Source organism: Athalia rosae, chromosome 6 (genome assembly GCF_917208135.1).
Source record: "Athalia rosae chromosome 6, iyAthRosa1.1, whole genome shotgun sequence".
In the NCBI taxonomy this organism is placed as follows: Eukaryota; Metazoa; Arthropoda; class Insecta; order Hymenoptera; family Athaliidae; genus Athalia; species Athalia rosae.
The window spans coordinates 14,906,268-15,194,625 of record NC_064031.1 but is presented as its reverse complement, the minus strand read 5'-3'; the positions used below and the strand labels follow the sequence as shown (position 1 = coordinate 15,194,625).

Genomic DNA, 288,358 nt, shown 5'->3' with positions numbered 1-288,358 from the left:
GGGGTGCACCGCGAGGTATCGCACGTATACGTACCACGTATTATACATCGCGTAAAAAGTATAGGGGGAATTTTTTTTGCGGAGCTTGCGAAAAATTGGTACAATCTCAATAATCGCTTTTACGCTGATGGGGGACAATTTAATCGACGTGCGCGCACCGGAGGGCTGAAAAATTTTCAAACAGCATTCCTGCAGCTCCCGCACGTTTCATACATGTCCTATGTACGTGTACCTTTACATATATATATATAGATAATATTACACGGTCATCGCGGTACCTGATGTACGTTCGCGATTTTTATTCGGGGGGAAAAAATAAAAAGAATCCTTTTTTTTTCCCGTATATTTTTCGGATGAGCTTTTTGAGCTTAAATTTAAATCACGCGGACGATACGCCGGCAGGAAAAAAAAACCCTTGTTATCATAGGAAAACGTATCGATTCGCGTTGTGTATCACGTTTCAAGGCGTTTATATTCAAGCGGAATTGCTCCGACGTTTGGAATTTATCCTATAACGGTGGAACAAAGGTAATAACATACAATTTCGTACGGATCGATACGTCGGCTAGATTTTACCTGTATGAAATATTTATTTCCAACGGTTATTAATCCTGAGTTATTTGTGATCCTCCATTTTTCCTCGTTTCCACCCACCCTCTCTCTCTCTCTCTATTTTTCTCCCTTTCCGTTCTCTCGTTCTTCATACTTCGGATTACCATATTATCGCGTTAAATGATTCGAACGTGCTTCGTATCGCGACGCACAGCTGACGTTGTTCCCGATTTTCTCTTCGCTCCGAAAAATTCAACCGGACGACGCGACGACCGGGTGAAAAAAACAATCCAGGTTCGGGATGCGATGAAAAAAAACAACAATATCCCACGCTTCTTTTCAATTTCACATTTTTTTTCACGTTTGAAAAATTTTCCTATTTCAGACCAGCATCGTGATATATAATATCGGTCGGTATTTCTACGTAGTTTTGGACATTGTTTGTTGTACCGCGGGTCGAGTTTACTTCGGTTTTACCGTTCTCCCTTTGTCGGTAGCATTTCAGTTTTCTCGTCATGATCGCGCGGGGAATATCTCGGGGAAGTTTTCGCCAACTCGGGCGCAACGTTCCCCTCCCCCCGGTGGAGTAAAGTAGGCCAGTGTGTATATAAAACGAGCTGAATCTATAAAAGTCCGCGGTGCTATAGGGTTGGTGTATGTACAGTTGAAAAAATTGGCATCGACGTGCTTTAAATAAAGAGAGACGAAAAAAAGAAACCCTCCCCGTTCCCTCGTTGCGCGGTAAGAGGAAAAAAGTGGTGGAAGAAAAAAAAGAAAAAAAAACAAAAAAAAAATCAAGTTAGGAAAAAATAAAAGTCAGGGAGAAATGAGTGAATATGTTGCGCGAGCGACCTGTTTCCACAGTGGGCTGACGTTGTTATTTTGCCGTTTGTCACGTGAAGAGGGAACCGGCGGAAGAGAGGTCGCGGGTACGAGAGTCGAGTGGAGTGTAACGTAGTCGGATCCGGTCTCGACGTTGACGTCCTCCTCCTCCTCCTCGTCGTCGTCCCCGTTCCCTCGTCTTTTCATTTCCTCGGTCTTCGTTTATTTGGTACTTCGCAGGTATATGTAAAGTAATACACTCGAGCCTGAGGTATCATCGCTATTATTCCTGCGAATTGAATCGACTCACCGAGTGTGTTATACCTACCTGCGCTTTCTCTCGCTCCTAAACATCTCCTAGAAAAGTACACACAATTTGCATTACTTTTGAAAATACCCACCCCGTGCACACAACTCAACGTCGGCACAGCGACCGCAACAACTGCTGCGAATAACTTCACGGCCGTTGCATAAGAATCGCCGAATTATATTATACGCTTCAATTTACCGGACTCCAAAAAACCTCGACTCAATTTTGGCAGTGGTCCTCCTCCCAAAGTTAACCATAATTGTCATTCCCCTCCGCGTTCCCCCCGCAGCAAAAAAATATCAAGAATAAGCCCGATTCCCGGATGGGAATTGAAGCTGAGAAAACACACATCCGACGAACGAATCCTGGAGGACCTCTCCTCTCCGTTCGCGAAAAGTAGAATAAAATTTTCATTCCGCTTTTGGGACGACTCGTGTATAGGGTGAAAAAGTAGCTTCGCAATGAAGCTTCGTGTTATTCTTTATTTTTTTCATAGCGTGATACCTTCTCGTCGAGGAGATACCTTGGGTGGGTTATCGTGGCCGTCGTGCGTGAACGCAGGTACCAAAAAAAAGGGTGATTACGAATCCCTTGGTATAAAAAAAAAAAAAAAAGAAAGATCCTAGGGAGGATCACGCGACCTAGTTCACGTCCGAGGGCCACCCTCCCCCCGCCCCTCCCCCCTCTTATACCCGTCGAAATCTTTTTTACCAACAAACTTCGGTGCTTCTAAGCTGTGGACTGTGGGCACACACGATGCAGCTAGAATATGTACATACATACACGTTACGTGTAACATACCTAAATCCTCGTTCTCTCGTAGCTAAGTTCCATCCTAAATATGTCTTGACCCGGTAACGTCCGCGTCTGCTTTAATACCACTTAGGCGTATACATTACCTTTACGATCTCTGTATGGCTGCACGAAGCAATAGAAACTTCAGGAACGACGACTACTAGCGACGAACGTCATCGACGGCAAGACGACGACAAAACACGAAGGAGATAAAAAAACCCTCCGTTGCAACTTTTCGACGATCCTTCTCCCTTACCTGCTACGTACAGTTGTCAGTGGAAGGAATCAGAGGTCCGTCAGTTTGGGACTTTGAATTTTGACGTAAGCGTGATAAAATCAAAATTACTCGAATGAAAATTCTCAAACGAACGAACGGAAGATACCTGTCGGATAAGGAATGACTACTTCCGTCTAATTAGGCGGATCGAAGCACAGCGTTTCAGCTGGGTTTCCGTTCCGTTTTCACAAAATCCCCGAGTTTCTTACGGGGATCGTCTTGTTTAGAATCTCCCTCGGAATTCATCGAAGGTGAAACTCGGAGGCAACTCGCGGAGGATCATCTCTTCGCCCGCGCCACACCTCCACCTCTGTATAAGATTTCCGAATCGAGGGTCAAATAAGAATCCTCTGAGGAGATCCGGCCAGGATCCGTGGGATTCGGTGAAAGCGGTTAAGGGGTGCGATGGAGATCGCTAGATTTTACGGAGAAACACCAAAACCGGGTTTTTGGAAATAGGAAATACACCCATGCACGTATCACTATACACCTACGCTGCGGGATGGGGTGGGTACGATTTACTCCTATGGGTGTACAGGGTCTTCCCAGCAGTTACCGGAATCGTTAGTAGACAATTTCTTCGCGAATATATCGCGGGTATTCGAGAACCCTCCTCTTTCTACCGACTCAGCTTGTGGTCTCGGCCACTCGCGTTCGCTCGTATTAGTCGTTACTTTTGCTCTAAAATTGATTAAATTGATCGCGCTCCTCTATATCTCCGAATCAAAAAACAACCGCGCGAATTTCGTCGTTCGGCAAACTCTCCAGAGAAATCCCGCGGGCGACCGCCTCCCCCCCTCCCCCCGCCCCCAGGGTTCTCTGCAAAAGTCACGATACCCCGAAGAAGAGGGCAACATCTGCGTGACTCGGCGACATTTTTTTTTACCCCTCCGTATCCACCGTTAGCGAATTGAATTGAAAGATTTATCACCGGAGCGTATATAGGTACGAGTGTATCGGCGTCCTCATATTTATGAATATAGAATACTTCTGATTCGGATAAATGTGGGATGTCCCTGGGCTGACGATGAGTCTGAGGTACGGGCGGATACGTTTCTACATCCCGTGAAATATCAGAGGCGGGGTATTTTCTAATAAAATTCTGCGAGCTTTTCGCTTCCACCGAAATTGACCCGACTCTTCGCTTTTCGGATATCTCGCGAATCGGGGTCGTCGTTTTCGAATCTCGACGGACGGGAAAATTTTCTCCTTCGCATTCAACCGACCCGGTTTTCGATCGCACGGACGAACCGTTACACGTAGGGATTGATGATCCGCAATAATTAGCAATTGGTAGCGGGGGAATTCGCGCGCACCAATCGACGTGCCCATTAGCTTCGTGTACCGAGCGCGTAAATATGAGGTTTGACATTATCAACGACAAATTCTCATGTCCGTTGTCACGAATAGACGCGTCCCACCGTCGAAACTCTCACACCTCCCCGTCCGCAATGGCGATAGCACGTGTCGTCCGTCTACCTACCCCCTGCACGCGAACCACGCTGATCGCCGCTCGTTACCGTGTATTCCAAATTAATACGTTTAATGTGACACCTCGTCGCGTATGGGTGATAAGATCGCGGCTGAATCTGCAGTTCTGAAATTAGGTGTACAATTTGAGTTATAGACCGCGTCGTGAGCACGTTGAAACCGATAATTGGCGACTCAACATCTCTGGCTAACTTGTATCTGTTAATTTTCAGCTCTCGCGAGCTTTTTTTGGGGGCACTTTGGGATCGCGTTATATCGCCTAAGTTCCGAAGAAATTCTGAGCTCACAATCAGCCCCGGATATACGTATATAAGAAGGAGGGAAAAAACTTATTATATAGAAATGGGAGGAAACGGAGCGAACCCTCGGGATAAAATAAACTGCAATGAGTTTTTGATCAGGTGGAGCTAATTTATTCTCTATCCGCCTAGCTATTATAGACGCAAAACTTTTTCAACGTGTTTTATGTATAAGCGAGTCGGTATCGCTCTTGTTTCTCATTACGAATCAAAACCCTGAAAGCGAGAAGAAAGGCGCTCGTATTATAAAAATGCGTTCGTCTTAAAAGATGGCGATATAAAAGGGGTGTTTGAGCTTTGAAAGCATAACTTCGTTAATTTTTTTTCTCTCTTTAGGTTGTGCACATTTTGAAACAACGATAAAAAGACAGGTATAATTTTTTTCGAGTCAGACCGGTACTCCAAGGGGTAGTAGCCCTTTTAAATTTTTTCGATTTTTGCCTAAAAATGAAGTATTTTTAAAATCGATCGTAGGGCAGTTTTCATACGTATTTTGACCCCAGGAACACGAATCCGTTGGTCAAATTGAGCTACGAATTTTTCTCATCGAGATATCCTTGATTTTTCACTTTTTTGATCGACAAATCAGCGATAACTTTTAAAATTTTATAGATAGGGCATTTTGGCTTCCAGATTCGGTTTCCTGGGATCAAAATACGTAAGAATAGCATATAAAATGGAATATTTTTTTTTGGCCCAAAATCGACGAAATTCCAAGGGGTACCCCTTTGGATTTTTTCGATTTTTGGGCCAAAAATGAAGTATTTTTAAAATCAATCGTGGGGCACTTTTCTTACGTATTTTGACCCCAGCAACACGAATCCGTTGGTCAAATTGGGCTACGAATTTTTCCCTTCGAGATATCTCAATTTTTCTACACCAAAAAACGAAAAATTGGCGATAACTTCATCAATTTTATAAATAGATCAATTTAACTTTCAGATTCGGATTTCTGAGATCAAAATCCATGAGAATAGCATGGAAATTCCAATAAAAAAAAATATCGATTTTTCACCCCAAAATCGCCAAGAAATCCAAGAGGTACCTTTTTAGATTTTCTCGATTTTTGGACCGGAAAAGAAATATTTAAAAAATGGATCGTGTGACGCTTTTCCAACGTATTCGAGACACCTATACTGTATGTAATTTTGACGAGATTTTCGCGAAAATAACGACTAACGAATTTGGAAAAGCGTGGACTTGTAACGAAGATGTAAGATTTCCACCCAGTGACACGAAACAAGCTACCGCGAAGATAGCGGATGAATAAAAGAACGAAATGAAAGTAATAAAGAAAGAAAGGAAGAAAGAATGGGGCAACAAAGGAGGTAGGCGGACGAAGAAGAGCAAAAGAACACGAACACGGAAAGGAAAAAAAGTGAACAGCAAAAAAGCGAAGGTGGTAAAAGTGAGAAAAGTAAGGCGGCAGGCGTAGCCGGTGCAACCGAAGAGAAAGAAGCTTAACTTTTTTTCTTGCGGAGCGTAGCGCGACGTCCTCGAAGTCGTCTGGTGCGATGAAAAGCTGTGCGGGTTGTGCTGGTCGGGCGTTGGGGAGGCAGGAAGCACACGATCCCAGTGCTCCGCTTTCCCGAAGGTATACCGTGTACGAGGAGGGCGTAGAGACGAGGCGAGGCGAAGCGAAGCGGCGACACGGGCGACGCTGGAAACCCCGCTGATCTCCACGTCGCTCACAATCAGTTGTTCTCAAAGTGGGTAAAACAATGCTCCTGCATCCTTTGCTTTTCCACGAGCCGTCAGCCGACCATAGTTTTCAGACGGTAACACAGCTCGGTTCAAATAGATCCCAACTCTGACTATCTGGGAAAAACCACCTCCGACTTAAGACGTACCGAGTAATTGAAAATTACCTCACGCTCGATTCCAGTCGATGGATCAACTTATCATTCTCTTTTTCTCTCCGGTCGTACAGCAGAATGTATTTCCTCACGTCACAATCTGACGACTCGAAAAATCCTCGATTAAGTCCTAGTCAAGGATCGGAGAAATGTTGCAGTTGATTACGTCGTATTCGACGTCTTGTTCGCGTCGATTTCGGAATGTATCTCGCGGCCTTACATCCTGTTTAGGCTTCGACCGGGCTCTTATGAATAATCCGGCGTTATCCGAAGCCGGTGCAACGGCATCCATCACGAGTTGTCGGTCGGTCGGTCGGTTCGTGCAAGTCGGTTATAGGATGCAGTAATGCACGTGTGTATGTTATAGCGGGTTCGAGACCTTGGGCTGTATTTCAAGTGGCTGGCAAGCATGACGTGAGCTTACCGATTAACCCAGATCTAAGAATTAGTTTCACGCAGTTTGCACGAAATGAAATGGAACTGGAAATTACGATGTTGTACAAGAGCCCCCCCCCCCCCCCCCCACGTAGCCGACGATAAGTAAAGATCAACTTTAGCATACCTACGATAAAACGATTACATCGCTGATCAAACGTATGGAAATTTTCGTCCCACTGTTCTCTTCAGTTTTCCGAATTCCACATCGTCTGCGATACCGGAATTAATTTGCACCTTGTTATACAAATTCTTCCCTTTCCTTCCTCCTATTTTTTTTCTCCTCCGAACCGTCGAGCGATCGGTTTGTTAAAATGGTGAAATTTTTTTCGAAATTGAAAAACTTTTCCACTTTCCGTCACTGCGGTCGTTCCTCTGTATTCTACACGTGGCAAACGTAGCTGGGGAAGGACTGACTTACTCGGGGTGCCAATCCGGAACGATGTCATCGACCTATATAACGGGATTTGCCGATATTAGAAAAAGGAATAATTTATTCAGCCAATTAGCAATTAGCACGAGGTGACGACGAGTGTACGAGAAATCGTACAAACATTCTACGGCGAAACAGCCGCCCCTGTAGCGTGAAAAAAAAAAAATTGTCACTCACCAATCACAGATCGAATAAGTAACTCGGACGATATTTGGAAAATTCACGACACGTGAAAAGTTGTAGTTGTAATAAATATATGGAACGCGGTAATTGCGGCTAGCTGAAATTTTTGCCTCGAGGATAAAATAGCCGCGGCGTTTACGACGTCCGTTGAAAAAATCCGATAGAAATAATAAAAGGATCAACCGTCCGAGCGTACCGAAGCAAAAACTGGCTCAATGTCCACGAGCACGTGTGCTCTAGATACCGACACTGGACTTGAATTACTTACGGTCAATCGCGAGGTGTGCGTCGTTGCACTTCGCCTAATCGTTCTCGTTTCACCCTGTATTCCCATACTCGTTTCGCTACTCGAGAAATGAATTTATCTTCGAAACAGTTCTTCGTTCTCTCGAATCGTCGGTATTAAATTTTTTGCCCCGCGCAAAATAGGTACGATGTACACGAGATACGACCGCGACCTCCCGTTTCCGCTGGAGGTTTTACAACCGTTGGAATCTTCAAATTCGAAGAGAATATACGCGATAACATCACCGCGATATTTTCACTCGCAAGGGTTTGTTGATAGCGGAGATTTCATTCCCCCGGAAAAACTTTGGAAAAGTATCGCGGTACGGCATGACCTGTTTCTCGCGGATTTTTACCGCTTTTCTTAGCGTAGAAACGGCGCAAAAGCTGCGGGTGCGCGATTAATATCCACTTGGTTTTTAATTTTTTCGGTAGCTCGAATCCCCGGAGGGAATTTTTTTCCTCCTCAGCTCGGAAGGGAATCAAGGGAGGCCTAGAATGCGACCTCCCAGCAATTAGTTGTAACTGATTTTACGGGTCGAAGGCCTGATTAGCCCGAACCGAAGAATTCCGCGTTCCAAATGAATCCGCAACTGTTTCCCGGAGGGGGTACGTATCTTCTACTCCCGCATAGTGTTCGCGAATTTTTCCTCCCGCGGGAATTTTTCACCTCGCACATAATAATCGAAAAAAGAGCCCAGCGCTTCTTCTTTTCTTCGTCGAAGCCTCTGCCGGGGAATCGATGATTCCGATGGAGATCTATGAGCTTTATAACCATGCCTTTATTCACCCGTATGTGAAAAAGCGCGTCGAGAAGCTGAGTGGCCCCATAGTTCAGAGTTTTTTTTTTTTTTTTGCCATCTCCTTTATCCGCTGTTTTTTTTCTTCCTCATTTTCATTCTCTCTTCGTTCAATGCCACTGTACCTATGAGGCGGGGTATATAACCTGCAAGCTTCGCAGCGTTATCCCTGAGAAACGATAACGTCAGTTTATTAGAAAGTTGATCTTCTGATTTCACGTTATTCCTCGAGAATTAAATATCCCGAATACCCGAGGACCTGCAGCAGCTGTACGTCGCGAAGCCATTACGTAGTAAACATGTTCCGTTTCCATATAGTGGGAGAAAACTGTTTTTCACCCCACCGGACTGGAAAATCGATAATCCATATATTTCCATATTAATACACTTAAGGGAGGGGGGAGGGAGGGTTCTTAACGGTACCAAAAAACGATATCGCTTCCCATAGATAAATATCTGCTATGACGCGAGCTACTCGCCTACACATGGCTGGCTCACGGCCTCGTCGAGTTCGGAGTAAAGTAGCTCCGTGCGGCTCTCTTCTTACTTCCAGCATCTTGATATTCAAGTGTTATTATACTTGCAGTATTCTTCTTACAGCGAGAAAGAAAATTGCCCCGTCAGGTGAAATCTTTTATGGTCTTCCGAACCGAGAACAGTTTTGTACCTCGATGTACTGTCCGCAAGCTCGTGTCTTACAACCGACAGAGTTTTTAAAAGGATTTCTCTTACCCGACGTGAAGCAGATTTGTCAGTCGTCTTCGAAATGACGTCCGAAAGTTTTTTTTTTTTTTTTGCAAGAGCCCGACCGATCGGCGAGAGCAAAGCTGACCGTAACCATCGCGTTTCGCGTCCGATCGTCCCGACCTAATTGGACGATGAAAATTTGAAATGGTTTAACTGGAATTGACGTGAAATTTGTACCGGAATTGACAGACGATCCGGAGAAATCCGAGCTGGTGTTATACGTACATCAAATTGTTCTAGAAAGCGCGCTCTATGACGAACGTAGATCACAGTTACTCGATATCTGCGGGAGACCTTCGAGACGTGGACGCGGATGAGAAACTGCGAAAAATTGGCAGGCGATGTATGATTTGAATGACTTTTTTTTCTTTTTCTGCGCATCTACGTGTACACCGATCGGCTTCGTGTAATTCGGTGGCAGTTCCCTTTATCACTTTATTCAGCGAGCGGAACATTAGAAAGATATCGGCGAGGCTCACGATCGAGGGTTCGATGGTTCAAGTTCGGAATAAGTACTATTGGAAAAGTCGGAGCTCAAAGTTTGCAAATAATTGAAAGGCTCTCGTTCACCGGGCTCGCTCGAGGCTTGGAAATGTCCCGTGTCGGGTACTCCTCGGAGTTCGTAAAAAGTAAATTGGAAAAAAAGAGGCGCGGGACATGATCCGTGGGTATTGATTTATTTTGTCGTTGTACGTTACGTATTTCTTCTTCTTCCCTTTCTCCTATCTGGGGGATCTGCCCGAACTGAAGTTTTTTTTTTTCGGCCGATTGCGTTCGAACCGTGGAAACGTAACGGAAAAGAAAGAAGACGCGGAGGTGCAATTTCCGTTCACGGAGTTGCATTTGAATGCAACTTTTAGACGAATTTATAACCCCCAGATGTGATAATCTCCATTCGCCCTATTTCGCGAAAATTCTCATTTCTTCGAAGCTGAGAACGCCCCACTTGACGACGAGATGAGGTGAGAATGTTGGAAATTAGCCGGGGGAAATCGGAAATCGAGAATCACCGCCGTTTGTTTCGTCCAAGAAAAGCGAAAAACGGAGCGGAAAATTTTACACCGTCCGAACCCGACGTTCGACCGGCGTCGATCGAACGACTCCGTGAGGTCCGTCTCGGCATAAAAACCCCGAATTCAAAACGCGTTTCACTATCCATCCGACTTTTCAATATCCACCGACTCGCTCCGGGAATGCCGACGGAGTAGTAGGTACACCGGTGTCGCAGTTCGCTTAGGCTTGTTGCAATAAAATAAAGGGTAGCGGGACCCTGCGATACCGAAAGCTTATATTGCGCCTTCGAAACGTCGAATGGGGGCGTGGGCACATAGATTTATTTACAAGGACTCCGTCCCGTGGTTCCCACGGAGGCTGGACCGATTTGTCATTTCACTCTCGCAGGACAACGACCGCGGATATTTCTCAAAACGCTAGCGATCGAAAAATAATCTGCCGCCTTTTTCGCGAACGACGGAAAAAAGGAACCGCCGTAGCTCCGATAGCGCGCGTTCATTGCCGGTGAATTGCGCGCGGTATTCCGCACAACCTACGCGTCCGTGGTGGCACGGGTTACGTCAGAAGATATTTTACGAGCTCGTTGGCGGTGCGAGCGTTCCAGAAGCAAATGTACGATCTACGTACGTACGCCGCACAACCGCGGCTGTACGTTATACAACATTTTCAGTTGCTCCACCTTCCATTTTACTTCAGTCCTTGGGATCATATCTTCGCTAGGCGGTGCGGTGTCTCTCTACTTCATGTTACACACGTTTCAAAACTTAAGCAGCCCGTTGCAGTACGCTAGATGTGCGCTCACTGCTGGGTCCCGGACATTCGAAGTAGACTGTGAAATATCACCGTGATACAGCAAATGCGGTACGTCGCGAGGAGAGTTGTAATAACGTTGTCAGCCGGGATGCGTTTGCATATTATATCGCGGTGCGAGTGGACCGTTTCAACCGGAATACCTTCCACCTCTGTTGTCGCGCCTACGCGCCGTTTCATCATCCGCATGACCCGCTTGCGGTCTATGCATTTCTCTACTCTACTCTTCCACTTTGCTATTCCGAAGCCCCCTCCTCCCGCATGTATGCGGATAATGAAAATATATTATACGTCCTACGGAATTCGTGCAGGTTAGAAGCTCGTCGATGCCGGGTACCGCAGAGCGAACATTCTTCGACGCGATTTTATGAAAAACTTCTATGAAATTTGCTTTACGTCGTTGCGGCGCAATAACGGGCGAAACTGTGGTAGAATTTCACTCGTCCGGCATCACCGTCGCGGTCGAAGCTCGCCAATAAAGGGACTGCATCTTTCCCCCGGACGGGGAAGACGATAACCAAATTTACCGACTAGTTTGCGATCCGGCTGTCTCTATGTTTGTCTTCCATTTGCTTCGATAACATCGCGTCTTGGACCAACAAGCGAGCAACAAAGCGTCCGACCGTGCAGCCACCGAGAATCAAACGTCGTAGCGAGCGCAATTCCAATTTGATTATGAGTCACGGGGACTGACTCTACGCCGTCGAGTTACGACTATTCGGCAAATTCCGGTGACACGGTGAGAATAGAATCGACGAATTGACCGAATCGCGTCCCGGGAAGACATCAATTATTTCTGTGGCTTTCGATAGCCCCTCTCCCTCCCGAGACCAATCTGTACCCCGTAGCCGGTCGATTTGCGCCCCCCCTCTCCCCCCTTTCTCCACAAAAGCAAACTCCCGTGGTCACCGGAAGTGCCAAAGATATCCGAACTAACGTAGGAGGGAGAGAAGCAGAAGTAATTTAGCCCGGACTCGGCCTCACGGTAGACTTACGGGAGTGCCTACGGCGGCGATCGATGCTCCGGCCGCGACGTCCTTATTCCGAAATGATTGCGCTTCGTGCGCTTGGAGTTTGGGACCGTTTTACCAAGGCTGCAGCATTTATCAATTTTCTATCACACGCGGATAGAAAAATTTTTCCCTTCAATCTCGCGTTGACGGGTTGTGCAACCAACACGACCAACGCGAGGCTTTCGAGGATCTCACAAAAGACTTCGCTACGCTCGTCACCCTGCAGTACTCTCTCTCTTTGGCGAACGCACTTTGTCTACACGTTGCTGGATTGGATATCGATCGCTTCCACCGAGGGAGAAACGGCGTCCGAATTATTTGGAAAAGCAGATAAAAAGAAAAGAAAATTTTACGTTGTCTCCGTCGTTTGCACTTTTCCATCTCGTCGCGAGACGCGGTTTCATTCGTAACGTAAAAATGTCTCGTTGAATTCCCCCGTTCTCTTCGGTTGCCGGATATACCGAGACGCGGTTACGGACGCGAAGCCGTTGGAACCGCGCGAAGGAACCGTGAAACGGTCAGAGTTTTGAAATACGATTGAAAGTTTGAAAATTCCGAGGTAAACTGTGTCCCGGAACACGGGGTAAACGGCGAAAAGACACAAGAGATCGGTCGACGGCCCCAGGGGCGCGCCGCGCTCCGTTCGTTACGTTCGCAATGGTCTCGGATCGCGGGACACCATAACCATTTTCCGCAATTGGAAGGTCTGCTCGTAAAAAAAAAAAACAACAACAACAAAAAAAAAGGCCAACGGAAAAAAGAAAGAAATACAAGCGGAAAGAACCGCGCGCGAACCGAGTGCGTGTTGGATTTTTCAACGTTTGGTTTTTCAAGCCGTTCAATATTTGCCGAGCAAAGGGCAACCTTCCATCTCCGTGCGGTATCCGTATGGTCCGCTGGCACATCGGGCAAACAAATATCGCAACGAGTTACGGAGTCATTCGAAATTACCGCGCGATCCCTTTGACCCTCGATTTCCCTCCGGTTTTTTTCCCGAGTTCTCCGAGGGTGCGAGCGTGTGTGTATAAACCGTAACGACTTTTGCACCGTACACTCTTCTCCGGAGTGCGACGTGTCGCTTCTTCCATCAACGGCGATGGGTAGCGAAGGGTTCTTTTCATCGGTCGAGGTCGTCGTTCACCTCGCGAAAATGAGGTGGGTAAAATTGTGTATTCGATATAACATTTCCATCGGTAGGATCAACCCGATGCGAAAATCAACAACATCCGTTTACGTGCACCCTTCGATGCCGCCGCTATCGGGGTAATCGATAATAGTTGTTGATACTTCAAGGGAAACCCCGACCTTTTTTTCCGATCTACCGCCGATCCGACGCGGTCCTCCCGTACATATACTACAGCTACGTCTCGACGTTCGCTGTGCACCCTTCGCTCTCGACCGATTGATTCTACAACGAGTAACGAATTCCACCACCGTCCGAATAATTCCATTTACACTTGGGATGTATACACACACGTTCTGCGTTCTATGAGGTCTGTATCGTCGAATTAACCGGCGCGGCGGAAAACGCACCCTGAACTTTAGTGTAACGCCTCGTATCGGATATTCGACGTTGGTTCCCAACGTAATAGAAAAAAACCACCGTGAAACTTGAACGTCGAACGATTCCGCGTTTCTGATATTTATACAGTTGCACGTGTTCCGCTCGATCATAGAATGTTTCCGTCCTCTCCTTTGCTTTTCTTTCTAATCGGAAAGCTTTGTTTACCTTTCAATCTGCGGTAATACCTTTCGATCCCACGGCGTGCGGAAAACCGGCGAGCGATTTGAACGGTGTAAAAATAAAATTGTCGCCGCGCTGGTTTTTACCGCAACTAATTCTCTGTATTCGAAGCACGTAGAAACGGCAAATACTCGCCGCGGTAACTTAAACCGAATGGAAAACAACGGCTTGGCGAAATATTTCGCTACCGATTAAATATTTTCAACTGGAAAACAGACGTTCAAATTTCGCGGACCGTTCGACGTAAGAATGGTATTAACGGAAAATCGTTTGCCACCGTTGCAAAGGAGCGAATCGAACGGGCGCGAGTGACTTTGGAAGGCAAAACTACGAGGCAAAAGCAGCTTTATCGGGATATTGGAAAATACGACACGTACTGGGAACTCCGCCCTCCTGAATATGTTTCGCAAAAATTGGAGATATACCTCCGTACACGGGTACGTAGGTACGTGTACGTGTACATACCTGTCTGCGCTCTTATAAACTCTTACTTTGACACGGAGCGGTCGCCTTCCTTCTCGAAAGAGGTGCTCGAAATCTCACGTACGTTCGAAAACCGTGAAAATATCGCATATGTGCGCACCCTTTTCTCTTTTTTCTTTTTATTTTTCTTTTTTTTTGTGTCCAAGTCAATTTTATTCTCGCTTACGAACAGAATCGAAACTGTTTCGTCTCCCTCTCTCTGTGTGCGCGTCGTTGTGCATTTTCCAATTTTGCGGCTTGTTTCTCGGTAACGTTTGAACTCGATCGGTGTACGGGCGGTGACTATTAAAAGCATAAAACGGTTTTTACGACGAGGTAATTTGCCAACGGTACGAAAACCAGTAGTTACGCAGGCGTTGCGAGGCCAGCGAGAGGATGATTTTATGGATACAAAGTTTTACTCCGCGCGTATATGTATATACCGCGATCGAAAAGTATACGGCAACAAAAATCTTTATCGGTCGTTGCGGAGGGCCGGCTAGTTCGCCGCTACTTCGCGAAAAGGAAGAGAAAAATCAAAAAAAGAAAAAAGATTCACCCGGGGCTGACATCGCGGAGCCGATAATGGAAAGAATTAGAAAAATTTCACCGTTCTATTCACCTCGTTTGACGTTCGCAGAGCAAAGTTATTCTCTCGGTACTCTATTCTCTCTGTCTCTCTTCGACCGAGCACTTCGAAAACCATTCGAATCGTTTCGTACATTAATTAAGAGATCCACGAATCGAAAGACTCTCGACAATGTCACGCTCGATCGATTTCCAGCGTCCATAATTGGATAACAACATTACATATATTTCGTTCTTCGATCGCGTACCGCTATGCGCTGTCATATTGTACGGGTAAGTAGAAATTCAACCGCCTGAGGGAATTATAATGTGGAGGAAAAAAAAAAAAGAAAGAAAAAAGTTTTTTCTTAATTAGGCAAAATCGATGAACCGTTTTCTATGGAGTCCTGTACCTAAAAACTTGACCCTTCGATTATGTGATATCATCTCATTCGAACCCCCGATCGAAGACGAACGGTCTTCACCGCCGAGGGCGTTCGGACCTCCTTCCGAATGCAGCTGAAGAAACTGAAAATTTCGTTACATCCATTCCGTTGGAACGCGAGTTATTCTCGTGGAATGAAATAGCGACGAGAGAACGTTCGTTGATTCCCGATACTATCCAAAGCCGTAGAAGTTAACCAGCCGTACCGCTTCCAATACGTATTACGCTCGTCCTGTACGTTTCCCCTGATAAAACCAAAAAGGGATTGTTTTCTCGTTCGGAGGATTGGTGAATCCGGTGAAAAAAGTCGGTGCACTTGTATCGCTCACGAGCGACGTACCTCGCGCTATTTTAAGGCCGAAACACACCGCGTTACTTGTTAGTTACGAAATATATCCACTCGGAACGTCGTCTCGGAGAAGCTGGATACGAGACGCTAATGACATACAAAACTGAGAATTTTATTCACTCGGTCGGAAGTAACGACGGAAACCCTCCGGAACATTTATCGCAGCTCTTACGTTTGTTTCGCGTGTTGTACTGCAACCTATAAATTTAACACTCGCTGAGATTGGATGCAATGGAAAAAAAAATTTGAGAAAACCTGAGGAAACGACGTGCGGGATTTTCATCCAGGGGCAATTTTTCTCAAATCTACCCCTTCCGAGAGAAAAAAAAAAAAAATTGAGGCAAACTTGGAAGATATAATTAAAAGAGCGTGAACGAAGAAAAGGTTTTTCCGAGTCAGTGGGTTATCCAGGAGTGAGGAAAAGGAGTATTACGTATTACAATGGGGAGGCAAAAGTGGTGCATTACAGGTAGAGAGAGAGAGAGAGAGAGAGAGAGAGAGAGAGAGAGAGAGAGAGAGAGAGAGAGAGAGAGAGAGAGAGAGAGAGAGAGAGAGAGAGAGAGAGAGAGAGAGAGAGAGAGAGAGAGAGAGAGAGAGAGAGAGAGAAGATATGTGTACGTCTCGTGTTCTCGGAACATGAGTTGCGGACTGCACGCTGCTGCCCAGGTGAACGTAGAAGGAGCATGACGCATTGTGCGCGCATCGAGGTCGACCCGGCCATTAGTTGAACAAACGAGGGTTAAGTTGAACGAGATGGATGACGGCGACGCTATCGCCACTCACCCCGTCAAGGTGGTGGTGGTGGCGGCGGCGCGTTTCTATCGCCCAGCGTTGCTCGACTTGCTTTCCATTCGTTCGTCTCCGCAAAACTTAATTGCGAGACTGAAAATCCCTCCGCCTGCGCGACCGCGACTCGACGAAATTAGACCGCTTTTCATCGCCGGTGAAATAAATGGAAGAAAAAATAAATAACAAATAAAAAAAAAAAAAAAACAACCCAGTCGCCGAGCGGTGTTTTCAACGTCTGGCGAATCAATTTAATTAGATCAGAGGTTACGGCCATTCGTAATTCGTTGTTTCAAATTCCGCTGAATTTCATAACTTTGGCTCGTATGCTCGCGATCCCTGCGATTCCGTTACCGATAAAATTAATCACGATTCTCCCTTCTCGCCCCCTCCGCGAATATCCCGATCGAAAAGTAACTTCGAGCGATAAATCGAGCGGAAGTCGCCTTCATCCGCGAGCGAACGACGCGCTTATTCGCGACCGCCGTCATTTAACCGCCGTCGGTCCGACCTGCTGGAAAATCATACAAAGCACCGCCTTGTGCTTTCTTCCGTGGGCCATTTAGATTCATCCGACTTTTTGCCCCTGCGGTTACCGAAAAGTATCGACTAACATGTTTATAATCTTCGGGGTCCATTCTTCACGGGCCGTACGTCGATGACACCGAGCGGTTCCACCTCGCCCCCTAACGCGGGATCCAAAAATTCTATCCATCATCGGAGCGGAATTTTTTTTTTTTCTCGTAGACCCGAACGCGAAGGCTGAGGATCGAAGAGCCATTATCTCGGGCTGTTTATCAAGGCCCCGTCCATCACCCATCGTCAATCATGGCCCGGACCCGGTTCTCGTATTAATTGGGGCTGGGCGTCCCTGCGCGGCGTGAAATCTTTGGAATTTCCGAAATTCGACCGCCCCGCTCCAATTTTTGCCCCACTGGATCCCGTGGCGCTGCCGCGAGAATTCCACGATACGAACACATCGTCGTCGTCGTCGTCTGCAGAAATCCGGAATCCGGGATTCGGGGATCGACTCGAATCCCGTCGTCCTCCGCGATCCCCCCTCCGCTGCGTCGATGCCAATGGTTTTTCGATGCGATTATACCTACTCTTCCGGGGGTGACTTTATCGCGAAACTTTACGCACCCTTGTTATCTCTTTATTCTACGGGTTCCTCGAACAATCGACGGTATCGCGGAACTCGCGAAACCTGCCGAAAAGTAGCGGTGGCAATCGGTTGCGACTGCGACGATACCGTCGAAAAATCGTACGAAATTTTTCTCGAGAGAGAGAGAGTGATTAAAAAGTTTCCCCCCACCGCCACTCTCTGTGTGTACGCGGTACAACGTTATTATCTTTTTCTTGATTCCGGAGAGCGCGGCCAATTACATTTCATTGTAAAAAGTAAGCGAGGCCGTTCGAGGCGAATCGAGTATTCGGAAGTTTACCAAATTCATTTATTTATCCATCGGAGCGAGATTGGGGGCCGTAGGTATAGAGGGGCGGGGGAGAGGGGAGGGGGGGAAAAAATGATGGGAAGAAAAAAAATTTCCAACTTACTTATTCGGAAAGTTTCCGAAGCATTACTTACGGCTTAGCCCGAACTCCGGGGGGGGGGGGGGTTGCTTTCTTGTCTCTATCGCTTCCTTTTCTCCGATATACGTATGTATAGAGTCGCTCAACGAGCTCAAAATGCTCACCTCCGAGCTGCGAATAGGCCTCACCCAACATAACCGGATAAAATAGTAGCGAAACTCTACGACGAAGATGATTGGATCCCCCTCCGAGAAAAAAAAAAAAAAAAACGGGGAAAAAGAAACAACCGGAGAAAAAAAAGTGGAGAACGGATCCCACGGATCCCGTCGTCTAGCCCGGCCCCGAGGACCACCACCGAATATCCTCCACCCGGCGATACACGTCCTGTAATAAAACATAAGAGATCAAGAGATGCTGGCGGAGGCGAAAGGCGGGAAAGTCCGGTTCTTATCGCTGGGCGAAATGACGGGACCCCGAGGGCCCCCGGGCTGCGGGTCGCTATCTCTGGAATCAGGAATCGTGATGGATTGACGCTTTCAACTATTCGCGCGAACCCCGTTAGCCCAGTATCCGAAGCCTTGGCCCCCGATTTATTTTTTTCCATTGAGTTTTATCGCGCCCACAGCCCCCGTTGCATTCACATGCGATTATTGAAATAATTCCAAAGAATATGCGTCCATTCGTGAGCCTCTGTAACCGAATGATCCGAGTCGGCGATCGCCTCGAATCGGAGATGAAAGTTTCTTCGGGTTTCAGTTCGCTCTTTGCTTGATTAAAACCGGGGCGAAAACATATGTACATCTCATCTGGGCTTGATGCTTACATTGTTCCAAATTTTCTAGAGGCTAATTCTACGTCGAGTAGGATATTCGAGGCTCGAAAGACGCGCTTGTATTGTCTGAACCGCAGACGCCCGTGCCCGTAAAGATACAGGCGCGTCTTTTATTTTCTTAACTTTTCACCCGCGGGCCTAAGAATCCCTTCAATATTTTTTTTTATTCCATTCCATTTCTCCTCGACTTTTTTCTCCGTCTTTTCTCAAACATACATGCCTCCTTCTTTTTCCTACCTTTCATTCCCGTCCCCTCAACGTTTTGTTATCGTACACACGTGTATCCGCTGTATGTGCGTATATAATGTAGATATTCTTCTTCCACCCTTTATTTTTATATTATTTCTCTCCTCTAGTTTCTTTCTTCACTTCGCACGACTCCTCGAGGCGTTATTTTATGCAATACATGAGAAAGTTACGTCTCATTTTTTGATTTCATTTTTTTTGTTTTCTCGACCGAGTCAAAAATACGCGCAATAAAAAGTGCGATTTTTTCGGGGTCCAGGGATCTCCATATTCCGTAATCTTAGCCGTCTCGTTGCCGTAAAGAAGAAGATGTTAAATTAAAGAACCGAGAAAATGCCTCGCAAAATTACGCACGCTTTTTAAATAATTGCGTATTCCTTTAAGAACCATTTTCTTCGCCACTTTGATACCCGCGCAAGCGAGGAATAATGAGGAGAGCAAGAAAAAAAAAAAGAAAAGAAAAGTAACCGAGTAATTCGGAATAGGGGCACCAGCTCGATCTCGGTGTATAAAATATTCTTCTACATTGTGTAAGCAGATTTGAATCTTCCTCGCCCTTAATCCAGAGGCAAAAGAAACTGATGCGGAATTGGCAAGTTAATAATTCAAAGGAGATTCCACCCCGTGAACATGTAATATATAATATATGCTATATAGAAATATCCCTCATAATCCCTACCGCCGACTCTGTGTAAGGCTTCCAATTGTTTTCACAAAGGTAAATTATGTGCTTTAATTATCGAACCATAAGTTGGAAAACAACGTTCGTTACATTACATTAATACACCACGCAGTATCTGCCGTCATATTTTCATTCTTCTTTGCATTCGTTCTTTTCTTCGGTTCGAATCGAAACCGATACACCCTGCATTCTTGACGGGTATGGATTGTTCTTTGATTTTTTTTCTTTTTCATCATGTCTTAAAAAATTTCTTTGATCCTATTCCTCTTTTACCCTCTCTTTTCTTGACACACAACAGCTTTATATGCCACATTTAGCCACCTGGTAGCTTTTGAAGGCCTCACCCGCGACGACGAAGAGGTTGGCAATCAATCACCAGCTTCGTAAACGCCCTCCGCGTGTCAGCCTCCTTTTTTTTTTTTTACCTTTAACGTAAGATCTCGTGGCTTCTGGTTTTGAAACTAAAGTTTGACGTTATATTTCCCTTAATTTTATCCCCCTCTCTCTCTCTCTCTCTCTCCCCAATTTGCCCTTTTCGTTTCACTAGCACCGTATTGTTTTCTCGTGGCGTGCTCGTGCCTTAAAAAAAATCATTTCAACGCCGAGTACTTTTATTTATTTTTTGTTTTAATAAATTTTGTTCCTCCACCTCGGACGAAAAAACGCTGGTCGCACGCAGGGCGTATCGGTAGGTGTACGACTAACTTCAGACAGAGACCACAGAATTTCCCAGTAAATTATCGATGCAGATTGGAACTATCCATAAAACAAAACGTGGAGAGCAGCAACTAGCTCGTATACGTACAGGTATACCGTGAACTCGGGTGGGATAATTAAACTTTCATTAACGACACACCCTTGAATCCCAAGGGTACTTAATAATGCACATCTACGTATACCTTATTCTCTTCACATTGATATACGCGCGCCCTGTCTCTTTGTAGGAATATAAGACCACGCGTAGCCAGCTATAGGCGATTCTATTTACGTGGCTCGTGTTTTATTCGCTAATGAATAATGCAAAAATTGAGAATATAATTTTGGCCCGATTTTCCCGATACCGGATATCGCGAGGCGCTTCAAACACGATGTAATTATAAAATTATTTTCTCCAACTTGGAAATATCTGATTCGGGGTAATTTTACTCCGGCAGCAGAGCAGCTCGAATAACAAGCTTCGTCGACGGTATCAACAACAACACGATGTTTCAACGTCGAACGTTTGCGGTAATTGAAGAACTCTCGATCGATCGCTTTCGTCCAAATTATGCCGATCCGAATTTACGGCGTTGAGTTCGTGAACCGTTTTTGGTAAAAACTGGAGAAGCGTCAAATCCGACCCGGGACGGATCGATGGAAAAAGTTTCATCACTCCGAAGTAACGAATGTTTGCGCAGCGTGACCGAAACTTTTTTCGATTCGTCGAGCAGCTTTTGGTGCATTTATTTTCGAACAATCTGTACAGTAAATAAAATATCAACTCCTCCGATTTCCGCAAGAACCCCCCCTCATGTTCGCGTGTTTCCAACGTAGAGTTGTATACTCGCGCGGATAGTTTGCAAAAAAGGGATGTGGCGCGGCGAGGATTTGCTTTCCAGTTTTGCGGCTAGTTTGATTTTTCTCGACTGACTCGAACTAGCGTCGTCGTCATTGAGATGTGTTTGACTTGCGGTAAGGTAAATAATTGTCTTTGGCCGAGGTGATTTCCTACTTGGCTGTATTTCAAATCTCGTTCGCCTCGCGGTTAGTAATATTCCTGTACCGCGGGACGGAATATGCAGCGCGGTGAATTAATGGGGAGCGTAAGAACCTTCAGCGATCTGTCGAAGGTGTTGAAATTCTGGGAAATACGTTTCCAGAGGTAACTCTCGAAGATCGATCCGGAACCTCTTTATAGACTTTCGTTTAAAACGTCGTACACTTTGACCCGCGCTTTCGCAACGGAAAACGCTGCCTCTCCGATCTCGGATTCTTTGATTCCGCAAAGTACCCCATATTTTCTGCGAAATACCAGCGAAAAATATTCCGGATCGGCTGGATATCATCCCGCGAAAAAATCCCGCGACTCCTTTCCAACGTAGCAATCTTTCCCCGGTCGGAGAAACGTTGAAAAAAATTTTCAAAGTTCGCGATTTCGTTTAATGTCGCTTGAAAAATTTTCGCCTCATCAACAGCTGAATCTAACAGAATCCACCTTTAATTCCTTGCACCGCCAATTAGTGGCCAGCGGCGAGTGGCGACTGACGTTTTCTTTCCGCGGTGATCAATCAGTGTCATCGACACGACGCGGTAGAGACTGGAACAAACTATGTTACGTGGAGAATCTTCCGACAGCTAACACAACCAGCTGGGGAATTAAAAGTGTGTATCAAACCGGTTTTCGTCTTTCTTTTCAAGGGGGTGCTCAAAGGTCAGCTGTTTCGGGGGTCCGGATCTGGAATAAAAACAAAAAAAAATACGGAAAAATGTCGAAAAAAAATAAATAGCATGCGAGAAGAAAAGCTGCTCCAAAGTCGCGATAAAATAAAAACGAGAATAAACGTCGCCGACGTAGTTGGCACCCCGGGAAGAGAATCTAGAAAAAATAATCAACCCTTCGGTAGCAGAATCGATGGGGAATGGCGTAAAATGCGGCCCCCGCCCCCACCCCCCCTTCCCCAATAATCGATCGATCGTTGTTTCTCTTTCAGGAATCGGTGCAGAAGAACCCCCCGGAGACCCGGCCAGCGATATATCTCTTTCCTTAAAATTTATGACCGAACTGCTCTTGTGCCCCGCAAATCCTAAACGTCATTAGCTCTAATGACACTTCAATTTCATCTTGTTGTACAAACTAGTTAATTACTACCGCAATTACCCTCCTCGACGGTACCGTTCAAAGATTTCTTGCGGCACACGCGGGAGGGTCGAAATCGCAGGAGCTTGCGTCGGTGAAATTTTGACTCGAGGCAGACGATATTTCACGCGTTCAAATCGTAGGAAATATAAAGCCTCGTCCAATCGATATTGTGTACGATGAGGTAATAATAACATCTGTATTGTTTTTTTTTTTTACGTTTCAGGAGGACACGCGCAGCATTAAAGTTGGCGACAAGAAGCGCTGGATACACGACCCTAACAGTGAGTAGAAAAAAAGCTTTCGAAATAAGTAGAAAAAAAAAAAAAAAAGAGTAATTTCGGATTCAGCGACGGGCTGTTTGGGGATTTTGTTTTTCGCCCGATGCGTACGTTTCCAATTTTAGACCCGTGAAAATTTTATTGACGGAAGTATATATAAAGAAGAAATCACTTTTCTGACGCAGCTGCGAGAAAAAAATCGGCTCGGGGAATGTCCCACGCGGTGACACCCGGGCTTTATGTCCCCCGAAAGATGATTAAAGTATAAAAATAGAAGAGAGGGTAGTATAAAAGCACAATGTTTATAGGCGTTTGGCAACAGTTTTCACGATATTAAAAAAGTATCCTCGCTCTTTGCGGACGTATAATAATATCCGTGAATCGATGCATTCCGAGGATATGTTTTTTTTTTATATCGCCGTATTCTCGCGGTAGTTCGACGAGCGAAATTAGAGGGGACGTAACGAGAGTGCGGAGATCGTCCGAGAACGAGGCTTGAAACTCGACAAAATGTCTCCATTTTGTGAGATAAGTCCGAGCTCGCAATTCGTTGTAACGCGGTAGAGCACTCGACACGTAAAAAGTACGGTACATCAGAACTTTTAATTGCCCCTCGAAGTTCTTCCGGCTGACCAACTTTCTTCTTGAAACTTGTTGTCGGTATTTCTTACCTATTGTTTACGCGATACTCCAACTTATGCTGTGCGAAGTTACTGCAGCCACCTTTTTACCCCTCCCCCCCATCTCGACCGTTGGGAGCGGTCCGCATCTGGCTTCCGTAGCCGCACGGGCAGAAAAGACCGTTGGAGATTCACCTGCGGGCCTTTGGCGATTCCTCGGAACGAGATCGGTAATATTTGCTTATCTTTTGACTCTGGGTACGTCGCCGTTGCGCGGCCGTTTCTTCGAATCGCTTTTTTTCTCCCTCTCCGTTTGTCCGTTACCCCGAGTTATAATTTTACCCACGTAATCTTCATAACGGTGGCGGTTCGTCCCCTCAATTTTTTTTTCTTTTTTTTCTTCACCCACTCTCCAGACCTCTGGGCGAGTTCGAAGAAACGACGAAGTTTTTATTGCGTTGATCGTGAGTCATGAGAAAAAATTGAAACGTTTTCTATTTCGCGAGATCGCGGTATAAAAAGGATCACGACGAACGTTACGTGTTTTCGCAATCTTTGGAACGTCGCACGTCGCTTAGACATTTACGTCGCCGTTACGCGGTGCAAATTATTGCATCGAAAGCTCTCGGAAGGACGCGCTACGACGCCCTCGATATCCAAAGCGACCGAAAGCACTCGCGAATGTCAGGGAAATGGGGGTGCGGGTGGCCAAAAAGGGGTTACGGATAGAATCCCCAATCAGCTATTCCGCTCCAATTTACACACGTATAGGTACGTTCGCGTGTGCGCCCGCCTTCGTTGTGTACACCGAAATTCGCGTAATCCCGAAAGGCGCGGTACACGCCGCAGGAAACCGGTGTGCACGGGGGACGCCGTCGCCCGCAGAATTCTCTCTCCTTTTGTTCATCCGGGCAGCCGTGTGGAATTATGTTCCGATCCCGCCTTTTATTTTATTTTATTTTTTATTTTACTCGACTCTTTTTCCCGCGTAGATATATCCGTAAAATAGAGCGTGTGGGTTAAAATTTTCTGTAATTACATGTAAGTTGGCGTTCTGTAACAGACGTCCTTTCGCCCCCCGAGTTGCACACCCGGAGTAATAATTCATCCGACGTTGTCCCCGCGTAACTTGAATGCGCCGCGTATTTTCTCATAATTTGCTACCTAGCCGGGAACCGGATACATTTAACTGCGTCTCATACATAATTTCCGGTCCACGAAAGAGTACCTGTGTAAGTACATACACCCTGGGATATTCGGTGATTCTGAAGTTTAACAAGCCCATTTTTATCCGAAGGTATTTTTTTTGCTTTCTCCACGGTATCCGAAATATCAGCCAAGGGAGACTTTCGGTTTCGTCGGATATTCGCGTAGAAAGCGAACGTGACTTTTTCAGTTCGCAGAGTTACTCGTCGTCGTCGTCGTAACGTTTCGAGTCGTACAGTGATAGACGACGACGACGACGCGCGTTTGTCGGTGGCCGGTAGCGGGCCTCAGCTCGGCTGACTAAGCGATGCCGCTACCACTGGTCGTGTCTGATCAATACCCGAGACTCGCTACTGTTCCGCGGAAGCGATTCACTCCGCGAATGCCTGTGCTTTTATTACGTAAGTAGATAGAATTAAGCGCCGATATGATGGAACGGGGCAGCGGGAACGGAAGACCCTTTACCCGTGGAGACTGCTGCGTATAATTTTACGTAAAATTTACGGTGAATTTTTCCTCGGAACGACGCTATACGTGCGGTTAGGATCCGCGCTGTCTATTTTCCGGGGGGTAAAACCGCGGGTCGTTTCGGGCGCAGGGTTATCGCGTGTACGTACCGGGGACTCCGAGGTATGCGAGTGTAATTCGTACGTAAGAGTTTTCGATCTCGGGGTGTAAAGTTGTACGAGGGGTAAAATTATGTGATCTGCGTTGATCGCGGGTAGACGCGCGGTATAGACAAACCGTAAACTTTTCTAAACTGTAAACCGTGAGCAGCAAACTGTATCCAACTTTTGGCGTGGTGGAAAAATAAATAATTTAGAGTGAATTTTACACGCCTAGACGCCGCGGAGTCACTGTAATTTATTCGTTTATTTTCTATATTCGTTCGCTTCATCTCGTCGTTTGTTCGCTCCAGCCTCGCTCTTTTCCTCCGTTGTATAGGTATACGTTATCGGATGAAAACCACGCTTTGATGTTATTCGGCGCGTTCCACGTCGCACACGTAGGGTTGTATATAACGTATGTACCTACCACGGTGGTACGTTCGTCGTTGCAAATATAATTGTATTTTAAGGGAAAACTTCGGCTACGAGGTAACAAAATATTTACACGTCAAACAAACGTAACGGTTAGGGTTCGAGTCGGTCGGAACTAAAATTTACGAGTATATTTGCTCGCGAGCTGAGCGGCTAATCGATTGATCGCCTTTCAGTCGAGAGGCGAAAATTCAAATTGTATAATTGCATTGTTTCGACTCGGAGGGGCTCTACGAATTATTCACAGGTACATGGTACTGAAAATTTACAACGTTCTTGGCAATTTCGGAAAACCCAGCGGGGGGCTAAATTATCGAATAAATTAGTCGGCGCCCAATTATTCCCGAATATAAGGCATGTGTTTGACGTTACAAGCTCCCCTACCTCCTCCTCCTCCACCACCTGGAGTATTCCAGAATCCGTGGGTATCCAGGTCGTGTAATGTAGAATACAAAAAACGCATGTAATAACGCACACGCGATCCGGTACACTTCTACGTTCATCCATCCATCGAACCGTCCATTCATCTTACATTTACGTAAATGTGAGCACGATCCTCTTTTCAAAGAGGTTCCATTTAGATATTGCCTTTTGAGTAGAAATTTAGGTCACCTACGTACATACCGGAATGCGACTGGGTGCAACGTCGCTGCCCTTACCTCGCTCTCGCTAACCCCTCGCTATGTTTTTATCTCAGTCAGAACAAAGCGACCGAATATTAATCGCGAAGAGATTTGTTCAAATTTCGCGTCGTCGGGTCGGGCGAAGCGAGTTTTCGGATAAAGCTAAAATACTCGGAAGGTCTTCGGTCTCAGGTGCGAATATAACGAACCGTATCCCGAAGTGTACAGACGATATCCATCGAGTGATTCGGGGAAGCAATTAGGAATCCAACTTGAATTAGGAAACTAACGGGGGGGGTGGGGCGGAGGGGACGGCGAAGCTTTCATCTCAAAACAAGCGCAGTTGTTCAAGTCCTACTTAGGGCCGAAACGAGACATACCGCCGGCTTCATTTGTCCGATTCTATTTACACACTTGATGGACTTGAGCCGGGTTCCTCGACGACGGCTGACCTCAGAAGTTGAAACCGAAGCTCCGGCGGTTCTCGTCCAGCCGCAGAAACCCCGCCCGAAAACACCTAAGTAAGCTTTGGCCTCGACGTGTGTTGCCAGGGCGACGTTGTTAACGCGCGGTGTTCACTTTAGGGCTTAGTGTCCCCGAATTCTGGATCTTCGGGAGGAGAGCGCGGCAGATGCGAGATTCCCGCCGTCGAATCCCTTCTGCGGGGACCGCTGCCGATTCTCCACCGCATACGTACACGGTTTACCCGAGCGTCCTTCGGGACCGCGGACGCTGATCGCGGAGAATTTCCGACGACGCGGTTTTCTCGCCATCGCCGATAGCGGAATTCGCGTCTCCGCGATTCGCTGAGAACGCTTCGGCGGTCTGCTTTGATTTACGATTGGTTATTGTTCCCTTTCGCGATGAGGTATTCGAGCAAACCCGCCGAAACGTCGTGCCGTCCGCCGGTTACACCGGGAAATAGTTTCGGTAGAAGAGGCCGTTTTACGCGCTCCGTGTGCCCGAAACTTTGGCAATTTACGGGCGAACGTTACGCGGCCTAATTTTTTTTTTGTAGCGTCTAGCAATAATAGTTACATCCATCGACATTCTTAGCTGATATATATTTCGCGACGAAGTTGAGGAATTTCCACCAGCCCGCTTCTATTGTTTGTCCTTGTCCCTCGGTAAATACAGGTATCCCCGAACGGAAGGTATACTTATTACGTAATAAGGTATAATCGAACGACCGCCGTACGTACCTACGTCCCCGTTGAAGATTACAACCTAATGGGAAAGCAAATGCTGTACACGCCACGTATTACCAAAAATTACCAGTTTTGGGTAACCGTAATGGAGATTAAATTACCTAATGCTCTGAAATGATTTTTTTTTATTTCTCGCATCACCGTCTCCATCGGCGACGAAATCAATGTTCATCGTGTGATTTATTTTCACCCTTTGGTGAAGCGATATCCGAGTAGTTTGAAAATTTTCAACTTTAAAAATCACTTGAAAAATCGATCGGTAGATTTTTTCGTTCGTTGTCTGGACGGTTATACGGTGCAACGTTTTTTCGTTTGCGGAAGAAAGATGAAGAGAAAAAGAAAAAAAAAAAAAAGGTAGCTAAAACTGTGCCGCGAGTTGCAGGAGTCGACACGAGTTTTCACTCAGCCGAGAGTATATTGCAGAGTCATTGAAATCCTAGCCCACTCCGATTTTCGTCGCTTTGTTTTATTATCAGAGAGTCGAAGCTCGTGAATTTTGGATAATTTCATTTTTTCGCTATTTCGAGACGCGCGAAGTTTTATTTCGTCGTACCCCGGTGAAAATATATATGATTAAATGTAAATTCGGGGACGTGATAAGCACGTCTACTCGTCGACGTTGTTCATATTCGGGTATACGAAGTGATTCCGGTTGCCATGGGAATTAAACTGTGCCATCGAAACCCTTTCGGTATTCGTTACGCGGACGGAACTAGGATTTTCGAAATAATTTACCGACCGACCGTCAAAAAATCAAAAGTGTCCGGACGAATTTTACGCCCGACATTGTGAAGCGCGAACCGGCAGCGTCGAAAATCTAACGAACCAAATCCGGCGTCGATTGCAATTAAAAACATTTTCACCGAAAATTGAAACAGCGGCGCGGGGTACAGAGCCGTTTCGAAACCGCGTTTCAAACATTACGATATATTCCGAACAGACGCGAGAGTCAACTGCTCCGATATTATCGTCATCGCGGTGATTACGAGCGTCGTTATTGTACCGTATTAACAAGACGTATCCGCGGAAGGACGATTACATTAGCTAGCTGCGAATCTTCGCCGAGCTAAGCGGCGGCCCCGGGGCTCCTCGTTTACTCGTTTGTTCCGCCTTAGCGCTCAGTGTTTGCCTATCATCCGTAAATCACCTAGACCTCATTTGCGGTTCCCATTTACGAACAGAAGTTAAACCAGGCCGCGCCTTCGACCACCCGACGCGGACGTCGCGACGACAACCAGATGCATTAGTCGCGCTCTCGCGCGTCGATTTTCTCGCCTTTTATACCTACGCGTATGTACATCCGACACCTTTTATTTTTCCAAACACCTCCGGGCGCCCTCGACTCCCCCGGATGACGAATGACCCGCATACCTCCACGGTTACGAAACTTATGCACTTCGCATCCGCCTCGCCCGGCCTGACCATCTCGCGATTCGATCTACCGATTATTCCCAAATTGTTGGAATTCCGAATGCTCCGATTTTCAGGTAGAAACGAACCGGATCGGAATCTCTTTTTAAAATCCCGAGGCAATTGTTCGCGCGATTGAAGTGGCAATTGTACGGCGGTGCTTTTCGCGAATGTCGGATACAACGTAACGACGTGACCCTTAAATTTGATAAGCCCTAACGGGGAATAAGGTAATCGGCGGTACATCGATTAGGACGCTGTTATAATTCATAATAAGGCCATTTGCCCGCGCGCCGAGCCGCCTGTATGTGCAGAGGACCCGATAAACATCGCGTACGAACGGACCCGCCGCTCATTCTCCTCGTGTCTCACCACTTTCGCAATCGGTTTCATCGCGGATACGGACACGCGCACACCTGGGCGAGGATACGCTATTGAACGATCGCCGCGGATTCCGCGATCGTTGTGCGGCGCAATACTAAAATTACGTCCAAAGTTTTGCCCGGTGCAACGGAACGAGATAATCGTAACTCCCCTCCTCGAACATCTTGCGGTTAAGAGCGCATTCGTTATTCCTTTTTTTGTCATTTTTTTTTTTTTTTTTTGTTCCAGGCGATCTTTGTCGTCCGTTAAATTGCAAGAAGAAGGAACTATGTCTCCTCGAGGACACCTTCACCGCAGTTTGCGTCTCCAAGAAGGAATTGCAAAAGTCTGGGTAAGTGGAGCACGACTATTTTTCCTTGTTTTTTTTTCTTTTTTTCCCTCCCCCGAAAAATTCCGCTTCGGAACGAATCGAAGAGAATATTTTCGCATCGGTAATTGACACGATTCAGGCATCCACGTCGCAGCTATTATATCGAACCTTGAAGACCGTAATAATAAACGCATTAAATCGGTTTACTGTGTACGAAACTTCGCTCGTGTTGCGGAATTTCACCTCTCTCTCCGTGCAACTCGCAGCATGCTTTGTTATTCGCAAAGTGCAGCCGCTGGAATAATACATTTAACAATTTATTCGTCGTTATATTTCTCACATATGCATACCGCGAACGCGGCAGTTTATAGACGTTCGCATTACCACGATATAAATCTGTACCGACGTCGTTGGGCGGACTAGAAAGTATAATAAAATTTCATGCTCTTCACCGAGGCGAGACGCGGCCAACTATATTTACCCCGTCGATGGGATATTATCGAACGTGAGCATTTTACCAAGTTTTCAACAAATTCGATAATCACTCAATTACGCATCGGATATTCTTTCTCCAGAATTCGTCGACTCGTGTCTGACGGGTACTCACTTTTAGAATTAGTTCGGACGACGACGAGGTCGTTCCAATAGTTGAAATCTCGACGCGAGGTCACGTTAACGTACATCACGATTGATTCATCGAAAATACTCGCTCTGCTCTCGAGGAATGAAAATTTTTTTCAAAGTCAGGCCGCGCGAACAACGTTGCAAAGCGACGCGACGAACTAAGTCTTGGCAAATCAAAGCACGAGCCCCGTGCCTTGATTATCTCGTTTTTTTTTTTTTTTTCCAAGTGGGGAGGCCGATGCACGAGCCCAAGAATTCACCTTACTCGTGTTGCATCCGGAGGGCAACAGCCTTTTATCGATGGCGGTGATATTGTATCACGCGGAACGTTATCGATGCTCGACTTTCGCTCGATTCAGATACAACATTAGCGAAAAATAAAATAAAAAAAAAAAAAACAGAGTACATATTTCACGAGCTTTCGAGCGAGCTTTGGCCGCAATTTTTCCTTCGGAAATATTACCAACTCCCAACGCAGAAGTTCCAACATAACCAGAAACCATCGTCGATAAGTCTTCCTTGACAATTTTTAGGTATTCCCAGCAGTATAAATACTGGATGTAGTCGGATATGGAGCATAGGAGGAGCCTTGCCCCAGGAGCACGAATGCTAGATCGCGTGCCGGCGGTAGAATAGAATGAATTTTAATAATTTATAATCTGAAATTTATCGGAGAAACACGTACAACGGGGAAACACACGTGTACCGATCTGCTTCGGTGCGCAATTTTTGACGGAATTTTTACAGTTTCGCCAAAGTTATCGAAAGCGTCCTCCGAGCTCGAGTTCGGCGTAACCCTCCACCTCGACTGATGGATGCGATTAAATAAATTCCGTCCCGTGACCGAGTAATCCAACAACTCGGTTCGCAGACGTCATCGAACGCTGCGACGGTTTTAAGTCGGTTGCGTCGTAGCGCAGCTAGAATATAATCGCATTATAAAAGCATCCGGGGGTTTCTCGCGAAACCCGGCTTTGTGTCTCCAGCGATTACATGATCAAGGACTCCGAGAAGAGGTGCGAAAAATGAACGAAGAGGATCCTTGACGAGTCAATTATTTCGCGGTGTTCGTTGAAATTGATCGCTAGTTCGACGTGTAACGGAGGGAAAAAAAATTCATCCTTTCGATCGTTTGACGGACGTTTCCGTAGACGGGGTTAGGGTCATAGATTTTCCGGATCCCTCCTCGCCACGAAAACGTGCCTCTGGCCCATTTAGGCTTTCCGGTAATTAGGAATTTACGACGGGAGGGTCTGAGAGTGAAGGCGGGAGTTTATAAATTCTAATCCTTAATTGGTGAGCTTAATCCTTCCAGATGTGCCTCCATCCGAGGTCAACCCCCAAATACATCGACTCCGCTGATTCGCTTCCGCGCAATTGCGATCAACCTCTACGTTATACTACCTCGACGATAAACAGGTGAAACACCGGCGATCGGAACGAAACGCTTCGTACTAATGAACGTTACATTAGGCGATAAAAAAATAAAAGAGCCGACGCAGCGAGATCATCCCTTCGATTGATCCGCCTCGATGTTTCTCGCGACTCTCTACGCGTTTCTACTTATACGGTGATGGAGAAATCTCCGCGTATTCCGCAAATAGAAATACGTGAAATAATTTGCGATAAGATCGTGTTTTAAAATTAGGTGGCGAAGAGGGCGGAAAGGTGTCGCGGAGGAGATGCGAGATTCGATAAGGATTACCCAATTTTCAAAGGGCGTGGAAAAAAAATAAACCTCTCAAAGTATATAATATAGCGAGCGGATAAAATGAGCGGCGGGATCCTGCCGATGGAATGGCCCGCCGCGATCTCGGTAAATATTTCAGGAGGTAAATGAAATTTTGAGATGAGGATCTCGCTTCTGTGCCCACGTTTTCGAGGACAAGTAAAACAGGCCACTCGGTTACTCCGAGCGACTGCGAAGTGCGAAAGTAAGATGTATAGGGGGGATTTAGAAAAAACAAATTTCGAGAAACCTGTACCATTGAGAAATTTGACATTTTCACGACCCAGAGAAGATAGTTCGAGTTTTTATTCCTTGTTCCATGATCGATAGAATTATCGGAGCCGAACATCGTTTTTCAGACAGAGAGTTTAAATTTTTCGTTCTTACGTAAAACGTCTCATTCGGTCGAGGCCAATCTTCCCCCGCTACCTCGGGCATCTTTGAAGCATTGTGTGACGATTTTGCAAAGTAGACTTTGAACTTCTCTAGTGACGCGAAGAAAGGCAAAGTTTTCATTTTTCATTTGAAGTGCCACGATAAGTATATATACATATAACTGTGTATTCTGGAGCTGGGAAACTCCTCTTCTCCGACCTAGTTGCATGCATTTTTCTCTCTTCTTTTTTTCTGGGAAATATTTAGCGAAGAACAAGCTCTTACAAAAGCGTGTTCTGCCAAAGATTCGCGTAACGTTTTGAGAAAGGGAATTAAAAATTTGACGATTAAAATCATTTCATCCTCATATCTAATCGATAATTCGTTCATCGCGTTTGTTTGGAGTTTCGGAAGACCTTACGGTGTCTCGTTGAGAAACTCATTGAAAAAGAAAAAAAAAAAAGAAAAAAAATCACTACAAATTCGCAAGAAGCCTTTCGAAGCGAAGATTTAAGGCTTCGAAGTACTCGAACGTTCAAAAGTCGAGGCTTCGCTTTGCGCTAAAATGAAATACTTTGAAGGAGGATGGAGAAAATTTCGCGGACCCGAATCGAGACAAAGAAAGTTCCTAAGATTCGGCAATCCGAACGAACTGCCTTTAATCGTTCAATTTTTCAAGTGCACTTTCCGCCGAGACGCGAAAGTTTGGAAATCGAAAATTTCCTCTCTCAGCTCGGAGCGGAACGACTCGTTAATAATTCTTACGCGCGGGTAGTACTCCGACGAACGTAATCCAACATACGTAAAGATCGAGGTCAAACTATCGAGCGAACCATCCGATAACCAAACTCTGTGTGATCTTAATATTTTACGATACGAGCACGAAACTCTAACTTTGCGAAGCGGCTCGAGAGACGCCACTTTTGTTCACCACTCGTTGAATCCGTCGATCGTTACTTCCTAGGCGATGGTAGCTGCCACGTATTACCCGATCGATATCTCTATTCAGGGTGACCTCGTGTGCCAATATTTTCCGCGAGGCCATCGATATACTTCGGAAAATCGATTTCCTTCCTCGTCTTGTTTCCCAGATACCGAGTAATCATCGAACCGATAATTCACGCGGAATATCGCGCGATTCGCGAGTCAGAAAATCGGGGCGAATACAGTTTCGGGTAAATTGATCGGTCGAGGGTAAAATTTTTCAGAGAGAAAACTATTAATCGTACTATTCCGTAATCTTTGGAAAAAACTTCTTCCTTTCCACGTCACGGCGAAAGATGAGCCATTTCCGTGTCGGTAATATGAGGGTAGAAACGATTCCGTGAATATTTAATAGTCCCGTACCTCCTGAGATCCACGGGCGCCTAGATGATGATTTATAGATCCCGAAGCTACGTACGTATATACGAATCCGCTGTGCAATTATCGATGTTCCCTTTCATATTGCAGAGATATCGTGATACCCAAGTCACGTGCCGTTCAGGAGCAACGCGACCGAGCTGAGGCTGTCGAAGACTTTGAAAAGGACGACGTGTTTTACGACGCGGAGGACGACGCCGACGACGAGGATCAGGACGAGTCCAAGTGAGTATTCGTCCCCGTAGCGGCGTCGCTGGTTAATCCCGTTATTTCGGAATTGTTATTCGATTAATTTGGTTATTCAGGTGAAAAATTCGTTGATCAAGTTAGTTTTACGCTCCAATCACGCAATTCTTTCGCTCGAACGGTACGATGCACTTGGAAAAATTGGAGAATTTCAAGACCAACGTCCGCGGACACGGCGCTCTTTCATCTTTGGAAAATGAAATTTTAATTAGCGAACGAATGGAACGGGGTCCGCAGAGACGGCCGAGAGAGACGCGCACGAATCAGGAAGCGGCAAGTAAACGGGAATAATTCGTGTCCCAGACACTCCCAACCCGCCACCCTCTTCGTTCGCCCTTAAACTCGCGATGCTATCGGTCGCCGAAAAATCCAATTTTTCTCAGTCTTCGATTTCGTATGGATCGAACTATTTTGATCGGACGCGAAACGAGCGCGTACGATGAGCATCATCAAGCGCAAGCAAATAAAATTAACGGTGGAAAAACATTCGGATTCCACGAAGTAACGCATCCATACACCTCACCTTATCGATCGAACCTACCTATTTCTTATTATCATCATCAGACCTTGAATGACGTAGGTAATCCCCCGCGTATCGATTGCGATGGTCAAAGGTCGCTTCGAAAACTCCGTCCGCTGCGGGCAGGTATATACCTTTAATCATTTCGTACTACTATAGGAGGGTGGCACGCGATGAGAACGCCATTCAACTCGCTCTACCTCAATCATCACCGATCGACAAATCGCACTCGGAAATTATTCCGGATCGATACGCGGTAGCAGGGGTTACTCTGCGGGGGGTCGTTGCGGAACCGCGTCGGTTCGTTCCTTTACCGGAATGACGGTAAATTGGGCATTGTTACGTGCATAACACCGGGGGCTGAAATAATTATCTAGGAATTAAAAAGTGGGCCGCACCCACCTGAATTTCGTCGTCCCGTTACATCGGCGAACGAGTTTTATGCGACTGACTATTTTCGCACGAAAGCAGCGGGGAAATCATTCCGAGTTTCCTATTCCTTTGAGAGTATTCTGTAATGTGAATTATAGCCGGCTTTTTCATTTCATAGGTATGTACGTACGTACCTATCTATCGATGGGAAATATTTTCAAACGACGAGCACACTAAGACCGTTACTGCAGGTACGCTCATTTGAATAAACATCCAGCTGCGAGCATCCCACTCAAAGAGAAGTCGAGCCTTCGTTCGATTCGAAAAACTTTCGTTCCTCGTTGTGTATTCCAGGGAAAAGCGCATAAATAGATTGCTTCTTTTCCAAGCTTTTGGTAAAATTCATTTCAAGAGATTTGTATTTTGTATTTGTATGTTTTTTTTTGTTTTTTTTTCATATCATGATTCTCCGAACAATTCAAAGCTTCATTTCTTTTTTTTTCTTCTCCAAGGTCCGCTTTTGGGAGGAGTCCTTAGCGGAGGCTTTCGTCCAGACGCCAATTCGAACGCCACGTGAAACGCCACTTGTTGGATATTTTCTACGTTTACAAATGAAACTTGTTAAATACCCATCCTTTGATTTATTCCTTTGATGTATATTGTAAACGTTTAAGTGAAATTGTCAAGATATGAGTTGAAATTGAATCCGAAATACAATTAAAAACGTTAACTGCAAACTGACAACGTAGAAAGTTTCTTTCTATAAACGAGAACTGGACGTAACATTTATCACGACGCTTTGTTCTCTTTCCGCCTCGCTCCAACCTGTCGTGACCCACTTACGGTTACAACTTATGTTCGACATCGGACGTAGTCGCTTGTAATTTTTCCAGGAGAAAAATGAACGATCTATCTGCAGATGTATCCGGCCAAAGTAGCTGAAATATCCGCAGAGGGCTCGAGGTCCGAGCGGACTTGGAGGAGAGAGAGAGTCCTTTCGGACGGTGGAAAACGTCACCGAGCGCACTGTGCTTCTCGTTCAACTCCGTACCCGGGCGAATGAATGGCAGCGGGATTGAACGATGCGTTAATTACGAAGCTTAAGTATTTCTTGTTCGCGTATAATTAACGCTACGCATCTCTGTAGGGTGTGCGCGTGCGGCAATAGGGTGCGTAACTCTCACAATCGGACGGAGTCGAGGCATAGAAATCCGAGAGACCGAAATTACCGCGTGGTGGTTTATTGGCTTTTCAGGTACACATCGAACAACCCTGCAATCATTCGGCTTCTGCAGACGCGCCTTATTGTTCAATTTTACACGGTTACAAGGGCTAACTGCCTCCTCCCGAATTCGGCGAACTTCGTACCTCGTAATTAGACGTTAATCGATGGCGGGGAATTTCCACGGATCCCTTGGCAATATTCACTCGACGTCGTCGACTAATTCTTGGGCTTGATCTCGAGTAAAAATTTTTGCCGACGGACGACCGGGACGATTTTCGATCTCTGCGCTGCCCGAAATTCTCGCCCCCTCCCCCCCCGCTTCTTTTCGTACAGTTTCTCGTGGCTCTCAACGGCTCTCCGCGATCGACGACGTCTTTCACATGGAAAATGAACTTTCGAATGGACTTATTTTGTCGAACGATAGTCCCGTAGCTCGTGCCCGGAGCACGTGCTCGATTCCCGGACAAAGTATAACCGATAAAGTTTCCGTATTGAACTTTAATCACGCGATATCAATTTCCTGCAGCTTTATTCGCTGTATCGCGAAACGAGAGCAAGTTTTTATCCCACAAATCCTCGGCTCATGCAGGCAGTTTAAATACCGTCGTTATCGTCTTTGGAAGTGGAGCAACTATATCGTCCCCGTCACACTTTCTTGCATGAAATAAAATACAAAGCCATTATAGCTCCACGTCGGAGTAAAGCCTTTTTAATCGTGTTCGTAAGCTATATTATTTTATACTTCTATATACGAGCGAAGTTGCGTCACTGCAATTTTTTTCTTCCGAATTCTTCGACATTTTCAAACTTCATACACGGGTAGCCCGAAATAAGTTGCCGAAAAACGCTTATCTCAAGGATTTTCCGTTATCTGAAGATTTCTATCACCTCTCGCAATAAGAACGACGGATCAATTACCTCTTCTTATCATTCGTCGGCGGATGAATTTCTCTCTCGGTGTACAATTGCAGTTTTCGAGTATGTTTTTAGCTGGATTACTTTTATTTCGCGAAAAATTTACGTTACCAATTCACGCTCACCTTTCGCTCCTCATGACGGAGGGCTGAGTTCATTCATATACCTTTGCCGGTGAATATGGTATAGAAGCAGTCGCTGGATGCCGGCCAATGGGGGAATAAAAGATGTCTGATGAATCGAAATCGTACCGTGGAGTAGTTTTATTTCAATTTTTGTTCCGCTCTTTATTTTATTGGTAGTTTTTATTTTTTCGTTGGTACGTGATCTTCATTGACGGCTGCCAGACGCTGCACTTTTCAGCTAACGACAATCGTACAGCAATACTTTGATGTTGCGATCAGAGTGAATTGCGCTCAAAGGGAAAAGGAATTCAGCAAATGTATTATAGGGATCGTAGATTGGCTTCAAATGATGAAACGGGGATGCACGGAAGCTTTGAAGGGAAACTGATATGACTAAGAGATTATCACATTATCGTAGCAACTGCTACACCCGATGTACATGTATCCTTAGCGGATATTTATCTGGCTGTAAAAATTTTTGGTATAAAATGAACTTTACAGCAGGATCATTGCCAGAACTATAATGCTCATATTTTTATAGATCTTGGTCTCGTGAAATGAAAAATGAAACGTGAAATATGGTCGCAATATACCATTTATTCGTTACGATCCAAGTGCATTACTTATTCGTACACTTTACCTAGATTATTGCATGATGTTTCATATTGCATTTTTCAGAGACACAATGAACTTGCAAATGGAAATATATGTGACTTAATATAAAAGCGGCATCACGTAGTATATTAAATGCAAACGACCTTAGAAAGGACCGAAAATTTTAACCCCCGCCCCCCCGTGTGGTCTACCAGCGAGTGTAAAATTTTTAAATATGACGAATATAATATTGTATAAAAATTTCGTGCTCGATTCGTCAGTTTCTTTCGCGTCTTCCCCGTACCTCTAATTGTTCCACTCGTGCGATGTTATAAAAAAATTTTAGCGCACCAACCCGCGAGTTATAGCTGCAGGACACGGTCGCGGTTTCCTGGCTTGACTCATATCGCGTTTAACTTTCTAGTTTAATATAAGGAAATGCGAAAACTTTGACCAAGAACTTTGCCCTATGCTAAATACCTAGACGCTGCAAGTTAACTACTTGAATATTTTCTGGAAAAACATGTAAGCGATTATTTCGCGCCATTTAATCGTTTGCTCAACGAATTCAAACCGTATCACGTTCGGTTTATCCGGATCACGTGGGCGTTACAAAAGCTCGTGGCAAAATATATATCAATTTGCAAACGAACATTCGATTGATTTCAGGTGTCGAGAATGTCCCGTGATGAAACCAACTTTCCTTTGCGGATCGGATAACAGAACGTACAGTTCACCCTGTCGACTGGAGTACCATAATTGCATTCATCACACATCCGTTCACATCAGCTGCAAAGGATTTTGCCCTTGCAAAGGTGAGAGTCGACGGAATTATTTCCGAATAAAAAACTAGCGTTTCTATAACGAGGTAAAATTCAGGAATATTGACCACATATCGTATGTTTTAATAATTAATTGACTGGCTACTTTAATATTTTCTTATTTACCAAACATATTCAGTTACGTGGGGCGAGAGATCCTAGACACGGAGGAGAGTTGGGGTTCAATATTTCATCCCTGTATTTCAGACGGCGTTATCGGTTAAAAACTTGATAAAGTAAATACAGAATCTGGTATTTTTATACAATGGCCGAAGTTATAGCTATATCGGAGTTACAAAAGCTTCCGGAGAGAAAAAGGGAGAGAGAGTAGCTTTTATGAAAGACTAGCTTACATAATGGCGAAGTTGGGGGAAGATTTGGGTAAACAACAAAATTCTACCTATGTACCTTCCTGCATGCTGCATGAGAGTGGAACGGTAACTAATGTAAACGGATGGAAGATAATGGTTCTTGCAGTACCTACTTGGAAAGTTTAACCTATTTTGATGTGTGTGGTATATGAGGAGATGTAACCAGGTGAAAGATTACGTCATCGGTACCGAAATTTATCACGTCTATTTCGAGATCCTTGGTTATCCGCATATAAGTTGTTTCAATTTATGCAACGACAATTTGTAAGACTCGCGCATTATGTATTTCGCATTATTTTATATATTTTCCAACCACGAACTTTGAGGGTTGAGAAAAAAACACCGTGAAATCCAATCCAAAGTTTGGAAGTATACTTATATCTATTATACAACGTTCAGAGCATCACGCGATAAGATAAAAACTCAATTTAAAGTTTTCCTCCAACTTATTTTTGGCCAAAATCGTCAAATCTTGCGGTATCTCACAATGCCTGAATCTTGGTGGAATCGCAACGTGCTATTTTCTTTCGGTGTATATCATTTATCATTCGAAAAGTTCCGTCTCTTTCCACGATTTCAATGTCGATCGATGAAATCTCACGAACGTTGAAAAATCGGTGAATTATTTTGAACGTTAAAAAATAAAAGCGAAAATTGAAAATTTCAACAAGGTCGGTTTCATTACGCGCGATTCTTTCACGTCGTATTATCGTCTTTGCAGAATCGGAGCTACGGATGCACAAGAAAAAAATGCAGATGCAGAGGCAGAACTCCTTTCTTGGAAAGCTCAACCGTAATCGGGACATCACTCTCACCCCGAGAGACTTCAACTACGACAATCATCACTATCAGTATCTCAAGTATACTAAGCATGCCAAGGTCAGTTGCTCATTTTCGTCACAATACACAAATAACGGATCGACGCCGAGTCAAGATCCGAGATCGATCGATCCCTGTCGACGACTGCATTTGCATGAACTTTAAAAATCCATGAAATTTCATTTTTTTCTCACTTTTCTATATCCTATCACGCGTCTCCATCTTGATTCAAACGTGCATATGAGTAACGAATTATTTTACTAGTTATAATTAAATAAAATCACCATTTCAACGTTTAATTATTCTAATCAGTATGCGACGATCTCGCTCTTGACTACTGCTACTCAACCGACACACATATGTGGGTGAATTTTCTACCAGGAAAATTAAAAGGAGTGCCTTTGGCTATAACGGCGATTTCAAGGCGCACCCTCATCATTTCGTGACAGCTTAAATTCACTCCTTCTAGTATCCTGTAAAGGAGACCCGGTATTATCAATGATTAAGTACTGGATCCAAAATATACGCATATCGCAGCTGAAACGACTTGAATTCTGTTTGGAAAATATTATATCGACTCACGAGGTGTCATTCTTATTTAGGGTCTGCCTAGGGGTCAGCTGAAATTTTTGGGCGATACAATACGTTGATTGATTCTGAATACAGTCGGGAAAAGCCACGAAGAACTTTGTCAATTTTTTCGACAACTCGGTGGGGGAGTAGGTGCCCGAAAGAAGCAGGAAATTTTGAACCCCCGAGACTTGTCAGCAGACATGTAATAACACACGAGTCATCGCGTTATTAGACCGTATACGCATGAAAATTGGAAACGATGATGGGACGTGTACATATATTCTTTATTCCTTCGCTATATTCGACCTCACGTTTGGGGAGAGCTAATCGATACGTGAACAAAATTTAATCCGAAATATACCGGCGCAGAACTGTTTGTCTAAGGGATATTATGAACAAGAAGGAAGAAGCTACCGACATGACAGGTCACAACTCTTTACATTCGACCCCAACGAATTAGTCACGAACGAAGTCGCTGACCCTCATTAAATTTGATGGATACGTGCATCTATAGTCAAACGAGTAATTGATGAATCGCCCCATATGCGATAATGTTCTACTACACATCTAAACTGGATAATATAATTAATTATGATAGTTTCATAATATGTAACTGGGACCACCTCAGAGCTCAGAGGTTCGATACTCGCAACAATTTGATTATACATCAATAAAAGTGATGTACAGATATCAAACGACCAACCCTATTTAATCACTTGACCGGCACTGTCATTAGTCGCGTTCTCCCACCATTCTGGAAAGTTGGTATATTCCTCAGAAGCATTGAGTATGCAGATGAATCTACGTCAAGGTTGTCCACTCCAGATTTTTGAACACGAGAATAGTCCGCATAAGTCTTCGCATGGGTCCTTTTTTGCAGGCCATCTTGAGAAGATTCTGCATCAGAACACACCAAAGCCTATAGTCTTTGCACATTTTTCAGGGCGAAAAACACCAAAGACTATAGTCTTTGCACATTTTTCGGGGCGAAAAACACCAAAGACTATAGTCTTTGCACATTTTTCGAGGTGAAAAAAACCAAAGACCTGCAAGCGACTATCAAGCTAGTGTCTCGACCTCATAGAGAGAGAGTAGAATTAATATACATAGTATTGAAGGCATGCACATGATGAGGCACATGGGATCTCGGAATATCTCCTCGGTTTTCCTGTTCTCCTGATACCTAGAGAATTTTTTAGCCTAAATTCTATACTTGGGAAACGCTGTTCTGGAGCTAGAAATTATTCTTTTTCTTTTTTATGTACGATTTATTGAATAAATAAATACATAGGCAGGCATATAGTTGGTTCTATAAAGGATAAGTCGCTCTCTCTATCAGACTAGAGATAATCATAAAGGATTGAATGCATGCACATGATGAGGCACCAAGTTTCGGACCACCTCCTCGGGTTTCCTGTTCTCCTGATACAAATCTCCACTTTTCGGCAAACTTTCAATTTCCAGGGCCGGCATTCTAGAGCTCTGCATTATCGGTCCCGGTTTGAAGCATGATTGAACGATCAAAGACACAGGCATGCATGCAGTCAGTCCTGCAATGCATCAGTTGCTCTCTCTTTCATAATAGGAATAAATAAACAGGGTGGAACGCATGCACATGATGAGGCACCAGGTCTCGGAATACCTCCTCGGTTTTCCTGTTCTCCTGATACCTAGGAAATTTTTTGACCAAATTCTAAATTCCGAAATACCTCCTCGGTTTTTCTGTTCTCCTGATACCCAGAAAATTTTTTAGCCTAATTTCTTTACTTGGGAAACGCTGTTCTGGAGCTAGAAATTATTCTTTTTCTTTTTTATGTACGATTTATTGAATAAATAAATACATAGGCAGGCACATAGTTAGTTCTGCAAAGAATAAGTCGCTCTCTCTATCAGACTAGAAATAATCATGAAGGATTGAATGCATGCACATGATGAGGCACCAAGTTTCGGACCACCTCCTCGGGTTTCCTGTTCTCCTGATACAAATCTCCACTTTTCGGCAAACTTTCAATTTCCAGGGCCGGCATTCTAGAGCTCTGCATTATCGGTCCCGGTTTGAAGCATGATTGAACGATCAAAGACACAGGCATGCATGCAGTCAGTCCTGCAATGCATCAGTTGCTCTCTCTTTCATAATAGGAATAAATAAACAGGGTGGAACGCATGCACATGATGAGGCCCCAAGTCTCGGAATACCTCCTCGGTTTTCCTGTTCTCCTGATACCTAGGAAATTTTTTGACCAAATTCTAAATTCCGAAATACCTCCTCGGTTTTTCTGTTCTCCTGATACCCAGAAAATTTTTTAGCCTAATTTCTTTACTTGGGAAACGCTGTTCTGGAGCTAGAAATTATTCTTTTTCTTTTTTATGTACGATTTATTGAATAAATAAATACATAGGCAGGCACATAGTTAGTTCTGCAAAGAATAAGTCGCTCTCTCTATCAGACTAGAAATAATCATGAAGGATTGAATGCATGCACATGATGAGGCACCAAGTTTCGGACCACCTCCTCGGGTTTCCTGTTCTCCTGATACAAATCTCCACTTTTCGGCAAACTTTCAATTTTCAGGGCCGGCATTCTAGAGCTCTGCATTATCGGTCCCGGTTTGAAGCATGATTGAACGATCAAAGACACAGGCATGCATGCAGTCAGTCCTGCAATGCATCAGTTGCTCTCTCTTTCATAATAGGAATAAATAAACAGGGTGGAACGCATGCACATGATGAGGCCCCAAGTCTCGGAATACCTCCTCGGTTTTCCTGTTCTCCTGATACCTAGGAAATTTTTTGACCAAATTCTAAATTCCGAAATACCTCCTCGGTTTTTCTGTTCTCCTGATACCCAGAAAATTTTTTAGCCTAAATTCTTTACTTGGGAAACAATGTTCTGGAGCTAGAAATTATTCTTTTTCTTTTTTATGTACGATTTATTGAATAAATAAATACATAGGCAGGCACATAGTTAGTTCTGCAAAGAATAAGTCGCTCTCTCTATCAGACTAGAAATAATCATGAAGGATTGAATGCATGCACATGATGAGGCACCAAGTTTCGGACCACCTCCTCGGGTTTCCTGTTCTCCTGATACAAATCTCCACTTTTCGGCAAACTTTCAATTTTCAGGGCCGGCATTCTAGAGCTCTGCATTATCGGTCCCGGTTTGAAGCATGATTGAACGATCAAAGACACAGGCATGCATGCAGTCAGTCCTGCAATGCATCAGTTGCTCTCTCTTTCATAATAGGAATAAATAAACAGGGTGGAACGCATGCACATGATGAGGCACCAGGTCTCGGAATACCTCCTCGATTTTCCTGTTCTCCTGATACCTAGGAAATTTTTTTGACCAAATTCTAAATTCCGAAATACCTCCTCGTTTTTTCTGTTCTCCTGATACCCAGAAAATTCTTTAGCCTAAATTCTAAACTTGGGAAACGCTGTTCTGGAGCTAGAAATTATTCTTTTTCTTTTCTATGTACGATTTATTGAATAAATAAATACATAGGCAGGCATATTGTTAGTTCTGCAAAGAATAAGTCGCTCTCTCTATCAGACATAATCATGAAGGATTGAATGCATGCACATGATGAGGCACCAAGTTTCGGACCAGCTCCTCGGGTTTCCTGTTCTCCTGATACAAATCTCCACTTTTCGGCAAACTTTCAATTTCTAGGGCCGACATTACTTCATCGCGTCCTGTTTCTATACAAGCATGATTGAGTGATTGAATAGTCAGGCAGAAATATGAATCGACCTGCATTTACCTACACGATGTTCTGATGATTTAGCTAATGAGGTTTGGAGGTTGGTTGGAGAATAGTAAATCAACAATTGCTTATTGGTAGTCATTGAGATTTATTGATGAATCAATGTTGAAAAATACTTGTTGACATATTGTGATCCCTCTATTGACAATTTTCTAGGATACATTTCATTCTTCATAATCATGATGATTTACAATTGTACGGACAGCATTTGATATTTGATTATAGTAAGATCATTCACTGTATAGTTATTAACAAAATATGGACATGATCACAGCATATACGTATGTATCAATCATTACTAATGAATAGTTGGGATGAGTTCGAGAAGAAAGCTCAACTCATTTGTGCTAATCATCTTCACCAAACATACGATGGAAGGCCTTGTAGACGCCGCGAGAATAGCTCTGTAGTTTTGATGAGCGGCCAAACTTCTCAGTAGGATGCATGTCTGTCACCTAAACAAAAAAATTGAATGTAGGTGAATATACGTAATAAACGTGAAATGGAGCTGCGGAAAAATAGTGTTGACTCAGAAAATATCACGCCTAGCTCAATTCACTCAGCATATCCGCTCTTTCCAGGTCAAAATACGCTGGAAAAGCATCCTACGATCAATGTTCCAGATACTTCAACCCTTACCCCGGAGTAAAAAACACCAAAGACTATAGTCTTTGCACATTTTTCGGGACGAAAAACACCAAAGGCTATAGTCTTTGCACATTTTTCGGGGTGAAAAACACCTGAGGCTATAGTCTTTTCACATTTTTCGGGGCGAAAAACACCAAAGACTATAGTCTTTGCACATTTTTCGGGGCGAAAAACACCAAAGACTATAGTCTTTGCACATTTTCCGGGGCGAAAAACACCTAAGGCTATAGTCTTCTCACATTTTTTGGGGCGAAAAACACCAAAGACTATAGTCTTTGCACATTTTTCGGGGCGAAAAACACCTAAGGCTATAGTCTTCTCACATTTTTTGGGGCGAAAAACACCAAAGACTATAGTCTTTGCACAATTTTCGGGGCGAAAAACACCAAAGACTATAGTCTTTGCACATTTTTCGGGGCAAAAAACACCTAAGGCTATAGTCTTCTCAAATTTTTTGGGGCGAAAAACACCAAAGACTATAGTCTTTGCACATTTTTGGCGGTGAAAAACACCAAAGACTATAGTCTTTGCACATTTTTCGGGGTGAAAAACACCTGAGGCTATAGTCTTTTCACATTTTTCGGGGCGAAAAACACCAAAGACTATAGTCTTTGCACATTTTTCGGGGCGAAAAACACCAAAGACTATAGTCTTTGCATATTTTTCGAAGTCGAAGCATCAGATTTATTCCTGATTCCTCACAAATTTTTTGTAATTTTTTCCGATTTTTTTTCGTATTTTTCCGAAATTTCAAATTATTTCTCACTTGAGCCGCCCCTGGAAGGGTGCGGGCCCAGAAAATTAATAGTCCGGCACTATTTTTAGGCCCCGCCCTTTAAGGGCCACGTGACTAGTCTAAGGAATACAGGTAGCGCCATGTGGCGGAATTTTCGTGAACTAAAATTCCAAGTTTCTTGCCCCTTGACGTCAGGCAATGTGATGCGTGCACGAGATGTATTTGGTGTCAATACTTTTCCGGTTTCGCTCAGAGAAACGACAAAACTTTTGCTTTCTCGTCGATTTGGCTAAGCGGTAAAAGATTTGTCATTACTCCAAGAGATACCGGAAAAGTATTGACACGAAATACATCTCGTTCACGCATCACATGGCCTGACGTCAAGGGGCAAGAAACCTGGGATTTTAGTTCACGAAAATTCCGCCACATAGCGCTAGCTGTATTTTCTGGACTGGTCACGTGACCCTCTAGGGGTGGAGCCTAAAAATAGTGCCGGACAATTAACTTTCAGGGCCCGCACCCATCCAGGGGCGGCTCAAGTGAAGAATAATTTCAAAAATCCAGAAAAAATTGAAAATACTAGAAAATTTTTTTAAAAAACCTGGGAAAAATCGAAAATAAATCGTGTTCTTTCTATTTTAAATAATGTTCAAAGACCATAGTCTTTGCACATTTTTCGGGGCGAAAAACACCAAAGGCTATAGTCTTTGCACATTTTTCGGGGTGAAAAACACCAAAGACAGTCTTTGCACATTTTTCGGGGCGAAAAACACCTAAGGCTATAGTCTTCTCACATTTTTCGGGGCGAAAAACACCAAAGACTATAGTCTTTGCACATTTTTCGGGGCGAAAAACACCAAAGACTATAGTCTTTGCACATTTTTCGGGGCGAAAAACACCAAAGACTATAGTCTTTGCACATTTTTCGGGGCGAAAAACACCAAAGACTATAGTCTTTGCACATTTTTTGGGGCGAAAAACACCAAAGGCTATAGTCTTTGCACATTTTTCGGGGCGAAAAACACCAAAGGCTATAGTCTTTGCACATTTTTCGGGGCGAAAAACACCAAAGGCTATAGTCTTTGCACATTTTTCGGGGCGAAAAACACCAAAGACTATAGTCTTTGCACATTTTTCGGGGCGAAAAACACCAAAGACTATAGTCTTTGCACATTTTTCGGGGCGAAAAACACCAAAGACTATAGTCTTTGCACATTTTTCGGGGCGAAAAACACCAAAGACTATAGTCTTTGCACATTTTTCGGGGCGAAAAACACCAAAGACTATAGTCTTTGCACATTTTCTGGGCACTTTGAGGGACTTCCGGGTTCAAAAACATTGAAGACTATCGTGATAAAAAAATCGTGAATCATTATGATATTTCTTCCGGATAGGTATTTCAATCCATGGAGCCACCAATTTTGTGCAGCTTACAAATGTTCGGATATACATCACGCCCAAATTCGCTAGAATTACCTCCCGCAAAACCACAACTCCGAATCATTATCAAATGGACACAGCAGTTCTGAATCCGTATTCCATACAGTTGCTACAAACTATGTCGTATTCGGACGAGCCACGTCTCACCACCCCACGAGGGGAAAACGCGGCTCTGATTAATGCAGGAGTTTATATACTAACGCGGGTACCTCATAGCGTAGATTGCCCAGTAGTCACTAAACCTGGTATTCGATGTTAAATTAATTTTCAGGCACATCCCAGGGGGACATAGGTACTTGCTCGAGCGGTGTGAAAACGCTCAAATTACGTGGTTTGCTTATGAGATTTGGACGCCTGCGAAGGTTGCGTTCCAGCATCACTAAAAGTGATTCTGGAGTAGATTGCACTCGATGTCTTTTACCCTGTAGCAAACTTCTAAATTAAATTCAAATTTTATAATCATTGATGTGATTGTTGAATGCGAGTTCCAATGTTTCATTCAGCAGATACCCGCGCCAGCGAGTAATACCTACGAAGACAAACACCTTATGTATAACGAGGTGATGGAGAAGACGCCATCCTCTACTAATCTGGTCCACAGTCCTCAGCCTCAAAATCGCGAACCTGACTGTCCATCGAAACCCGCAATGGCCAACAGGCTTCTCGATTGGTTTTCCGTCGTTATGGCTGATGTCAAACATCGTCGTCAGCATACCAAACCAAAAGGTGAAGAAAAAAAAAGACCTCTTATAATAATTAGTTGAATACATACGCCCAGTTAATTATCTACATTAAACCAAACACCTACGCTTCACTCGGAATTGAAGTCATTACAGTAAATAAAATGAAATGGATATGGCATACATGCATACATCGATCGGTCTACTTGATTGCATAGGTCATTTCCCTGCTGGATGTCAGAGCGAAGTCAGATGGATGTTTGGTCACCTGGACATTGATTCGGACAGCCGAATCTCTCTCACGGAACTTTATGGACTAGAACATGACCAAAACGAACCCTGCCTAAAACCATTCCTCGACGCCTGTGATACCGACAGGTCAGTAAATTCAGGATTGATAGATCAGGAGGTCCTGTAGGTCGCATGTCTGTTTCAAATATTCTTCAGATTAGTTGAATTTCGGGTATAATATATCCTTCATCTGCCGTTTCAGAGATGCCTACGTGAGCGGGCCAGAATGGTGCGGGTGTTACTCGAAGGCTGAACGCCCCTGTGCCGCCGTTCGTAGACGATCATCTCCAGAAGTTGCACCAGCTTGTGATTCCAGAGGCTATTATCGAAGCACCCAATGCCACCGGGGGCTCGGTCTTTGCTGGTGCGTTGATCCCCATGGAGTAGAATTCGCAGGGACTCGAACCCGCGGCACCAAGCCTGATTGCGGTGAGTTCGAAATATCGGTTTTTCGCGGGTCTCGTCTATTTTTATTTTAATTAGGTGACTCCGCTTCTTTCGTCAAGCAACGCAATGCATGCAAAAATGTACCTGGGATCTAGACGAAAGTCTAGACTTTCCCCGAAACCCCTTGAGTTGAGGACATTTACTAATGACAAAAAAATGAACCCTCGCTCGGGGTCAAAATTTCGTGGTTGACGGTTCATTTGTATCACTCTGTACATGTATGTGGTACGGAGATGGCTTATGAGTACGTGACCAAGATAATCGGAATAGTAATCACCTCTCTTCCCCATGGTGAGCCTGAAATGGTTCATCAACCATTCATATCATGCTCATTCCCGAGAGACTGCAATTAATCAGTGAAATTTTTCGGAGGATGCATTGCGTTCTGCATTATGCATCTATTTTTCGCCAATTCGTCATCGTCACAATTACTAAATTTAGACGTTTCTTTTTTTCTTCAGATTCAATCGTGAACAAAATGAGCAACGGAGGCATCAAAACAAATAGCGTGGATCTCGAAGACGATGAGGACGGGGGTGCTGATCCCGCGCAAGATCTCGAGGGCTCTGCTGACCAGCCGTTAGATTTCTAAATTTTTCTGCGATATCAGCACTAGGTACAGTTCGACAACCCTACTTTGAAAACGAGGGTTTCCCCCACCTGTCAGCCTAAAATACCTCTGTTGCGGTTGCAGGTCTCTCATGTACGTTAAGAGCAATCAAAGTGTGGTCAAATTTGACTAAGCAAAGCTACGCAAAATCTTATGATTAAGTTTTATAGATATTCCCCTTGCGCGATTCAGATATGGTTACTTGATAGGGATGCGTACAATTAAACTGATACTTATTATTGCTATCCTATTCTAATAGAACAGAATGGAAGTGTGCAATGGAAGAACAATCAAAGTTGTTATTCAGCCACTCTGTCTACGCATTGTGAGCGAGTGGCTTTCGCCTGTTGGCTGGATTGTCATTATGAATGTTGAAAATGTATCATTCGTCTGATTTGAGCATACTTTGTAATACTACAATAAAAAGAACTCTCATAGAACACAAAAAAAAAACCATTGGAAACAAATTTTTTAAAAATACAAAGAAAACGAAATGAATAAAGAAAAGAAATAAACAAGAGAAATTCAATATCAGGGCAAAAACTTTGATATGTCCTTTATACAAAGGGTATTAGATGAGTCTGTACCTACCAGGATACCTCCAGGCACAACTGTATTATATATTATAATTAAATAATATAATTATCAAGTAATTATGCTAATAGAATATAGATAACATAGCAATTGTCACTGCATCAATAACACAACATACACTTCACACTAACACTAAATTAACGGATAATACATAATACATTCTTTCTAAGTTTTAACTATTAGCTCTACCATTATACCTACCTAATAAGCATATTACTGTCTATGAATTACGATTAACGGGATCACACGTAGCTGCACAGATTTTAATCGAACGATTGAACAAATATGCATTTATCATTCCGGAATGAATGTTACGTGTGTTCACGCACACGATGCTGTGAGCCACAATTTTAATCCACAAGTACAAAGTCATACTTTTTGATCGATTGCCATTGTGGTTGTGTTTTTTGAGTTTTAGATTTCTTTGAGACTGATCCCCTTCCTTCGGAATCAGACGTCTGTGCAGCTCCGCGAATTAATGTTTGTGTACTTCGTGATACACCAAAAAAATGCCCTACTTCACACCAACAACTGCTACTACTTATTGTAACGATAAGCGTTTTTACTTATTATTAGACCCTTACATAACGAGTACGAGGTACACTGTAGAGATTTATGATAATAATTATTATGTAATCGGTAGAAATGATTTGTGTGACTATGTAAGTAAGCAGTCTTGTAGTGCGAGACCACTAGAGCAAATATGCATAGATATTATTATGACATAATAATAAAAATAATGATGAATACCTATCGCGCATCGATCAAGACGTGCTAAGCTGGTCAAATTCCTGCTTAAGATACGACACCTTTATACTTGAAGTAAAAAAAAAAACTTGGAAAACCACGGAATTTAGTATTTCAACGCTCCATCCCAAAACCCAGGGAAATTAAAATTATTTTTTATTGATAGTGGCACTCTCAATCTTGGACCGCTTTGACTGTTACTGACGAATCAATATTTTCCGGAATGAAGAATTTTTGCAGCTAATATTGAATTTCAACGCAATTGAGTCCAAGGGAAAAGTTTACGATAAAATAACTAATCAGACGTCTGCCGAATTTCATATATCAGTACTTACAAATTTGATTGAAAATACATAACTGCAGTTATTTTGAAGCGAACTATAGGCTTATGAACTATAAGCAAATAAATGTAATAATATATTTACCTATTAATAAACATGACACGTCCCTTTTAGGCATTCAATTACCTAGGTATACATACATTATATATGTAGGAAATATATCCATATGCCATTTAGACTTGGAACATCATGCGTTAGGTAGTCTTATACATTCCCTTTATTTCCGCATCTGAAGTGCTCGACAGAATTATCACCTAAACAGTAGTCGACTTTAAGTAAGGAGCTCCAAATAAAAGTTGTGAAAATTTATTTGAAATTTTCTGTATTGTATATAATTATATACAATGAGGATCATCGCTTGTGTGGCAGAACGGTCACGATGATTTTTGTAATGTGTATAACTCCTGATCGAGACATAAAGAATTTTTACTATTACCGGTAGCCACCACAGCACTCATCTTCGCGGCATCATATAACTATATATATGGATGTAAGGATTCTTTATGAATAAAGATTGTTGTAGAAATCTCTTTTTTTACCTGACTTTCTGAAGCACCTAATTCCCTCATCACTTCAGTCAGTGGCAAATATTCAGGGTGGCAAACAGATGATGAATAATGAATACTCTTCGACTCCATTATTATTGTATCATCAAAATGAAATATTTATTTTGCAAATAGTATTTTGTTCCACTTTTTTTATGAATGCACAATGGTACGTTGATCCTTGGCGTCGGAAAGTAAATGCATCTTACAGGTGCAAGACAGCTCTCAAGCTAGACATTCAAAGTACTAAATTAGCAAAAAATAATGGTAAGAATTCAAAGTCACATACCACCAGACAAGTGACTTTCTTTGAGATGCAAGGCAAAATCTGAGATATGTACCACTTTCCAGCATGAAGCAGATCGAAACCTTCGTTGATTTTATCAAAAGGAAGATTGTGCGTCACAAACTCATCCAGGAGTAGTTTTTTTGATTTATAATCGCTGATGAGCTTAGGCATACTCTCTCGCGACTTCCACCCGCCGAACGCAGTTCCTTTCCAAACTCGTCCTGTTACTAACTGGAATGGACGAGTACTAATCTCTTGTCCAGCCCCAGCTACTCCAACAATTACCGATGTACCCCACCCTTTGTGGCAAGCTTCCAGAGCCGCCCTCTATAATTTGTCAGTAATTATTTCGGCGCTGAGCAAATGTATTAGTTGACAGCAACTGTCAGTACACATGGTTACAGTAATTCAAAAAATATATTGCAAATCTTCTTACCATTGTATTCACATTGCCAACACATTCAAAAGTATAATCGAGACCACCGTCGGTGAGCTCTACAAGCACTTCCTGGATTGGTTTGTCATAATCTTTGGGGTTTACAAATTCAGTACAACCGAAGATTTTAGCTGCAATTTAAAACGTGTTTTTCAATATCCGTAAGTCTGTCATTCGCAAGGTGAGTGACGAGTTTAATGGAGTGTTAAACAACCTTTTTCAAATTTCTCAATATTGACATCGATTCCAATGATACGTGAAGCTCCGGCTGCCTTGCAGCCAAGAGCAACTGCTAAGCCAACAGCACCTAATCCCCAAATAGCGCATGTACTGCCTGGCTCCACCTTTGCAGTATTTAGTGCAGCTCCATAGCCAGTAGGCACACCACATCCCAGCAAGCAAACTTTATCCAATGGTATCTCGTGATCAATCTGACAAACACAGAATATGAGAAATTCATTATATTCTGAATGATTATGTGTACCCACTCGCCGATATTGGTGTACAGGCTCTAGCTGCACCGATCCAAATAAATAGTTGGAGTTTAGAATTTTAAAAATTAAATTTTTGATAACAACCTTGGCAATTGAAATATCTGCAACAACCGTGTATTCACTGAATGTGGAGCAGCCCATGAAATGAGCAAGAGTCTTGCCCTTGCAAGTGAAACGAGATGTACCATCGGGCATAACGCCTTTGCCTTGAGTAAGGCGTATTTTGCCACATAAATTGGTCTTGGGTGACTTGCAGAATTTGCATTCGCCGCACTGTGGGATATATAGTGGGACTACATGATCACCTGCAGATTCATGATCGAAAATAATTTCCAGGTTTTAGTGCCAATTGTTAGTCAAAATGAAGAAATTCAATCATATCTTATAATCTAATCAGTGATAAGTTATGGATAAATAGAAGTTTTTACAAATTATGAACATATACCTGGCTGGAATTCTGTGACTCCTTCGCCAACACTTTCTACAATTCCAGCTCCCTCATGACCAAGTACACATGGAAATAAACCTTCCGGATCCAAACCTCCTAAAGTATAGGCATCGGTGTGACACAATGCAGTGGCCACGATCTTCAGACGCACTTCATGTGCTTTGGGTGGAGCAACTTCAATTTCTTCAAATGTAAGTGGCTGCTTCTCTGCCCATGCTACTGCAGCTTTACATTTGATTACCTGCATATATTCATTATGGTCATACGATGTAAAAAACTGTTGAAAAAAATCGGTGCCAGCTATACTTTCATATTCATTAATGACAATCCTTTACACACGATTTTATCAAGTTAGGGAGACAAAGATTCGTCGGATATTCCGTACGTGAACTTTGAATGGTAAATCGGAAATATTCCACGAAGTTTGTCTGAAGTTTAAGTTTTATTTCATGTGACACGTGCAAGTTTAAGTCACAGGTGTTGAAAAATTTAAAGTCATATTGATTGTTTTTACATTATATTCGATACCGTCTTTAAAGTATAATATGAAAAAAGAATAAATGTTCTCACTTTTCCAGCGGTATCTGCCATGGCGAAGTCGGATGATAAAGATCAACTGAACGACAGGTTGTCGGTTGTGCTTGACCTTATCTGGTTGTGTAATATAGGCCGTTGACTGAAGAATGGGTATACGCTAATGTCACGCGTAGAATCAAGTCGATAAGTACGAAAATTTGAAGCTCTAATTTGTTATTAGCGATCAAATTCGCGCGCGTTATTTGAAACGATGGGTCGAACATACTGCGATGGTTTTGCCGTTAAACTGTTGATCAATCTTCACCCAATGGTTGAACTTTCAGTTACATTCGTGCATTTTATTGAATAAACTTGTTGGGATGATGGGAAGACTTGTGATTCAAAGAATTTTTACTGTAAAATCAGTATATCGTTAGATGCAATGTATTATGAGTTGCGTTTTGTATGTAATCATGCAAGGCGGCTGATTGATGAAAAATATGTTTATTATTATATAATTATTCAACATATATAAGAAGTATATAAACAAAAACTCTGCATCACCTTCAGTCTTATAGCCACGGTTCCCAACCATGCCACGTACGGGCCAAAATGTTGGGATCTGTGGCTTGGTCAGTCAAGCATTCCACCTAAAATAGTAACCAGAAAATGTACCTTTCTTTCACCACAATTGAGTCAAGAATAATATTGAGTTATAAATTACCTGTTCTTCAACACTCAAATCTTCATCTTTATGTGCTGAACGTGCCCTAGATTGGAGCCCACCATTAGAACCATTTATGATATCAAAGTATTTACTGAAATATTCTGTATTGCTATAGCGGTCCTTCAGTTGTTCAAAAGTGAGCTTAGATGGCTTTGATCCATTCATTTTTTTAATAACCATGTTTATCTTTTTCTTTGCATACCACGTTACATCTGCAAGAATTTTAATTTGGTGCATCATCCGTTTTTTCAAGTTGTTCATATTATAATCGATTCGGCTTGGAACATTGATAATGCATAAATGAAATAGACATACCTATATTTTCTTGTCGATCATCTGGTATTTTTTTTCTTGCTAGCCAATCTAAGGTAGGCTCTTTGATGAAGATATCCATGCAAGCAATGAGTGGTTCTTTTTTACTTCTCAGGGCTCGTAGGACATTTATCATTATTATCTTCAGCAAGCCGTTCTCATCAAAAGGTTGTAAAAGACCGAGAATTTGCGGAGTCAGTCTAAATGGCATTAGTTCCGGTATGGATGAATCTATAGCAGCATCAAAACTACATCCGAAATCAATGCCCAAAGCTTTACCCGATGTATGAGAAATCAATGTATTAGATAAATTTCTATCTCCAATCCCTAGTATCCACTGAGCAATGCATATTGTTGCAAAAGAGGTAACAAAATTGTGGCGAAATGCGAAGAAGCACTCTGGTGATGAACTTAATTTTTTAAAACCATTTCTTAACATATCCCAGTTGATCTTGCTTTTTAACAGAGTGAATATATTTGTCACATCTTCTCTGCTACACTTTAATACAGCTTTTTTGTACCTGGTCTCTAAGCTTCCTTCGCCAGCAACAGTACCGATCCAATTTAAATAGAGTCCCATAATATATTTGCGATCAGCTTTCTCGCGATCTGAGGATACTAAATCAATTAAATCGCTCAATGATCCTGTGTTTTCAACCCACTGGATCAATCCAAGTGAGTTGGTTAATGGAATTACTAGATAAGAGTCTATGGATAACCGGCGTTGCCTACAGGCTGCATCTCCTTGCAAAATTCTATTCATTAGCATGAATAGCTGTTCTATTCGTTCATCTACTCTTAGATCCTCTCCGTACTTCACAAGAAAATTGTAATGCTTTCCATCAGTACCCAGAAAAGCTATCCTGACAGGTTTACGTAATGATGGCAAGACCGTGACGCTGGAATTCAGTTTAAAAATTTTTGTATGATGCTGTGGGAGAGGCTCCCGATCGCCCGAATACTGGCCTGGCACCTCAATGTCACCTCCTCTGAATTGGTAAAGCCATGGACTATAATCTTTGAGCGGTGAGGTACAAGTCCCTCTAATGCGGTTTTCCAGGGATGCATTCAAGGTACTGAATATCTCTGTTTTCTGAGAGAAGAATTTATTGTCTTTTAACTGCGTCAATTCTTTGATTTTTGTCTGCCATTTTGTGATAATCTCCCATATTTTTCCTTTCTTGACATCCGTCGTGATTGGGTATACAGTATCGAGTAAAGTTTTCACTGCTGCATCTACATCCTTCTTCATGTTTGCTTCTAGTTTTTCCACATGGTATTTCAAGTATAGCTCTGGCTGCACAAGGTACCTCATAGCTTCGAGAAATAATTCCAAATCTTTGTTCTCAGAGAGAACTTCTGTTAACTTATTGATGATTGGTTGGTTCAGTAGACATTTATTCATTTCCTTATTCATACGGAATGCGTAAACGAAGGCATTAGGATATTTCTCGGCAAGTGACAACAGTATAGGGGCAATAATTGAACAAATAGAGGATCCAATGTGTGACAGTAATTGAGCCTGCCATTTGAGGAACATCCATGTCTCAACATTTTCACTTGCACTTTCGAATATTTTTCCTAGTTCAGGATCACTGGAGTATTTCAAGTGCAATAGACATGGAAAATATTGACTTGCTTCAAGGGATCCATAACTCATTGCACTGAGAGTAGAATGGATGAATTCCTTGGACAGGTCAAAGCCTACTTCAGGTCTACTAATCATGGAATGACAATATGTAGAAACTTTCAAGTAACAATTTGATTTACTCTTGGTGTCAGCTGATTCGTAACACTCTTTCATTGTAGTCAAACAGTAGTCGCTTAAGTGCTTGAGAATAGCTTCTGGATCACGTATGGGAGGTAAGCATGCTGAAACTGAACTATTTTTTAATAATACCTCGCCAATCGGTTCTTGATTGATCACTAACATTTGTAGTTCAATAATTAGAGTGCTGATGTGTTGCCTGATATCCAATTCCAGTTTGGTATTATAAGGCCCTTTCTCAATGAGTTCGTGTGATATCTCCCACGACATAATGTAAGATTTCTGTTTTTTCTCGATACACTGACTATCTGCATAGTAGAGGTATTTATGTTTGGCAACTGCCAAATGCCACTCTCTGTCGAAGTTGTCATCAATGTCAGCCAAATATGGTTCAGCATATCGCAAGTATTTCTTCATAAATTGTGCATTGGACTGACAATATGCTATATTCGATATATTGAGGCATTGCCTAACAACTGCCACATTCAAAGTGCCCAATATTTCGTTTGCCTGGCTTGACTCTACATCATTGATCCGCTGTGCCAATAACCCAAGGAAGTATAATCTTTTAATAATTTGCTTATCCCACAGCAGCAAATTGTCCTGATTCGCGGGTACGCTGTTACTCCAAAAACTAATAATGGATTCTGCATTTGGAATTAGTTGATTTTTGTCTTTGATTCCGTTTAAATATGTTTTGATGTCACTCAATCCACGTAACTTTAAGTATTTATCAATTTTCTGCTCAAAGTATAGGAGATTTAAATGTTTCCATTCTGTTATCACTTTATCTAATGCATTAGTGAGGCAGTTTTGAGAAAATTCTGGATTTTGTTGAATATAAAATACTGCCATCTCCTCTCCGTAAAGCTCTTTGAGCTTGATCGACTTATCTTTTATATTCATCCAGTTATTCAACGCTTGAACGAAAGTTCCATCAGGATGGTCATTTGCTATTTTCTGAATGTGTAATTGTAATACCCATGGGGCCATCCAATTATCGCTAATTGGCATGTCCCAAAGTGCATCGTAATTCTCATCCAATTTTTTTTTTACGTGTTGATCGATCTGTTTCCAATCACAAAGGTAGGCTAAACATATAAATAACGATTCCTGACAGTATTCTTTAGCCAGCCCGTTATTAATTTCATCAGACTTCTCATATGCACTTTTTGCCACCCTCCATTTACCAGCAGCTTGTGCAAAGGATGCTTCCTGAAACGATTAAGAATAAATATTGGAATAAGACTGCTGTATTTTGCTGTATCCTAGTTGAGAAGGAATGGAGAATTTTGTTACCTGCAACTCTTTTCCGAATTTGGCACTCCCAAAAATGCTCTGTATAATATCAAAATCGTTCAATAATTTATAAATATTTGCTAATTGCATCCAGTTATTGTCGTCTTCTGCTGGGTGATTAGCCAATTTAGATTTTTTGCGTGCAGGCTCTAAATTCGTCTTACTTGCGCACCCAGAAATCATTTTTTCTTCTAGCAAAAGTGCACCCAAGGATAACAGTCCACAGGACTTGGAAACCTTTGCAACTGTATTAGAGCAAATATAAATTTCTTTAAAGCTTAGGATGAGCTCTAATACAGTTGCAATAAGAGGTTTAGATCCCTGACTATTTTCAACAATGCCATTGAGACTGACCGACAGCCTTTCAAGGAAGTCCGTTCTTTGATCGGGTAACATTTCTTTCACCATTGAAATAAGCATTGTTACTGTCAGATTTTTGGCGACAACCTGATCAATTCTGACCAGTTCTTCCAATGGAAGAATTAGACCAGCATGAGTAAGCCCCGTATCCGGAAAATCTCCGATTCTATACTTTCTGTTAAAAGTGTAACGTAAGAATAAATAATTCAATATCAAACTATTAGAATTGTCAATTACAAACTGTCCAACTCACCTATACATCTTGACACTGATTCTTTGGCGGTCAATTTCATTCCTTGATATTTCGTCTCTGTGCATATTTTTGGAAATTCGATTATGACGTATGTTCTTGCTTATATCTGCAGAATATTGCAAAAGCCTTTTCGATTTTTGGTTTTTTGAAGGTTCAAGAATTCTTTTAGTTCCTGCTGCTGAGCCCTCATGTTCATCCATGAGCGTCCAAGCTGATTGAAAGTATGACTGATCATTAGACAGCGTTTGCTTAAACTGCAAAGACTGTGAGGCCCTTAAAAACAGGCCATGGTTCAGAGATTGATTGAAACGAGCAAATGTGCGATTAGATTGCGAATAATATTGGCTCATTCGATTAACAAGAGACGACGTGAATAGTGGGGCAAGTATCCCATCATGCTTGGAACGACCCTGTACCACTACTTGATAATCTTCAAACTTGCAGTTACTGAGAGGTTCAAACATTTTTTTTTCAAATTGTGGGTCTTTGCTCACTAGATGTAACATCAACAATGGCAGAAATGACAAATAACTTGTTTCTAAATCAGGATCATACATATCAAAAATCTCCAATAATCTTGCAATGGATTGGTCAGACAAGTGACCATGTTCGATCCAAAATTGTAATAACTCTTTCTGTACAGATTCATTTGTATCCAGTAGCCCCAGCAATAAAATATTTTTGCTCACGTGCCTCAGCTTACCGACCGCAAGGTTGTCGTCAATGTTGTCATTATACTTTTCCCAAATAGCCTTGGAAATGTTGATAACAATTTCTCTTTGTGTTGCAGAGGCAGTTTTTGCATATGGAAGTATCAGTTGGGCAAATGGTAGATAGTCGGACGGACTTAGAATATATAGCAGCTTTTCAATTATTCTCAGAGCTATACTTTGGCACGAAAACATCTTATTTTTTAGAATATCTTGAAATTTTATGAATCTTAATTCCATGATGATTTCATTTTCAACAAAATTTGGTAAAGCCGATAAAAACAGCTCCAAACATTTTTCCTTGTGCACATCATCAACTTTGAAAAAGCTAGTTGTCAATAGCTTGAAACAATATCGTATTATGTTTGGATAGGAAATGTGTATTTCGTATATACACTTGATGAATATGTTATGATTTCTGTGTTTTTTTTTTATGACTGAAAACTGCAGTTTGGTAGTTAACCATTGTTTTGTGTCCTCATGTTCGTTACTAGATTCTAAATACTTCATTATCAGTCCTAGCGTGTTGCAAACATACAAAATCGTTTCTTCATCTGGGTCATCAACTGAATTCACCATGTGCGTCAAAACCTCACGTTTTGATATAATCCATTCTTCTTTGTTGTTAGAGACAAAAATGTGAATTATACGGATTGTGAATCTTTCAGATGCATTTGGAATTCCAAGAATACTTTCAGGTACCTCCAAAATGGATTGCCATGCTTGAACAAGCTGATTTATAATTTCAACATTGTATTTGTATAGATGTCTTTGCTGGCTATCCCCATTTTTCAACAACTTCATCAATAAATTTTGGGCCATTTTTTTCTCGTTTGTTGTACTTGGAATCGCCACACTGTGCCAATCTATCAACATAACTAGGATATCTTTAATCACGTAGTTCATATGATAATAAGTATTGAAATGAGAGATGAGAAAGCTTAACAATGAAGCGATGAAAAATCGTGCGTATGGTTTGAAAGCCTCTTGCACGTTCAGAATAAGTTTGACCATGAAAAATTTCACGTTGTAAGCCGTTGCAATCCTCAAAGAAATTTGAAAAAACTCCATCCATTCAGGCATCTTTACTTCTTCTTCATCATTTGGTAATTTAAATATATTCGATGATACCATATGTGTAATAATCCCACATATTGGGGCCATACATTCATGGTTATTAAGATCATCTACTTCAAAGCTAAGGGATATCATTTCTTCGCTTTTATCGTAATCTTCAATTGAATTGGATCTCAGATTAGATTCATACAAATCAAAACAAGCTAAATCTTCATTTAACGTTGATGCAGCGAGATTGTAGCTCTTTATCTCTGAATGCAATTGATCTGTTTTCGGACTAGCTCGTTTCCGTATGTTGATTAGCTTCCTATACTCTTTGGGTATTTCTTTAAAATCCTGTTTGAATTCATACTTCCGCTCCGTATCAATAATGTTTTCCCATATAAGTCGACCTTCAGAGATCTTCTCAGCAAATGGCATAACATAGAAGCGCTCTTCCGATTTCAAACTAACAATTGCAATGCAACAATTGTATGCTGCGCAGTGCAGGAGCCGCATCAGTTCTTTGACCTCGGAATTTGGAGATTTCAATTTCCGAACACCTAGGCAATTTCTGGTCAACCCTTGAAATAATTCTCTTCCAGTTTCGATTTTGTGAACAGCATTTTTCACGATATTACTGTCTGCACTGATTAACTTTGCCAATGGTACTTTAGCGAGCATAATCTCAAGCAAGTTATAACAACCAATCTTTGAGACGATCAAATTCTTCAGATCAACGCGTCCTACAGGAAGATCCTGTCTCGCAATATCATAAAGTTCTTCTATGTGCTGTTCATAAAATTGTTCAATTACATTCGCATTACAAAAATGGATGCATTTGAGAAAAACCTTTTTCAATAACTCTAATCTGGCCTCGTAGTCTTGTATAGCCATAAAACACTTGTACAAAACCACTAGAGACTCTAATGCATCTTCGGTAGAGATTTCATTAAAGTAAGCAGTCAGATGTTGGATTGCATTGGAATCCCATAAATATTCGATATTACCAATAGTAATGTCTATCACGCATTCGAAAAAGCCTACAGACTTCAGCATGGGTAGATGACGTGACAATGTTTGAAAAGATGCTATAATGTTTGAATGGTCGAGACTGCCCTTCAAAAGATTATTCATGTTCGCGGTATAGTATTGAGTCTTCAATTTATGTAAGCAATGCACCAACTGTGCATTTTTATCAAAAGTTCCGTCGACAATACAAGGCAATAAGCCATTCAGAATTCTCGTTTTATATTCCAGTTGTGAAAAGTCCTGGAGTTCAAGTATTATCCAAGCATAAAAGTCATTTCGTTCCTTACAAATTTCAGATGGATTTGGAGAGACTTGTACCACCAAGGAATATAGATTGACCAACTTTTCTTTCCTCTCAGGCATGTACTTCACTTGGTTACGAAATTTATCAAATCTGTCCACGAATTCCAGCTGGATATTTGGAATCTGCTTTTCGAAGCGACTTTTGTTTTGTTTGACATACATCATCATTTCTTCCAATATCACTAGAATACTGTCAAACTTATTTTTCAATGAATGTCTCAGCAATACATCCAAGCTTTTGCCTATGTCTATCAGGAGATTTTGAAAAATAGGAATCCCGAAAAGATTCATAAAGTACTCTCCATGACATATTGTTGATGAATTTTGATAAGACAATTTAGTTTTCGAATCGACAATTTCCAGTAAAGTTGTTGCCATTTGCTCCTGAAAAATAACATTCATTTTTGTAGATTATCAAGAAAGGTACATTAGTTTTATTAATTACATTAGACTGTGCATCAGCCAATTATATTCTTGTGTTACGTACTTTAAAGTTGAAGGTCAAGAATTTCACCAGAGTTGTTAAGTATTCTTGAGTGCTTGATTCCAGAGTAAGAGCCACCGCTCTATCATATTGTTGCACGTTCAATAGGTTGAAGATATCTACTACCCCGTTGGCCGCGTCATCATCACTAAGAGATCTCTAAAAAACGAAGGATGGGATTATGTGTTGACCGTTTGGCGATTGGAAATTAGTGCCAAAAATCAATTAACATACGTTATATAATCGATCATGTTGATCTAATGTTTCCAACATAATTAAACCCTTCACATAGTTATTCAATGAAATGGTCATAGCCTCAATGAATATTACATCAAAATTCATGTACTGATGACGTTTGCTTTCAATGTGCTTTACGATCGATTTCTTCACCAGTAAAAAAAACTTTTGGGTATCGAATTTCTGTATCAAAATAGTCAGTAATTGCTGTATGGTTGATTCAAGAATTTCCATCATGTCCAAGTTTTGTAAATCAAAACCAACGGCTTCAGGTACAAAAATACAAGAGGATATCAGCGAACACAGTTCATCGTTCCAAAAAAATTCGGGTACATAGGAGGACGATTCAGCACTACCTTGAAACTCCTGGAAATGTTAATAATGCATAAAATATTGATGTTACTCAACGGTCAAACTAGACATAGCATAATTTAAATTATCAAATGGCGTAATGTAGGACTTACTATTTTGCTGAGTAGAGTTATTATGAAGTTAAAGATTTTCAAAATAATTTGGTGTTTCAGTAGACAATGCTCTTGATACTGGTTGAAAGATTCTATAGTTTCCTGATTTTTTTCTCTTTTAACATTGACCAAATAAACAAAATTAATGGTACAATTGAAAATCATATCCTTATTCGCGTTTTTGTCAGTAAATAATGAGTCCAAGCTCACTATACTTTTATTAAGAATCCAAATATAGCAATCTAAAGTCCGTATTAGTGGTTTCATAGTTTTTATGGATAGGTATTCCATTTTTGGATGCAGATCTTTGAGTATTATTTGGTTCAGACTTCGCATGCCATTGCAATTCACATAATTTGTGAAAAACCCTTGGATGGAATTAAATTCAGGAATGTATTTGGTCATCAGTTCAAGTTCCTCCATGCTCTTTGTCCTACAATTCTGATCAACAGATGCACACTGTATTAGGAGCCAATTTGCGGCATCTCTGAGTGAAGTTCCTTCAAACTCGGCCGGCTTTCTACGGTGAAGAGACTGGCTGTTAAGAAGGTCGTATTTGATACCAATAACCCTTTCGATATGTTTAAGGGACTGCATGATGTGCGTGCTGGAACATCCGTCCAAGCTTTTGATGAAACAGGCGAGTAACTCCAACCAAAAAATATCTATTATTATGTCACTCTCTCTTAATATTGTATAAAGGTAGTTGAACGCAATGGCAGCTCCAATTCGTTTGCATGTAGTTGGATGGAGTGCAAAATTTGTTATCTTGCTTACAATGGCTTGAATATTTGTTGACGAAGTTTGTATTTCAGAATCTGTTGACTGCTTAATTGACCATTTCACAAATTCAGCTAAACAGACGCCACAGAAATCGCTGAGTGCCATGTTTGATTCATAAGTCAATGAATCAAAGAGTGTTTCAATAAGACATATGGTTTCTGACGACCGTAGCATCAGCTTAGAGCTGTACCAATGGGTAAGCTGTATCATTAAAGGGTAGAACAATTGTTGTATTACTTGGTCAGAGTCTGATCCAAGCCTCAATATAGCTGGGCATATTTTTTCAAAGAGAGGCAACAGACCATCTGGATTTGATGACAAAAGTTGCATTGATCTTCCGAGCATCACAGTCACAATGGAATGTAATACTTCACATGCTATCACGCGAGTGCGTCTATCTGTGGAATTTAGAGCTAATTCAATAGTCCTTGGAAAAATTGTATCCAAATAAATGTCGGGTTGGATATCACTGTATAGCAATGTGTACTTCAATAACTTCTTTTCACTTGAAGCTCTGTTATCGGTAAATCGATCAGCTGCCAAATTCAGTGTCACTTCTGAATTTAGTGAGCCAAAAAATAGTAAAATTTTTCTCTGGAATTCTTGCAGTGTACTTTCGTCATCTGTGAGTACTATGTGTTTAACTTTTTTTCCATCAGGTACATTCTGTACAAGCTCACTACTGCTTTCGTCGCTTTGCAAAAAAACCTCCAGGCTGGGAATGACTTTGATCAGAAAGTTCCTCAATCGTTCTTCTGCTTTTATTGTTGTGGACCATTTTTCCAGAGTTCCTAGCGCAGATTGTGCAAGACTGAAGTTATCTTGCCGAAGAGCGAATGCTGCCTTGAAGGTAGGTGATAACCGATCCAACATATTTTCAGCAATAGAAACGGGTATCACAAATATCAGGTTGAAACAAGAAATTTGTAATTCTCCAGAGAAGCTTGGTAGTTTCTCAATGGTATCACACAAATATTGAGATACGAGTTGGAATGTCTTGCCGAGCAATTCTTGTTCACCCAAATCAGATGAGCTGTACATTTTCAGAACTATTTGAACTAGTCTATAAAATCCTGATATCAGAGGATTATTGTTGGACTTTCTGATAACCTCACAGAGAAACCAATGTAGTTTAGAATTCATTAAAGTTGGATCCAGCTTCTCGAAAATAGCATTGAGGAGATCCACTAAATTCACAAATATTCTGAAATCCGTATCGTTTACAGCCACAGGTATAGTAAACTCTTCAGTTCCACCTGACACATCGACAGTTGTCACATCCAAATTCAATTTCTTAATGATCTTGATAGAAGTTTCGATAATAGCATCAAAGATTTGTACGGATGTTGTTGAGCTGTTCACTGTAGGTATCGGATTATTTTGAGAAAGGAGTAACTGCCACAGCGGTGAATAGTTCTTGTAACATGTTGGACGTTCGTTTAAATTTTTCATTTCACGTTCCGCCTCTGCATCGATGTATAGTGAATGCGAGCAACTCCATACAATGCCTTCGTATACTTCGAGTAGAAAAAAAAGATAGAATCAATAACCGTTCGGGTACAATGAAATATTAATGACTGAATGAATGGGATCGTTAGTACTTTCAAATCCAAGTGCAGTTCATTTGATAAAAGCTAAAAATAACCCACCTATTTTAGTGATGAATTCTTGATAGGAACATCTACAAATGCACCTGATACTGTGGGATGTTTTCAGTAATGACCAGACGGCCGATGAATGGCTGGTAAAGGGCAAGTCGGGAAAGTGTTTGATCAAGATCAAAGATAGTGTTGAAAGTGCATTCAGTTGATCTGGCGCGATGTTGGACATCTGTAGCAATATTTCCGCTAGCGCATTGAGATAGTATACCACATTTTCTATAGACTCTTTCATTTCGTTGTTACTAAAAGCCCAGCGAAATTATTTGTTTATTAAGCATTGATGAATCCAACTATCCGATAGTAATAAAAATCAAACTTACTGAGTATACATGACAGTCACTCTGCGTGCCAAGAGTGAAAACATACGTGACACGTCCGTTTCGGTCGAATAGTTCTTACAAGGTCCTGCCATGTGTCCGAAACCGCGAATACTCGGTTGCAGCATGGTTGAATCAACCACACTTATAACATTGTCTTCCAAATACTTCTTCAAATACTGCAACAGACAAATCATGTTAAAGACTAGGATAACATTTTTTGGGAGACGTTATCTATTTGTATTAAGGAAAAATAGTTACCTCAAATACACGACGTCCACCCGGGGTTTTGTCATTGCTTAATATTATTCCCATTGTTTTATAATAAGCCAATAAAGTGTGGAGTGCAACTTCCTGATTTTCACCGGATAATTTCGACCATTTCAACAGAATTCCATGCCAGAACAGTGCATCTTTGTAGATGTAATCATTGAATAAAGACATGTGTCTGCCGAGCAGAGAAATGGCGGCTAAAATTATGAATAACAATTTTTGTAACACTGCTCTACTTGGAAGTAAATAAAAATGGTTCATAATTGAAGAAGAAAACAACTGGCACTATTAGTAGCTTGGTTTCATATTTCTAGACGTACTGGATTTATCACAAATGTACCAACCTCGACTGACAAATTTTTGTCGTTGATTAATATCAATGGTACTCAGTTCTTTGATACGTTGATATAAAGTCTTCCAATAATTTACTGGCCCCTGGGGTTCCGGAGGACGAAAGTTTGTGCACAGATCATTGAGAACATTGAGGTATATTCCAATGTCACTTGATTGTGAACCACGTTTAAGTAGAGAATGCTGAAATTTTTTAAGTTATCACAGGACAAAGTATAATCAAAATGCAGTTGTATCTAATAACTACTTATTGACTAAGAGTGCTTGCCCGATGGTCATAATCGTCCATTATTCTGCTAAAAATTACGTCACCTTGCCAAGACAATATAGCTTCAGGCTGATACTTTGCAATGACTCCTAAAGCCTTGAAGAATTTAGTTCTCTCTGCAGAAAAATATTTTTTTGTTCATCGCATGACCAACTTAAGTTTAAAAGAGCTAATTCAGTTCAGGACTTGTTGAAAAATAGAACTTATTTTCAGTATTTTTTTCCTGGCCTATAGTTGAACAAGGACTCACAAAATTACCAAAATACTGAATAGGCTTACCTGCATGTGTGCACAAGTGAAACTTCTTGACCAAATGCTGGACTGTTTCGTTCAACTTCAACTCATAATTCTGGCACCTCATAACAAGATTTTCAAAACAATCTACCGCTGCTCCTTTGATGTGTTGAGAACATGTACTTGTAATTGCAATTTCACATACTTTCTATAATAGTAAATAGCAATTAATTAGTTTCAATAAATATCGGTTTGTGGAAGAAGGAAAAAACAAGAGCTCTGAGAGAGGTGTGATCTTGTCCATGTAAACTACGTACCTTTATTTGATTTGTGTATTGATTGAGCAACCAGTAGAATTGTGTTATAATAAAACTCAATAATTTGAACCCTTCTGTCACAGAGCTCTCCATATTTTTATCAAAATGAGCATAATTCAGGAAATGTAACAAGCCAGTTTTCTCACTGAGAAATACGGAGAGCACGAACCCTGGAAATTTTGAAGAAAAGATAAATAAAAGTAAGAGGTGGCAATTGAGCAAAATGCGTTCAGTAAAATGGTCAGTTCAGACTTTCATAAATGTCAATGTATCTGCAATCTAAACTTTGCCTTGTACATACATACATACTAACAGATTTCAAATTCATTTGGAATTTGAATATTCGACAACGACTCGTTTTGGACATGCTCGATGCTTGGTTCTTACCGATCTCACTGGTAGATAAATTCGTGAAATATGCCGGTCCATTTTTAAAAATAGTCGACAGATCGTCATTATTTTTTTCTCGTCTCCATTTACCGAACAATTCCATAAATTCTTCGAAAGATTCCATGACAAGTGCGTTATCGTTATCATCACACAGTAGTCGCCAAACGTGTTCGCAAATTTTCGAACAACAATGAAATTTGTTTTTCCTATAATTGTGAGAACGATGTAGTAATAAAGCCAGAGACACTGATTCTACATTAAGGTTATCTACGTATCACGTAAATTCATTTGCGAATTTTTTAGCCAAAACTGTGACAACCTAGCGTTGCCGCTAAAACTAGTAACGAAATGTGAAATCCGGAAATCGCGGAGATAATTGCAGTGCGGTTAACCGTGGAAGAAAATATCCCCAGGTAAAAGTTCAACTTTATAGTCGAATAAAAATCGATTGATTTGTTTCACGTACGTACATAATTGGCAATTAGGACTGAAGATTTGTACTTTGGCGTCGATAAGTCAGGTAAATGACAAGATTTATTGGTTCATATTGGTTGTTATTATGCATTCGAGTCATTGTTCTACAAAAAATATGGAATAACACACAATACTATGTGGCTTTGTTGTAAGATTAAAGTTATCCTAAATGTAAGTGTACGGTTTAATAATAATAAGCGTATATGAAGGGAATTCGGTTCCCCATGATGTGTACTCTAAATACAAAATAGGTATCTTAAAGTTATAATATAGAAGATTTTCAAATGGAGAACAATCTTGCAACGTTACGTAAAGCAGACTCCCATCATGTTAAGATTGGAAAAGGTATTAACGCGAAATGCAATGTCGGATTTCCATTTCTCTGAGTTTGTTTCACTCGAATATCTGCAGGTCTCAATATCTCGTCAATCAAACTCTACGTCTCATCACAGACTGCCTTTTTCATGTAATCAGGTAATACTACTCAAGTCAGCAAATTAAACTTTTCAGCCGATTTCCATAATCTAGCTGTAGTTATCTTGATGATTCAGGTTCAATCCATACTTCATTTCTTTCCTGGCTTAATATTTTTTCGTGGCGGAGCGCCCCATCTCAGAGAGCTTGAGTCAACTGTTAGACGAGGTCGCTTAAACTGACTGCTTTTAATATGTTCCTCAACCAATTTTGGTGTTACACAAATAACGTGTTGCCCTTTCCAGTATTTCACCATATTCATACTTTGAAGCGTGGAGATTATGTCAGTTTGCGATATACTTGTCATTTGACTGTAAAAACGTTCATCTTTAGTATTGTTCACATGGAATTTTTAATCATAAAAAAAACCCGTCTACATACCTCAGATCTTTTATGCTCAGCGTTCCTCTGAAACCCCTGAGAATCTCGAGAAGAATCCAGCTCCAGTAGCTTCTGTACGACAATTTTCCTAAGTCGCTGAGAGGTTTTTCCGGGCTTCCGACTGTTTGTTCAATCCTGCTTAATTCATAACTGAATGCGATAAGCAGCTTGCCGTAACCTTGTCTTTGAAACGGTGGTAACGTTAGAATGCATGCAACGTTATTCCCATCCGGCGACTCTTTTTCCTATAAAAAAGTAAGACAGAGAATCGTGAACTTTAAATTTGAAATCAGTTTATAAAACGTTTACGTAAACGGCATCACATGTATGTGGCAATACCTTTGAAAAATATCCAACTAAATGCGCTCCATGTTTATCTACTTCGCAGAGAATATAGAATAAAAATGGTTCAACATCAAAATACAGCGTCTTGTGATCCAAGAATAATTTAGCTAACAAACAAAGATTTTGACAATATATCTTATGTTCTCTGCCATCAACTTCCCAAATGCTGAGCGTTCCTTTGCGATATATCTCTTTTCCAACCGGTTGTCTGTGAGTGCATTCGCTCTAAAAAATCGCAAGTGCAGATCATAGTATGTATCTCAAACTAGTCAATTGCTCCAGAGAAAATCAATTACCATGTGATATCTGTAGGTTTTTTCCAACCGCATGTATTTTAAACAATATTCACAGATCCACAACTTTGGCTGTTTACCATATTCTTCAGGATAAGGACTAAAATACCACGTATCAATTTCATACCGCCCTGAAATCACAAAAAATCTGATAAGTGATAAAGAAAACAAATTGAGCAAGATTTGTAAATATGAGATCTACCTATCTGTATCCTGTCAATATACTTCACTTTGGTGATAGCTTCGTGTTCCTTCTCTAATGCTGCAGTGGTTGGATCCATTTCTGCATAGGTCTATTCAATTGAAATATTTATCATCGTCATAAGCGATATTTTTTTAATTACACTTTCATAATCATTTGAACCACAAATTACCAACTTTTTGAATGTGATTGATTTCGTCATGCCTTCTTTTCTGATTACGCGTAATTTTTCTGTCAGAGGAATCAGCCAGCAAATCACTGGCTGGATTTCTTTCACTGTTTTTCCAACTCTGGTCACTCATATCAAATCTGCTGGACATTATCCTGTCTCTAGGTACCCACTCATCCAACCTTCGATTATAGCCCTCGTAATGGACGTAGTACTCATAGTGGCTCTCTCCTTCGTTGTATCGAGTCTGAATAATTTCTGCCGGATCTGGGTGTACAGAAATAAAAAAACTCACATGACCATTACTGGAGAGCTCTTACATTACCTAGGTGACTCTAGTGGGTCTACTTTTAACACAGAATATGGATTGCTTCATGTTCTGAGATCGGTTCTGCCTCGACAATTTTAGACCTCAAAAACGTAAAGTAATGAGGCATTTGTGAAGCAATAAGAGAAGCGCGTAAATTGGACTCAACATAACCTGCTTTTGTACCGAGAGTACTTACGCCAGGAATCGTCAGACCTTCGGACTAAGTAATGTTCTCCAATATCGAGAGGCTGTTCTTCAAGACTGTCAGCATCATCGCCAGATCCTTTCCCACCGTTTGTTAAATTATTATCACGACTTTCTGGTTTTAATCCCGATTCTTTTTCTCCCGTCGTATCTTTAACCTTTTGATCGACGTCCGCCATTTTAACAACAACGAACAGTCAACGGGTTTTGCATCCACTGCTTGCATCACATTCCGAAAAAACCACTGGTAGACCCATATTATTCTTTAGATGGCACCACCCTTCTTATTCTTCTTGTACGAGCTCCACTAGTGCGCAGCTATTACCGTCAATTTCGTCTGCCGTATTTGCTGTACCCGTTGACTTGTAACTATTTGTAACGAATACGCGTAGCTGTGGACTGTGGGGTGGGTGAATATTTATAATATATTCGTACTAATAAGATGGCCGGACCAGGTAATTCGAATGGTTCTCTGCTTGCTAAGCTGGGTTTGCAGCCAGTAACTAAATGCAGCCTTGTCAAATTTTACGTTCCGGCTTTCGGAGTCGCTTCGTACACTGCTCTGTCCGTCAACGTGATGAACCCAAGTCTGATTATGAGGTAATATCTCCTGTCTGAAATCTTCATACGCTCGGTGTCCCCGCCTGATTTCTGCTCTTACCATTTCGACCCGGCGTCCCATAAATTATGTAATAGTATGTTTCGAATCCTAAGACTACCATGACTCAAAATTTTCATCTATCATGCCTTTGCCCTATTCTTCACTGTGAATCTTTACTTTCCAAGAAATTGCATCATTCCTTTATTTAGACTTCTAATACATAGACCATCTATGAAAAGCTCTCTGGTAGTCATTCCAACATGAATCAATTTTTCAATTGAATATTGAGCAGCAATATTCATAATACAATTGTTACCTTCCAGGATATTTCCTAAAAAAGACATAACAAACGTGTTGCTTGGCTCTGCGCTGGTAGGTACTGGAACCTACATATACACCAGAGAACATCTTAAGAAAGCTCCAACGGCAACAAGAGTTGTATACAGGTAACATTAACGTTATCTTTAGCTGTGACGTAATGAAAAACTATTCATTATTGTCTAGCGCTGCTGGAGCTGTCTTGTTGAGTTTTGGTTCAGTTCTGGTATGGGCTGTACTGCGTTCGATAGTGCCACCAAATTCCACACTGTGTACTATTGCTGGAATTGGCTCTGGGATTGCGTTTATCAACGTCGGAATGAACTACTTGGACTTTGTCGACTCCCAGATCGCAAAGAAGTAGACCAAATTAATAAAAGTATTCGGGTAATTGTCTGAATAATCATATAAAAACATAAACATTGAAGAAGAAAAAAAAAAAAACGTAAAAAGCAACAAAAAAGCTGTGAAATTTATTTAAAATAAAAACCTATAAAATATCACATTAGATATTGGTAGATTAGAAAAATAATCTTTGTACAGCAATTATCCATACCCATTAAACATAAGATGAAAGTTGACCCTGGATTGACGTTTAAAACTAATTACTCCTCTGCTTCGTCCTAATAGGATAGGTAATTTTACTGATTGATGAAAGGTTTCAGAGACACAGTTGAAATGTTTCTTATTCAACGAACATATTTTTACAATATAAAATAGACTAACGATTAAATAAAAATAGAGTCAATTAAAATATATTTGTATAATATACGTATACATACAGTTACTTATTCAATAATAACTCGGCAAACGGCTAATTGATACATGTAACTGTATTTTGAATACAGTAATTTGAGTTTCGTATAGTTATTCATTACATAATGATTAACATCTTAATTATTTCCTTTTGTCTAATATGTCGTTCAGTCATAACAGATTGTAGAATATTATTTCATTCAGGAGTACTATTAAAACGTCTTATCATATAAATTGTCATATATCATTCTAAATCTTTGAACAAACGTTTTACATTTTTTTATTACGATATGCGACAGTCTAGTTCTTATTTCATAACTTAATTGGAAAGACACATCTTGATTAATTACCGGACTTCGATGGCGCATTTTAAAAAAAAATAAAAAACTATCATTCTTAAGTGAATTATAAAGTAATCAATCGTGATCGTAATATAAAGTCTTTTAATTTGTAATTACCATGTGTGAAAGACGTGAGTGTTTTAATATCAGAATATTTATTTCCGTTTCATCGTTAGTGTCGTAACGAAGATTACGAGCTCACTTTTTATACACGGATTACAAAAGTAGCATGAAAATCTGCAATTGAGTTAATCATACCTGTAGTCATTCAGTTTAAACCAATATGATTGAATCGCCAATAATTTTCGACAGTTCTTTCGAAAGTTGATGAACAACAAAAAATTAGATACTTGTGACTTGGCAAGAAGGCAGACTAAAAGGCTGCAAGCAAATTGCATTTTACGATGTACATTTCACGGAAAAATTATTTCTATTTGATTCTCGTGGAGCAAAGTATTTCAAATTTGCTCCTCCGATCAAGATCAGTCGATGTACGAAACTTGGCGCGACCTCAAAGTCACGGATTAAAAGGCGGCAGGTGGACGTGAATTAATCTCTATTCAAATAATATTTCCCTCATTGAAAATCATATTAAAATACAAAGGGTTTATACTTTCCTCAAAGTTTCGCCGTCTTCGTCTTCAATCAATCACCATGAGATACGACAGCTACATCAAGCTCTTCCTAGTTCGAGTTGCTTGTTTTTTATTTGTTCTATAGATCTTCTTCAGGGCGTCAAATTTAAGAGGAAAATAGGTAATTAATGAAGCCCCGGAGATTCGATGTATTGGATAGAAACTGCCGATCATTGTTCCCTTTCGTTCCGCATGAACGAAGTCACCTCGTAACGGTACTCTCCTCAGTTTTTTCTCTTCTCGAAGCGAAAACTACCGATCGTTGAGGCTGCGATTATGCAATCATCGCTGGCAATTTTCGAAAAACGTACAGTAGAGTTGGGATTTCCAGCTTCGGATAGCTGCAAGTGTTCATTAAGCGTCTTCTTCTCCGTCCGAAGATGAAAAATTATCGAGTACAACTTCATTTTTCCAGGCCATTAAACTCGCTGCGTTAATGAAGCCCACAAGGCATTATTTACCAGCAAAATTTTTCTATCATATTTGATAAATATATAAATGATTAAATATCCACGTAACGTTAAGTACGTCTATCCGTTACAGACGTAGCTGAGGCCAAGGTGGTGGATATTACGTCGATTACTTTTTCCGTTACTCCTGCTATTGTAGTTGTTATAACATCTTGATGACGATGGTGATGATGATGTTCATCATGATCCTTGTGATCCTCCTGATCGTGATCGTGATCGTGATCGTGGACGTGATCGCTGTGCTCGTGCTGATGCCCGTGGGAATTGCCATGACCGTGACCGTGGTCGTGAGAGTGCGAAGCTGGAATATTTATAACAAAACAACATGATTTTATTCCTTCGAACATTTTCATAACTCTACTTCGCCATTGAATTTAATTTTTCGTTCGTATCACTTTCATATGCATATAATTATTTTCTCATTTCTATAGCTGATATACATGATATCGTTGGAATTTAAAGGCCGGTTCGAAGACCACGTACGTGGTGTACAGGCATAATTTTATATTCAAAAGCCCACAGCTGCTGCTTCTCGAGAGTCTGGCGCAGCGTTTCCTTCGGGAAATCGTGACCTTCTCTCGATTCGTAAAATGAGTTTCGAAATTTCCCATCGCATTTTTTTAAGTGCCTTTACAAATTATCATCGGTCTGAGGATCGTTTACGTGTTAGTTTTGTCGAAACTATCACCACATGCGATGGGTAACTTGTTTCCGAGGCTCTGGAACGGCCAGATGACCTTGAGAATGTGACTCCGCATCTGACAAACATTTCGTTCCGCTTGTTTCCAGATTTAAACGACTGACCTTAAGTTTCGTCGCTGAATCGTTATCATTCCCCATTTTCTCTCTGCAGAGGGAAAAATCAGCCCGATCGATCAATTGATTGCATTTAAGATCTAATTTCGGTGGCGTATATGATGGACCCATAGCCAGACCACGATGACAACGATGATCAACTTTCACCGTGTATGCCGTTAACCCGGATTCTGCGTTAGAGTTTGAGACTCACCTGGCTATAGGTATAAGATTGTACAAGTCGTTCAATGAACTCTCTCTCTACTCTATTTAATCTTACACCTGAGTACGTGTATGGTCATACAGGTATACCGACGGCGTCGAGTGTTTCGTATGCTCATGGGAAGAGTAAATGACAAATAATTACAGAGGGATGTAACAATACCTATGAAAACATACGTTTGTCAGGAAACCGTATTCATAATAATCCCATGTCTCGGGCGAGGGTTTCTCCGATGACGACATTATTCCGTACCTATAAAATACCCGGCTCTTTACAGCGGATGTAAAGCTTTCGCAGTTGATGTTGTCGAGTTGTTTGATTATAATTGTTTCTCGTATTACGTTACACCGTTGATCAAGACAGCCACGATATTCTGCATTTGATATTATACGATTGAAAGTCGACACCTTGCATAGGAATCGATCGTGTCGAATCACATAAAAAAGAACCATTACGCGAACCTGATATAATAGGGATACGAAGCGCAGGTGTAAGTTGTAAATAAATCCCATTTCCGACTTTCGGGAAACATTCAGTTTCAGTTTTCGGCGATAAGAAAGTTTAGCCCGGTAGAGATTTAGTATGGAGCAGAGCTTTGCTTCATCTTTTTATGGGTGCGGGTGTATGAGAGAGGGATGTATGCAACCTCGAAGTTTTGCGCTTCAATGTTATATTCGCAAAGTTTGAAAACAAACCCAACACGTAGAAATGAGAATATCGAAATAACGATAACTTTGTGCTACGAAAAAATAGTTTCTCGGCGCACTCGAGAAATTGGAAAAGAAAAGAACATTCTCTTGGAGTTATTCAGCGGAATCTTATGAGTGATGGTTTCTGATTTTATTTGTTGCGTGAAAACATGAAGAGCTATGGTATTCGAATTTGGTAATGCCTGACACGAAGCCGTTCGAATGCGTCAGTGTTCGATAAAATTAATCCAACATTACTATGCAGGAAATTTTCGCGCTACACGTATAGTAGATTTTACCATATGCATTATAACGCCAATGCCGACTTTACTGTGTCCACATTAGGCCCGGTGTTTTCGTAGAGATATTATGACGATAATACGTAACATACATAAGATATTGTACACCCGGTGAAGCAACTGCAACGCAAACTAGACAAGGAATCTGTACCAGTGGTATAAGCTGGTACGAAGCGTTCTCTCGACCTTCACCCGAAATACCTACTGACCCACCTGAAACTTATAACGACCCTTTGAAGAGATTGATTTTAGAACTGAGCTATGGGAGCTGCAAGACTCGCCTGTCGTACACACCTGAACAGAATAGAATCTAAAAACGGCTGGAAGCCGCGTGATCAATTCTCATAAACGCTCGATAACCGCATTCGGTATATACATACGTATGTACCTCCTTTCTCAGATTCCAAATTCATTTTTATCGTCGACGTTACTATTATAATTATCATATATTTCGTTGACTCACTGGCAAGTTGCAATCCGAGCATGAGCATAAATCCGAGGACGATTGCGGTGAGCTGTAAAAGTCCACTTTTCTCGTTGGCCCTTTCCCGCGCAAGGACCTCGAAGAAAACAACGTAGAGAAGAGTTCCGGCTGCAGTTCCCTGAAGAAGTGCGGGTACCGGGCCCAAGCCGTCGCCGCCGTCTTCGAAACGTTCTAAGGCCAATCCAACGCCGATTCCGATCGGGGTAACGATCGAAAAAACGGCGAGGTATCCCATAACGATTCTAGTGTTTGCTCCCGCAGCTACCATCTCCATACCGACGCAAAATGCTATCACTAATTTATGCGTTGCTATAGCCGCCGCGAGGTATATAACCGAGGCGACCGAAGGTTCAAGGCCGACGGCAAGCCCTTCGAAAATAGCGTGAAACGATAGCGCTATCACCGTTAAAAGACCGCGAACCGAAGCGTTCGGGGGAGTCGCGACAGCCGTCGACGAAGACGTACTCGAAGAACTCAAACCTCCAGCTGACGCGGACGAGCGTAAGTTGGAATGTCCGAGAGGCAGATTACAAAGCCGATTCGATTTTACGTCGATTATACCCTCGAGTCCTCGGGACATCTGTGGATTCTGGGGCAAATAATTATCGTTTTGCGTCAACGGTGTCGTATTTCCGAAGCTGTTTCTCTGGATTCGTTCAGTTTGAAGGGCTTGCGTATTCGCATTCGTTTCTTGAACAATCGTCTGATCGTAATTACCGGACACCGCTGTACAAGGGCAGTTTGAATTTCTCAGCTGCACTTTACCGGAGTCAAATCTGCCCCCCAGATGTCCGTTTTTATCGAATCCGGAATTTTCCTGTATCCTGGAATTCCTTGTGGCGAATAAACCAGAGTTGTCAAACTCAGCGTCGATGTGGTGATCGTTATTGATCGGTGATATCTTCGCGTCGTTCGGTGACAACTTTTCACTCCTTGCGGTCTCCTTTCTCCTACTACCGCTTCGTGTTCCGCTTCTACTTCCGCTTCTTTCACCTCTGTTGCAACGTCTGAGCGAAACGCTTCTGTGAAGGGCGGCTTCTGTAGCCTCTGGTTTTCGGTCTAGCAACGCGTGTACAGCCTCTTCGACTAAATAAACGAAGAAAAAACCAGCGCAAAGCAATAACTCGGCGAGTCCCAAATTACCACCGAGGTTTACCAGTTGACCGTTCTCCTGAAGTTTCTGTACACTCTGACGCACTTCCGGTGCGAGGTGAAGAAAAGTTGTAAAGAGGAGCACTCCACCGCCGAAACAGAGGAGAAGAGATGTCAAGAGACCCTGTTTCCGGACACAAATCCTCGGTTTTACATCAAATATAAACCAATGACTTGTCGTTTGATTCATTTTTAATTTTCTTGAATTTAAGATTGGTTCAGTTGTGGTTGTATGCTACCTCTGAGAGCGGATAAGAGCGAGTTTTCAAGACCTTGTGAATTTGTGATCAATTTCAACGCGGAGTCTGAAGTCTGATAACTCGCTGACAATGAATAATTTAGTCACTAAACCGTCGAAGGGTTTCATTTATCGTCCCCGTGAGCTAAGGAGAAAGGAAACTGATGTATAGAAAGAAGACCGTGAAATTTGTTGGTCCGAAATTTGCGTTAGCTGAAAAAGCTGTTATAATTTTACGTTCAAGAATCATGAATACGTAATAGCCTCCGCGGTATATTCTGCTGTGCCATCCGAAACTCCTTCTCAGAGGCAGCAAAGAAACCAATGAACAAATTTTAAAGAAATACAAATATATCGGTTGAAATTTATTTTGCCATATTTACTTCGGCGGTACTCGAATTCCTCCTTTTCAGTCTGCATCGGCTTACGCAAAGGGGTAAGGCGCCCACGCAGAGAGACCCTATTCCAAGGCCCAACATTGCTCCAATTTTTGCCAAGAGGAGGGTGTAACTGTTAGTTGCAGCCGAATTCTCCTGGATCGGTTCCACAAACTCCGTCTGATCGATGGACTCCATCGTTCTTTTCACTTTTTCAGTTTAACACCGTCTATGATGTTCGTTGCAGATTTCCCTTTATCGCCGAGTTTGATTTAATTTCAACCGCGAAGCCCACTTCCTCTAACAATATATTATCACCTGTCGACCGCGTCGTTCCCACCCGTAATTTGAGTCGCGTGACATTAAATCGGTTTAAACGACGTTTCAGCATCTCTTCGTAAATTATTCGTGCAGATAATAGCGATTCTCGGTACACACAGTCCATGTGGTAATCGGTGTATTCATTGAATCATCCGTTTACGTACGATAAAATTAGATATATCAACCCTTGCACACCACATAATTACCGTAACGATCTTTGCCCATATGATACCAAACACGTAACACCGCGATTCAAATGAACGCGTCAACTAAAAATTTCATTTTTTCATATTTCATTTCTCAATTCTTCAACAACCCTTTGTTTTTGCTCTGCCTTCTTCCTCTCTTCTTTTCCTTTATTTCTCTTCTATTCGCGATAGGCCAACTTGCCTCGAAGGCTCGTGAATGTGACCCACATTTGAACAGAACGATATTGCACCGTGACGTAGCTTTTCAGTTTTTATAGTTTTATTTTAGTTTTTTTTTTTTTTTCCCTTGGTTTTTTCTTCTCTCAAATTAACCTCCCGTCATTCTATACCGTATATATGCTTACACAATTTTATATCATACACCGTTCCACGTTCACCGGTTTCCAGCTGCTCGTCGAAAAGCTTCAATCATAAATTCCGATGCTTGGCACATTATTATGTATACCTATATGCATAATACACGTATGGTCATACGCGTGTGTACACGAATTATTTAACGGTAAACAATTTCGCGTCACCGTCACCATCGCCTGTGCAGAGATTCGCGATGGTTACAAGTGTCTGAATAATAATTTATCCTCCTTCCTTTTGCTTGATTCTTTTTTTTTTCCAATCATAAAGAAATCATCTTCGCTCGCGTCTTATTTTTTTGATGAAATATTTTTTCAGAGTGAATGAGACGAGCTCTTTCAGGTGGTATACGTTTTAACGGTAATCCTAACGTTTTCCATCTATGAACATATGGGCACATGCAATCGCATAAAGAAGAAGAATTGTAGGCGATGATTTCGATTACGTAATAGATTTTCAACGACGTTAATAATTTCAGTTCATAGTGTTTTTATTCATCGAAAATGAGACACGTTAATGGCTGTAACTATGTATGTACGGTGCACATGCAGAAATTACTTCCTACAGCTATGTGGGGTAATTTATTTCTTGAAAACCGGAAATGATACGGTTGTAATATCCTTCGTATTGGTATAAAATTTCTGCATACACGCTGCACCTCGCGATCCCACGTAAAATTTTCTATTAGATTACGATGGGTGTAGGAAAAATTGTCGATTATTAGATCGATAAATAACGTCTATAAAACAATCATTGGGAGTGACAAATTTTCATCGCGTTATAAAATATCTTAAGCACGGCAGGGTTTCAGCTATTGGTACCTATAGTTTTGGTGGTGAAAAGTTTGAAGAGAAAGTGAAAAAAAAGACCTACAACCGTTGTAACTTCGGTAGGTTTTTCATTGCGGGGCACAAAAAGGGTTTATTCGTCAGCCGTGACGTGAAACTAAAAAATTAAAAAAGGGAGCAAAAAATAAATCTTTACTCTTTGGAAGAAAAAAAAAGGGGTGAATAATGAAGAGAAATAGACGAGAAGAGATTCGAGTTGAGAAGATAAAATGAATAACGAATATCGATAACTTGCGTAAATTTATTTTCTACGTCTGCAATGCTTTTAAAATAGTCCTTCGAAATACGCACGTCACAGCAGAGATTCTGCACTCACTGAGTAACCGATCGTCGAAAAAAGCGCGAAGGAAAAAGTGGCGTTTACAGGTGCGATAAAACGTTGTCGTAAAATTTTTTGGCGCAAATTATTCGCGAAACGCGCGTCGCAGCGTTACCGTCGAAATCAAGCGAATTATTTTTCGATATCCAAATTCCGTTGTCACAGTTCGGTGAAACGGAACAACGTTGCTTCGCACCACCTGCTCCGCAGGTAGATTGATGTGTGAAAATGCTCTTCGCTGGCCGAGGTGCCACTGAGCTTTCTAAGCATAGTTTGCCTTCGCTGGCTCTATTCCTACTACCTTCTCCCCCACCGTTTTCGTCGGCTCATAACGCGGTACTCGTTACTCTCCGATTTTCACCCTATCATCCTATCCTTCTTATCGCGTCCCTATGGCGCATGATCCTGAATTTTCAGGGTCTCCCTTTGTGCTTTTTTCAATCTTGTTCTCCCCTTTGTAAACTTCTATCTCTTTCATCTCACCGTCTCTTTCTCTCCTTATCTCGCGTTGTACTCGTGTAACAAAACCGCAAACCTTGAAATAAAAAAAAAAATTGCGACGACGAGCGCAAGGAAATCAAGGGTGGTTTTCTCAGAATTTCATCCTCGAGGATTCAGGATATCCTGCGGTATATCCTGCATCCTCGAGGATGAAAACGGAAGTACAAAGGCGAGGACGCGGTTTTCAACTGGGTTTATCATATTATTTGAGAAAATTTAAAAAAGGACTCGATTTTCCGACAGCACGGACGCCGCCACGTTATTCTTTCGTCTATATTACCGTTGAAAGTGAAAGAATTTCATCCCTTTGCTGACGCGCTATGATATTGTTCTTTCATTTGTAAATTTCAACTCGCTCGTCTCTCTCTCTCTCTCTCTCTCTCTTTTCAATTATGTTTTTTGAATATCATAATTGTATTAGTCTCAGCGTTCAGGTATGCATAAAGCTGTAAGCCAAAGTGGATTATCGACGGTATTACGCCGGATATGTACGTACAACACGCTTGCGCAGAAATTTTCGAAGTACTCCGTACTTCACCTGAATTATTCTCAAACTGCCACCGCAATTACTCTGCGATTTCGAACACTTCGAACTACGCCATCGCTCTTATGATAAAATATTTTAATAATTAATTATATCTTTTTTTCGAAATAAAAAAAACCTTTCCACCGGCCTAGATGGAGAGAGCAGTATCTAATAATTTCAGAGAACGATATTAATAGGTAAGTGCCGGCGGCTTTTTTTATCGTAAATTTTGAATTGATTATAAATTCCTCATGAGTTTGGAGTTGAGATCAAACGACGGTTTATGCTTTCAAGGAAACTAGAAGTTTTTCTATTCACGGTATAAAATATAAAACACTCGATTGAATTTGGTCAACTGATAAATTTATAATTCCTTTAGTAACTTGGACAGATACACCTGTGGCGCGAATTTAATTCACGATTCAAGAAACCGGATTTCCTACAGCATTTCGAAACCATACAAAAAACTGACATTAATTTGTTCCGGATTTTTTTTTTTTTTTCAAATACAACGCATTGTGCATCACTAGTCATCATAACGAGTTTACGTCGTTATATTTGCAGTGGGAATTTGTACTCGAGGGACAATTGCAACGAGCGTATCGCTTACACCAACATGTACACGCGTTTACCGTTTAACAATTGATATCTAGGCCAACAGTGATTATGCGAAATGAAAGTAGTTTGCCTATATTGTACGCATGTAGTAGGGTGGGGTGAAAATTTTTTTTTTTTCATTTATTTTCTTAGCATGGGGGCAGAAATTGTAGCTTATGAAAAACGAACAATTTTCAAATGTGGAAAGAATTTTGTACTTGATATTTTGAGGTAGCCCACTCGTTTTTCGAATGAATAATTAATCAAGTGGGGTACTTGCATGAGTAGATGATTTTGGCTTTCAGATTTGGATTCCTGAGCTGATTATATGTGAAATTACTCTTGAAGACCAGAAAAAAGATTCGATTTTCAAGCAAAAATGAAATCATTTTTTTAATTGGGTTTTATATGCTTTTCTAAAGTATTTTGACCTCAGGAATCCGAATCTGGAAGAAAAATTGATCTATCTCAAAAATTGACCGAGTTATCGCCAATTTTCAGCTTTTTGGGGTCAAAAATAAAAAATTGATTTTATAGTCTTTATTATTGTAATTTGAGCTCAGGAATACGAATCTGGAGGAAAAATTGGTCTATCTTCAAAAATCACCGAGTTATCCTCATTTTTTCGCATTTTTTGGCATAAAATCGAGGATATCTCGAAGGGAAAAAATCGTAGCTCAATTTAGACAACGGATTCGTGTTCCTGAGGTCAAAATACATAAGAAAAATGCTATACGATCAATTTTAAAAAATAAAAATTTTTGGCCAAAATTTGAAAAAATCGTAAGGGGTACCCCTTGGAAAAATCTCAAATTTTGGCCAAAAATTTTTATTTTTTTAAATTGATCGTATGGCACTTTTCTTATGTATTTTGACCTCAGGAACACGAATTCGTTGTCCAAATTGAGCTACGATTTTTTCCCTTCGAGATATCCTTAAATTTATGCCGAAAAATGCGAAAAAATGGGGATAATTCGGTCATTTTTGCAGATAGATCAATTTTTCTTCCGGATTCAGATTCCTGAGCTCCAATTACATTAATATAGACTAAAAAATGAATTTTTTATTTTTGACCCCAAAAAGCTAAAAATTGGCGATAACTCGATCAATTTTAGAGATGGATCAATTTTTCTTTCAGATTCGGATTCCTGAGGTCAAAATACGTAAGAAAAGCATATTAAACCTAATTAAAAAAATGATTTCATTTTTGCCTAAAAATCGAATCTTTTTTCTGGTCTTCAAGAGTAATTTCACATATAATTAGCTCAGAAATCCAAATCTGAAAGCCAAAATCATCTACTCATGCAATCGATCGAGTAACCATCACTTATTCGCTGTTGGGAGCAGAAAAATTATAAGACATATCGATTGGTTTTAGTCGTAGAACCACTTTGATTCGTCGCAATCCATGCATGGGTCGAAATATTCGAATTTCTCGGTCTACGAGAACGGGGTATCCAGCCCGAGCTTATCTGGAGTCAGGTAGCCACGGCGAGAGGGTTTGTTGTCGGGCGTCACCTCTACTCAGCCCCCAAGGTGACGTCTCACAACAAAGTGCTGCGCTGCTGGCTACCTGACTCCAGCAAAGCTCGGGCTCCCTTGTAGACCGAGAAATTCAAATAGTACCCCACTTGATTAATTATTCATTCAAAAAACGAGTGGGCTACCTCAAAATATCAAGTAAAAAATTTTTTCTACATTTGAAAAATTCTCTTTTTTTATAAGGTACAAATTCTGTCCCCATGCTAAGAAATAAAAAAAAAAAACTTTTTCACAATATGCTCAAGTTTTTAAGGTTTTTTTTCTCTTTTTTAATTTTTTTTTGTACTTTTGAACGTCTTGCAAAAAACGCATAGTAAGACAAAGTCAAAATCGAAACATCCGAAGAAGTATTTGCCTCTACCACCACTTTACCTACTGTAATCTTGATTTTTTTTTAATACATTTTTCTTCACTTTTGTGCACGTAGAGATGCGCTCTTACGGCGCAACATCCGCAGTTTTTTGTGGGTTACGCCCTTTTGATTCCCATGTAACGAATTGTATACGTTTCCTGCACCCACAGATTACCGTAGAAAAATAACAGTGATGACAATCCGGTCGAGTGATTTCGTTATTCGTGTAACACGTTTCAACACTTTTCATCTACATTCCTGTAATTCAGTGTGCATCGTTTGTGCATTGCATATATACGAATAAATCAATATTGTATTTTGCAACGAAAAAAGTAATAATAAAAAAAAATCCAACATGCGGACACGAGTGACAGGATCACATTTAGCAAATAACGGGAGTTAATTAACCGGATTAAATTATGAGTGGTATATAAATTTATTAATTAATTATATTTGCGTATATGTGTATTATGGATGTGATGTGAATATGTAATTTCAATCATGCTACGGGAGCGTTAATATTTGAGGTTTAAGACAGGTGGATGTATACGTATGACGTGGATTAAATGTCGCTTTTGTTCTGGAGCAACAGGAGCGGGACGTGAACTGAAGTGTAGTTATTATTGTGATTATTATTGATTCATGCTCTGCTGTCTATAATTTACGTAATTGATAATCCAAAGTACTTATTTCTAACGGCGCGTTAGCTTATTACGATAGTAAACATCGTAATATACATACATGCTATAATATATTATAATCAGATTTCTTTTGTATGTACCTGCACACGAATTATACTTTCATTTCTTCTTTTCCTTTACCTGACTGAACATCAATGTTATTTATCCGAAATTTATAATGATGGGATGATACACCATACGAAAGTATGGATATTAAAAAAAGAAGGAATTCATATGTAATATTCAACCGTAAAAAAAAAAAGTTATTATCGCTATAAAACTATCAATAATATATGTAGCCTTATAATATCCTATTCAATCATTCGTTAATTACCTACCTATTATACAAAAGTCATAATGTCATTATGTAATTACTAAATATTTAACCTAATTTTGTATTTTTTACACATCTGCGTTCATGTTCTTTTTTAATACTGTTGGCGATTTTAATTGAGGTGTTTTTTTTTTTTTTTTTCTTTGGTAATTAATGAATGAATTAATTACCTAGGTTCGATCGATTTTCTAATACCTGATCATCCTGATATCTGTTCTGGTTTCATGCAGAACTGAGAACTGATTTTTTATTTACAATGAATTGAGGAATTAATTACGCACCTTTGAATAAGAATATTCCGCTCGGGAAGATAAAAAAAATGTTAGCCGCCGTCCGAAGACATATGTGTTCATACATACGTGATGCGAAGAGCTTTTTCGGAGGTATTTTCTGTATTTTTACGTCTTGCGTAACGGTCATCCATTTCGTGTTTCAGTTTTCGTAGACCGAAGTTCGTTAGGTCGTATGGAATAAACGTTCACAGAATTCTTTCGCATTAGATTAACGACGAGCATGCGAATGTCCGGGCTCACCAGATTCATCATGCGAATGCCCATGATCACCCGAATGGGAATGCGAATGTTTGTGTCCAACTGAGAAGATAGAATGAAAAAAAGAAATAATACAGAAGAGAGTATTAGTAAGTTACATAGGAAACATGCAGATAGATTGAAAGACGTGTAACGATGGACAATTAATTTTTATTTCGTTGTTAACACGTAAGCGTGCGAATTTGATGAATAATATAGATCCGTACGATAATGAATGGTCGTATCGTGCAGTTGTGATCAGAAGATGGAACAACGATTTTGCTTATTTTATATAATTTTTGCATATCGCTAACGTCAACCGCCGCGACATTACGCGAATATGTGTAAACTTTCGGTGGTATCGAAATATTGAAATGGCAACGACAGAGTAGTCCTCCTTTAATTCTAACCCAGATATCTCGCACTCAACGGCCGTGCCAAATCGACGGGGGAGGGACTGGCTCGAGCTAGCAGAATTTTAATTTCTGCAAATATTCACCTCGACAAATTTATTCCCCGTACTTGAGCAACTACGTCACACTTCACACGTTTATACGAGTAATATATTTTTAATTTTTTTTCAATTTTTGTTAATCCTTTTTTCGACCTTTCCTTAATTCTCTGAAGTGAAATGAATTCTTGAGAAAAATTTCACGCCCTGAATACACAGGTGTACGTACGGAAATCTGTTCGAATACGGAATAACCGTGCGCTCTAATTAATAATAATTTTCAAAAAGCGCCGTGTTCATATTATTAACGTTTCTGTTATCCAATGTTATCATACTATCGAATTCCGTATCCTCCTGAGGCTGTAGGTTGCTTCGTTCAACTGAAATACGCAGAACTCTGTTTGTCTAAAGTACGGCGAGAGTAATGTATATCGCGCCAAACTGATCTGGTAAAACGATACTAGTTTCAAGGTACACGTAGACAAACGTCGGCGATGCAATGATGCCGAGGTATGCAAGTATGCAAAAACAGAATAACATATCTGGTGTACACCTAAATATCGTACGGACGGTGATAATTTGTCGCGCGAATCCACGCGTGCTCGCGAATCTTTCGGTATAAATACATATATGTAAATATGAGATATTCAAGTGAGAGAAATAAACGAAGAATACTCACTGCTCAACTCGAGAGTCAGCATCAGCAGGAAGCCTATGAGTACCGAAAAATATTGGCCCAATCCGTGACGCTGTTTTCTGAGGATTTCGAAGAACACGACGTACAGAAGTGTCCCCGTCGCGAGTCCCTGTGATTCGCGCAAACCAAAAACAAACCAATCAAAATCCAATTAAACTTGCGATAACAATCGGGGAGAATGAAAACTTCCCTTCATCGTTGGTATATCGTAATTGAAACAAACGCAAAATTTACCTGCAAAATTACGGCGGCGGGACCGCTCGCTACGGCGGATTCGCCCCCGGTTAAAATCATACCGATTCCCACACCGATCGGCGAAACAACCGCGTACGTACAGATGTATATAACGATCAAAAAGAATCGAGTCCTCGACGTTATGAGTTCGATGCCTATGCAGAACGCGATCACGAATTTGTGGGCGGCTACGGCGCCGAAGAGGTACCTGAAAAGAAGACAACGGAAATTTGTACAATTTCTCGACGATTATTTTATGCTCGACGAAAAGCGATAATACAACTCACCAGACATCGCTGGCTGTACTCGACAATCCGATCGCCAATCCTTCGAACAATTCGTGAACCGACAGTCCTAGGACGACGAGTAATCCTCGCAGAGAACTGACGACGAAGTCGTCGTCGTCCACCGGAATCGGAAGATGGCTGTGCCCGTGGCCGTATCTGAGGGAAACGAAGGAGTTCACGCAAATAGAAAAAGAAATCGAACATCAACGCGTTACCGGTTCGAATAACCGACCACGAGCTTGATTAAAAAAAAATCAATCAAAAAACGAGCGCAACGATCCGCAGGGCGTCTTACCCAACGTGAGGTTCCGTCTTTGGCGAAAGAGATTGTCCGTTTTCCACCAGATCGTTTGTACTTTTGGTGATCTGTCTTCCATTGTGAAAAGCTTCTTGGGATTCTTTGCGCCTTCTATCGTCTCTCCTGAGATAGACGTGGACTATTTCTTCTATGAGGTACATGAGAAAGAACCTGAAAGTGTACGAAGTAAACAGATTTAAAGAGTTTTCTTCGTTCGATTTTCTTCTGATTATGTTTTGAATTTTTTATAATTCACTTATGTACCCACCCCGCGCACATGAAAAGTTCAGCCAGTGAGTGACTGAAGTTCGGAAGACTCCCAGATTCCATCAGTTCTTCCACCCCTTCTCTGACCTCTGGTAAAATATGGAGGAAAGTTGTGCTCAGCAAAACGCCACCCCCGAATCCCAAGAGAAGTGAAATAATTGTCGCTGATCTGTGTAAAGTGAGAACAATCAATGGGAGCACTCATAGTTATTCGAAGAACTTAATCAAAAATTGAACATCACTCGACGATAATCTCGCACACAGAAATATCCATCACAATTTACCTGGGACTTATCTCGTTGCCGGTCCACTTGAACCATTTTGCAAGTTGCATCGGTATAAGACCCATGCAGATACTGACGCCGCATAGGACGCACATCGTGACTCCTTTCGCGATAAGAATCGCCGAGCCATCTTTAACTTCCTCCGCAATTTCAGCGGCACGTGCCAGCGCATCAACGGGAAGATGATGATCGTTGAGATCCATGATCGGATATCTTTTTAAAAGGATCTCTCGAGCTGAAATTGTATCGAAAATAATAAGTTCGCATGTTAGATTATGTACGGCATGAGTATAGATCGGCTATCGGCGTTGGATAACGCCAACGATGACGATGGAATAAAAAAAAGAAACAATTAAGGAAAGAGATATACGATTCTGACCTTTTCGCTATAATTGAATGAAGTCGAATTAATCGAGATCGAACGATAAATTTACTCGTCGATTGCGGGTAGGTGCATGTGGATCGTACGTATTATACGCATATAATTATAAGATTTTTCGATACGCGGGTCTTTGATTTCTTACCCGTCGTTAAGATATATATGCCTGCAGAGGTGTTGTTAAAAACGACTAAAGCGATGGCCCTTTTGACCGGTATATATACCCCGATTTCGTATCTCGCTAATCACCTTACCGAATGATAACGCGCCGTTAACGCTCAACGTTCAGCGAAGTGAGATTTCTTTACGTCGCCCCACCAGATCTTGCTGACTGATTTCGCCTCCGTTGTCGAGAACGCCGTTTCGCGATATTATAAATTACACGCGGTACATACCCATACACGCGCTAACGTTTAATTTTCAAGGAGCACGTGCTCCGGCTAAGACTCTATGTACACCTTCGGATACATGTGAAAACGAATCTATGTACACCTTATGTACGTCCATCCACATGTACCGGGGATCTCGTCGCCGGGTATATTTAATTGATAACGACGACGCCGCTAAAGCTTTATCATTTCGTTACCCCAACGGAAAAAAAAAAAAAATTCTTCGTCTCGTAGCCGTCCCGTTCGAAATTAAGCGCCGAAAATTATCTACTTCAAAACGCGGGTAGATCGATTTTGACATAGATAACGATACCTACATCGAACCGAAGCGAAGATTTAAATAATTTGAATATAGTACGATGCAAATGAACCTGCGTTGGATAAACTGTTGTTGAAACGCGATTAGTTGAATTTGTTGCTTACGTTGTGACGACGATAAGAAAATCCTGCGGTTTCTTTTGTAATCCACTTCCCATTATAATTGTACACGTATAGGTGTACCACTGCATAATCTGCACAATTCAATCGAATGGGTTATTTGAAAATTTTGCAATAAACTCGATTCACGTACGTAACATCGTACAGGGTACATATTTACCGTGGAGGTTCGTTAAACTGATAATGAATACGAGACGCGTCGTCTCACCTTCTCAGGTCGTGATCGGAGATGAACGAAAAAACAAGAAGAATAATGAAGAGAGGAAAAATAAACGTTGAGAATAAAAATTCAAGTTTTCTCTACGGTATTTCACCATTGTCTGCGGTAAAAATTAGCACAACAATCCTTTCGCTTAAAATTAGTTAGTTAAATTCTGACGTTATACGGCTCATGCGTCTGGGGCATTAACTATTGCTGTATCGCTGTGAATCTTCGCCGCGGTATCGAAACAAAGGAAAATAACAAGAGATAAAAATTCTTTCCTATTATTCATGCGTAGATATTCATCGCACTATAACGTATATTACGTACATATCGCTAGTGAAACCTAGACGGATGTCTCATCGCGAACAGGAATACTGTAGAGCACATCCTATATTGCGTTGAACGAATCGAATGACGATGGGCAAATAAATTAAAACCGAACATTGGTCAATCCTCGTTAATCCGACGCACTCTCGTTCAGATATTGTACATAATCCATCGGAGTTAATGAGACGCGTCTGCCTAACGTGACATACTTTTTTTTGTTTTTTTTTATTTTCTTTTATTTTCTTCTCTCTCAAATATAAGTTCACTGTCAACCGCACCGCGATCTCGATAAGAAGTGCACAATAAACTCGAACCGAGTCGGTGTCGGAGTTAAACCGGATTGATCCGTTGTCCGGTAGAAAATTTCTTTGACTTACATATTTGCCGGTGAAAACGATCATCAGTTTTGTCGTATCTATACGTACAATACACCTGTGGTATATATATATATATATATACGCGAGAGAAAGAGGATCGAGAGCACCACGTGTGCGACGATCGATCGTGAGTTTAAAAACTTGCAAGATCCAAGCGAACCGGATAAACGCGGTTTACTGCCAAGGGATTCCGATCCGCACTTGATCCGATCCGGATAATGAGACCGCACGGGGAACCGCTGCGACCGACTCGGCGTACAAAACGCGAATATTGTAATTTGTCGTTAGCGTGTGTACGGCGAACGGGAAGAATTTTGTCGAAGTTCTCCTTGGTTTAGCACCAGAGGCTGGCAAGCGCGCGGGTTCCTACGTCCTCGAAGTTATAAGGTGGACAGACCTCTCGGGTTGTAATACCTTCCCACATATTGTGAGAGAGCGAGAGAGAGACAGAGAGTAGGAGGAAAAGCAGCAATAGCAGCAGGAGGAGGGGATATATATTGATGATTAAGAGATAGAGAGAGAAAGAAGGAGGAAAAATGTGGAAGGATATGAAAAAAAAAAATAAATTGATAGACCAGTAAAATAGAATGCGAGTTGTGATTTCGCGAAGAAATTATACACTTACGCTACTTCTGGTCACGCTGCACCGTCGTCCGGTCATCCGCGGGTTTTCCCTGCTCGAAAGAAATAACAATTTTTCATCATTTTTCTTTCTGTTACATCTCGTTATACACATGCGTACAGCACCACTGCAAGTGTTACATTCGTAGGCATAAGTTATTTCATTTATTTCACATCGATAACGCAATTTCAGGGACTGTTTTCTTCCCAGTTTCATAAACTGTAAAACGTCATAGAGAAATACCTTTCGAATTGCTAATACGATATGGTGTATAATATTATAGCATCCAAGAATCGCGTACGTTGAACACCTCGTCATTCATGCGGTAGGTATATCCTGTTTCTGCGATTGTGGCGTTTTGTCCTTTTTTTTTTCTTTTCTTCACTTAGCTTTGAAAAAAAGAAGGTATTCTTTACGGTAATTATACACACTTGTACGTATGAAAATCGCCGACGTTAACTACGCGTGTAATTTCCCTCCCCTCGTCTCCGACCGTACGTTATTTAAAGTACGATGATTTACCTGCTACGCAATGAAATGTTGAATTACACGTGACGCGTTGCACATGCAATTGATGCAGCAACACAATAAATAGCAAATTTATACTTGTTGTATCGTATTTCCTTTTACTGCTGCAATTACGACACTCGCGTATACAGTATTCCTGCGGTGCAAGTTGCAACTGTTTAAAAGTTAAACTTCCATATATACGATACGTACGTACACCGCACACGTCGATGCACCCAGTCATTCGTTATTTTGGTTGGAAACTGAGGAGTCGCACGAAACGTGCTCGGCTGTTGCATATTTATGACGACCTACCTACCTCTGCAACGTACGAAGGAGGGAAAATCCCGGCGCCTTATATACCGCACGTAGGGTGTCCGTACAGATGCAATCGAACTCAAAACCGGACTCGTACGTTCCGCAATTTCTCGTTCGTCAGACGATTGTACTTCCAATTTTATTTCAGGGATTTACATTATTTTATAGAATACGGAATCGACGAAGGGGACCTCGGTGAATGGGGTGTCCTTGAAACTTGAGATAAATTCTCGCTTTTTGCCGCATTACAGCTGTTCTAAGCCGATGCGAAATTAGTCATAAATATTTCTGCGCTCTCGCACTCCTCGGAACCTTCGGATATCGGCCGTTATTATTTTTATTTTTTTATTTTTTCCGCCGTCCGTGCCCAAATCTTTCGTATTTTTAATCTGCATTTCAAAAAGTGCATCGCTGCGAGATCGAATCTGTAGACGTATTATACGATAGCCCTGGGCGTCGCACGTTCTTGACTGAACGACCGAGCGTGTTAGATCGTCTTTTCGACACCGATTGCGTTCTTTCCAAATATTTTTTTCTCTCTTCTTTTCAAAGATGACGCGATCCATTGTCGTGATATAATACAAACTGCAGCTCACTCGATTCGAGCTAAAACAAAAAAAGAAACAGATAAGAAAAAAAAATAGGAGGTGAAAAAATGCGCGGGAGGAACCGGCTGGGATTTACCGTGGGTTTCTTGTACCTATAGGCGCGATCCGTGACTTAATATCGTACGCTGGTCACGGTCATACGAGAGATATAAATACGGCGGCGCAACGTGCTTACGGAGCTTATTACCTGTACGCGATGGTAAAATTTGTGCATTTTCAACTCTATACACGACCGGTTCGCGCGATTCCCTAGTAAATTACTAAATGAGCCAAATGTGGCAAGGAAAGAGCAAAGACCTTTTGCCGACACGGACTGGCGATCCTTCCGCAGCTTCTATACAGATCTCGTATACGTAACTCAGTTAATACCTATGTACGATATCGTTCGTAATATCAAGGGCCTCGGTTCCAACACTGACGTAACGGCTTGAAAATCCCGTTTAGACTTTCAGATTACACGGCTCCTTTTATACAGGTACGATAGGTATACTCTATACGTTACACATACACCGCGTGTGACTTTCAAAAGCCAGTCGGAGAATGTAACGTTCGCTTGGATTGTATTACCGCCGATCGACGCGTATACTCACGTACGTCGGATATTTTAATTGTCAGTTCTCTACGCTGATGCGACAGTTTGATTTGATTTTTTTTTTTTTTTTTTCATCTTTATTTTTTCAATTATGCGCAGACGGATGGAGTGTGTACGATTCAGGGGTTCGCATGGGCACAGCAGCACGGGTGCAGGACAGTCATAGCGTTCGGTTTGATCAGCAGTTAATGATCAATATTCCGAGAATTCGACCTTTAACGAACGGATCGATCGCACGCACGATTTATAGCAAAGGCGGGTGATCGAAACGCAGTTCCACGATCGGTGTAACAGTGTAACGGTGTTACATACTTACATATAGATACGTACGATTGCGCGGAGATCAAGGCTAATCGCGTTATCTGAAAGAGATGTCGATTTTCTAATCTAGGCGTATTATGCTTCGTCTATAGTAGGCCATCGAGATTTGATCGAAAACTAGACGTACTTACGTATATATATATATGCGTTCGCGGGGTATAGGTTTCGGTCATTGAATTTTGCAGCAGTATAGGATTATTCGTGCGCGATACGAATACCGTATGTATGACACCACTTTCCGATTCGGATTCATTTATAACTGTGGACAACGGGTAGAAGTAACTGCAACCCAGATATAATGGTCGAATTCTGCAGCGCGCGTACACCTCTGTATATATATATATTTTGTGAGGATGTTTCTGCAGAGACGAAAGCTCGCCCGTTGCTGCAGCGGATGGCCGCTATATAGGTCCGCAACCGGTCTGCCCAAAGGTTATTTTTACGGGATCCTGTTTCTCAACGTTGCACGGGAAAAAGGGTCGAGTTTTAACCGAGGAGAAGAGAATTCGCCGGTTTCAAAGGATACGCCGAATGCCAAAAGAATTCCAAGTATCCGCGCTATGACCTGTGCGTGTACAGTTACCCTGTAAAAAGTTTCGAACATTAATCAATTCGTCGGTACGATGAATCTACACCACGCACAAAAATTAGCTGACCACCCTGGTTTCGCTCCGAAAAACGTCCGATTTCGATGCCTCGTCACTGCTCGAGAAATTGAGGTAGGAAGTTGCAAAAATTAGCTTTTTGAAGCTTGAAGCTTCACCTTTCAGATGCTTTTTGTCGATTTAGATTACCTCTCTTTGTTCAGTAGTTACACCCTCCTGATTCGAGTCACGTCGAAAACGTGAAATAAACTTTTGACTTTGAGAAGGTGCACCGGGTGCCTCAGTCGTTGGATTCAAATTTTTCTGATGCCATTTTAAAGGTTGAAGTGTCCTCTTCAAAACGTGTTTTTTAAATTTTTCGTACGATTTTTTTTGCACGAGTTATGCGTCCCTAAAGCGATTATTGTCCATAAATCTTTGATCGAATACCCTGACCGACCCGGTTGTCGTATCGAGATATTTCAAAAACGATTTTGAGTCGCATAACTCGTGCAAAAAAAATCGTACGAAAAATTTAAAAAACACGTTTTGAAGGGGACACTTCAGGCTCCAAAATGCTTTTTTTACAACTTCCTACCTCAATTTCTCGAGTAGTTACGAGTCTTCGAAATCTGACGTTCTTCGGAGCGAAAACAGGGTGGCCAGCTAATTTTTGTGCGTGGTGTATAACGCGGATTATACCGAGAATGTGAAACGAGATTATCGAAACCGTCAGAGGTTTGTAAGGAAATTAGTTCCGAGATCAGAAAGCGTTTGAGCTGATGATTTCTACAGCTCAAATTTCCAATAAGTGATCGTTCGCCTCGCGCCGTTAATACCGCAAAACTTCGCGATGAATGCTCCGAGCCGGAGATTCTGTGAAAACTTATCGTTCCAGGTACCGGAGCCATTCGGTTTCGCACGGGCGTAAAAAAGATTGAAGACATTGAAGAAAAAAAAAAAGGAAAAGGAATCGCGGATTCCAGTTTCCGGAACCTGTTGTCTATAGCCACTTGTTGCTGGCCGAACTGTCTTCATTTTTCAGAACTCACAATCAAATGGGTAAGGGGAACTGTTCTCTCTTCGTTGCAGCGGGACTGAAAGCGCCTTAATTAGATACAAAATTTGTTTAGACGCAATTCAGAGAACGAGTCATACCTGTTAACTACACGTACGTGTAATGTGCATTTTTGAATCGCGCATAAAAAACACCGTCTACCGTAATAACAGGTGCTGATAAAAGGCGTTTGTGAATGAGGAGTCATATAAAAGGGGGTTCGTGAAAAGAGTTCAATTGAAAAACGAGCGTCTGTGAATCCCCTGAAACTTCTGTCACTTTATCTATAACGGTGACGTTTTATCGCGGCACGTGTGTAAGGAACATCACATAGCCCCGGCTGTTGGCAAACGTTACTCTTTCATTTGAAATGACTTTTGCAAGTTCCTACAGAAATAAGCTTCTACACATTTTTAATGATGTAAAAGAAAAGAAAATGAACGATGCAATGTTCTTCAACGACCCTGTATCAGGTCTTTTAATTACAGATCCATGTACGTGCATCACGCTGTACAAAGTTCATATGTGTAATGAACGCGGGATTTTTTTTTTTTTTTTTTTTTATCAAAATATTCGACGTTAATGAGAATTGCAATTTTATCGGAGTTGAATTTTTAATTTCTCAGCGATCTTCGATCCTAATTTAATCTTGAAACGTCGACCGATGGCGCGATATAGATACATTCGTGGGAGAATGTACGTACGTTGCATGCAATGACCGCAAACATTGTATGTAGGTGAATTGCATGTACTCATCGCGTACTTGCATATTGCTGATAAATTTTTGCAACACCTATCAACGAGATTGCTACATATGCGTTTGTTTATCTTATTTTCTTCTTGTTTTTTTTTTTTTTGCTTTTTATCAACAGGTAGATCAACGAAGGTGTGACCAAATTAGTTTATACGCGCGTATTCGCTGCTTTTGTACGATGCAACTCAAGTTACCGCGACGTTCGTCAGGTGCTCGGGTGTTTATGCGTTTCAAATAAATAGAAAACATTCAAATTATTTCAAAGATTCCGAAGGGAAGAAATAAAATAATTATTTAACAAACTTACGATTAACAACGGTACTTTGATGATGCGGAATGGAATAATATTATTCTTTCAAATATTTATTATTGCAGTTAATTTTTTTCATTAACTTCTCATCCCGGATGTTTTGGATGATGATATTTTTTATTTTTCTTTTTCTCATCTACGTCATAAAATATTACAAGGAAGCTACACGGATGAAATACGGTAATTTGTCACGTACAGATTTGATCGACACGAGGCGTGTGTTTTGAGGAAAAAAATTAAAAATTATTAGTCACTCGTTTCCTAGTATAAAAATTTTTTATTTACCTGATTGGTAAAAGCGTATAATACGATAAGCGTGTTTTTCGTTAGAACGTCACTTTTGCGTGTTCGATATTTGAAACGGGGGGAAAAAGTGAGCTCGTGTAACGCATGAAAGTCCAATTCAGGATTTTAGATTCTAATAACGTGAGTTTATCTGAATGATCGAACAAACGATATACTTCGTTTATAATCTAGAATCTGCAGTCGTATAGCGGATAGTATATCTTGATGCCTATGACGGAGGACATGAAATACGACCGTGTACAAAGTATCGATAACGGCGTTGTATAATAATTATATTTTCGTAAGTATATAAAGAATCTTTCATATGTATGAAAGAAACTAAACCCCTCAAATGACGAAGCGATAAGCTCGTCGCTAAAACAACATCCGCGCGTTTGGCAGAAGCATTAGGAATAGATAGAAGTAGTTCTGCTAACACTTGTAGAGATGAGAAAAGAATTCGGGACGATTTGTTAAAAATGTGAACATCATACTCAAGTATATGGGTTTTCTGAAGTTCGTATCTCTCATTTTCTGGCTCATTCCACGATTTCCACAGCACAACTGCAAGATTTTCGATATTCCTTCTTACCGCAAGAAACTGTAAATAGATACCAAGCTGGCTGTATGAAAGTTGCAAATTATTACCGACTATTCATGATATATGCTTTTGTTATCGATACGACAACGCAGTTGCAATTATGAAAAATTATGCCTACTAATATCATTCGAGTGAAGACAAAATGTATGTACGTGATAAAAAAAAAAGCAATATTCAAGTTATTATCCGAAAGTTGGTGGAATACTATATATTATTTGGAATTTTACATAGGTACATTGACAGATAGAACACACCTGCAGCAGTACCGAGTTTTTTAGTCGACATCCATTTCTGTTTTTTTCGTTTTTTGTCTTGTAGTTTTTTTCTTAGTTTTTCGTCAGATTTTCTTTACCCTCGGCTGCTGCACGGAGTAACATATCGCTATACATGCTATAAATCTATAGATATATCATCATTTCTTACGACCCCGCAGGCTATTCAATTTTATAGATATTTATATATATATTTTATGAGTACATAAATATAGAAAACAATGTGGTATTATACAAAATAGTAAAAATACATATAGAGACGTATGCATTTCTTCAGTATATAGGTATATGGGTTAGATATATAGGTATAGAATTGGTACAGCATATGGATAGGTATATATAATATCATGAGTTCATATGATAGGTATTTGATTAATGTATACTCGTATAATATTCGTAAAGTTTGTCGGAAATATAATTAGGTATATTTGTTGGAATTGTTTTACGTTCGGTGTATTTATTGGCTTCGAGTTCTTCTAATTTTTACGATTAAATCAAGACGCGACAGTGCCAATATCACCCACGTTTTCTTATAGGATACTAAATTCCGCGTATACATTCGATGGACCGAACATCGTTATTAGGCTGATTATTGTTCGCCCTATAATTATACAATACACTAATCGAGCTTATTCTCATATGTGTAATATACATATACAGATATATAAATATGTATATATATCTTTTTTTTTTGTTTTCTATAAGTGTAATAATTTGCTGTTGCATAACAGGAACAAAAAGAGAAAAATCACTATTACAAATCAATGCTTGTCATGAATTCAAAAATACAGTTGACGAGTATCAATCATTCTCCATGATTAAAAAAAAATATTTATCGACCAAAAATTATGAAATAAAATGAAAAATAGAACGACATGTTTCATACAGGCAATGTGCGGATTCCAGCTTTTAATTGAATTGAAAAAAAAACAAATGTAATTTCGATTATAGAACGTAAAAATAGTTTACACGAGTGCTGAAATGTTTGCCCTTTCAGGTAGGTATTCCAGTTTTCAATAACTACCCTGATGCTAATTGTAAGTCTCGCGAACTAAAGCACAGAGTACACACAACTGTTACAAATAAATAAATATATCGACCGATAATTGCGTTTTTTCCTTTCGTACGTTAAGTAAAAAATTATTAAATAAATGAAAACTAAAATAAAAAAACAGCACTCGCATCATTGTACTATGACTTTGAAGTTTTATTAAACAAATTAAATACAAAAGGTTTTTTTTTCGTGTCGCATGCTTATATGTTATAAATAATTAAAATAACAGAGACAAAGTATATTATATATATATAATTTAAAAAAAAGAACGAAGAAAAAATTATAATAGAAACAGATTATCATTTCGCTTTTCATTTACTGCATACACTAGATTAGGTGTTTTGCGAATATTATGGAGTTCTTTAGTCGAAATAAATAATCTTTCTCTAAAAAGCGTTTAAGTGTGTGTGAATGTAGTCGTGTGTATGTATTTGTGAACTTCTGTACATAGGGGTAATACGCAATTTTATTTACCTATACATAATTACGAACTTTGACATTGAGAAATACTTCACCTATCAACGTCTCTTGGTGCAGTATACGATGAGTACTTCTAACTCAATGAATTAACAATCACACCACCATAGCACATTATTTTCCATACAAACCCTGTCATTATTATTATTTAATATTATTATTTTATATGAGATTTCTCGTTTTTTAGTTTATCTAAAACATTTTTTCACTTCAATTTTTATCAGCTTCGGAATTCTTTGATATGAATACGTAATTTTTTTATAAAAAAAATGTTGACCACAAGTTTTCTGTTTTTTTTTCAATCATCATAAGGTGCGACAAGTGTTATAATAATGATAAATAGATCGTAAGAACTGCGGTGATTAGAGAAACAATGAATTGATTCGATCTAGTGGTAGATAAAACTGGTGACTAATAAAATGTAAATGCATGGGGAATGTGAATGCGTGGGAAAAATTTTGTGTCAACTAAAGTTCGATTTCAAAGTTGTTGTGTTAATATTCTAAGATAATTTTTTTATTTTTTTTCCTTTTTCTTTTAATATTAAGTTTTCGTCATGTAGGCGCATGTGATTTTTTAGTTATTGGTGGGCACGTTCGTTAAGAAATATAATATAATGTCAAGAAAAGTTTTTAGATACTTCTATTTGTTTTTTCCTTTGTTTTTTTTTCTTCTTGTTTTCAAGATATGTAAAAGATAGGATACGTACAAGAGTTAGTTGATAGGCAACCAAGAAGTCAAAAATTTACGGTTAAAAAATTATTTGAGAAAGTTGCGAAGAAATATAATATTACACGATTTAAAAAATAGAAATTCTTCGACAATTCTACGTCACTCAGTCATCAGGGGTTTATCTTAACATTTAAAATTCTATTATCAATATTTGTTCACCTTATGCGGCTCGGTTTTCTTTCTCTTTTCTTTCATTCTTGCTATGATCTGGCCTCGAATAACTAACAAATAAATACAAATAAACCGATAAAACAACATTGCGAGTAGAAATGATAACTTTGGATGCGGATTGTCGTTTTGAGTTTCATATTATCGTTTATAGTATTTCAATAATATCTGAATTATAATTTTTCTTTTCTTTTTTGACTTCATGGACACTCGATTTTTGTAATACACTATACTTGGCAGACATTGGGGGAAAAAATAAAAATAAAAATAAAAATAAAAATGAAATTAAAAAGTTTTCACCTCGGGGTTTAGGCCCTTCAGTTTTCTGTTTTTAAGAATTCAATCAACCAACCATCCAATACATATACATACAGGTATCATTGTTATTATAACTATCATTATCGTTCTAATAAAATATATTAGTTTAGCAAATTCCAGTTTTATTTAACACAATCCACTTTCGATCCGTGCAGACGGAGTTTTGACAGGTATCTAATGCATGACAAAACATATCACGACCACCTCTTCATATCATGGATAAAACGGAGAAAAAGAAGAAAAGAAAAAAAAAAAACAGAAAAATAATACTACGCACAGAATTTTTCTTCTTTTTTTCTCCCATTACTATCGAGTAATAATGATTTCAGATTTATTCTTCATTTTATTGTATGTTTTTATCCGTAGATTTATTATGCCTAAAATATCATGAGTAAATTTACCGTTAATAAAAATTTGTGGAATATATTTTTTAATTTTGTCACGTATCAACCTGTGCTTTGTCTTAGAATATCATACGCACCCGAAGAGATTTGTTCAGTTAATATTTAACAGTTTAGATGCGAATTTGAACTAACGATAAGGTCTGATTCATATTATCCTCTGGGAATTAAACGCTAGACTATTTACATCAACTCGACTTACAAAATTTAAAAGCTAACTTAAAAGTATATAATACAGAAGCCGTTCCGCGCTCAGCATAAACGATATTTAACATCTTTGGGCTCAACTTATTACACATGTATATAGAATATTACTTAAATACAAATCAAATCCGGTTCAAATTATTTTATCTTGAACACTGATTTGATGGAAAAGAAAGTCTCCTTTTGTTGCCTCATAGGTTTTGTAGTTTTATCTATACCTATGACGTATATTAGACGGTTTTTGTAATTATTTTTTTGTCTTAAATAGTTTATGATTAGTCTTACCATGTCATCACGTACTTGGAAGGTATTTTGCAGGTTTTATGAGGAAAGAAATAATTTTTCAACGTCGTTGCACACATCGCTCGGATATTCCGCGTTATGTAGATTTAAAATGAGCAGATATCTATATTTTAGTCTCTATTTTCCGTTTCGAAAAACACAATCTGACTCTTCTATAGATTTTTCGTAAGTATAAATACTACTAGCTTGTCATCCCGCAAACTGAACATGGTATAGTTTAAAAAAAAAAATTCTTCGAAATAAAAATGAAAATTAAATAAAATAAAAACATGTGGTCCGCTAGCCTGATACGTACTTATCAAACAATCAAGTTTTCAGATTATATCGTTGAAAGTGAATGTTGTTGGAGGAATTTTGTTTCGTTTCACTGTTATTAAAAGATGGATTTCAGACCAGCCTGATGTAAAATTCAATATTTCACGAAAATTGAAGTTCTTGGTGTTTTTTTTTTTAGTTAATTCACTTGATAATCGAATCATCAAATTGCCGATGTCGTCGGTGTGGACCAACGAACTAGTTCCTCGAACTGGCGAAGAAAGTAAAATAAAGCCAAAAAATTGACAATAATGTAGGCTGGATAGAACGTACCCATCTCTAACATCATTCTCTTTCTCGAGTGAACGACACAACCGAAGATTTCTACTCAGTACTCTCACAGTCTTGAAGCCAAAACCTTTGCTAAAAATCTCAGATAACTGATCTGTGTCATCGTGAGATCAGTCAATTATATTATCATCATCTACTTAAATATTATCAGTTTCGGTAATCCTTTCGCTTTTTACACCGCCGAAGAAGTATGTCCACTATTTTAAAAGGAAGATTCTGTTACCTGCTATTGGCATTCGTATACCGTAAAAAAAATGTCCCAGCACTTTCATTCAGAAAATCTATATATCAACGGCGAGTTTTGTGATTTGTTTCATAAGAAATTAACTAACATAATATAATATCGGCCTGTTTAATCTTAGCGCAGATTATTACACCGCCGAGACTTGAGCATCCTCGTCATCTGTAACAAAATATACACGATTTAAACTCTGAAAATAATTTGCAAAATTAGTAACTACTCTTAATTGAAGTAAACAATTCTCAGATTGATTGATTAGATTTGGACGTTTTTTTACCAGAGTAGAAACTGCTCACAATTCACAGCTTTTATTTATATTTTGTTATTGCACAGACTGATGGAACATTATAGTTCCCTACCCCACCTAACAATTTGACGAAAATTTTGGTTGAGCAGTCAGCATGGATTTTGGAATTTGAAAAAAAAAGCTTGTAGGTAAAAAGTGCGATGTGGCAATTCGTTTTGCGAAATATGAAAAAAGTGCCCTAGAGCTTTGTAAATTACAAGTATACAATCAATTATACATAAGTATGAAAATAATAAAAATATTTGAAGAGCTGCGTGATTAGGAAAACAATCAAAATAAATGATATGAAAAAAATAAATATTTCAAGTAATAAATAAATGTATATAAAGACGAAATTATCATACAACAAAATGCAAGCAAGTGCTAGTAGGCTAAAACAAACAGGCACGGTGCTCAGATCAATGTGTGCACAACATAACACATAATTACGCATCACATTAAGTAGTGAAACACTCATTTTACATGTTATTTACATCTATAACGATGTGTATAAACATTTTATTAACGTTGCTTATTCAGATTGTGAAACTATTAAATAAGTATTTTGCATGTACCAGTGTATGGGGAAAAATTTGCTCGACGTAAGAAATCACAGACAATCTCATCACAGAGCAATAATATTTTTCAACTCAGGAGTTGTTATAAAAAATAAATTAACGCTGTTGCTCTAAATATTTAAATAACACCAGAGTGGACTTGACTGATTGTGACTACACAACAATACTAATACAGAATAGTCTTCCCCAATTTCCAATACTTGGCATTGCCAATTAGGAAAACGGAATAAAAACCTGTAGTAGATGAATCATTCATAGCATTTTTTTTCAGATATTCTTGCTCTGGCTGATGACTGCAATGATTTAAGGCACAGTGAAAAAACGATATATAAATAATCAAAAACACATATCAGCTGTACCTAGGAGCCATAAAATAGCAACTCTATTACCTGTTGGATATTAATTCTTTTTGATACGTTGTGATCTATGGGAACTGTTGTAATTCAAATTTCAAGAGGTACAATTCTATGACTCTTATTTACAAATGCGTTTGTGTTGTGGTAGTACCATCGTCGTGGTCGGTGTGATACGTGACCCCCTCGTGGCTATGGGCTCTGCCCAATCTGTGGAGCCTAGCCATCTGCGCAGCTACTTTATAGGCAGGTGGTTGGCGAGTTGGACCACCTCGCATCATCATTCCTCCAGGAGGCAAGCCAATACCAACTCCCATACCTGTAATCCCTATTATCTAGTATACCAGAAATCGCGATGATAAACTGCTTAATTAAATAACAAAATTCGGAAGAATATTTTTAAACACAATTTATCAGTTATTGCTCAAATGATGGAATTTCAATAGGTATATCTGACTGTGAAAAGAGAGGAATATTATACGTATAATCACGCCAAGTTCGTAGATTTTTAGAGCCAACTTTCAACATGCTTGCATTAATTGATAATGCATACGAAAACAAATTTATGCTCTTTGAGACATAAATTATAGCTAAGATTACATCGAGTTGCTAAGAATTATATGAAGTCCAATGTGTGATGAGAAAGGTTCGATCGATGGTATAATTAAAGTGTGTAGATGACTAAATGACATGTATAATATGAGACTAAGGAATGAATAAACTAAATCATGTCGCATAGGTGATTAAACATTGCAACACAAATATTAACATAATAGTTATACGATGAAACACCCAACACCACAATATTACTTCCACTCTCGCTTAGCCAATAACAAACATTAGTACAACATATGCTAACTTAACACAAATACACACAACAATGATTAATTTCACACACAAAATTTCAGTCATCAAGATCTACTTCGTCACATATAGTATATAGAATTATGGGTCATTTGGGTCAATATGAGTCAGAATGACCACACAAATGATAGTTATTGCCTTATTTTCTTTTAATGTTACAAGTGAAAATGTCTAGCTTTGCAGGACATTGGAAAAGCATTGGTAACGGGCAAAGCCATAGCGATAATGATTTAAAGCATAGACTGCAAATCAACACTCACCTTGAGGAGGTTGGGGGTGGTGATAGTAGTGGTTGTAGGTGGCAGGAAGTGGAGGCAGCACAGCGACTGCATGTGGGAACGGAGGTAGTCCCCCCCTCATAACAGACCCTGCACCATACACCACATACACGTTACAGAAGGAACCCCACCCACTAAACTCCAATAATTTTTCTACCAGCTCATCCTAAACTACGCACCCAGGCATTGTGATTATGTAGATAAGGAAATTGATTCAACTTTTCCAATTAATAATACCAAAACAATTATTACATTAAGTTAAGATACGAACATTTGTGTATGTCAGGTACAAAACACAAGGTATACGAACCCCCAAAAACATTGAAGTATATTTTCAAGTGAATATACAGGAAAAACGTAGCAAGACTGTCAATCATGCTATCGTGATTTTCCTTTTCATATTCAATGATTTATTTGTTTTGCAATGATAGAGCAGTTGTATGCATAAGGTATATATGAAATGGAAATATGTTCTAAAATTCTAAAGCTCCCAAGCAACGTTAAGCATGAAAGAAAGCGATGGCTGAAAGTTCTAGCTATTTTGCCACATAGCTCACAATCAGTGACAAAATGAATTTATCCTGAAATTTGTATGAACGCCAATTATTTTTGTGTTCCCACTTCTGTATTTGATTCAAATTTTCAGCCAAGTAGGAAGATTTTGAGAACATGCAGTAATTATAACAATCCTGAAACTACAGCCATCCGGGAAAAGCATAATTTACCAATTTCGTAATCACCTGTGATTCCCAATTACTAAATTATCGCACGCCGTGGTCTACTAATAATTCTCAAATTACGTGAATTTTGACTACCTTAAACCAAAATCAAGTCAGGCAGTTCTTGTTGAATCTGCCGTGTATGTACAACAAAACCATGATCAAAAGGTGAGAACATGAACATATAATAAAAATACTTGACAGATGATTTCAACTCTCCCTTCTAATACAAGTGACAATTATGTGATTATTTCTTTTGGCGAACAGTTAAATTCGTGTGATGAATTCTGTATGAAGTCACGAACACATGAGACACATGGTACATGTATTTTGAGAATGAGACAAAGTGACATTAAAAAACTTCACACAGACATATCAGGAGAGACTATCACAAAAATGATGATAATAGAACATAAACTGAAGCAAATTTCGACCAATTTACAAAAAGCTTAGCTTTCCAATATCATGTGAAATCACTTGGCATTAACAAAAAATTCAAGAACTGCCTACCAGTTCAATTATTTTTAAAGTAACTATCACAATTTTGGAATAGAATTTTCAGTACTACTATGGCTAAGACGTCGATCTACTGTAATATATTCTAGATTGTATGAGATGATATATCATGAGACACCTATGTCACATACCTTGCATGGCGGAGTGTCGTCTCTGCGGAGGAGGTGGGCTGCCACCAGCTTCAACACTGCTGCCACTATGACTGTCCAATTGGGTACTGTGACCACTGTCACTGCTTGTCACGGAACCTGTCGAGTTCCCAACACATGTCTATCACTACCGATTCTAGCTGAATCTAAAGTCTCTAGCTACTACTCAGCGGGTATCAATTACATTTTAAGTTGACAATGAGACGAGGTTGAATTTGAGGTATGGCTGGAGAGATTATAGGACCAGACTGATAATTGACATTGCTTTGGAGGCTCACAGAGTTTGAACCGATGTTACCTGAGAGATATTTCACCTGATACAAACAACAAAAGATTTTAATGGGCAAGCTTCATTGCATTGCGAACATTGTGGTGCAATTGATGCAGGCGAGCTTGTCGTTTTCAATCCATTTCTCAACTGATGCTAATGCCCCGGTCGCTGCCAGTATGAAAACGTTCGAAATCCATAGTTCATCCATTTCTATAATATGTTTCTAAGGCCGTTTGCATGCTTCTAGTTACTAATGCTGTATATATTATTCATCTATACGGCATACAGCGTCACAAAACTGTCTAATAGAGCCACCTACTCGCTGATGAACAGTTTTAACTAGCTGTCATAAAAAAGCATGAACATACATACACATTAGTAATTAAGCACCAGTTATAAGTAATTAGAAACCATGATTGAAGATGATTTTTGATTTCTTTTCAATGAAGTTGAATTCTCTTAACTTTGCGGTAGTTTATCGAGGATTTGCTTCAGTTTATTAGCCTTTTCGCACATGCCTTATGGTGTTACGATACTTTGACATTATTAATTCTCCATAAGGAGAAACTGACGTGCTGGTTTCCAACATGACTTTTTTTTATGATTGGCATCGATATTTTGTATATGATATCCATCAGATTAAATGTATGACATAACAACCAAGAATAATATATGACATGCCGAACCTAAGATGTAAAGACATGAATACTAGGGTGGGTTGAAAAAGAATTTTTTTTTATTTTCTTAGCATGGGGGCAGAATTTGTACCTTATAAAAAACGAAAATTTTTCAAATGTGGAAAGAATTTTTCACTTGATATTTTGAGGTAGCCCACTCGTTTCTTGAATAAATAATTAATCAAGTGGGGTACTTGCATGAGTAGATGATTTTGACTTTCAGATTTGGATTCCTGAGCTGATTATATGTGAAATTACTCTTGAAAACCAGAAAACAGATTCGATTTTTAAGCAAAAATGAAATCATTTTTTTAATTGAGTTTTGTATGCTTTTCTGACGTATTTTGACCTCAGGAATCCGAATCTGGAAGAAAAATTGATCTATCTCTAAAATTGACCGAGTTATCGCCAGTTTTCACCTTTTTGGGGTCAAAAATAAAAAATTGATTTTTTAGTCTATATTAATGTAATTTGAGCTCAGGAATACGAATCTGGAAGAAAAATTGGTCTATCTTCAAAAATCACCGAGTTATCCTCATTTTTTCGCATTTTTTGGTACAAATTTGAGGATATCTCGAAGGGAAAAAATCGTAGCTCAATTTAGACAACGGATTCGTGTTCCTGAGGTCAAAATACGTAAGAAAAGTGCCATACGATCAATTTAAAAAAATAAAAATTTTTGGCCAAAATTTGAGATTTTTCCAAGGGGTACCCCTTACGATTTTTTCAAATTTTGGCCAAAAATTTTTATTTTTTAAAATTGATCGTATGGCACTTTTCTTATGTATTTTGACCTCAGGAACACGAATCCGTTGTCCAAATTGAGCTACGATTTTTTCCCTTCGAGATATCCTCGATTTTATGCCAAAAAATGCGAAAAAATGAGGATAACTCGGTGATTTTTGAAGATAGATCATTTTTTCTTCCGGATTCAGATTCCTGAGCTGAAATTACAATAATATAGACTAAAAAATCAATTTTTTATTTTTGACCCCAACAAGCTGAAGATTGGCGATAACTCGGTCAATTGTAGAGATAGATCAATTTTTCTTTCAGATTCGGATTCCTGAGGTCAAAATACGTCAGAAAAGCATATAAAACTCAATTAAAGAAATGATTTCATTTTTGCTTGAAAATCAAATCTTTTTTCTGGAGTTCAAGAGTAATTTCACATATAATCAGCTCAGGAATCCAAATCTGAAAGCCAAAATCATCTAGTCATGCAAGTACCCCACTTGATTAATTATTTATTCAAGAAACGAGTGGGCTACCTCAAAATATCAAGTAAAAAATTCTTTCCACATTTGAAAAATGTTCGTTTTTTATAAGGTACAAATTCTGCCCCCATGCTAAGAAAATAAAATAAAAATTTCAACCTGCCCTAATGAATACAGGATAATCATTCGAGTACTTAGTACCAGTTGAGTATGTTATGAAGATTCAAACAGAGACAAACACGTAGATCTAGGATGTTACAAATAAACGATCCAATGATTGTATCTAGTAAAGAAGCTCTGAATCGAGCTTGGTCGAGTTTTATGGGTTTAATGTACCAACTTACAATTGATGAAAATTTGTTCCTAATCGTCAATCCTCAATGCCCAATGAATATCTAATCTTATTCGTAGTTATGATTTTTTCTGCAGTTGAATCAAATTATGACTAATTACCTCCTCCTAATGAGCCCTACTGTCCATTGCGTCGTAAATGTAAGATATACTAGTTCTCGACCAACTGCAGATATGGTTTAAACACAATAAATAAAAATGAAAAACTCACCGCTTGTTAACGTCTTCCTGAGAGGCTGCAAATTACTCAGACTGGTAACGCTGCTGCTTTCGGCACTCAAGTCAACAGGGGGTGGGAGACCAGACGGTGTGTCGCTGTGCGATCTCTCGTGCATTGGCACCCTAGTTCCAGAACCAACTCTTCTTGGAGCACCAGGACTTTGTTCTAAACCACTCGAGTGTAGGGCCAAGCCTGGGACTGGTAGCGGAGGTGGGCAATGCTTGGATTGGTGGGGTCGGGTCTTGTGAGGGTCCGACAGGGCGAGCATTTTTCTCACTGCCTGCGGTGATGCGGCGCCAAATTTGGTGCCTGAAATTTATATCGGAATGTCAGACTCCCAAAGTCACAGAATCTTATGCGAAAAAAGTACAACATACGCAATTCAATTCAATTCAACCAAACTAATGAATTTTATTACCTTGTATGCTCTTGCGGCCTTCGCTTGTGCTACTTGCACTACTAGTCGTAGACAAGGTGGGTGACGGATGTCTTCTGCCGCGCGTACCGAGTGGAACAGCTGCAGCTACTGCAATAGCACCCGCGTGGGGTTCACACTCAGCCGACAAAGCATGCAGACGCTCTTCATCGGTAATTACTTTCATGTTTGCTAGGTAAGCTTTGACTCTGCGAACCATCTGGGCTTCTTCGAACATTTTTTTATGATTTGGAGCAGCAGTCGACTTTTTACGTCTTTTCACAGTTGCCGTTTGTCCACCTTTAAGATAATAGTGAATTTTTTTATGGTCGATAAAGAACCGGAAAAAGTGAGAAGTCACTATTTAATTCCGTCAATGGCGTACCTTGATTGGCGGTGTTCATTTGATTCATTGCAACCATAGCAGAACTTAGTGCCTGTCCGCCGATATCAGTCATTGTCATCAGGTCGTATGGCGAAGAGCACATTTTAGTCAGCGTTCGGACTTCTTTAGCAATCATTCTGAGTTTTTCAAAATTGACAAGCCCCTCAACCCTCGAGTCATTGCCCAAGTGGATGAAAGTCAAGTCTTTTCTAACGACTGGGTAGAAGGGTATCTGCAAGACAAACGGAGATGGAAATGAATTCGATGGAATGAAGGAATCATCGAGAGTCAGAGCTAACGAGCGGTAGTTGCTTACAACAGGTGGCTGCGTTTGTTCCGAGGCTACTAGCTGTCTGTACTGGCACATGTTTCTGCTCGGGTCCATGAGCTTTTCCAAATCAGTGAATAGTCTTTGATATTTGCTGGGGAGCTTTTCCCAAGACCCTCTCAGTCTACATACAGCTCCGTGACCCAGACCGGAGACAATAGCAAACATGGAGTTGAAGTTTTTGCATTCTTTACACTGCCCTGTGAAGTGTGAATAAAATTCATGAATATAGGGATGCGATTAAATCAATGGTTTATCATAATATATTTTTTTAGAACTAGTCAAACTTACTGGCTATTTTGAGGAACTGTTTGATGATCTTGCTCCGCCTCACCAGATTGTGTTCTGAACAAACTTCCGTAACAACCCAAAACATTTCTCGGTTAACGAGCTCAGCAAAGTGACTAAGCATTGGGACTCCATACCTACTCTTTAACTTGAATAAGTCATCGACGTATTCTGTGGACTCAATTTGCCTGTCGAAATGGAAATTTTTCTTATTGTTAAAGCGTCTAAAATGCTTTTAGATTCACGCTTACTCAATCAATTCTATTTACCTGAATATGCTGAAATCTTGTAGTGTTAATTGAATTGCTACTTCAACAGCATTCAGTTGAAGGAAATGAACTTGAGATTCACGAATGAGTTCCGGCGCTTGTTCATCTGCAACTAGAGTCTCAGAAACGCCATTCGTTTTTAGGTAGTAGCGAGAACTTAGCCCGATTCTTTCGGCAAGATTTTGTAGCTGGTCTGGCAACCTTCTTTGCTTGATCATGCCGCCTTCGCCAACACTAACTTCTGCCAGTGAAAACTTCGAACTGCTGTCCGTCATTCCAAACTCTTGCAGAGCCAGCATTACCACCTTTTCAAAAAATGAGAATGCGTTTCAGATCGTAAAGTTAATTGTTTCGATGCAATCAAATGTCAATTCAAAAGTACCTCATGCGCTGTCGTTTCCTTGTGTATGAGTAAATATTTACAAGTCTGATCTGCTTTGTAAACTTTAAGAACGTGCTCCGGGTAGTCAGGTGCACGGAGATCGTCGTAACAGTATATCGATGTAATATCCGGATTGCTTCTCGAATGAAACAGGTTCATAGTTTGCGCCAGACCTGTTCCGGGAGGTGTGTGAGGTGGTGCGAGAGGATCGTCATTGTGTATTCCGTCACTGTTACAAAGAAACGTATACAATTAATCATTTAACTGCTTTAAACTGGCCCAGGATTCGGCCAAAATAAAGCTGAAATCTGAACAAAACGAATTGCAGTAGGACCGTACTTGATAGTGTTCTTTGGCAATATGTTCATTTTCATCAGTGCCTTTTGTAGCCTCCTTTTCGGCCCAAGCGTCATAAACCCTTTATGTTCCTTCTTTGCATCTTTACATGGCGAGACATTGATATCTGTGGTTAACAGCGGCACACCACCGACCAAAGGATTCACAGGATTAACTGGTGTCAGAGGATCCACGTGTGTAGACAGTCTCACGCGAGGATCAGTTTGTAATCTTATTATTTCTGGCTTACTCGCCCTCCCTCTTGGTCTTGGCGAATTGTCGGGCGTTTGGAGCATCTCCTTGAATGCTGTTGCATGTATTTCAAGTATTGATTACTGATAAGGTAAGTTATCTCTGACATGATAAATCGGAAAAATGGAATCGACACGGAGAGTAAAATTTATCCGTTTCTTATTTCACGATTCAGACTGAAGTATGTATAAAAAAAATGTAGTAAAACTTTATGCTCACTCACCAAGGAGATTGGATTTTACAGTAATACTGAGGTGCGTGGAACCTTTCAGGATTTCGAGGGCCCTGGTATGAGTCACATGGTCAAAACTTTGCCCATTCACCTCAAGAATCTGATCACCCCGTTTTAATCCGACATCTTCAGCCTTTGATTTTTTGTCAACCTTAGAGATGAAGATGCCGAAACCCCTGTCATACCCCCCTAAGATAGTGAAGTGCAGCATTTCGTCCCGACTCGGCCTTGCTAATGTGACATTTCGTGTTCTAGCTTTTGCTGCACATGCGATATTCAGCAGCCTGGGAAAATGATCGAATTGCTGGTGTCAATAAAAACATACGACCATCACCGACAGTATTAATTTCTTTTTTCTTTTTACTCACCTCAACTGTCCTTGCATCTTTTCACGTTCCAGTCCGATTTCGAAAGCCTCTAGGAACTCCATCATACACGGGTCAGTTTCAAAATCAGTAAAATGATTATTGACCCACAGCAGGACTACACGAGTAACACGGTCTCTGACCTGTGCTTGATTGAACCATTCTAAAAGCTGGTTAGCAACGAACATGGGATTGTCAATGAAAGTTCTATGCGTTAACAGGAAATCGTCAACATAGGTGGGATCTGTGATGGTATCTTCTAGCAACTGTAACATTAGCCTTTCAGGCGTTCCACGAATCACCACGTGACCTCTTCGCGCAACACCATCAGGAGCACCCCGTAATTCGGTGACTAAGATTACTCGACCATTCTCTTCATGCCGCCTTGTATTTTCTTCACCCTGACTTTGAATCTGGAAGTAATCTGCCTGTGTTACACAGACAAACTGACAGTCATCGCACCTGTAACATAAAAAAAAGTATCATACATTGGTCCCATTGTATGAGGCTAGGCCTCACTTGCGTTTGTACTCATTATCTTTTCTTTTTTTCGATCAAATACAATTTGAGTGAACTAACTTTGTTCTCATGACCCCTTGGTGCAGGAGTCTCTCCATAGTGGGTAGGATGCCAAAACTGTCTCCCATGGTAAGTTGTTCCACCTCTCCATTACTGTGTTCAACTTCAACTTCTCCATTAATTAGCACGCTCCAACTATCTAGTTCTTCACCATCATTTAGAACCACCATTCCTGCACGTTCAACCACTGCAAATACCATGACAGCGCACAAAGCCCTGCGCACTGCCAAAGTCATGTTGGTAAAAGCTTTCAAGTGCTGCGTAAATTCTAAGAGTATTTCTATGTCATCAGCTGTGCGTTCGGCAGGATCTTTTTCCAGACAGTCTCTCATTGTGTCGCGCACGGTCAAGCTCTGGAATTATCATTTGAGATTAGAACATGTCTTTCAACTATTGACATTAAATACTGTAAAGTCATGTCAGAGTAGATGGACTCAGTACAAGATAGACATCATGCTCTGCGAATAGATGATAGGTAGTTAATAATGGTTGTCCGAAGAAATACTTACGTCCATACTTTCTGCAAGATCTTCTTCTTCATCGCTGTCAACTATTGACTCTACTAGCCCTGATAGGTCGAGCTCGTCGGTATCAGCGTCCAGAGAACCTGGCACAGACGTCATGGTGTCAGAACCGCTGTAAGCGGAGCTTGTGTCACTAGAATGACTGCTTCTATTTGACTTCTGAAAGAGTTCTGGCCTTCCCGTTAGGCCCTGTGAAAACTGTAACACATCGAGAATTTTCTTAAAACCAATAACAAATTTCCATATATTCAGAAATTTCTGAATACATTCATTATTTAAAGGGAGATTATATTTAATGATGGCTCTGTTGAACATACATTGGAAGGAAGTTTCCCCTCAAAAGCAAATCGCTTTTCGCATATCAAATAGAACAAGCGTAGCGATAGAACATAGCAGGTATAGAGAAGTAGGAAATTCCCATAATGGGCGTGATAAAACAGACATGTAGGTTAGGTAGGCCGATGACATCACGTCGAAACCAAACATTATCGTAGCTTGCTTAAAATACGTTCTCCATCCATACTGTCAAAACATGTTTGATTTTCTATCGCAGATTTTTGGCATAACTCGTGAATCAAATTCTTCGTATTATAATTTTTATAATTCAAACCCCCCTCCACAAGCCAAACATACTTGTTACTAAACCCTACATAAATAATATTCAATGCGGAATTGAACATCGTTGACAAAAAATATAACTCAACAACATCACTTCTGTCGAAATAACATGAACAATTAACCAATAAATTGTAATGAGTAAGGAATAAAGCAAGGACTGGGGCCGTCATAGCAAACAGCAACAGCAGCAACAGCTACAGCAGCAGCAGCAGCACGCAGCCCAAGGCCATGTTGGTGGAATAATTTTGTTAAACGACGGTCACAACATTGTTTATAACAAAACCGACTCACATGATACATCCCGAAGGTGTCCATGTTTAGTATTTCGTTAAACTAACCACTTCACGAATCAGCATAAACTCGATACTTTGTTAGTAAATAAACACATCATAGCGTACGCTGTCGCAGGAGACATTTCCTGATTGTTACGTTGCTTGGACGGTGGGTCGGTGTGTCGGTTTGTTCGTACGTACTTCGTTCGGTTGGTCGGGTTGAGCAACTGTAGTCGCTAGTTGTTCGAGAGCGAGTGAGAAGTAAGCCCGCGAGGAGGGGCTAGGAGACAGCAAGGGACAGAAGGAGAGAGGGAGAGAATGAACTTCTACCGTCACGTGACCGAGGCAGGGACGTCACGAGAAAATGAGGCAAAGGGGGCAAAGAGGGTCTCACCTGTAGCATTTGCGCCTACTCCTACTTCTCATTTCCCTCTATGCACTCGTATTCCAATTTCCCTTCCTCTGTATAAATACTCGTATATCCCTATCTCCGTCTTTTTTTCTCATCAGCTTCATATCCGTACCGCCTATATCTAGCTGTGCATTTCATAACTGCATACCTGCTCTACACAACGAGTTCTCGAGTTTCCATTAAATTATACACACGTATACTATTGAAAAAGTAACACAACAAGAATATCGTAATAACACCCTCAATGAATTCACAGCATGCGACACGGAGGGTCCTCTTCATTTCTTTTCTTCGTATGCATTGATATAAGAAGGAAGAAAAAAAGGCATAATCCAATTACCAATTAGATCGAGACGAGTAACAAACCAAACCAAAAAAAAAAAAAAAGGAAAAAGACCCTAATGGGAACTCCTTGCATACCATATAGGCGGCCCATGTTGACATTATAGATATGAGGGGTTTTCTGAATTCTTTTCTTCAATGAACACATTTTTATAATGAATGGTGATAATAATTATCTCCTGGCTTTCCTGCCATTTCTACACTCGTTACTGTCCATAAATGCACTCTAATATGAATGGTATACATAATATAATATATTATACAAGACATTTTATCGTATCTCAATAGTAAAATTAAAGTCGAATAGGTCCGTTAAAAAATACCATAGCCGATTGAAAGAGTGGAATAAAAGTGAACGAAAAAATAAAAAAAAGGTTTATAATTACCGTCTCATCGAAGACCAAATTGACTTGGCGATGGTCGGTAATGGGATGAGGCGGTCTGTGCATTCTGCCGCCCCCACCGTGTACTTCCGGATAGTCGATCTGAAACAAAATTGAAAATAAATCAAGAAAAATTAATTAAACGAAGTGATAATCTTTCTCCTTCAACGTCCGAACAGAATATCGATACAATAAAACTCTTGTCACGGCTAAAAATTGACCGTCTTACAAAAGGGTGGCATAATTGTCTGTTCAGATCTTATACATATAGCTGACGCAGAGCGCATGTTGCCGCTGCTGCTGTTGCAGTCTCACGATCTGTTACGTAGCAATAAAAATAAGATTGAATAAAATATACATGTATGTGGGATGAGTGGACCGCGCAGGGGTGAAACATCGGTGTAATATGCAATAGGCTGTATTTAATTGGTACAATCGGTATGCTACATATATGGCTAGGTGCCGTCTCAGGTGATACTGAAATCATTGCCGAAAATTACCCCCCTTATCCCCGCGTCGTCACACGAAATCGCCCGAGACTGACTCGTCAGCCTCGTGGTTCCTCGGTCCCACAGCTCGGCCATCCTGGACTGCGTCGTCTGCCTCAGACGACGCTGCTGTGCTAGTATGCGGTCTCTCCACGAAACCTCTCCAAGGCTTCATATGGTCAGCTGAACAGGTGGTGTTAATTGGGCCTTCCCCTTCAATTTTGGTGACTTCGTAACGGTCCTTGGGATTTACTTTGAGAATTCGGTACGGACCTAGGAATTTAATCCGCAACTTCAGGCCAGCACCGAACTGCGTGCGCTTTATTGCTACCAAGTCTCCGACCTGGTAAGGGGTGGCTCTTCTCCTCCTTCTGTTGTATGTCCTGGTATTTTCCTCCTGGATTGCCATTATTCCTTCCTTGGCCTGGCGGCGTGTCTCGTCACGAGATTCTCGGAAGTTATTCCTCCCTTCCTCATCAATTAGTTCTTGAAGATTGGGATCTTCCGGCTGTCTCATCCTCACGCCATAAAGCAATTCGAATGGCGTACAAAGGATGGATCTCTGATAGGTGCCATTGATGGCTCTTTGGACGCGGCTCACGTGTTTAAACCACGCCATAGGCTCGTCGACAGATAATTTCGTAAAGACTCCAATCAGGATGCTGTTGATCCTCTCAACTTGCCCATTCCCGCGAGGCACGCCCGTCGTAATTGTCAGGTGTTCTATTCTCTGGTTTTGACAATACTCCTCGAATTCCCCTGCTGTGAAGGCTGTTCCCCTATCGGTGATGATTCTCTTGGGGTTTCCAAAGGTCTGCTGATGGACCAACATCTTGGTCACCACTTCGTTGGACCCGGTTGCTTTGGTCGGGAAGAGCCATACGAATTTTGTGAATCCATCTACTATTACCAGCAAGTAACTGTAACTCTTCCTAGTCGAGGGTAGGGGTCCGATGTGGTCAATGTGCAACGTCTGCAAAGGTAGCTCCTCTTTCGGGATTGGATGCAGGAATCCTTCTCCTTTACCTCGTTTCTGATTCCCTAAAATACACGGAATGCAGTTTTGTATGTACTTTTCAACTTTTACCTGCATGCCGTCGATTCGGTATTCTCGGGCAATCAGCTCCATCGTCTTTCTGGCCCCAAAATGTCCGATGTCATGGGCCCTCTGGATAATCTCCTGTTCCATGCCCTCAGGGATGACCAGTTGGTCACCCTTGTACAGTAGGTTGTTGTGTATAGAATAATCTTTGTATTCTCCATACTCAAGCAATCGTCCGATCGTCCTAATGTGTTCGTCCGAGTGTTGTGCCCTCTCCAATCGCTCCAGAAATGCGTCTCGTATCAGCAGGCATGTCGGGGCCCTGCTTAGTGCGTCTGCATGACGCATCCTGGTGCCAGCTCGGTGTTCTATTTCGTAGTCGAACTCTTCCATCAACATGCCCCATCGTGCTACTCTTGGTGCAAGTTCCTTCTTCCGCATAGTGAGCTGGAGAGCAGAGCAGTCTGTAACAATCTTAAAGTGTATGCCTAGTAAATAAATTCTGAACTTTTTTAGCGCCTCCACGACGGCTAGGACCTCCAGTTCGTAGCTGCTGTACTTCCTTTCCGCCTCCGTCGTCTTCCTACTCATGTAATGCACAGGGTGTAGTTCCTGGTCTCCCTGTGACCTCTGTAGGAGTACTGCTCCATAACCTTCTTGTGATGCGTCGGTGTGGATCTCTGTCTGTAATTTTGGATTGAAAATTTGCAATACTGGCGCTGATGTTAAAGCTTTCTTTAGTTCCGTGAACGCTTGATGCTCCCTCTCTCCGAAAACATAGCTTCGATCCTTTTTCAGCATATCGCTCAAGGGTTTGGCGATCTTGGCATAGTCCCTTATAAATTTCCGGAAATATCCTGCCAATCCCAGAAAGCTCTGTATTTGCTTCAGCGTGGACGGTCGTGGGAAGTCAGTTAAGGCGGCAACCTTCCTCGTCGAGGGCTTAATGGTCCCGTCCTGCACCACGTATCCCAGAAATTCTATGCGGCGGTTCAGCAGTTGACATTTTTTCCAGTTGATATCCAGGCCGTGCTTGCCTGCCGTTTCTAGCGTCTGTTTCAGTCTTAGGATCGCCTCGTTCTCATCTTTTGCCAAGATAATCACGTCATCCAGATATACCAGCAAAATACCAGTTCGAATTAGCCCCCTAAATACGTACATGATGTACCGCTGGAACACGGCGGGGGAGTTACAGAATCCGAACGGCATTCTTCGGAACTCATATTGTCCGGTTGGCGTCACGAAAGCAGTATACTTCTGGCTTTCTTCCGCGACCTTGACATGGAAGAAGCCATTTCTCAAGTCTAGGGTAGTGAAGACTGCAGCCCCTGCCAATCTGTCCAACATATCTTCGATTAATGGTAATGGAAAATGTTCTCTCACCACTACTTTGTTCAATGGACGGTAATCGATACAAATCCGTGGCGTCCCATCCTTCTTGCGGACCACAACCACAGCGCTAGCGAATTCGGAGATGCTGTGGCGTATGATTCCTCCTCTCAACCACTCATCTATTTGGGCGTCGACTTCTCTCTTCTCCCTCGGTGCCAGGCGTCTTGGTCGGCATGCTATTGGCGTCTCGTCCTTCAGTACAATTGATACCTGTACCGGTACCTCTTCTTCTCCCGTCGGTTGGTATTCGTCGACGAGTTTTTTGACCTTATCCCGCCAATCAGCGCTGATATGTGAAAACATTTCATCAGTGAGTGATATTAATAACAAGTAATCCTCACCTGGCCAGACTTTCGCGTCGTGCTTGCTCAGCTGGACCACGGCGTGGTTCAACAAGTCTGCGCCTAGTAGCGCTTTTGTGGGAATAGTGTCTCCTGACACTACCCTGTAAGTCAACGGGTAGCATACCCCGTCAATTACCGTCATCACTTTCAATCGTCCTTTCGTGCGGATTTTCCCTCCGCTTGCGGCAGTCAGTTCCTCTTCTACGCTGTCCAACCCATGGAGGCCAAGCTCGTCGCGGAGATCTTCCCTCAGTATGTTGTAGGTGCTTCCACTATCCAACAGGCATTCTACGCCGACTCCGTTGATCTCGACCTTCTTGATGCAGGCGTCAAGGCCGGCTGCCCCTATGTGAAGCGTTGCTGGTGGGTTTCTTTCCTGAGTGTCCGTTGGACTGGCTACAATCTGAGGGCAAGCTGGTGCAATATGCCCGAACTTACGGCATCTGAAGCATTTTGGGCCCTTCTCTTGGTGTCTGCAGTCCTTACTCAGGTGGCCTCTCATGCCGCAGTTATAACATAGCGTCGATTGCGCTGGCGTACTCTTGACGCTGCAGCTGGTCTCGCTTCCACCTGGGGATTTACCAAAAGCTTTCTTAGTTGATTGCTTATTGACCGAAAGCTTACCCCTTATTGCTTCGTAATGCCGCATCCTCTCTCTCAGCTCCGTAAAGTTGGTCGCCCCGTACAGGATCACTTTGTTCGACTCGTAGTCGCGTATGCCATCGACTATGTATTGTATCACTACAGCTTGGTCTAGTTCCACCCGGTTGGCTAGCCTTCTCATTTGCAAGATATACTCCTGGTAGGTTTCGTCGTCTTTCTTCTTGCGGTTCGCTAGCATCTCGTGGATCTCCTTACTGTCCGTTTTCGTTTTAAATTCGTCCATCAGCTCTCTCTTCATCTCATGCCACGCTGCAAATGTGGTCTGCCCGTCAAGCCACAATCTTGCTGTGCCCTCCAAAGCTTTTTTGGCAAAAACCAAGGTTTGCAGTGGCGTCCAATTAAATAAACGACTGTTCTCTTCCAGCAGCCCTATCCACTTCTCCACTGGAAACGCTCTGTCATCCCCAGAGAACTTAGGAATCGTTCCCTCCACGTCTCTAAATTGTATCGCTCCCGGTTCTCGTCGTCCCGTTCCGCGGCCTCCTGGCCCCTCGCTGGCCATGTCGTTCGCGGCGGTAGCTCGCCCGACTCCAAATGTTGCCAATTGTCTTCGGACCTCCTCAACCTCACGTCTCAGCTGTTCATCTGGTGCGGGCTCGCTGGTAATGTCTCGCTGACGTTTCAGCTCGGCAATTTCCGCGCGTGCTTCCTCCAGCTCTGCCCTCAGAGTCTCGGTTAGCCTGTTTGGGGAAGAACGCTGCTGCAGCTGTCGTAAGGTCTCAATTTCTACATGTGCAGCTTCCAGGTCACGGCTGAGCTGTTCCACCGCCCTTTGATTCGCGCGCCTATCCCGCTCTGACTCCTCATCCGATCGCGGCAGCGGCATTTCTTGACAGGTAGATACACTTCGGTTCGCCTTGTTTGTATACCAACTGTCCTCGTTGTTTTGGATACTGCCTCACTCACTGTATTGTTCCCGTTCTCTATCAACACCGCGGGTTATGATGGCCGCTTGCCCGTAGGTTCACCGTAACACACACACAGACCGAATCGTCTTAACGTCTAATATTTCAAATTTTATCGTCTCACTCACTCCGTTTTTCGTCCATAGATTTCCGGCGTTTTTCATTCACCTTCAATCACTTATTCGTCTCATCGTCTAAATGCACATCTCATTGCCTAACTGCACATCTCATCGTCTAACATATGAATAGTCTAACCGTCCAACTGTCTTCTCAAAGCAATCTTTTCACCCAATTCACGTCTCGATCGCACCCACCGCTTCACCTCACGTCTTATTCCGATTTCACCAACCCAGCTTTTCACCTCGCGAGTCACTGCAGATCCCGGTTGAGCCCCCAAATTTGTGGGATGAGTGGACCGCGCAGGGGTGAAACATCGGTGTAATATGCAATAGGCTGTATTTAATTGGTACAATCGGTATGCTACATATATGGCTAGGTGCCGTCTCAGGTGATACTGAAATCATTGCCGAAAATTACCCCCCTTATCCCCGCGTCGTCACACGAAATCGCCCGAGACTGACTCGTCAGCCTCGTGGTTCCTCGGTCCCACATGTATATTATCAAAGTACGAACTTAGCTAGAGAAAGAGCGAGAGAGAGAGAGAGAGAGAACGATTGTGTCGGATACATAGGTATACGTCGGAAACAGAATGAGCTTATAAAGTTTCATAGATACTTTCGCTCTCTAAACGAGTGTGAGTTATGTAGTTTCTATAGGTATAGATAACCGAAGGATTAGATCTGTAGAATACAACAGTTACTTTGGCCGCAAAGGATATAAACGTAATGATTATAGGTATACACATTTATATGTACTGCGGTTAAGCATGACAATATTTTGCAATAATTTCACTCGATTGATAGATCAATCAAATAACGATTAATATAATTATCGTGGGAACCGGAGAGTATTTTCAATAATATTACTCATTTCTTAACTTTAGCGTATACGATACGTTATAACACTGGCGCGTGCAGGGTTTTTTCAAAAATTGAAAAAAATCTTCAGCGTTTCCCGATTTTTTCATCCCCATAGGTATCTACGCACACAATGTAATCGCGGTGCGGCATATGCGGGGATGAAACAGAGACACTCGTTGTTATACATTGTGATACGTTCATATGCATAAAAGTATGAGGAAAAATAAGAAGAGAAAAAAAAAAATACAACGAGAGCAGCTAGCATGTGCAGCAGCACCAACATTGCGTAGTGATGTTGAACCGGAACCGGAACTCGTGGGCCGGACTTCCGGTAGATACATTTGCTAACTATACAACGAATCTGTGCATTCGAATCTCCCGACTGTTAGTTGGGTTTGAAATTGTCATGTGTAAATAATACGAAATTAAATGTCATCGCGGTACATCCATTCCGTCAATCATTCGTTCGTTCATTCGGCGTGAAAATTTAGCTTCACTCGCCTACGATTATTCGTGAATGAACGAACACGCGCAGAGATAGAGAATATCCCCCGGTGCAGAGATCATAATATCAATTTTCAAATGAAATGAAAAACTCCGTCTGCAATTACATATTGTTTGTTTAATTTTATCAATTGAAATTGAGACACGATCGGGGTTTATCTCCTATTTGCGATAAAAGCGACCAGCTCATGCTGGCAGACTCATCGTATCGTATTCGTTGTCGGAGTCAAACCGTACGCGTTGTGCGGAGGCCAACGCGCGTATACGTAGAAATTTTATTTACTAATAAATGAACAAATAATTTCATAAAGGGAATCGGAGCGGGTCGCATTCGCATACCGCGGTGGGCGTAATATAATGAAATCTCCACACCTCGACTCTCTGCCTACCACGAACATACTTCTGTACGAGTATATACATGTATATGTATCCCCGTACGTCGGAGAATTTTTATATACTCCTATACAATAATATAATTGCGAGATGCTTTGTCACTCGAAACTGCAAAGCATGCGACTGCAAAACAAGGTGAAAATTTATTACACCTCCGACCCCCGCAATCGCATACATTCGCAATATCATTTTGCTTATAGTACAAATACATACACGCGTGTGTATTCACCTGTGTAATATTCGACTGACTCCAGGTAGAATATAAATAGATGAATTTACTTCCGGAATAATTGGGAAAAACCAGATTCGCGTCAAAAATTCACGCGTATTCGAATTGAAGAGGAACTTTCGCGAGCTGCTGGAGCTCTTTTTTTCAAAGAAAAAAATTTGTTTCGCTGCAGAAAAATCGGAGCGAATTCGCCAATTACATTCGAGTGGAAAACGCGGTTCCACATACCCACGCGCAATACAGAAGTTCGTGATTTTTTTTTGGGCTGAAAATTTTACCTCAGAATCGACGGAGATTACCGAAAGGACGCCCGGCGTCCCAGGCCAGCTTCTTGAAAGAGAATGACGTCCCTTTTTCGCCCTCATAATGACCGCGGCTCGAGGCCGAGGTTTTCTGAAAGCGTGCTTCAGCATATTTTCGCTTGTAGATCAGGAAGATATGTGTGGTCTCGCTGTATAATACGAAAAAGAATAAACAGGTCTCCCTCCTGTTTCTTTTATACACAAACTCGATTATGCAAATTCACAGACACGCACGTATAAAAAATTCAGGAACGCGAAGATATCCCCGTAGTATTTTCAGCGCTGCGTTACGCATGATAACTTTTTTTTTTTTCTTCCTGTTCCCTTTATCGTCCCTCTCCGAATTTTCCGAGCTTTTCAAATCCTCGTATTTATTGCACTACGGAGGTATACATTTTACGCTCTCGTACAAGGAGGAAAAAAAAAAAAGAAAAAAAGGAACGGTATTTTCAGAACTGTTTCAAGATCGAAAGATGAATAATCCGACCACAGGGCGCCTAAGTTCCGCCGGTTTCAATCTCAACACTTTTATAGTCACCGATTTTATCAAACCACCGACGTTATTAATCATTTTCCGTAGTCGTCGCGGTCGTCATCGTCTACTTATGATTTACACAGTAATTCACGTACCACAATAACAGATTAATTGTTCTATTGAACTTCCACTCTACGACGATATCGCTACGATGACGATGAAAATGCACCACAAAACTTAACGGACTACGTTCGTTCCAGCACTTCAACAAATTATATAATACGAACGAATAGGATATCGCGGGATCCGTTAAAGCACGCGACCGCGAATCGCGTTCGTATCAACCTCCGTTAAATCGAATCGAATGAATATCAATGAATTCAAATACGAACTCCGAACTGTTTAACGGATCGTCGGATACTACCGCTTTGCGGAGTTCTCGATGTCGCTGCTGCCGGCCGCTCGTTGATATCACACTACAGCAGGAAGAAACCGAGTTGGGAAAAAAAAAAAACAAAAAAAAAAAACAAGAATTTAAAAGAGAACTAAATACAAATAAAAACCGATAAGATAAGGTTAGAGTTGCTGGAATTCGTGTAGGTACTGATATTAGTCCATACGTATACGTAGAAATATGTGTTATTAATATTAACTTGCGGTATTTCGTATAGTCGATATGGTAACACCGATTACGCGTTATTACTACACTCGACATACACACACGTACGAATCCATAAGCGTTCATCAATGAATCGCGTGTACTTCGTTCGATTCATAAAATAATATGGAGAAGTACAGCGTAATTAAATCAATTTTATCGATACAATGCTATCGGCTCAACGTAATTGAGTGAAAAAAACAAAACTAAATAAATAAATAAAACAACCTTTGCACGTGGTGAATAAATTTCACACGTCGAATTTACAGTGGAATCGATATTAATTAGTTTCATCTTATTATCCTCCGATTATTCTCTTTTCCATACTGATATCTGTAGATATATACGTATGTATTACGTGTAACCGTGAACGTCGCGTCGATTATATTACAATTATGAATGTATTACAAATCTTTGCGTCCGGCTTTCACCCGATTAGAGGGACGTTGTGTCGGTGGCGTATACACCGTGTGGTTATAGATAGGGAATTATTAAACGTCGTGTATCGCGTTTCGGTACGATCGTCCGGTTCGGGTTCTTCGCGCGTCCGGACCGCCGACGCATTCTACGGATACTGCAGCACAAGGCACTGTACTCGCTCCAGCAACCGGGACACGAGAGGAGACAGAATTCGGAAGAGGGAAAGAGAAGGAGAGAACGAAAAAGAGGCAAAGAGAGAAAGAGGCTGTGCGAGGGATCGAGACGAAAAGAGACGGAGGGGCACGTGACGTATTATGTGCCCTCTTCTTTTTACACGTACATATTAAACACGTCCTGCTTTCTTCCTTATCTTCTTCTTGTTCTCCTTCTTTTTCTTATTCTGTACTCCTCCCGGTCTCTTCTTGCGACTCCTCACAATTCAACCGACCCGCAGCGAGACTCCGTAGGAAAACGATGCCAGCGTGTACGGTACATACAGTTGAGAAAACTTGGTACAGTCCTCCTCTTCCCTATTTGTTTTTTTTTTTTTTTCTCTCTACCTCACAAATTTCTACGTGCATCCCGCAGGTATACGGTGTACGCGCGTTCGATTCGATAGGATAAGTTGAATGAAAATCGTTTCGCATTCGAGGGATCATAATTTTCCTTTTTTCCCTCAAAAATTGTCCCAGACGTTGGAAAAATATGAATATTTTTTTGAGGAACAAAGCAATTCGGAGAGAAGGACAAAAGGAATTCCAACTTTCTACCCGCCTACGTAATATCCGCTCCATTGATATGTACAACTATTCGAGGTCCATCTCCATCCGTCGGTAGATAAAATTGTACGTTATAGTTGTATGCGTTGCACCGTGACGAGTCGAATAACGAATAGGTACGAAATACGTGGCGGGCGACGTCCTGCGAGAGAACGTGGTTTAACGTGCGTGCGATTTTAGTTCGCCTCGCACGGTCTACGGTGAGAGGCCAAAGGGATGAGAGACGTAGGCGAGGATAAAACTTCGAGTTGATCCCTCTCGCCCATCGTTAAGGGAACGGTGGAACATCCAGGAAGGGAGAGGGGGGGGGGGGGGGGTTGTAGGGGGGAAAAAGACTCACGCGGACACGTCTCAATTTTATTTTTGGATCATCCCGCGGCTCCAGCCTCGCGGTTCTGGATCCGCCGCGAGACGTCAACGACATTTGGCCTCATGCACCGCATGCACCGCACGAACACGAAAAAACGTATACGCACATATATGGTTAGTATAATTAAACGACCGTCCGACGACGCGTAAAAAAGAAACAAAGGGGGCAGAAGGGAAATTAAAAGAAAATTAAAGAAAGAACCGAAGAATATCCACGCAACAACGTGCGTCACTGTATCAACCCGTCATTGTCACGGATACCGTTCAAGGATCTCATCGCGCAATCGTCGCGTGTAACTCGAAAAAATTATGTTTGTTCCCAAAAAAAAAAAATTCAGCAGTTTGATGAAGATATTTTACGAAGTGTGAAGGAAAAATGAAAAAATTTAGATCCTCGGCCGATCCAACGGTACGCTGATAAAAACGGTCGAAATGGGTAATAAATTTATCCCAGATGCAGACGGAATCAATAATTGGAGATTAATTACTTTTTGATTGAACGATAACGTGATTGCGAGCTCGTGATTATTCTAGCCGAAGTAACGTTCGTCGGTCACCGATTAGGATCAATATAAATTGAAAAGAAGAATCTGAGAGAGAAAAAGATAAGTTCGCTTTCACGCAGCGCCGGCGTTAGAAGTAGAATTCAGTGATCTGTAGCCGTAAAAGAAGTAGAATGGTATATTTATCAAATGACCGTGTACTAATGCCGAGAAACGAAAGTTTTCTGCAAAATGCATCACATGAACACGCGTACACGTATACGTATACGTGCGTAAACTGCAGCAGGAGACAGAGATCGAGTAAGGAGATGACGCACGTTTCCGGCGTACTAAACGCTACGTCACCGGAAGTCTTCGCACGCGTCTAAATAACGGGCTGTATAATGTACAGAAATCCCCGCGTAACGATCGTTCAACGTAGCGGGGATCGGTGAATGAAAATAAGAGAAAAAAGTAACACGTTTGATCGGATGTTGTTGCTACGAGTCTTCGGCTTCGAAGAATTATATTATCTCATTGATAATGTAACGGATATCGAAGGGAGGGACACGATCGATTCGGTTATACGGTATTTTATCAAAGAGATTAGATGGGGATCGGGAGCGTGCATATTTAGCGAAGGTAAAAATCGATCGTGAGATTTCGAGCGTGGTCTGCGGTCGTAAGTGCTGCAGCAGGTTCTCGTAAAGGAAATGCGAAGTTAGACACGGTAGCCCTGCTTTATATCCTTGGTATCTATATAATAACGAGAGTGGAGTGGAAGAAACCAAAAGAGAGAAAAAAAAAAAAAAAAAAAATAAGAAGAAAAAAAGAAATACAACTTGGGAAAATCTCTAAAATCCCGAAACCCTTGGAGCGCACATGTGAGACTACGACCGACTCTGGAATGGACCCCGGCATTTCTTAAAATAAACCTGCACAGAGCGCAGACAAAAAATGTTCACCGAATATTAGGGGTGTCAAAAGTTCGGAATTTCGACTATTTCTAACCGATACACAAGTATACAAAAATATTCCAGTTTTCGTTCAACGTAAATCTTTTTATCCAATGTGCAGTTTTACTCACCGATCCGTCGATACCCTCATTTTAATCCTCACGATTGATTTGTTTCGCGTGCGTAACAGTCGCACAATAGTTCGGGTGAAAATGAAAGACAATCGAGGGAAGGGAAGAAGAACTTTTCAAGACACTTGCGATTGGACGCGTTAATTACGAGAAGCTAATTGCGACTCCCGACTGCAAATGAATGTACAATAACGCAGGGAGTAGTAATATTTCTTTAGACCGCAAGGCGCGCGTCTATCTTGTAGGGAATTTATCCCAGAGTAATGGCATGTGAAGACTAGAGCAGAGCAGGTAGCTCGGGTGAGGTAAGGTGAGCCCACCTCTGGTTTCATTCCTCTCTATTTCTTTCTCCATCTTTTCTAGCCTCTCTCTTTTTCTCTTTCTCTTTCTCGTTCATTGGAAATGTGCGGGTTTCTCCTTGCCCTCCCCCTACTTCTAGCGTTAGCTCGCAGGGACTGGTCTAACTTAGAGTCTAATGCCCAGCGGAGGAGAGTTTGTAATATTTCCGACTCGTGTCCTGCGGACACCTCAAAACGATAGGGAGACTTGTACGGAAAATTCGTTTCGATAACAAAAAAAAAAGGAAAGATTAATTGTTCCATCGATAGTAAAAATCCGCGATAGTCAGGCTTTTCGATACTTGTATTCGCGAATTAATCCAAACTACATACGTATTTGTGCGACCCTATCTCTCGGATAAAGTTGCAAAAAAGTAGGTATATAATATTACCGGTCCCTAAACAAAACGCTACACATGCACACATCTGTGCCAAGGCCAATATCGATATCTTGTAACTGCTATATCCCTGCTTACTAAAGAAGATCTCTGCATCGGAGACGTTGAAATCCGATACGCGAAGAGAAATTTGCGAAGAAAATTATTCGCAGATTTTACCGCCAAATGTCATCCGACTCGAACACGACGTTTGGAATTATTTTGTCAAACGGTCGGCGGAAAAATTCCGTCGAAAAGGGTTGCGGGATCGTTGTACACGAATATCGATACGACGAAGTGAAAGGTACGTGGATCAAGTACCGTGTTCACGGGTACGTACGTACGTACGTACACCCGTGTACATATGACACACTATAAATTTACGTGTGTGTATATCGTAACGGCGACGCGAATCAATCGCTGATATATTATAAGTGCGGCAAGCGAACCTTGAATTTCGGAAATCGATATGTACGTACTTGCAACCTACATGTACGCTTTAGGAGCTGAAAAGCGATATATATATTTTGCTCGTCATCTATCCATCGGAATTAGACGACAACTTTTTTCCGCAAATTCATTTATTTCTCATCGTCGAACGAACGTCGCGATAATTCCGAATTTTCCACACTAACGACCCCGCAAAGCTCGAATAGCATGGAATACACTACGCCTGAAGAAGTATGGATCGAGCTTACGTCGTCAAGGAGAACGACGATAATGAGATGCAACGTGCGAGGATTTCACTGAATTTCAGTTTAATCGGATCAGTATTCGGACAAAGGACGCAGAGTAGCTGGTAACGTAAGGATATTGCTGCCTCTGCGCGGAGTGGAGAGACAGCTTGGGGGTTCCATAATACGACGCCGACGTTCTCGACTACACGTTATCGTATTCCCTCGAATAGCCAGCAAGGACGCGAAATCCGAGGACGTTCGGTAGCGCCGGATTAATTCCCGTGTCTGAAGTAATATACATGCTAATGCAAACTGTTCGCGAGAAAACTTTTGTTATACCTGCAATGGTGGTTTCCGTGGCGAAATTTCGTGTACGTGTAGCGCGCCCGTACCCCTCTACCTGCAGGCGCACACGGCGGTCGAACAAAAGCTTAATTTTCATCGTCACTACCGCGGGTGTGTATACGTTCAGCGAGATAAAAAGCTCCCATTCTCTCCTCCTCCCGCTGTGCGCTTTCACGTAGAAATATAAAATAATTCGAGGTGTAATCATGAGCGAACTAACCGTAAAACGAGCGATAGAAAATCATTCTCGACGTTCTTCAACCAGGTATCCACACATACATGAGGGTGGGTTGAGAAAAAAATTTTATTGCTGGAAGTACCCCACTTGATTAATTATTTATTCAAAAAACGAGTGGGCTGCCTTAAAATATAAAGTGAAAAATTTCGTCCAACTGATGATTACTCGACCGATTGCATGAGTAGTTGATTTTGGCTTTCAGATTTGGATTCCTGAGCTGATTATATGTGAAATTACTCTTGAAGACCAGAAAAAAGATTCGATTTTTAGGCAAAAATAAAATCATTTTTTTAATTAGGTTTAATATGCTTTTCTGACGTATTTTGACCTCAGGAATCCGAATCTGGAAGAAAAATTGATCAATCTCTAAAATTTGCCGAGTTATCGCCAATTTTCAGCTTTCTGGGGTCAAAAATAAAAAATTGATTTTATAGTCTTTATTATTGTAATTTGAGCTCAGGAATACGAATCTGTAGGAAAAATTAGTCTATCTTCAAAAATCACCGAGTTATCCTCATTTTTTCGCATTTTTTTGCATAAATTTGAGGATATCTCGAAGGGAAAAAATCGTAGCTCAATTTGGACAACGGATTCGTGTTCCTGAGGTCAAAATACATAAGAAAAGTGCCATACGATCAATTTTAAAAAATAAAAATTTTTGGCCAAAATTTGAGATTTTTCCAAGGGGTACCCCTTACGATTTTTTCAAATTTTGGCCAAAAATTTTTATTTTTTAAAATTGATCGTATGGCACTTTTCTTATGTATTTTGACCTCAGGAACACGAATCCGTTGTCCAAATTGAGCTGCGATTTTTTCCCTTCGAGATATCCTCAAATATGTACCAAAAAATGCGAAAAAATGAGGATAACTCGGTAATTTTTGAAGATAGACCAATTTTTCTTTCAGATTCAGATTCCTGAGCTCAAATTACAATAATATAGACTATAAAATCAATTTTTTATTTTTGACCCCAAAAAGCTGAAAATTGGCGATAACTCGGCAAATTTTAGAGATAGATCAATTTTTCTTCCAGATTCGGATTCCTGAGGTCAAAATCTGTCAGAAAAGCATATAAACCCCAATTAAAATAATGATTTATTTTTGGCTCAAAAATCGATGGAGTGATCATCAATTATTCGCTGTTGGGAGCAGAAAAATTAAGACATATCGCTTGGTTCTAATCGTAGACCCACTTTGATTCGTCGCAATCCCTGCATGGGTCGAAATATTCGAATTTCTCAATTCACCAGCAAACCCGAGCTTATCTGGAGTTAGGGTAGCCACGGGCGCGCGGTTTGTTGTGGGGCGTCACCTCTGCTCAGCCCCCAAGGTGACTTCTCACAACAAAGCGCTATGCTGCTGGCTACCTGACTCCAGCAAAGCTCGGGCTCCCAACTGAACTTCAACTTTAAGTCAAAAGAAGAGCATGTCATTTTTTGATTTCATACTTGAATTACAAAAATAATAGGAACAAAATTTTGAACAGTGAACGAGTAAAGAACCATCACAATCGACAATTTTTAGATAATTTCTATGATTATTGATCAAAAAAAAAAAATCTCTCTGCTGGAAGTACCCCACTTGATTAATTATTTATTCAAAAAACGAGTGGGCTACCTCAAAATATCAAGTAAAAAAATTTTTCCACATTTGAAAAATTTTTTTTCAACCCACCCTAATATACATTGATGTATGAAGCTTTTGATTTACGTGAGTATAAGTTTTCATGACGTCCCATTAGCGTTGGTATACGTATACGCGGTGGCGTTCGACTAATATGATATTTGTTAGAGGTATCGATTAACTGTCGGAAAGCTGCAGGTTGGATACGACACGACGTCGCGTCGTTCGGCTCGTCTGGTTCATACGTATTGTATTTATCGTACACTTCTATATACGACATTGTATTTTGGAACCTGAGAAAAGCTGTCTAGAGGAGCTTTTACGCCCAGGCTAAACCGTGCGCGGCACCTCGTCTCAGTTTTGAATTGTTCGCCAACAAAATCTGTTGAATGTTGCGAGAGAAATTGAAATATCTACGCAATGCCGCCCGTTCCTCATCAAGCGGAATAGAAAAGAAAAAAGAAAAAATAAACGAGGTGATGAGGTTCGCGCCTTTCTCAATTCAATTACGTTAATTTCACACTTACGACTATCATCTCGGAGGGCTCCAGTACGAAGCATTCGTTCGGCCTCCTGGCACTTCCTCCCGTTCGCTTCCCAAAGCTGAAACATAAAAATAAAAAATCAACGAAAATAAATAAATGGGCTGCACAGGTTTGTTCGAATCTATATAAATTTCACGTGTCTATAGCCGGGGGTTTTGCTAGGTGCGAGAAAATTGACTTAATCGTTTATTTTATGCCCTCGGCTACGATTTGGCAGCAGCGATCGCCGTGTAAGTTCTGAAAAAAAACACGTGCAGTATATAAATTATCGAGACCGACGAGGTTCGCGGCCCTTCTCCGCACTGCGGAAAGAGGAATTCGATGCCGTTCCTCTATGATATGTCGTTGTAATAACCGGAGGTGATTTATCTCCCTAGCCTTTCCCCGCGTTCCCACATCTCTTGGCGCCTCAAGCCTCAATGCCGAGAGCGCGGGGGTGTAAAGGATGAAGAAAAAAAAAAGGAGAAAGAAAAAAAAATTCGATCTCTCCGTGTCGATGGTAAGAGCGGTCAGATGTTTCGGGGAAGATACAGCCGGGGAGCTGTAAAATCTGGTACTCATATTTCTCGTGACGCGATAATAAAAATTGTATATTATATATCGTTACGACATTTCGGGGGTGCGGATCTGCCGTAGATCATTGCGCGGTACGAGTCTGAGTGGATTGCTACGCACGAGCGGAGAGAAAGATCCGATTTTTCAAAAGATTAATTTTCCGGAAAGCTCGGGAAATCCCCTTGAGTACGTAATCCGCGCACATCGGCCCGCGAACATGTATACCGTATGGAGAAAAAACGCGTGCTTTCAAAATTGGAGGTCGTAACAATCGTACGCGGGTAAACCCCCTCCCCCCACACTCGAAAAAAGCTCAGGAGGAAAATTCGTTCGGCGTTATACCGGAAAATTTCTGAACACGGGAAGGATTTCGCGTCTGCCGAGTTATTGTCAGAGAAAAATAGATAGAGAAACGAATGGAAGGAAGAGACAATAAAAGACGAGAATCGCTTGATTTTTTACTCGCATATACAAATTACCCGTTACACGACTCCTCTGTCGTTTGATAACGCGACCGTACGCGTTACCGTTTCTTTCGTCGACCGTTATTCCGAACTTTGGAATCGATGTAGTGAATTTTGATGAATTTCTTTCTATTCGTCTCGGTGATTCTCGCTAAGCAACTGAGGAAGGTAATGAAAAATATCGGACGGAGTCGACGGCAGGTAGTTTATAACGAACGCGTATTGAACCTCGTTTCAAAGGGGGGGAAAAAAAAAAACAATGTGAAAAAGGAAACGCGCTGCAGTCGCGATAAAATGCATACATTTTGATTCGATTAGAGCAGCGCCTTGCCGGATGCAACGGAGCGTTCAGGCGCGATTGCAGGCTGCCTAGAAAGCGGCGTTTGGACGAACAACGAGGATTTTCACGTTACGTAATCTACGTATCGCGTGCTCAAAACTTCAACTGTATTTTACCACCGTTCGCGCGCCATGAAAAAAAGGACGTACAAAATATTCGAAAGAGAATCAAAAATCGAACTCGACGTCGAGCACCAAATATCCCATTCTCGGCCTCGTGTATGAATCGCGGATGTAAATCAATGTGAAAGTCACGTCTGCGGTGTATCTACCGATTTTTTTTTTTCATCAATTTCTGAAACGGAAATAAGCCCGAAACTTTTCGCCAAAAAAATTCGCTGTAATCTTGGCAAGAAGATACAGAGCCGTTGTGACCGAAAGCGAGTTGGAAGGGAACTTTAATATTTGAAGAGAATTTTTTTCTCGCCCGAAGGTCGGCGTTGGAATTAGATTATTCAGTAAGAGTTTACACATGTACCAGAAACTATTGACTTTCCACGGGAGAGAAATTGAATTTCTAAAAATGCGGAGAAATCCACCGCCGCCTCAACCGTCGACTCCGGCGCGGTGTCGTCCTTGCGCGAGTCGTTTCCGAACGGGCAACGTCATTCTCGTCGCTGTTATAACCGTTGCCTGGCAAAGCGTTTTTACTATTTATCCCGATCGACTTCCGTTTCCCACCTGCGACATCTTCGCGACGAAACCTGTGCAGGTTCGTCTCGCAATTACCTACACGTGAAATCTAGCACAGGTATCACATTAAACGTAACGTAATTAGGTATGAAAAGAAGGAGGACTTTTGTTTGGAAAAGATCATTTCTTCGCAGTAAAGTTGATGGTTGGTGAGGGAGAATTAAAAAAAAAAAAGGGGAAAAAAAAATTGCGTAAAAGCTTTAGGTAGGGAAATAAATGAGGGAGGAAAATGAAATTCAAGCGAAAGTTAGCCAGAGGAGCTGCGTATACTTGATATGAAAGGAGGGAAGGGAGAAAAAAAAAAACGTACAGATATATTCGGTAAAATCCTGCGAAGCATTATTGACGCCTTCGTTGTTCGGAAGAAATTCGACGAAGAGTCGATTGATTCAGTTGGAAGTACGAAGGGAAAATTTATATAACGTCAAAGATGTGAAAAGGAAGAAAAGTAAACGGGGTATACATAATTAATCGTTGATCTAATTATCATCTGTACGCGGGTGTATAAAACTAAAGCGCGCGGACGCAGTCAAGCTGAGATAACGTCATTATTATTAATTAATAAATTGCACGCACAGTAGCGTAATTATGAAACGCAACAGAAATTCCGTTTCTTAGGTGTAACGATCAACAATATTCCACAATGATTCGAGAAAATATAAATATATATATATATATATATATATATATATGTACGTGTAATAAATAAATAAATAAAAATAACCAAGGTACACATATACTTTTCCTGTATTGCGTCGTACACGCGAACGCGGAAGAGAATTAGCTAATAATGATAGTTTGAAAGCCACGATCCTCGTTCTACGGTTCTTAATTAATTGCATATAGATAATTGACGAGGGTTTGAAGAAAGGGTAGAAAAAAAGGCACAAGAATCAGTGCGATACTGTCGCATTATTTGAATTCAGTTTGCCGAGGGTAACGTGAAAATTCGCAACACATTTTACACGGGTATGAGAAGTGTAGGAAAATTTGTGTAAGCGCGAGAGGGGGGTGTTATTTTCCCTCGATTTACATCAGCAGGCACCCTATTATGTAAAATATTTTTTCTTCAGGTGTTACAAGCCGAAAATACGCGGATCTTATCATCGGAGGGAAATACGTTATCGTTATATTTCCATTATTATCGCATCATCTTTATAGTGGGTTTTCACCACTCGCTTTTCGCGTACACCCAATAGCGCGATATGCAAATTTATATAACCACGTATTTTTCATTATAATTTTCTACCAGCGACGTAGCGCCGCTTACTTTGTTTTTCCATTTTCCACGAGCACGTGTAGCGTGTAAACCTCTTAATAATATTCATACCTATTCTTCACTACGTGTGATTTTAAATCATCTCATCAAACTTTTGAGAATTATGATTTTTTTTATTTTTATTTTCTCCTTCCCCTTCTGACTCACCAGACGGAAAATCTTCTCCTCGGAAACGAGGGCGGAGGCGGAGGTTGCGCCCTGTACGTTCTGTCGACACTTTCGCTTCTCAGCGCTTGAATTGCTTTCGGGACTGCCCTGAAGGGTTCCGGGCCCCCGTGGGTGGCTGGTCCTCCTCCGTGAAAGCTATTCCACCTTCTCACCGGTCCTCTTCCCGATCCCGCAGGATTCGGAGCCGGTGTAGCTGGCGGCTGACAGGTGTGTTTTCGCATTTCCGCTGAGATCCGCTTAATTTCAACTCGACGTTCTCCGTTCGTTTATTTTGCCAAAGTTCCTCGCTACTTTATTCCCAAAATCTTCGTTTCCTTTACAGTTCACCTCCATCTTTAGAATATTCACTTGTACGGTTCAAAATATATGTTCAATTTTCACCCCTTCTCGATGTACTTTTTTCTGAGTATACATTCGTGCACTGGTTTGTCACAACTTTGTTATTTCTTCTTTTTTTTTTTTAATAAGAAAACCAAATAATCGGTCTCGTTACAACGTTATCGGCTGGTAAACTACGTTCTTCAATTTTTCTCTCTCATTTTTGTTTTCACAATTTTCCAACGCAGCTACAGTAATTACAGAAAAACAATTAAAACCGCAAAGAATAATAAAATTACGTGCGATAAAAAATGGCACTATTGTACGTACACAGTACGTGTGGCATTGAGTGACCGCGTTTAGATCATTAATCGTACAATAAAATCGAGGCAACGTAGCTAGTTATTTGCAGGCTGCCTATCTGACCATCCTGCACATTTATATTTATATGTATATATATATCTAGTTTAACGGAAGTTTTTATCGTTCAAGAAACCGAGTGGTGCGGATGATGGAAATAAGAGTGGAGTCGTCGACTCTCGGTCAGTCGTACTACCGTAACGTGTTCGAATCGAGCCGCGGTTAGTACGACGAAACCTGAAACCAAAAACCGTTGCAAACGCTAACACGTACCGGAGCTGGTTGTCTAGATGACTGCCGTTTCGTTGTTATCGTACCAACACCGGCTTCAGATAAATACTGGCACGCGGTATATGCCCTGGGAGATATCACACGGGGGATAGAACCCGAGTCGGCTCAGGGGAAAAATGAACGCGATAAAAGTCCAAGTCATCGTTCCAGACACCGACGACGACGTAGGTATACAGCGTCGTTTTCCCTACATTATCTATAAATAATATTTAAACGCGCATTTGATTCGACCCCGTAAATAAGAAAAAAAGGTGTAGATATAGAAAAATTTTTGTAAATCAAGTTTTCGAAATTTCAGGTTCTCCTTCAGTCATCCATAAACTCCACCTGGTCGACACTTCATACGTTCACTTTTATCATTCTCTGCGCGTCAAACCATTTTATTTCCACGATTGGAAACTATATTTAAATACATGAATATAAACGCGTTATTAAGAACTGAAAAAAACGGATGAAAAAAAAAGATAAGGCGAATCGATTCGGGCGCGCGAAAAAAATTTCCGATCGTCGTTACACTACCGTTCACCGTAGGCCGTGTCAAATAGCGATGAAAGCAAACTGACGAAAAGTTCGGTGAATCGTTTAAGTTCCGACCGGAGTTGTTGAACGTGGTGAACTGTACGCCGCGGCGCCTGTCTCGCCGCCTCTTCGGGGCGTAAAACGACGAGAGTAAGGATCGTGTGTGATCCATGATGTACGCAACGGTACCAGGAGTACCACCGTGCGATGGAAGATATACTTCGACCGTCGAAAGAAAAACAACACGCGGCTAACTAATAACTCTATCTCTAATCGCGGTATTGGTTACCATATTCGCGTTTCATAGTTCACGCGATATCACCCTACCCTGTGTAATTTACGTAACAACGACACGTGGGAAAAAATAAGATAGATATACGGAGAGAGGAAGAATTTGAGAGGCCAACAATCGAACCGTTCATGCTATCTAGGCGCCGTCGTTGAATTTTCCTCATTTTTATGTCGTCGTCTAGTTTTTCATCGCAGTTTCAGCTCTGTTCCAATGTCCTCCCCTATCGCGTGTCACGACCGTCATCGTCTGCTCTATCTACGTTTAAAATACACGACGTAGACAACGTGAAGAAAATAATCGCGTAGACATTACAAGTGTGTAAAGGAGCAGCAGCAGCAGCAGCAGCAGCCGTGTTATAAATAAGCAACACGTCTCATTTTCTAGCTTCTACTTCTATGTATTAATCCTAGAGCGCAGGTACGTTATAATAATAATAGTATAACACCTACTAGAAGTGCGCCAAGAATTCACCTGCTACAAATATTATCCCCCTGCGACGCGGCGGCAGCAGGTATGTAACACCCAGAATCTACCGGATCTTACCTGCTGCCCGCCATCTTTGACTATTCTTTTTCTCCCTTTTACATCTATATACTTTTTCTTTTACCGCACCTGCGCGTGTAAAGAAAATCGTCGTTGGAAACTCAAACTATGCTATGAAGAAGGAATCTTCAATGGTAGAAGCAGGGCCTGTAGGGGTGGAGACTATCCCACTTGATCCCTTGGTTACGGGACTGGAATGATTTTGTGACCGTCGTTCGTGAAAATTTTTCCTCTTTTTTTTTTGTTCGAGGAAGAGTTTCTTGATCGCTCTATACCGAGTCAGAGGTAGGTATCTTTAAAACAAGGTATGTACAGTTCAGGTAAAAAAATCTATTTCCCATGACGCGAGCAACTTCAGTTTTTCGGGGATAATAAAATTTTTCAACATCGTTAAAAATCAACGGCTTCGTTAGTGGAAGCAAAAAAAAAATAAAGAAAAAAAAATCAACCCGCTATCAACGCGTCTTTTTATCGCAAGATGTCGAGACCCGTAATTACCTGTAAACTTTTTCATTATATCAAACCTTCTGGTAGAGGGATATAGGTATTAAATTTTCTGCGAGGATTATTATATTCAAATTCCGTACTAATTCAGCTCAGGTGTACCATCAATTATAATGTATACGGGGAGCTGCGTTACGCTCGTCGGAGTAATTAATAACAATTTACATCCCTCTCCCCCAGAACTTCTCCGACTCCGTGAGTTTTGACCTCGACCGTTAACCTTTGAGGAGTTGGATTAGAAATTGGATCGTAAAATTTTTCTCCAACTTCAATTGGAATACACCGAAAAATAATAGATAATAAAATCGCGGATACATCTTACGTACGAAGATTTGAAATTATGTAATCTCCGTCCATGGGTCGTGTAATTTCGAAATTATTCTTTTATAGCCTCTACAGCGCGAGTACTCAAAGTTATTTAACGACTCGCTTTGCAATTTCCTGTAATAAGACACAAGTCCGCAGGAATAACGTTTGCTTCAATTTTTTTCATTCACTTTACTTTCTTTACCACAATTTTTGCGATTAATACAGACAACGCGTTACGTGCTACGTCGAGGGGGAAAAAATCACGGTAATTTTCATTTCGAATATCGGTTAAATTTACAACGAAAATGTGCGAACGATGCGGTGTAAAATTTAACGAACCGTTCCACAGGTGTGAATAAAAGTGAAACAAAGTAAAAGTCTGTTATAAATTAAATTAATACGTGTAAAATAGAAAATATATAAATTATATTTTTTTATGGCTATTGCAAAATATCGTCTCCTCAATTATATTTTTGCGCTTGGACCGACTGACGAAAAAATAACAATTAACGAATTCTAAAGAGAGAAAATAAGTAGAATAAAATCGAGAAAGAGAGAGCGAATCAAGTCTGAATGTACAGGATATTCGGGGTTGCGAATAATCGATTGATTGGCTGGGGTGTCGAAGAAATGGCTCAATTTTCCAACCACGTGCCTACGAAAAATTTCCGTATACTTCTCGTAAAAGCTCTTTTACGTGTACTGCGATGAAAATTATACTTCACGTCAATTTCTGACGCAATAAAGCCGAATCTCGCGTCGTCTCTTACGGGAGGGAATAAAGCGTCGGAAAGCAGAAGAGAGAATGAAATGAAAAAAAAAAAAAAAAAATTCACACGAACAAGTTGCCGTGAAATATATCACGAGTTCGCTAATGTATATTTCGCGAGGAGAGCTTTTAGTTTGTTCCGAGTAAAACTTCGCTCACTGTACATCCCTATTTTCATCCTATTTCCCTCCGTTTCCCATTCTTTATTATCGCCGAGATTATACTGTACGCGTACCACGTCGCGTGGATGTGTGATATACACGTACATAATTCCGCTCGACATTCTACACAACCAGCTCTCGCGCAGCTTCTGCAACAAGCTTTAGGAGTTCCAAAGCCAGCTGGGAGTTGTGCCCCCGAAATTCAAAAGACCTCGGTAGTTTATACCTAGTATACCTATGGATATTTACACCCATGTTGTACCACCGGGGAGGAGAAACAAAGACCCTTCTCAGAGAGGAAACTCCATGGCAACCTGAGATTTTAAGTATGTACACTACATAGAACGTTGGATAAGGACACCCGCACAAACCGAATAATAATAACGCTTAGTTTTTTATAGCGTAAACTTCTTTCTACACGTGTCTGTAATTGTAAGTACGTTTTATACACGGTTTTGTTCAATTATTGGCAATTTATTGATTTTTACACGAGACGAGGATCAAAGTTGCATTTTTTGTAAAAGAGAGGAGAACAAAAAAAATGGAAGTCTGGTTTGCAAAAGTTAAATCAGAATCTTTTAAAATGTTTGTTAAGTAGTTTGATAATTTTCATTGTAAATAAAATAATTGAAAGAATACTAAAAAAAAAAACAAGGTTCTTGTGACAGATGGATTTGTGGATAGAATACGTGAAATTAAATGTTAATCATACGCATGGATAGCTGAGTTCAGATCGGTCGATCATCTGTAAAATGTACCTACATTCGAACACGAGATATAAATAAAATAATCAAGCGAAAAGCGAAGGAAATAAATATCGTTTCGGCATGTATACACACCTAAGGGATATTGGTTTACTTTTCTCATCTCTTTTCTCCTCTCCTCGCCTGTACGTTATTTCCGAAACGGCGGGGGTATACGTATAAGGATATAACAAAATTCCGAACGCTCGATCTCCCCTTCGAATGGATAAAAGTGGTTGGAATTCGGATTAGCATTCATAGTAAGTTCGACGCACGCGTATCTTATGACCCACCCCTTCGGGGTCCCTCGCCCCAATTGTCGGTGCGTCGAAGCTACTGGCTTCCGCTCTCCGCATTCTGCTTTATGACTTTTGCTTCCCTATCGCCCCGCCAAAAACTTTCGACAACCCCTCCACGAGCCCGGGGGTGTCAACAAACTCACACGCGCGCATCTCACGTATAACATCGACGCTCGAGAGCGGCTCGAGTATTTTTTTTATTCGTCTTTCGCTTTTTTCGAAAATCGTTTCGATGCAACGTTCGGTGCAAAAAAAAAAACATTCATCCCGCGCGCGAGCGGAGTATAATCACAAAGTAGTAGCCACGGACGAACGTGATTTCAGGACCGCTTTACTCTGGTGAAAAAAAAAAAATAAAAAAAATGTATTTATGCGCCGAGCTCGGCGGCGTTGTACAAATCCTACTTGATCTCGCGCAAGCTCGGTGGTACATACATATAGATGTGACGCGCGTTACGTCTGTGTTGTTGCCATATAAAATGCCATCGCGCAGTACACACTTCCGCGAATTAATTATTCCCAAGTGTTATCAAAGAGGATATATTACACACACACCAGGGCACACGATCGCACACCCTATTCCCACACGCATTCATATTTCCTCATATTCAACTCGTCGTGTTACAAATTCGCGGTCCGATCCGGCAAGGGCAAAGTAATAGCAGCTCTTAAACGGGCTATAAATATTTAACACGTAACACTACGTCGCAACTATAACGGGGGTAAATTCACCTGGCGTGTTAAACTACGGAAGAAGACGGAATACGGAATAGGAGAAAAAAAAAAAATAATAATATTCAGATTGATCGGTGCGGGCAGATCCTTGTACGTATAACGCCACTCGTCACGACTCGTAGAGGAAATACATTTTCTACATTTGCTGAATCTATATACGTATATGTAATATTGTATGTAGTTCGGAGTGCCGGTCTGGAACAGCGTGTAGTTTTCTCCCGACTTTGGTATCTCCCCATATTCCTGTGGATATGGCAATATCTAAGGGCCAATATGGGGGCAAAATGGGGCAAGGCAACGTACGTGTTATCGATGGGATACAGGGGGAGGGGGGGGCCATATGCTCGCCATTAATAGAACACACCCCAGCGGTTCTCAGTTCGGCACCGAACCGGCAAACGCACCGCGTATATAATATTCTCGCTGCACAATTTCAACTACACATATTCACAACTATCTGTAAAACCAGAGAAACCGTAAAAAAAAGAAAGGAAAAACGATGAAAACGCTCCAGTTGATATAGGGTTCGGAAAGTTAGATCCCCGTAAGATGAAAAGATCCTGCATAGTATAGAAAAAAAAAGATCTTACACGAGAGACAAAAAAAAAGGAGCGAAAAAATTTCAGAGGCCGTACATAATCTCGGGGTATCCCTTGGAATTTTTCGGCTCGACTGTACTAGTTACACCGAGGTAGATCTGATCTTCTCATGTGTGCGGCAACAACTCTGGCACACTCGAGCGGTTCGTAGCCGAACGAAATATCTTCGGGCTTTCCTAACAGGGCGAGCAGTTTGGCTTTGGTTTTTTAGACGCCGAGTAGGTGGAATTCTGTGGTACGTATGTAAATGTTGTAAAGTGAAAGAAACGCACCGTGTACCTCATAGGTATCTACAAAATAAAGCAGTAGCTTTTTTATTGTAAAAAACTGCAAAATTTCCGGTCAATTATTCCCCAAAGAATTTGTACACGTCCGGCAAAAAGGGATTCTGAATTGAGTGGAGGATCGAAATCGATTTGTGAAGCGCATTCGGATTCATCTCTCGATGGATTTCCTTTCCACTTCACTGCGTTTGTTTCGGTGACTTATTGGTTTCCCTTTTTGCGGGGGCAGCGAAAGGACACGGGGTGGGTGGTGGTGGTAGTGTATCCGCGGTGTAAGCCGCCTCCATCTAGGTAATTTGCAAGACAAATATTGGCTCCCAAAGACAGCGATGGAAAAAGCTTCGGCGGATTCTGCCGCGTTACATCGAAGGGACGAAACAGCCGGCCAACCCTCCGTTTAATTTCGTTTAGTGTGCCGGATCCGACCGCCGATCACCCTTATTTTCCCCTACCCCTCCTCGTCCTATTACGCTATTACTTATACCTAGGCTGTATCTATATTTACGTAGAACGCGCGTGTACGTCGAACAGATGTACGCGAAGCATTATCTAAATTTTCATCTCGCGTCTCCGGTGACTCTTTATTTTTTTTCATTATCCTTTTTCTACATCGATAGACGAACCGACGGAAGAAGCCGAGAACAAAAGAAAAAAAAAATTATCCGTCGCCGTATTCCACTTCCCGCATACGCGAATTCGGAAAAAGGTCTCTCATCACGTTTGTCGTTCGCGACCCTGATGGCGGTATGTGCCCATCGGACACGTGATACGAATCCCCTGTACGTTCGTATAAAGCGCAAAATTGCCGATGAAATTTGAAGGATGTTTACGACATCCTTTTATCGTTCCCGTACATACGCGCAACATGTATGATACGCATACCTACAGTTCGGGCGCGCGCTCACACGGAGCTGCGATTTCTATAGAGACAGAGATGGACGAATTTCTATTTCCACCCCATTCCACGAGCCATTTTCCTTTCCTCATCGCCATTTCTCGCAGCATACTGCGGACCGTCGAGGGTACACCGGTATAGCTACGTATACGTGTGGACGGCACGTCGTGTGGCTAGGTATACATGTATACGTATACCTACAGAGTTCGCGAAGGGCTGCGCGCCACCACCCCATCTGTTACAGTACTCTCGCTAATGCGTAGTTTCCCATCGGCCATCCGCATCAATGAAACAAGTTTATGGGACTCGCGCGTGGTTTCGGAAATTAGCAGTTCGGTTGTGGGCTTTACTGCGGTCCACGTACAACTGCACCTATGTACACGCATACGATTCGCCCCGATATCGTCCGTAGGTCCGAACAACGGGGAAACTACTTTTTTACAAGCGTTGAAAATCGCCATTGATCGATCGACCGACGCCTACCCCCCGCACCTACGTTACCCAAACTTTATTCGCTACGACTCGACGACGTTCGATCAACGCGGATACTCGCGCGTTTTCGTGAAATTTATCGCGGATGTAAGTGATGTCGCGCAGAGGATTACGCAAGGGGTATCCCCTTCCATTTTATCTCATCCCTTAATTCCTTATTAATTTTTTTTTTTTTCCCCCAAGTTTTGTGGGATTTTGTCTATCGACTGAATGAAAATACGAGTAACGTTCGCGCGGTGTTACGGTATTACGTTAATTCGAGTAATGAGAAGATAAAAAGAAAATGAGAGAAAAAAAAAAAAATATCAGCCGACCCGCGGCAAGAGCTGCTCGTGACGGTTGTATTTTAAAACGAGGACAAACGGAGCGTGAATCCTAGAAGTACATAGAAGTAGTAGGCGAGTGTGTGTTCATAATATAAACGAAAAAAGAAATAAAAGAATGTAAAATCCTGGCCGGTGTCTGTATAAAGAGCTACTGTACGTACACAGGAAGTTATGTCCGTACGTACGTACGTACAACGCGTTTGTACTTTCGCCGTTTTTCACTCACCGCTCTGTACTTGGGTGTACACGACGTGCTACGTGTACATACGTGTATTCGGAACAACCGGCTAGGTACGGAGCGAAGATTTTTCTTTTAATTATGTATCATAATTTTCTATTTCCACACACGTACAGGTGGGACTATGCAGCAGAAATTTAGGAATTTCGAGGCCCTGAGGAGGGGAAATAAATTCACCGTTTGCGCTTTGGGTGGGTCAAAAAAGTGATGAAAAACGGATAAAGTTTTTCGAGAATCGACGACGAGAAGAGATAAAATTTCAAACGGAAAAAAAAGAAATATACGCGACACGCGTTTCGCACCTACCCACATATTTGCTCAATCATGTTCCATACACATTCACGTATCATCGCGCGTATTATAACGACGGAGGTAAGAGTACATGTGGGATTATTGTACGAGGAATTATATTTTCTCCTTTTTCATTATAATCATTCGTTGAATAAATTCGTGAAAACTTTTGTTCTCCGGGGTACCCCATATTATACGGCTTGTGCGGGCGATGCGGGGGCAGCAAGCAAATTCATCGATCGTCGCTGCTCCTGACGGGGGAGGGGGGGGGGGTTCCATCTAGCTATAACGCCGTTCCATATAGGTTTCAACTTTCCGCTTCCGGTTTCTCTCCTCTCGCGGAGCATACATATATATACATACACATATGTATAATAAAATTATGTACTCGCTACGCTGTACAACGCACATACGTGTACGTATATGTATACGTATATGTACCTATTTACGCAGCGCATATCGCATACGCATTAATGCGGTACATCTAGGTACGTACGCTACCTTTGACTAACTTCGTTCTACAAGTACAGCGTATTTTCTACGTACATAGATAGAGAACTCGCTGGGAAGTATGGTCGATCGATGCCGAGCAGAAGTCGAGAGGCTCGACGAGAAACGAGAAACAAATAAACATTTTCAATCCATGTCGATAGCGAAATTCTGCGGTTGTTCCATCGCTACGATGACGACGAAAAATTCCAGATTTCAAAGACAAGAAAAAATGAAAATTAAACAAATTAATGCGTCGCAAATTGAATAGAAACGCGAATAAGCACCTGGATCGAAAACTAATTATGATGATATCATTTGAACGGATGAAATTTCACTCGATTGTATCATTCATCCCCCACCCCATGCGTACGTAGCCGCAGTATGGGTATTGCGAGTGATCGCAAACCGCAATGAAGAAGAATCTCCGCGAACGTGGCACTCGACATTTGAAAAAAAAATAGCTAAAAAATTTGCAAATTGTTTGTGGTTCAGTAGTTTCAAGAAAAAAAAAAATTGGGGCGTAACTATTTCGTCTATTGGTTGTATTTGAGAAAAAAAAAAACATCGGGTGCCATAGGTCCGCAGAACCGCTTCGAGAAAGAAGTCCACACAGCATCCGACTGCCATGATATAAAAGCATAGGAATTCACCGACCAAGGAAGTTATAAAACGATTGAGTTTAGGTACTTATTTCCTCGAAAATTTATGGACAGATTTCAATTTTCCGTTAGATGTTATTAATTTTTTTCTCTTTTCTCGTCTTCTTTTCTCCTAATTTGGAAGTGTAGTCGTCGCGATACACGAACCTCAACTTATGGGCGCATATAAGTATACTTATGTATACGTTACCGATACGATGGTCGGTGGAACTGTTAAATTTTTACAGACCGCAACTCAAAACCGCACACCGTGTATCGTGTGTGTATATATATGTATATATATCACGTGTATATTACAATAATTCGCGCTGAAAACGGTATAAAACCTTTTTTTTTACCAAACCGCAAAAGTTCGTTACACGTGAAGTGTTATCATAATATTGAAAAAAAAATTTGCGCGAATACGCAAATAGATGGAAATAATTATACAACGCGGATCGCGCGAAATTTGTGCAGCTTAGATTATTTTCAAAGTCAATAAATTAAAGACCTACTCGCGATAAGTCATAGGCGTTGGTGCATCCGCACCCCGATTTAAGCCGAGGATAATCGTGAATTAAAATTGAGAATATGCGACGTTTCGAGTGATTGATCAATGAATATAGAGCAGCACAGTGTAGGCATAGAAGACACGCGATTACAGCCACACTCGTTACATCTGGTTATATTTTTTTGTCGAAAGATTTCGCGTGACATCAGTGCATCATCATTATGTAATATAGCCGTACCAAACGAAGAATTAGATAAGGAGATTCGTGACCACAAAATGATGAGGATGGTAACGAGGGTGAAAAAAAAAGAGACACAAGAGTCATAACTAAACTAAAACGTAATTTCGACTCCCGTCCCTCTTTCCTCGTTACAAATGTACGTACATACATTCGTACGAATATTCATACACATACATTTATCTCTAGTATCACTCTCTCCGTAGCTCGCATGAGAAATCTTTCGGCAGGTCTTTGTAAGATCAGGGTGAAATTCATCCAACCGATTCCAGTAGGTATATCGCTGAAGATAAGATGTATGTACTCAACTGTTCTATTTATTCCTAATTTTATTTGATTTTTTCCCCTCATATCTCGACAGTAATACCTTGTACTATACTTCTTCGTTTTCTGTTTTTTCATTGATTTTTTTTATTTTTTTTTTCTTTCAAAAGAAGTGGATGAATCTTTCCATCGTAGACCAACATGTTCCTAAATATAATAACGATCACTCAAAGCCAAGTACGTGCAAAATAAAACATCGAATAGATAAATACATATATGAAGTAATCATAGATTAATTGGAATGAGAAAAAAAGATTGCCCTGGGTCATACATATGAATCCTGTCGAAAACATCCACGAATCACTTTTTTTTAAGATTCAAATTATCATTAATAATTATAGGTATGTCAGTTGTTTTTTTTTCCCTAATGGGTCACTGCGATTAACAGCTTGCCCTCACTTTTAGAATAACATGAATACGCCGAACAAACTTTGAACAAATAAGAAGCAAAAACAACAATATTCAATTCGGTAGCACAAAAATATTTTCAGACTTGCACTCTAGTTTAATCGTTGCACTTGACTTTTTTACTATATTTTTTTATTATTTTTAAATCCCCTTATCGATGACCACAATGTTTATGTGTGAGAAGAATAATATAAAAAAAATAAAATAAAATAACTAATGCAATAAATGATCTAAAGAATATCGATGTGGAATGTTATTTTATCATTTTTTTTTTATTTTGTCGTCGTTTCTCCTTTACACAATTAACCATTTTTATCGTAAGAAATGAAAAGCGCGGCACTCTGATAACCGCACGAAATAGACGATATCCATTTCACTAGGATTAACGTGGCATTCGACCTGGCGTCGAAAGCCAGACTGAAGTGAGAACCATCCGAATAGCTAGGAGGCGGTTTATTGCCACTGGCGCTACCGCGTGAATCTTCGGTACTAAGTTGAGTCAGTGTGGGTGATAATTACGGTACATAAGAAGCTTCTGCGTTACGTAAAATCAAGCCACTTCACTACCACCACACACCCATTTGTATGATATTTTATACAATGTGTACGTAGGACGTCGTAACAGGGAGAGGAATCGCACAAGTGAATTTGTGACGGTAGTTCGTACAAGGGTGGGCGGTATAGACCACGGGGATGTTATAATAAGAGATGACTTAGAATTGATATTGGACTTTGATAACCCCCTCGCGATAACCCGTAACAATAAGAGCTATCGTTTTATGCCCGATGCTTTTCATTCCGGCCACGGAAGAGTAACTACGATATGATAACCGCGATGATACTCGCATGTAACATCGATCTTTCTGGTTTCTATTTTCTCTTTTATCTTTTTTCTAAACTTCCGCTTGATCCTGCGTTTCATTCATTTATTTGTGTATTTTTTTTAACGGAGGAAAAGATATGCAAGCGTATACAAGCGAATAGAAAAAAAAAAGAAAAACTAATCTCCGTCTGATATCGCGATTACAGCCTGCGTTACAGCTCTGTTGCATACTTCCTCTTCTAGCTCGCGGTTAATTAAACAAGATTGTCTGCAATATTTATATACATACATATATATATATATCTGCACATATCACTTGTTAACAATCACATATGAAATATTATGCAATCATAATGAAAAAATAGAAAATATAAAATGCACAGCAGAGTGCACTTTCGTACAGTATACGTTTACTGTTTCGAAATTATTTTTTGACCTGAGCGATTTCTTTTATAATCGCAGAGTTTGCGCGAAAGAATAAAAGTGCAGATCACGCGTGTGAAATTGAAAATCGATCGATTCGTCTACTTGATTCGTTTTTAATGATAATTTTTCACATACCGCATGCAGGTACCATTTCCACTTGTTCACTCTCGATTCTTGGCCTCTTGGGAAGGATAATTGTGGGGTGATTACATCGAAAGGTTGAACCGGAAGGTTGGTAATTACCGGGTGGGAGACAATCCGGTACCTTTACGAACCTACGGGGGAAAAGGGAGGCTCCCGGATTCCTGCGAATCCCTCTCCGATTTAGTCGCGGGATAAGGGGATGAAGGATCGCCGGAAGGAGCCGCTTTCGACGATAATAAATTCATGCGCTCGAATCGTCGAAATTGCGGATACATGTACGTTCAATTATTCAATTACAATTTTCAATCGAAAATTGCAGCTATTTCGCGGGCGAACGTAAAATAAAATATGAAGGAGTAAAAAGAAAAAAATTTCAAACTCCAAGGACTCGGGAGTTTTAACGATTTCAAGGATTGCACGCGCGCTAAGCACAAGCGCAACATATTGAGCTGCTGCAAACTTCCCCTCAGGTAATTGTGGCACGTTTCGAACTTTCAAACGTCACGACTCACGAGTCTGCAAACAAGCTGTACGGTAGTGAGAAAAAAGTAGAGTTCTATTTATGAAGAAAAAAAAAAAAAAAAACAAGAAATAACTCAAACGTTTTGAACAAAATCTCTGAACTGTAAAAAAATCGTTTCCGATTTGACACCTGACCCCGTCAATTGGGAACGGGACACCCTGTGCACGAGATGTACTCATTGCGTACATCGGCTAAGATTTATAATTCGCAAACTATTGGGCTACCTACCTCTGATGTTAAACGCGGTTCTCGCGTAACGGAGTTCACGTTATGCTAGTTTATACCGTTACAAAAACTCCCGTGAGTTTCGAGGCCGTTGCTGCGAGGTCATTTGTCACCCCCAATAAGATATCTCGACGCGTAGCTTCTGTATATACGCATAGAGTCAGTTGCAGCCGTCGAGGATAAATTTACAAGTTTTTAGTAAAAAAGAAAAAAAATAGAGAGAAAGATTTTTTACAGCTATCAAACGATTGTGCGGCCGTACCGTACCGTACCGAACGTATACGTATATTGCAGTGAGACGAAAAATAAGGAAGCGGATGTACACCGCGAGAGAAGTGCGGAGATTATCGTTTGTTGCACGTAATTAGTCAACGTCCTACATCTAATTAAGTAATTAGCTCTCACCGTTTTATTTTTTTTCTCTTATCCACCGAGCAGCTCTGGCTCCCGTACATCGTGGACTTGGGAAGCGATTTTATACGCGTCGCGGTGCTTTTTCCTTCATTCGAATACGAGTACATATGAGATGTAAGATCCGAACGGAATTGGATGTTTTTTTTTGTTTTTTTTTTTTCGATCGCGACGAACGCCGGGTTACAGTGGGTAGTGTTGTATTACAGCCACACAATGCGACACAATCCAATCTAGCTAATGGTTTCGGACATCCCGCTGTTTACGGCGGTACCGCGTATACCTATACGTGTATCTTGGTACGTGCGAGGCGCATGTTGCTCGTGCGGCAGCTAACCACGTCGGGAGAATTATGGGGGCTGAGAATTCGGTGTTTCCAGAATATATCCCTCGGATTCCGTGGTTATGAAGGGCGTTAGTTTGCGAATGTGAAACACGCGCCGATTTATCGCTATTGTCAACCGGCGCTAACATCGAAACTGAATCCGCACCGCGGGCCACGTTTACCCGGGTCGAAAAATTTCCCATTTCTCCCGAAATACCGTACACCCGGAACGGGGAGGAATTGGATGAAATAAAATCAAACGGAAATCAAATGCGGAGAAATCTTCTCTGTTCTAATTTCGAGGCATCAATCTCGGTGGCGAGGTTGCCTCCCACAAAACTGGCGAGGCGAAGTTAGGAGAATGGCTAGAGGGTTTTGAGCCGCTTGCTTATAATCGATTTCGAGGTCGCCCCGGGTATGACGTCAATGTCAGGGTTACGAGAACGCGGGTTGGGTACTCGCGCGATATCCCCCGTCGTGTCCCACCCTGCAGTCGTGCTTTCGTGCTTTCGCTCATTTTCCAACTCCCTCACGTATATGATTCTCTAGTAGGGTGGGTTGAAGAATTTTTTTTTATTTTATTTTCTTAGCATGGGGGCAGAATTTGTACCTTATGGAAAACGAAAATTTTTCAAATGTAGAAAACATTTTTGACTTGATATTTTGAGGTAGCCCACTCGTTTCTTGAATAAATAATTAATCAAGTGGGGTGCTTGCATGAGTAGATGATTTTGGCTTTCAGATTTGGATTTCTGAGCTGATTGAACGTGAGATTACTCTTGAAGACCAGAAAAAAGATTCGATTTTTAAGCAAAAATGAAATCATTTTTTTAATTGGGTTTAATATGCTTTTCTGACGTATTTTGACCTCAGGAATACGAATCTGGAAGGAAAATTGATCTATCTCTAAAATTGACCGAGTTATCGCCAATTTTCAGCTTTTTGGGGTCAAAAATAAAAAATTGATTTTTTAGTCTATATTAATGTAATTTGAGCTCAGGAATCCGAATCTGAAAGAAAAATTGGTCTATCTTCAAAAATGACCGAGTTATCCTCATTTTTTCGCATTTTTTGGTACAAATTTGAGGATATCTCGAAGGGAAAAAATCGTAGCTCAATTTGGACAACGGATTCGTGTTCCTGAGGTCAAAATACATAAGAAAAGTACCATACGATCAATTTTAAAAAATAAAAATTTTCGGCCAAAATTTGAGATTTTTCCAAGGGGTACCCCTTACGATTTTTTCAAATTTTGACCAAAAATTTTTATTTTTTAAAATTGATCGTATGGCACTTTTCTTATGTATTTTGACCTCAGGAACGAGAATCCGTTGTCCAAATTGAGGTACGATTTTTTCCCTTCGAGATATCCTCAAATTTATGCAAAAAAATGCCTAAAAATGAGGATAACTCGGTCATTTTTCAAAATAGACCAATTTTTCTTTCGGATTCGGATTCCTGAGCTCAAATTACATTAATATAGACTAAAAAATTAATTTTTTATTTTTGACCCCAAAAAGCTGAAATTTGGCGATAACTCGGTCACTTTTAGAGATAGATCAATTTTTCTTTCAGATTCGGGTTTCTGAGGTCAAAATACGTCAGAAAAGCATATTAAACCCTATTAAAACAATGATTCATTTTTGGCTCAAAAATCGATTGAGTGATCATCAATTATTCGCTGTTGGGAGCAGAAAAATTAAGACATATCGATTGGTTTCATTCGTAGACCCACTTTGATTTATCGCAATCCATGCATGCGTCGAAACATTCGAATTTCTTGGTCTACGAGGGGGCCTCAGCTTATCTGGAGTCGGGTAGCCACGGGCGAGGGGGTTTGTTGTGGGGTGTCACCTCTACTCAGCCCCGAAGGTGACGTCTCACAACAAAGCGCTGCGCTGCTGGCTACCTGACTCCAGCAAATCTCGGGCTCCCTTGTAGACCGAGAAATTCAAATAGTACCCCACTTGATCAATGATTCATTCAAAAAACGAGTGGGCTAGCTCAAAATATCAAGTAAAAACTTTTTCGCACATTCACAAGAAAATTTGAAATGAAATGAAAATGAATCTACCGCGGATTAACTATTTAGATTTCGAATCATAAAGTTTTAATTGTTTCACTACATGGCCCAAGGGGGTCCCCATCTTAGGCGTCATCTGTTCCTCAAAATTAAAAAAATAAGAAAACAAGGATTAAAATTCACGAGGTTTTTCCTGGTGCGTATTTGAGTTGGAGTTTACTTTTCTACCCCAGAGAACGTGACTAACAAGGTCAAGCTCAAAATCTATCGAGAGTTTGGTACGAGGACCTACGATATAATGAACTCCAGTTTTTCAGAATTCTAACTTTGGCTCAAACAACTCCTTTTTTTTCTCTCTCCATCTCAAGACCCTAATTTATTCATTTTTTGTCTCCGAAAACTTTTCCCCAGCAAAATCTGCGCACTGTCTTCGGTAATAATTGATCACGCGCGCGGTTTACGCGGACGAATAAGGTATAACTCGAGCGAATTTTGCCCGTGAATTGTCAGGGGTTAATATAATAAGTCGAGTTGCTTTGACGCCGGCATTGTGCAAGGTGCCGCGACCATTGTTTCGCGCCAAGTGCCCCCTCTCGTATACGTTCCTATGTACACCTAACGTACAATGGTTATATACATACTATACATCACAAGTGTACGCGCAAAGAACTGCTATGTGAACGCTTGCAAAATTTACCTTTGTGCGTTATTTTATCTTCGATTTTTACTTCTCCCCAACTTTTTTGATCTTCCGCTTCCTTCTAGAGTTAGCTATCGAAGGTTTCATCCATTTCACCTACCTATATTCTTCCGCAATCTTCGTAAATAAATCGGCGAATTTTCCATAATTCATTTTTCCAAGTTTGTCAGGTCTTAGCGCATCGAATATTCGCCTATACATGGATGCGGATGTACGCACTACATTGAGATACCAAAAAACGTAGACATACTACGTATACATATATGACGCAGAAACTACGAGATTTTGGCAGCAACAGAAGGGGGGCTAGAAAGAGGCTGCGAATCGATCGACGTCTACTTTTACCGAGGGCGACTTCGAACGTTCGCGCGCGATGTACGTAGCCACGTAAAATACCTTACATAGGTAGGGCACCGGTAGTACATCGATATCGACACATATTCACCACGTATGGTATGCGTCCGATAGCCGCTGTACATTGAAGAATGAAAAATCTGCTCCTCGCGGTCCGGAGCATCCAGCCCGTGCACATGTCTCACGTGTGGATCCACCCATACCTATGCGGACCCTTCGCACTAGCAGGATAAATTTTCCGCCTTATAAAAGTCCGGCTATACAAAATCGAGTATGACATGCGCGGCTTGCATATCGTATAAGGTGTATAATATACTGTGCGAGAAAAAAAGATAGCTTCTTTTGTACCATAGGTGGATATATACACACGTATATACTCTCCGATTCTCCTCGCGCTGCAGCATCTCGAGCATTCTTACGGAGTTTACTTTTTTTCTATTCGTCACTGCATCTTTGTTTTATTTTTTTTATGTTTTTTTTATTCCCTCTCCCCGTTTTTTTTTTTTTTTCGTTCGTTTTTCTTCGGTGCTTTCTTGACGCGCATCTCTTCCATTCCATATTCTTCTTTACTCTTTTCCTCTTTTTTCTCCATTTATTTATTCATGTTGTTTTTTTTTTTTTTTCTTTCATTTTTATATCATCCTCCTCTCGTTCCCTCAAACCATTTTTTTTCCATCCTCAGCTCTTTTACCTCCACGATATACACATAGGTGTATCATATACCTACGTGTATCGTGTGTGCATAGTTGGTCGAACGAAAAGTTCGCTCGTATATAGATCATATACGACGAGGTGAGAGATCCGTCGCGTTAGGAGGTGGAAAAATTTTCAACTTCTTTCCGACGTTGAGTGTGTGTGCGTGCTTCGATACGCTTTCAAACAACCCACGGATCCCCTGCGATATGCGCATATTACGTACGCTTATGTGCGGCGGGGGTGCATAGGTGTATATGGTATATATATATATTTGTACGTCGCAAGCTGCGAACACTTGGTAGAACTTTTTATTTATTTATCTTTTTCTTTTTCTCTTTTTTTTTTTTGGTTTCTTTAAAACATATATCTGACGCATACATTCGATGTAGTGTGCGGGTGTGTATGCTCGCGTGTACGTACGTATTCGACGCTGCAAGATGACGACTTTTAGAGGTACATCGTATAACTCGCGCATCGCCTTTTGTGGCTTTCTACCTCTGTCTTCTCTTCTTATATTTTCGATGCGACTTCGTCGTCGTCGTCGTCGTCGTCGTCGTCGTCGTCATATTCGTATTACTTGTCGCTCAAGTTTATTATCGACCCGCACACTTTGTCTAGACTCGAGCTGGAATATAAAACCGCATATTCTTCCGAGTGCCTGAGATATACGTACGACCTATAGCGAATGGTACTGCGGACGACAATGACGATGACGACGTTCGTATGATACACGAATTTCCAGTTCACATCGAGGCTGAGAACCAAAAAAGTGTAACCCTCGATTCCGGACGTTGAATCGATTTTTCCCCATAAGGGCGTGTGCCGCGAAAGTGGGTTGAAAAAAATATCCAATTAGGTAAGTTAATGATATTTTTCAATTCGAACGAACGAAAGCTGGTTAATAAATCGATCATTATAACTCGTCGCCCACCGGGTGTATTTACGCATCTAATTAAGTGTAGATTATAATTTTACGACGGATTTTTAATAGGTGGGACGTTTTATTAATATGGCGCGAATCTGATACTCCGTACGAATACACGAGTGTGTGTATAGGCAATAATTCCCCGACTTTCATTCGTCATAAATTAGAGGAAAATAAAACAGACGATGATCCATGATTAATATACCGTATACGATATTTTCCCTAGTTATGTGTAGATACGGTTGGCCCTGATAGATAAAATCTTTACGACTCGCATTGACTTCGCTTTTATTAAATCAAATTATCGCACACGTCTGTCGGTCGATTTCAAGAGCGTTATTATTCACTTTCTTCAGTTTAGAAATGCCAGATATCTGGCGGACCAGCGAAGGCTCATGTACCGGCATTCGTAATTATATTTCTCTGTTACCAAAGCCGGTAAAGTAGAACGAACATCGTACCGGTTATTATTTATTTATACGTACGTAGGTATACAGAAATATGTACACGCAATTACCTCATTTTTCCTAATCACTTTTCCTTTTTTTTTCCCCTTCGAGATATGGCTTCATAAATCTGCATAGAAGAATACCGCATGAATGGAAGGAATATCAGTAAATTCGTGTGATGATTTTTAAAACAGAGTCAAAAGAATCCAGACGCGTCAAGTTACAGATTTCAACCTATTATAAGATGTGAATTACGGCGAGCTGAAGTTTCATTTGCACTTAGAACGAATATAAGTATACACGGTATATACATGAGGCGTTTCACGTTAAAACGAAAAAGTTTCAACCCACTGGTCTCCGGTTGCCTTCAAAATTTTTTTAAACACAGTTTTTCCATAGCATAGAACCCACAGCCCAAAAGCATTTTTATCAAGAGCTCTCATCTTTGAATTCTGGTTGAAATTATTTGAAAGTTAATACACACAAATATCGTACGTGTGTACATAAATATACGAGTGCATGTACGGTGTATTTGCACGGTGTGAGGGGGTCGTGCGTGGGTATAATAACATTAATTTTAATTCATTAATAGAAGGTCACGCCTCGCGTGGGTTCCTCTCACGCCCCTGCGTGTCGTACGAGCGTAGGGGTGTAGAGAAGGTAAATAAAATATAGGTAGGTAGGTAGAAAGTATAACCTCACGCGGTATTACATGTATCGTCTTTCAATTAAATGTCTTATACGCGTCTCGTCGTCGCTCTCACGCGTAAAGTTTTACGGTTTTATTCGTACAGCTTCGGTAGGTAGGTAGGGGTAGGGGTAGGGGTAGGTATACACACACCGTATATTACGGCAAACTTTATACGAGGCACTTAGGACATTTTATCACCAGCGCATTGCAGTTTTACAATATGTTCTACCGCGGCTGAAACCGTGGATATATGAAAATAAAAAATAGACGCAAACAGCGTGCCCAAATTGCCCGCTAAACTATCATAATTTTCCATTTTTTTTTTTCTTCTTCTTGTTTCACGTCGCGAAAATGCTTGAATTTTCCACAAACCGTCGCAGCTGTATCCAATATCTTATCCCACAAATATATGCACATAGGTATACACGGTAGACCAATTTTCTATTCACTATCTCCATCGCGCTCTCGCGTGATTCCGGGATTCTGTTAGTCATTGAATTATTGCGAAGCGATCCCGTTTTTTCATCTCCTCGTTTTATGAAGAAAATCAACCAACCAGTCAACCTACCTACCTATACCTATACCTTTGACCATGTTACACTTTCTAGGCCGCGGGCGTAGGACGCAGCACCGCTGTCTCTGCAGCAGCAGCGTTATACCGTGGCGAGCGAGACGACGATGCGATCGAGTCACGCTAACTTTTGTCACGATCTTCTCACGATTTCAATTCAACGGTCATCGCGCGAGCCGCTCATAAGAAACTAGGCGCGGTTAAAACGCGAATTGCGGGATAACAGAGAAAATGAAAAAAAAAACGTCAGAGAGGATAAGACGAAACGATACACGACATATCTGCAAACGATTTTTGGACAATATTGTTGGAAACAGATCGATCACTGTGGTCCAAAAAAATTTCCCAATACCGTCTAGATTTGACGGGAGACCAGTTCAACCCAACTCGACCGCTCTTCCGAGGATCGCGTCGCCCGTTTTTGACGGGGGTAGAAATAATATTTTGACACGAAGAGAATCGTACTCGTAAGCACTCGCTATTAAGGATACGGCTGCGCCGAGTGCACGTGTGTCCGTATAATCGTGAAGTCGGAGGTACACGTCACTCGAGACTTCCGGTAACGGAGTAGGAGAGGAGAGTGCTTCGCCTGTTTCTCCGTACCTAGTTAGGTACATTATGCAGGTATATATACACAGAGATATAGGTAGAAGCGGGGTGTACGTACATCGGGGCACATGTGTAACCCCGGCTAGAGACCGCGGCCACCGCGAGAGCGAGGTATACTCTTATATTGTACCGGGCACAATGTACGCGAGGGTCTCGTAAAATAATAAAAGGTTCGTTGTGCGTTGAAGCATATGTGCGGCGCGCGGAGAAGAGGAGAGGAGAGGGTCCTTCTCTCTTCCCTTTATTTTTTCGACCGCAAACAGCGGCGGCCTCTTCTCGTACAATTAGCTCTTCGACCCCTTAGGTGCGGCACCGCATAGGAGGGTCGCTCACCGCTTCGGTTTCGCCAATGTATTATATTATTACAGCCTTTATCCTATTGCGTCATGCGAATACCACTCGCGTATCTCATACCAGAAGTGCACCCTCCTTCCTCTTGTGTTGTTTAAATTGTTTGTTCGGTCAATTGTTTAATTTATAATATACTATACCGCACGTACGTACGTACTGTTTGTTTTGCCTTTGAGCGAGCACCCGTTCGATCATCGTCCTGCCGTTTGTGATACATCGATGCTTTTTTTTTTTTTTTCTCTTCGCCCAGATGCTGCACCCCCCCCCCGTACGAACGGCACATGTCGAGCATCATCCCATCGCGAATAACTTTTCTCTTTACTTCCAGAGAGATGGAAATCAATGGGAATGAAATCGCGTTTCGTCGCCCGAGGAAGAGGAAGAATGAAAATCAAAATGAATAAATAAATCGAATAAACAATCGATAACCAATCAAATATCCGATCCTCGCTTTCCACTCGCAATCAGCGAGCAGGGAGCGTTTTGCAGTCTCTGCGTTACACGTGCGGCGGTGGTGGAAAAAAAAGGTGAAGTATAGAACCGCGCGAAAAAACGTAACTCGGATGGACTCAGAGGCAGACGATGTAGACGGAGAAACGAAAATCGGTAAAATTGGAGGACGTGCACCATTGACGAGGTTCGTTCTGAACTCGATAAATTTCACTGTTTTGTATCGAAAGAAACGAGTCCGAATTTATCTCGCCGGACGTTACACGACGACGAGAACTATTAAAATACGCGCAAAATCTGACGTTCGCAGAGTGAAAGTGGAAAGTCACCGCTCGAAAGGTTGCGTAAGATCGTTCGAGGATAATTCAACGATTCGAGTTTTCCGAACTTGGATTTTGGAAAAGCGCGCATTACGGAAAGCATAGCGCTGCATTTTTTTCTTTTCTTTTTTTTTTCTTCTTTTTTTCCTCCGCTTCCTCCGCGTCTCTATAGTTACTCGTTTATATTATTTTCCCGAGTTAAAAATCAGCAACCGCAGCACGCGGAAAATTGAATATACTGCAGAAGAAGGGTTATTGTTACAGCGATAGAGTTTGCAGGATAATTGAGGGTGGTTTTTTGCCCCCGCGACTCGGAGGAGGAGCTTTAATATCATCCTTGGTTGGCAGCAGCTGCTAAGCATACGAATTACGGTGCCGGGTATAGAGGTACGCCGTTGACTCCCCTCGCGGCCTTATTACCCGACCTTCCCGTTCCCATTTCCCGTTCCCGATGCCATAGGTCGTTATCTCTGCCTCGCCAAGCTCTTCTGCTGTAATACGACGGTAAAATCTTTGAGATTTTCAATTACTATCGCCTGCCGTACATCCACCCAACTGTATACCTCGTCCAACTTTTAATTTTCCGTATTCGTCACCACGTACGTAGGTAGGAAATATTCGTATAATTACACAAGAATTTTCGGTTTGAGGAAAAAATTCGATGAATTCAAAAAACGATAAAAATCACTTAACGAATTCGTGTGTACGTGCGATTGACTGCTGCATGTACATAACGTACGCGTATACGAGGGGTATGTAATATATATATATACTTGTAAAACTGCAACGTGTATAGCTACGCGTATTATAACGCGACTTCATGGCGGTCGCATGCGCCGAACGGTGGATCAATCTTGTACCTGAGAAGGCGAGCATGGTGCAGATTTCATTTGCGATGTGAGAGAAATTTGTTTTTTTTTTTTTTTTCTTTCTCTCTCCAGACAAGTAATCGCGCGGGTCATTCATTTTATCGGCGACAAAAGTTGTGCCTTTGGGATAGCTCTGGGGAGAATTTTCATATAATTTTTATGCAACGAATGCAGCTGATTGGAAAGAGAAGAACCGAGAAGGTATTACGTACGTTATACGTGTACACCTGGCGAACTGCACTCTCGTTTGCGGTGCGATGACATTTCGAGTAACCGTTCGTATCGCATAGATACGTCTATGAATATCGTATTTTTACAGTAGGTACGCCCGTAACACCCGTGCAATAAAAAGGGATTTCATTCGATTTTCGTACGTGTATCGAATATGAGGGACCCCCGCGACGCCGCGTGTAACGATTCCGTATCGTCGGCGCGTTTGTACGGGGGGCGAAGAACAATCCGGCAATTTCCCATTTCCCATTCGATATTTCCGATTTTCTCTACGATTTCCGATTTTTTCTTTTTTTGCGCTTTTGATCTCGGGAGGCGACATCACCGCAGTTTATCCCCATGGGAATTCGCGTGCCTTACGAGGCTCGGCGGCCGTACGCGCAGGTATATCATTACACAGCGTATGAGTTGCGCACTTGATCTCGAGAATTACGTGGACCGCCGTAGCGTTGGACTCGTTCGCCCTTCAGGTGCGGCAGCGGCGGCGGCGGTAGCCTCGGACTTTAATCTATACACGAGGTTATTTCGCGCCAGCACCAGCATCGGCATCGGGCTCCACACCACCGTCCGTTCACGGCGGCCAAGGTTATCGAGTGCATTCCGATGGAATAAGTAGTCCTCCTCTCCTCTCTTTCGCTCCCTTCTTGTCCCTTGTACCTCCTTTCCTCGATTCCTTCCTTCCTACCTCTCCGTTCCTTTCATCTCGTCCACTCTCCTCTCTTTACATAGCGAGATCGTTACACGGCGTTGGGTTGCTCGCATGCGACTCGCGAGTCGTCGCCCGGACTCTCCACCGGACCCGGAGAACCCTATTAGGAACGAATATGGCGTCTCGCGAGCGAGATGCGGATGCAGATGCGCGCCTGCACCGTACCACCGACCTTTATTATTCCAGAGACGCGGGCTAACCCCGCTGTCGTACAAATCCAACGGAATTCGGGAGGAAAGACAGACGAGAGAAAGAGGGATTATATATATAAAGAGAACGCACCGTGCGAAGATCAGATTTATTACGTAGAAAAAAGAAAAAAAAAAATATAGAAATAGAAGAGGCGATGATACCGATCGAATTTTCACCCCCTCGCGTTCCGCAGCTACACCTGCATGTACATACGTCGCCGAGACAGACGATGTCCAAATAGACGGAGCTGCGTGAAAAACGAGGGCATTCTTTTCTCTTGTTTCTTACAACTTTCCGAGCGAACGGACCCCGAGGGCTCCGACTATAGATTTGAGTACCTTCTCACGAGACAAATAAATAAATAAGTCTGAGCAAAAACCGATCGATAACGGAGCAAACAATAAGCGTACGAAGCGAAGTAATGAAAACGCATTGGGAAAAACGAAGCGAAAATGATTCTATGATGATAAGCGAACGGCGTTCTAAATATTTCTGATATAGTTCGAACAAAAAAAAAAAAGAAAAAAAGATTCACTCTTATTCTGAGTCGAGAGATTTTTTTCATCAACGTCTGATCATACGAGAAATCAATTGTGGATTCAGAATATATCGTACAAAGTACGATCGGTGGAATATCTTTGGAAATTTATTTTATCAACTCAGACGCAAGCTTCCGTACGCGTTTCACGCATCGTACATATTACAATTTAGATAACGAAATCGCGAGACGGGCGATGAGTTTTTCAGCATGATATGCGAGTAGATATGCATCCGGAATGAATGACGAGTGTATGGTTTGATTCTTGATACACATAAATATGAATGTCCTACATAACAGTCATTCCAAGATGACGAATTATACTTTGATCGAATTAATTATTATAATCGTTGGGAATTTTTTATAATTTCCGTCGTTACGTTGTACACATATATGGTATCTAACCAACGGGCTGCAATATCAACGTTCAGTACGCGTGTATCCCTTATAAATTAGGTAACGCTATAATATTGCGAAGCGTGATAGTGCGATACGTATAATGTCATTTAATTACAGAAAATTGCGTGGAGAAAATTTTTGCAAAAATTCTACACATATCTATACTGTACGCGTATACTTGAATAATATATATATATATGTAACCCATGAATATAAATAAATTACGATTTTCTGCGACTAGTTTTGTAATAATTACTGGTCGTTATTTCAGCTGATGATTAACCACACCTACCGTGTACGTTCTAGCTATTATGTAGCCCGTGGCGCAAAAGCGAGGCGTCGCGCTCGTGCAAATTTAATAACTCCGCTATACTCGTGTGCGTACACCTGTATAGATTATACGCGCGAGTATTATACATACCGCGAAGATTTTTTTGTATACCTTAGCCTCGACTTTCCCTCAATCATCAGAGTAGCGGCTGGGATGCAAGGGGCAAATCTCGTAACGATTATACAATATATCGCCATCAACTGCGTTGACCGCTGGATCCTAGATCCATAATTTGCCGATTCTAAAGCACATCGTACATAGTGCGATATGTGTGACGAAGAATATCGTTCTTCGCTCGTTGAAAATTGTAAAACTAAAATGAAACGATTGATAGATTAAATTTGGCGTGAATTCTCACCGTTCATCCTGGGTGATGGTGATGTCGGGTGGAGGCGGGGGTGGCGGTGCACCGTCCGTGGCATCCAGTTTGCCGGCTATTTTTTTATTTTACGCTTCTCAAAAAACTTTTGCGACGAACGGAAACTACACCACCGTACCACACTACACTGCAGAACAGCAGATATCGGTGGAAGAATCACGTCACACGAAACACCGTATATTCACGAACTAACGCCCAAGTTGCTGGTGCGATGGACCCATAATTTCGTCTTTTTTTTGCAATCAATCGCGTTCAATTACAGATGCTTCTCCGAGTTTATTTTTGAACCAGCCTCGGTGATTTTATTTCTATATTTTTATCAGTCTCCGTTCAATATCGTAAGCACTCTCACGTGAATGTACGAGGGTTATCTTATTATATTTATTTCTCGTTCAAAAGTCACACGGAGCTTCGACTAATTTGATATCTTCCAAGAAGTATACCCCTCGATTGTCTAGGACCAATTAGGATGAGATTTGTGTGTGAAATAATTTGTCGCGTGACTGTTTTTTTTTCTTCGTTTTTTTTTTTATTTCTCACCACCAGATGAATTCTACGTTATTTTGCGACGGGGGTATACAGCCACTCACCGATTCACGGTGTCTTCAATGTTTATGCTACGAAAAGTAAACTCGTGCAGTGTATACATACGTATATCATTATAGATATAATATACATATACACGGCGTAAAATAAACACCAGAAATTACGTTGTTCGTGTAAACCTCATTTGCCTCACGTTAATTAGACAACTACGATGACTAGTCCTTTCAATGAAATTTCGGGCAGGAATCAAACTACATTGAAATCACATCGAATATTAACCGTATAAGAATAATAATCGTAGTAAAAAAGAGAAACGAAGAAAAAAAGAATTACACCAGAGAATGAGAAAACTCTCACGTGATCGTACGGACATGACGTTCATGACTCACTATATAAACCGTACAATACGTACGTCGGTGCAGTTTGTCGTCAAAAAAGAGAACGGATGTGAAAACTACAGTTTATTTGCTCGTGTGTAGTCGGGACTATCATTGTCTTCGTCATCGTCGTTGATCTAATTGTAATTTAAATTGAAAAAAAAAAACAATCAGCAAATTATTTTATTTAAGTTTCTCGTGACCACCTTCGCCGCCATCTCACGATTTAATTGAAAATTTTTACGGGCTTAATGCAATCTTCGGGTTTTACTGGAGAATTGATCACACGTTACGCGGACTGGGTATGTATCCGAATGACGTTACGCTGAAGTAACGAGGGTCTGAATGCTGAAATTTTATGCCACATCAGCCGAAGAAGCGATAATCCCACAGGTCAATCGATTCGATCAAACTCATTTTAATGAAATTAATGTTACTGAAAACTGACAAATAAATCGATTCACTTTTATATGGCTGCGCGTAATTTCAACCGAATGAAAACAAAATGAAAAAAACAAAAATATATATATACACATGTACGTCAATTGGACACAAAAGAGAGCTATCTGCATCTATTTTAAGCTAATCACCGGAAAATAACGTCCAGCTGATTGAATTAGTTGCGTGTACGGGAAAATGTTCGATTGATTGGAGGATTAAGTTCGACGTTGAAAATTAAATTCTTACAAATCAGAGAAACTGAAGAACGTACGAACTCTTGGGTCATATCTGTGCAGACAGATCACGAGCTGAGGATAACGGTCTTACTGCGACTCCATATACACACACACACACATACGGTATACACGTACGTGTATAAATATTTACTCGTTGGATAAAAAATTTTTCAACGAACCGTCTGAATAACCTTAGAGATTTAATGTCGGAGGTAAAAAAAAGACTATTATAATTTTATACCGCAGGAGAATGGATGTTATTTTCCATTCGCTATTGCTTACATTTATGTACAATAAGGAGAGAAGATCATAATCTGATAGTTGTAAGATCGTTTACAGGCTCGACGATATAATCAGATTTTAAATCTCTCTGCCTCGGTGCTTTAAATTGACGATATTCGTGAAATGGAATTTCAGCGGTTTTTAAGACACTGAAATTTGTTCGTCGTACCTTGTTAAAAAAAATTGAATTTACACAGTTGACGTAATTTATCGCGTATCTCTGGTTGTGTCACGCATTAATTTTTTTTTTTCCTTTCCTTCTTCTACTTCCTTTCTTTTTTTCGGTTTTTACAAACTTATACGATCGAGCACTGATTGATTCACTTTGGCGTTACGAACGCGGTTGATAACTCGATTGAAAAATTCAATTTTCCTCGTCAAAATTGTCACCACCTTGCGTAGAATATTATTAGTTATACACCGTGTACAATGAAAGGGATTGACATTTACTGTTTTAATATCAAGCCTCGTTACAGTGAGAGAGGCGAATGAGGTGTCTGCGGACTATGACTGGCGGCCGACGAGCGGATATCGTTCGGAAATACTCGGCTGTCTTCGGGTTTATCGTAGAGAGTACGCGAGAGAGGAGAGTAAAAGAGAGACGAAAGAGACGGAGAATAGGAAAAAGAGAATATACCTATATATGAAACGGATAGCGGATAGAGAAAGGGCGAAACAGGACATTGTCAGACCTGCACCACGCCCCACGCTTCGTGACCGGTAAAAAACGTGATCTTTCTTCATCCGTCGCGAAATAGGTTTTTCAAAATTCCATCAGCAACGACCGCGAGCTCGCAATCGTTTCTCACACGCATTGGGAAAAATTTCTCCCGATTTCAAACCCGGCGTTATTACCGGAGGAAAAAGTGCGATCGATTCTTCGCTACGTGAAGAAAAACGAAGGAATAATCGTGCACGTTTTTTTCCCCATGGAAAAATTGAATCGAAAACAATGAAAAGAAAAACTCAAAGGATTGTATTAACACCGGATACCCAGCTCCGAAGGGCTGATTTTCAATTCGCATGTACGTAACGACCCCCCGTCAAAAAACCCCCGTGGAAAATGGATCGTCCGCGGCGTTCTACACGCGCCTTTATAATTCAATGGCCGACGCGATAAGAGGGAGACAGAAATAGACGGAGAGCGTCAAGCTCGCGACGGATTATCTCGTCTATCCTTTCACCCTTTACATCCCCCAAACGTCTAACCATCCGGAAATTTATTGTCCAAAAAATTGCGGCTGCAGCGTAAAATTTTCGTGCGCTAGATGGATAACCGCGAAATTCCATCGTTACGGGGGAACGCGACCCTCGTGGTTGATCATTTTCAAGGCGTAGATTTCTCCTATCCCTTTTTATAGTAGGTGAGGATAATTCGATCGAGACTTTGGCGCATCACGCTACGCGATGACGATTATATCGTAACAACAACGGTTCCCAGAGATACGGGGAATGTGGAAAAACCCTCGTTTCTGCGTTGCGATCAACGATTCCACGCATGATATTATAATCTAGACAATCGTATCGGTATCTGTAATTATAATTTCCTTTTATCGCTCACATAATACTTTAATTTCCGTTTTAATCGCCCTCGTAGAACGGCAAAGGGCACAACCGGCGGCACCGACAGCACAGCGCCAACGTTTTCAGGATGAGGTCAAAATATAATCGCTCCGTGGCAAAACGGGGTGAACGAGGGGGGGGGGGGGCGGGGAGGAGGAGGGTGGCACCAATCAGGGGTGAAACGCAGGGGATAGGAAATGTTTGTTCTCCAACAGGGCGGTGAAGCGAGTAAGCTCCTGTTTCCCCAGGTAGTACATGAACACGTGTACACGGTTGTACACCTCGTATACGTACGCGCACGTATACCCGCACGTCAAATAATTACTTATACACGAATCATCCGCATACATTCGTACGGACGCATACAACGTACTTGTGCGGAGAGACACGAGCCGGAATCCCCCAGGGGTGCGCATCCCGTTTTGCGTGTGCTTGTATCCATTTGACACGGGGTATGTGTATGCGGATGATATATGTGAACACCCGTCGGGGTACGTATAGGTATGAATAATACGTACGCAGATGCGTAGGTATGTAAAGCTGCCTTTTACGAATCATTGAAGCGTTCGTACGAGGTAAAAGCTCGCGTACGTGTTCGGATAATGCGTCGTTGTGTCGTCAGGACGATCGTCATCGACGTCTGTAGGTACATATGTATAACGTTTTGCATTTGTACCGTTAGGAACCTTAACCCTGATCAGGATGCATACGTAGGTATACCTTCGAGTACCTAATTACGAAACTACGTACATTTTAGCTTTCGAACGTATAATAACTTGCTCCACGTGTCTTCGAAATATCAATAAATCGCCTTTGGAAATAATTGTATCGATCGATCAATCAATTTGTTCGTCGATCGTTAGCTTACCTGGATCGGGGGAGGAACATCGAGCCATCGATGAAAACGGAACCGGACAGCAAGATGTACCAGCTGGTCGCGAGTTCCCCGGTGCTGGAAGGAAATTGAAAAAAAAAAACAAAGGCATTAAATAAACCAGGAATCTAATTCACAATTAATCAAACTAACAGAAAATTTAAATCGATGCGAAAAATCAGAGATTTTTATGACTGGCTGTAAAGTATTTTTAAATTGATATAAAATTTCACGTTCGCTCTGACAGCGAACTCTGAATATCCGTTAACGAAACGAGTCTTCCTTCAGGATATACCATGTGTTCCAGCGTTTAAATTACAGTATGTCTGGTTCCCTACCCTCAGGTGCTATAACGTAATCCTGGCGCCTGACGGAAGGGAACTAGACATACTGCATTGTAAACGCTGGGACACATGGTATAATGAGATTACCATGCTCCGACATGAATGCAACCGGAACTTTCTACCGTCGATAAGACAGTCTGCTTGGAAAAAGCTCGTTTTCAGGAGCTTGCAAAACAGAGCTCTACTATAACCAACGTTTTTTTTTTTTTTTTTTTTTTTATAAACATCAAGATGGCAGATGGAGGTAGTGCTCCTCCGGGAAGCTACGACGACCACGTGTTAATGTTGCTGAGGAAGAGGATACACGGTCCCAAATTTTTAACATAAAAAGTCGCGGTAGTTTTTATATTATTGTCGGTTTTTTTTTTTTCTTTTCAAACTTTTTTCTTCGCATTTTTTAATGAGGTATAAACTTACTAGTATAGAACGTGATTTGCATGATGTCTCTCGTAACGAACGATCTTGCACAATCCACGAAGAATCGAATCTCTGCAAGGACGAAGTGCCTCGAGTCCGAGCAGTCCGTAATAAATAATTTGCAGATCCTGTTGAAGAGAAATAAAACTTGTATCGTCGAAGAAATGAATTTTTCTGAACATTCAAATTCTCAAACACCGTAAAATAAATAGTAAAGGAAATGAAGGGCTAACGATCTCTCAGTCCCTTGAAACCCCAAAATTCCTTCCGCTTCTACATTAAACCGACTTTGGTATTTGCGGAGTCTATTGTATGTAACTACGTTCCACGTACACGTACGTATACTTTTTTTTTTCAGTTTCGTTATACACCGACGCCGACGAGTCTGCTCTCACAATCGCGATATCGAGGGAGTTTGGAGGGACCCGGGCGATGGGGAGGAAGTCGAGTAGATCTCGGATGGAGGAAATCATGCGGACGTCGTAAATTCGTAATCTGCAACGCCCGGAGAAAAAAAAAAAAAAAAAATAGCACAAGCTGAATGAAAGCCGTGTGGCCGGGCTGATGTGTTTTCGTTCGGAAAGTGGGACGCGCGCGTGTCTAGAAAATCCACCCGCGTTCGTACCGACGCCGCAATGACTCAAGACTGTTTTCGCCGTTTTCGTCTGCCCGTATTTCGCCCCGCCTGCCCCATCCATCCCGAGTCCGACTCCCGAAAAGCTTTCCTCTGGGAATCCGAGACCTCGAAAGCGACCGAATCGTGGATATATTTTCGCTGTCCCCAGCTCGTCTGGTTAATAAGAGAAGTGCTTATCGAATCCGACCACGTCTTTGACTGCGCCGTATCATCGCGGGGATTCGTCGCTCCGAATTCCCGCAAATCTACATACATACGTCATTTTCTTTTTTTCCTTATATTTTTTCCTTTGAAATCCCGCGGTGTAAGTAGATTAGGGAGAGGAAGAGAAAGATCGATATAAGTAAGAAACTTGTGTACGTCGTGAAAGAATCAGGGACAAGATATAGGTATATTTCGACTCGCATTCTCACACACCATTTTACGTCAACCCGACACGTGTAATAACGATAGTTTAAATTGAATGTAGGAGCCGTAGTTGGGCGTATGGAAGTTTAAGTAATTTTCTCGGTTCGTATTCTTCCGTGCTTACGTACAGCGTACATATATCATACGTTATGATCTAGATTTTGCTCGATAGCAGATATAGTGCGGGTCTAATTCCGTTACTAACTTCGTCGTGTTCGTATACTCGAAAAAAGCAGGTTGCAGGTATAAAGAAACATCGGTATACGTATATCGTCGCCTAATAAAAAACTGTAGTCAAAACGATAATATTTAAAAAACTTCAAAACTTGTTTCTTGCAGCTCGGTGTATAATATCTTGATTGCGAGGAAACTATCTGCTACAAAAAACATAAAAATAAAATAAACGATAAAACGTTGCAACTGCTGCGTTTGTCGCAGCGGGTTATCGTATCTTCCGCGGGTCACCGCAACGTGGTTTAGTTCTAGATAGATAAGAAATTTTTTCAATAAGCATGCACCGTATACGCAATAGACGCAATAGCGCGTGCCGATGAAATGAAAACGAAAAAATTTTCCGTTCACATGCAACCTTTTCATCCAACAAAATATATACATCATGGAATTTTCTACGAAGAATTATGGAAAATAATCGGTAATCTGTATCGTATCAGATTATCTCTGGATCGATGTAGTCACTAAAAATCACCAACCTGAAGAGTTCGTCTGTCTGGATCGCGGCAAAGAGCCCGAACAAAGTGGGTGTCCAGGTACTCGGTCATAATAGGCGAAACCTGCTACAACATCCTACGTCTGTACGATATTAGCATCGGCACTAGATTTCCCACTTTTTATTTCATTAATTCGATCGATTCAATCACAACGATCCGCACTTTCGAACCTTCGACCACCACTGAACTGTATATTTTATCGGACGAAGATATAATATTCGAAACGTTTCATTGAAAGCACTTCACTTTGCATTCGACACAAAATTTCGTACTTTAATTCAACTATCGCCACGCGGTTGCTTCGGTAAAACTTTAACTTGACTTTTTTCTTCTTATGCTTCTTCAATTTTTCACTCACTGTTTAAAAAATTTGTAACGAACGTTACGAGGTATGGAATCGCAGCAGCGTTACGATGAGACCGAAACTGTACCCGCCACTTCTCACCTCCGTTTACCGCCATATTCATCCCTCGTTTAATTCGGCAGAATTTAGAGGAGAAGGAAAAAAAAAAAGAATTTCTCCGAGATATAATTTTCTTCCCTCGTTCACATCCGATACGACCGACAGCTTGTAGACTTCTTTTTTATATCGACGGTGGTTGACGTGCAGCGTATGCCTCCATCTGGAACAGAAGCAGACAGAATATGAAAAAAAAAAAACGAACCTATAAAGTAGAGAGAGAATAAAGAAAAAAAAAAAGAGTAAAAAATAGTCAATGTAAATACATGGCGGGAAGAGAAAAAAAAAAAAAAAAAAAAAAAGGAAAAGCAGACTAATGCAAACTCATTATAATACCGTAGTGCCAGGGAGAAAAGGCGACAGATGTTTCAGGTTACGCGATCGGGCACGTGTCTGAAGAACTCACAATGTTATTACTCATCCCGTACACGCGATGCGTTAATAACGAGCTACATTTTTTCCATATATTTTCTACACCGAAGTTTATTAACAAAAAAAAGAAAAAAAATGAAAATGAAAATATTTTCTATGAAAAAAATAGGAGGAGATTTTTTATCCTCATTCGCCATGTACTGCGGGATACAGCGAGTAAAAACTTCGACTGTTCCGCCGATGTACCTGGCTCATGAACGACGTGTATTTCTACGGGGGTTGAATCGACGGTTGTATGTAGAGGTGAGTGGGGGGGTGGGATCGGGTCGATTCTCCGTGTATAATAATATCGATCAAACGTGGCAAAAGGTTTGAGAATGGTCGACGTACACGTAGGTGTTATACGGGGATGTTCGAATGAGTGGCGCGACCTATTCTACCTCGAAAGCTATTCGCGTATCGTCAAGCTCCGCCACTCGACGTCACTCCGCCGTGTCACCGGAATCAAGGAATAAATTCACGAACGGCCTTGAGCGGGTCAATCAATCCCTGCGTACCACCGAATTTATATATATCTGTATACGAACTGGAGAGACGGGCATTCAGTTTTTGAAAAAAAAAAAAAGAAAAAAAAAAAATTCATCGACGAGGCGAAATACATTCGGGGTGAGAATTTTGGAAGCTCGAAGAAAGCCTGAAGTCGTCCGACGAGAAGGACGCAGCAGTTCGTCAGCCGACCTTGGCTGAGTAAGTGACGTCAGTATGAATACCGTAGCCGCATACCTCCGAAGGTTTGTCGGCGTTCGGCGTCTCACTGTACACCGCCGACTCTACTCTTTCCGAGTAGCGGAAGATAATAGTGGCCTCTGGTCAGCTGCTGCTGACGGCCTCAGCATCGCATCGAGTAGGTAGGTCATCACAGTACGTAGTACAGATCTTATCCCTTCATAAAACGTTCGGCACGCCGTCCAACGAAATTTCGTAACCGTCCGATTCGAGAACACGGAGGGAAACGAGGGGATGAAAAAATGCCGAAAAAAATGATCCGCCGTAGCCTGCGAGGAGGATCACGTTACGATGTACCGAATTACGTTATCCGCGTTGGTTTTAGCCGCTCGGCAGCTGCGAACGGCGCGGGACACTCTGGGACTCTGTTTTCTTTCGAGATACATGGACGGGTAGAATAATCGGAGGTAAGAAGGCAAGCAGACGGCGGATATACACGTAGGTGCCGCTGCTTCGGTGCGGCGGCATCAACGGCAGCGCCGGGCTAAAGGTAAAGGTAGGTGGATGGGTTACTCTTGCACGTGAAACTGGTTTACAGAGTCAGTCAACGCGCCGAGTAATTCAACGTCCTCCGATGTCGACGCTGTCCTCGATTAATCGGAAAAATTTTACCAACGTACGTAGGTGAGCGTGAACGGATATACTTATGGGAATCTCGGCCGCGGATACGAGAGTTGTGGAAAATTTGAGGGACCGTCGCTCGATTTTTCCAAAATCTCTTTTATTTTTCTTTATTTAATTTCTCATCTTCGATTTATGCGAATTTCGAATCGCGTGCAATCGAAAGTCATCGCGGTATTCTATACAAAAATTCTTCCCAAAAGTGTAAAATTTTTTTACCCGACATTTTGGACAGATACCAGAATTCGAAGTATCTTGGAATTTGATCAATTTTCGGAACGAGACTCGAGATGAAAAAATGGGTCTCGTAATATTAAACGTCGTACAATACGCGCCGTAGATTCTGACGAACTACAGGGGAAGAATATTCGAAAGCGTTCCAGATATTCCCGACAATTTTTCACCCCCATTCCGTCGTTCGTTCGTTCGTTCGTTCGGATGTGATCAACCCGCTCGCACTAATTTTGCGAAACCTATACGACGAACGACGTCGCGACGACGTTGCAATTGCGAGGGTATATAGTGCAGGGCTGGCGGGCAGATTACGTACGTACGTACGTGCAGATACGGTAGGCGCAGCGAGACTCTAGGGCGAGCTAATACCGGATTACCCCTTCATCCGGGCGCTCCAGGGTGGCTCGTTACTCGACTCGCGGCTCCTGAAGTACGCGTGTAGGATCGTACGTGTGTAGGTGACAGTTTTCTTGTCAAATCTGTGTACGGATTTCTATACATCGTGTGCACATAGGCATCATAGGTACATGAAAACTCGTGCACGCACACAAAAATGCATATACGTCTGTGTTCGATTCGTGTAGCTTGGGGGGCTGCCGGATCCGCGACGCGCGGTATTTCGTTTGTTCTTCGACCATTCAAAAGTCACCGATACACGTGGACTGACAAAAAAAAAGAAGTAAAATAAAATAAGACGGGAACACTTTTGTTTTTGGTCGCAGCTTCCGTACCGTAAGAGCCCCCGCTGTACCGTTCGTTGCGAGTAACTAGAGAGGGAGAAGAAAAAAAGGGAAAAGGAGTCGCGATGCGTCGCCCGATGCTGGTGCGATGCACCGCACTAGCGGGAAGTATTCGAGAAAGTCTCTTCTCTTTCTTTTTGTCTCCTTTCCGAGAGAAGGAGCGAAGGGTGCTCGCGAGCTACTAACGACAGAAACGCGGAGGGGGAGCGAAACCCTCATCGGTTCACGGCTAACGATAAGAAATCTCACGTGCGAATTCGGTGGGGAGCTCAAAGATCTTTTGACGAAATTTTTTCATCGGACGGAAATTCTACTTTCATTTTCGGCGTTTTATTCAATAAAGAGAAAAAAAAGAAGAAACTTTTCGGCTGCAACGGACGAGCGTGTAAACGACTATAGGTGCACGACGGGATGATTCGATAATAGACGTGAGGTTTATTACATTTATATTACCGATTCGATTCGAGACGACGAGCAGGAAAATTGATGTATTTATATTATACGGTTGATGTACAGTTACGGGGAGGTTATTTAACGTGGTCGTGGGTCGTCAGAGTCGGTTTAAATAGAGAATAAATTAAGAAACTGTACGAGCATCTCGCCCAGTAGTCGGTCTGGTCTGTTGCGTAATTTTTGGTACGAGGTTTCCGGTTCGCGCGCATATAATGGTGTATAAATAATACACGCATGTAAACAGTTACGCAATGTAATTCCACTAGGAGACACATTAACAAAGTATACCACGCGTACGTGTAACACCCCGCGATACTGTAAACGCAGATCTAAACGCGTTAAAACGCAACGCGGTTCATTTCGACCACGAGGATGACGCCGATAATGATGATGAAGGCGATGATCTAATTCCAACCAAAACAAACCCGTCGATCACCCATCAACGTCATACGTAGAAACTAGATCGTGTATACACGTATACGTCGTTTGACGGAAATGCAGCGACGGCGACTGCGAGATTTTTCTCGTTTTTCTTTCAACTACGTCCGATCATCTTCTTGCAACGGAATGAGCAGATCAGACACGGAGCCAGATCTTTCTTTTTTTTCTAATCGCAAGAAAAAATGCGTGGCACGAGGATTACTCTGAGGTATCTTGGACGCGTTTTTTCAACGAAGCGGATCGGTTCGAGAGATGATTGAACAAGTGACGCTGTGTACTCTATAAATATTGGGATCGCGGAACGCGTGGCGTCTTTGCAGCAGCCATCCGAATCGCGCGCTAGTCCTCGCCGCGCATGGCTGGTTAATTGCGTCACCGTTTTCTTCTCCGCAGGGTGTTTTAGAATAGTGTGTGGTATTATACCTACACCGAAGAATTCGTCGTAGTTCTATTCGTGGCTCACCCGCTGTAAACTTTAGCAATGATCTATACCTATACGCGTTTGTGTACCTTCGCTATCCCGATTCTACGTTACACCGCGAAAAAGAAATCTTTTCCACCTAATGATTACTCGATCAATTGCATGAGTAGATGATTTTGGCTTTCAGATATGGATTCCTGAGCTGATTATACGTGAGATGACTCTTGAAGACCAGAAAAAAGATTCGATTTTTAAGCAAAAATGAAATCATTTTTTTAATTAGGTTTAATATGCTTTTCTGACGTATTTTGACCTCAGGAATCCGAATCTGGAAGAAAAATTGATCTATCTCTAAAATTGATTGAGTTATCGCCAATTTTCAGCTTTTTGGGGTCAAAAATAAAAAATTAAGTTTTTAGTCTATATAAATGTAATTTGAGCTCGGGAATCCGAATCCGAAAGAAAAATTGGTCCATTTTGAAAAATGACCGAGTTATCCTCATTTTTTCGCATTTTTTGGTACAAATTTGAGGATATCTCGAAGGGAAAAAATCGTAGCTCAATTTGGACGACGGATTCGTGTTCCTGAGGTCAAAATACATAAGAAAAGTGCCATACGATCGATTTTAAAAAATAAAAATTTTTGACCAAAATTTGAGATTTTTCCAAGGGGTACCCCTTACGATTTTTTCAAATTTTGGCCAAAAATTTTTATTTTTTAAAATTGATCGTATGGCACTTTTCTTATGTATTTTGACCTCAGGAACACGAATCCGGCGTCCAAATTGAGCTACGATTTTTTCCCTTCGAGATATCCTCAAATTTGTACCAAAAAATGCGAAAAAATGGGGATAACTCGGTAATTTTTACAGATAGATCATTTTTTCTTTCGGATTCGGATTTCTGAGCTCAAATTACATTTATATAGACTAAAAAATCAATTTTTTATTTTTGACCCCAAAAAGCTGAAAATTGGCGATAACTCGGTCAATTTTAGAGATAGATCAATTTTTCTTCCAGATTCGGATTCCTGAGGTCAAAATACGTAAGAAAAGTATAATACAATCACTTTTCAAACTACTTTACTTTTGGCCCAAAAATCGAATTTTTTTTGCTAAGAAAATGCTAGGAAAATAAAAAAAAAAAATTTTTTTTCAACCTACCCCAATAGCTATACGATATTATGAAACTATATTCATAATTTGACGTATAATATATTTTCGAGAGAGATTGGTCAAGATTTTTAGACTCGTAAAACGGTCAATGATCTCAGATGAAACAAAAAAAAGAAGGAACCACATTTACACCATTCAATCTTTCACTCGATACCGTAATCGCATAGAGACGTACCATATGCGTACATAATTGATCGATTGTCATTTAATCCTCCGGATTTTTTGGTCCGCTATTCTCTCTCTACGTTCGAACGTCGCCGGAGTATTTCTCCTTTTTCCTTCGTTCCTTTTACTTCTCTTTTTCAATCATCACATTCTCCGGACTACTCCGGATTTTCGCAGCTGGATGCCAGATCACATACGTGTACGATTTAACGATGTCTTTCATTACACAGAGATCGACGAAAATATATATATATATACCCCGGTGGCCAACGCATTGCAGCAGCAGCAGCCTACGATCTTCCCACCCCTGGGCCCGATGCATCGCGGAGCGAAGCACAGCCGACGGCACATGCGGAGCAATAAGGCTCGCCACGATCCGAATAATATTCGTCAACCGGCAGCTGGAGGTCCAGGACTGCCTCAATCGCGGATACGAAAGCGTCGAAATTCTGGTCTGCGATACACTCGGATCGTAATTATTTTTTCTTCTTTTTTTTTACTTACACGTTACACGAGTGTGTTGAGAAACTTATAATTTTTCGCGCGAATGTTTGGAGAATCGAAGGAAACGGATGCCCGTTTATTTTCGGAGGAGTCCAAAGGACGATACATAAGAAAGGAAAGAGAAGAAAATGAGAAAAAATCTTGCTCCGCACAGCTGGCCAGCTGCTGTACGGTATACCGCCGCTCCGATATCGGAGGCCGAGTATCGTTTATGTCGTGAAGCGAATTCGAAACGAACGGACGTCTTCCATATGCGTCTTAGTCGCGTGGTGAATATTTAGAGGAATTCGAGACGGGATATACAAGGGGTGAGTCGATCGAATCTGGACCTCGATTCGAACGAGGTAATCGAAGTATTAATTTTCGCGTCAACGGCCACCGTGTTAACGCGCGCGGGAGGGTCTCGCGAGATCCGGGTTCCGGATTTTCGAACCCTTACGTACGGTCTGCGGCGTGCAAAAAAGAGAAAGGCTATAAAAAGGTAAAAAAGAAGCGCGGCGCTGGCAGGTATCGAGTGAATCGGTACGAATTTTCAACGGCGTTGGCGGCGGCGGTGACGGAAGAAGAAAAGCATGAAACGTATATACAAGTGCTCGGGGGCGGGGATGGTGGTGGTGAAAAAGTCGAGGGTGAGTCGTGCGTGCCTACGACTCCGGTGATCCGTTGATAACGTGGCGGCGTGGTTCGCCGTACCCCAAAGGGCCGTAACGCCACGTGATGATGGCTGACTCCGGGCGCACCGGGTGGCGGTCGTGCTCCTGCTGCTGCTGCTGCTGCTGCTGCTGCGACGCGCGTAATATTCAAGTGCCAATCGATATATAAGAACCCGTATTCAACCCCCGTGACTCCGAGTGCATCCAGTCGACGAGTTTTTTCACAAAATTCACTTATACTCTATTTACGCGTTAAAGTTCGTCGGAGGTAAAATATATCCACATCGTTGCGATCGAGGTGAAACACACGTTGTTACGTACTAGCGATCGGATCGATCGTGTACGTTCGAGGGTCGGTGCGCAACCGAACCAAAATCGGAGACACATTTTTTTTTGTTCTCATTTGGAAAATTTCCGCCTATTCCATTCATCGGAGAACAAATGATTTTCCACACCGTGTCGAATGCAGTAGATGAGATAAAAAGAATGGGATTTCATTTCTCTTAATTAAATTTTTTTTGTGTTCTTTATTTTTTCAACCCCGGTACAGTATATTGGACGAGATGATCAGGTACTTGGATTCTCGCGAGCGAGGAGTACGGGGGGGAGAGGAGGAATGAAAAATATGAAAAGATAAAAAAAAAAAGTGCGAGGAAATAACCCGCACATAAGCGGCAGCGAGGAGGACGGTCAATAAAATATAGTAGCGCATACGTGTATTGCAGGGTATAATATACCTACGGTCGAATGGATCCAGGCACGTGTATAGATACGGTGAATAACGTAATCGTTGATCCTCGCGTAACTAGTAAACTGGTCAAACTATGTTACATCCTCATTATGTTTTACCAACGTCCCTCTCACGGCATTTAACTACTTTTTATCATGTTATTAATTTGACTTTGGAACATATTACGCGCTTGCAATATCGCATGTGACGCAGTATACACCCCGCTATTTGTGTATGTGCGCGCTGAAAACTCAGATCAATCAAAAATACAACGCACGGTAATTTGTTTCTCATTGTTAATTTACGATCGGCAATTTCGATTTTACATCTTACTCAACAGTTCTTCGTTACTCCATGTAAGCAACATGTGAAATTTTTTTCTCCATTTATCGAATAAAACTTGTATAAAAAATCTTCCACTATTTTCATGGAAATTATCTCGTGGGAAATTGAATTTTCTACAAAAAAGCTCTTATGTGATTTTTTCGTAAACCTAACGGGTAAAAAGTTATCAGACTTTATATACTCGCGATGTTATTGTCAGCAAATAGTTATTGGTATTCAAAGTCGAATAACTTTGTGCTCGTCAAGTTTACGAGAAAATCCAATCAGAGCTTTTTTGCAGAAAATTTAATTTCCTACAAGATCATGTCCATGAAAATAGTAAAAGATTTTTTCTCCAAGTTTTATTTGATCAACGAAAAAAAAAAAACATGTCTTTGCGTGTGTTCATATGGGAGAATGAAAAACTGTTGAACATTATACAAAATCGAAACATGGAGCTGGACTTGGGGGAGGATTTTTCTCATATCCGCCAGAAACATTCCGAGATGATGGGAAAAAAAATTCAATTTTTATTCCCGGAGCCCCCTAATGTATATTCGAATGTATAAATATTTCCTCCTACCTCTGCGCATTACCCAGCTCAAAGGTTCTTCGTTGTGGAATTTTGAATCTGGTTCATCCGCGTCGCCCCGCAACGTTTACTCCGCTTGGAATTCGTCGCCAACCGCAAGAGTTGCTCGACGTACCAAAAAGAGCATGGAGAGCATCGGGGGGTATGAAATACGCGCATAGGCAGGCAGGCAGTCAGGTAGGTAGGTAGGAAGGTGGGTTACCTACGTAGTACGACTTTTACACGGATACTCGCTTCTCTCACGGCCCTCGAACCCTGGAGGATACACACACGCCGCACTCGTATGCGTCTACCTTTCGGTTATTATCTTCGTTATAATATACGTTACGTACGTACGTATACCCGTGAGCGCACCGCGCACCGTCGAACCCAGGGCGCTGCCTCTTCACGCGTACGTACGGCAGAGAACTCGGACGACACGCGATCCTTGCAATTTCATATTTACGTACGTTTATACGCCGCGCAATGATCTGCATAACTTGATACCACGTGTGCACTGCGCGAATGCATTTACGAAATTACACACCGACGTGTACCGACTGCAGCCCTCGAGGTAGGTATAACCGAACACACGACCCACGACTGCGGAGGATAGAATAAGAAGAACGAGAGGCGGTTCGTTCGTCCTTCGCGTCCTTGACGACCCCGGTGGAGATTACGATACAGATGCCCCGCAGCACTTTATATGTACACCTGTACTTCGGACGTAGCGAAAACGCTAACGTCGCGAGATAAACTATTTTTCTTTTTATTTTGCTTTTCTTTTGATTTTAGATCATTTCTGACGTATCCTTTTTTTTCACACACGTGGGAATCGGAGAAAACTTTTCCTGTACCCGGGTTATACTTGTATTGTAACGTAGGTACTTACGTCTTACGATACAGATATTATATATGGGACACCTAGATTTCTTGCCGGTTATTATTTTTTCATCCATGAGAATTGGGTCGCTGGATGAATGAATTGAAAAAAAAAAAAAAAAAAAAAAACCGAATACGAAAAGAAAAAAAAGAAACATTTACGAGACATTGTTTTTTCCGATCCAACCAATTGGATAAGAAAAATGAAACTAAATAAATTATGAAAAAATTATAAAGAAAAGAAACTTACGTATATTACACGTATATGATACGTATGTGACGATATTCTTACACTCGACATTACTGGGTCGTTTATAATTACAACCGTTGTGGAAAAAAGGAAGTGCGTAGAAGGTCTTTACATGGTTGTACACCGCATAGTACGAAGTACGGTAGTAAGTATCGCCTGCTACTATTTACTACGGCGTATGAGTAAGGTTGTGCTCGAAATACTATAGAATCGAAATTACTCTGCGCGCGTGGGATAGTTCTCATAGGGTTTAAATGTGGTTGCTCATTTAATACAGATATGTGTATACCTATATGTACGACGACTTACGTGGGTATCCTGCGTACAGTACGCACGCATTACGAGATAAGAGAGGGGGAAAAAAATCGTACCGCGTAATAAGCGCGATAAATCAAATTCAAATTTTCGAATCATGAGGGTCCGAATTGTAAAAAGTACCGATTCAAAGATTGGAGAAAAAGAAAAAAAACAGAAAGAAAAAAACTTGTGACGACTAGAGGGAAAAAGTACCTCATGATGCACATAAAAATCAGACGCCTTCCCCGTTCGCTCTCATACAGATGATAATTATAAACAACGTATCGCAGGTAGATATGGCTAAATATATAATATCGTAAAAATTGTGGGAAATACCCGACGAAAGTCATCTCTCTAATTACCATTACCAGCTCCGTACTTCCGTCGTGCGGTCGCTAGGTTTTTAAAAAAAAAAGAAAAAGGAAACGAAGTCAAAGAGACTTTATTTTTTCATTCCATCTTTTTGTTTTTTATCAAAATCGTTGGTACACGGGGCTGAAACACGCGAGTACAAAGATCGATAAAAGCAACGAGTAACGCTTCCATCTGCTATATCGCGTTTCGTGAGCTCGATGTGCTCCATGTTCACCATATACGTATGAACACCGGTCTACGGCTTCCGTTCGAAATTGTGTGGCGGGGTTATTATGATCGTTAGGACACACGTAGGGATGGGGGGGGCTACGGAATACGAACGACGTAAAGGCGAAATAAAAAGTGACGCGAACGAATTAAGATCCATCGAGGTATCCACCCCTCAAATTATTTTCGCGGTGCTCAACGATACGCGTGGAATGAATTTGTTTGTCGAGATTCGCGCTCGCGGAAATCACGAAGAACGAAACGCGTTGACGTGGTGGTCACGGGGTGGGGCGATCGGTCAATCGAAATTTCGATCGTGCGGTAAATTTTAATAGCTGAGAGGCCGTTGTCGCTGTATTAAAGTCGTTGGAACGAGGAACGGGGCGATACGTGGCGGTGCATACTTATAGCGATCGCCACTTCCGGTCGCTTCTCTACTCTTCGGGGGCGCTCTCCTATACACCTGTCCGGTTTACATGCTCAGGTGTATCGCGCGCACGCGGAGAGGACTTGGACTCACCCGACCCGCGGCAGGTAGAGACACAACCGTGGTATAACTAATTGTGCAGCGGCTACGATACACCTACGGGGTGTTCGATTAATTACACGACGAAACCTCGGAAGTTTACTTCTATGCAATTAGAACTTCGCGGTCCTTGTTACACGCATACCGCGCATGAGGGAATCAAATGAAAATTCTTTCAGGTTTCACGTTGTTTTTTCATTTCTACAAAAGTCACAGGAATCCACATTTATGGATATTTTTTTCATTCAGAATTCATTCAGTTTTTTTGGGGGGAAAGGTAAGTCGTACGATAAAATCTGGACGAGCGACAGCTACTAAATAATTCTAGAGGCAGGTGTACTTTTTGTTGTTGTTGCAGAGTTCGGTGCAGAGGTAGACGCCTCGTCATTATTCGGTTATTTCTGTGGAGTTTATAGGTGTAACGCGAGGGGTCGGAAACGTGGAATCGAGAAGATTGCCAATTTTATGGAGAATTAAGTAAGAGATTATCCGTGAGCAAGTTTTCTCGAAGATCGCTAGCGATACTCGAATATGATGCTGTGTACGTTCATATCTCGCCGTTGTGTTATATTCGCAGGGGAGAACGATATATTCTCCCTGTGCCGTAACCTTGTTGCGTCGTATATATCACGTTCTCGTAATTCACGAATACACGTCACCAGTTCCATGTACGTACGTTGCGTATAATGTACCCGTAGGCATGATACATCTACAGCGTATTGGAGATCCGCGAAACCCCGCGCAGTTGCAACAGCTTGCGTATCCGCGGGGGTAACGGGAATCAGGAAATTGGTGTGAAATTGCCTTAAAATTGGGACACCCCCGCGTTAACCGGTGTTCCACCCCCAACGCTCGTTTCTCTCGCGGGAGGGAATCGCCTGTTTGTGTACAAGTATATGTATGTATTATGTGCATAGCGCGTGGATTCGAATTTTTCAACTCCTCTGGACTGGATTTTTTTTCTAATTTTTAATACGACGCGCGTTAGTTCATCGATTCGTTGCGGGACGGTGCGGCGTTTCTTCCGTTAAAAGGAGTCGTTGTGTAAAAAGTAAAAATGCGCTTATAAAATATGCCGATACACGATCATCCGCAGGGGGAGTGGCTAGAGTGTAGGATAATTATTACTAAAAGGTGGGGGTGGGGCGACGATCCCTCGGGGGAGGGGGGAAAACCGGAAAGGTGTAGATAATCGATAAAGTCCAATAACGAGTGTTAACACGGCGACTATATACACCGTGATATTTCTCGAGAATTAAATTGGAAGGGTTGTCACCGCTGCGTCAAGATTACGTTAAGAAGGATCGGATGTTTGCTCTTGGTAAGCGGGGGGCCGGGGGGGATTGCAAATATTTGAAAAATCAAAAAATCGAGACGACGATTAATAACGGAAAACTTTTTAAAAAAAATCTCAGAGGCATACTCCGCAGCGTAAATGTACCGCAGGACTGCGCTGAGATCGCTCCACGAGTTGGGCCGTGGGACCGGCGGAAGTCCGGGGGATGACCGGAAACGACGGCGTATAGGTGGCCGGACACGAAGGATAAAAAAGAAGGTAAAAAAAAACCGTACGCGTTGCGTGCGCTCAGGTATGTACGACGAGGAAAATAAAAATAATCCTTAAGTGTATCGACGCAAGGTAGATAGGTACATGTAATTTTTGCTGGAACGGAGCGCGAATAACTGATCGGTCGGTCGATTGATCGCGCTGCGACGACAGCGATGATTTCGATTTAATTGATCGTTGCCAGCGCGATTCGTCCTTGGATTTGATCAACTTTTAATCCAGCTTAATCGGACATCGCGCGCATATTTATTCGCGTACATGGAACTCGAGGTGGAATTTAGTTCGATCGTCGATCTCCGATCGTAATTTTAACCGTCAAACAATCATTGAAGAAACTTAGCGACACTTTCACTTTCTTATATACCTACCCGCACGGTAACGAAACAAGGCGCGACATATAAACTCGCTCGCTCGCCGCAAGTGTATAAAGTACGGTACAGTCCGTACGGCAGCGTAAGCCAAAGTTCCGAAGGTTTCATTGCGAAGGTGCACGGATAGAACCGATACTCCGATGTGGCTACATTTACATCTTACACCGGTACATATAAAACGCTAAAACGCGAAACTCGATCAGCGAGTCAGCCGATTGTAAAATCGCTGCTGCGTTCATTATACGCGTAATGATAAACTAAAACCTCCTCCTCTCGCGATTATGATAATTCGTCTTTGATGTGTACGGGGACGCGAACGTCATTTTTTCAAAAAGTTTCGCAGGTACTCGGTGGTTTTTTTTTATTTTTTCACTTTTTTTTTTATTTCTTCTCATTTTCGCTCGGCGGAGTAAAAAAAAAGTACGAAACGGAGACGGAGACGACGACGACGAGAGTTGGGAAGGAGAGCGAAGAAATTATATCGCAACTTCCCCGCCGTTTATTGTGTATAAGTTACTGTTATAGTCGTTGCTGCTATTTCCGCTAGGCAAATTATTTACGCCAACCGTCGCCCGTGTTCCCGAGACGCGTCCGAGTAGGTCAAAAAGCGTAACCAACGTATACACGCATACCTAATGAACATCTATTTTACTCATACGCTATTTTACATATTTATTATTAACCGCCATTATTCCCGCTTCTTTCCTACGGCTACATCTTGAACGGATTCGACGTTTTTCAAAGTTTTAAATCTCCAAAAATTCGCCGACTTACGTATAACCGGGGTAAATCTTATTTCGACGAACGATAATTAAAGGTAAATGGAATCGGGAGAGGAGAGGAGAGAGAGGAAAAAATAAGCCGGGCGATGGGATATACGGAGAATGTGTGTACGAGGACGCGTTTCACGCTTCTTGGAGCTCAAGGTGTTCGTTCGTTCGCCTCACCCTCGCCCTCGCCTTATACCCTCGGTTCATGGGTGAGCAGGAAATTACTCAAACGCGAACAAAAAATAAACCTGCTTCCGCTCATCCTTGTCGTTTTTGGTCTCTCGGTGCCCCGTTGCTGTGTACGTACGTACGTACGTACATACCACTAGCGCACTCGTAACTTTCGACATACGTTCGTCGTACAGGTGATTAGGTGGATCCGGGATAAAGTAGCGATTTTATCGGATAACAATCCCCGCGTATCGTCGACATTCATCGACGGCGTATCTCAACGCTCCGAGTGCGGTAACGTAACCGAGTTTCGCAACAGTTTCACGTTGTTCGGTGTACCGCGATTCCGAAAGGGATGAGATGAAAAATAATGGAAAAATTAGCGAGTGAATTTTTCACCGTCTTCACCCCCGTTGACAAAAATTCGTCGAAGACGTATAGGGTTCCAACGCACCCATTCATCAACCGAGTAATTATATTTCAAAGACGCGTCCTTGACGGCATAGCGGATAAGACGATGGTGCATGACGAATTTCACGTAAGTATATACACGTGCGCGTATGCGTCGTGTACAACCGAAAATAATTATTACCGCCAAGCGGCGTTGGTTAGAAGGTGTATATATAATCAGGGATATTGCGCAAGTCGAGAATGAAAATAAAATTGAAATAAAACGAAAAAAAAACCGTGAAAACTTAACAGAGAGTAGCAGTTCGTTTCTGTCTACTTCATCCATCCATACATATAAGCGAGGTAGGCGAGTAAAGAGGATATCCTAAGTACTGCCAGTAGTAGTCTGGTAGCAATACCACTGCATCGGATGCCGGTGTGTAAGAGATACGGGTACGGGGTGTATCCGTGTATAGTGCGGAACTTTGGTAGTTAGAAGAAATTGTCTATTGTTCAAGATGAAGAGTTGCGTAGGTATTGTATACACAGCCAAGATCCTCGCTTATTTTCCGTGCGTGTGCCCACGGTTCGGTTCTTTCGTTTACGCTGCGCTCGCATATTCGAGAGAGACGAACGTACGTTACACGGCCGGAGTTTCGCGATACACGCGCTCGCTGCGTAAAAATAAAAGTTCCACGTTTGCCTACCCCGCGTTATAATGTCTTTGAGTTTTTCCCGTGTATTATTGTCAAACGCGAGTCCCGCTGCGGCACGTTCGCACCCCTTCCCGAAGTTTCTCGTACCATGAAAGAAGTACCGTGAAATGCAACTTACGACGCGCACTGTACTCGCCCCCCAGCTCCTCGCTACGTGGATATTATAACGCGTGCAGCAGACGCTTTGCCTCAGGGCTTCGGAGTCATCAGACTCAAATGTACTTGGCAACTATTTGTGTAACGTGGAAAAAGAAAGTTTTTCGCAAGTCCGAAATGTGAATAATTTTTCACAATTCCTAGCGCATTTCCTTTCCCCCCGTTTCATGGAGAGACAAAACAGTATGACGGAAATTATTTTTTGTTTTTTTTCATCTTTCCTTTCCCTATTTGCAGCGGGTATAGTCGCAGTTACGATTAACCGGTTACGAATTATCGAACGGTTGCTAAATTTTAGAAAAATACCCGCTCTTTGACGTAGAAACTTTCGATCGGATCGAGAGACACCGATGAAAATATAAAGAGGGTAAGGACGGAGGTGGAGGACGGGTGTCTGGTTACTCGCGAGTCAAACTCGACGAAAAATACAACGAAGTATATACCAACGCTCGTTTTACCCACATCGCTCCAAAAGGAAGATTAAATCATAAAATAACCGTACGATATTCATCAATCATCACGCGAACGTCAGGTGCGTTGCACCGCGTCATTAATCGCATTTCTTTTACTTTTAATGGGAAAAGAAAATTGTTTCTTTACTTCATGATCTCGTACCGCACGTCGAATTCCTCAATGAATCCGGACGTCGTTTCGCTTCCGATTCATTCGCCTCAATGAACAACGACCGAGCATACGAGGAGGTATTTAACACGGATACGTATGGGCACGCCTGGTGTCTCTCCGTACGCACACCGTGTTCACACAACAGTAATAGTCACGATCACGATGACGATCGTCGTCATGTGCATCGCTCTCAGCAGCCGGAATACCATACGTGGAAGAAATACGGCACTGCACAGCGCAGCAGTATCTGAAAAAGGGTTCCCTATCATCCGTGGACCACCCTGTATACGTGTACCTACGTCTATTATATCCACATATGTATGTATGTAAGATACGTACGGTAAATTTACATAGCACGTAGCTGGATTGTACCGCGGGTAGATTGTCTTACGTCGCCCGCAGCTCCACGTGATTTCGGATGCCTCGTTTCGACCGTTTTCCCTGGCGAGGAAGGCCCCTGACTTTCGGTATATGGATTACAATGTACATATGTTATATACACGACGAGGGACAGACCGACGCCGACAGCCTCTTTTTTAACCCTCTTCCTCTTTTTCTCTCTCTCTCCTCTTCCCTCGCTTTCGAAGATCCGTGTGCAACGTACGTATGTACGTACGTACGATCGTACATATGTGCTACGCGCATGTATCCTCCATATATACATTTATATTCACGTGTGAAGGGTGCAGCGCGGAGGTACGGAGAAGGGCGGAGAACTAAAACCCTCCTCACCTGTCGCGCACCTGTGTTTTGGACGCGGCTCGGTCTCTTTTTTTTCTTTCTCTTTTTTTTTTTTTTCTTTTCTATCTGTAGAGAAAAAATTAGTACCGTCTAGATTTTATGAATAATTTTTCAATGGAATTTTTTAAATAATGGATACCCTGCATTTTTGCCAAACCTGCGGCGCGTTGTATAATTAAATGCATAGAATTTTTAAAAGTCGATTTACAGCTCTCGACTAGATTCTAACCATCGATGTATGCAATGTCCCTGCAACGGCGCCTCCCGAAAAACGAAACCGATACAAAAATTTGAAATTGTCCGGTCAGTGATTTATTCGGTCGTTGTACGTTTTTCGCAGCGACGATGTCGTAAAAAACCTTCGCAGCGTTTTTGATTCGATAATTTTCGATTTTTCAAATACTTTCTAACGTCGCGATAATTATCCAGCGGTTTTATAATTCGGATGAGTTAATTTTCTAATCGAAAAAACGTCGCGCTCATGAATAATTCGTTAACGACGCTCGTACAGTACATTCGGAATAAACAATAATGAGCCGGGTATTAAAATATCGTCGAAAGTTCACCGCTATATTTGTCTCGCGAACGTAAAATTATTCACATCTATAATGGGACCGGTCCTGTACAGGGCAGTTCAATCTAGAATGTATCATACGTACAGGTATTTTATATTTTCAACTCTGTAGCGAAAGTCTCCATGAATATCAACGTTTGAACTTGATTTCTGGCAAACTCGTCGTATCCTAATCGCAGCCGATTCCTGTAGTTTCGGAAAAAAATGAAAAAAGTAAACAGGACTCTAGAGTCCTGCCCGGTAAAATTCTTGATCGACTGCGAAGTACGGAAATTGACGATGTGTCCTTTTTTTACCAGTGGTCGAAATAACCGAATTCCAACCGTTCTAAAATTTATATCTCTTCCCGATTCTTATCGATTCAACGATGTACGCGGTAGGTGTGAAACCGACCACGTAAATACACGTGGACCAAGTAATCCGAACTATGGTATTACACATCCTGAGTGGAGGCAGTAGGTGTTGGCGAAGGTCTAACTCCTCAAGTTTAAAAAAAGACTGGAAGTATAAGCAGCATGTAACAAACGACCGAACGGGACTCCGTATCCCCCCCTTTCTCCCCCAGATGATCGAACCGGAGAACGAGGACCCGGTGTATCAAAAGTGCTGATGATGAATCAAATTTTCGAGCGGGCGACGCGATCACGATCCAACGACTCGATCGTTGTCGGTCCTCGGACTTTAGAACGAACACTCGCCATTCATCTCCCTTTACGTTCGATCGATCATGGGCACGCAGTAAAAATATTTAAAAAAAAGGTAAAAAAAGGAGCGTGAGGCGGTCAAACATTCGTGACAAGGGCAGTATATTTTCTCTCTCGATTCCGAAGCCACGAGAGAAGTCAGGTGTTGTATCGGGCATAACCGTTACCGCCGCCAGCAGCAGCAGCAGCAGCAGCAGCAACATCAGCAGCGGCAGAAATGAACCTTGCTCAGAAGTAGAGAGAGTTCATTTACATTCTAACGTATTTGGTATCTATTTCCAATTTCGAACGTTCGATTCGAACCCTCGACGCTATCTGCGCGGTATCAAAGTACGGAGGGGGACAGGATGCTCAGGGGCAAAGATCACGATAAAAGGACCGCCGTTCTAACTACGGTTTTGATTAGATGGGAAAACGAAAATCTTACCCAAATTCAAAAACCGTGAATTACGAAGGAACGATCGTCACTCACCGAGTTCTCGAATTTATTTTCCATCCAACGAATGCAGTTCGACGATGACGTGCGTTTAATTTAATCCAGGTTTCCAGGGGGTAAAACCGTTGCAGGTGCACTGCACTCGTGAAGATCGTAGTTCTTTTTCAGTTACGTTTTATTCGCAAAAATCAGTGCTGAACTTGGAATATGAGACGACTCGTTATTCGAAATACACCATTTTCAAAACTCACTCATACTCTCTGCGGACGTTGAGTTGATAACGTTGTTCTGAAATTGTTTGGGAAACGCAGGGAATAAACGGCAACCGCAAAAGTACGACGCACAAGTTAACTCGCGCACGGCCACAAGCCGACTCAAGTCGGAAATGGCTCGGCACCGTCCCGCCGGAGTAAGCGTGATATTACCGCGCATGTGCGATGTAGGGTTTTGAAATCGTGATGACCGTCGTGTGCATAACACGCGCCAATCGAGCCTTCGTACGTCGGATTCTTTCATTTTTAATATTTCAGGCTTTGCGTGGAATTTTTTTTCTTCAAATTTTTCTCATCGATAATCGTTTTTTTCTCCCTTTTTTTTTACGGTACGAATAGAGCGACTGGAATGAAAGCTTCGCACGAATAACAGAGAATCCTGATTTATTTAGCCCCTTCGGACGGCACGCGATTTTCGCGGTTAATTTTCATAAAATTATTCCATCGCGTGATCGATCTCGTGATTATTTTGTAGACAGAATGGGGCAGAAGTTATGGGAGTCGAGGAACAACCATAAGAATGAAAATGTATGAGGGAAGGATACATAATTTAACGATCTTTCTCTACTCCCTGTTTGCACCCTTGCACACGCTTATCGAACAAACAGCGCGATGAAAAGCGCCGAAACAAATTCATCCTGAATTTCCTACGAATTGCCGAATAATCTATATATATATTTTTTTTTTTATCCAGACCATGTCTAGAAGGTTGAAATCTAACGACAACCGGATTAAATGTTATTCTAAATCTTAGGGACCACAGGGAACGGGGGATTTCGATCGTAAAAATATTACATTTCTTCAAAATATCGTACTTTATTAAATACTTATTTGATAGACGTTTCCTTGATACTGTAAAACATTCGTTATGTTACGTACCGCTTTTTATTTGCGATGCGTCGATTTGCGCACGAGTTTCTTTCCGCAATTCATAAATCTGCAATTTGGTTTCATTTTTTTTTTTTATCTTTATTAGAAAACTCGCGATAAAAAGTTGACGCTGCCCGCAGAGGACAACTTTTTTTCCACAAAGAATTCATGGTACGAGATATGCGAATCGCGGGCGAACACTCACCTGGATGTAGGCCTCCGTAAGTGTGATCATCTGCGGTAAGATTTGCGTAACGTGTAAATCCTGCATCTCGTACCACTGACCGGTACCTCTGTGCAACACGTGTACTCTGTACGTTCCTTGACCCGGTTCACCGTCGTGGACTATATTCGCTACCAAGTCGTAAGTCGTGTAAGGATGCTTAGCTTTAACTTCCGGTGTTAAGATATCACCGAAATCGACGTTTCTGAAATTATTCGGTCGTACGTTTGAGAAAGAGAAAAAAATGTTTTAACCCACTCAGAAAGATGGAGTAATCGTAAAATAAAAAGGGCAAACTCACTTGACGGGGAAATTGACGATAGTCGGATTCTTTTCGACGAAAAACGTATTTTTCGTGAATCTCTGTAACGTGATTGGCAATGGTTTATAAAATTCAGAATTTTAACTTTGATTAAATTTTACCTTGATGTACAAAATCAGGTACGGTGGTAACTCGGTTATTTCGAATCTCCTCATAAAATTTTCTTTGTAAGTCTTGCATTCTTTTTCAGCGACTGCATTGAACTTGTTCAGCAGAGTGTATAAATTCACCTGGAACACGGAGCGACGTTACGGTTTTTTCGTTGAATAAAAATGATCGACAAACGCAGATTTCCTCACCTGTGGAATGATGTTTTCGGTAAACTGATCCTTGAATAGTGGGGGAGGTGGTAAATCGCAAGTCAAATAGAGAAAAGGACTTTCGGTAACGGTCTCCCCGTATTCAATGGTATTTAAAAGCTCGCTGCGTTGGCTCTCCTCGAGTTCGAGAGGCGGTATCTTTCGCGTATAAATTCGCATATGACCCAAAAATGTTTTGAAAATTATACTAGAGTCTTTTTTCTTCGTCCCATTGAGGGCGAGGTGTAAAGCATTGAGAAACCAGGATAGAAAATCAACTGGGTCACCTGTGGAAGATAAGAGAAACAGTAATCATGTAGATCGACAACAAATCTAGACACGTATAACGGCTATCGACATATGTATTTCCACAGACCTTGTTCTGTAAATTGAAACCTTTTTTTACTCCATAAAACGACAGCTTGGAGCATTTCGTGCGGACTGACGTGTGCTTTAAAATTTCTCGGATTCCAAAGCTTTCTCATCAGCTCTCCGAATCTTTGGACGAGCAAATAAGACGAATCTCCGGGAGGTCGTTTCACGTTAGAGTAGTTGGATTCTCTCAAGAAGAAATCCCGCAACGGTGTAACATGCGATAGAGCCTGAGAAAGACTCAAGTTACTGATTGTACGGCGAAATATGGGGGAAAAATCGGAACCGGAATCGGGATCGGGAAAAATCATGTAATCACCTGCAGGATAACATTGCAGTAATCATTCGCTTTGATATTATTCATTCCAACAATACCCGGCGAGTACATTGAGCCATCAATCGCTCTCGACAATTTGTCGCTTTTATCTAAATTCGCTATTTGTGATTTGTTAAAAGTCGGATTTAGCACATACTTTATGTCATCCAGTGACGAATCTGAAAGAACATTATTCGAAGGGTGAAGAAAGAAACTACAAGGATGGTATCGCATTGAAAATTGGCAAATTTCTTTGTGGCTTCTTACCAAGGATTTCATAGTTGTCCGGTAGACAGTAAAATTTCAGCGTATGGAGATTCAGAAATACATGATGTGATTCTGCGACACTATGAGTATAGGCATGAGTGTTGGTGCCTCTACCTTGAAAATATTTTCCGCAAACTAAACAAGCGTATACATTTATTCTAGATAGAGACACCGAACACAATTTTTCAAAATCGAAATCTAATAATTGACGATTGATCGTGTCCAGGTAAGGACACAATCGTGGAGCTTCTGTATTAGATCTGTGACTCTTGTGGTGGCCTACGAGAGAGTAAAACCAAAATTACTGGAAATAAGTAAACAAGTTCAACGTTTCAGAGTGTTGTAGGTGATCGGAGTATAACGCAATTTCCTTAGCTCAAGATGAGCTATAAATTCATTCGTAATGAAGAGTCATTGATGCGATAACTTTTCATTAAATATCGTGAAAAAAATATTGACAATTTCAGCTGTCTTTCGAAATCAACATAAAAATACAACATAAGCCGGGCAGATGAATCCTAAAATTACAGATGTAATCAGGTGAGAAGAGTAAACGTATAGCCGGCATGGATTTTATTTTAATGAAATATCAAACGACTCACCATCATTTTCATCGTCCGTATCACTTCCATGCTCGACCAATTTTCTTTTCAGTTTATTTACTTGCTTGGTAGACGCCATTTATAACCTAATACTTTTCACAAGGTTAGTCAGCCGGACAGCAACGAATTCAGACTCGACGATAGCGCAGCATTCGGTCGCCGATGGAAGAAAACTCGAACTGAAACTCGAACGCGATACAACCTCGACGACGTCGATGGTTGAATGACCTTCCCCTTCTCTCCGGCTTTGTTGACGTCGTAAAAATGAATGAATGCGTACGCGTGGAGTACGCTAGCGTACTACGGGTCATGTGACTTCATACATGCATCTTGATTCAGCAGTAGCTTGCAGCTTCTGCATTATGCTGCCACCTTCCGACGACCTTCGTGATTTCATGAAATCAACCCGTATTTGAAATGCAGATAACTTGCATTAAATACAATCTGTATTGATATTGGTTTTTACATGAAATTTATTATTCCTTTTAGTCGAAAACCTTTCAATGGGACAACGTATGTGGTTTTTAACGTTAATTGCTGCATTGTATATTGATAATATTGATCGTAAAACGAGATGATAAGAAAAAATGATTAAGATCTGCCGCTACTTATAACGTGGTGTGACTTTTATCGCTAATGATCGACCCAACAGATTATGCACAGTGCTGACAGACAATTATAAATGACCAAACACTTTAGTTGTATTCTGTAAATCTAACATTCATCATTTATCATTTACCTATTAATAATATTTATTATACGTCTGCGGTATAATTATCTTACATTACTACAATTATTTATATTCAAGTAGAAACTAGACACTTCGCTTATTTTATCATACACCGATAATTATATCCACGTATTTACAATAAATATAGTTGTATTTTTAATAACCGTATTCTGAATAATAATACAGGTGCTGCACATAATTTTCTCCTTTTTCTTTCTCATTACATATATAATATGTATACGTCTTGAGGATGTACGATTCGATTTTTTGAAGGGATAATAACTATACTTATAACACTTATAAATTTGATATCCAACTAGACGTTATATTGTAATAATACTAATATTAATTATACATGTTATCGTAAGATTAATTCTGTGCAGTGAGCTGAATACCAGCCGCGACGCTCTCGGCAATTACTATTTGATAAGGGTTATTAATCGGAGACAATTTTCCATCGGTAAAGGAAGGAGGAACCATTGAAAATCGTCTAAGATCGCCGTAATCAACAACAGCACTTACCGATCGCATTCGTACAACAAACAGAACTTTCGAACTATCTACCTATGTTCTCGGCAACCCGTAATCTAGTCGTCGAAATTAATGATAATTACAAATCTATCGATAATCAAATATTACCGTATATCCGACCTATGGATAAGGCTGCTTCCGATAAAGTTTCATAATTTTATCAAATATACCGATATATAATATCATAACTGTATTTCGGATGAGAATACAGACTGATTCGTTGATTGGCTCAACGATATTGAATTGATTTTATTCCAGTAAAAACTAACCGATAATTAATATAATTAATTCTTCGGATTTTTATGCTTCAATCGTAATCGACGTCGAAGTCGTGCGAAAGTCCATGATGCATGTGTATATGGGGTGGCAGATCGATGGCACCCCCCAAGCTGCTCCTCTGAATAGAGAAAAAAAAAAAACAAACAACAATTTGCATATTTTTACATGAATAATATTGCTGGAAAAAAAAAAAACGAGCGAATAGAATTATCGACACTCTCCCATTACCGAATAGCGTAACTAAACACGAGCGGTGAATTTTACGTTACATTTAATACGTATACAAATGATTGCACACCTAACGAGCTTTTGCAGCGTGACTAATAGATGAAGCGAGTACGGCGACGGGAGAAAAAAAAAAACAAACAAACTGTTCGGATAGGTCATACAGCGCAAATAAGCTACGTTTAAAAAAAGAAAATTCTCACGTCGGATGTTCGAAGGTGAATTTTTTCACCCATTACTAGATTGAAAATAACTCGTGTTAAAATTGTAAGTAATAACGAAAATGGTTGAGTGATTGTAAAATCACCTGTGACCTCATTCCGTTTATCGGGGTGGAGGTAGAATTATCGGGAGGGTAACCAGACCCCCTGTGCGATGAACATTTTTCACATCCACGCCTTCGGCGTTTTGACGAATTACATCGCAGAGCTAGGCACAGTTCACGAGCCATCTCCGAGCATAACGACTCCTGGGGATTTTGATTTTGTTGCTGCTGCTGCTGCTGTTGTTGTTGTTGTTGTTGTTGCTGCTGTTGCTGCTGTTGCTGTTGCGTAGCTTGAGGAATCCCTTGAAGAGATCCAGAGCACGTCGGGGGCGGCGGTGGGCGTTGCTGAATTGAAAAAAAATTCTGATAAATTAGTCTGTCGTCACTAATCAGTGGTTCATATTTCCAATCTCATGCACATCTTCGGGTCTTCGGTATCGAGAGAGAAGAAAAAAAAAAAAAATACACAAGCACATTCAAATCCCGCAGAAATGTTTAATATCTAATCATCAGTCATCCGTACCTTGTCGTGCTGGATAACGAATTCTCGAATGTAGCGAAGTGACGGAAGTGTAGCACATGCTTCAATCCACGAGTTCATGCTGTATTGAGATTGCGTGAATCGTCGAATCAAATAATAAACGGTCATGAAAAATGTGAAACAAAATTTCGACTGCTCTGCATTTACCTGGACGCATTCGTATGAAAAATTGAAGAACAAATAATCAATGGCGGAAAAAAAGAATATCATCTCATACGGCGAATACGATTCGTTCCTTCTACCTTGTTAGTTATATTGAACACATCTATGCTTCTACGGATAAAACACTAGATGCGATACGGCGCAGCTACAAAAGCTTCTACCATCTTCTACCTACGATACCTATAGGATACGGAGATGCCATTAATCAACGACCGCACTTACTCGCTCAGAGGGTGGTGGTGCGTTTCTTTTAGAGTTGTAGCAGAATTCAAAAATGGCAACTAGCACTGCGAAGGCGAGTCCGCAGAGGAGTACAACGAACACGCCACCTTGGAGACGAAATAAATTAACGGAATTAATTCGAACGAAGCTCATTTCATCGAATGAATATACATTATCGTATCTAACCGATGTTATCCACTCCGAGAGCGTTGGCTTTACTTTCTTTCCCTTTTTCGGTCCTCATGCACGTATCCCCTGGACTTTTCCACCACTTGTCGTAAAGCATTTGGATCTCGCCTTTCTCTTGAAGTTCGAGAATAGCCAACGAAATTTTATCCCTCCAGGGGGAACCTTGGAGAAAAATTCCTCGGTTTTTTTTTCACGATATTTTTATCACTTATTTTATTTATACGGTCGATCAGTTTCGAAGAATTTTCACTCACCCATAGGTGTCGCGATGCCGTATCCCTTGCTGTCGAGAAGTCCTCCGATTTGCGTGAGATTGCAATCCCTTTGTACGATGTAATCGAGCATCGTTGATTCCATGAGGAATGCGTAATCGCCTTGAAGAACGCGTTGAATGCCCTCTTCGTACGTGGGTACGAAAACCGATGGTTTCTTATTTTCCATGAACCTCCACATTTTTTTGTAAGTTTCGATCATAGAGTCCTGTAGATTTAGACCAATCGTTTCGTTCGTACGTGCGACAGGGAACGCATCGAAGAATTTCGCACGATCATCGTCGTTCGATAAACTCACCCTGAAAAAGGTCATCGTGCTCCCGCTCTCCAAAGTCCCATAGGTGATGTCCGTTTGGCCTTCGAGGTCCTCGGCGTTTTCGATCGGCGTTATCATCCTTTCGACGGTGAGAAACGCCGCTAAATTTGCCGTGTAAGACGATATGATGATCAAGGTAAAAAACCACCAGATTCCACCAACGATCCGCGTGCTGGTCGCCTGTCGCAATGAAAAAAAGAAAAGGACTTGTCAAAAGAAAAAGGACGGTTGATTTCGATTTTTCCAAGTTTGCAACGCACGTTATACAGTCGCATAATTATAAAAGTCATCGGTGCGTAAATATTTCCAATTATTTTCTGATTAAATTTTGCATCGGTTAATTGCGAGAGGTGTTTTCAACCAGAGATGCGTGTACGCTTTGACGAAATTTGTTGAATTGAAATTTGCTCGGTGGTTTAATTTTATGTGGGGAAAAAAAGGGGAAACGAACGGAACACGAGTAGAGACAATGAAATTAGGGTGTTTGCCGTGTTCTATACCGCGTTTGAAATTCGGGGGTTGAAAAATTCCAGGGTTTACCTTTGGGTTGAGATCGCTCCCCTGTTGCATGAGTGTGCCGATGGTAAACCAGAAGCTGTTCGCCAGAGAGAACTGGTTCTCCACGATATCTGGACCTGCGTGACATGGGTGCGGGTTGTTCCATTCGTAGGGGCTGAATCGTGCAACGACGAACATCGTAACCGAGACCAGAACGTACGCCGCGAGTACGTAAAGCCAGATCTCAATCGCCAGCGGATTCATGAAGGAAAATAGCCTCGCGGGGTGACTCGTCGGAACCTGGATAATTGCAGAAAAAAAAAAAAAACAAGATAAAGAAAGAAAAAGGAATTAGAAAAACGGAGGGAAAAAAGAATGAAGAGAATAAAAAGAAGAATCGAAATGAAACGGTATAATGGGTATGTACAAAAGCGCAGAATCCGCACGTCGGTATAAACGCCGTGCGGGAGGGACTGCAATTCTCGCTCTTTACCCCCTTGGCGTTTTGCTAATCGTAGTTGCAGTTGTAATCGTAATCGTAATTGTAATTGTGACCGTGTTTATACTGACGGGTTGCAGCAACGGCAGCTCTTTTTAATCTCGAGTTGAGGAGTGTGGGGTGCTCGGCGGACGGATACACAGGTAAGGGTAGCTAAATTAATTCCAATTAAGTCGTCGACTTCGTATAATTACGACTTACGCGTCCGACCTGACACCGATTGCTACAATTACTCGACTCCGTCTCAATATAACTTATTACATACGTATAGATAGATCATCATAGGCTGCTGAGCAACTCCACACTAATTACACGAGTCCGAAGAATGCCATTTAAAAACAATTTCTCGATTTTTCTATCTCATAAAATTGTATCAATCGATCCTCTCAATTTGTATTACTCTACCTCTTCGTTCGGTGGGTATAAAAGTTGGCATGAATAAAACGTCAAATCGTTGGACAGAATTTACCTTTCCGCACTCTCTCCGTCTGACCTTGATGAGGGGCAGAATTTTCCTCGACTTTCATTATACGCAGAATTAATTCCTTACAATATTATTCTAATTTAATATACGCGTTGGAATTGTTGCCGAACTTTGTCTCGGGGATAAGTAATTGAATAAGTAATTAAATCGATCACCATCGGAGTATCTTTATTGATTTCGAAAGCTATGGTTGTATAATATATAATAATATGCAGGGTGGGCCCCGTAATGTAAAAATATCACGAGATGATCGCCGAGGCTCGTCGAAACGATTTTTTTTTTTTTCTTTTTTTTTTATACCCGTACAACGCTGCTAACTCCGAGTTAAAAAATTTAGTCGCTTCGAATCGAGGTCAAAAAGGTTCGTTGAGAGGTCGCTCGATTAATTCTAGAGCCGACAGCAGTCGAGCCAACAATTTCAACGTCCCCTCGAGAGAAACGCGATACCGGTAGGAAGATATTTCGCCGAATGTTTCGTCAGAATTCAACACGCGGTTTACTGTATATAATATTAAAAACAATTAAAGACCGACTGCGCGATATTGCTAGAACTGAACTCTCATTCCGCCACGTTGAGAAAGATAGGAATGAAGGCCGATAGTCGAAAGAGAATAAAATAAGTTGAGGGAAAGGATTTGCAGCTACTGAATGATAGAAGCAAATGAAGAAAAGGAAAGGAAAAAGTGAACCGTAGATTAAAATAAAATGAGGAAATAGTCAAACAGAATCGAGAGCGAGTGGAATCGCGACGGGGGGGATGATCAGATATAGCGCAACAGCAGAGGTGGAATAAAGGAACAATGCACGTAATTCGTCGATTCTTTTCACCGCATCCAGACGATTCAGAGATACGTTGGGCGAGAGGAAAACCAGTATAACTGATAAGAAAATAAAAAAAAAAAAAAAAAACAAACTGGATAATAGGAATCGGAGACTATGTGCAAACGTATAGATATTGGTGTATACGTATATTACTGTAATACCAAGCGACGCCAATGGAACTTTGTCAATTAGGAAAGTTGTCGTTCGTTTGACGAATGTCGATGAATATGCGATTTCGCGTTCAGAGAGTAACTGCGGGGGGGGGGGGGAGGGATAAACCTTGGGAAGATATTAGCCCTGATCCCGGGGCTGGTTTGCCGGAGGGCAAGACGAAAGAATATTTTTGGAGTTTCGGGGTAGGAACGAACGAGGAGAAGAAGAAGAAGAAGAAGACGAAGAAGAAGAAGAAGGAGAAGAAGAAGGAATTGTCGATCGGTAGCTGGAAATTCCTGAAGGAGCGTAGGTAATTGAACGTTCGAAATTAATTTTCCCACTTTCGTGGAGGTTTCGCTGCTGCACGACCAACGATTCCTCTCGGTTAACCGCCTCCCCTTCGTTTTACGGTTCTCATAATCTACCCCTTCTAACGTCCCCACCCTCGAGACCAAAATTCCAAAGTTGGCCGACGATAATCCAAGGAATACAAACCAATCGAGGATAAATAATTGAGCGGATAAATAATTCAAAAATATCAAAGGTCGTAATATCGCGAAACGGTGAAAATCGTTAAAAGATTGGAATAAAATCGAAAAAATGAACGAACGAATCGACGAAAAAAAAAAAATGCTTTTCATCCAACTCCGAGAACGTTGACCCGTTGTAAATCGATGACCGAGAAAACCTATACGGTCAGACGGTAATTTAATAATTGGACAGGTACTATAAGGCGAGAGGGGGTCTTATAGGCGGAACGAATAAAAAAAAAAAAAAAAAAAGAAAAGAAATAGAAAAAAACCTAGAAAAATAAAAAAAAACGCTTCGTTCGCCGAATGAAAATTCTCCGTACGGCAAACGAACGATGTAGAAAATAATGAATGATTTTTATACAATATGAGAAAAGAGAGGATAAAATAGCACGAGGTGGAATGTTCTTTTCATATTTGGTTTGATGTTTGCAGAAGGCAACCGTACACACGCCTAACATACTTATGTAGGGGTTGGTATGTACGTCGCGGAGAACTGGGAGAAAAGATATGCGGAGCAATAAATTTATGGTTGAAGCGAGTATCGGAGCGAGACTCGGAAGAGCCGACGATAAAGGGAGGGACCGACGAAAGAAGAAATGAAATAAAAATATCGCTTTGGCTCTACGGCCAATTTTCAATGACAAAGTGCGCTTCAAAGGTGAAGCTTGTATTCGGAAAGCGAGGGAAAGAGAGACGGAGAGTAATTTAAACCGCGCCGGGGTTGTATATATCTATAAGGGGAAAATTCTACCGGTGCTCGTTGCGCAACGACGAATCTCGCAATGAAACGTTTCGACCGTTACGGCTGCTCGCGGAAAGTAATTGCCAAAACCGAAATACGATCGACGTACACCGTACACTGTACTACGCGAAAGTAAAAGCGAAATGAGAAATAAAAACGAGAGGACGAATCGAGCGAAAAAAATTCGATGGAAATTATCTGACCGGCGATGACCTGTGTATAATATATTTGACACATATATTTATTTTACCTTGAACAGAATTGATATTCCCAAGTTCATGAACGGCTTTGTGAAGTCGATGACGCTTTCCCTCGCGTAGTTTATCGTCATGGATCCCACGGCCAAGTCCGCTTTCTGTAGAGAAAATAATTGAGAATAAAAAAAACAAGGAAAATTATTACCTCGTTAATCGAACGTGGAAAATTTTCATGATTAATTGTCGAACAAACGGGGAACCGTGATTGATAATTTCTAATTACAGATCGAATGTTACTGCAATGATTCGACGTAAAAAATAGCTGAAATGGAATCGTGTAGGGTAATGGAGAGAATAGGGGGGAAGAACAGTCGTCGATAACGGAGATAAGGAAATCGAACGTTGCCTCGTTGTTGTCGCCGCGCAATTTCAATCTCGCGAATTTAATTCGCTCGTGGAAATCGCGCGGCCTCCCATGTAAACCGATAGAAAAAGGAAAAGAGGAGGCGGAACAAGGGGAGGAAGGAGATCGCGAAGAGCAAACAAGGCGAGTTCGTGTCCAGCGCACGGTTCCAAAGAAAACGGATGTATCGGAGTGAAGAATCAAACGACTCGGTAATGATTGAACTTGGGTACCTATATTTATATGACGCACGCCAGTCGGGGTTGTCTACTTCGCAAATGTTCGCGCGCGATGGCCGGCGAAAGAAGATCCTGTTATTTTCTCCGGGACTAGCGAAAGAACGGGAGTGCAATTTTTACAGAATACATCGACTGCCCCTACGTGCTCGGGGGATCGCGTGATTCTTCGTTGTTTTTATTCAACTGATTTCTCGGCGTGGGGATTCTTTCAGTAACGGAGGGAACGAGCTCCGAGACGAGAAAAGGCCGGGCTAATCGGAGGAAAAATGCGTCTACCTATCCCCCGATTCCCCGATACTCGGATTTCGGTTGTTCCTCTCCTCCTTATCCCGAGCGTATTAGAAATCTGCATAAAGTTTACGGGGGGGGGGGGGGGGGGGGGAAGTTTCGCTCGGTGAGATTCGATTCTCTCCATCCCCCGTGAATAATATCCCCCGAGTCTTTCCGCGTCAAGTTATATTAGAAACTCGGCTTCGTTCCTCCGCTGTCATCGCGGGGTAGGGTGTACAGCCTCCTCTCCCCTCATTTCCCCCTTTCTAAGCAGGTAAAATATGAGACCCTCTTCACCTGCGAAATCTCCGAGATTTTTCACCCCACTTCGGCAAAAGTAAGAGCTCTCCGCGAGGATAAAAAGCCTCTCGGTCATAACCGGTTACAAATGATGATCTGACAAAATTAATACAATCCTCCGCTCGTCGTTTTATATCGTTTTTATTTACAGCCGAAAGATTTATATCCGTCGATTCGTCGCGACCTTAACCCCGCCGGCGACGATTTTCAGCGATTCGTCATTCCATTTTTTTTCAAACCCTTCGCGAAATTGTTCAACGATTCGAGGCCACCGGTGAAAGAGACGGGCACCCGGCCCCACCCTAAGGGGTGAAAATTTTTTAAAACCGAGTATATATCCTCGACCCCCCTCTAGGCGGAAAATTAACGCCGCCGTAATTAGCGATTGCAATAAATTGTGCGAAAACATTATTTACCCGCTTTTATACTCGCTTTTATTTTATCGCCCTGCGAAGTGACGCCACGCCGCGCACATCAACCGTTAATATTTATGTCAACTTGTTTTAATAATCCCTCCACTAATTATATACCCTCTCTTTTATATATATGTATATTATATACACGTGGGTGTGAGACCATTTTTCTTCCCCTTTCTCGCCTCTTTTTTCTACTTTTTCTTTTTTTTTTTTATTAATTTCATTTTTATTTCAATCCCAGGTGAACGCGATTCCAATTTCTCACGCAGTTTTTGACGCGCTCTATCCGTTTTAAATGAAAATCACGTGCAAATATATTCGCACACTCGATATTTCCTCCCCCCCTCATGAATAAACAGGTTATATATATATACGTATACGTATACCCCTCAGGTTACGCGCGTCAATGTTTGAGTTCGACTATTGAAAAAGGAGAGAAAAATCGCGGAGAGGAGTACAATTCGAAAATTATACGAACGGATATCTGTGCGCGTATATTTGTTACTTTGCGGGTGGTACGTTAAAGGGGAGTAAATTTCTGTCTGAGAGAGTAGAACGAGTATAACTAGTTGTTCGGTTAACTCGCTCGTAGTACCGAAAGGGTTTAATGTACCGAAACAAGTCGTCGGATGATATCGCGATGCACCTATATACGTATAGGTATATGTACACACTTGGTCCGCTTGCAGAAACCTACGGGATATAGAAGTAACCGAGGAAAACTTATAATCCTCCCGGTGGCAGGGTCCAAAAAACAACGACCCCCCCCCCCCCCCCCCAGTCACTGCCCTGGCAATAGAATTGATTTGTTTCGATTTTCTTTTTCTTCTTCTTCTTCTTCTTCTTTTCGTTCGTTTTGTCAACGGAATACGGGGACGGTCTTCATCTCGTGTCGATAAATAACTTTACAAATGAAACGTAACGCGATTATCATCGGATACGCGGCACGTGTATCGGCGGATCCGAATTTTCACTCGACGTCGAGTTTACAAAGATTTCAGAATTATCGTAAATCGCGAGTAGATTTAGATGCAAAAATACTCCACGGTTAACTTGAATTCACCCGATGTAGAGAAGCATCGTCGTAAATAAATGCCGCGGGTGTGCACCGTGGCACGCGGTTTGGATTCCTCAGGGACTCGATGAGAGAAGTTAACTTTTTCCGACGTTGCAGTCCGCGGGGGGTTTTGAAAGTTTTGGGATTTTTTTTTTTTTTTTTTAACGTTCGTTCGTTTGTTTTCTTTCAGTTTTCGAAAAGTAACAGGGAAGAAAGATAGTCACAGAAATTTCGTTCGCGATGAAGAAATGTAGAAAAAGATCGCGAGCACATACCAGCTGAGGAATTAAAATCGAACGCCTTACACACATACCTTATTCGGATTTTACTACGAGTAGGGTCGGTCGCCTTCGCCTTATTTTGTCTAGTTCTTCACGTGCTCTCTTAATTGAGAAAATTTTGTGTACGTTTTTTTTTTGTCTTCGTTTCTTTTTCTTCTTCTACGTTCTTTCACCAGTTTCTTTATTTTTTTTGGACTGACTTTATTAGGTTTTTTTTCTTTTGATTTATTTTCTTCTTTATTCTTCATAATTATAAGACGGGATATCGCAATCAAGCGACCGGTATACGTAAGCGAATACTCCGTTATACCCGCTTTCTTTTGGCTCAATAAAATATGAGATCGTATTTTTAATTATATCCTTGCTCATATTTATGAATCTGCTGAATTTCACTCTCCTCTCTTTTTCCCCCTGTCTTTCTTCTCCTCCGATCAACGCTGCTACTTCTACACTAATTACTTACGTGGCTCATTACACGGCACCTACAACTCTCGATGAAGCTGCGACAAACTCATTGGAGTCACTGTAAGTATACTTATTACACCACGTGCCTCCTTTAACCGACTCTTAATTGGCCCTCAATTTCTTGCAAAATCTTTTCGCCTCTCACGACCGGATGTTCTCGGAGAACGTGAGTTTCGTTGTAAAAAATCATTCGTGATTTTGAGGAAAATAAATCTCACCTGTAATTAGTTTTGTTATACATTCACGGTCCCACGTTTGTGTAGAGAATAAAAGAAAAAGGTAAAAACAATTTGAAGAAAAAACGGATGGTGCGAAAATTTGGGAATTTCTACCGGATAACGTAACGAACAAAAATATCTTATCTTATTGTTGGTCTTTTTTCGGGGGGGCTGAAGGGGGGAGGGTAGGACTGGCTACGTTACTCTGGCTTCTTTTTAAGGGAACATCGATCGATCGACCGTGTAACACACCTCGCTAACATCCTACGGGTCGATTTTCGAGGCATCCTTATTACTTACCGGCAGAGAGAGAGAGAGAGGATTCCGCGAGTGGCCTGCGTGCAGGGACCACGATCACTCACCTTGTCCATCAGTTGACGAACGATCCCGTTCCATTCCCCGGTCTCATAGTCGTAAACCCCGTACTTTCCGTCGGGCACTAGTTCGATCCTGTAAGTGAAGCCGACCATCCTGGCGATCTCCTTCAATAGATCGATGCAGAATCCTTCGTATCTAGCGTTCCCTGTGAAGTTACTCTGCGTACCGAGCATCACGTATGGCTGCTCCTACGGGGATCAGAAGTAAGGACTTCCTGCATGGCTTCCAATCGCACTTTCGCGGAGTGCCAGGAATCCTCGACAACACTCGGACATATTCCATTTTTGAAAGAAGTATTCGCGCGCTCGAAACCGCGCCAACGAAAATAATCATGTGAAAAAATCAAAAAACAAACCAAACGCCGTAATCCCGTAGTTTTCTTTTCTTTTCTTTTTTCTTACCCACGGACGACGATTCCATCTACGCAGGACTAAAAATTCTAAAAAAAAAAACCGTGCGCCCATTCTTTTGACTTCTTTTTGCTTCGTTTTTTTTTTTTTTTTTTTATTATAACAACGTCGCTATCTAGTGAGTTCACGCTTTCGATACTATAAGGTATGTGCAGTTTTCATAATCTACTTTGATTCAAACACCTGTTGTGTTATTTATCTACTGATTTATTGTCGAGGCAAAGCCAGAGTATAAAAATTTTAATAATGCGGGAAATAATGTATCTGGGTAAAACTAATTTCTGCGGAACGATACCTAAATTATTATGGAGGTGATTAATTTGTGAGTGTTCGTTAGATTAATGACAAAAATTATTTGGAGTGCGAGGGTGTGTATTATTATCGTAATCGTTATACCGTTATCGTGATTGTTATCAACTTTTTGAAACATCTTCGGGATATTCGATTGGAGGGACTATTTTTTTTTCTCTGTGTACGAAATTAATTGAGAGTCAAAGAAAGAAAGAAAGGAAAAAAAAACATAAATAAAATTAAACAAACCAAATCATACATGTCGCATGAGTTCATTGACGATGCCGTTCCATTCGCCGGTTTCTGGATCCTTCGCTCCGTACTTCCGGTCCGGTACTAGCTCCAGACGATATGAAAATCCAACCTCCTTAGCCACAACCTCAAGAAGATCCACGCAAAATCCGTAAAATCTTGTATTCCCTGTATAGTTTTTCTCGTAATGCATCATCACGTACGGTGTCTCCTGCAGATTATAAGGTTAATAATAATCGTGACTGTTACATTTCTCAGATATTTTGCTTCTCCGATTTCCGTTTGATAACAATTCGCTATTCGAGGATCGTCTGGTGCGCATCTAACACGTACTCTATCGTACCTGCACGACCCTATTCACCTACGCTCAAAATCAACCCTCAGGAAAGTCCCTCTCACATGTGGACAAAACTCTCGCATTACCTGCCCTCCGGAAATACCGATCAAGTCCCTCGTTACACCGGATGAAATGTTTAGTCATTTTTAGTTGGTCAAATTCAACGTCATTTTTCCGCATTTATTTTCCACACCCCTTCCGTCTGGACTAGTGGGTGAAAAAAAGGAAATAAATAAATAAAAACATAAAAAAGTTCTTCGATTATTGGCGCAGCACGATGAGTTTGATTATTTGTTACCGATAGGTACAATCCGCGCGAATAAAACATCTCGATTTTCATCCACCCCCATTGACGACCGTCGATGCCCTTTGAAAAAGTAATCCGCTTCGATACGAAATAAACTAGCTTTTCGTTCGGCGAACGTCGCGTAATTTTACGTAACCGGTATCGTTTCGAAAGCTCAACGAATGCAGCGCCCATAATGCAATTGAAATCTATTTTGAATTAGACTAAAAAAAAACAGGGGGAATAAAATTGCCACCGTCGATTCGAGAGACTTACTTTTTACTACCCCGACGAAAAGGATGATTTTTCTTTTTCTTTTCAATCGTAATTTGAAAAATTGTCTGTTAAATCTGTACAGCTCGCGAATAAAATAATACGTAATGTAAAGCAAAATCATTTCGCAACGCGACTCCTACATAAATAACAAAATTCGTGAAGTAACAAAAAATAAAATGAAATGAAAAAACTTCCATTCAATCTTCCGACCATGCAGCTGATATCTGTGGGACGAATCTTATACGAAGAATATCGATTGTCATTGTCGGTAGTGAATACCCGTTTGAGTTCTGCTACAGCAACGTGATTTTCTATGCGGCGGCTAGGTATGCCGCATATATAGGGTACAGGTACATATGTGTATCGGTACATACGTGTACTATTCGCGAAGAAGATCGCTGCAACGGCGAGCCGCCGGTGAGCGCGAAAAAGGGTATATGTATTATCGAGTTTGTATTAAAGTGAATTGTATCTGGCTGGCAGCATTCGTAATCCGCCCACGGCGCCGAAGATAATCGGTATAGGTAGGCGGAGTACCTGTACGTTACGGTATTTCTAGTGGCTCGGGTATATCCCACAATATCCTACCGGAAACATGGAATAAAAAATATAAAAAAAAAATAAAACAAGCAACAGATTAAAGGAGAGAACTAAATGCATATTTCCGATAACCGTATCATACAGTCAGCGACGTTAAAAAAAAAAGAGACAAATAACCTGGTCCTGAAGGTTTTGCAAGATGAAAAAAAAAATAACAAAATCCATCCACATATTTCACCAATATCGGACAATTGTTAGCAATGAATTTACCGATAATGCATTCATCCCCATTTAGGGGGGGGGGGGGGGGGGGAAGAGCGGGGGGTGGAGGGGGTCGCGGAGTTTAAACGAGACAGAGGTAAGTAAGTTAGGATTCAGTCGGGTCGTTAAAGGGTTTGGTTGGATCAGATTCGGGTTTGAGTTCGAGCGGTAGTCATGCGAAGGTAGGTAGGTAGGTAGGTAGGTAGGTGGGTAGGTGGGTCTTCACAGAACGGGGGACTCCCATCATCCTGGGGGATGATTTCCCCGGGGTTGCGGTACAGCCTCTCTCTAAGTCTACCTTCACCTCAGCTTTCGCTTCAACTTTCCCCGCTCCGCGTTTATCCTTCCTTCGCGCACTCACTGCGGGCGCGCATCCTGGACCGGGGACCATAATTGGCTTTGAAATAAATTTATGTGTACCAGGATTTCACTCGTTCAAACTAATTGATCGATGGAGCCCGTGAGGGACCGGGTTAAGGAAGAAATTGTCTCCGGACCTCTTCCCGGGGAGGTATGAAGCCTGGAATTCTTTGCTTTTGAACGGGATCTTTTTTCATTCGATTCTATTTTCTTCCTGCCACCTGATGCACCCTCATCCGAATGTACGTCGATTGAATAAATATCACAGAGAGAGTGTGTTTGACCATTGCACAGCTAGAATGAGAATATTTTTTGAAAATAAAAAAAAATAAAAAAAAAAGGACAGGTCGTTCGTTTCATCCTGTAATTGGATTTTACTCTCACGTTACGTTTAAAAATTCTACTAATTAACAAGCGAGGTTTTCCCGCTGAAATTAATTTAGTTACACTCGTACAGCTCCGTTTCGTCGACGATGAATATTACATCGGTCCTTTTTTTATTTATTTATTTTTCATATTCGTGATTTTTTCGTTTTTTGTTTTTTTTTCATTTTCTACAAGTTGAAATAAAGTTTTGCAGGGCGGAATCGTCGTCCGCTTCGCTTGAACCTAGTAATTAAGTGATGGTAATTTAACGCGACGCGAATAAAAAAAGTTTTCTTTTTTCTTATTTATTTATTTATTCATTTCTTTTCATTTCACGAGTCGCGAATTCGAAATCATAAAAATAAGAATCGGATTCGTTGGCGTAGGGGACGAAACTTACCAGAATCGTGATGACGACCAGCGTCACGTTGGCGATTCCTGGCTCGAAGAAAGCTGCTTTATCCGTAACGTTAACGCCGGCACCTGGCCTCCATTCTCCTACCTGCAACAGGTTTTCTCTTTTCCTGATTCCAAAGAACGTTTTTTTTTTGTTTTTTTTTTTTTCACCGCGTTAAAACAACCACGGCGAAAAAAGAGAGATTCTCTTTTCATTTCTCCTTCCTTTTTCTCTTCTCACAGGTGCGGAGAGCGACTCGAAAATTACCTTTACAAGCGAGTGTTGTTTGAGCTTCAATAAATCAAGCTTAAACTGGATTCGGCGACCTTCCTTAAATTCTATTGGTCCAGATATCCCCTTCAGCTCGACCTGTAACACAGAAAACAAAAAAAAAAGGAAAAAACGTGAGTAGAAAAGGTATTCGTACATATTTTTTTTTTTTCATCGCAAGCTTTTAACTGTGCAACTTTTCTCCCATTTTCCTAGCGAGGGTAACATCTTTTTCCAGCTACGTTCGGTGCGCGATTACCGGATATAAAACGTTACGACGTACGCGATATCCGGTCGTTTTAATACAAACTTATCATCCTCCCAGGTGCTGTTTTTCTCGTGCGGTTTCCTCCACCCGGTAGCGTGGGATGGGTGGTACGCGCAACTTGCATGAGAATCGGTTCGCGTTTTTTTCTTTAAAAAAAAAAGAAATCCTTTATCCCTATGAAATCTTTCGAGATATTTTCTGTTTCGATTGAATTTACACGATGCACGAGGATTTCGTTTCAACAATTAATAACTTAGAATTCATTAGAGGATGATGTATAAATTGCGGAGCGAGTCGGTAGTTTGTCGCGTTGAAGAGCTTTACGTGTATAACGCCTCTACCGCGGTGGCGAGGACGTAATTTAGAGAAAAGTTTCTCGACGTGCGGCTGGGTGAGCGTAGCTGTATAGAATATCTCCGCAGTAACGTACCACCGTGTACATACGTAACGTAACAACGTAACAACGCATTATTATTACGACTTTAACGACACCTCGCTAGTCACGCGCGACAAGTTTTCGGGACGAATCTTCTCCTATTTAGCGAGTTGACTATTAACCCGACTCCCATTGTTCCGCAGGCGTCTTATTAAGGATACGTGATTATGCGCTTTCCCTTAAACTGCGTCTGCAGCGCAGCGTGGAATTATCGAGTAAGTTCTCAATCCTTTGCCTCGACTCCGGGTGATGCTCCGAAGACGCTGAGGCGTAGCTAACAGAAATGCAGTTTAACGAACCTCTCGATCTGGGATGTATCTTCGGCCGAGGAAGCATCGTTTTCACATTCATTACGATACCTGTCGACCCGGAGGCGATGTATTTAATAATTCACCGATCCCTGACGGACGGGATATTATCCTCCGTCATTAGCGCGGAGCGAGGCGACTCGCAACCCGTAAGAATCGATCGCGAGGAGGATCTAAGTTGATTTTTTTTTACCTACGGAGTTTTGTTTTAATATAATTTATTTTTTTTTTTGCATTTTTGAACGACTGCATAACTCGATAATTAATCGCGGAGGAAGAATAATTGACAGAAAAACCGATGAAATAATCTCGAATTCGTTTGTACTTCGATCGCCAAAATCATTCGCTCAAGTCAACTATAGTACGCCATTGTTTAAAAATTGGTAGTGAAAATTTAACGTCCTTTTTAATTGATCGAATTCTCCATTCGCACCGATTCGTACATTGTCATATCATTGGAATTGATCGTTTTTGGTGTTTTTTTTTTTACCGTGATCACCGTCGATTTTTCAAACGTCGCAATCGAAGGGGTGGCACTTGGCATTCTATTCGCACAATGCGTGTGTCACCGCTCGTTCGAATTAAAGTGGATAATTGCTTTTTTTTCCCCCAATTAATAAAAGTGAAAAATTAGAACGTTTTTTTGTTTTTTTTTTTGTCACCCTTTCGGAAAACACGACAGAGGCGAGATAATCGTAGCGTTTTTCAATTGACACGTAAATCAAACACACGAACAAAAAGCCGTTGAAAAGGCAGAAAAAAAAAGAAAAAAAAAAGAAACAAAAGTTATTACATTATTCGCGGACCCGTGTACAGGGGCAATTAATTTCTATTCGACAATTATAATCTCCGGCTCGTTCGCACTTCACGGTCGTTTGAACGGAAATACAGTCGCGTGGCGATTTCCCGGTGTTCGCGTACACCGAAGGAACAATGGAAAAAAAGATAACGAGGAAAATGACGCCATCGAGGGTGAAGCGAGAGTTGAAAAATATGTGGAAACTAACAGTTATTAAATTGCCTGAGTGACGAACATTGCGGCGCGCGTTTAGTGCAGTTAATAAAATAGCGGGACGCAGGTACGGTGGGGGTATGATACATATAATACGTGTACGGGATAGGGTATGTTCTACGCGAAAAATGAGTAGGCAGGGCGTGGTCATTAGTCGGCGGAGTGGCGTTAAAAGTGACGGGGGGGGGGGGGGGGGGGGGGTTCGGTCGGATAAGGGTGGGTTTCATACGTCACGAAACGATTTATACGGGGTTCCTACGTCTGCCGGCGACAGTTTCGGGGCCGTTCATCACCGTATTAAAATGAACTATTCATTCAACCGCAAATAACCCGGTGCCGCGCTTCGGGCCGCGCTTCAAGCTTTATACGGACGGAATTCCTATTTATATACGACGGCACCGTCTGCGCTCAGTCATATACTCGCATTCCGCCGCCCAGAGATATACTATCCTTGCGTTTCGTTTATTTTTATTTTTTTTCCATCGTTTTTAAAAAATTCGTCTTTCTCTTCTCCTTCTTTTTATCCTCAGCCCGCGCAAATCTCGAGCGCCGGATCATAAATCTTCGCTTTTGCCGAGGCTCGGGAGTCGCGCGTTTGATATCTTATAAGACGTTCTCAGGGAATAAAATTTTGTAATTTTTTGTCCGCGTCCGGGTACAGCATTTTGTACGCAAATTCGTGCTACTTACCGGTATCTCTCTCGTCCAGCCGATAGTCTTAATGGATTCGCAGCGGATACATTTCACGTGAAACTAAAAGTAACGCGAGAAGGGGGTAAGGAAGGGAACGGAAGGGAACGGAAAGGGATGGATTCTTCCTGCAGCGATTCCGGATGCCGTTTATCTGGCAGCGGCCCAGTCGGTACGGCACACAATAGCCCTCCGTAGTCTGCGAAGCTCGGGAGTTTCACGATTTTCTTCGAATACGGCGATAGCTTTAGTTTCCGTGTTTCTTTATCTGGATTTATGTCACAATTCGAGATGTCGGATCGCGACGCGTCGTCGTTATTCCAAGATTTTACGATTTTCAGGACCCCGCTAGCTCGTTGCCCCTCGCGGAAAAATCTCGGCAAAAACCTATTTACCGTTCCTCTAATTTATCTCCAAGCTTTTGTATATATATATATATATGTATAAACGTTACCGTTCTAACTCAACAGTTGTTGCTCCTCCGAGGAACTCGAGGATTCGCTTCGCGTCAAACCCGTATAAAAGATAAGTACGGCTTTATACTCACGGAGTTTATGTAGTTGATGAGGGAAAGTCCTCCGTCCCACGGGTGCTCAAGTTCGCAAGATAAATTTGCGGGACGAAGGGCGTGCGACTGTTCCAGCGTCCTCAGACCGACGGCGAACACCTGTACGCTATCGTACATAAGAGCCGGCTCGGCCTGAAAAATTTCACCACAACAAATTCCTTCAAGATAATTGTTCGATTCGAATGAAAAAAATTAAACAATCAAGGACAAGTTTGTGCATACGCCGTGGATGCCAAGTCGCAGGTGGTAGATGCGTCAGGTGTAACGCGCTTGTATCAAGGTTTATACGTTGCGAAGGAGATACGGAAGACGAGAAACGGGAAACGGGAAACGTGAAACCGGAAACGAGTAACGCAAGCGACTCACTCTAGTCGTCGTAAGGAACATCCTATACATGTGTACGTATAATTGAATCTAAGGGGTAGTCGAGAAGAAGGGTTTGCAAATTTTTTAAAATTAAATTTCGGAAATTGGAGGATCGAGATTAACATTTTTCATACAGTTCGCTCGACGAATGAATCGTACGAGTTTTCTAAATGCCACTGAAAAAAAGTGTCCGACGATACGGAAGAAAAAGTCCGTCCAACGAACGAGGAGAGGAGAGAAGAGTTTAAAATCGTTCAAGAGGCGTTCAATCATCCCGCGCTTTTTTTTCTTCCTCCAATTTTTGAAATAATTTCATCGTTTTCGTTCCACCCTGTAGCTAAACCAATGGTTGTATCTCCCTTCGAATCTCTTCGGAGCTGGGCTAAAGCTCAACCGCGACGTTATACAGACGCGATACCGCGTATATTTGTGTACATGGATCAGGGTCGTACGTGCCCTCCTGTCCCATCGTTGTACAACACGAGTAGGTCGCGTCTCCTTCTCGCACCACCTCCTGTACACACACGTCCGTATCTCGCGATGCACCGGCTGCAGTCGGAGGCGTCTGAAGCTCGCGAAAATGCTGGAGGGTGAGAAACTAGGGTTACAATACGCGGTGCGCGGTATCCCAAATGAATGGCGTTTGGTATACGCGACTCCGTGCCGTTGGGTAGAATTCAGCGAGTTGCGCATCTCGCGATGCCTCTTGGCTTTCAAAAGCGACGAACCTTCCCCCGCTCGATTATCCGAGGCTCCTCTGTGCACCGACGCCCAGCCTCTGTTTGTCCAGACGCCCCGTCGATACCCACGCTTTCCAAAAAGCCTCGTATAGGTATGTATATATTTAAGTATACGCGACGCCGTAACCCGAAGCGCGCGGGTGTACCTTTAATTACGTACGGCCTGGTAACCGGAGGGCGCGAGTTCGAGGAGAAAACACACGTGTGGCTTCCGGTCGAAAACACGTAAATTCTAACGGCTTAAGTAACCGGGTGTCGCGTTGTGTCGACGTCCGACTGCTGCGGTTGGTTTAAGGGCGGCTCACCGCACCCTCTTAACATCTACGCGACGCCACCCCGGCGTCGAACTCGGCTGGAAACGGCGTAAATCCGAGGACGAGGCGTCGTCCTTCGCCGATGGATCCTTCGGGGACGCCGGTAGCTGCCCCCGTGGGAGCTTTTCTTACATCACTCGGCTGCCCACACGCGCGCCCCCAGGAGAATTTTCCAGATCCGATTGAATCCGGAGACGTCTGATTGGACTCGCAGATTTTTTTTTCGCGGATGAAAATTCAAAATAATGGATTTTGAGTTTATCTCGTTCACTTGGGTACCTCGTTGGAAGTGCGCATTTCCATGGGTGGTATCGGTTGATGATTTTCGAAAATTTCGATGGTTAAATTCGGATTTCCCGCTGCAGTTGTCAGTCGCTACAGTTGCGGTTAGGACCCCCGAATTTATTGCCTTTCGGGATGCAAATTTATTCAAGAGATTTGGGAAATTCTGAAATATCTGAATTCGGGGTTCGGGGGCCACCCGGGCAGGTACGCCGTGTTTCCCGAACGCGTTGATCGCTGCTACGTCGCTTATTTATCTTTACTTTAACTTGAAAACGTCAGCAAAGATTAACCGTAGGGAAACCTGAGAGAATTTTGATCTCTGAATTATATACACGCAGGACTCGAACGCTCTTAGCTAAGGTCGGACGTCCCAAAAGAAAAAAAATAAAAAAAGAAAGGAAACTCAAATTAACTTTACACGGATGTACGTAGATTCATTTCCTTCCATGTGCAAACGTTCGCGTCGTTTCGCGATCGATTCAACGAATATTTTGGAAGCTAGTCACGCGAGACACGCTTTAGATTAGAGTGTCAAATGTGGGCAACTCACGGAACATACTCTACAAGCGAAATATCCATCTCGATCGACGATGCGTACATCAAGCACAGACGATCAACTTTCAATGAAAGAAACGTGCGAGAGAAACAAAATTTTCGATCATCCCCCCCCCCCCTCCCCCCCATCTGAAGGGATGAAATTTGCGATCACCGAAGATCGAATTCGGCGTTTCTGCAGTTCAACGGTTTACAGTTGATCTCATCGTAGCGCGGGTTTAGCTCATGTTATTCAACTTGCGTCCGTACGCAGGTTACTCTACCGAATCCACCTCTAATGGGAGAAATTTACATCGGTATGAATAATACAACTGCCTTTGAGTACCGCGTCACCTCGATCTCTCCCCTTTTGCTGCGGCACCGCACCGCACCCCAGTTTACCAGTAGTTTTATCAAGAGCTACCAGAGCCCGGAAAAATCTCAAGATAAAATAATAAAACAACGATAACCGTGTAACTAGCGTCGAGTGAAGGCACCACGTCCTTGTTTTTTTTTTTTTTTTTCCCCCTTCCTTATTTTCGCTTCCAAAAATTTGTTGGAAATTTTTCAAAAAGTTGAATTTTCCGACTAAATTTGTGGCCGTTGGCTTCCGTCGTTCGCAGATAAAACCGCGGGTTTGTTCAGTCGGTTTTTATTTTTACTTTTGTATTTCAACGTCCGCGTGTACACCGCGTGACAACTAGACAACTAGGTTGCGAAAAAATTGCGAGCTTATGCGGGGTGAGCCACACAACGGGAGGAGAGTTGGCTCGCCATTATCACGTGGGAAAATTCCATTGTCGTTAAAATCTACTTTTATTTCCATCCCCCGTTGCATATAGATAAGGATATTAGCATTTAAAACGCAATGAGAGTAAGAACGCGTATACCTGCAGGTACGAATAATACGATTCTCCCTGCGGAGTTCACTTGATTTTCCGACTCAGTATCAAAATTACCGCTAGATAACGCACCTGCCTCACCGTCATCGGCGCTGGACCACTCGCAGGGATAATTTCTTTTCCTTCGCATTTCGCCCAAAATCTGCACCGAGTAATTCGCGAGGTGAAAATGAGAAAAAAAAAAAATCGCAATCACAACGATGACGGTGATAAACGGATGAAAATCCTGAGGGAAATCAGGCGTTCATCGACGGGAAAATTTAAAGGATTTGGCGAGGTATCGGCACGCAACGTACGGGTTACGAGGCCTTTGATTTTTTCGCGCCCGGAAAATGGTGGAGAGAAAGGGAGGAATGAAAATAAAAAATGGAGTCAACGACGGGGTAGGGATGAAAGGAAAATATCCGCGGGGACGAGTCTGGGTGGCGTGAGAGTTGCCACGTGACAAATAAAATAATAAAACCCTTAAGAGTTGGCGATATCGCGTTGATTTATGTTTCAAATGGTAGAGGTTAACCTGTAGGTCGGTAATTCCGTGATTCAGTGCGACGTATTTCGGAAGGCGAAAGGCGCGTGTATCTACGGAGAACTTTTATTTTTTCTTCACTTCCTTCTTTCTTCCGCCCGGAGATTTCATCCTCGTCCCTCCTCTTTCGTTCGGCCATCTCGTCGTCGAAAATCGTTAAATACTAAGGTCCCACTTTAATTTTATTCGCTTTTCTTAACACAGTCGCCAGTTTCCTATTTAACGAGAACTTTTTCACCTCGTCGAAATCACTCGTCGTGTATATAAATACAAAATCCATCCGAATATATCGCCGTTTAAACTGAATCGGAAGAGGTAAAATTTTCATTATCACTCGGAATATCAACTCGTTGAAAATCAATCGGAAGAGCCTCGGAAGTTGGGACGTAATAACACGTATTTTAAAGTAACTGTCTCGACCAACGGATAAAATCAGAGTAGATTCCAAGCGTACGATAATTCACGACGAATTAATTCATTTCACTGGTGTATTTCGAAAACTTTCAAAAGTTAGACACCGCGGAAAAAGTTATCTCCGCGGAATCGAGTCAGTTTTTTTTTTTTTTTTTTCGTTTTTTGACGAGCGGAAAAATATATCCTCACAGCACACGGCTGAGGTGGTTCGGGGCGTCGAGATAATTGCCGCAGGAGAGGGAAGTCCGGAGCGATACTCTAGTCCTTCCTTCCATTTTTTTTCGAAACACCTTCGTCGTTTCGGGCGCGTTACGGACGCTCCGTTTTTTGAAAAACTTTTCCTTCAAGCTTTAGGACACTACGCGGGGACGAAAATGGTGAGTATAAACCGTGAGTCAGGAGTACAAGGTGCAGGGAGGAGGAGGAGGAGGAGGAGGAGGAGGAAAAATCAGTATGCGACTCAAGTTTCCACGGCTGTGTAACTTCCGTGTGTTCCTCTTATTTTCTCACGTTTTCCTCATTTTTTTGGTCCTACGGTCTCAACCCTATGCAGGCATCAAGTAGTACAACTTTTTATCTTCTATTCTCTTCCACGTTTTTTTTTTTTCTTTTATTTCTTTCTTCCTCCCCGCTTCTTCGGTACTCGTAATAACGTTTCTCCTTGCTTTGTTTCTACGTAGACTTTTTTGCAACTCGTTTAGGAACAGACGAACAGCTACGATCTACACCCCACCCCCCCGCCCCTGAGCCCCTCGCATCGCACTGTCAGAATGCTACAGAGAATTTCCCGCAATTGCTGCCGCTGCGACGCCGTCGCTATAGGCTATACCGCTGTTGCTGCCGCTGCACCCATCCAGTTTCCCGCATCTCTCGAAGTCGGCAGGAAATTATGCATTCGTCACAACGCGTCGCGACGCCCTTGCCGCGAACGTTTGCTCACTAGTCGGACACAAATCTACCTAATGGCGTAATTATCGTAACTCCGTGTAACGAGGAGGACTAGGTATATTCGCGACTCCGTTAGAAAACTTTGTGAATTTTTAATTGGAGATCAGATTTTGTTTTCTCCATTTTTTTTTTTCTTTCGTTTTTTATTCGCATTTTATTACCTCTTGTTTTCGCACATTCTCTCCTCTCATTCCCCGAACTAATTTCGAATTTCTTCCGTGAGAACGGAGAGAAAAAAATGGAGAAAATAAAGTACGAGTGCGAAAACTCTTTAAAAAAGTTGACGGGCGTCTGCAGGTTGGAGGTAGAGAAAAAATCTTGTCTCCATCAATTTCGAAAATTGGTACAAACTCAATTTGTCGGGGGAAAAAAAAAAAAAAAAAAACACCGGTGGCATGTTTTCGCGTTTTTGTCAACCGCAGGCACGAGGTTAAAATTTTATGCATGCTATTTCGTTCATTCCATTCTACCGTTAATCTTCCGTCTCTATTTATTCTCCTCTAAACTTCGTTCGGTACAGCTATTCAACGTACATGTACATAGCTGTAAAAGCGTCGAATAAATATCTATATATGCCTTGTACGTATCACCTGGTGTGTAAGCGTATGTTGAGTTATCGGATGGGACGTCGACGATACATGAAACATATATATTCATACATCAAAAAACATGAAAATCGAGTGAAATAAATTAAATTCTACAAACTGCACAGTGCCGTACCGGCGGTGGTTCGATCGTCCGGGTAACGCGCGGAGGATAAATTCCCGCGTTTTCATTCCAGCTTTTTCATTCAAATCATGAACTTTTGTTCGATTCTCGTTATTTTTATTTTCATTTTTATATTTATTCACTTTTTTTTTTCGTCAATACCTCTTTCGATTCGCAGTGTAAACGGTACCACCGCTCCGCGTGCATATGGAGATCCAGATCTGAATAAAAAAAATTTCAAACAAACAAAAAAAAAAAAAGCACACAAAAAAAAAAAAAACTACGGGACGGATCGATACTCTTGTATACAAATTGACATTTCAAACGTATCCGTAGGTTGCATACTTAATTGGAACGGACAACTATCGCTGATGCTTTTTTCCAGTTATTCGATTGGTTTTTTATATTTTCTACTTTTTGTGCTCCGAGTTTATTTCCAACTCAATTTCATCGACGTATCCGACACTCGGCGTTAACAACTGGTCTCCCTCCTCAAGACGAGTTGAAAATTTTCATCGAATTGAAAAAATATTTTGGAAAACTGTCGTGTACTTTTTTTTCTCTCTCCGTTTGCAAAATTTATTTTCCTCATATTTTGAATTCCTCGAGAATGACGAACGTCCGGATTACGTTCCGCGTCACACTGTAATCTACGTCTTGTTCGATGACTGGTGACAACGGCGAGGGGAGGAGGGAACGTTGTGCACCTGCAGGGAGGGTGTGGAGGGAGGGTAGATTCCCAGTGACGAGTTACGAAATTTTAACAAGCTCTACACGAAATGGATAAATTTACATTTCTCAAAGCGCCCCAATTGGAACAATTTTGTTCTGAAATATTTTTAATTGGGACAATTAGAAAGTATCGCTTTGTTGGAATTGTGCGAAGCTCGGACGTTGCGTGGAATATAAAAGATACGTACATTATACGCGAAAAGTTTGAGTCCACCTATCGACCGAGCATTGTTTTTAAACTTTGTCACATTATAATTGAAGTATACATATATACAATATCGCCGCAACTATGACCCAGAGAGTATCGGGGGGTGGTAGGGGAGATTTTTCCCCTTGTTTTATACGACGTAACATTCGCGGGTTTGAAAATCGCCAAAAATTGTGGGTACCGTATATAAATGCGCTTGGCGAGCGAGGAAATGTCTCGCCATCAAGTTATTTAATCCCATAAAGTCAGACCTGGAGCGAGTGGCGTTCGTGCAAGAGTCTTCTATTTTTCATATATAAGATCTCTGAACTTTTCAACGCCATTCTATAAATATAAAATACGGGGGAATAAGTTTGCTTCTTCGTCTTTTGAATAAATATGAAACGTTGGTAGTCTGGAGGTGAAAGAGAGAGAGGAGAATTCGAGAGAGAGAGGAGAATTGGAGAGCTCCCGCCGCCGTACTTGTACGTGAGTAGTAGTAGTTCACCCGAGGTCTTGGCGTGCATCCATTCGGTAATAGGTATATTCACGATATCTCGGACAGGATGAGGAGGAAAGTGAACTCCTTAAAAATGCAGATAAAGCAAGAAGTAGGGACATTTTACGAGGGAATAAAAGTGGGCGGGGGGGGGGGGGGGGGGTGGAGGTAAGCAACGATTAATCGAGAACCCTGGAATCTCGAGGGCTCGTGGCCCACAACTTTTCAACAGTCACTTACCTGTATTACTCGAGATTTGTTGAGGATCGTGTTTCCGGCGAGCTGAAATTTTTCCATATCCCTAAGGACTCCTCGTACACCGACGTCGTCAGCATCGACCAAGCGAAACGCGGTCATGTTCACAAAGTTGTACTTAAAGTCTTCGAGGTCAAACGTTTCAATGTCCTTGTGCACAAAAAGTAAAGAACGTCAAAAAAACCGCCGTTGAAATTTTTCTCTTTTTTCTCTCTTTTTTTTTTACGCTCTCCCAACAACATCAAAAATATTCTCTCCCAATACTCACAAAGGTCGCGAAGAGATAGTGATAGCTGTAGTCGTTCATTTGCAGTTGTAAAATCTGAAAGATGAAAATGCCGAAATAAATAAAATGTGGCGCGCGAGAATTTTTCAATCGTTCGAATATTCAGGTCACTACTCGACGCGGGGGAGATTACACCCCCCCAAGTCGGGAGGTTTGACTAATTCCGGGTGGTAAACTTTGCCTCGGTGTTAGTTAAGGGTTGTTGGCTAGTTTGGTTAGTCAGCTAGTCGCGAACTAGCTAGCAGAGCTAGCCACCATCTAGCTAGATCCGTAATAGATACAGATATAGTACAAGTTTACCGTGCGCAGAAAGTGATGCATGTGCTGGGGTTTGGTGTCCACGACCAAATTGCGAATCTCCTTGGTCTTGATCTCGGTGAGGACCTGCTTGTAAGACTCCGGGTCCGCCTGTCTCAGATGAATCTCCATCTCCTGAGACCTCGGGGATCGCACGAGTTCCCTCAACTTCACAAGTCCTGAAACAGAGAGCGAGCGGCGAGACTCGTCAGCCCGATTTCAAAGATCCTAATTTCCTTCTTTTCTTTTTTCGTATTACGACTGCGATACATAAAACCCCCGCACTCGTCGAATGATTCGAATTCTCTGTCGCCGCGAAATTCACAGGTGTTTCGGTCGGCGAGCTATTTTATTTTTCATCATCCCCGTCCCACGGTTCTGCGCGGAGTCGCTAGGGGTGCGAAAAATTGGCAGGTGGCGAAGTCGGTCCCTAATAACGGGGATAGATACGGGTGAGGCTTGGAAGGAATTTTTTATGGGGCCGTGTATAGAATCGACACGGCTCGCAAGGGACTCGTATATCGGCCAGGTTGAACCGAGTTCTTACCTTACAAAGGTATAAAGATATCGTTCGCGATTACGTAATACCCCCCCCCAATGGTCGAAATACCCTTACATTTTATATCGTATATTGACAATATCGCGTAATTTGTGCGTTTTTTTGTTGTTGTTGTTTTTGTTTCGTAATCAACGTTTCTATTTACCGTACGTGTATACGGGGTAGCGTGGAGGGATCGAATGAAACGGGAATCACTTTTCCGGGCGCCGCGACCGAATCGCCCTTTATTATTTATAGCCTTGGAACCGGCCGGTTAGAATCATCGCTTTGGTCCATTGATCCCTTTATCGCGACGTTGGATGATCGATTGAGCCCCGATAACGATGAACTTCAAGTCTGGCCGAACACCGATTGTTCCAATATTGCACGGAATTTCGGCGCACGGTAGCCACGCGTACGAACAACCCGGCTTCCAACGGCAAGGATGGGAAAAAGTGCGCGGAAATTCGTTCGGAACATTGAGACGAATGGAAAAAAAATGGAGAAAAATAAATCACGAGTATACTCGTTGGCAAAGTAGCGTTAAATTTTTTTCCCCAAACGCGGAACGCCTGCTCTCCTTTCCGAGCTGTGATACGACGCAGAGTAGTAGTAGCTCGGGTATTAAAATTCACCCGTTGAAACGAGATCCAGTTGCGCGAGATGCGGAGGGAGACGAAGATGAAGTCGGAGACGGAAACGTGTATAGCTGATGAAAAGGGAAACGCGGGGCGAGAACGAAGCTGGGAATGGGGACACGTGCTGCAAAATATCGTTTCAAAAGAGCCGGCGGTGGGGCGTGGGCCGGGGTGGGGCGCAGGTTGCCGAATTACGTGACGTTGCGTAACCGCAAAGGTGTGAAACTCACCGCGTTTCGGTGGGCGGGCGAACGGGGGTCGTCTGAACTTTTTCCACTGCACAACCGAATCCATTTTGAACTCGGTGAAACGAGATGTACGTGACTTTTTTCCCCGTTACTATTCGGGGCTACCTTTTACTACCCCGCCCGCACCGCCTCTCACACATCCCTTCCAATCGGACGTACTCCCAACTAGCCGAATTGATACCCCCACTATATTTATAACTACTTGGACTATCGATTCCACCCTTTTTTTTTCTCTTTTAGCTTTTTTTTTCAGACGCTACTGATTGAGATCCTTTTTCGAATTTATTAAGATCCAACTTCCGAATACCAACGTCTTTTTTTCAGAATTGAATAGTTGCGGATTTTTGCGATGGTGCAAGAATTTTTCTTAAACCATGTAGGATTTGCGAAAAAAGGAGAAGATAAAAAATTCAACGAATCGAGATGTCCGAAAAATCGTTTTCCTCGGTGACGTTTACGGCTGTATTATCGGGTAAAAATTTGCAGGTGATTCTCGAAGCTCGTGCTATCGAGCTGCGGAGGGATACTTGAAAATATTGAAGAATCGGTATTTTCGGTGCGATTCGGACGTTTGAGAGGGTGAAATTTGCGGATGTTTCTGCCGGTGCGGTTCTGCAGACGGAAGATGGAAAAGATGGGGGGGTAAGAAAGAGAGAAAAAGGTGGAAGAACGACTGGCCTAGAGTGCCGGAGATGTTTCAATGGAGGAGCCAAGCGCGCACTCGACCTCCTCCAAATAGAGCAGTCGAGCGGATTCTTTCAGTGTTCGAGCTTCGAAGCGCCGATTAAGCGCTGCGACGACCTCGGTGGTGGCGGCGGCGGCGAGCTTCCCTTTCTTCTGCCTCTCTCCACCCTCTTCTTTCCTTCTTTTTTCTCTTTTTTTCTTTTTTATTTTCCTATTTTTTTTTTTTTTTTTTAGGCATCCCTTATACTTCGGGGATGGCTCCCTTTTATCTATATCGTCTCGACGACGACAACGACGACGACTGGGATGACGTCTTGAACCGACCGAGACCGTCCGACGAGTTCATACCCTTATTCACCTGCCATTGAAATATCTGATCGCAATTAAAAACGCTCATCTACCGGAGCGAAGAGCGAGAGAAAAACGATAGAAAGAGAGACACGAGAGTACGAGAAGAGAAAAAGAAGAAAATAAAATTGGAACGGACTTTTCGCTACCGAAATGAAGTGAAAAACCAAATATCGAACTACGCCACGTGTAGTCTCGTTGTTAAATCCTATCTCAGTTTCCGTATCTCAACGCAGTCGGCATATTATACGTAAAATATACACCACCCCCCCATTCAATGATAGCAGTTCCCGAGGGAACCGGAGTCTCCACGTTTATCGCTCCCAGAAATACCCTCGCGTGTATACCGGTTTAACGCCTAATTGAATTCATCGAACGAATAATAATCACGGTAATTAACGAGGAGTTTCTCGAGCTGCGAGGGTGCTTCTAAATGTTTTCTTCCGCTGCCCTGCTCTTCATACGAATATACAGTACGCTGCTCTCGATGTTGCAGAGCGCTGCTTCAGATATACGCGTAAATTGATAATCACATCAACGTTTCATATTTATGAATAACGATATTCGTATTAATAATTAGCAGGGATTTTTTCTCCCTACGTTTCGAGTATCGACGTTTTGCGCTGAAGAAATTGAAAGAAGAAAAAAACGGTAGAATCAGGTGCGGATTGTTAATCGAGTTAGGATACTTCGGGGGTGAAATATCCGTTACATAACGCCTCCGGAGATATTGTTCGTCCGAAAACGACGAGTGTACACGGCTCCTCTCCTCTCCACGTACGTGCAACCGTGAAGTAGATTACGCTGTGGATTAAATGAAGGATTAGCGAGTTTGCGGAAGGGGCTAATTTATTATGAACGTTATCGCCGGCTAGCTGGGCCAACAAACCGGAAAAATACCAACCCGCGACCGGCAAAAAGAGAGCTTGCATATATCTAGCTTCGCTTGCTTTTTTTCCATTTTTTTTTTTTTTCGTTTCTTTTATTTTAACAAGATAATAGAAGCAAGAGCCACCGGAATTTTTACGCGTTCCCGAAGGGGCTAACAACTTTTACGACCGTTTGAAAAATGAAACGAATAAATAGATGGTAAAAAAAAAAAAACATGGCGAAACTGCGTAGAGAAATGTAAAAAAAAAAAAAAATTATGCACGTCGTGAGATGTGAGAGATGTTTTTTTTTTGGAAATCTATGATCCGATTAAACGCTGACAAGGGTATGTGCGCAGGCCGTCTAATGACGCTGGATAAAATTTTCCATTATATTCGAGTCACGCCGCTTTTCGGAACGTGTTATTAAGTTTTTCGATCCACAGTGATATCGAATACTGCTGCTAACGAAGAATGACGAATGACGTGGCGAGAGTTCTACGTGGCACAAATTCTCCATCGATCGATCATGTATATAAGTAATACGCGGCGGCGTTACGGTGGAACGGCAATTGAAAGATTACGCTTCGATTCCGTAACGCGGTAAAAAACGTCCGATGGGTATTAAAGCTTTTGACGGATACCCGACGCGTTACGCGTCTAAGTGAAAATTCGAAAAAATTATTTCCATCATTACCGAGGAGACGAAGTCTCCTATTTGGGGTTATTACAAAAAGCACTTTACGGTCGGTCTTTGTATCGATTCCCTTTGGTCGGGGTCCGTCGATTTCAGAACTTCAAAGAGCGAGAGAGAGGAAGTTTGAAAAGCGAACGCAGCTAGTGGGGAGGGAACGGATCCCGCTCTTCAAAATACCGAGTGCAAATAAAACGAGATCAAGTAAAAAGAGAAGGTCGCTAACTAGAGTTCCAATACCGCGAGTCGTATCTGGCCTCTGGACCCCCCGTCAATTACTTTCAGCCACTTCGACCTTCCATCCGGAAAATCGAGTGCTGCCGTAGAGAAGGAAACGGTCTCTGGATTAATTAAAGGCCTCGCTACCCCAAACGATTACCGCTCTACGTACCGTAATCATCCTCATATACGATGGCCACCTTGGTCCAGTTGAGGAAAGCCATGACGTCCTGATAGGCGGTGTTGAGGAGGGTCTGCGCCGGGTGAAGGTTAATGCTGAACTCCTTAGCCTCCGCGTCCAGATCGAGTCTCGCCTCCAGATGCGGTATGTCCAGGGCGTCGCAGATGCTGTGAATGTGCTGTCCGAGTATCGGGTCCGAGGGTCCGAAGACGGCCTGGACTCCGAACTTGACCTGCTGGCAGGCTGGAATGGAAAAAAAAAACACCATTTTTTCTATGCAATTTTCCTGCAACCGCTAAAAAAGAAGCCCTACACGATACGAGGGCCGGTCATTCTTTTCCACGCGCATCGCGACGACGGGAAGGACGAATTTTCTGTCGGCGAAATTTTCCGCAACGGTATGAAATTTTCCGCCGTCCTTCAACCGTTTGCAAAGGACGTTTCCGAACCCTCAAAGGAGTCTCGGTCAGTATTTGGGATGGATAAATATTCGGGAGTTCCGGGGAGGGGGAAGGGGGGGGAGCGTGGTTGAGAATTTTGAGAACTAAAATTGGATGCAATAGCCGGTGCTGCCAAAGATCACAACGCATTTTCCTCCCCTGTCAAGAAAAGCAACGCCTGAGGGGCGAGGAAGCCACGGTGCGATCGAACCGGCATTAATCCGATTCGCCTGGGAATTTAATATTCCACGTATCGGAAGGTCTTCGACCTTTTTCTGGAGTTACCTACGACAACTAGGCCGTTCGACTACCGGCGAACTTCGCCGTTTCACGTGTCGCGTGCGCCTGAATTTCCTTCCCTTGTATTCGTCATCGCGCTCCGGATTGGGTGGGATGGGGAGAATTCCTCTGGAAGACCCGCTTCCCGTGCAGGGACTCGCCGATCCACCTGCGTCGAAGAACGTCTTGGTTTTCGCGCACTTTTGTTCCCGCGAAAGAGCCTCGCGAAAACCCGTCAAGAGACGGTATGTTACAGTCAACCCTGATGTAATCCAGGGATAACTAACTACCCTCGAGGGATATAACGATGCAGATTCCCGTAATAACTTTCTTGTTAATGTAATAGGCCCAGGGTCCTCGGAGTTTTCAACCCTTGAGCGAGCACGCGAGTATGAAATTAGGTGCAGGCAAAAAAAAGGGAGGGAATAATCCGCGACGCTGAGGTCCTCGAATGAAAGGGCTTTGAACTCTGGAGTGTGTTTGAAATTTGTAGATTCGTAAAAATTTTCAGAACTCGAAATTCGCCGGGGATCGGGCGAAAGCCATTCTGCGCGATCAAAAGATCGTGAATTTCACGTTTCTTATTGTTCTATTGACGAATCGAAAAACTTGAGGTTGAAGGTTACACAATATCGCTTTTTCCTCGTTTCACTTTTTTTCCCCTTCTTTTTACATTCAACTGGCGAACACGACAATTTTTCCTCGAGAAAGACTCCGTCTTCCCGTCAGAGTGTACTACTCTAATTGGTCCGAATCTAAGTGGAGTCGACGATCGAGTTTTTTTGCATCTTTCGAATCACTTCAGGCCTCAAGAATTCCACGAAGTTTTGCGTCTCGCTATCTTTTACATTCTTCATAGGAAGGGTACGAAACGATTCGTTCGGTTCATCGGCGATACCTCGCCTCGCGTCGTTCGCCCCAAGTCGTTCGGTCAGAGGTCGTAATTAGCGGGCGAGCTAATTAGCGCGAACGGTAGCTTTGGGAAATAGTTAATCGATCGAACTCTCGCTTTACCTCTGTTTCCAGCATTCCAAATTTCCTCTCCGCGGATACCGTAGAGAGAAAAAAAAAACTGTTCGCAGCGTTTCGCAGTTCAAAAATAATCTCCAGATAGCTTCCTTTCCGGAATAAACTTCGTTAGTTTCCGCGATGTGGAATAAAAATCAAATATACTTCAGTTCGTAGTCTGCGAGGTAGAAAAAAAAAAGGGATAAAAATAAAAAAACAAAAATTCTCAACAATATAAAGTACATCTGCAAGTCTGCATCTCCATTATCATATCCGACGTTATTCAATTTCACGTCATACATATTCCAATAATATTTTACTTCTAGACCGAAGAATTCGTTATTGTATTTGATCTCGGCGTGCATAAAATCCAGCGTTTCGCCGCGTGCGCTGTTTTGTTTCAAACTATATAAGGGGATAGAGAATCGAACCTCAATTTCATTCGGAATCGTAGAGATTTCGTCCCGCCGGTATCCCTAATAAATCCGAGTTCCTTTTTTTCCTTCCGCTCCTCCGACCCGCCGCTCGTGAACGGAGCGGAAAAATTTTCCACGCGTTCCTCCGGTGGTGCGTATAGCTTGTATCGAGGTCACGCACAATCAACGCCGTCCCGGCTTTATAGGTGCAGTAAGGTTAATCCCGCGGGACACGTAGGGAACTCGGAGGTCAAAGGTTACCATCTTTCCTACGTCTTGACACTTCTCACGGATGAAAGAAGTATCCGTGAGGAATCGTCAGTTTCAGCTTCGTCGGGGCGAAAAATGAAAAACAAAAAATTCTATCGACGGATTGTAAAAAAGCGAAAGTGGTGAACGAAATGAAATGAAATATTAACGAATCTGCGAGGAGCTGTGGATTAGAAGAGGGAAAAATGCGGGAGGAGCTAGAGCGGTGGAAAAAAAATTGGACGAATAATCCCCGTATACGATGAGTATTTCGTAGCGCTCTCGATTATTTATTGCATCATTTTTTTTTTTTTTTTTTGTTTTTATTTCATTCTTTATATTGTTCGAGAAAGCTTCTCGAGAGTCGTAATTTTTTATTTTCCGTTTGTTCATCCAGCCCGATCGTTAAGTGGTAACCGTAACTAACTACTACTAGCGGTCTGCGTACTCGTGCAGAAATGTTCGGGGGAGGTTGGCGAAGGGAAAAGAAGAGACGAGAGGAGAGTAAAGCCGCCCTCGGTTGCTCGGCTCTTAAGAAATGAGAGGAAAGGACCTCGACCGTCCTGACGACGGTGTCGTAAATCATCTTGAAATTAATCGACGCTTCTTAAGACACGTCGCGGCTTTCGTAGACACCGGGACTTTACCGATGTCATTCGAGACCCCGAATTATTTCTTCCGCGAATGGGGGAGCGCATATTTTCAGATTCCTTAATTGCGGTGCCAAGTTCACACGCGTTGTATTTTGGTCGGGAAATAATTTTTAGTTTTTTTTTTTGTCGATCATTCTCTGCAAAGAGAGGTAAAAATATTTAGCACCGGAGTGACGTCGTAAGTTGCGGTCGCTGTACGTGTACGCCGATGATGATATTTCGCCTGCAGGTTCTCGCTGTTGCTGGAAGACGTCACTTACACTTTACAGGTTCACAGGAGTCGCTAACTCGGTGCCAAGAAAATAAGTCGTGAACGTCGTCGCGTAAACCGGATCCCAAAAAGTCGCAGCAAAGGTCGTGGAAAACTCACGGGACGAATATAATTGAAGCGACGAAACGTGCGCCTTCGGGATGTCGGGCGATGTGAAACGAGGAGGAATAAATTTTTACTTTTTGTTTTCAACGGGGACGAATAATCGATTGCTAGAGCAAACGATAATCGGGTACCGGGTGATTAGTCGTCCGTAAAAAGTCGTAATCTCCACAATAACTCGGAGCTCGTATAGTTTTTTTTTTCATACTCGACTCACGATATTCAATTCGTCCGATCGCGAGATAGCGAGACGAATATAAAATAGAAAAAAAGATTCATCTCATTCGTGCCCTGGTTGTAATTTCAAAATTTGACGCGATATGAGGAGGATGCGAGAATCGGTGTAACCTGAAATGCATCGTCTCAGTTGTCGTTTGGAAACAATCGTCATTTCGAGATACCGTTTGCCGGAAATTTTTCAGAGGCTTACATTTCTTCCCAGCTACCATAATTCTCCGGGTCGTTGACGAAGTCGCCGCAAGTTGCGGGTTTAGTGAGTGACTTCAGTGAAAAAGGGCGGAAGACCGTAAATTAACTGTTAACTTTCTGAAATCCCACTAATTCTGAGTTGGGAGTGTGTACGTGCACGGGTGTACAACGGTCCCGCGGAAGAAGGTGGTGCAGAGAACGACATTTTCGTTACAAAGAATCTGCAGCAACCCTGTAACTTTCCCGTTGTATCTACAGCGAGTTACGAAAGGTGGATTCCTCGACGCCTCGCTGTTAAGGGCGGGGGCAGCAATTAGGGAAACGAGTTTTCAAGTCTTCTTAACTACCCGGCGACCGTTTTACCAATTTCAACATTTCCCTCTCTTTTTTTCCTTTTTTTTACTTCACTCCTCCCGTTCCCCCGATACATCTTCTTTACGACGTGCCGCGAAAGTCGCTAGAAAAGTAAAGAATAAAAAAACGAAAAAATTCATGTCCAACTTTCGTCGATTCTCACGATTTGCGTCGCAAGCTCGTGGCAATGATTGCAACTGACGTGTCCCGATACTTTGACACCTACTTGAGGGCAACAGGCGGCGAACGCTGAGCTAATCGATCACCTCGTTAACAACGACGGTATCGGTCGGTCCACACCGAGCTTGGTCGAGGATCAGCTCCGCAATTACAGATCTTGAGATCCGGGGTACGTGTGAGCGACTATCGGACGGTATTCACGAGGGGATCGCCTGATAAATTTATATAAAGATGTGGGACGAGCGATCGCCGGCTTTCGGGGTTCGAAATCGACGTGGTGCGCTCGATTTCTTCGCCCCTTTTTGATGTCGCCGATTCCGGTCGGCCTCAAATCGCTCGCGCTCGTTTGTCGCGTTGTTTCGTTCAATCGACGTAATTGTCCGTTAAATCTTCCCGTGGTTAGAATAAACGACAATTCCGACGAAGTAGGGCGTCGTCTCGGAACCTCGCGCCCCTTTCTGGGCCGTGGAAAATTGACGAATTCTCGTGACACGATCTTTCCTTAAAACCGGAGCAAATTGAACGCGTTAGTAAAAAAAAAGGTAGAAACGGGCTCGCCACGTCTAACGATTAATTCGAAATTTCGATCGGGGTGTTCCTCGATTGTAGTTCAACTTATTGGATCCGCCGTAATTTTTGGTCGACCGTCTGCCCGACAAGCCACGAAGGTTTAAATCCGGGATTTTCCAATTTATACGTGTAATCACTCGCGTAATATCGGCCGCGTATCAGCGTCCCGCACTGTGTAGGGTGTAAATATTTGGCTCAGGGGTGATTCAGCTGCGCGGACGTGATTTCGTAACTATTCGAATAAATAGATATTGGCCAGCTCATAGGTTACGTAAATACCGTAATCTAGTGCATACGAATAATTACCGTCGATCTGACAAAATCGAGCGGTATTACGATTTAAATTGTTCCACGTTACTCGTACCGCTTTACCCCAAAGTCGAATTCGGCTGGCGAACGACGCTTCGGGTTTCGGTGAATAATTTCTGACCGCATCACGTGGTTAATTAGCGACTGCCTTCCCCGACCGCAGGATTTCAAAGTCTGAAGAACGTCTCCGCGGCTAATCTCGATCGCGAGCTTGCGAAAGGATCCACTTGCATCAAAGAAAAAAATGGCGGAAGGAGAAAAAAAGGGTGGAGGACCCTGGCGGGTCACGAGTCGTTGGTCATTTTTTCAGCTAAAATATCGACCGGAAATTCACCGATCCGTCGATCCGTGCGATTCGTCATTATGGATACAACTCATTGTCAGGCGAAAGGGGGTGCGAAACCGTCCGCTAACGACTATAGCCATTAATTCCAAGCACTGAATCAACTTCGTAGATCTCCTCCTCGATCGAAGGTCTCCGTGAGTATCGATGGTAATTTTAGACAGGGATGATTCCGATGAGGATTCGTTCACCTCGTACTCGTCGGAGAACTTTGAGCCGCGGATAACGTCAACTCGAAGGTTATCGGATTATGGATCGTACACGATTCGTTTGCAAACGTCATCCGCACGCTCTCGATCGAGCCGGTGACTCCGAGTTGCTCCGTTCGAGGATAAAGCCGCTACCCGTGCGGGTGACCGTGACAATGGAGTGTGGAAAACAAAGAACGGAATTCGGGGTTGAATAAAACAAAGCAGGTGAGAGTCCTCCGCGTAACGTGACCTTTTCGACCCGACCGAATCATCCCGCGATGAGCGAGCACTCCCCGAACTAGGGACGGATGAATAGAGACGAAAAAAAAGCCGACGGATAATCACGCCGAAGCAACGAATTCGTACAGGGTAGATTTTCTACCCCGTGATGTGTACGGGAACAAAGAGATACAATTTCGACTTTCGAAGTGGCGAACCCGATCCCGTTGCGTTGTTTCATCGGAATCGAAGAATCTCGATTCGCGAGGACACGCGGGACCCGCGGATGCTGCACGCCGAAGCACGTTCTCCTTTAAGCGGTTTTCGCGTCCACGCCCCTACGATTCTCTCCCGCGCGGTTTATCTGAAAACTGAGAATCGCCGAACCAATTGTACGTTATAACCCTCTCAAACGTACTTGTCGCAATCTAGAGCAGCCCTGGAACTGAAGATCGCCTCTTGGGCACGTCACATACTCACCCATACGTAATACGCTCGACTACTGTAATCCCCGCGCATTTCAACCCCAATAAACTTTCACCGCTAAGATAGAAGCTCGCGATAGCGTTGAACGCGTGGAAAAAATATCGTCGCCCGCGGTGTCGAGCCCCAAAATGTGACCAGAGCTAATCCGGCTTTTACAAAACCGGGGGTGCGTCGCGTTTCGAGTTTCCGGCACCCGGGGTCGGGGGTTCACGTCGTAATTCATGGACAGCAGCGGGCGGTCCAGGTGAGGGTAAGATCGGTACAGCGTCGCGTCGACCTCGGGGCATTTCGTCTCGGGGTCACGGAGCCGGGCGTCCGAGAGGGAGCGACGGCGATCGCGCGACGCCGAAGAATCCGAGGCAAGAAACGTCTCGTTTCAAGGGTCATCGGAGGCGTGGTCGATACCCGAGTCTGGACCACCGGCGCGTTACCTCCCGTCCAATTACTTTCGGTGCGTATTAAACTTTCCGCGAACGGTGGTTGTTTGACCGAAGACGACGAGCTTCGACGGTGGGAAAAACTTTTTCGGGGAAAAGTGGAAACGCGCGAGCCACATCCCTCCGAACCGCTTACCGCGTACCGGAGGGGTAACAAAGAGTTTATCGCCCTACGTGATGATGTGACCTACGTAAACTGACCGCATCTTTTGTAATACCGGAGCAATTATACCCCCCCCCCAACTATTTTCCCGAGACGTGGAAAAATACTTTGCGCGGTTTCCCTCGTATGCGCAAAAAAAAAAAGAGCGAAAAGTTTCGTCGTCGTTGGGCCGTTGTCGTTCGCCGCGGTATCTCGATCATCCCGTTATCATAGGTCGGAGAGCGGGCAAGGAGTCGGGGTGGTTTGGGTTGGCTACATAATCGTAAAATCTGAAAACCGCAGCTGCTCTTCGAATGTGTAACGCGCGTCGTTTGTACGCGAATGTACTCGATGTCTATGACGCGGATAAAAGCTATTCCACGGGTCACTCGACGGGTGCAATCACCGTCAACGATACGCCCGACCTCGACATCGGGGGCTCCATTGTGAATGCGAATTATTGTACGAACCGAAATCAGTTGGGCGTGGGTCGAATATTCCACACGTCAAAAGCTCAGAGTCGCCGTTCGCTCGCCCTTGGATTTTAACGCGCGTCGTCCTTCGCGAACCGGCTGATTCGGTGGTCCGGGGAACGCGCGTCGCACCCCTGACGAAAGGAGACGCACCGCGTATCAAAAAAAAAAAAAAGATGAGAAGAGAAGAGAGACTTTTTGCGCCGCCGAAAAGAATGGAGGCTCCGTCTCATCGTCAACCGCTTTTTTCGTCGGTCTCGAAAAATATTTCAGAGTTAAAATATTTAAGGGAATTCGGAAAACATCCAGACGCTCCGTTCGCGTCAAAAAAAAGCGAGTTGGCCGGAGTGGGCCAGACAATCCGGTTTTTATTTTAAGGTCTTCGAGGTATCCCGGAGCTTTCGTGGAGCGGAGAAACCGTCGTAGCGCCGAGAAAGCGAATGGGAAAGTGGACGAGGTAAATCAACGGAGAAAAACACAGAGCCACCGGACCCCTTCCACCGACGTACGAAAACCCTGTACGGGGTTGAGTAAATTATTCAACGGATTTTCGGGGTCTAAGAGAGCCGAGGAAACTCGGAATCTGTAAATCTGCATCACGTTTTGCTTCGCTCCACGCTGCAGCGGTCCGATGAATAAGAAAAGCGAACTTCCATGCATCTTTCAACCTCCAGTTATTGTTCGGAGGTATTGAATTTCGTCGTGGTTTCGCCGCCGATCCTGATACCGCAACAGCCGCGAAAGTCGAGAGCTTTCCGAGGTATTCCTTCTGGGCCCGTTTAACGAAACGTGTACAGCGCTGAGAAAATTCTCCCAGCGGTACAAAAGATCCCGTTAATTTTTTAACACCGAGATAAACCCGCGGCTGGCTTTCGAGCTTTCTCTCTCTCTCTCTCTCTCTCTCTCTGTCTCTCCTCATTTATTGATACATTCAATCAAGCGGCCGGTGGATCTGCGGGGCGGGGCAAATCGTTTGTTAACGTTCTACCATCGATCGTTGTCTGACCGTCGAATTGATGTCGTAGAAAACCGGGAGGATGCGAGACATCCGGAATAAGATAGAAGTGGAAAAGAAAACAAGAAAAGCACGCGAACAATTCCCAGAGAAAAACTGCAGGTATAGAAACTGCTTATCCAAACCGGACAGCGTGCGGTCGGAAATACTTTTTCTGTCTTCCGTTATCGGTGTATTTCTTTTCTTTATAAACGGGACTTGCGGTACTGTTCGCTACGTACGATCGAACGGGATGACACGCGGAAGTATTTGGGGGATGGGGGGAATAACGTTTCTCGCATCCCGACGTAACGACGCAAAGGGACGCTCCTCTCGCCCCGAAACGCTTTGTGAAATAAACTTGAGTAATAGGGGGGGTTGAAAAACATTTTTTCTTTTTTTATTTTCTCAGCATGGGGGCAGAATTTGTACCTTGTAGAAGAAGAAATGTTTTCCACCTAATGATTACTCGGTCGATTGCATGAATAGATGATTTTGGCATTCAGATTTGGATTCCTGAGCTAATTATATGTGAAATCGCACTTGAAGAAGCAAAAAAAAAGTTCAATTTTTAGGCCAAAAGTAAAGTAGTTGAAAAATTGATTGTATTACACTTTTCTGACGTATTTTGACCTCAGGAATCCGAATCTGGAAGAAAAAATGATGTATCTGTAAAATTGACCGAGTTATCGCCGATTTTCAGCTTTTTGGGGTCAAAAATAAAAAATTGATTTTTTAGTCTATTTAAATGTAATTTGAGCTCAGGAATCCGAATCCGAAAGAAAAATCGGTCTATCTCTAAAATTGATCAAGTTATCCCCATTTTTAGGCATTTTTTGGCATAAATTTGAGGATATCTCGAAGGGAAAAAATCGTAGCTCAATTTGGACAACGGATTCGTGTTCCTGAGGTCAAAATACGTAAGAAAAGTGCCATACGATCAATTTTTAAAAATAAAAATTTTTGGCCAAAATTTGAAAAAATCGTAAGGGGTACCCCTTGGAAAAATCTCAAATTTTGACCGAAAATTTTTATTTTTAAAAATTGATCGTATGGCACTTTTCTTATGTATTTTGACCTCAGGAACACGAATCCGTCGTCCAAATTGAGCTACGATTTTTTCCCTTCGAGATATCCTCAAATTTATGCAAAAAAATGCCTAAAAATGGCGATAACTCGATAAATTTCATAGATAGATCAATTTTCCTTCCAGATTCGGATTCCTGAGCTCAAATTACATTTATATAGACTAAAAAATCAATTTTTTAATTTTGACCCTAAAAAGCTGAAAATTGGCGATAACTCGGTCAATTTCAGAAATAGATGAATTTTTCTTCCAGATTCAGATTTCTGAGGTCAAAATACGTAAGAAAAATGTAATACAATCAATTAAAACAATGATTTATTTTTTTGCTCAAAAATCGATCGAGTGATCATCAATTATTCGCTGTTGAGAGCAGAAAAATTAAGACATATCGATCGGTTTTAGTCGTATACTCACTTTGATTCGTCGCAGTCCATGCATGCGTCGAAATATTCGAATTTCTCGGTCTACGAGGGAGCCCAAGCTTAGCTGGAGTCAGGTAGCCACGGGCGCGCGGTTTGTTGTGGGGCGTAACCTCTGCACAGCCTCGAAGGTGACGTCTCACAACAAAGCGCTACCCTGCTGGCTACCCGACTCCAGCAAAGCTCGGGCTCCCCGACTCAACTTCAATTTTAAGTCAAAAAAAGAACATGTAATTTTTTGATTTCATACTCGAATTACAAACATAATAAAAAAAAAATTTTGAACAGTGAACGTGTAAAAAACAATCACTATCGACAATTTGTAGATATTTTCTATGATTTTTGACAAAAAAAAAAATTTTATTGCTGGAAGTACTCCACTTGATTAATCATTTATTCAAAAAACGAGTGGGCTTTCTCAAAATATCAAGTGAAAAATTTTTTCCACTATTGAGTAATTCTTTTCTCGCGCGGTAAACTTTTTCAAAATTAAACTCGGTAAAAAACCAGTTCACCTGTAGCCGCGCCTCGGAAAGATAATGAAAAAAATTTACTACGCGTGTATAAATTTTCCAACAATGCCACGTAGTGTAATATCCTAGTGCTGGTCCGCGGCGTGGTTATAAATATAGGTATATACGTAAACGCGCTCGGCTAATACATAATATAGAGAATGGCGGGATATTCACGTAGGATATAGACGACCGCTTTAGTAACGACACCGTTACACACTTAATATAGGCAAGCGCGTATATTGCCAGGTGATAAATTTTCCGCCACGGAATAAGGCGGGTCCGCTAGGTGCGGCGCCGATATGTAGATTTCCTTACGACGTTTCAGGGGCGAGAAAAATCATCTTGAGAAGGGCGGAATCTTCGGAAGAACGCAAACGAATCGTCTTACCTTTTTTCGACGCGTGGAACGAGTCATCTTTGGGGACGTATTGGATATCGTATGCCAGGGTAGTGTGCGGTAAAATGGTCTTGTCCTCGTTGATTTTGTAGACCGCGTACTTGAACGCCAGTTCCGTACTGCTATCTTTTTGGTCATGAGTGAATATGGCACCTGAAATCACAGAGCGAAAAATAAGAAAAAAAAGAAATTTTTTTAGGTCGTCGTCTTCCTCCTCAGCGTTTTTTTCCTCTCTCACTCTCTCTCGCCTTCGCGTCTCCCTTTTGTCGCGCGTCGTAAAACGTTCCAGCTTTAATTGCCAATCGATGACGTCGATATAAAAGAGGGCCACCGTTGGGTTTTTGTTCGTGTCAAGCACCCGCGGTAATGACGTGTTCGATATTAAAGAGGCGATGACTGCAGCAGTTTTTTATTCAACAACCGCATCGACCGCGTCACCTCCTCCTCCTCCTCCTCTTCTCCCTACGACCGTTCTGCATCTTTCACCTATTTTTTAAGGTACACCTACTTCGCGCGGGGGGAAAAACGATTACGCGATCGCTCCGAGCGCAACTGCTACCCACGTTGAGACGTCCCGGGAGACACCGAAACCTACTTCTTAACCGCGTATTTTTTTTTTCTAACCACGAGATCGAGTCCTCCGACGAACGGAGCCTCCTTTTTTTATCTATACAGCGTGTACACGCGGAGTTCATCGCAGAAATAATTCGGTACAAACGCTCCGGGGGTATTCGCGTCGTCTCCAAACTCAACGAAACACCGCGCTTCAAACTACCCGGGAATAACACGACCCAAGATAACACGACCCTTGTACCGACGCGTGGCCACCGGCGATCGCCTCTGATGCTTCCGAGGGATAAAAAGGTACGTTTAAAGATGTTTAATCTCGATTACATATTCAGGGCGAAAAACGACGAGCGAAGATCTTTGAAAAATCTTAATCAGGCCACGAGGCCGGAAGGAGTTACAAATACCCCGGAGAGATTATGCTCCGGAAGGAAAACACCTTACCTCGGAACCGTGGAGATGATTTTCATTCGGATAATAGAGAGGACGATTTTGCAAGGTAAAGATGAAAGGGCTGCTCTAGATATCGTTTCTCGGTTCACGAGTCTCCAGGTGTGCGACTCTCAAAGGAGCTGGTAGTACTTTTTTTTTTTTTGGTTTTCTTTCTTGTTTCTCTCTCAGCGTCGCAGTTCCACGGCCACGTCCCCCCCGGGATCTTTAGCCCGTTGAAAAAAACCACGACTAATTAATTATACTCTAGGATAAAGGGGAGCAGACGTCATCGCGCCGGATAGCAAAAGTCTTCGTTCGTTCATCTCGAACGTTGCAGCCGCTAGCATAAGTCGCCGCTGCCTCGGTTGTACGCTATACGTCTCTGCGTCTGCAGGGTCTACTCGTCTAGCCCCTTTTACGGGGTAGTTGCTGCCTGCAGTTTCGTTCGTAAACTTGGCTAGTTATATACGACCCTGTCTGGAGCAACGCGTAACGTTACCCGTAGCAACGGAGAACCCATTTACGGAATAGCCACCGCGGGTGTATACGTACGTACGTACGTACGTACGTACCATCGGTCCTGGGGCCCCAAGTTAATCCGCGGAATGCGGCATAAACACTAACGGCAACTTCCTGCCTCCGAGTCGGAGTTCGCCGAAGCATCCGTCCGCCATGCTCTGTGACGAAGATGGACCGGAAACTCAGGAGAACCTCGCATCCCGGCTATCGGGAAGGCCGAAGGAGCGACGAACGCCGATTTTATCTCCTCCCTTTTCGAATAGAAAATAGACGGAGTTTTCGAAATTCTATTTTTTTTTTTCATTCATCCGCGGACTCCGATCGGAAAGCGATTCGCAGGGAAAATAAAAAATGCACGCGTTCGCCGGGGATGCTCGGCAACGCGTCTAATTGGAAACGGTATTACCGCGGAGGGATAAGCCGATGTTAACATTGTTCTGCGTCTCTCGTACGTCGTGTAGAACTCCGTCGCTAATAATAAGTACCGAATAGCTTGTTGACCCGGCTTATACACGTGCGGCCGGCGGACTCTAAGCCGCGCAGGAGTCCATGGGAGTGTTGAAGCGCGGTAATTTCTCCATTTGTCGAGCGGGGCTGTACAGGTGCGTAAACGGACCGGAGGTGTGGAGCGCTTCGGTAAAGAGGCTATGAATTTTACGAAGCAAATAAATGAATGACAATATAAATCGTCGTCGGGGATGAAAGCACATGCCACTGTATAAACGGGCGTATCGATAATCCATACGTACGCCCGGCGTACGTATTTCTATCTTTACGCCGATCTGTTACGTTTACCCGATGCCGGAGGCACCGGATACTCTCTACCTGCTACGTACGTTATACCCCGGAGTATAACATCGTTCAAAAGTGATTCGATATTGATAAACGAAAATTTGCATTTTCAAGAGAACTTTGGATCGCAAATGGTAATTTTATGTCGCCTGGATACCGTACTTGTGGGGGGGAGGGTTCGGTATACCACCCATATTACATCGAACGCTTCGTACGAACTTCTTTCGTTGATATTTTTACGGTAAAAGATCGAAGATTGCTCGCCGTTACAAATCGGGAACAAAAGAAGTGTAGGAAAAAAAAATAAAATACAACATGGTATACCCTATGTCGTATTTTTCCAATTTTACTTGACTTTTTTCATCTTTTCCGGTCTCGATTTATTAACGGTAGTTTTTATGCGATCTTCTTCTTACGACCCTTTAAGATGATTTTTTGTACACCGAATATGTTTTTCCCTTTTTTTTTTTTTTTTTTTGCTTACCTTCCCTTTATTTTCTTCCCAAGCATCTTCTCCCGGCTACTTTGAGTTTTCTACTTTTATAAGAATTTCTTCTTTTTTTCTTTTAAATATTATCCACGTGAGATATAAAGGCAATATGTTTCACGCATATATTTTAGCGGAGCTAGGGGTGACGGTGTAATATAATAGGCCCGTAGCCGCGTACCACGGCGTAGTAACGATAAAAGCGCGTTTAACCTTCGATATTCCATTTACATCTCATTTAGCGGTGGAAAATTTTATTATCTTTTTATTCCATTTTTTTTTCCAACCCCTCGATAACCCCGTTTGAAAATTGAGAAAAAAAGAAAAAAAAAAACGGGAGAAGATGATTCAAAATTGACGGAATTGTCGCGGTATTTCGGAGTATCGGGTCGAAAAAAATGGGGGAGAAAGAAACGGAGAACACATTTCATCATGGTCTGATTGGGAGATGGGGTTGAAACAGAATCCGGGCATTTCGTCTCCCGACTTTTGAAGCGGGTTAACGATACGATCTCGCGGAAAGTTGAGTTCGAAGGCGACCGAGTGAATCTTGATATTCAAAGTTCTCTCTCTGTGTAGGTTATTCGAGAAACAGGATATGGAATAGCTTCGTCGTACGGGAGTGGGAAATACTTACTTAGCTCGCGGAGTAAGCCGAGTGTAACGAGATTATGGGAAAGATGGAGTGGAATTCAGTGATCGCGGGCGAGTTCCTCCGATGGGAATGCATCGGAGACTTTTGTATTACGGTGTAAGGGTAGGGAATGCGATGGGGTGATAGACGGGCGACGATAACGTAGCGCTTTATTTTATCTCTGCCAAAGAACCGCGCGCCTGGAATCGAAGAGAACCAACCCCATTTTCTTATGTACGTATAAACTCGCGCAACTGGTTGCATCGATACTCCCCCGTCGCGCAACGCTGAACAGATGTAACTTCCACTTTCCACTTACACCGACGAACTTCAAAATTTCAGCACAACGCCAGATTACCTTTTCGAATCCAAATCTTGGCTTGAAAAAAAAAACAACGTTTCAAAGGTCCCTGAAATCGTTGGAGGTTGTTCGAAAATTTCCATTCTCTTTTTCGTGAAAAAAAAACTCGACGAACAGGATTCAGTTATAATTGTTTAATTACTCAGTTTATTTTTTTTCTCCACCCGGTTGTCTCGAGACTTGGAATGAAAAAGTGAAGCTCGCCTTTAGCATTCCATAATAATTAAAAGGGTTTCAGTCGGTGTTCCCTTAATTTTCGGCGGAGAATAATTTGAGCAGCAGTTAGCTGGCGGCATCGCGAGCGAGGTAATTAACATATTGTATTTGCGTTGTCGGGTTGGTGAGCATCGCGGACTGTTATACCGTCGAGATATACACACGTATACATACCCCCCCCCCCATATCCTTTTTGGCAGTCGGTACGTAACAGAGCGAAGGTAATGAGGCATTGTTATTAAAATTAATTTGCCTCGTTAGCGGTCGCGCAACCACTCCCGAAGCGGAATTATGCTACGGGAATTGTTATACATATTACAGAAGCCACAGATATGTATAGCTGAAAATTCCTGGCATCGATTACGACCTGTGCCGCGGGAGAACCCCGACAGTACGTACGTACGTACCTACGTACACAGCTGTACGTTCGAATATACAATTCATGTATTCGATAATCAGAGAACAAATTGATTTCCATGGCGCGTTTCGTTTATACCCATACCCTGCACGGATGATTTTGTTTTTTTTTCAGCGAATTATTTTATTCGTCGAGGGAATGCCCGTTTCTATCCACCGCGTATGTATTTAGCGGAGGTTCGGTTGGGTCGGGGGTGGAAGGGAGGGGGAGGGGTGAAGGGGAGGGGGATGGGGGTAGGGGTGATTCGCGTGATTCGGAGGGAAAGCTGCACCCCCCGGGTTCGGGTATCCGGCGTGAATTTATACCCTTGGGGAACAACTCGATAATATCTCAATAACCAGAGCAATATGCGTCGACTGTGGCCCTCGCGAAGCTCCCGGCATTCGGCATTCCTGAATCAACACCCTACACAAGCCACCCTTACCCCGTGGTAGTCTCGGGATGTTCCCCGAGTTTCCGAATTTTGGGTTCGTCGCGTCGACCCGAAACCAACCCGCCCCCGCGACCCCCGCACACCCACCGTGTGCGGTGTGTTCAACTCGGGCGCGTGGTTCCCATGAATACGGAATCAGGCATAAAAGTTTTTTGCTCTCTCGCGTAGCAGCGGGGTGTGTATCCTGTACAGGTATATATATCTATATATATATATGTGCACGGGGTATGTAACGGAGGCGTACATAGCCGATACATGGCGTACGGGGTACGGTATGTGCGGTAGCCGCGAAAACGCAGGGATCGACGTACGTCGGGGGGTGGTGTAGGTCTGTGATGTGATAAGCGAGGGAAGAGGATCAAGTTCGATTGCCTGATTATCGACTCAAACTTTACCCGCGTGTTTCGCGAATACAAATTCACCGCGTGACCAACTTCCACCCCCCTCCCCCCCCCATTTACTACCCCCGGCGCGCTCGAGGCGACGACGAAAAGAATGAGATGCGACGAAAGGAGAGCAAAGATGCGGAATGATCGCGACGAACGTTCTTCGCGGTCGCGGGGGGTGATGAGAAAAGAGAAAAGAAATAAAACGGAATACCGAACGGAATCGAACGAAGTGAATAAAAATTTGTAAAAAACTATTTTCACGCGAATCCGAGTGGACTGGATTTTTGTTGTTTTTTGTTTCTTTCGTTTCGGGGCCTCGTTCCGTTAATTCCATCCTGACGCCGTGCGCGAGGTTCTTGCCACAAGGCGTGACTCCGTTATTCAATTTCACGGCTAGCGCAATTCGCTGTTCCGAACTTGGTGTACCACGGCGTTCCATATATTAAATCGGATCTCCGGGGAGCGAAACAGAAGCTAATGGAAACGGAGAGACAGTCGGACGCGACAAAATGCGAAACGGAAAGAGACGGCCGACACAATAACCTGCTCGGTTGGCTGGCTACCTGCTGCAGTTTTAAAACGTAATTGCGTCCGCCGCCGCTCCTCACAATCAACGGATACATACCGAACGACGTACGTCGCGTATAAGTTTTACCAACGAAAAACGGAATTCCGCTCGCGTATCGCATGACGCGAACTCGATACGACGGGCGTATCTGTCGCCCCGCACAACTTTCAAGGGGAACGCTTTGCCCCCCCCCGGTATCTCGCCTCGCTCTCCGAATGGTTTCCTCGTGAAATCGGGACGAACGAACGAACAAACCGACATCGATAATACCCAAGGGTCGCACGCGCGTCGTGTCAAATTAAATTTCAATTACATTCCATAAATTAATACCGCGTAACCTTTCAGTAACGAACTTCATCCGTTGCAATGTCGTAGTTCGACGTTCGTCCGAGGGCTCGTTATCAAAATTCACGACCGTTCACGGTAATGTTATTCGGGAGACTGGAAGATTTTATCTCAATTTTTTTCTCCTCCCTCGTTTTTTTCTTCTTTTTTTTTTTTTTTACTGTACCACTTTTTTTTTACAACCACCGACGTGTGTAACCTTCCGACCAGGGAGACCAATTTCGAACAATTCCTCCACCCTCCGCGCACAATAAAGCGATTTTTTTATCCTCAAATTTCGTTTTTCAACGTTTTTGCTTTTCCTTTTACCTCCGTTTCTTTGTTTTTTTTTCCCTTCTCTTTTCTTTTTAACCCACACACAGCTCGTTAACGAGCAATCTTTTTTTTTTTTTTTTTGTTCTCGTTCCCTCTTCATTGATCCCCATAGAATTTATGTGCGATAATATATATCGTACTACGTACGAGCGGGAATCGATTTTCTATTTATACGTATAATTATTATAATAACCTAAAATATAAAATACATAATTCATATTCTACTCGTGCGGAGCGTCGTACATGAAATATGTACGTACGTTACGTACGTACGTGTGTATAGTTGAATACAAAATATTACACGGTCGTATATTTTAATGGGACATCCTGTGGATGTATGCCATCGATATATTTATAGCTCGTTCTGTTTTCCCGACGTTTTGACCGTGTGCGAAATAAATGTTGTTGCGGTCGAGGGTTTATTGGGGGCTGCTACTCTTTTTTACCCCGGCGTTCGTTCTCTTCGAACCGCCGAATCTTTTCGTCTCGCTCGCTCGGTGTGATTTTTTTTTTTTTTTTTTTTTCTCCTTTCCCCATTCTCTCTTCCTCTTTCTCCTCTCAATTTCTGGTTCACGCGACGCGCAACGATACAAACGATATAACCGTCGCGCCGATCCACCCGATATTTTCGCCGGCCACAAATCCTCATTTTTCTACCGCCTTTTTTCTCACCGGGGCGAAAAATTTAATCGACGCCATTCGATATTATTAACGAGTGTTGCGGGGGACGGGGGGGTTCGCACGTGTACCGAGTATACGGTATGTATATCTCCACTTTTTATCTCCTCCTCCCCCCGTTCATTTTCCTCGTCGTTCGGCAATTTTAAAAGTCGCATCACCAGCGAAATGAACGATACGCTTACACCGACGAAACGGTTAACTCAAGCGAAAGCTAATTGAGCCGTTGTAACGGCGAATACCCGGTGTTTCATCTACGTTACATACCTACGCGTACTTCTTGCGATGAATGAGAATAAGAAAATTAGAGTATTCGAATATCTGCGAATTCGGAAGCGGCTTGCCCCGGAATATATCGAGAGTGGTGGGACGAAGCGACGAGTGCAAATCGACGAAATTGTCTCTGCGTTACGTGGTCCCCGGTGCGTGTACTCGCGTGTGCGTTACAGCGTAGAGAAGAGTAGGAAGTGCTTAACAACGTTGAGAGAGTCGGCGGAATCGAGGGTAAGAAGATAGCGGGAAAAGCGAGGGCGAGCGAGCAAATCGAGAGGACGAGGGTACGGTGTAACGGCGAGAAGGGAGGGGGAGGGCGAGCGATACTCTCGAGAACCCAAAATCTACAGTTTAATGGCGGGCGGAGGGAGCTTTTCGCCCGACCGCCGCCACCGGACCGTCGTCCCGCTCCGCGGGGGGGGGGGGTCGAAACGTAGGAAACGAGACAAAAAGGAAAATCGGAAAAGGAACAAAAATAAAGGAGCAACGCCCCCGCTGGCTTTCCACCCCTACTTTCCACCGTTTGATATCTACCTCGTCACACGGCTAACGAAGTGCGTGAATATACGTACACGTATATCCCGGCACACTCGTACGTAGGCACACACAGGTACCCGGGTGTTGGGGTGCACGGGCACCGTATGTATATACCTCTACATTCGCTCTATACCTACGTAGTTAAGTATGAATAGACGAGGGTTGTAATGCGATTACACTTCGGGGCTTCACCCGTCCCCTGGACCACCCGGTGGATTTCTAACTATTGACTTATCGCGTACACCGGCTAAATATATATTTCACGTGATTCGGTATATACGTGTACGATATATCGTTGATATGTATTTTTTACGTAGCAGGTATACGTATCGGGGCGGACCACCACCACCACCACCGCCACCGCCGCCACCCCTCCACCCCCCTTCACTTTTCTATACCAACTTTGTCCCCCATTGTAGCGACCCTGACACGTGTAAGTATACTTACGATTGACGCGCCTGTTAATTCGAGATTTTATTGGACCGTCCCGTCCGACACCGTCACCCTTGGGGACCGACCCTCCGGTTACACGAACGCGACACGTTCGGGTGAAAGAAGCGGATGAGAATATGTGCCGGCGAGGAAATCATTTTTTGTCATCGTCGTTGCGGTGGGGGTTTTTTTTTTTTCTCTCCGCTTTTTTTTCTTTTGGATTTCCGTCGGAGCGTGCGATCTGCCGAGGCGTCGAACGCGTTTCTTCATCGATTTTCACGGCGATCCATCCCCTTAAATTTTCGATGAAAACTGGATACTAGAGAATTTAAAACTTCCCGGACTGTAAAACTTTAAGAGCTTTCACTTCAGGGGGTTCGATATTGCATGTGTGTATATAGTGTGGAACCCGCGGTATATATCTGGTTTACGTCAAAACTGAATTATTCTTCACAATATCCGCGGTGAATTCCCCGGAATATTTCGCTACGTGTAAAAATTGGATATAAAAATCTAGGGGCACTCTCGGCCACGTCGTGATTCCTTCGTTCGATCTCGAGATACGCGAGAACGCAAAAAACAACGAGGAGAAAAAAACGGGACAAACCGGATCACTGAAAAATTTCAAACTCTTCGGGTGAAATGAAAAAGAACCGTCGTAGTCTGCTGGAAAAATACACGCACAAAAATAAAAAAAAATAAGGAAAAAAGCTTAGAACGGAAAATACGGGAAGAGAAAAATAGATTAAATACGGAAAGAGTTGAGCGGAAGAACGCTTTTTAGGGAGTCTCCGCGTCCCGCGCGAGGTCCTGGATAGCTGCCAGGAATTAATTTAGAACATTGACCGTTAGCGGTGCAGAGAGCTAGACGATGTTGTCCGTAGTGTCCAGCACGGAGGCGCCTCGTAGGTACGAACACAGGTATACCTACACGTCCCAGTTTCGCCATGCATACAACGATTATCCCATATATCAATGGCGGACGAGCGAGAATTAATTCATGATCCCGATACACTATCAAATTTCACCCGGAGTTTGATCCTCCGCCGACGAAACGAGTATCATCACCCCGTACGCAGATTACGGGGAGATGGAGCGAGGGGGCGGGGGGAAGTTATCGCGATGAAATATGTAAGGGAGAGAAAGACACAAAAAAAAATAAAATAAAAACCGGTTCAACGCCGAGGGGTTTCGAATTCTCCAACAGAAAGTCAAAGGAGCTTTCCTTGGCGACCAGGAATTCTGTGTTTATTTTTTATTTTTTTTCTTTTTTTCTCATGTCCGACAGAACTGATCCTAAAAACTACACGCGTGTCGTGTAATCGGATCACGTGCCCCGTAGGATAGATTTTTGGAAATCCGGGTATTCACAGAGGTGGGTGACTCTACGCGTATCGTCCCGGTCCAGAAAATAGAATACAGATGTAACGCGCGTATACGTCGAACGTCGAGTTTAGCGCGTCGATTCCCTAGCTCCGAGATAACCTTACGCGCCCTTTTTTCCCCCCTTTATATGTATATAGGGTATTTATCCCGTTAAATCGCTACCGTTTCAAAGGGAGGAGGATCGCGATCCTTCCCGGTATAGAATCTCGAGAATCCTTTGAGGGAACAACGACCGCTACCGCTCGCCCTGCCCCCGGAGGTAGAAAAAAAAAAAAATGACTGGAAAAGCTCGATACTCAAAGTCAGTTCGAACCAACCCCCGTGCAATACTTGTACAGCTGTGTCACCTGGCGCGCGGTGGACCGCCGAGTCTGTAACTAGACAACCGCGATATACTTCGTCCCGACGGAAATCCACATCGAGATCGGAAAAACAAACCACCGAGTCCCAGATTCCGTTTTCCCCACTTCTCCCTCACGTTGGAAGATCGAACGTTTGCTATTCGAACGATTGAAAATTTCCGGCTCATTGTCAATTAGTGGGAGTAATAAAAACTAACTACATGGTCGGTTGCTTGGACGGAGGAGTGCGTGGGGAACATTTACAACTTTCCTCTTCACGTGGTACGAGCTGTTATTTTCATCAACTCGCGCTACGATTACGCGGACTCGGGGCGAGTTTTACTCCCCAAAGCCATGGGGGTTTCTCTCCAACGGATTGTACGCGTACATACGGTTCTATTCCACGCGCACACGTTCACCTACACACCCAGGTAAAGTGGAGAACGGCCACGCGACCGTTTAAGGTCGTTGTCTGCGTCTCGTACGCGGAAGTCATCCAAAGATTCCAGGGAATGCGAGAACGGAATTTCAAGCGGTCTTTATTTCCTCTCACCGAAGCCCGACGTTCGCCATTATTGCGAGCGAGTTTTCCACGCGCTTCGGGACGAAGAGTATAACGAACGAAGAAACGGCGAATAAAAATGGAGGGAATAAAAACGAAACAATAGTAGCGCGAGACCGTTTCTGCAGGGGGGGAAAAGCACGTTCGTCGTTTCTCCCGGTGTTGGATATGCCGCGGGAAAATTGGAAGCATAAATATTACAGCGGAGGATAAACCGACCCTCTTGAGGTCAGCTTGGGTTAGTAGGTAGTTTAATCGTTCGATGAACACGGTTTTAAGGCTTCGGGTATATCGCGAACGTCGCCCGTAGTTTCTCGATTCTCGTTACTCGCCAGGTGCACCCATCGCAGGAAGCGTCGTCCGCACCGCAGAGCGCAAAGATTCTTAGGAGAGAAATGAACGGAGGGCAAAAATAGAGTTCGAAAAGTGTGGAACTTCAGCGCTAAATGTCGATGAACTGAACACCGGGGAAAAACTGAATATAATACCTTCACGCGTGAAAGAACAATATGGAAAGAGGAGTAAAATTAGGGGGACGAACGAATAAGAAAAAGAAAAAAACGCAGAGATTAACGCGGTATCGCGGGGTTGCGTTACTCCCCGGGGTGTCCCACGGCGCCTCCGAGTCCCTCCCGCGGTTCATCCATCTTTTACGAGCCTTTTACGCGACTCGTCGCGCGCGACTTTTAGTCTTTCGTTGAAATACCGTCGTCGCTGTGTATATGTATACAGTATTAAGTGTCATCTGGTCGCACGCAAGGGGCTCGTATCCGCCAACTGCGAAACGATTAAATTTCGTATTACGAGACTTCTTGTACACGTATACCTGAACTTTTTAAGGCTCGCGGAATTTCACGGTCCCTGCTCGTGTGTCGAGCTGGTGCGCAGCTTCCGGTCGGTTCTCGAATTTCGCATTCTACGATCCGCGATTCCCGCAGATTTCGGTATTCCTCGTTCGAAATAAAAAGCTCCGACTTCGATGGGATGCCTTTTTTTTTTCATTTCGTTGAATACATCTAAAATATTCCGATCATTTCATCGTTAGTGTAACGCGTATCGGTGACGCGAACACGTCGGAGGGATGCAGCCGGGCGGGGGTGTACGTCGTTGACGTTCCACTTCACCCAGACAGTCGCAGGGTGGGTATGTGCGCCGCGTATTTACACGTACACGTGTGTTCGACTAGGTACATATTTATAAGCCTAGGGTATGTGCACATGGAGCAAATGGGCCAACGCGATCAATCAATCACGCTGAAAGCGGTACTCGAGCGTCAGCTACTCTCGCCGGTGGCTCTAGCAAAACGTTATTCAATACCGTTTTAGCCTATTATGACCAACGACGGGGGCGAGCTACCCTCTCGGGGTAGGTCCTCGATTCTTCGGCTTTTCGGAGTTCGAACATCCGGAACCATCGATAAGAGTAAACGGTGGTCACCGGACGAACCGCGGACCGTTCCGTCGGCTGCGCCGCCGAGCAGCGGGACCGGGCGATGCGGTCAATTATCGATTCTCGGTGCCGATCGCCGCGAACCGCGCGATTCGAAGACGATTCGCGAATTTTGTCACTTTTTTTTGTTTTTTTCATTCAGCCGAGCGAAATCACCCGGGATTTTTGCGTGCGCGGTGTAATAAATTTCAACGAACTTCTTGGTCGTACGGAGGAAGACGTGCCCGACGAGCACGTGGATAATTTGTGTAAAGAAGAAAAGAAAAGAAATGAAAATTTTCCACCATCGGTCAAAAAGTTATCTCAAAAAGTGAAATAGATTTCTAAATTTCGGTGGCGCGAATCCGCTTTTTTTTCCTTTTCGTTATCGTGTTTCTTGTATAAATCAGACGCTAGGTTTCGCAGGAAAAAAAGAAAAATTGCGAAAGGACATTGATCGCGTTTGTATTCGTGAATCTGGTGTATTCTCACGATTCGACATCGGTAAGTTTCTTTGTTTAGAACGCCTTCGTCCCCTGAAAAGAGGCGAAAAAAAGTAAAGGGAAAACTCGAAGGTGGTTCGAACTTGTACGACCCAATCGTGCGGCTGTAAGCAGAGAAGTCTTTCGATTTTTTTTTTTTTTACTCTTTTACGCTTTTTTGTCTCACAAAGATCGCGATCGCGCACGGCTGTAATTAACGTGTACCCTATATCTTCCGAAATCACTTCGGATCAAAGCGAAAGCGAACGAAAAGCTACGTAGGAGCCGCACGGAAGAAAGCGAAAGCGAAGCCATGGGAGAAAAAATCATTTCATTGCCAATAAAAAAAAAAATGACGAAATCAATCAATCAATGATTTTGAACAATTTTTTTGTCCCAGGATCGAAAGAAAAGCCCAAGTCTGGATGACTGGCAATTAACAAACCCCACATTGAAATGCATAAAAATGAATACGTGTCTGCACGGTGCATGACATATCATAGCTGCTTTATTTTCAATTAGGATTTAGTCTGAAAACGCGACTAAGAAAGTAAAAATAATCCAATGAAGCATATTCGAGTTTCTCCATAGCCGAGGGGCTGTTTTGTCGCCTCTTTTCCCCTTAGCTCGGTTATATCGAGTTATCTTAGGGGGAAAACTTTGCGCGCGAATGTCATAAAGTAACCCGAACTTTCGGAACTCCAACTTCGGAACAGACCGGTCAAATTTCTTTTTTTTTCCCTCCTTTTCTTTTCCATTTTTTCCCCCGTTTTTTTTCTTTTTCTTTTTTCTCTGTTTTTATCTCAATTGGCCATCATCTCGCGTACGCTTTTTTTTTCTCACGGCTCGCCTGCGTCATTAGTGGCGTTAAAAGACTACGTGAAGTTGAACAGGGGGAGGGGGGTGCGAAACTCCGGTAGGGGGATGACGACGGCGGCGGGGAGGCAAGGAGAAAAAAAAAAACCCAAACGAATAAAATAAACGAAAAATTAAGGCAGCGTCAAACTCGATGGTAAAAATATGAGGCAACGGAGCCAGTAGAATATAAAAGTTCGACGCACTCGAGGGCGAAAAATTAAGAGAAAAAATACACCCATCCGAGCACGTCGCGAACTATCGTTACACGTTCTCATCCGTCCATTTTTCCAGCTCTCTTTGTTACAATATAAGGCCATTTTCAAACTTTTCTGTCCGAGGCTCGCGGGTGTATGAAAACCGTAATTAAAAGGAGATCGTAACCTTCACAAAGCTAAGAGGGATCTGCCTTTTCAATGATAAATTGTATACCTTATACTATGGCAAAACAGGAAGTATAACGTCCTTGTTTCCCGCGAGCATTTATTTTCCAGGATCGACGAGACGTTGACAAAGTATTTTTGTCCTCCTTTGAAAGTCCCGTAGAGAATTACACGAGCTGCCCTACGGGGCTCAACGAACGAACGAACGAACGAACGAACGTCTTGTCTTCGCTCGAGATTAATAACCCTCCTATAAATTTATATCTCTTTTCCGTTACATATTCATTTATATCAACCCACATTACGCCTTAGATTTCAACCCGCGCATAATTCATTCGGTGCTTAATTATAGGTTTCGACTTCAGCGCGGTTATCGAGGCTTATTTCTTCCTCATCCTGATCGTTGTTACAGTTTCTCTCTTTTTTTCATTCTCTTTCTTCATTCATCAACAACAGAATTAAGAGAAACGGTTCAATCCGTCTCGGTATGCTTCGACGTTGTACATCGATAAGAATATCCTTCCATTTTCCACGAATTCAATTTCAAACTCTCAAATAGCCGCGCAGGATATTACGAAAGCTTTCAAATTGTTTACCGCTGCGCCACACGAATGTATAGGTATATATATTCTCGATATAGATACACACACACACACACATCGTATATATACATACACAGGCTTTTTTATCCGGCAATAACTTTCATCCCTTAATAAATATAGCTCACAATCAGCGCGGTATAGTTACTGCGGAAAGTTTCTATCTCAATTCGATAATTCTCAAGACAGGAAATGGAGGAAAAAAAAATACGATGTATAAATTTATAACACTGACAACAATCATATTACTAATAGGAAATATATATTGCAGTAGGGTGGGCTACGTGGTATCGCCGAGTATAATTATTCGCGCGACAGCTTCTCCCATCGATATCATATTTTCAACGTTCGAAAAATTAAAGAATCTGAAAAAAAATAACGAAATGGATAAACTTGTCCACGGGGGATGATAGTTCTTCGTTTTACAACACCCATACCTCGCTCGTTCTTTTCTACCGTCTGATGTATTTTCAGGGAAACTTTTTCCATCGTCCGGATGTGAAAAGATAAAGGAATCCGTCGAGGGTAGATAAATACGTGGAAGTCGACGAGCGTCGCGTATATTCCAGCCTCGCAACGTCGCACAGGTGGACGAATGCAAAGCTCGCCGGACGGAGTGACTTTAAAATTAAACCGGCGTTATAATCCGGATATTTTTCTTTCCTCTTTTAATTTTATTCTCATACGGTATTTCCACAGTGAAAATCCAAAGTCGAAATCCGCTTGGGGGCCGTTCGAATTTTGAAAGACGGGGTCGGGTCAACTAGCCGTACGAAGACGAATAGAGAAAGGTAAAACCGCGATGGAAGAGAAAATAAATAAAAAGATATACGTGCCGAGGGGATCGCGGGGGGTCTGACGGATCGCCTTAGAGCAGACTAGCGCGGCGCATTACTATCGCCTTTTGCCTCGGTGCAGCGAGATTCTTTTCCAACGATATTATACGTATATAGAATATATAGAAGTCGCTTAGCGAGAAAATTTATGACGATTGCTCGAAGACGAGGCGTCGCGACGCTACCGCAAAAGCATCCACCATACCCCGAAGTACCTCACCTCGTATATCCTAGCCCTGCGCGGCACGCCGTGTACGGGTGACGATGGCGGAGGATTCGTCGATGCTAACATCCCTCGGAATCGTCCTCGATGACTTTATTTTTCTACGTTGGTAATACCGCGCTGGACGGGGGTTAAATTTTACAACAATTTTCGACGCTTAATCCCGCAGGAAGAAGGTAAGGAACAGAGAAAAGGCCGGGTATCGTTTTCGTTTACCCCTGGCGAAAAGATAGCCGCGTACAAGAAGGACCGCGACAGAAGGGATTTGGTATTCCGCGTGTATTCTTCCAGCGAAGTACTCGGCGTTGTATAGGTGGACGTATACGATGCGCGAGGACCAGGTGAGGTGAAGAAGAAAACGCGGGGCGAAAAAAGAAAGGGGGTGGATGAGAGGAGAGGAGGGAATAGAAGAAAGATAAAACTGAGGGTATAAAACATTGTCTGCATTTTACGAATTCTCATAACACACGGTATACAGACTTTCCACGTGACGTACATATGTAACGGTACACCTGTGTGTGTACTCGGATACGCTACACGAGTCTACGTCAGACGTCGCGAGAGGGGGGAATAGAGGAGTTCAAACAAGGACGTGGACCACGAAACAGAGTTCTAGGAAAATTCCCCGCTACGTGGGATGAGTTTGGAAAAATGTCGAGCGAGACGGGGGGGGTAAGGTGGAGTTGGCTCGCCGGTCTTTTCGAATCATGTAGCGCGTTATACCGGCGAGTCGCGGATTTTATCCGCATTCAAATTTATCTTCGCATCCGGAGTCTCTGTGTGGGTATCCGAAAAAACGAGCTCTATTCCCGGCTATACACCTAATGCGCGAGTACGGCGTAAAATTCATGCGCGACGTATACTTCGTTTCCGGGCCAGTCTGTTAGGTACGCGGTTTTCCCTGTCCCGAGCGATAGAGCGCCCGCGAAAGTATAAAAGCTCGGCGAAAGTCGATTTCTTACGTTCTCTCGCTATCCCGTACAAAACAGGACGGGGGGGAGAGGGGATCGGGTAAATTGAGCGACAGTCCCGGGCCACTGATCCCACGCGGAAAGGAAGAGGAATGGAAAAAAGGCGAAATTTCAACCGAACGAATTTATCCACGTCGCGTTCACCCCAGCGCTGAAAAAATGCTCCGCCGATGTTTATTCGGACGACTTCGATTCTCTTTCGGAGTTAAAAAAGGGTAACAACTTAGCGGTCGGAAGAGGATCGCCGTGTTAACGGAATTCCATTTTTCGGATTCTCCGGACGATTCTCCATCGAGAGTGACGCGAAACTTGGAGAATTCTCCTGGCAAAATTTCCGGTTTCATTGTCGAGCGTTTAATAGGGCTGCGGCAGGAGTTCCAGATGAGCGGTAGCTAACGTCGCGTTGCATCGCGACGGGGTTTGTGTTCTGTTTTGAGAGTTGCACAATAGGGGTGCCGTTACGTGGTCGCAGCGGAGCGTTCTTGTCAGTCGTCGCCCGAGAACAACGCCGCCGTAGTTTTTGTAGTTTCTGCGAAATGTTTGTCGACTCGAGTGCCTACCAGCCACCCCACTGAAAAGTCCTCGTTCAGCCACGGACGACGGGCGTCGCTCGAGGATCGGGAAAAGAAGCGATTCGAACATAAAAGAAAAAATGAGACGGAAAATTCGACTCGCGTGCAAGAATATCCCTCCGCCCGACTGATCGCAGTTTTTGAATTTTTTCGACCGAGCTGAAATCGAATGAGATGACGAGTAGAGGTGTACGACTTCGAAAGGAAAATTATTTTTTTCAAATCTTCGAAATTTTTTGGGCGTTATGCCGTGTGTGTGTGTGAAAGAAGGCGCTGCGATAGAGAGGAGGGGGGGGGGGGGGCAGCGATCCGGCGTTATCTCCATCTTTCGTTTTATTCTCTTCTTCGCTTTAGGAAGCGATAAAAAGTTAACTCTTCCAACAATAAGAACTAGCTACGGTACCACCTAGTGGAGGAAAAAAGTTGCGGAGATATGAGGCGACGCCCGAGGAACGACGGTGGATGGGTAGGTGGGTAGGTGGCCCACTCTATTTCTATCGTACGCACGAAGCCGTCTCGACCTACCGGAGGGAGAAACTACGAGTATTTTATTATATGAAGCTCTTACCGATTTTCACGACGGGCGGCAGCCCGCTCACGTTGACGAGATGGACGACGAATACGGAGGCTAGCAGGCAGCCCAGGCCCCCCCTCATCGCTCATCTCGGACCGCCAGCCTTCCGCCACCCCTTCGCCAGCTTCTCCCGAAACCACTTCCGTTTCGTTCACCCTGCGACACGACGACGGAGCCCCGCCACCACCGTCCACCTTCTATTCTCCGACGACCTGCCGGACAAAATCGTCAACAATTGTACGCACGCCTCTGCAAATACGTGAATTGTCGGAGATGAAAAATAAAAAAACAGAATTTGCGAATAAGAGGCGGTGAAATCCAGAGCATTATTTTTCATTCTTCTTCTAATTTCCGAAGCTGATGATACGCGAGTTTGCGAACGAGAGGGTCGCGATAAAAAAAAAAAAGAAAAAGAAAAAAACGAAGGGAACGTCGAAAGCTCAGGGCCTGCATATTACACGTTTGGACGGGTGTCTGTTCTCCGGGTTTGAAATCAAAAGTTCAAAGCGAAACAATTAATTCCGTTGGTAACGGGTTGAGTGAAGTACCCGTGCCATCTATAGAGGCGGGAGAAGCTCGCTCTCGCGTAGCTACCGAGTGAAATTAGGCGAATGAAATATGTTCGAGGGTAGGTAGGTAGGTAGGTAGGTAGGTAGGTATAGGTAGGTAGGTAAGAGCGAGGGAGTTGGGAAGGGGGGTGCGCGCTGCGGTTCAACGGCGATCCTTTAAAGCCGAAGTAACAACGGGTTTCCTTCGATTTCGTTCTGCGGGAACCGCGAGGGGAACGGAAACCTACCGGCGGAAAACTCGCGGCGAACTCCGACCGAGCATAATAAATATTATACACGTGGAGATCCTCGAACTTCACACTCCACTCCCCCTACTTATTTTCCAATCGCGGCCCTTGTACGCGCGCACCTGTAATAGAACGCATGTACCTATAAAAAGTGTGCCGGGTAAAAGTAACGGGAAACGAGTCGAACCGAAACGGAATGAATTAAAAAAATTGCGTTCGCTGGCACGAAAAATAACGTTCGTTCGTCTTTTTCTACTCATTCATTTAATCATACTTATGGTTCTGCCGCAAGGCATTCCATCACTCTCGGTAAGAGCGCGAACTTAGAAAACGCAAAGTCGTCGATATCGATGTTAATTTTAAGTTTTTTTTAATCCCAGTCGCGATATTAAACAAACCTCGTTAAATTCTTCGGCAAGAAGAAACGACGCTTCCCTTTTTGCAGCCGTAATCTCAGGCGACGTAAAGATCAAACAAGGTAAAAGATTGGCAATTAGATTGACTCGGTTAGGAAGGCGAAATTGTATAATTTCTGGGCTGTTTAAAAGAGAGAAAAAAAAAAAAAAAAAACAAGAAGAAGAAGGTGAGAGCTGGTCGATGAAAATAAGAAGGGACGTCGCGAAGATGAAGATGCACACGTGGCGGTCGTAGCCGAATAAAATAAACGGCGAAAAGCTCCGCGGCATCGACTCTCCGTACGTGTGTGCCAGAGCCGCGTTCGCGGTGGAAGCCCATAGGCTATTGACAAATCAATGGAAACTATAGCGCGAGACTAACGTGTAGACCGACCGGCGCCTGAACGCGAACGCGGAAAAATCTTTCTCTCTACATTTCCTAGCCCCGTGTCCCATCTATCCGTCCCTTACTTTCAGCCCTCTATGGCTGCCTCGGCCCGCAGGACGCGCGGGCGGACGGGAGTTACGTTACGATCCGAAGGGGACTGCCGCGACTGCTTTTATCTGCACACAGTTTTCCCACAGCCAGCTAGATTTTCCGCCTCTACCGAAAGCTTCGCGGGATATTTGGCCCTCCGACAGACGAGAGCTTCGATTCGATAATATTTCACTTCGGAACCGCCGCCTTACCTACTCAGCACGCGCTAAAACTTTCGACTCGAAAACATTCTCTGTAACAACTTTACCCCCCCGAAAATCCCCGAAACTCCCCACCGAGCGACGCCGATGGGGTTTTCAACGAAAAATTTTCGGTGCATATTCGCGTTAGCGAAATAAAGAAGAATTCCATCGATCGACGTCTGTCGTGTCTCGTCCCTCGATCGCGCGAAATTAATAAGCTTTTTATGAGGTGATTAAAAAAGTGTACGGGACGGATACAAAATTGTCGGTAGTTTCGCCCGTATTATTATGCAGTTGGAAAGATGAAAAAAAAAAAAATGGAGATGAAAAAAAAAACTAGGAGATGAGGAAGAAAATGGGATAGTTGTTATTCCGAGTTACGACACCCCGTCATCCGGTCTAATTAACGTCGCGGTGATACGCGAGACAAGTTGAAAAAGAGTCGGAAAGAAAGAAGAAACAAAAAAGCGGAATGGGTAAAAAAAAAACCGAAAACTACACGCGAATTGTAATTTATTTTTTAACGTCAAATCCTCAACGTTGTAAAAATTACAAAAACTGCAAGCCGCAAAAAGTTTTGCGGATCTCGTAATAAACGTCGTGATTGCCGCGCTCCTGCCGACTTATTCGAATGTCCTGGTATAAAAAAATATCCGTTCGACCATCCGGATTCCTCGTCTTAAGAAACTCGGCTGAAAAATCATCCGAAACTTCGTTCGTCAAAAGAGTATAAAAAAAAAAAAATGTTATTTTTGTTGTACAGTTTTGTGAAAATTAATCAGTAGTCGCTGCGAAGGTACGGAAAATGATTTAAATCAGGCGTCTAAGCGACTCGCGGTGGTATTCAGATATACGTATATAACAAGGGGTTCGATTGTTCTCGGTCGGAAGTTGTGCGCAGGGTATTTAAATTTATTAGGACGTTATACGTTACACGTATAGATAGCGGACCCCGCACACCGGCAGCTGGTGGATAAAATCAGCTCCGTCCGTTCGTGTGTATACGCTTCCCTTTCTTCCCCGAAAAGGATACGGGAGTTTAGCCAAGAGTCGCGGTTATATATGCGGGAGCCAAAAAGCCAACCCCCCGATACGCTGCCCCCACGGGGACGCGGCGTCGCGTCGCCTTCCCCGTTGTGTGCACAATAAAACAACAAATCAGGGCTAACTAATCCAGATAAGATCTTCACGCGATGCTCACCGCATAGAAACGGAATACTTTCGGGACTCACCCTCCGCCCTCCGTATACCGCGCCGCGCGTTTTCTCCCGTTTTTCCGCCCTCTTCCCTCTTCCCTCTTCGCTCCCCTTCTCTAGCGCTACTTCCGCGCACTCCGTATCTATCCTCCTCCCTCTGCGTCGCGCTACATTTTCCGGGTAAAACTTGAGGTAAATATTATCCAGACGCCGGAGCAAAATCGACTCCAAAAATCCCTGCCCTCTTTCCCGACAACGACGGGCGAACAGAAAACGACCACCTACGTGTGCACCACCCACGCACACACGTGCGAAGAAATTGTTATCCTCAATACGGATGCTGCCGGACTCGGAATTACCGTGAGAGGGACGAAATAAATGAGGGAAATAAAAAAATGAAGGGAAAGAGAAAAAAAATATATATGAAACCGTGATCATCGCTACCCCCCAATCAGCCGCGCGTAGTTGGCAAATAGAGGCAAGTAGGATGATAGAGGCGGTGTTTGGGCATGTATCTATCCTATGGATGTACATACATAGCTGCTGAGGGAGTGAAAAATGGCGTTCTGTAAATATACTATACATACATGGACAGAATTGGCGGGATTGCACATACGTTCGTAATATACCTAGATGTATACGTGTTGGTGATACATAAGTGTGTATATATGTATGTGTATATATTTGTATGTACATAGATACCGTAGGACACGGTAGAGTCGCGAGTGTCGCTATAGAAGAGCGGAAGAGAATAGAAAATAGAAGTCGTTTTATATTCTTTTGGAAAATTAAATGAGCGAGGAGCTGAATGCGGAGGGGTTGGTATCCGTATAGATGTGTCGGATAAATTGAGTTGGATGTCGCAAAGTTTTACGTCCGTTCGGGGATTTACCTCACGGTCGGTTGACCGTTCTTACATGTATATATACATATCCGAACATGCCCACATACGTATACATATCCCCACACGTAACGCATCCACGGATGATAACGTTTAAATTCTCATTGTTTTGTCCGCAAAAGGACAAAATGAAGAGTGTTGAAAATAGTCTGCCTTTCATTAGGATCACCGTAAAACACGGTGTTCTTTAATCGCCACCCTCCGAAGCGCAGGATTATTCACACCACACGTGACCTACCGACACCCCAAATTCGCTTTCACACCTTATAAATGTTAATACTCCGGCGTATTCGTGAAGCAAATGATTATTCATCAGGCCTTTGACTTATTCATCGGCACATGGGTACCTTACTCTGTGTCGGGAGGCTGTGACCCTCGGGTGTAATTCCTCGAGTCATTCCATTCGTTCTATCTTACAACCGAAACGGTGAATGAAATAATCACTTATGAACGAAGAGAAAATAAGCTTGCAAAATATCACCTACCCAATTTTTATTCCCCTCGGTATAGAAAGTTGAAGGGACTCGATGAACTTCCGGTTTATAATTTTTCCACGATTATTTCAATGCGCGTTCACAGTTACAGCGCGCGAAGCAAATGAGACGAAACTTAAACTCCTCGACAAAACCGATGGTTTTTTTTTTATTGTTAATTTTTTTTTTTTATCGCAGTCCTTCCGGTATTTTCACACACGCGTTTCGATCCGTGCTGCAGCTTCGGAATTATCGTCACTGAAAGGGACACATGTGAAATGAAAGGAAAAAAAAAAAAAAAAATGTAAAAAAATAGCCGGCCACTCGAATTTGAATGCGGATGATTAATCCGGCTGACCATCGAAAATAGGGGATGAATTTGACGTAAATTTTCAAAGTTTTTTTTAGATAAAAGTACGCGTGCGCGGATCCAACGTAGCGTGACGTTCGAAAAATAAATAAACAATAAGGGATGTAAATGATAATTGACTTACCGAAACGATAACGCGAATCTAGTCCTGGCAGCGGCCGGCGCGCGACTGTTCGCTCATCGTCAGGACTTTACCACCGACGGCGCCACCCTCGTTGAACGAACGACGCGCACCTGCAGCGTCTACCGGACGACGTCGGGGTGACTGCCACGTGCTTCGAAAGCCCGGGGCGCCGGCGCCGGGCGTCGCACGTGGCTTTAAGCTCCACCTCGAAGCGGTGGTTCCTGATCTCCCGTATCGTCGACGATGAATGCGAGACGCGGACTTCGAATCGCGACACGTACCGGCTGAAAATGGGAGCGGAGAACTAGAATTTTGTAATTTTAACCCCTCGTGATTGTGGGGGGGCGCAAACGAGATATGAGGCAGGGCGAAAGCCCGAATTAGGAGAATGAAAAAAATTTTCCAACCGCCTACCCGGAATATTAAACAACTATAGGACGATTGTCTCGAAAAATTCAAAGCTCGAACCGCGGAGACGAAATAAAGCGTGGAAATATGTGGAGACAAAAATGACGTTTTCCACGATTGTGTGCGGAGATATAGAATTTCAAATTCATTCGGAATTCTGGACGCGAACGTCGGTGTGCGGAACCCATACCGCCCCGAGGGTATGTACACATTTTACGAGGCACGATAAATGATAATCTCTGGTGTCGAATAACCCGGAACTTTTCCTCGCAGTAAAGTAAGAGAATTCGACAATCGCCTCCCGGGAATCGCGTAAAGAGGGTCGCCCACTTTCCTCGTAGAAATCCGGAAGCTACCGTCACCGCTACATCCCTTTCTCTTTCTTCCTCTTCTTGTTCTTCCGCTTCCTTTCCTCGATCGTGGGCCGGATTAAGACAAGAAGATAACTTGCCCCGGTGAACTCTTTGGTAACGGGAGGCGGAAAACCGCGGCTGTGGTTCTCGTACACGGCGAACGACGTCCGACGCCCGACGTCGATTCGAGCTTCGACCGACGCTGCCGCGTTCTCTCGAGCGCGTAACTTTTTTGAGAAACTCGTTACTCAGCCTAGAATTTAATCAGCTTTAACTCGATTCGCTAATTTATTCAAATCCCACTTTGTAACGAGCGCGTTGATAGGGGCGCCCGATTCGAAATAAATTGTCCCGCCCGGAAAAAACACCCTCAACAAAATTGACGACAACCGAAGAAGCGAACAGCTGCTGATCGTAAAATAAGGAGTGTCAAAAATAATGATAACTACCACGACGACGATCGGACGAAAAAGCGAGCGGCCGATAAAACCCCCCTACGATTCTCCAAAGTACGAATTTCATTTTCATTTTCACATTATTCGCAATTTTTTTTCATCATTTTTACAACGCTATTGTAATATCGTCGGAATCGTATAAGGTTTACGCGATTTTAAACGAATCTTTTTCCATTCCTTCTCAAATGTCGTTTAAATTCCACAATCCCTCGATCGTTACGATGAATTCCTTCAGGAGCAACGAGTCGGAAATGTACTTTTCCCTTTTTCGAACAACGCGTGCAAAAAATATCCATATATAAAAAACGTTCGTTGACACATTATCGGCAACTTTACTCGGTGTATCTCAATGAGCGAACTTTCATTGCCGATGTCACATCTCGATTATTTTTCGTTCATTAATTCTACAAATGACGATGAATATCGGCGATACGAGATAAAATTAGTTTTATCCAGTACGTGTGTAACTCGACACGCGCTGTTAATGAACGAGTCAAAAAGAGGAAAAGGATTTGGAGCCGCAGCGAGCGAGAGGGTGTGTAAAACAGTACGAGAAAGTCAGAGAGAGAGAGAGAGAAAAAAAAAGACAAAAAGTAAAAAGAAACAAATTCGCGTAGAAAATTCTTTTTTCCACTTCGTTCTCTGAATGAAATTTGCGCCCAGACAGACGCATGTATGTATCGCGCTCAGGTATAATGTACATAAATGTAATTTGTGTACAACTGCGTTTATAAATTTGCAATTTCACTTTTTCGTTTCCATTCATGTCCGATCCTTTTCTTTTTCTTTTTCTTTTTTTTTTTTTTTCTTTCACTACCTCAAAGTTGCACGCCAGTCGCAGGCCGCGCCGACCGCGTGCAGCGAACAGGTGTAGATGTACGTATACCCAGATAATAATTAACGCAGACGTACTCGTAGCGCCCGCTCTGAGGGCGCATAAATGCGTTTCGTACATTCAATTTGCCTTAATTGACCCTACGGTACACAAGAAGCAATAATTTACTTTGCGCTCTCACATCTATGCGAACACGTGCTAGAATTTCGTCGTACACGTGTGTATATACGTACACCTGTGTATTCGGTACTATTCGTTTCTATCGACGGGAGGTCGAGACGAGGAAAAGCTCGATTGTGGTGTTTGCCTGCGTTCGAAAAAAGATGAGCAAAGAAAACAATTCGCGTGTACGTACGCTTGATTTGCCTTCAAGGGTTCAAGGCGCGGAGGGTACAATTTCCCGACGACGAGCCATAGCCGGCCAGGAGTCCTCACTCTCGTATTTTCGAATACATGGCTAATGGCATTGACTAACGAATCTACCCGAGGTCCGCGAGAGCACCAACCGTATACTTTTAATAAAATTATTACCGGGGTATCGCTCAACGTTATTCTCTATGCCACGCACAACTTTTCCGTGTGTACATACATACCTTTCCTACTTTCTACCGTACTCGCGCGATAAACGCAATCATGGCAGGGAAGGGGGGTGGGGTATGACGGCGATGGTGCGGTCGCGATGGAGACAGCGGACGACTCTATAGAATAGAGTATCTTCGAGGGGGTGTAATACCCGTGCACGTGTTGTATGTACTTGTATACGGCGGAGCGAGAGGATAAAGAAAAAGTAGAAGAAAATGAACAATAGGAGAGGAGAAAAAAATTGGCCTTGGGCTGTGGGGAATAATTTATCTCTTTAAAATCGTACGCTCGCGCGCTTCAAAGCCAGATTGTACGCGAAGGGTGGAGCTTGACTGGCAAATAAAATTAACCGGTAAAATCATTTAGGTGGATCGATGAAGAGAAGAGACGCCGTTGGGCGGTAAAAGGGAAAAAGAGAGTAACGGGGGTAGGAAAAGTGAGGGAAATGGCGGGGCGGGGGGGAGGCGTACCTACATCGGAAAGGTAGCGATGAAGAGGTACACGTGGTCGAGGTATAAAACGAGAATACACGTACGAACCTATACAGGGAGGCCGGCTACCTCCGCGTATACCCCATTCGGCGACTAAACCGCCGTCACCGCCGCCTGTCTCTAAAGAGGGATGATGGAAGGACGACGGAACTCGTAAGTATCTTTACGGGTGTATAGTTATACGTACCACATGGGAAAGATGGCGGAAAATGAAGGGAAACGGAAGGGGTAGGAATCCAGCCGGTGCAGAAAAGTTGAATTACTTGACTGTATACACCTGAATCTTTGAGAGGTAAGAGTCGAGGGAGTCAATTTAGCAAGGGTGACTTTGGGGGTAGGAACGAAAGGGAGGGAGTCGAAGAAAAACACGAGATGGAAAGAGGCCGACGCTGCAGACTAGCTTCGTGAAAGGAGATTTTTTTGCATCCTCTGTCGATATGCTGCTTTCTATGCCCGCATCGTACTACAGATAACACGTGTATGGACGTCTATTTTTCACCCGTGGAATTTTCGAGATTCTTACCATTTCCGATCGACAGACACCGACGGCAATCAGCGAACGCGCATCGATACGTTTCTATTAGCTTGTTCGCTATCGGATATTGGCAATTATTCTCCGTTACGTTTACACGTGTTCGAAAAGCGTTAAGGATTTGAATTATTAAAAATTGCGGTGAGGAGAACGCGGCGAGGTGGGTACGTCGGTGTAAGAATGTATTGGAAATGAATCGGTACACGTTGATTTGATTTGAAAAAATTGTTTCCCCTTTGTTCCTCTTCGGCCGCTTTTTTTCTTTTCTTCTTCTTTTCACCCCCTGAGTTTTGTCATCGGCGCTCGATTCTCGCGTGAAATATCCGACTCGGTATAGCCGGGAGACACGGAGGGTCGTGTAAATTTCGTTTTACAAGTCATTTCGAATGCATCGATATTCCGATTTTTGTTATATAAATTCGCGGAGGTATCGTTGTACCTGTGGAAGAGTTTTTCAGGGTTCCGCATAGCCGGGTTTCGAACCCCTCGCGAAGAACCTGTGAGCTTTATTTGCGAAATAAGCTCGAGAAGCTTGAAGGGAATTCTGAACGATGGCGGCAGCGTCGATACCGACCCTCTTCTCTCTCTCTGTTTTACTCCCTCCTTTATTTTTATCATCCCTTTCTCTCTTCAACCAACCCCTTGCGCACTTCACGAATACATTTTCTGCACTTTTCGTTTCTACTGAGCGATGCTTTCTTTCTCGCGATCTGCTGCGGATGGAGAATTTCGGATCATCGATTGTGCAAGTCCAATCTTCATGATTCCAGAGACTTTGAATTTGTATTAAATTTTCATAATTTATTTGTATTATTCTACGTGGCGCAAAAATCTAATTATACGGTCGTAGCCACCCCATTTCATTAATCAGAGGGATCGACGGTTCCAAGTTTGTTAGTTTTACTCCTCAGATCGAATCAGAGGTGAGACTCGGATGAGGTAGATTTTTAATCGTTTTTAAAGCACAGTTTGATTGTTCGGATCGATTTACAGCTCGATGAAATTTTCTCGTCCCCTCGCGCCGCAGCGAGATGAGCGAACGACAGCTTTCAAGAAACTTTGCTTCATTCATTCGGAATGGCCGTTATTCTTTATACTCGAACGTGCGAATGTCCCCGTAAATATCCACGCTTTATGTCCCCACGCGTACGTAGTGCTTTTTTTTTTATCGTTCGCCGTCGTTCTTACACTGCATTTTAACATCCCTGTGTTACGTACGGGGCATTCCGGGACAAAACGCAGTCCTTTCGACTTACGGGTGTCCGATTGCCTTCCGAATTTTTCTTGAACGTAGTTCTTCTAAACCAGAACCCGCGCCCGAAAGCATTTTTCAATCAGAGCTCTCATCTTTGATATACATATTTTTCAAAATTCACAATTCATACGTTCGTTTTCTCAACGACATTTTAGAGGGAAAGTTATGAGTCACAAAATGTCCAAAGAAAAGAGCTTGCACGGAAGAGTTAAAAATTTTGCGACGAGTTTCTATGGAAAAGAAAATGAGATTTCAGGGGAAATTCACACAATTCGGAAATTCTACTGTCGTAGCAATTATGTCACCGCTGACCGTCGTGACCTCCGAAATGACCCCCTCGTCGGAATCACGTCCGTAGTAAGCCGGAGCTCAAATCATAAGTTCTAAATAGTCTCTAACTGAGCCTGGAAACGATCGATATGGATCTGTAGCGGGAACGTGGTCGGTTTAGCATGATAATTCATCGTCCCTTAGCGAAAATCTCGGCATGAACTTTGATCTGGGTCTATATTGGGTACTGCGGGTATATAGGTAGCGCGATATTATCGAAGTTTGCCGTGTAATGCTCTTCCGAAATTGATGGCGATATTGAAATTATCTTTCGTAGTAGGCCTGTAAGCCGGGAAGTTGGACACAGGATTATAAATTATCGAAATTGCTAATATTTTGCCGCAGCTGACGAATTATGAAATGCGAATCTCGCAGCGGTCGCGTGTCGCCACGTTCTGACACACGAATGTTTTTCTTCATTTATATTTCGCTCGCCATCGAGCCGGGCATCGCTTTACACGGTCAATTCACCCCAATTCAGCGCTTCGATTTTTCCCTCTTTTGTTCCCATTGTTTCGTGTCCATTAATTAACGCGGCTTCGCAGTTTTTTCGATGAACTTAACCGCGGAATACCTGCACGAGATCATAGTCACGATTACCTGCAAAATTTCGTACGAACGATCTTCCTATGAATGATATCCGCACGCTGGTTTCAATCGAGTGTAATTCTCGTCGGTCGCCTCATTCGTATATGCAACAAATAATTCATTAGGTGTAAAAAAACTAGTTCGGTTCGCATAACAAGTCGGACGAGCGTGGCTTCTAACGAAAGAAAATTGGAGCCATCAGCCGTTTCATCAACGAACTAATTGCGGCAATTCATGTAAGCTCTTATCGTTGGCACCGAGGCACACCCCCAATTTGTCCGGTTGTTGAGTCCTCGTCGTCGTCGTCGTCGTCGTTGTCGTTGTCGTTATTGCGCGCCGCTCCACTGCCAACTCCACCATCGTAAATCCACGCTACTCGACTCCTCGCCTAATATGTTATAAATGCGAAGAAACATTTTCCGCACAGTATCCGCGCGTGCATTCTAATCATGTCGCGGAAAACGATGAGAAGGAAAATTTGGAAAACGAAAATGCGGTTTTTGTATCCAATTTGAATCCGCCAAGGTTTTTTTTTTTCCCTTCCCCGACGAACGATTCATTGCTGAGCAGGGTTTTCCCGATCCCAAAAACCGAAAAACTTCCTCCAATTTTATCCGTCGATGCAATTACTGTTGATCAAAATGTTTATCAAAATGGCGTAGCGGCGAAGGTGCAGGCAAAGTTTCATTTTTGATCTCCATGCAGATCAGAGTTCCGCTATACCTTTTCGTAGGTATAATGTATGAGATGCTGCAAACACGTATATACAACATACCTGTACACGCCGCTAGAGTCTTGGGACTCACTGAACTTTGAGGAATCCATTTCCCCGTCTAGAGTGGCGTACAAGTGGTAACGCATACTTTACTCATGGATCAAAGTTGCAGCGGAAACGTTAGAGTAAAAGAGAGAGAGAGAGGGGGAGAGGAAGGGAGAGCTAGAGAAGGTGGCTGGCAAGAGGAAACGAAAATATGAGAATCGCAATTCGCGCGATGTGCACCGGCTACATACCTATAACTCGCGACAAGGGAGGTAAAGAATTTCACCGTGTTCTCAAGAAAAATTCAGTCACCTCCTCCCCCCCCCCCCCCCCCCACCGCTTCAGCTTCCAGTATGCGAATATTTGCGAAACGATGAACGACCTCTGCTTCTCGTATTTTTTTTTTTTTTTTCTTCCTTATTCTCAATACGTCCCTTACTCCGGATTCCGATTCACTTTATCCCTGCATTCTTCAGCGCTGGATGTGAACATAACTTTGCCGAGGAGCAACGCTAATGAGGAAAAGAATTTTACTCGAAGACGAAACAATTACAGCAAAATTAATACGACGGGCTAACGATATCGACGAATTTTATCGCCGCGGTCGTTCACAATCGTGTGTTACGATAAAGTATCCACACAAGAGGAGCAGAGCATTAGTTCACCTATTTTACTTCTCGTATTATACGGCGTAAGGAGACGTACATATGTTACGACGACGACGACGACGACGACGTTTCCTCACCTGACATTTAAAAATTGTTTCCGTCGCAAAGCGAAGCGATCTATACGGCGCGTGCATACGAAGGCGAGTGAAAAATTATTATCGTCGAGTCGAAACTTTGATCGTCGCTCTTTTCGTCGCGGAAAATCTCCCGCAGCTGATGCGGACCTCCCTCATTAAATATATTAGACGCTGCGGCCCGTTGAGAGCGAAATAAAACAGCCAACCCCGAATACGTTTTGCAAAACGGTCGTCCCTTTGTTTCTTTTTGTTTTTACCACCTTCACATTTCGCGTTGTATGAAATAAAACACACGTCGTGGTTGATGCGAGGTCGGTACGTAGTACGGTACGTAGACCCTGAAACGAATGAACGCGCTACGTGATCTGAGATGCTTTCTACTCTTTGCAGAGGTCTAGTGTTTTCTGTGCTCACCGCCGTTGAATCTATAAATCCGGTATGCCAGGTCACGTCCGAACTACTCGAATCCGAGTGTTCTGTGTGCTTCAAATAAATAGACGCAATAAACACAACGTTACGCGCTTTCATTTTTCGATTTTAAAAGAGATTATCATCAACGACGCGTGCAGTAGTCGGACGAAGCGAACGCTCACCTGCGGCTTCGTTATTGAAAGAAAAAAAAAAAAAAAAAAAAAATCACGAATCCGTGCAATTTTTTCGCTTCACTCGAAACGTAGGAACGCGATTCGGATCGACTTTGGCGGTAAAAAATAATTCCCACCCCGTCCCCTCGTTTTTTTCTTTTTTTTGCAATTTCGAGCGTATTTTACTCGTTCCACTTTTACTGCCGATAAAAAGCGCTCCGCGTGTGTCGGTTATACTTCTCTTTGACGAACTTCGAAAAGTCATTTTTATTCCGACGTTAATTTCAGATTATGAATATGCATGGATGAGGAGGGGGATCGTTTGAATTTTTCTTATAAAAAAAAAAAACAGAGAAAAATAAAATTCAAAGCGAAACGTTCGGTAATTATCGCCGTATCCGTGGGTATAGCAATTTATTATATGCGGGTGAAAGTTTAAACGTTTCATCACTTGATATCGTACGTAGCCCGCTGAACCACACAAAGGTTGGAAAATATCCTTACGCGCCCTCGTCGAGGAACATGAAAGTGAATTTATTGTTACAACTTTTTTTTTTTCGGGTCCAAGCTCGTCTGCTTTTCGAGTAGTTCATCGTCCGTAAGTCGAGCGATCTTCGAGTAAAATGTGACGGAAATTGATCGACGATTTTACGGATGATAAGCCGGAAACAGAAACTGTACACGGGTAACACGTAGACAGCCGTTCGTCTGCGTTCCAGTCTATAGGATACGTGCACAAGTAGCCCGGGTGAAATCGTGATCCGTCAATTGGCAGTGACCTGAACGGATTAATTCCAATTAATCCGGGAGGAATTGACCCTTTGACGGTTGCCCTTTTGACCGGTGCAGACAGATCCCTGAATTTCAAGTTTTGGTCCATTTTGCTCGTCTCTTGATCAAGTTTTCCATTGTGACGTTTCGTGCGATAAATAAAATTACAGTCTGCACATTTCTCGCGTAATAATCTCGCGATGTTCTCCACAGACGTGGAATGAAAAGTCGAGGCTGCATCGATGCAATTTACAACTTCGGAAGATCGATTGAAAAAAAGTCTTCGTTGCGCTAATTGATTCCGTTGTATCATATCTGATTTGTTTGATCTTCGACTACGCATTGAATTGTTTTCAAACGCCTGCACTTTATACTACGGCGTGATCGCGTGCTACTCTGGAGTGGTAACGTCATCGCTATAAAATTCGCGCAACGTTCACGACGAATTAATTAGTCAGGTGCAGTCCGATACGCGCTCGTACTATCGTTGATCAGATGGTGATTTATGAACGTTTGTACGAAACGTTTGAATCATCGTAAGACTCATTATCTGTAGTTCGTTGTTTGAATTCGATTAACGACGAATTCGATCGACGAGAAACGAAAACATTTTATCGAGGAGTACAAAATAAAAATGAAAAAAAAAAAAAAACTCGCTCAACTCTAAGTAGGGTTGTGAATCGGGCGTTGTTTTGAATTTCGGTATCGCGAAACTATATCATTACTTCGGGGTGAATCTGTGCAGTTGCATGGCAACGCTACGCCGTGCGTACCGTCTGGGGATTATAACGATGACCGAATCCCCGTTAAATTCGAGCTTATAAAGGTTACGGTGAATTAAAGTTCAGCTGTTGTGTTGAGCTGGTCATTTAATCCGTCGGGGTTTTAATGCCTCGATTTTCAAGTGCGTGTCTCCGATATAAATTCGCGCGACATCCCGTCGTCGTACATACGATCAGTCAGTTTATGAACGTCAGTGACGAATCTTCACGACTTTGTTATCGTAGCGGATGAAATTTGTTTGACGACTCGGAAGCGGGTGTCCGCAGATAAACTGGGGTGTCAATTTACCGTAATTCAACGGCGAGCATCTCTCCGCGGTGCTGCCGATTCACCGGTGAATATCTTTCAGCAACGTCCTGTGACGAATCCGATGATTTCAACCGCTCGACGCGATCGGTTCGAGTAACGCTGGTCCCCCGCGAAGATGGGGACAACCGCGTAAAGACGTTGGAGTCCGATTGAAGAGCTCGGTAATGAGGCAACTATATACACACACAGACAGGCTATTCTTCGACCTGCGTGCCGATTGCCAATTACCTACGCCTTCGCGGAATTTCCCTAATTATTATTCAATTGCCTTCAGCTGCAGCAGCTTCCTTTTCTCTCTCTCTCTCTCTCTTCTCTATCTCGTTCCTCTCGTTTCGCATTGTCTGAACCATTCCTAAATAGCTTCTCTATTCTATTTCGTTAGCAACTGGATGAATTAATCTTGGCACGCCGCGGCGCAACGTTTGATCGTTTTCTTCATTTTTTTTTTTTTTTTTTCTCTCCTCTCACATTTGCATCGATTAAAAATCCCCCACCCCACATCCCAGCGGTAGGATACGCGCGTAGAGATGCGGCGTCGTGCAGACATCGCCTTGGTAAAAACAAACTAATTATAGGGTCTTCTCCTCTTATATACACTTCGAGTTTCTACGACAGCCTTGAAAATAATTCCCCACGGGTTCATCGATGCGCGCACGAATATAAACGTGCGCGTGTACATTGTATCATATATATCCGTGTTTCGCGTCTGTGCCGCCGAATTCGATCGGGGGTAACGTTTGCGTGAGCAGAAATAATTTTATGTACCTCTCAGAGACTCGGTGAGTTACGCCGCACCGGTTATACGTATACGTGTATGTGTGTGCGCAAAAGTAGTTTGGAGAACTGGAAGTGGCAGTTGCCTCCTTACGCACGTATATAGTCAATTCTCTTGGCAATTGCGTATCATTCTCGCGTACGAGTCACTCAAGTCAACTAGAACTTCCGAGACAGTTCGAATTCGTATCTCGACGAAGACGGAGGGGAAGAAAAGAGAAACTGGGAAACGAGAGACGGAGGGAAAAAAACAAATATGAAGATCGTCAGCCGGAGAACGTTGCTCGTCCTCCTATTGGTCGTCTGTTTAATCGACGTACGTTATCTCCGTATAGTTTTAAAGTAAATCTAGTTCGACGCGAGCGATAAAAGAAAGAAAAAAAAAAATCGACAGGAAAAATGAGATAACGGAAGTGAACCGCCCGAGTGAATGTTGGGAAACGTGTACGACGTGATATAATACTATCGTCGATCCTCTTTCTTTCTGTCTCCGAAATTTTCGTAGATGAAAATCAGTGTTGCTTTATCGTCGATGATTCCACTCCGCAAGAGTGATGTATACACGTACGTACTTTGCGAATGAGATGATTTTTTTTTTTTTTTCTCTATCCCGCAGATGATCCAGGCGGGGGTTATAGACGACGTCAAAGAATTCCTCCACTACGAACAAGTCAAGAAGTTTGGCAAAGACGCTGCACAAAAGACCGGTGAAGTTGCGACCAGCGCGTTCCACAGCGTTAAAGATTTTATCGGCGGAACAACCGCGGATCCGACGACTCCGGCTACTACGAGCACGAATCCTCCCAAATGAACCGTATATAATTCTCCGAGATCTGAAAATATGCGGTGAACGAAATTTTATAGAAAAAAAAAAAAAAAATAAAACAAAACAAATTAAAATAAATAAATCAATCTCGATCGTATGAAAATTATAACCGAGAGAGATGGTTCGATCCGTTATTTTTATTTCCTTATTTCTTTGTCTTGAGAGAAGAGACTCGAAGAAGCCGAAAGTGTTTGCGGATGTTGTATTTGCTTGGAATCGAAAGTTTGGAAAGTTTGCCGAAAGACTCGATTAGCCGCTTCCTCCGTTACGGATATCCGTGCCGAGGGACTTGATTATTTTCGCATGAAAATTTCAACGCCTTCGAAAATTATATCGAGTAGGTATCGAACGGCTAGGTAACGCCGAGTTTCGAAGCACATAACGCGATTCGAGATAACGGGTGGTACATTCGCACCTCCTCTGCACCGTTCTCGAAGCAACAACGAAACTTTTATTTTACCTGTGACACGTATGCAGTTTCACGTACACGTATTTCGACTCGATCAAATATCCATAAACTTATTTCGCACGTACGACGCAGGTAGGACAGTGTGTAAACAGGTGTACGGGTAGGTGAACGTGTGACGCAGATTTACTCGAGAGTGTGCAAGGAGCTTGAGGTTGTACGAGATCCCAGGAGGTTCGTGTGAGTAAATGTGAGCCCGCAGGGCCAGTTGGCCTTAGCCTAGCTAGTGAGTTTTAAAGAGTCACGATGGCGCGCGTTTCAACGATGACGTTGAATATTTCACGAAGCAGCATCCTTGGGAGGGATATTACCTGCCGACATAGAGATGCCTACGACGTATAAATATGTATTTCCACGCACCTTGAACTACATCCGAAAGAGGCGGAAATGTCGTACGAACTGCCAGGCTGCGCGATGAGGAATGCCAATGTAATAGCAATTTCGTTCGTAGATCAACGAAGTATCTGGATGATCGGGAAAGGATGATTTACGAGCCGTAGGCGATGAATTTTATATAAATTGAATCGAAATTCGCTACCTTAAGACTTCTGCGGATTATTCGCGAGATTTTGAATAGAATAATTTTGGGATGTTATTAGGACAGTATTAAATTCTTTAGTTCTGATAGAAATAACACGTGATATATGATCCGTGAACGAGCTCTGCTGTAACAAGTTCAGTTTCAAATAATCGCCAAATTAGTACAACCTGAATCTCAAAATGATTATTGGGTCAGACTACATCGACACCAGTGGCGAAAAAAAATGAAACCGAGTTTTCCTAAAGAATAAAAAACTAAGAAGGACAAAGATAACGTAAGAAACCAATAGAAAGAATAGAGCCTCGAACGATCAAAGGTCAACGAAGGTTGATCCCGTTTCACTTTTCTGTTTTTCAATTGTGGGAGATTTTGAAGGAAAAAAAAATTATGTGACGGAAAAAAACGACGTTTCACCGGCTCAAAAAATAAGTCCGGAAATTTTTCGCCAATCCTTTGAAGCATATCCGAACGTACGCGTAAAAATTATACGGAGAAAATTCTACCGCGTGACGCGGAGCGCACGCTTTGTGAAAAGGCAAAGATCTCGAGGATACTCGACCGTACCGCGGTGGGTCTGATGTAAGTATGTCTGAATACGAGAGTGTCGTACCGAAGTAGAAAAATTGAATCCACGAAACGAAAAGGTCGTACGGATCGGTACGACGCTTTCTTTTTAAGTTTTCTTACGATCCAAAACAAAGAGAAACTCGTCATTAGTGTGCACACGAATGTGCGAACGTGGGAAGAAAAAAAATCGCGGGATCTTGAATAAATGACGTTAAAATTTTGGCCGACAGAATTCATCCCTCGATTAAAACTTCCTTTTTTACTTCGTGTGCGTCCTTGTTTGTAACGAAGTAGCCGTAATAAGGTCGCTCGTTATTATAATATATGCGCCGCAATTTTGCAAATTCGTCCTTGCGCTCCCGACGTTATGCACGAGACGTGGTTTCGCGCTACGGGTAAAAGCTTCGCGACTTCCCGTCTAGCCGATCTAAAACGCTTCGGGCTGGTAAACGCCGCAAATCTTCCCTTTCTTCCATTCATAATCATCGTTGTTACGAGCTTTTTTTCCCTTCGCTCTCCTTCGGGACTCTTTTTCCTCCTGTATCGAGATTCACCGCACACGACGACGTTACGCAGGTTCAATTTTTCCCCTAGAAAATATGAATTCTTTCGTTCCTTTCTCTGCAGCCGTAGCAGCCATAGCAGCAGCAGCAGCAGCGAATTCTGGAAAATGATAAAACAATTCGTTATCATTACCCTCGGTATTAATTTTTTCCTACCACCGCGAAGTACGTGAGCCGTCGATATACATGTACACATACGTATATTTCCCAGCGTCTTTCAGCGCGCCTCATTTTTTAGTGGCGAAAAAAAAATTTCATCGCGCACGTCGAACGTCGAACGTCACGAAGTATTGTTTGTTCGACGCGCGAACCGTTCGGTTGACGAAAGCAAACAGCTGACGCGAAAGCCCCGCGGCTCCCGAGCTTTTATACAAAATTTCTGACAATGACGAAGCATTGTAAGGCGAACGGGTATCCGCAGCCTTGAATAACGGATAAAATTCTCCGTACCGTTGGGTGTCGCCGCGGCAAATCACCGCTGAATTAATACGAGCGGATGGATTTATTTGCTCGTTTGACCGCCGCGCCCGTAAATCGCTACGTATTCCGTGTTGGAAAATAGAGAAAAATGACATCCGCACGTACAAGTCCGATACACGTAGAGTAAATTGCGTATGCAGTAGCTGCGGCGGGCGGATCGCCCCGACCTTCAATGTCAGTGTCACTTTTTTTTACAACGGCATGTGCGGTACAGTCGCGATATGATCGAGTTAAGCTGAGCTGGGTAAGTATTGGGATCGTTAGATTTACGTTGTAATGAGATGATCGTCGGTGCCGATCTAAGATTGTAATTTTTCTGCGCGAAATCCGAATGCCTCGGAGCTCGTTGTTGATGTAAGCTACGAACGCTTTTATGAGCTTTAAAAATGGGAGATGAAGGGAGTTGCGAACATTGTGTTGCGTTCGGTAAATAAAGCGGGGAGTTCATATAAAACCCCGTTCATGGCGTACCCCGCGGTGCATAAACCGTCGATGGTTGTAAATCATTTAGCGATATTGTTCCATTGGTGAAAATTTACGAATCATAGAGGTGCACGTTGGTTAAATTTCACGGTGCACGAATATACTCGTCGCGTAACGCAGATCACGAATTACCACTCCGAACTACCCTGGGTCCATCCTTCCCAGCGAAAACTTTGAATCAATGTAAAAACAAATTCTGTTTTCTTCTTTCTCTCCTCTTTCGAATTACCCGACAATCATTGTCCATGAGATCATCTATAGATAGTGATTTAATTTCAATCTCTTTTTTTTTTATAGTAACACAATAATTTCGTGCCACTCATCGCGGTACTAATTGGACGTGGTGCGGCCCGCTCTGGTGGTTTAAAAATTTTTGCCCCGACTATATCCGTTCCGTATAATTATGTATAAATTTTTTTTCCCCATCATACACAGTCCGCGGATTGATCGGACGAAGGCTCAATTTTTTACGGGACATCACAACAATCGGTTTTGCTGGTTACAGACTTTTACCGTCGAGAAAATATCGCGGTAATTGCGACCGGATTCAAATGTGCTCTGTCTAGTTTGTTTTTTTTCTTTTCTCGATAACTCTGGATGCTGCACGGTTAACTTGATGACGCCATTGTGCCAATGGTGCAATGAAACTGTACAAAGTTATCGAGCCACCGATCTACGGGGTGCCCGCAAAATGTGCGCTGCGAAATTGGAAACAATCTACGAGAAATTTCTCCGTTCGAACGACTCGTTCTCGCAGAGAATCGCGACACCCCGTGTATCCGAGGGTATACATCGCATATTGTACGGCCATGAAACGGGTTCAAATGTCATATTTGTATGGTACGGTTACCGTTAACCTGTTTGCTGCTAGAGACGTCGTTCCATCGCCCCGTTGCTCCGCGAATAATCAAACGATAGCACCCACCTTGTTCCGGTTTTACATCTCATCAGCGTTAAACGTCGGGATTCGCGATTGAAAAATAAAGGAAGAGAGCCAGCCGCGGTTTCCCTTGTTCTTCGGAGAACGGCGAACGAAAGCGTTGCGACGTAAGCGTGAAAAATTTTCACCCTCCCTCCCCACATTTTCCAGCGTCGGTTCCGACGTTACACGTGGTAGGTGTAGCCAGCATTGGGTTTCGCGAAATTTTAACCACGACCTATTAAATACAAATACAGTTTCAAGTTTCCGTGGTGACACGCGCCAATGCCCGTCGACATCCTCGTATGCCTGTTTGCCCAATCGTGTAGCGACTCTTGCATCGTTCATGCGAAATGATCACGCATGGTCGGTGCCACAACGCCCGCCGCCGCAGAGAGGCGGACTCCACGGCTCGGTTAATTTTGTCAAATTTGAGCTTGTTGCGGTTTTCTATTTATTACACGCTAACGAGCTACCGCTCGTGATTTTACTCGCCGGACATTTTCAGGTGCAGCAAAACTACAGAACCGCAGGTTCGTCGTTACATGGGTACCTCCTCTTGGCGATGGCCTGCAACGCGCTTACGTGTGCACCCGTATCATTTTCGAAATTCAATTCCGGACTGACCAAGGTAATCCGATTGGCGAAAATTTGGTGAAATGATTAAGAAGGACCTTAAACATCATTTTGGATTGAAATGTATTTTTTTTTTTCTCATAGAATCTTCAAGTACCCTATATTGCCCCGCGTTTCCCTATACGTTATACGCGTATGTGCAACTTGTGCCTATAACCGTGCAGCGGTTTAAATTGAATAATGGTTTTACCGGGACGGTAGAATTAGTTAAATTCAGCGTTGATCGATACAGACTTTTGCCGAACACTGTGGCGTGTATCGCACGACGAAAGTTTATGTAATCACATCATGTGATAATGCGGCGCATCGTAAAAGCGGAAAATTTCACTCAACAATCGCCCTTTCAGCGGAAACTTATACGTGTACGTGGTGTATATCGGGTGTAACGTTCAGTAGCAACGAAAATGAAACTGATTTGAAATCTGCTTTATCAAAGGTTTTCGGTGTAGATTGACGAAACGGATAACGCACACCTAGTGAATAGAGGAGCTTCAAACGTCTTTGTAGCTAATCCCCCGCCGCAGTTTTCATTTTGAATTGTTGAAAGTTTTAAAGGATTGTCTGTTTTTGGCAGAGATTTCTAACGGCCGAGTGGCTCTCCGCTTTGTATTTTCGGCATTGTGTTAACCTCGCGCAGCGTTCGCCGTTACATGGGATTGTGAAAAGCTCCGTTGATTCTTTATTTTCAGGGGTGATCGAACCCCTGAAAAAGTTTACCCCAAGTTTTCGAGTCCGAACGCGGGATGGACTTGCCACGAATCGACCATAGCCACTGACGGATTTATCTTTTATCCGCTTACTTTATTCTCTCCGCTCGGGGCGGGGGGGTAGTTCGACTTTTCGTCACACCGTACCGACATTTGTAAACGAAGACCGGGAGAATCGCATAATTAATCAACGTCCAAAAGTTGAAGAGGGGGACGAGGAGGGTGGTTGAAGAATATAATTTTCATCGCGTTGTCGCGATTTTCGGAAATTGATATTTCTCCAGTGCTCTCGGAGAGGGGTGGATAAAAAATGGGGGGGTATTATTCATTTACCTTAAATTAATATCGGGGGATACTTTTTCGGATAGCGAACGGAGGATCTCCTTCGCCCACGCCTCGTTCCCGATGTATACCGTTCCCCCCCCCACCCGCATCCCTCTCGCGACTTTCCTTTGAGCGAACGTGGTAGGGGAGGATTGACGCGTAACGTAATTTCGGCACAATCAATAACATCAATCTTATCTTTGTTCAACTCCCGACAAAGGTGGACGAGAAAACGAGGTTCTATCCGGCAGCTTCGACGAACGACGATCTCTGGCCTCCGCTTAGATCGTAATTCACAGACGAGTCAAAAAGGAATAAAGTTTCACCCCGTCGAACAAAGCTCGGCCGGGCAATCCCCGCCAAAAAGTATCCCCAGCAGCGCTGACCTCCTCGCTAGAACGGTATTTTCATCTCCAGTTATACTTCGCTCTTGGTTACGTACGAGCGTCGATACAAGTTTCTTTTTATTCCACCCCGCCGGCGCAATCAATTTCTGATTCCACGACCCTTACACAGCCTCACCTAGATGAGCCCGTGACTTTTGTCCGATCGCAAAACATACGGGGAGGGGGGGGGGGGAAAGGAGAACCTGGGGAATCGATTCGACGATTTATCTCTTTTTCTTATATATATTTCTCATATAACGGCATTAAGGAGACACGGAGGAGGAGGGGGGGAGGAGGGGGAGGCAAAAAGGCTCAACGATGTTTGGAGGGAAATTATATTCCGATCCCGATCATTGGTTATAATGGGGAATCCCGGTCGGAAGGGTCCGCTCGGGCGATATAGGGGGTGAAAACCGGCTGCGGGTAGACGTGGCATTTTACAAAGAGCCCCGGAAATGTATTGATATCGGTTCGGACAGGGGCAACCCGACGCCGGGAGACTCCGGTCTAGACTAATTGAAGTGCCGTGCCAGCAATTTCCTGCAATTACAGACACCGCCGCGCACACTACGTAACAGCGGCGTAGAGCAGCCACCCGACCGCCTTGTCTGCAGGACCCGTACCGTCCCGTTACGTCCCTTAGGAAGCAAGCTGCATTGTCTCGCTATCGAACTGCGGGGTATAAAAACCCCCCGGCACACCGGATCCCCCCCCCCCCCCCCCCGGCTGCAGCAGCTTCCACTCTTTTGTAGCGCTGCTATATCTGGTCATTCTCAAAACAACCTCGAATTACCCCTCCGATCCCCTCCGAGGAAAGGAGTCGGAGGTTGCGCGCCGCAATTTGTCTTTCGACGCTCGGATAAATCTTTAATAATAACGCGATCCGAAACTCGGACGCGGGATCATCTCCGAGGAAATCTCACTTAGAAAAAAAAAATGAAGAAGCACATCTCTTTCAATGTTCTCGAAGGATTCTTCCTTCTCTATTTTATTTCAAACAAACAAAATAATATATATATAAGAACTGCCGAATGGTTATGTACATAAAAATTGAGAGCGCGTTCGAGTGAGACGAGGTATATAACGTAAGCGACGCTAATACCGCGCCGGAGGTTGCGAGATCATTACGTGGTCAGCTTATTTGAGGTCGGGTCGGTCGGTCGTTGACGTGGCGATATCTGGCGAAATTCGTCGCGTCGTTATCACCAATGGCCACCTGCCCAACCGTGGGTGATACCTGCGCCGAGTCCGGCGGCTCCGGTCACGATGCTACCGGAGGGTCCGGCGACAACGGCAGGCGCCGAAACGGCGCCTTGGAGGGCCACCGGGCCGCCCCACGGCCCGGCAACGACGGCCCCGTGCCCGGCTGTCGATGAAAAAACCGAAAATTTTTGTCGATCGCGTTCAAGATATTCGCTCGCCGTTGATAAACTCACCGAGTCCGAGAACTCCGGGCGCTCCCCAGCCGAGAGCGGGACCTCCCCATCCGGAAACGACCGCGGGACCGGCGACACTTCCGGTGACGACCGAAGGACCGGCGACAGCACCAGAAACGACAGCGCCGCCGTCAACTGCTCCAGATATGCGGGCTGGACCGACCGCCGGTCCCGCCAACGCAGAGGCTCCCAAAACGGGACCGGCGAGCGCCGTACCGTGTCCAATGGGACCCCAGAGTCCCGAGGGTGCAGCGGCCGCGGCGGAGAGAACCGCTGCCAGAATCGTCGCTACCGTAAACGAAGGCATGGTAGTGGCTGTTGATGTAGAATGTGATTTGCTGCCGGTGTTACGGTGTAGCCGCTCGAGCCGTTGTGAGTTACTAAAGTGGTCGTCTGCACTTGACTCTCTGCGTTGACTCTTTGAGGTGATATGTCAACTGCGGTTTTCCTCCCTGCTTTTATACTAACCATTCCTTCCATTCGGCGACTCGCCCCCGTTACCGGTCCCGGCGAACACCTCAGACAACGACCTCGTCGCTCGCGGGCGTGGCACCCGGAGAGGACGCACACAGGGGGCTACACATAGGGCACGCGGAGAGAATAGCGGAACGTTCTTTTTCTCTTCGAGGCGCGATTGACAATAGTTGGGATAATTGTGGACGTGGGCGTCGACAAGCGGTGCGTTACGCCGGATTTGGGTGTTTCGGTGGCTGAGCTTGTGCAAAAATCGCGCGGAAACGAAGCCGAGAAACGTTTCGATCTCGTAACGAACTCCGCCACGATCGAGTATAACGATTTCCGACGTCGTTAATTAATCGTCGGTCGAAACGGACGCTCAATTAATCCTAATCAGCGAATCGGAAGTACAAAGTTAATTATTGAGACACCGACGGGTCGTCTCTCCTTTGCACGGAGAACGAAACTTTGTTCTTTTCTCCCCGTAGCTTTCTCGTTCTCTACGTATTCCTCATTCCGATCCTCTCTCTCTCTCTATCTCTTTCTCCTCGGCTAGCGTTCGGACGCGTCCTTCGTCGCAATGCCCTCTCTTGTCTATCGAGACAAAGGAAAAACTAGATGCACCGCGACCTCACCGACGTATCCTACTGCGGAACGCACCCATTTAGGCGAGCGTACGTAACGCACGCCCAGGCAACCCCGACTGCATTCCCTGAGCGAATGTGAACGACGTGATGGATTCGGACAGGACGAGAGGTCAAAAGTCAGACGCGGATCAGGACGTGCTCCGATCGTATCTATGACGGAATGAAATCCTCGCGAATTTGCGTCAGCCGTGATTAGGATCGTAGGAGAGGTATACGCAAAATTGGATCGGCGTCTAGTTCTTGCGTTCGGAAGAGTTGCTGAAAAAAAAATGCGAAATTTCAACCGCTTAGCGCGGTAGTTTCGATTATTTTGGCGCGCTGAACTTCCGGGTTTTTGCGATTTGTTATCGTTCATATTAAGGGTTTCAATTTACGGACGTGTTAACTTCCGTTGGATCCGTACATACACTTGTTAGGTTTCGCTCGATTTTACAACCGCCGCGCCAGGTCGTACGTTAATTATTATATCACTGCGCTACGTCGACCTCCGGTCAAATTCGTAACTCGATAGTGTAATTATTGCTACCCACGTTACTCTCCGTTTATGGGGCGTGTGTCCGCCCATCCCTGACGTTTCCAACAATTTATGCTATGCATGACACGCGGGTATACACACACGTATACTGAGAACACGCTGTACTTACGCCCTCGCGGTAGTTAGTTTTGATTAACCGTACGCTGGAGTTGGGCGAAGTCGCCGCGAAATTTTTCTCACATTCCCCGACCAATGATCTCCAAGGCGTCTCGCGAATCGAAAGCTTCTCTATTTTTTTCGTTTTTGTTTTTTGATTTGTTTTCGCGTTCCTCGCACGGTCGTACGTTGATTAGATCCTTTGTTCGCTGGAATAATCGTTATACCTACACGAGAGAAGCGTGAGGGGAAACGTAGGTGTCATAGGTCAGTTGGCAGGAATGCCTGTTTAGCCTTGAAACTTACCGCGCGACAATGCCGCTCCGGTTCGACACGACCAAAGATCAAGAAAACGATCTGATCCGTGGCTGCCCGTCCGTATCAACGCTTTGATTAGCTCCGATATTGTCACCGGCTGCATTACTCCGAGTAGGCGATCGATCGAAGTCGCGCGGAATGTGCGCAAAGGAGTTCACCTACGATCATAAATATCACTCGTTGATTGGATTATCGTGAACTTTGATTTTTTTTACCGAAGTTGTCGCGAGTTGAGAAAAAAAAGAAATCAAAGACCTTTCGATGACCCGTCGATTCGTCGATCGCTACGGACTCGATGAATCGAGAGGAAAAGACTACCGGTACCACCGGGTCAGCGAATGAAAATCAGTTAAAGTGGGGCAAAAGGAAGGTATTTATTCGCAGATGAACGCATCGGTGATCGGCACGGCAAAATAGCCTGAGGAATTCCGTCGGCGGTGATACGATCAGCGGTGGTGGTCAGCACTGCAGCTGTAAATCAACCGAACCGTCGACCTGAGCCCTTGTCGGTCAATCCGCAAGTGCATTGGTTCAGGATATCTCAACGACGTAACTCTCTGCGCCATTGATTCCGAATTCGTGAACATCTGTTCGAGGGAACCGGGTGAATTGGCCATTCATTGCTCTAGCGAATGATCGATGCGTCACTGGGTATTAGATTTGATTTTCGAACGAGCTTCTGACCACACCTCGCAAACCGTTCGGACGAAATTCGCGTAGCGCGGTTCGATCCTCGCAGTTCGGGAGATTCGTCTCCCTTTTTTTTTTTTTTTGTGTTGATTCTCCAGCAAGAACTTCACACGCTACGGCGACACCGGTTTTAGATCTATTTTCTAATTGGCCAAGACTGATCACGTTGGTTTTGTTCGCTGAACTTTCCTTTGAAATATTACACCGCAACGCGTGGTCGTTGCAAACAAAGATGAGAGAACACAGAAAAAAAAACAAACGAACAAACAAACAAACAAACAGACAAACTGACAAAACATGCTACGGTATCAGGGGAGGATTCAAAATTAATCGGATCGACGAAAAGAAGATCATTTTATCGTGAAAATTCCTTTATTTTATTCATCAATTAATTATTTGCCGCTTCGCATGATTACATATACCTCTCTATGTACATACGCAAAGACGCAGTTTCGAGTTCGCTAGGATAATATAATATAGGTGGTGCTCGGAAGATTCCACCACCATTCGAATAATCCGCGGTGATATCCAGATATTACCAGTGCCCGTGTCCAGCCCATCCGTGACCGAGTCCGGCGTGAACTCCGGCTCCGTATCCAGCCCCGTGAGTCGAAATGGTACCGGAGGGTCCGCTGATAACAGCCGAGCCGGCGTGAGGACCCGAAACCGCAGCCCCTCCCGCATGTGGACCGGAAATCACCGCTCCGTGACTCGTCGGACCGGCCAAAACGGCCCCGTGGGCACCCGGTCCGGCCAATACCACTCCGTGTCCAGCCCCGAGTCCGTAGCCTGGAACGGAATATTTTTCAGCACCGGATAACCGCGAAAATTGCCAATCGGAATGACCGGACGGTTTTTATTTTTTTGAATTTTTTTTTCTTCGCTCACCTGCGCCAGCCCAGCCGGCGGCGCCGTTCCACCCTCCGTTCCAAGCGCCGCCCCAGGCGCCGTCCCAGCCTCCGTCGACGTGAGTCGGCCCGGCGACGGAACCGCTGACGACCGAGGGCCCGGCGACGCTTCCCGAAACGTGAACGGGCCCGGCGACGGCCCCGGAGACGCGAACGGGGCCCGCCACCGGTCCGGCGAGGGACGAAGGGCCTACGTGGGGCCCGGCGAGACCGGAAGCACCGAGAACGGGACCAGCCAGAGCCAGACCGTGAGCGTAACCGTGATGTCCCAGCGGAACCCCAGCCCAGATACTGCGGCGCTCACGAAGAGACGCGGAGGCCGCGGAGATGACGAGGAGAAGGGCGATCTGGAAGGCGAGAAGAAGAAGAAGAAGAAGACGATCGAGGGAAATACCGATCGGCGATATTAGATCGTCGAAATTTCGTATATTGTACTCACGAATGCTCTCATATTGAGTGACTGGGTGTCGAGTGTACCTCAATCGCGGCGGGTAGAGAGCTTATATACTATTCGAAGATCCCGGATTCCGTCCGTCCGTCCTTCCCCCCCTCGCCGATCACTTCGAACGATAATTCGCCGCAGTAATTTATCCGCGCGGCGTTTCTTCACTCGCATTGTAATCGCGAATCCTAGTTCGAAGGTGGTAACCTCGGTGCCACACCCGTCGCGAACGGTAACGCCGCACGTACCGCTCGTACACGGGTGGGTTGAAAATCGAAAGTGTCCCTTCTTCTGGTAATTACCTTACCCGTCTATGATTGCGAACGTGTGTGACACGGCCTGGTGTTTCGTATTATTTGCGATCGGTGATGAAAAATAACGACGAAAGAATCGTCGCACTCCGCACTGCCCCGCACTTCTATCGCGCTCGCTCATTTCCCAGGGTTACCCGGTGCGATTATTGTACGTAGCGGTGAGGGGTGGTCGGAGAACTAGTTTTTGCAACGGCCGATGATCATTCCCGCCGCGGAATTTCATCGCTCATTGCTCGACCGCCGAGCACAGCAGCGTGTCACTTCGAACGCCAAGGGCGCCTCGCACCTCGCCCGCGTCTAATTCGTCTCGGTAATTACGTATACCCCGATCCTGGATATCGCCGATACTCATTCGACTACGTCGCCAGCGTTCGCCACCGAAACCGGTAAGTTTATCTTGATAATTGCAAGCCAATTTATAATTATAAGCGTCTCTTTCGTTCATTTTCGGACGATCGAAAATTTGTTCTCTTCGAAATACTTCGGCAATCGGACAGACGCGAGTTCGGACGCTGCCTCGGCGGAGAGACTGGATCGCAATTACAGTGGAGTACACCTACGGCGGTGAACCGCGGTAATTTGTCCGCGGTAACGAAAATCTCGCGAATACGCGAATTGATATTAATTTAGCTTTGTTTCGAGCGATTAAAAGTAACTCGGAGTGCGGCGGAGCCGAGTAAGTAGTCGGAACGTATAAACTACCAACGTTTGACCGTACGGAATAATATCGTCCGCTCCGTAACTCCGATTATTAATTACAACAAATTGAGCAGTTGCGCGAACTTTCGTTGGTTTAATTGTTCCGCGCGGACGAAAGCTCGCGCGGATATGTTTACGTTAAAAGCTTTCGTATCAACATACTTGTGAATTTCCAAATTACTTGACACGGACGTTCCCTGCTTCGGGGTTGACCGGAGATGCAAAGTTCCGCAATTTGCACGGCGGTGAGAGGGGGCGATGACTCGCGTTTCGAAATACGCGTCGCTCGTCTCGTCCCTCAGCGATCCGTTTTTCGTTTTCCTATTCCGCGATCTTAGAAAAAAAAAAGGAGTCGAGCTCCTCGAGAGATCGATTCATTCGCGACGTTGATGAAATAATTCCGAGGTGCTCCTAAGCGGCGGTTTATTCGAGTGGGTCAAAGTTTTTCGGTGGTTGATTGAGCTCCTCAGAGCGCCTCTAATTTTCTAGCTCTTCGGCTCTCGGTTCCTCTTGAAAATTGAGGGGGAATCTCCTTGGCCTCGGACGTTTCGTTGTACGTTTGGCCGGAGAAATGACGGGGCGCGTCCCGCGGGGATACGGATACGTATCGCGGGTGTGCAGGGGTAGGTGGTTATATACCGCGGAATATCTTCCTGGCATACCAATAAATGAAAAAAGTTGCTCCGCCCGCCGCCTCTCGACCTTTAACGTTCCCGGCTGCTTTGCTCCAATTCCCTAGAAACCTTCGTTCGTTCATCGGTAGGTTTTAACGGTCTGCGTCAGCAGGCGGTTGCTTCGATCGCTCCGCCGCCGCCGCCGATGCTGCTGCTGCTGCTGCTGCTGCAGCAAACCGCAACGCACGAACAATCGCAAATCACTTTATGAATACAGGTATCGCGGGATAAACGAGCGCACCTCGAACGGCCTACGACTTATTTTTAACGGACAAAGAGGCACTTATCTTACCTGTGTGGGTAAATAATTCGAAGCGAATCATCGGAGTTGAACAACGTTGGGAGGAGTAGAGGCAACAATGAGGAGAGCGCACGGGCGACTGACATTTCCACTCCCCTTTTTCAGTACTTTTTACTTCTCAATTTCCCACAACGTGCACGGAACGGAAATATAATTACGTTACATTTCGATCGTACGGTGGTGTTCGTTGCCCGCGTCATACCTCCGTTTCAATATCGTTGCGGTTGAAACGCGCGAGCGCGCGCGACCCAGGAATTCGGCGAACGGAATCAGTCGTTTATTCGGAAATTAGCGCCTCGTTAATTGCGCTGGTGTTAATTGAGTAGACACAAAGCGGTAAATTCACGGAGGTATATACGTACGTACGTATGTATGTATAACAAACACGAGAAACTAGCTGCTGTTGCTGATGCCGTATAGCTGAAACTACAGTGAATTAGCGAGTATTATACGAGGTAACGGGCCTCTCGGGTTTCCGGTTAGGTAGAAATTATTCCAGCTATGTTATACGGAAAACAGGGGAGATTCAACAGCTGCAACTTGCTGCGCGCTCTCGCACGCGTCTCTGCGGAAGGATTCATTTTTCGTACAACCGTCCTCGAATTATCATTCAACCTTTGGAGGATACGTGAGTGACGGTCCCCCTGTTCTAGAAGGTCAATCGCAAATTCATCGATCCAAAAAGTGAAATATCGAGGATATCTCGATCGAAAAAATTCGTAGCTCAATTTGACAAACGGATACGTGTTTCTAGGGTTAAAATACGCGAGAAAAGTGTCCTATGATCGATTTAAAAAATAGGTACTTCATTTTTGGACTAAAATTTGAAAAGATTTAAAGGGCTTCGTGAAATTTTGTACATTTTGGGTCGAGGAAAATATTTTTTTTTATACGCTATTCTTGTGTATTTTAAGCTCAGGAATCCAAATCTGATAGCCAAAATCATTTACTCATGCAATCGATCGAGTAATCATCAATTATTCGCTGTTGGGAGCAGAAAAATTATAAGACACATCGAGTGGTTTTAGTCGTAGACCCACTTTGCTTCGTCGCATCTATGCATGGGTCGAAATATTCGAATTTCTCAATTCTCCAGCAAACCCGAGCTTAGCTGGAGTCAGCGTAGCCAGCAGCGTAGCGCTTTGTTGTGAGACGTCACCTTGGAGGCTGGGCAGAGGTGACGCCCCACAACAAACCGCTCGGGATATTATCCGTTCGAGCCCGGATATTATCCGTTTGCGAGGATACGTACGGTGTATCGACCAATAGGAGTTCACGGCGAACCCTCGTCTCGGTGCAAATATTATAATGTGCGGCAAAGTTCTGCAGCCACAACTTCGTCGATGGTAATCAACGTCCACCCCACTCGGTCTCGCTGACAGTGTCGATAGGTCGATGACGCCCCACAACAAACCGCGTGCCCGTGGCTACCTGACTCCAGATAAGCTCGGGTTTGCTGGTGAATTGAGAAATTCGAATATTTCGACCCATGCAGGAATTGCGACGCATCAAAGTGAGTATACGACTAAAACCAATCGATATGTCTTATAATTTTTCTGCTCCCAATAGCGAATAATTGATGATTACTTGATCGATTGCATGAGTAGATGATTTCTGATGAGTAGAGGCTATCAGATTTAGATTCCTGAGCTGATTATACGTGAGATTATCATTGAGAAGACAAAAAAAAATTCGATTTCTAAGCAAAAAATAAATTATTTTTTTAATTGAGTTTAATATGCTTTTCTGACGTATTTTGACCTTAGGAAACCGAATCTTGAAGAAAAATTGATCTATCTCTAAAATTGACCAAGTTATCGCCAATTTTCAGCTTTTTGGGGTCAAAAATAAAAAATTGATTTTTTAGTCTATATTAATGTAATTTGAGCTCAGAAATCTGAATCCGGAAGAAAAATTGATCTATCTTCAAAAATCACCGAGTTATCCTCATTTTTTCGCATTTTTTGGCATAAATTTAAGGATATCTCGAAGGGAAAAAATCGTAGCTCAATTTGGACAACGGATTCGTGTTCCTGAGGTCAAAATACATAAGAAAAGTGCCATACGATCAATTTTTAAAAATAAAAATTTTTGGCCAAAATTTGAGATTTTTCCAAGGGGTACCCCTTACGATTTTTTCAAATTTTGGTCAAAAATTTTTATTTTTTAAAATTGATCGTATGGCACTTTTCTTTTGTGTTTTGACCTCAGGAACACGAATCCGTTGTCCGAATTGAGCTACGATTTTTTCCCTTCGAGATATCCTCAAATTTATGCCAAAAAATGCGAAAAAATGAGGATAACTCGGTAATTTTTGAAGATAGACCAATTTTTCTTTCGGATTCGGATTTCTGAGCTCAAATTACATTTATATAGACTAAAAAATCAATTTTTTATTTTTGACCCCAACAAGCTGAAAATTTGCGATAACTCGGTCAATTTCAGAGATGGATCAATTTTTCTTTCAGATTCGGATTCCTGAGGCCAAAATACGTCAGAAAAGCATATCAAACCCAATTAAAAAAATGATTTCATTTTTGCCTAAAAATCGAATCTTTTTTCTGGTTTTCAAGAGTAATTTCACATATAATCAGCTCAGGAATCCAAATCTGAAACCAAATTAATCTACCTATAAAATTGATTGGAGGTATCGTCGACTTATCTCTAGTATCATTAAATTTTTCTTTCTCGCATTGCTCCCAAATGATCGAATCAAATCGATCACCGAGACGCAAGTCGACAACCTTCGTATTCTCGGAACAGTATCGAGACGGTAAAGACCAGGTGGTGACCAGACGAAGTGCAGAGCTAGCTGCTACGTTTGTCCCCGTAAAAAGGGCAAAAGAACAAAAAAAAGAAAAAATGTTTGAGCCGATAAGAGGATCCGCCATCCCATCCTCGCGTGCATCTCCCGTTTCTCGGAGGAAATACGGAGAAATAAAAAGAATCCAAATACTACGTAAGTTGGTCGTCTATAATTAAGAACGTCTTACACCTCAACCGAGTCTTCTCGTCTTCTCTAACACTTTAGGCGACGAAAATTCTCCTCAAAGTAGCCCCCTCCGTCCTCGGAGCTTCGTCACCCCTTTTCGTAAGCTCCGGGGAAACTTCAATTTTTTGTTCATTCATCTTTCTTTTCTATTTTCAAAATTCTCATCTCCCTAAGATGGACTTTTTCGGAAAGCTCGTTGAACCGGAAATCAAGAAGAAGCTTTTTTTTGGTCCCAAGTAAACTGGGGTGGGTTTTGGAAAAAAATTTTTCGAATAATCGCGTGGGGACTACGTTGTTATATAATATACATTTAATACTCACTCCGAGCGTCTCGCCCCTCGCCATCTCGAAAGCCACAAAGCTTTTCTTTTATTCACGGGCATTTGGTGGGCAAGAATTTTCGGACCTGCAGCATTCAACCTGCCGACCGTATATCGCCTCCTCCAACTCTGGAAGTAAATCCACAAAAGATTTAAAGCCCTTTATACTTTCGTTCGAAGAAGAGCCACATTTTTACGCCGCTATTGAATTGACCTCAGCGTGTTCACCGTACTGCGGACTATAAAGGCTACGGGAGGGAGTCTTCGCTTACCGATGACCACGCGACGATGATCGCGAACTTGGCACTCCGCGGAAAGAAGCGAGAACTCCGAATCGTGGAATAAAATCAAGCACCCAAGCTCACGAAGATAAAACCCAGCCGACGTATATTTCGCTGCAGTTCGGTAGATCCTTCGATGACATTGAGATGAGAAAAAAAGAAGGTATTCGAATATTTTTTGAAGGAAAATTTCGAATGAAGAAAGGAACGAAACCTCGCCACGGATTTCGGGGGGTCGGATCGTCGCGGACACAGGAGGACGTTACGGTCGAAGGAGGGGGGAAGGCAGTCGTCTAGGATTTGCGATAAAAGCCGAGGGTGCAGTAAGAGAATCGCTCGATTGCTACGGAGTTGCATTGTTTGCAACGATTGTTCTAATTCTATCTCCTTTGTTAGCGTATCCTAATGCTTTCAAACTACAGTCACGACGGAGTCACGGAATTATCGTAGAGACGCCCGCCCGCCCGCCCGCCCGCCTTACGAACAAGCTCAGCGGATCCCGCAGCGAATCTGGTAAGTTGCACGATGAAATCGGACAGACGGAAGGAGGCGACGCGCGACTCGCAATCGGCAGACTCCGAACTCCGGTACCGCGGAGGGGGTGTCGTTAGACGCGAATAATAATGATAATCGGAGTAATTTCATTCCTCGGATTGTGCGAGTTGACGAGAGAAGCTTTTCAATCTCTCTCTCCGTTTCGGGGACCGGACGTGAAAAAATTTGAGCCCTCAAACGAGCGGCGATGAAATTTTTCGGAACAATTAATCTCCGGCTTGTCAAATTTGAAGGGATTTTTGCCGAGTTTATCTCTAAGATGGATCGTGACGAGGTGCAGTTGTCGTCTCTGATGGATAGCAACACCTTAACCGTGTAATTGTAAGTTACCACGTGACGCGCGTGCGATCCAGATTACGTCAGAGGTGCGGGTCACCGGTAATTTCGACGGTTTTATATATATGTATATATATATATATATATACGCCGTCGCCAGTGTCACCTGTCTGTGTAATTTTAGTGATTACCGCAAATGGAAACGGAAAGCCTGCAGTCGCGACGTAGCACGTCACTCGAACCGCGTAAATCATCCGTTCCTTTTATACTAACACACCCCATACGTACGCGCGGTACGTACGTACATGAAATCCCGAGTACGTAGCTAGCCGTCTGGTTGACCTCCGAAGGAATTCGATTCCTCGGTTAATGACTGAGAACCGATGAGAAGAAAAAGAAAAAAAAAAAAACCTCCGATAAATAAGTAATGGATTTCTGACGCGGTATAAGGTAGCGAGGCTCAGCGATGTCGGATCTACAGATGGGGCGAATACGGAAGTCTGTCGCTTTCACTTTTTCACTGTTTTTTTTTTTTTCCACTTCTCTATCAATTACGTGTAGTAACTAGTAATGCAAATCGATCGGGTTGTTTGAATCGGTAGAGCCGGTCGACTGTGAATTTTTCAAAAAAAAAAACCAAACTATACGCTGTTGAAAAACGAACGAAGAACTACTCTCCGCGAACGTCGTCCGAACGTATCTAGGAAACGTCAAAGTTGAAAAGTTTCCTCTCTTCGAATCCGGTCGCAAAATATCTGTTGGCGATACGCGCGGTAGTCGAAGGGGGGGCGGAGGGGCGAATGATCCGGCGGCGGAGAGTCGCGTATAAGTTTTGACAAAAGTCAAAAGGGTGTCGTCGGAGTCGGAGTGAATTAATTCTAAGCAAATAATTCTTCATGAATTATTGATATCGCACCGATTCACCCTCTCGATGTAACGACTCGATGGAACGTCGAGCCAAAAAAGGAGGAGAAGGTCTCAGACGACTGTTGGATTATGTAGAGGGTTAGCGGGAATTCGTTTCAACGCTTCGCCGATTCATTGACTTTTTTTAAACACTGGTGCTTTATTCCATTTTTATTTATTTATTTATTCATGTTTTTTTTTTTCTTTTTTTTTCTTCTGTATATATATATTTATAAATGTATCGTATAAATGTATAAACGCTATAAATACGTGGTATCTATCTATGGTGGTGTGGTGGTGGGGATGCTAGTCGTGATCGCAAAAGTAGGGTGAGACGAGGGCGAGGATATCGGTTGGTTCGGCGGGTCGGCGGCTGAGGTGACGCGCCTTCTATATTTACATTCACTGTTCGTTCGCGTTCGAACGTTTGACCTACCAAGGGCTACTACCGGATAGATGGATGGTTTTCGACGTCGATGATCTTTCTCTAGTCTGACGTATTACCCTTGTATCCGTGCACGATTATACACAAGCGAATGTGTGTGTGGTGGGGGGTGGGGGATATTTGACGGTAGAGGGGGTCGGGTGGTTCGGGGGGAAATATAACTATATATGTTTATATATAGATGTATTATATTATAAAAAAAATAATAATATATATATATAATATGCGCGTGGACGAGTATGTAATATATATAATAATATGTATGCTTGGTGCGGCAGTGAGTAGTATAACAACATTGAAGAACACGAAGTAAATGGAAGTATTCTTCAGCGGGAGATATACAAGTATATAATACGTGGTAGGTAGGCAGGCGAGTAGTTGGCGAAGAGAGTGAGAGAGATTTGGAGGTGTGTGAAGGGAGTTAGAGAGAAAGAGAGAACGTTGGTAGTTTTTTTTTTTCCAGAGCAAAAGAGAAGAGGATTTCGAACGATGATTGGTGTAAAAAAAAAAAAAAAATTAGAGTGATCGGTCGAGACGGAGAGAAAGAGAGAGAGAGAGAGAATAGATCCGAGGTTGAAAAATTGATAAAGAGGGTGAGAGCGGAAGAGCGGAGGAGAAGCTTGAAAAACAACCGGTGTTTTTTTCTTTCCTTTTTCCTTTTTCGTTTTCGTTTTTCGCGAAAGATTTAAAAACCTACGAGCAACGGCGGATGTTCAAAAAACAGAACGTACCCAGTTGTTCGGGTTTGAAAATTGCTCCAGCTCTTGTCGTATCCACTGTTTTTCACACTGCACTCTCTCTCGTTCGATCGACTCTCGTGTTTCCTTTTTTTTTCTTTTTTTGTTTTTCTCCGCTTATCAAGATCGGTCTTCGTGATGTAGTTTATCTTGTTTCAGGTGATTCGAATGAAATCGATCGAATCTCATCCGGATATCACCGCGTCAATTCCTCTCGCCGATATCGTCCTCCTGCTCCTTCTCGTACTCTTCCTTGTTCCGTTTCTTCTTCTCTTACGTCTCCTCCTCCTCCTCTTCTCCCTCCTCCTCATCCATCTTGTCCTCATCCTCCACGTCTTACATCTTCTTACCGATTCGCACCGGGCCGAAGAGAGAAGAGGAGGCTGAGGGCGCGTGCGAGGGGGTAATTATGTGATGAACCGGTAGTACTATGATGGGTGTGCCGCCGTCGCCGAGCCGAGATCGCTTTGTCTATGAAGACCGTCCTACCACTTGCCGTGACCGATGGAAACTGGTGCTGGGATGATGGCACCGTGGGAACCGAGTCCAGCGTGGATGGCACCGGAGGGTCCGTTGATCACGGCTACTCCTGCATCGTGTCCTCCGATTCCTCCTGCGATTCCTGGGCCTCCGCCGATGACGGCGATGGCGCCGGGTCCTCCGTAACCTCCGCCGAGTCCGAGTCCACCGCCGATGGCGAGACCTGTCGACGAGTCGATCGTACGATCGGTTAAAACCCTTGTCCCTAACGTCGTTCGATCGATTATCAATTATTCCTTATCGCGAGTCAACTCACCAGCGCCAGCACCACCGAGTCCACCTGGAGCAGCGGCAGCGGCAGAGCCGGAGCTACCGTCGTCACCGTTGATTCCACCGGATCCGGCGTAGAAGGCGACTCCGCCGTAGCTGGGTCCGACGAGGTTAGCGGTAGCCTGGGAGGGTCCGACGAGGGTCGCGGTTCCCTGGGAGGGTCCTACGAGGGTCGATGGTCCGGCGGCGGGTCCTACGAGGCTTGATGGTCCGGTACGGGGTCCACCGATCGACTTGGCGCCTTCTTGGGGTCCTACGAGGTCGGACGGTCCGCTCTGGGGTCCTACGTTGGCCTTGGGTCCCTCCGCGGGTCCGATGTCGGACCTGCCTCCGGTAACTCCTGAAAGCGAAAAATCGTTTCGTCGAAATCGTTGCCTCGGTAGCGCGCGGAGCGGCGCTCGGCGAATTTTCACCCACCGCCAGAAACGATCTGCTGAACTCCCGCGGCACCGGCGGCCGCCGCTGCTCCGGCGGCGTAGCTCGCTCCAAGTCCACCACTTCCCAAGCTGGAGGCTCCACCCTGGAGGGAGGCGGCGGTTCCCGCTCCCGCGGCGAGTCCACCGCTGAGTCCGGCTCCGCCGCCGAGACCACCGGCGTATCCGGCGTAGCCACCACCGTAGCCACCTCCGTAGCCACCTCCGTAGCCTCCACCGTGTCCACCGCCGACCAGGGCGATGCCGGCACCACCTCCGTGACCGTGGCCACCGTAGGAGATTACTGGTCCGTGGGCGATGCCGGCACGTGCCGTCGCCACTGCTAGACAGGCGAACACAATCTGGAAGGTGGAGAAACGGAGAATGAGAGAAAAAACACACAAAGTCACCCCGTTTCTCGGATTCCTCGAAGACGGAGGAACTGGAAATGGAAATGGAAGAACGGTGGGATTCGCTTTCACCCGAGGGGGGATATATACGCGTTGCGAGAAACTGCCTCGAAGCGTTGCCCCGAGTCGATAATCGGCCGTTACCGTTGCTAGAAAACTGGGTAAATATCTTTAGGAGAGCGATGATGTAACGTTTCGTAATTGGAGCGAGTTTAGCAAAGCAACGGACAGCGGTGAATTGCATCGCATTTTCGCATAGGCAATACCCGGTCGGATCGGTGATAAAACCACGCCTTGTATATATATCGAGCGATCATTAGTTACCGGCCAGTTTTATCCCTATTAGGTGATAAATTCTTGTGTACCGGTGCAAATCTCTGCGGCACAGGGGGACTCGACCAGTTTTAACCGTACCACCATAGGACATGCCGTACAAAAAGTTGACGTAATTACATGCAGTATGCAGCTAATAGCTGTAATGCCGTTTTCAACTGTTACGTAGCTCTCCGCGAAACGCACTTTTCAAACGTTACACTTTCCCGATCTGTGAACTTACTACCGGATCGACCGATCGCTCGCTTTTTTTTTTTTTGTTGCGAATTTTGGTGAAAAAGTTTTTTTTTTCATTTCTAAAACGCGAGCGAAAAAAAATAGCCGAATAGTCGAAACTCGGAGGATGGTCGGGCGAGCGCAAGCTGCATATCCGTAGGAGCGAGCTGAATAGACCGGGCAAATTATTGCCGCATGACGCGTCTAACGTATAGGAAGTCGTGTTTAGAAAGGAAGCAAAAGCGGCGCGGTGCAGCCGTGCTGATTTGACGCTTGCGTTGCACCGTAGTTGCAACTCTCGCGTTCCCATAGATAACACGTAAATAAGATTTGTCTCCGGTGCAGCGGCAGCGGCAGCGGCAGCAGCAGTTAGAGCGGCAACGCGATATCGGCGAAACCCACCCGGGGATATCGTAATGAAACGCTAGTGTCACACGCCTGCCCAAGAAATTGCATTTAAAATGTCACTCGGTGCTTTTACAGTGCATTGCGAATATATATGTATATTTATTTACGCGTACACGTGTACGCAGATTTATATGTATCGTGTGTAATATGCACATCGCCGTATCGCTCTGTCTATGAAATGGCAGAACCGGCAACTTTCACGTCCTTTCTAGCTAATGCTCCGCTACAAACGTGTTATTTACTGGCCCGGAAGTAGCAAAAAAAATAAGAATAATAACGCGGATAATAACAACAAATCGTAGACAAAATTATATTTTAATGCCCGGTTACCTCGCCTCCCATTGTCCGACAGTTTACACCAGATTTCGACTTATCTTTGTCTACGCTCCAACGAAAGCTCGGCTATTAAATTGTCCCGATGCTAATTATACCGTGTCAACTTTTTTTTAACGAGAGAAACCAGAAATTGCCGGAAATAATTATACCCCGAGTGGTGAAAATACCACGTCGATTCGATCGCGGTGAAATTTTCAAGTTTTCGTTTTCCTTTATTTTAATAACCGATCACGGAGTTCACGACCTAGAAGTAACGATCGGCTCATTACAGTTTCACGTGACACGAAGCGAGATGAGATAATTGAGTAGAACAAAGTAATATTGTAATATCGCGGAAGTAAAGCAGACGCGTTAGTTTTCGTGTTTTTTTTTTCAATTTTTCTTCTCCGTTCCGTACGTTTTTCATTCGGTTCGTTTATTGATCCTCCGATAATTGATCGTCTATTTTATTCGAACCCTCCGCGTTATCATCGATGGTGAATATCAAATTCGGTTTTGAAACGAAAGATGAATGAAAAAATGAAAATCCCGTCAAAAAAATGAATAGAAGGAATGAGAAGATCGGTAGCCGCGATCAGAAAAAAGAGAATGGACGATTAACGGACTATCGAAAATTCAGCGCTTCAGCGGTAAACCGGATGATCGGATCGCAGGAGCCGGGTTGAAAACCAACCCCCCGAAATACTCACAAAGGCCTTCATGTTTGGTGAGTGTATGGTGGTAGTTGGGCTGCTAGTCCGGTGAATGACTGACTTGGGCTGGGTCGGTAGGCCTTATATACTCCCTAGTCAACGTCTGCCACGCCGGCCACGCTCCACAATCACCATCCTTTCGAAAGCCTTACTTCACCCCCCTGCCGCCCCCCTCTCTCCCTTCGATGAAAAACTAACTATAATCCTCATAGTTGGTTACCCGCCACCGCGAAGGTGGGTTGCTCGACAACGTTCGTCCCCCGCGCCCTGCCACCGTTTCCATATCGCCGATCGGGCGGACCAGATCGGACCGGGTCACCTATGACGATTCCTGAAGGCGTGGTTCCAGGACTGCAAAACGCTCGCCGTCTCCTCGTCGCCTAGTTACAAGCTGCTGGAACGCAGGTGTAGGTTGCCCTGCACCGTTGCCGGCTTAGGGCCACGCTCGTCGTTATCCTTAAATTGGGAAACTGCGATACCTTAATTATGCAAATTTTTTTTTTCAGACGACTGACGCAATTTTCAACGGTGGTTGCGGGGCCCCCGTAGCGCGACCTCTTCGTCGTATCGGTACGAGAGCTGGGTAAGAGACACCGGCGCGATTCGTGACCATGGATTTTGACATTTTGCTAATTGCGTTTTTCTATTTTTCACTCCCCCCTCGCACCCCTCGTTTCTCTATTCCACCAGGGAACGATCGCCCTTTTCAGTTTTGCATAATCCCATAAGTAATCGAGGCGGTAAGTGATTTGGTCGATGGATACGAACATGCGTTGCAATTCTTATAGCCGGGAGTGCCTTTTCCAAGATATCTAACAATATGTAGTTACCTTGGCACGGATAGACTGGAACTACCAATCACGCGTTTGAAACTACACATCGTTTCCAAAGGCGTTGCATAACGCAGTGCATAAAATGTTTTTTAAGGCTTGAAAACCTAATTAGTTGGGAAAAATTCCTTAGCAAG

At 42.8% G+C, this 288,358-nt stretch overlaps 11 protein-coding genes across 40 annotated transcripts in view; 2 read left to right on the top strand and 9 right to left on the bottom strand.

Moving 5' to 3' along the window:
- LOC105693549 (proteoglycan Cow) overlaps positions 1 to 51,187 on the top strand; it is a 79,631-nt gene extending 28,444 nt beyond the window's left edge. The window contains exons 2-10 of one of the 2 annotated variants that reach the window (XM_048656832.1): positions 22,831 to 22,888; positions 29,605 to 29,707; positions 33,867 to 34,001; positions 38,443 to 38,588; positions 39,687 to 39,844; positions 47,458 to 47,677; positions 47,850 to 48,009; positions 48,125 to 48,351; positions 48,831 to 51,187. In XM_048656832.1, the coding sequence (XP_048512789.1) occupies positions 22,831 to 22,888; positions 29,605 to 29,707; positions 33,867 to 34,001; positions 38,443 to 38,588; positions 39,687 to 39,844; positions 47,458 to 47,677; positions 47,850 to 48,009; positions 48,125 to 48,351; positions 48,831 to 48,961 (1,338 nt within the window). In that variant the 3' untranslated portion in view covers positions 48,962 to 51,187. Of the gene's footprint in view, positions 1 to 22,830; positions 22,889 to 29,604; positions 29,708 to 33,866; positions 34,002 to 38,442; positions 38,589 to 39,686; positions 39,845 to 47,454; positions 47,678 to 47,849; positions 48,010 to 48,124; positions 48,352 to 48,830 lie in introns of both variants that reach the window. The other variant, XM_048656831.1, reaches the window with a different exon arrangement.
- Positions 51,188 to 51,301: 114 nt separating this feature from the next.
- LOC105693548 (alcohol dehydrogenase class-3) lies at positions 51,302 to 53,583 on the bottom strand. The gene is made up of 7 exons (XM_012413557.4): positions 53,444 to 53,583; positions 52,871 to 53,114; positions 52,510 to 52,730; positions 52,146 to 52,362; positions 51,932 to 52,062; positions 51,548 to 51,822; positions 51,302 to 51,436 (listed from the first exon to the last, which is right to left on the bottom strand). Exons 1-7 carry the CDS (start codon positions 53,462 to 53,464, stop codon positions 51,412 to 51,414), a joined length of 1,134 nt encoding a protein of 377 aa, XP_012268980.2. The 5' UTR covers positions 53,465 to 53,583; the 3' UTR covers positions 51,302 to 51,411.
- A 370-nt stretch (positions 53,584 to 53,953) lies between these two features.
- LOC105693547 (DNA-dependent protein kinase catalytic subunit-like) lies at positions 53,954 to 67,417 on the bottom strand. 2 transcript variants are annotated; one of them, XM_012413556.3, is made up of 16 exons: positions 66,986 to 67,417; positions 66,599 to 66,768; positions 66,327 to 66,489; positions 66,048 to 66,163; positions 65,773 to 65,962; positions 65,417 to 65,625; positions 65,159 to 65,334; positions 64,827 to 65,080; positions 62,395 to 64,694; positions 61,928 to 62,296; positions 61,697 to 61,852; positions 58,109 to 61,593; positions 57,496 to 58,030; positions 54,432 to 57,411; positions 54,114 to 54,328; positions 53,954 to 54,039 (listed from the first exon to the last, which is right to left on the bottom strand). In XM_012413556.3, the coding sequence occupies exons 1-16, from the start codon at positions 67,110 to 67,112 to the stop codon at positions 53,962 to 53,964; spliced, it is 11,523 nt and encodes a 3,840-aa protein (XP_012268979.2). In that variant the 5' UTR covers positions 67,113 to 67,417; the 3' UTR covers positions 53,954 to 53,961. The 2 variants fall into 2 exon arrangements, with proteins under 2 accessions (XP_012268979.2, XP_048512767.1); XM_048656810.1 differs by lacking the exons at positions 66,048 to 66,163; positions 66,599 to 66,768; positions 66,986 to 67,417 and having other exon boundaries at positions 66,327 to 66,460.
- A 108-nt stretch (positions 67,418 to 67,525) lies between these two features.
- On the bottom strand, positions 67,526 to 70,053 carry LOC105693538 (histone acetyltransferase KAT8-like). Its single transcript, XM_012413543.3, has 7 exons — positions 69,833 to 70,053; positions 69,334 to 69,593; positions 69,158 to 69,248; positions 68,959 to 69,086; positions 68,657 to 68,887; positions 68,318 to 68,562; positions 67,526 to 68,247 (listed from the first exon to the last, which is right to left on the bottom strand). Exons 1-7 carry the CDS (start codon positions 70,017 to 70,019, stop codon positions 68,028 to 68,030), a joined length of 1,362 nt encoding a protein of 453 aa, XP_012268966.1. The 5' UTR covers positions 70,020 to 70,053; the 3' UTR covers positions 67,526 to 68,027.
- An 80-nt stretch (positions 70,054 to 70,133) lies between these two features.
- Positions 70,134 to 71,340, top strand: LOC105693555. The gene is made up of 3 exons (XM_012413578.3): positions 70,134 to 70,440; positions 70,765 to 70,887; positions 70,946 to 71,340. The coding sequence occupies exons 1-3, from the start codon at positions 70,283 to 70,285 to the stop codon at positions 71,121 to 71,123; spliced, it is 459 nt and encodes a 152-aa protein (XP_012269001.1). The 5' UTR covers positions 70,134 to 70,282; the 3' UTR covers positions 71,124 to 71,340.
- Positions 71,341 to 71,427: 87 nt separating this feature from the next.
- Positions 71,428 to 90,978, bottom strand: LOC105693553 (zinc transporter ZIP1-like). 12 transcript variants are annotated; one of them, XM_012413575.3, is made up of 10 exons: positions 90,106 to 90,978; positions 89,827 to 89,972; positions 89,587 to 89,635; positions 86,847 to 87,081; positions 86,564 to 86,731; positions 86,293 to 86,466; positions 85,998 to 86,153; positions 85,711 to 85,918; positions 85,459 to 85,585; positions 71,428 to 73,262 (listed from the first exon to the last, which is right to left on the bottom strand). In XM_012413575.3, the coding sequence occupies exons 4-10, from the start codon at positions 87,047 to 87,049 to the stop codon at positions 73,012 to 73,014; spliced, it is 1,287 nt and encodes a 428-aa protein (XP_012268998.2). In that variant the 5' UTR covers positions 87,050 to 87,081; positions 89,587 to 89,635; positions 89,827 to 89,972; positions 90,106 to 90,978; the 3' UTR covers positions 71,428 to 73,011. The 12 variants fall into 12 exon arrangements, with proteins under 12 accessions (XP_012268998.2, XP_048513102.1, XP_012268997.2 ...); XM_048657145.1 differs by lacking the exons at positions 89,827 to 89,972; positions 90,106 to 90,978 and having other exon boundaries at positions 89,587 to 89,711; XM_012413574.3 differs by lacking the exons at positions 89,587 to 89,635; positions 89,827 to 89,972; positions 90,106 to 90,978 and adding an exon at positions 88,962 to 89,361.
- A 4,735-nt stretch (positions 90,979 to 95,713) lies between these two features.
- LOC105693551 (rap guanine nucleotide exchange factor 6-like) lies at positions 95,714 to 184,188 on the bottom strand. Of its 13 annotated transcripts, XM_012413560.3 has the most exons (22): positions 183,852 to 184,187; positions 165,391 to 166,031; positions 163,636 to 163,763; positions 162,869 to 162,952; positions 128,797 to 128,872; positions 113,161 to 113,259; positions 111,116 to 111,328; positions 110,607 to 110,959; positions 110,031 to 110,489; positions 109,654 to 109,946; positions 109,182 to 109,485; positions 108,843 to 109,071; positions 108,461 to 108,765; positions 108,195 to 108,379; positions 107,892 to 108,103; positions 107,576 to 107,807; positions 107,194 to 107,490; positions 106,767 to 107,084; positions 104,022 to 104,138; positions 102,638 to 102,745; positions 101,668 to 101,832; positions 95,714 to 100,458 (listed from the first exon to the last, which is right to left on the bottom strand). In XM_012413560.3, the coding sequence occupies exons 2-22, from the start codon at positions 165,457 to 165,459 to the stop codon at positions 100,427 to 100,429; spliced, it is 4,278 nt and encodes a 1,425-aa protein (XP_012268983.1). In that variant the 5' UTR covers positions 165,460 to 166,031; positions 183,852 to 184,187; the 3' UTR covers positions 95,714 to 100,426. The 13 variants fall into 13 exon arrangements, with proteins under 13 accessions (XP_012268983.1, XP_048513096.1, XP_048513097.1 ...); XM_048657139.1 differs by lacking the exon at positions 104,022 to 104,138 and having other exon boundaries at positions 183,852 to 184,188; XM_048657140.1 differs by lacking the exon at positions 101,668 to 101,832.
- Positions 184,189 to 184,883: 695 nt separating this feature from the next.
- LOC105693544 (U4/U6.U5 tri-snRNP-associated protein 2) lies at positions 184,884 to 187,519 on the bottom strand. The gene is made up of 9 exons (XM_012413551.3): positions 187,359 to 187,519; positions 186,757 to 187,035; positions 186,493 to 186,668; positions 186,178 to 186,403; positions 185,802 to 186,088; positions 185,604 to 185,732; positions 185,482 to 185,543; positions 185,163 to 185,385; positions 184,884 to 185,024 (listed from the first exon to the last, which is right to left on the bottom strand). The coding sequence occupies exons 1-9, from the start codon at positions 187,435 to 187,437 to the stop codon at positions 184,959 to 184,961; spliced, it is 1,527 nt and encodes a 508-aa protein (XP_012268974.1). The 5' UTR covers positions 187,438 to 187,519; the 3' UTR covers positions 184,884 to 184,958.
- A 294-nt stretch (positions 187,520 to 187,813) lies between these two features.
- On the bottom strand, positions 187,814 to 252,478 carry LOC105693537 (glutamate receptor ionotropic, kainate 2-like). 5 transcript variants are annotated; one of them, XM_020856678.2, is made up of 21 exons: positions 252,293 to 252,478; positions 251,811 to 252,056; positions 247,351 to 247,568; positions 229,740 to 229,901; positions 218,777 to 219,028; positions 214,370 to 214,545; positions 214,052 to 214,105; positions 213,769 to 213,933; positions 206,353 to 206,505; positions 203,089 to 203,190; positions 202,825 to 202,926; positions 200,006 to 200,209; positions 199,030 to 199,233; positions 195,072 to 195,176; positions 191,631 to 191,888; positions 191,073 to 191,270; positions 190,757 to 190,982; positions 190,500 to 190,664; positions 190,314 to 190,420; positions 189,431 to 189,733; positions 187,814 to 189,016 (listed from the first exon to the last, which is right to left on the bottom strand). In XM_020856678.2, the coding sequence occupies exons 3-21, from the start codon at positions 247,436 to 247,438 to the stop codon at positions 188,927 to 188,929; spliced, it is 3,114 nt and encodes a 1,037-aa protein (XP_020712337.2). In that variant the 5' UTR covers positions 247,439 to 247,568; positions 251,811 to 252,056; positions 252,293 to 252,478; the 3' UTR covers positions 187,814 to 188,926. The 5 variants fall into 5 exon arrangements, with proteins under 5 accessions (XP_020712337.2, XP_048512369.1, XP_020712339.2 ...); XM_048656412.1 differs by lacking the exon at positions 200,006 to 200,209 and having other exon boundaries at positions 199,030 to 199,227; positions 252,293 to 252,474; XM_020856680.2 differs by lacking the exon at positions 199,030 to 199,233 and having other exon boundaries at positions 252,293 to 252,472.
- Positions 252,479 to 270,698: 18,220 nt separating this feature from the next.
- On the bottom strand, positions 270,699 to 275,428 carry LOC105693545 (fibroin heavy chain). The gene is made up of 6 exons (XM_048657478.1): positions 275,271 to 275,428; positions 274,812 to 275,178; positions 274,463 to 274,712; positions 271,706 to 271,757; positions 271,182 to 271,599; positions 270,699 to 271,111 (listed from the first exon to the last, which is right to left on the bottom strand). The coding sequence occupies exons 1-6, from the start codon at positions 275,280 to 275,282 to the stop codon at positions 270,948 to 270,950; spliced, it is 1,263 nt and encodes a 420-aa protein (XP_048513435.1). The 5' UTR covers positions 275,283 to 275,428; the 3' UTR covers positions 270,699 to 270,947.
- An 8,451-nt stretch (positions 275,429 to 283,879) lies between these two features.
- LOC105693542 (glycine-rich cell wall structural protein) lies at positions 283,880 to 287,537 on the bottom strand. Its single transcript, XM_012413549.3, has 4 exons — positions 287,389 to 287,537; positions 285,001 to 285,358; positions 284,570 to 284,923; positions 283,880 to 284,476 (listed from the first exon to the last, which is right to left on the bottom strand). Exons 1-4 carry the CDS (start codon positions 287,398 to 287,400, stop codon positions 284,259 to 284,261), a joined length of 942 nt encoding a protein of 313 aa, XP_012268972.1. The 5' UTR covers positions 287,401 to 287,537; the 3' UTR covers positions 283,880 to 284,258.
- Positions 287,538 to 288,358: the final 821 nt, after the last annotated feature.

Coding starts and splice junctions, on each gene's coding strand:
- LOC105693548 (XM_012413557.4), bottom strand. CDS start 53,464: ATGGCAGATACCGCTGGAAAA. Junction 53,115..53,443: donor TGGCAGATACCGCTGGAAAA/GTGAGAACATTT, acceptor GAATATATGCAG/GTAATCAAATGTAAAGCTGC. Junction 51,823..51,931: donor TTGGCAATGTGAATACAATG/GTAAGAAGATTT, acceptor GACAAATTATAG/AGGGCGGCTCTGGAAGCTTG.
- LOC105693547 (XM_012413556.3), bottom strand. CDS start 67,112: ATGGAATCTTTCGAAGAATTTATGGAATTGTTCGGTAAATGGAGACGA. Junction 54,329..54,431: donor TGATCGACAAGAAAATATAG/GTATGTCTATTT, acceptor AAATTCTTGCAG/ATGTAACGTGGTATGCAAAG. Junction 54,040..54,113: donor ATTTGAGTGTTGAAGAACAG/GTAATTTATAAC, acceptor TTACTATTTTAG/GTGGAATGCTTGACTGACCA.
- LOC105693538 (XM_012413543.3), bottom strand. CDS start 70,019: ATGGCGGACGTCGATCAAAAGGTTAAAGATACGACGGGAGAAAAAGAA. Junction 69,087..69,157: donor TATTGACAGGATACAGATAG/GTAGATCTCATA, acceptor TTGTGATTTCAG/GGCGGTATGAAATTGATACG. Junction 68,248..68,317: donor CTGAGCATAAAAGATCTGAG/GTATGTAGACGG, acceptor ACGTTTTTACAG/TCAAATGACAAGTATATCGC.
- LOC105693555 (XM_012413578.3), top strand. CDS start 70,283: ATGGCCGGACCAGGTAATTCGAATGGTTCTCTGCTTGCTAAGCTGGGT. Junction 70,441..70,764: donor AACCCAAGTCTGATTATGAG/GTAATATCTCCT, acceptor GTTACCTTCCAG/GATATTTCCTAAAAAAGACA. Junction 70,888..70,945: donor GCAACAAGAGTTGTATACAG/GTAACATTAACG, acceptor ATTATTGTCTAG/CGCTGCTGGAGCTGTCTTGT.
- LOC105693553 (XM_012413572.3), bottom strand. CDS start 77,416: ATGGAGTCCATCGATCAGACGGAGTTTGTGGAACCGATCCAGGAGAAT. Junction 76,728..77,224: donor GGAATTCGAGTACCGCCGAA/GTAAATATGGCA, acceptor GTCCGGAAACAG/GGTCTCTTGACATCTCTTCT. Junction 73,263..75,430: donor GCTCGGATTGCAACTTGCCA/GTGAGTCAACGA, acceptor TAAATATTCCAG/CTTCGCACTCTCACGACCAC.
- LOC105693551 (XM_012413560.3), bottom strand. CDS start 165,459: ATGACCGAGTACCTGGACACCCACTTTGTTCGGGCTCTTTGCCGCGAT. Junction 162,953..163,635: donor GCAAATCACGTTCTATACTA/GTAAGTTTATAC, acceptor ATTTCCTTCCAG/CACCGGGGAACTCGCGACCA. Junction 107,808..107,891: donor AACAAACGCAGCCACCTGTT/GTAAGCAACTAC, acceptor TTTGTCTTGCAG/ATACCCTTCTACCCAGTCGT.
- LOC105693544 (XM_012413551.3), bottom strand. CDS start 187,437: ATGGCGTCTACCAAGCAAGTAAATAAACTGAAAAGAAAATTGGTCGAG. Junction 186,669..186,756: donor GGACAACTATGAAATCCTTG/GTAAGAAGCCAC, acceptor ATGTTCTTTCAG/ATTCGTCACTGGATGACATA. Junction 185,386..185,481: donor ATCGTCAATTTCCCCGTCAA/GTGAGTTTGCCC, acceptor GAATAATTTCAG/AAACGTCGATTTCGGTGATA.
- LOC105693537 (XM_020856678.2), bottom strand. CDS start 247,438: ATGAGGGGGGGCCTGGGCTGCCTGCTAGCCTCCGTATTCGTCGTCCAT. Junction 203,191..206,352: donor TCATCAACTACATAAACTCC/GTGAGTATAAAG, acceptor TCTGTGTTACAG/GTCGAGCTGAAGGGGATATC. Junction 199,234..200,005: donor TCAATGAACTCATGCGACAT/GTATGATTTGGT, acceptor TGATCCCCGTAG/GAGCAGCCATACGTGATGCT.
- LOC105693545 (XM_048657478.1), bottom strand. Junction 274,713..274,811: donor CGCCGGCTGGGCTGGCGCAG/GTGAGCGAAGAA, acceptor ATTCCGTTCCAG/GCTACGGACTCGGGGCTGGA. Junction 271,112..271,181: donor GCCCGGAGTTCTCGGACTCG/GTGAGTTTATCA, acceptor TTTCATCGACAG/CCGGGCACGGGGCCGTCGTT.
- LOC105693542 (XM_012413549.3), bottom strand. Junction 284,924..285,000: donor TCAGCAGATCGTTTCTGGCG/GTGGGTGAAAAT, acceptor TTTCGCTTTCAG/GAGTTACCGGAGGCAGGTCC. Junction 284,477..284,569: donor ACTCGGTGGTGCTGGCGCTG/GTGAGTTGACTC, acceptor ACTCGTCGACAG/GTCTCGCCATCGGCGGTGGA.